General features: G+C 43.5%; 1 protein-coding gene across 1 annotated transcript; it reads right to left on the bottom strand.

Moving 5' to 3' along the window:
* Positions 1-111,553: 111,553 nt before the first annotated feature.
* Positions 111,554-265,489, bottom strand: FGF10 (fibroblast growth factor 10). The gene is made up of 3 exons (XM_068249587.1): positions 264,384-265,489; positions 119,562-119,665; positions 111,554-118,095 (listed from the first exon to the last, which is right to left on the bottom strand). The coding sequence occupies exons 1-3, from the start codon at positions 264,838-264,840 to the stop codon at positions 117,904-117,906; spliced, it is 753 nt and encodes a 250-aa protein (XP_068105688.1). The 5' UTR covers positions 264,841-265,489; the 3' UTR covers positions 111,554-117,903.
* Between the last annotated feature and the right edge of the window lie 492 nt (positions 265,490-265,981).

Raw genomic sequence — 265,981 nt, 5'->3', positions numbered from 1 at the left:
CTCGACACGGAACCACCTCTTCTGCCACTCGGGCCCAACGCTTCCGCCTCCATTCAGACGCGGCTCCGGTCCCGGCCACCGCTGCCTGCTCAGATCGTTGCCAGCTCCGCTCTCAGGCCTCAGGCCCCTCTGCCGCCTCGATCCGGCCCACTGCCTCTGCCACCATTCGGACCTCCGCCGCAGATGCGGCTCCGGCCACTGCTGCCCACACAGAATGCTGGCCCCCAGGTCCACTCAACCCAGGACCGTGCCCAGGATCCATGACCGTGCCAGTCCGCGCAGGGCCTTAGCCCCCGCTGCCACTCGGATTGAGCTGCCTAGGCTGCTCTTGCTGGCTCTGTGCTCCCCATCCGCCTGCCACTGCTGATGCTCCTCCATCGGCCTCCCGCCACAGCTCCCTTCGGAGGACCCCCCACGGCTACCCTCGGGTCTCCGGAAGCATCTCGGCACGCGTCCTGGCCGGGCCAGGTCCAAGGTACGTCTCCCCGCCGCACGCCCTCTCTCTGGCCCCACGTGGCTAGGCCTGGCCTGCACCTATGGCCTGCTCCTCTCCGGCCTGGCCTCTCAGATCTGCTGATCCCTGCCTACACATACTGGGTCACAGATCCCCGACTAACAGACACTGGGCATATATACCCCTGCCTACATATTCTGGGCACCTGATCCCTCTCTGTGCTGCATACTGACCAATATTCACAAGGCCAGCACCAGTGCAATCACCTGCACCAGCTCCCACAGTGCCAGTAACACCACTGCACCAGTACCAGCACCAGCTCCCTCAGTGCCAGTAACTCCACGGAACCAGCACCAGTACCAGTGCCACCTCCCACTAAACCGACATGCTGGGGCAGCCAGCTCATGGCCTCTTGCACTAGGCCTCCCCCACCAGGCCCAGGCGGAGGGCAGGTATTCCTCCCCGGGCCCCCACAGCCTAGAGTCTTGTCAAGGGAGGCCCTACTATACTGGGAAACGAGAGCCCTCTGCGATACGGTCAGTGGCAGATCCCTGCGTGACACAGTCAGCTCCCACTTTGACCACCTGACTAAAGGTGGGGAAGCGGCGTCACAGGTGGTGCAGGGCAGGTGCCCTGGTACGACTCAAAAAGAAAGGGTACCGCTCCCCCATCCCCGCCATCCTACTAGCGAATGTCTGCTCTCTCCCCAACAAGGTGGACGAGCTTCTCCTACTCCTCGACAGCAAACCTGCAATCGGCAGAAACACCCCAGTTCTCTGCTTCACTGAGACCTGGTTGAACGATGGCATCCCCGACAACCTCCTGCTGGTGCCAGGCTACGACCTCCTCCGTGCCGACCGTGATTCCTCCCTCTCGGGGAAAAAGCGGGGTGGCGGGATATGTTTCTACATAAACTCTGCATGGTGCACTGAGTGACAACTCCATTCTCAGCATTAGCTGCTCCCCTGATGTCGAGATCCTAGCCATCATCTGCAGGCCGCAATACTCGCCCAGAGAGATCACATCCTTTGTTCTTGTTGGTGTTTACATTCCTCCCGATGCTAATGCAAAGCAGGCCCTGAGCACACTGAGCGACTGCATCTCCCGGTAGGAAACCTTGCACCCAGGGGCACTCCTAATCATACTTGGAGACTTCAACCACGCAAACCTGAATCAAGAACTGCCAAGGTACAAGCAACATGTCACTTGCCCCTCCAGGAATGATCGCACCCTTGACCACTGTTACACCGTCCACAAGAACGAGTACAAGGCTGCCCCAGGCGCTGCTCTGGGGAACTCCGATCATAGCCTAATCCATCTGATCCCCACCTACAGAAGGCACCTTAACACCATCAAGCCCACCATCAGGACAAACAAAAAGTGGACAGAGGAGCCAAAGCTGGAGCTTCAGGCATGCTTTGACTGCACGGACTGGGCAGCTCTGGCAGCTCCCTCCCTGGAGGAATGGGCAGAGAATGTCACCTCCTACATCAGTTTCTGTGAGGACTCCTGCATACCAACCAAGACTTTCAAGGTGTAACCCAACAACAAGCCTTGGTTCAACAGCAAGCTGCGACGGCTCAGAAAACTGAAGGAGGTGGCGCACAAGTCCGGTTCCCTGGAGGAGTTTAGAGCTGCCAGAAATGACTTAAATCGGGAACTAAAAAACGCAAAGTGGGCTTTCTCGGACAAGCTGAGCCTGAGCCTCCAGTCTAACAACTCACGGGAGGTATGGAAAGGGCCTGAGGGCAGCTACGAACCTCAAGCCCCCGCACCAACAAGCAGCCCCCAGCACCAAACTGGCCGACGAACTCAACGAGTTTTATTGCAGGTTCGAAAAGCTACCCAAGAAGCCCGACACGACAACGGCCACGGACAATGGGGCGCACTCCCCCCTACCTGTCCCGGGAGATGGTGGTGACGCACTGATTGCAGTCTGTGAGGAGGAAGTACTACGACACCTACGCAAGCTCGACCCTAGGAAAGCTCCAGGCCCGGATGGCGTGATGTCGATCTGCCTAAGGACATGTGCAGACCAGCTGGCCCCTGTACTCACATCCATATACAACAGATCTCTTATGGAGGGCAGGGTCCTCTTCTGCTTCAAGAGGTCCACGATCATCCCAGTCCCCAAAAAGACGGGTAAATCTGACCTCAACAACTACAGACCAGTGGCCCTAACCTCCACCATCATGAAGATCTTTGAACAGCTGGTCCTTGCCTCCTTGAAGCACTCTACTAACGCCCTCCTTGACCCACATCAATTCGCCTACAGGGCAAACCGGTCGGTGGAGGATGCCACCAACATCAGCCTGGCATACATCACTGAGCACCTCGATAGGCCCAACTCCTACGCCAGACTTCTGTTCTTGGACTTCAGTTCCGCCTTCAACACCATCCGCCCTGACATCCTGCTGGCCAACCTTGCACAGCTGGGAGTACCCCCCCCCCCCCCCCTCTGCAGGTGGATCGGGGACTTCCTTCTCAACAGAACGCAGAGGGTCAAGCTAGGCAACTGCTACTCCAAGGTGAGAACTACTAACATAGGCGCTCCGCAAGGATGCGTCCTGTCCCCGCTCCTGTTCTCCTTGTACACCAACAGCTGCACCTCAACTGATGACTCTGTCAAGGTCATCAAGTTTGCGGATGACACCACAATCATTGGACTCATCAGTGGCAACAATGAAGATGCCTACCGCAGCGAGATAGACAGGATCTGCAACTGGTGCACAGATAACAACCTAGTCCTCAACGCAGCTAAGACAGTGGAACTGGTTGTGGACTTCAGGAGATGCCCACCCCCTCTCCACCCTGTCCTCATAAGGGATACCGAAGTCTCCAGGGTCCCCTGAGTTCGGTTCCTCGGCACAACCATCACCAAGGACCTAAAATGGGGGGAGAACACCTCCATTACCCAGAAAAAGGCTCAGCAGAGGTTATTCTTCTTGCGCCAACTGAAAAAATTTGGCATCCCACGCAAGCTGCTCAGGAGCTTCTACACTGCCACCGTGGAGTCCATCCTTTGCTCATCCCTCATCGTCTGGTACGCAGGGGCATCTGCTAGCGACAAGTACAAACTCCACCGGGTAATCAGCACTGCAGAAAAGATCATCGGGCTGCCACTGCCACCCCTCGATCTCCTCCACACGGCCAGAATGAGGACGAGGGCCATCAAGATCTCGTCCGACCCCTCCCACCCAGGCAGTCGGTTCTTCAAGCTCCTTCCACTGGGCCGCCGCTACAGGGCTGTCCCCACCAGAACCTCCAGACGCCGGAGCACCTTCTTCCCCCAGGCGGTACTCCAACTGAACTCGAACCTCACATGACAACTTGTGTTTCTGTTCCTTCTGCATATAACCCCCGCTTGACTGTATGCCCCTCACAATGTTCACGTTTATGTAGCCCTCACTACGACATATGTATGCAAGTCTATGTATGTATGTACAAATGCCGTGCCATGTGCTCCAAAAACAATTCCGGGTATGCCTCTGGCATACTTGGCGAATAAAGCTGATTCTGATTCTTCTGATTCTGATTCTGACGATGTGTAAATGCGAATTCTGATGCATAATTACACAGAGTAATTTCTGCTCATCACTAATTAAGACTCCCATAATTCCATGCAATACTATTGACCCAAGAGCCTCTTCACTTTCAACCAGTCAGACAGACAACAGAGTATAAACATTTTCCATGTGGTTGTGTGCGAATGTATTTTCACAATTATGTTGCTTGCGCAAAAATACATTTGTGGAATCTGCAAACTTATTTTCTCAGAACTTACAAAATGATTTGAAATAATTTTTCGCTCAAAAATAATTTTTTTTATTATTTCCACAAATGTTTATGCGAAAAGAATACTGTCATTCATCACTATAGCAGAAACTTTTTCCATATATTCTGCATAAATATGCATTAACACAACTGCTAATTCACAAAGCAGATACTATGGAATTAATCCAATCCAGATTTGCTGGATCACTTACGTTACTCCCACTGGAGATGTTTGGAGATCTCTGGAGATGCATTAGTAAATCAGGTCCATTGGCTCCTAAACCCCTATACTTAAGTCTCTTATTGACGTCAAGGCAAACCTGAACTAAACCATTTTCCTCTTGATGCACTCTCCGCCAAGTTCTCTATACATTAATTACTTAGTTCAACCCAAGGCTGGATTTACACTTTTTCCGCTCCTAGGCCAAGTATGTTGAGGCTCCTCCTCCATGTGCAGCAATTCCCCTGCCATTTCATGTGTAGCCCCCTCTTCCATGTGTTTCATCCATGTACTGCAGCTCCTCTTTTTCATGTAAAGCTTCCTTGGACGTCAGCTTCCCTTTTTATGTGTGGCTCCCCATAAGCAGCCTGCTCTTTCATATGTAGCAACTCCTATTTTCAGGTCCCCCCTTGAGGTGCAGCCTCCCAAGGTCAGGGCCTTTGGGGCCTTTCCAGGCCCTCATAGCCTCTTCTGACTTTGCTGGAGAGAGCCACAGAATGTGCTCCCTCTGTATCACAGGGGCTGCCACATCGCTTTTCTGAAACTCTGGACCTTACCTTAAAGTCAATGGGAATCAAGCTAAAAAAAAGCCAGATACTTACCTAAGGAGAGGGAAGGCTCTGGGTCCTATAGACCCTTCCCTCTCCTCTCCCGGTCCCTGTTCCAGCGATGGCTCCCTCGTAGCAGCATTTGACCAATTTGGTCAAATGCTGCTGTTTCCGCTGCCAAAGGGAGGCTTCGAAAGTCTTTGAGAGTCCGAGTGCTCCCAAAGACAAGTGGGTCCACACTGCACGCGTGAGCGCCCTCTCTCGCACTCTGCGCAGTATGGAGCCGCCTGTCTTCGGGAGGACTTGGCAGGGGATTCAAACAGGGGAGCCAGCGCTGCACCGAGGGCACCAGGAGAGGAGAAAGAAGGCTCATTAGGACCCAGAGCCTTCCTCTCTAGAGGAAAATATCTGGCTTTTTTTTTTAAATCTAGTGTTCTTTAAGTATACTTTAAGTGTGTGTACTTTAAGCTGTACACACACCTTATGCCTGGTACACACACGTGATGCAATTTTCACTTAAATTGATATGATCAATATTCAGATTTGACATCGATCAGATTTAGGAGAAAGCTGGTTACACACATATGTATTTTTTTTAAAAATTCTGATTAGATTTCTGATCATTTTTCGATTGGATATCAATTGAAAATGAAAAGGAACATACACAAAGAACATACACACAGAGGGAAACCAAACGGGAAAAATACTCAGCAAGTGTTTTTGGTTTCACAGTGATAGAAAGTGACAGCCATGGTTAACTCCAAAAAATAGCTTTTTATAAGCAAACAAAACATGTATGGAATCTTGCTTGTGAGAGGAACTTACCTACGACTTTGTTTTCCACAAAAAGTGTAGGTACACTTTAACAAACAAACCCGTCCCCTGTATGTATCAGAAGCCCCCATGATGAATACATACACAGGCTGAGAACCTCTATTGCAGGAGCGTCAAACACAAAGTGGGCTGAAACTGAACACTGGGACCAAGTCGCGGGCCAACCTCAATGTCTAGTGGCCACTGGCCAGCTTCCTCCTTTATAAAGTACCCTGGTGTCTGGCGGCCCTCCCTCCTCTATACAGTTCCCTGGTGTCTAATGGCTCCCCTTCCTCCCCCATACACTCCCCTGGTGTGTAACAGCTTCCCCTTCCACCCCTATACAGTTCTCTGCTGTCTAGTGGCTCCCCTTCCTCCCTCCCCTATACAGTTCCCAGGCACACATGGCTTCCCAGGTGATCTAGGGCTTCACCTCCAATATAGCTTCCCTGGTGGTCTAGAGAGTGGTCCAAACATAATTTAAAGTGGAGAGACCACTTGGGGGCCAAATTTTCCCCGTGGGCCGAAGTTTGACATGCTCTATTGCGATAATAATTGTTGCTTTTAACCTTACTCTGCCCTCACGCTCATATGGGAACGCTGATTGGAAAAATGACCATGCAGCGCAGCCAGTCATATTCCAGCATGGTCTGGTCAGCATCAGAACAATGTGATAAAGTTATGCAAAAATCATAAAAACATGTGCATTGCTGGATACGCTGTTCAGGATATACTCAAAGAGCCACGTATGATTGTACCGTATGGCGCTGTCTTAAGACAACTCAATTTGCATGCTCTTCCATGTCAATTATTTTCATTTTTATTATAAACACATGCAGTATAACACACACACTCGCATCCCAAAATATTTCTCCAGTAATGTTTTTATTTTCTTTTTAACAAACTGAGTTTATATTACACATGAACAAAGTATGTCCTTTGATTGTTCTATTTTATGCCATATTTACAATGTCCTTTATGAAATGGATACTTTCAGGGGTCCCAGAATGACACTGAAGATAGGCCCAGGCAAGCAATGATGACATCATCAGTCGGTGGGGCTATTGTGATTTCAGCTCCCGAGGGCAATGTCCTGGACTGGTTGCACTGATTTTAAGCTCTGAGGTCAGACTAAAACTCTTTATGCCCTCATCTTCAATTTAAATAATTGGAAATTGTAAAAAAAAACTTCATAAAAAGCCAACATACTAATTATTTAATCTCCATTTTCAGTGATGTAAAATAGGTATGAAACAGGCATTCATAGTATATTTTGACCTTCTGACTCCTTCTAGGTGGTTCTTTACGCCCGTTCAAGAATTTATGCTTGGTACAAAGTATTAAAACATTACCTATGTTCTGAAGTGTAATGCTGATCCCAAACTCTTAGCATACTATTGACTTGGGTTTAGCATGTCTCCTGATCTGGTCTGCTGGTGTCTTCTGTCAGCATTAACTCTTTTTATGCCAGGCTGCAAATATAGCATTTTGTGTCAGAAGTACTGTGAGAGATTAGAATAGGGAGGAGAAATTCCTTTCTCCTCGCAAGCTAAGTAGCATAAAATACTGACCAATGTGAACCTACCTTGACTCATATGAGCTAATCAATATGTGCGCTTCTAGCGACGGACTGCATGTTCTGCATTGTAACAACTGAATTTGTTGGTGAGGCGAAAACTGTTCATAGATTTTGAATGGTACCACATTGCAGTGCGTAAAACAGTGTCCATTGCAACGCAACAAGTTAGTGCGAAAGTACCCTTACATAACGGCTGAGCAGAACAGGAAGTTCTTGCAGCATCTACATTCCCCCAGACAGGATGTCGCTTGCCCAGACTGCAAAGGTTGTATTATGCAGATGACTTACATCATTGGATGATCGATTTTCAAGCATTAATGGGTGAGACAGATTGTACATTTTAGATTTACGCCTGCTGACGGATGCCACCGTGACGTATTGGATCCAAAACTCCATTTCCAAGAGCTTTCCCACTGCAGGTGAAGAATGGTGTCAGACCACTTTATTTCAGGTCAAACAAACAGACAGTCCACTGCGCTCAGTCCGTGAGGGTAAAATATGTAGTTTTTGCCTCCAGTACATGCAGCTCCATTAACTTGTGAGAAATACTAGTGTGTATATAAAAAGCAAACAAAATATAGGAGCGCTCTCTGGTGCATTAACCTCTTTAATCACTTCATAAAAGATTGTAAATCCACTTACAAGGTAAAATCACTTTAAAGCATGTCACATAAATCCACAGGCGTTCCAGCTCCAACCTCCAATAGTCAGTATCACCCCACCCTGCAACCTCACTGTGGCCAATAGCGAGGACTATTTCTCCGTGTGCCGGCGGTGTCTGTCAAGGGGTGGCCAGTGCCTCGGTCGTTGCGCCAATTATGTCATTACGCGTTTCGGCGCCATGCGACTTCATCAGATGACATAATGGTGCCAGCGGCGCTTGTTTAATACTGCCGCCGCTGCTAAGCAACGGTAAATCGGATTTTGGAGTCCACATAGAAATAAAATATGCCGTAAACTCGGGGCTAAGATACTTTATACCATTAGATTTATGGTCTACTTTATGTCTATGCGGACTCCGGAATCAGATTTACCGATGCTTAGCAATGGCGGCAGTATATTAGAATTGGACTCATTACATGCAAAGCAAGATATTTCAATCCTTTAATTGTTATAATTTTGATGATTTTGGCTTACAGCTTATTTGGATTACGGCTTGAAAACCCCCAAATCAAAATCTCAGACCATTAGAATACTGTGACCATGTTTATTATTCAAAGCTCACTCAGAGAGCCAGAATATAATTGGCTAATTAATCCAAAACACCTGCAAAGAGTTCCTATTTCATATATTTGTTTCACCTTTTAAGATGAATTATTGAAATAAATGGACTTTTATTCAGGATATTCTAATTTTTCGAGTTTCACCTGTAGACACTGTCATTCACTGTTTATGGCACTAATTACCAGATAAAACCATGAGTTGAATTGTTGAATGTCCTTGGCAAACCACTTAAAGATAAACACATTCCGTAACACTGAAGATGTGGAAAAACACCCTCAGCCAGAACTCCATCTCTTGCTGCTGGTCTGATTTCTGTTTGTATCTGGGGAATTCCTAGAAAATGATGGATCTAGAGGGTTTGTACTTGTTTTTTGGCTGCATCAATGCATGGTAATTGAAAGCAACCTCAATCACAGATACTTCCTTCGATATGAAGCATACAAACAATGGCTTCAGAACTTTGCTCAGAAGTTGAAATGTTTCCGATAAAAACTGGACAGGACAAAGTAAATTGGGCCGAACTGCTGGCTGTGTTGCACTCCAGATGCGAATATCACGGGAATTTTAGTGGCTTACCCAACAGCATTCCCTTTTTTGTACATTCCAACGCATTAAAAAAACTTACTCCAGCCATTAAAGGTATACTCTAACCAAATCTGATCATCATGCCTTTCCATAGACTCAGAATGTACAGCTGAACCTGATTAGTAATTACAGCCAACAACTCAACATGAGGAAAAAGAACATCAGGGGTTCATACGATCTGGTATTACGTCATTCCTTAATGATTTTTAAACCGTATCTTGGTGTTCAGTATAGAAATGACATTTGTACAAAACTGATGCTTCGAGTTTCAGGACAAAATCTTGGTGGCAACAGAATGAAATAGCACACATTTTGAAATATTGCAGTCTAAAAGAAGGATTAAAATGCTTAAAGTGAACTCAAGGTGAAAATAAGCTGATGAGATAAACAATTGTATGTATCCTCCTACTCCTAAACATGACTTTCTTAGATTTCCCATTATTTTATTTTATACTTAAACATTTACAAAGTAGGTTGATTATTTTGTTGTCTCTGCTCAGTGGCAGCATATTAAGTGTCCCTAAATGAAAATACATGAACTATTGACCTTTTTCTATATCCCTCTGCTCTCAGAAATTGTATTCTTCCAGGAAAACATTTGGCTGTAATTTGCTTATAGGTGATGGTTACTATACAGTATATGGATTGGGAGAGAAGCAGAAGGAGGGGACCCAGGTAAGGGAGGGGGGTTTGTCCCCCCTCCCAGCCTCTGTCCCCACTGCCCCTCCTTCTTACACTGCTTCCCCCTCCTATAGCAACTATACTAGCTACACTGGCAGCAACTATACTACCTTCACTGGGGGCAACTATACTACCATCACTGGGGGCAACTATACTACCTACACTGGGGGCAACTATACTACCTTCACTGGGGACAACTATACTATCTCTACTGGGGCAACTATACTAGCTACACTGGTGGCAACTATACTACCTATACTGGGGGCAACTATACTATCTCTACTGGGGCAACTATACTATCTCTACTGGGGCAACTATACTAGCTACACTGGTGGCAACTATACTACCTATACTGGGGGCAACTATACTATCTCTACTGGGGCAACTATACTATCTCTACTGGGGCAACTATACTAGCTACACTGGTGGCAACTATACTACCTATACTGGGGGCAACTATACTAGCTATACTGGAGCAACTATACTACCCATACTGGGGGCAACTATACTAGCTACCTATGATGTGGACAACTTTATTACATATACTGGGGCAACTATGCTACCTATACTGGAGCAGCTATATTGCCTATACTGGTGGCACCTATACCTGGCATTACCTGACATGGCACGCTTAGTATGCCGCACTCACTCCTTTCCTTTTTTTTAGGGGGGGGGGGGGGGGTTGCCCCTGTGAGCCCTGCCTGCAAAACCATTGTGCCCCTTTTGAGCCCTACCAAAAATCTAAAGCTGGAGCCGCCACCAGTGAGTGGATGTGAGTTTGGGTGCTTGTAGGAGTTGGGTTCTTTATGCACTGCCGCTGTATATAATGCTTCAAATTGTCAAGACATTGATTAGAGTGAAAAACAGTGCTCTAGTTATGAGCAAACCCATACTGTAAGAGAGGATGTCCTGTAGAAGAAGGAAGACACCTGCTGCAAATATAATGTATATATTCCATCTGTTATCAGCTACCAAAATAGATATGACTGTTGTCAAACCACTAAAAATAAATTGACAACGTGAACCATAAAAAATATTAATATAGCTAGTGTGATATACATAGTGAGCTGCTTATATATAGTGGGACACCTTACTACCAACAATTTAAGGATTCAGCTGCGCTTAAAGGGAACCTGACATGGCCTTTTAACGACAAACTATACATACCTGGGGCTTTCCTCCAGCTCCCTCCAGCCTGATCGCTCCCACGGCATACTTTTCTTCCTGTATGTTCGCCCGCAATTGGCCACGTATAGTCCTCCAACTGCGCATGAGCGGCCTAGCCGTGCCTAGCCGTGTGCTCCCAATGTGTTCATGGCACAGAATGCACCCAGCGATGGGAGCGAGAGGGGAGCGTGCCTGGCTAAAAATCAGGTAGGCAAATGACTTGTTTCTCTCTGGGTCGGGACCAGGTTGGACTAAAGCGAAACCCTCAGTGATAAGGAATTGCAGCCATAAAACACTTTCCTGGCAATAAATGGCATTTGAGAGCAGGAAAGAGATAAAAAGGGTCAATAGTTCATAGATTTTAGTTAAAAAAAAGTCACTTTTAGAAGAAGGAGGATAGATACAATTGTTTCTCATTAGTTTATTTTTACTTTGGATAAAACACAAGCTCATAATTTGTTATAGCTAGTATACAAGGCTCACTGCCTCATCCACTAAACCCTTTGTCTCCTCCCCTAGTGTCTCCACCCCACTACCCTCTATTTGTTAGCTCGCAAAGGCAGGGACCTCCCCCTAGTGCTTCCTGTTTCTGTTGTATTTTATCAAATGTACCAGTTTTGGTGATATTTCAAATTACACATCAATTATACAGTGATGTGAAAAACTATTTGCCCCTTTCCTGATTTCTTATTCTTTTGCATGTTTGTCACAATTAAATGTTTCTGCTCATCAAAAAACGTTAACTATTAGTCAAAGATAACATAATTGAACACAAAATGCAGTTTTAAATGATGATTTTTATTATTTAGTGAGAAAAAAACCTCAAAACCTACATGGCCCTGTGTGAAAAAGAAATTGCCCCCTGAACCTAATAACTGGTTGGGCCACCCTTAGCAGCAATAACTGCAATCAAGCGTTTGCGATAACTTGCAACGAGTCTTTTACAGCGCTCTGGAGGAATTTTGGCCCACTCATCTTTGCAGAATTGTTGTAATTCAGCTTTATTTGAGGGTTTTCTAGCATGAACTGCCTTTTTAAGGTCATGCCACAACACCTCAATAGGATTCAGGTCAGGACTTTGACTAGGCCACTCCAAAGTCTTCATTTTGTTTTTCTTCAGCCATTCAGAGGTGCATTTGCTGGTGTGTTTTGGGTCATTGTCCTGCTGCAGCACCCAAGATCGCTTTAGCTTGAGTTGACGAACAGATGGCCGGACATTCTCCTTCAGGATTTTTTGGTGGACAGTAGAATTCATGGTTCCATCTATCACAGCAAGCCTTCCAGGTCCTGAAGCAGCAAAAAATCCCCAGACCATCCCACTACCACCACCATATTTTTCTGTTGGTATGATGTTCTTTTGCTGAAATTCTGTGTTACTTCTACGCCAGATGTAACGGGACACGCACCTTCCAAAAAGTTCAACTTTTGTCTCGTCGGTCCACAAGGTATTTTCCCAAAAGTCTTGGCAATCATTGAGATGTTTTTTAGCAAAATTAAGACAAGCCTTAATGTTCTTTTTGCTTAAAAGTGGTTTGTGCCTTTAATATCTGCCATGCAGGCCGTTTTTGCCCAGTCTCTTTCTTATGGTGAAGTCGTGAACACTGACCTTAATTGAGGCAAGTGAGGCCTGCAGTTCTTTAGATGTTGTCCTGGGGTCTTTTGTGGCCTCTCGGATGAGTTTTCTCTGCGCTCTTGGAATAATTTTGGTCGGCCGGCCACTTCTGGGAAGGTTCATCACTGTTCCATGTTTTCTGCCATTTGTGGATAATGGCTCTCACTGTGGTTCGCTGGAGTCCCAAAGCTTTAGAAATGGCTTTATAACCTTTACCAGACTGATAGATCTCAGTTCCTTTTGTTCTCATTTTTTCCTGAATTTCTTTGGATCTTGGCATGATGTCTAGCTTTTGCGGTGCTTTTGGTCTACTTCTCTGTGTCAGATAGCTCCTATTTAAGTGATTTCTTGATTGAAACAGGTGTGGCAATAATCAGGCCTGGGGGTGACTACAGAAATTGAACTCAGGTGTGTTAAACCACAGTTAAGTTATTTTTTAACAAGGGGGGCAATCACTTTTTCACACAGGGCCATGTAGATTTGAAAGTTTTTTTTCTCACTAAATAATAAAAACCATCATTTAAAACTGCATTTTGTGTTCAATTATGTTATCTTTGACTAATAGTTGACGGTTTTTGATGAGCAGAAACATTTAAGTGCGACAAACATGCAAAAGAATAAGAAATCAGGAAGGGGGCAAATAGTTTTTCACATCACTGTATATAGTATATACAGTATCACTGTATACCAGCGCTGCGTAATATGTTGGCGCTTTATAAATACAATAAATACAATAAATAAATAAATAAATATTAATACTTTTGTTGCTGTATGTCCCGATTGTACTCATGTCATGTATCTATGTACAGCGATACAGAAGATGTTGGCGTTTTATAAATAGAAAATAATCATAACAAACATAACAAATAATAATAATTTCATATTTATTTATTTTTTAAACATTAATTTTTATTGCCAATAAGTATAGCAATGATACAGTTGCGACAAAGCAGAGTTGTGATATACAAACAGAATAAACATCTTACAGTTGGCTAATTATTATTTTGAAGTTATCAGCACTATACATAACCAGTAGTATAGAGCAAATCCGCATATGAAAGGTAGAACGTTTGTGACATAGGTTTACTTCGTAGGAGAATAAAAGGATACATTTAGATGGGTATACTTATAATGCTAAACGGGTGGTCTGATCATGGTGAGGAGTGATGGAGGAGAGTAGTAATCTGTGGGAAAAAAGTTTTTTTTTTGGTTTTTTTTCCACTCATATCATTAAGCTGAGATTAAGTAATTAGAGGACGTATGGTCTTTTCCATATTGATATCAGTTATTGCTAGAGCACGAATTTGGTCCAGAGAAGGTGGGGTGGGATTATTCCAGTTGGCCACAATTTTGTGTCGCGTAGCACATAAAATTTGGGAGATTTTTAAACGGTATATAGTGGGTGTTGTGTCTAGACCTATATGTAGTATAGCTAGCTGTGGAGTTAGGGTAAATGAGGGCCAGATATGAGAAGTAATGTGTAGAGAGATTTCTCTCCAAAGATTTCTTATATGCTTGCAATACCATAAAATGTGGGGGAGTGATCCCAAGTCTCCACAGTTCCTCCAGCATTCAGGCGATTGGTCCACCTTGTATCTTGCTAGTCGTAGAGGAGTGACATACCAGTGCAGTAAAAGTTTTTGGAAAGTTTCCCAGTGGGCGGTACATCTGGAGTATTTAGATATGTGGGAGGAGGCACGCTGTAGTTGTTCAATAGAGATGTCAGTTGAGAATTCGTGAGACCAATAACGCAGATATTTCCTAAGTTGGAGGTCAGAAGACCTAAGAATTTCCGAGTAGCATAGGGAGATGCCTTTTTTAAGAAGAGTGGGTGATCTACCAAATTGCAGTATAGTTTTAGGGATGTTGGGGAGAGAGTTCTGTATAGAAGACCATAGATGTTTTAGTTGGTTATATGTTAGGAATTCAGATGCTGGTATGTGGAATTCAGATTGTAGTTGGGTAAAGGGTTTAAATCTATCTTCAATGAGAAGGTCGTCAAGATAAGAGATACCCCTTTTTAAAATTCGAGTTTGGTCGAATTCGAATAGTAAATTATTCGAGGTCAGTCGAATATTCGAGTCGAATAAATTTTACTATTCGATTCGACCTCGGACTTCGAGCTCACTATTCGAGTCGGTATTCGAGCTCATTATTCGAGCTGACTATTCGAATTGGCCTTAAAAAGCTTCCCAACACTTGTTTTGAGGGTGAATGATGCAAGAAACATATTTTTTTCCAAGTAACAACAGCAAGTGATTATGTGGGGATGTTCCTTTAAAAAAAAAAAAGGTGAAAAGAGAAGTTGTGTCCAGAATTTTGTTCAGTACTGTATATACTTCTTCTTCTTCTTCTTCTTCTTTATCTTCTATATCTTCTTCTTCTTCTTCTATATCTTCTTCTTCTTCTTCATCTTCTTCTTCTTCATCTTCTTCTTCTTCTTCTTCATCTTATTCATCTTCATCTTCTTCATCTTCATCTTCTTCATCTTCATCTTCTTCATCTTCTTCTTCATCTTCTTCATCTTCTTCTTCATCTTCTTCATCTTCTTCATCTTCATCTTCTTCATCTTCTTCTTCATCTTCTTCATCTTCTTCATCTTCTTCATCTTCATCTTCTTCATCTTCTTCTTCATCTTCTTCATCTTCTTCATCTTCTTCTTCATCTTCTTCATCTTCTTCATCTTCTTCTTCATCTTCTTCATCTTCTTCATCTTCATCTTCTTCATCTTCTTCTTCATCTTCTTCATCTTCTTCATCTTCATCTTCTTCATCTTCTTCATCTTCTTCATCTTCATCTTCTTCATCTTCTTCTTCATCTTCTTCATCTTCTTCATCTTCATCTTCTTCATCTTCTTCATCTTCATCTTCTTCATCTTCTTCTTCATCTTCTTCTTCTTCTTCTTCTTCATCTTCTTCATCTTCTTCTTCTTCTTCATCTTCTTCTTCTTCATCTTCTTCTATATCGTCTTCTTCTTCACTTATTTCTCTTTTCATTTTTTTTTTTTTTAAAGAAATGCAGCTATTTTTGAGCGTAACAACAAATAGCTGGTGGCGCACGCATGTTGTATGTGCTCCCTGGCAGTGGAAACACACAGACAGCAGGAGGTAAATTCAGCAGCAGGAGGAGGAGGATGAGTGTGTGGCAGCATGCAGTCAATGAGGCAGGCAGCGTGACATAATAGCCCTGGTACCTAGCGGTGATACCAGGGCTGTAAATAAACACAACAGGAGGTCCCAGACAGCGGTCGTGCAGCCCACATTGTGTCCAATACACAACTGGGACAACACAGTTTTCAACCCGGGCACCTCAGAAAAATTAAACCTTTTTTTGTAATGGTTTTGTAGTTTTGGTTTTACAACCAATTACACAGATATATAGCTATTGTTTGACGTAATAGCTGGTGGCAGAGTGGCAGCAGAAGGTAAATCTGTGTACCCTGGCGGTGGGAAACACAGACAGACAGCAGCAGCAGCAGGAGGAGGAATGGAGGAGTAATTATGTGAGCAGCTATTGTTTGACGTAATAGCTGGTGGCAGTGTGGCAGCAGAAGGTAATTCTGTGTACCCTGGCAGTGGGAAACACAGACAGACAGCAGCAGCAGGAGGAATGGAGGAGTAGTGTGAGTGTGGCAGCAGGTAGGCAGCGTGACATAATAGCCCTGGTACCTAGCGGTGATACCAGGGCTGTAAATAAACACAACAGGAGGTCCCAGACAGCGGTCGTGCAGCCCACATTGTGTCCAATACACAACTGGGACAACACAGTTTTCAACCCGGGCACCTCAGAAAAATTAAACCTTTTTTTGTAATGGTTTTGTAGTTTTGGTTTTACAACCAATTACACAGATATATAGCTATTGTTTGACGTAATAGCTGGTGGCAGAGTGGCAGCAGAAGGTAAATCTGTGTACCCTGGCGGTGGGAAACACAGACAGACAGCAGCAGCAGCAGGAGGAGGAATGGAGGAGTAATTATGTGAGCAGCTATTGTTTGACGTAATAGCTGGTGGCAGTGTGGCAGCAGAAGGTAATTCTGTGTACCCTGGCAGTGGGAAACACAGACAGACAGCAGCAGCAGGAGGAATGGAGGAGTAGTGTGAGTGTGGCAGCAGGTAGGCAGCGTGACATAATAGCCCTGGTACCTAGCGGTGATACCAGGGCTGTAAATAAACACAACAGGAGGTCCCAGACAGCGGTCGTGCAGCCCACATTGTGTCCAATACACAACTGGGACAACACAGTTTTCAACCCGGGCACCTCAGAAAAATTAAACCTTTTTTTTTTATGGTTTTTTGGTTTTTGGTTTTACAACCAATTTAGCTATTTTTTGACGTAATAGCTGGTGGCAGAGTGGCAGCAGAAGAAGGTAATTCTGTGTACCCTGGCAGTGGGAAACACAGACAGACAGCAGCAGCAGGAGGAGGAATGGAGGAGTAGGCGAACAGCTATTGTTTGACGTAATAGCTGGTGGCAGAGTGGCAGCAGAAGGTAAATCATCTGTGTACCCTGGCAGTGGGAAACACAGACAGACAGCAGCAGCAGCAGCAGGAGGAGGTATGGAGGAGCAGTGTGAGTGTGGCAGCAGGTAGGCAGCGTGACATAATAGCCCTGGTACCTAGCGGTAATACCAGGGCTGTAAATAAACACAACAGGAGGTCCCAGACAGCGGTCGTGCAGCCCACATTGTGTCCAATACACAACTGGAACAACACAGTTTTCAACCCGGGCACCTCAGAAAAATTAAACCTTTTTTTTTTTAATGGTTTGTTTGGTTTTGGTTTTGCAACCAATATAGCTATTGTTTGACGTAATAGCTGGTGGCAGAGTGGCAGCAGAAGAAGGTAATTCTGTGTACCCTGGCAGTGGGAAACACAGACAGACAGCAGAAGGGCAGTACACAGCAGCCCACTGTAGGTGTAAAATGTGTGGCTGCAGGCGACGTAATAGTCAAAGTGAACCAGGCTGGCTTAGTGAGCAGGAGCCAGGAGGTGGTAAAGGGTGGTAAGGCACATTAACGATGGTTCCGGCAGCCAGTTCATGTCCCCCTCTCGCCGACAACAGGGGCCAGGAACTCGCCTTCCACCCACGCCTGGTTCATCTTCAGAAACGTCAGTCTGTCCACAGACTTGTGAGACAGACGTGAGCGTTTCTCGGTGACCACGCCACCAGCTGCACTGAAGCAGCGCTCGGACAGCACGCTGGAAGGGGGGCAGGACAGCACTTCCAGGGCGTACTGCGCTAGCTCGCTCCAGATCTCCATGCGCTTGACCCAATACTCCATGGGATCAACAGGGGCATCGCTGTCAAGCCCGCTGTACGACCCCATGTAGTCAGCCACCATGCGGGTCAGGCGCTGGCTGTGACCGGAGGAGGATGCTGCTGCATGCATCTCCTCTCTAGTCACTGCTGCCAGAGCCTCTACAGTCCTGTAGAGCTCGTGGCTGAGAGACAGCAGGTCTGTGGGGCGCTTGCTGCTGCTGGATGCAGGCACCTGCTGCTGCCTCTGTGCTGGCTGCTGGACAGTGGGGGTGGAAGGCTGGGGGAAGGCTTCCTCCAAGCGCTCAACAAGGGCCTGCTGCAAGCTCCTTATTTGTTGCGCTGGGTCTCCTCCTGCAGGCGGCAGGAACTGGCTCAACTTCCCCTTGAGGCGTGGGTCCAACATCATGCTGATCCAGATGTCCTCCCTCTGCTTCATCTGGATCACCCTGGGGTCCCTGCGCAGGCACGTCAGCATGTGCGCTGCCATTGGGAAGAGGCGGGCCACGTCTGCTGGCACATCGACATCAGTGCTGTCCTCATCCTCCTCCTCTGCCGCCTCATCCTCTCTCCACCCCCGCACCAACTCAGCTGCGCTGTGCTGATCCCCCTCATCAGCAGCCAGGTCAGGGACCTCCACCAAGTCCTCCTCCTCCTCCCCCTCAGAGGTGGACTGCGCAGCTGGTTGCCGCTCCTGCTGGTCCAAGGCTGCCGCTCCCTGTTCCAGCAAAGCATCGAGGGCCCTGTTCAGCAGAGAAACCAGGGGCACCCACTCGCAGACCATAGCATGGTCCCTGCTCACCATGTTTGTGGCCTGCAGGAAGGGAGCCAGCACAAAGCACACCTGCTGCATGTGCCTCCAGTCATCATCGGGGACGATGGACGGGATGTTGCTGGTCTTGTCCCTTCTCTGAGCTGCGGAAACAGTGGCCAGGGCAAGGTACTGTTTGACAGCGTGCCTCTGTTCAACCAGACGCTCCAACATCGCCAGGGTGGAGTTCCAGCGAGTCGGAACGTCAAGGATCAGCCGATGGCGTGGCAGATCCAGCTCCTTTTGCACGTCTTCCAGGCTCGCACAGGCTGCAGCCGAGCGCCGGAAGTGACGCACAACATTCCTTGCCGTTTCCAGCAGTTCGCCCATCCCCTGGTAGGTGCACAGGAACTTCTGCACCACCAGGTTCAGCACGTGGGCAAGACAGGGGATGTGGGTCAGGCTTCCCCTGTCTATGGCAGCAACCAGATTGGCCCCATTGTCGGACACCACCTCTCCGACTCTGAGGCCTCTGGGGGTCAGCCAAATCCTCTCCTGCTCCTGGAGTTTGGCCAACACGTGGGCTGCCGTCAGCTTGGTCTTGCCAAGGCTGACCAAGTGCAGCAGCGCTTGGCAGTGGCGGGCCTTCACGCTGCTGCTGAGGCGGGGGGTTTGGCCAGGTGTGGCGGAGGATGGCAGAGGATCGGAGGAACCCGCTGCAGTTCCCCTGACCCTGCGGGGTGGCACCACCCACTGTGTTGCTGCTGCTGCTGCTGTGCCCGCTGCTGCTCTCCCATCCTCACCCCCTTCCACCAAGCTGACCCAGTGGACAGTGAAGGACAGGTAGCGGCCTGTCCCGAAGCGGCTGCTCCAGGAGTCCATGGTGACGTGGACCCTTTCACCAACCGCGTGCTCCAGCCCTCGCTCCACATTGGCCATCACAAAGCGGTGCAGTGCAGGAATGGCCTTGCGGGCGAAGAAGTGTCTGCTGGGGAGCTGCCAGTCTGGGGCTGCGCAAGCAAGCAGCGCCCGCATGTCGCTCCCCTCCTGCACGAGCGTGTACGGCAGGAGTTGGGAGCACATGGCCCGTGCCAGCAAGCCGTTCAGCTGCCGCACGCGACGGCTGCTGGGAGGCAGAGCCCTAACCACCCCCTGGAAGGACTCGCTCAAAAGGCTCTGGCGTGGCCTTTTGCTGACACGGGAATCAGCAGACACAGCGGAGGAGGCCACTGAGGACTGGCTGCCAGAACAGGCCTCAGTGTCGGCGGCAGGAGTTGCAGAGGGGGGAGGAGCAGTGCGTTTCCGCACTCCTGCTGGTGCTGCTGGAGGAGCAGGAGGGCGGGTGGCTGCTGTTGCTGCTGCTGCTGCTGAAGGCTGTGCAGTGATGGGTGTGGTGCCACTGCCAGCACCAGATGCCTTCAGCCTCTGGAACTCCTCATGCTGGTGGAAATGTTTAGCCGCAAGGTGGTTGATGAGCGAGCTGGTGCTGAACTTTAAGGGGTCTGCACCTCTGCTCAACTTCCGCTGACAGTGGTTGCAAGTGGCGTACTTGCTGTACACAGTGGGCATGGTGAAAAAGCGCCAGATTGGTGACAGAAACATCCCCCTACGGCATGGAAGCGCTGCTGCCTGTCTCCCTGTGGTGGTTGGGGGGGGGGGGGGCTTGGGTGCGGCTGGTGGTGGTACTGGCTGATGCTGCTGCTGCTGCTGCTGAGCCTGAGACACCAGCAGGCTGTGGGACGCTGCCAATGCTTGCAATGATGCGCCTCCTTGCAAGGCCCACAAGCGCATCCTCCTCCTCCTCCGAGCTGCTGAGGACGACATCCCCTGGAGGTGGTGGCACCCAGTCTCTGTCTGTCACCGGGTCATCACCATCATCCTCCCCCTCCTGAAACATGTCCTGCTGGGATGATGACCCCCCAAACTCCTCTCCTGATGCATGGATGGGCTGCTTGACTGTCGCCACAGTCTTGCTGTCCAATCCCTCATCCCCCAAAGTGCCCATCAGCATCTCCTCCTCAAAATCGCCAACAACAGCAGACAATTGACTCATCATGCCTGGGGTCAAAAGAGTGCTGAATGACAGGTCGGCGACTGACGGTGAACTGGCCTCCTCCCCAGACCCTGCTGGGCGGCTGCTGCGAACAGGGGTGGTGGTGGTGGTGGTGGTGGTGGTGAGGGTGGAGGCCTTGGATGCAGAGCTGATGGCGGGCTGCTCATCCTCCGTCATGAGTTGCACCACAGTGTCTGCATCCTTTTCCTCAATGGGACGTTTCCGACCCGGCTGGAGGAAAATCGGAGCAGGTGCTACACGCTGCTGCTGCTGTGTCTCTGCAGCGTGAGTTGCAGATGCTCCTGCTGGGCGGCGCCCAAGGCGTCCACGGCCAGTGGCTATGGGAGGAATGTTAGCCACTGACGCTGCTGCGGAACTGTGCATGGTGGCGCGCCCGCGGCCGCGGCTTGCCACAATGCTGCTCCCTCTCCTCCTGATTCCCTTGCTGCCCTTCCCCTTGCCCAAACCGCGCTGGCTGCCACTTCCAGACATCTTCAATGTTTTGGGCGTATAGACAAAACTTTTTTAAAAGGGCGGATGAAAAGTGGGGTACTTTAATGGAGTGGGTTGGTTGGTGAGGTGACTGAGTGAGTGTCCCCTAGTACAGTAAGTAAGTAGTAACAGTCAGGAAGTACAACTAGCAGTTACAATAATCAGTAGTAATCACAAGTAAATTTAGTGTGTGTACACTCAGACAGTGAGTGCACGCAGGCAGGAGCTAGTAGCCTATGAACACAGTGACTGAGTGTCCTAGACTCCTAGTACAGTAAGAGTAAGTAGTAACACCAGTAAGTAGAACTAACTAATTACAATAATCAATCAGCGATCAGAAGGAAATGGAGTGTGGGTGTGTGTACACTCAGACAGTGAGTGCACGCACGCAGGAGCTAGTAGCCTATGAACACAGTGACTGAGTGTCCTAGACTCCTAGTACAGTAAGAGTAAGTAGTAACACCAGTAAGTAGAACTAACTAATTACAATAATCAATCAGCGATCAGAAGGAAATGGAGTGTGGGTGTGTGTACACTCAGACAGTGAGTGCACGCAGGCAGGAGCTAGTAGCCTATGAACACAGTGACTGAGTGTCCTAGACTCCTAGTACAGTAAGAGTAAGTAGTAACAGTAAGTAGAACTAACTAATTACAATAATCAATCAGCGATCAGAAGGAAATGGAGTGTGGGTGTGTGTACACTCAGACAGTGAGTGCACGCAGGCAGGAGCTAGTAGCCTATGAACACAGTGACTGAGTGTCCTAGACTCCTAGTACAGTAAGAGTAAGTAGTAACAGTAAGTAGAACTAACTAATTACAATAATCAATCAGCGATCAGAAGGAAATGGAGTGTGGGTGTGTGTACACTCAGACAGTGAGTGCACGCAGGCAGGAGCTAGTAGCCTATGAACACAGTGACTGAGTGTCCTAGACTCCTAGTACAGTAAGAGTAAGTAGTAACACCAGTAAGTAGAACTAACTAATTACAATAATCAATCAGCGATCAGAAGGAAATGGAGTGTGGGTGTGTGTACACTCAGACAGTGAGTGCACGCACGCAGGAGCTAGTAGCCTATGAACACAGTGACTGAGTGTCCTAGACTCCTAGTACAGTAAGAGTAAGTAATAACAGTAAGTAGAACTAACTAATTACAATAATCAATCAGCGATCAGAAGGAAATGGAGTGTGGGTGTGTGTACACTCAGACAGTGAGTGCACGCAGGCAGGAGCTAGTAGCCTATGAACACAGTGACTGAGTGTCCTAGACTCCTAGTACAGTAAGAGTAAGTAGTAACACCAGTAAGTAGAACTAACTAATTACAATAATCAATCAGCGATCAGAAGGAAATGGAGTGTGGGTGTGTGTACACTCAGACAGTGAGTGCACGCAGGCAGGAGCTAGTAGCCTATGAACACAGTGACTGAGTGTCCTAGACTCCTAGTACAGTAAGAGTAAGTAGTAACAGTAAGTAGAACTAACTAATTACAATAATCAATCAGCGATCAGAAGGAAATGGAGTGTGGGTGTGTGTACACTCAGACAGTGAGTGCACGCAGGCAGGAGCTAGTAGCCTATGAACACAGTGACTGAGTGTCCTAGACTCCTAGTACAGTAAGAGTAAGTAATAACAGTAAGTAGAACTAACTAATTACAATAATCAATCAGCGATCAGAAGGAAATGGAGTGTGGGTGTGTGTACACTCAGACAGTGAGTGCACGCACGCAGGAGCTAGTAGCCTATGAACACAGTGACTGAGTGTCCTAGACTCCTAGTACAGTAAGAGTAAGTAGTAACACCAGTAAGTAGAACTAACTAATTACAATAATCAATCAGCGATCAGAAGGAAATGGAGTGTGGGTGTGTGTACACTCAGACAGTGAGTGCACGCACGCAGGAGCTAGTAGCCTATGAACACAGTGACTGAGTGTCCTAGACTCCTAGTACAGTAAGAGTAAGTAATAACAGTAAGTAGAACTAACTAATTACAATAATCAATCAGCGATCAGAAGGAAATGGAGTGTGGGTGTGTGTACACTCAGACAGTGAGTGCACACACGCAGGAGCTAGTAGCCTATGAACACAGTGACTGAGTGTCCTAGACTCCTAGTACAGTAAGAGTAAGTAGTAACACCAGTAAGTAGAACTAACTAATTACAATAATCAATCAGCGATCAGAAGGAAATGGAGTGTGGGTGTGTGTACACTCAGACAGTGAGTGCACGCAGGCAGGAGCTAGTAGCCTATGAACACAGTGACTGAGTGTCCTAGACTCCTAGTACAGTAAGAGTAAGTAGTAACAGTAAGTAGAACTAACTAATTACAATAATCAATCAGCGATCAGAAGGAAATGGAGTGTGGGTGTGTGTACACTCAGACAGTGAGTGCACGCAGGCAGGAGCTAGTAGCCTATGAACACAGTGACTGAGTGTCCTAGACTCCTAGTACAGTAAGAGTAAGTAATAACAGTAAGTAGAACTAACTAATTACAATAATCAATCAGCGATCAGAAGGAAATGGAGTGTGGGTGTGTGTACACTCAGACAGTGAGTGCACGCACGCAGGAGCTAGTAGCCTATGAACACAGTGACTGAGTGTCCTAGACTCCTAGTACAGTAAGAGTAAGTAGTAACACCAGTAAGTAGAACTAACTAATTACAATAATCAATCAGCGATCAGAAGGAAATGGAGTGTGGGTGTGTGTACACTCAGACAGTGAGTGCACGCAGGCAGGAGCTAGTAGCCTATGAACACAGTGACTGAGTGTCCTAGACTCCTAGTACAGTAAGAGTAAGTAATAACAGTAAGTAGAACTAACTAATTACAATAATCAATCAGCGATCAGAAGGAAATGGAGTGTGGGTGTGTGTACACTCAGACAGTGAGTGCACGCAGGCAGGAGCTAGTAGCCTATGAACACAGTGACTGAGTGTCCTAGACTCCTAGTACAGTAAGAGTAAGTAGTAACAGTAAGTAGAACTAACTAATTACAATAATCAATCAGCGATCAGAAGGAAATGGAGTGTGGGTGTGTGTACACTCAGACAGTGAGTGCACGCAGGCAGGAGCTAGTAGCCTATGAACACAGTGACTGAGTGTCCTAGACTCCTAGTACAGTAAGAGTAAGTAATAACAGTAAGTAGAACTAACTAATTACAATAATCAATCAGCGATCAGAAGGAAATGGAGTGTGGGTGTGTGTACACTCAGACAGTGAGTGCACGCACGCAGGAGCTAGTAGCCTATGAACACAGTGACTGAGTGTCCTAGACTCCTAGTACAGTAAGAGTAAGTAGTAACACCAGTAAGTAGAACTAACTAATTACAATAATCAATCAGCGATCAGAAGGAAATGGAGTGTGGGTGTGTGTACACTCAGACAGTGAGTGCACGCAGGCAGGAGCTAGTAGCCTATGAACACAGTGACTGAGTGTCCTAGACTCCTAGTACAGTAAGAGTAAGTAGTAACAGTAAGTAGAACTAACTAATTACAATAATCAATCAGCGATCAGAAGGAAATGGAGTGTGGGTGTGTGTACACTCAGACAGTGAGTGCACGCAGGCAGGAGCTAGTAGCCTATGAACACAGTGACTGAGTGTCCTAGACTCCTAGTACAGTAAGAGTAAGTAATAACAGTAAGTAGAACTAACTAATTACAATAATCAATCAGCGATCAGAAGGAAATGGAGTGTGGGTGTGTGTACACTCAGACAGTGAGTGCACGCACGCAGGAGCTAGTAGCCTATGAACACAGTGACTGAGTGTCCTAGACTCCTAGTACAGTAAGAGTAAGTAGTAACACCAGTAAGTAGAACTAACTAATTACAATAATCAATCAGCGATCAGAAGGAAATGGAGTGTGGGTGTGTGTACACTCAGACAGTGAGTGCACGCACGCAGGAGCTAGTAGCCTATGAACACAGTGACTGAGTGTCCTAGACTCCTAGTACAGTAAGAGTAAGTAATAACAGTAAGTAGAACTAACTAATTACAATAATCAATCAGCGATCAGAAGGAAATGGAGTGTGGGTGTGTGTACACTCAGACAGTGAGTGCACGCACGCAGGAGCTAGTAGCCTATGAACACAGTGACTGAGTGTCCTAGACTCCTAGTACAGTAAGAGTAAGTAATAACAGTAAGTAGAACTAACTAATTACAATAATCAATCAGCGATCAGAAGGAAATAGAGTGTGTGTTGTGTGTGTACACTCAGACAGTGAGTGCGCACACGCAGGAGCTAGTAGCCTATATGAACAGTGACAGTGAGTGTCCCTACGGGTACAGTAAGAGTAAGTAGTAAGTAAGTACAACTAACAATAATCAATCAGTAATCAGAAGGAAATAGAGTGTGTGTACACACAGACAGTGAGTGAGTGCACACACGCAGGAGCTAGCTAGTAGCCTATAAACAGTGACAGTCAGTGAGTGTCCTACTCCTAGTACAGTATAACTACAATACTATTAGTAAAGGACAGCAGAAATACTGGTATAGATGAGAGAAATAAACAGAGGACAGCTGCCCACAGAGGCAAGGCCCCCCTGAGGCCTAAACCTGTAAGCTTGCAGCAGCTGCCTGCAGTTCTCTAATGTAACACACAAGCTACTAACTAAAATACAATGTCTATCTAACTAACAACAATATAGGTGTATATGGCAGGTGTAGGTGAGCAAAAACGCTAGGTAAATGACCACAATAGAGCACTTGCTAAGCCAAAGCACAAAGGAGCAACTTCTTTCTCTGTACAAGTATCAGGCAAGGACGGAGAAACGTAACATGGCGGCCGCTATTTATAGGGTAGGGGCTGGCCAGGGTCCCCCTCTGTGATTGGCTGCCGTCAGAGGGCCTGGGAGCCCTCTGATTGGCTCTAAGGACATCAATCTGGGCTATGACGCTATTCGAGCTCGGTACCGAGCTCGAATAGCGCCGGGTTGCTCGAATAGCTCGAATAGTGAATGGGCTATTCGAGTGTACTCGGATAGCCCATTCGAATAGCTCCAGCTATTCGGAGCTCGAATACCGAGCTCGAATAGCTGAAAAAGAGCTCGAATATTCGAGCTACTCGAATATTCGAGCTCTGCTGAGCACCACTAGTGACGGGTGTTTCCAATGATTTAGGCTTAAGGATTCTTTTAGGAAGGGAGTTACTGATAGTGGGATTTTTGGAGTGAGCGTTTCTTCTGGGACTTTTGGTTTCAAGATATAATGCCAAGAGTTAACTGTGGCATTTAGGGTCGGGAAGGAAGATTTCTTGTCAGGGCCTTGTATTAGATTCGCCAGTAGTAAATCGCTTAGGTCTCCTTTAACAATAGAACGTTCTATTGATACCCATAGTGGGACTTCTCTAGGATTGTGCCACCAGTATTTCGTTATTTCAAGATTACATGCATGGTATAAAGACAGGATACAGGGTACTCCAATTCCACCATTTCTTTTAGGTATGATTAGAGTTTTGAAATCTGTTCTATGTCTTTTACCTTGCCATATAAATTGGGTAATTATTTTATTCATTTCTGTGAAGAAGGAACGATGTACTGGAATATTAACTGTCCTAAAAATATACGTTATTTTGGGCAGTGTCTGCATTTTGAAATGCAGCTATCCTTCCGGCCCAGGATAGATGATGAGAGGATAGGTCTTGTAGTTCTGACTTGATTTTTTGCAATAGGGGAATATAATTTGCTTTATACAGGTCTGCTGATTTCCTAGTTAGTTTAATTCCTAAGTATGCGATTGAGTCTGAGACCCAGGGGAAAGGGTAACTATCTTTGATGAATTGGGCGATGTGTTTATGGATATGGGAACCTAGTAAAAATGATTTGGTTTGATTGATTTTATAATAGGAGGCATTGGAAAAGTTCTTTAAGGTGTCTAGTAAAGGAGGTAAGGATGTAAGAGGGTCTGTAATTGCTAGAATGGTGTCGTCTGCGAAAAAGCCGATTTTATGCAGATGTTTATTTATAGGGATTCCTTTAATTCGGGGGTTGGATCGAATGGCTGCTGCTAACGTTTCCATGATTAGAGTGAAAATTAGGGGGGAGAGGGGGCACCCCTGTCGGGTTCCATTTGTTATTGAGAATTCCATAGAGATATAACCTGATGCCGCGACTTTTGCTGTAGGATGGGAATATAGAGACATTATGCCATGGTTTATAGGACCTGAGATACCAAATTTTTGCAAGGTCGCCGCGAGAAAACCCCAATGGACCCTGTCAAATGCCTTCTCTGCGTCTAAAGAAAGAAACAGAGAAGGCATTTTTTGTAGTTCAACGTATTGGAATATGTTAATGAATCTCCTTGTCCCGTCGCTGGCCTGTCTACCCTTTGTGAATCCTACTTGGTCTACTAACCCCACGATTGTGGGAAGGATGGGAAGGAGTCTGGAGACAAGAACCTTCGCATATAACTTTGTGTCACCATTCAGAAGTGATATAGGGCGATAGTTGGATGGATTACTTTAATCTTCGCCTGATTTTGGTATAATGGAAATCCTTGCCTCCAGAAATTCCTTGGGAGGAGAGTCTTTTAACATAATGTTATTGAAAAAGGAAGTCATGTGGGGGGAGAGGAGGGATGAGAAGGATTTATAATAAAAGTTGCTAAACCCATCATGGCCTGGGGCTTTGTTTATTCTTAGGCTTTTTATTGCTGATGTAATTTCATATTTTTTTAACTAAGTCATACGGGCCTGATGCAAATCAAAGAGCACAAGTACTGATGAAAGAGGGCAAATGGCAACACACACCCCATACTGAATTCCTTCTTCTGGAAATGCTGACCAATAATAAAGCCCTCTCCTAAAAAATAATAAACTGATTAAAGCAACCTTGCGCACACTCTGCACCAATCCCTTATCAGTATACCAATAATGAAATCCCCCTCCTTACTGACTACTAATGTGGGTAGCATAGTGTATAGCACTCTTGCCTTGCATCGCTGGGTTCCTGGTTTGAATCCCAGCAAGGGCACTGTCTGCATGGAGTTTGTGTGTTCTTCCCATGTCTGTGTGGGTTTCCTCTAGGCACTTCGGTTTCCTCCCACATCTCATTCCTACCTACTTAATTTGTTTGGCTAACATGGTACATAAATGTTTTTGCTACTCTCACATCCCAAAACATAGATAAGTTAATTAGCTTTCCCCTAAATTGGCCCTAGACTATGATGGACATATGACTGTGTCAAGGATTAGATTGTGAGCTCCTCTAAGGGACAGCTAGTGACAAGACAGTATACTCTGTACAGCGCTGCAGAAGATGTCAGCGCTATATAAATAATAAGAATTCCACATTAAATTCTGCTTTCCCTCAGAATTATGCATATTTCCACAGAAATTCTCCTAGACCAGTATCTGGCGATTCCACTCTTATCTACTGATGACAGCATTAAGTCCATACCATGACTCAGACAAACTCAGACTATCAATGGAAGCGGAAAATTATGTGTAATATAGTCATGGTTTTGCACATAGTATCATGTATAACAAAGCTGGCTTTCATTAAGTCTATACAAGATTAGCGAGTCCAAAAACAGCTGACAGAGAAGGTCAAGCACAGCTTTCTCCCCAACTGTCAACACATGGGACTACTATGGTAATGAAGGTGAAGAGAAGCGAGGGAGAGAATGTTCACTGGAGACAAAACTTGGATTCTTCACCTTGAACTGGAGAATAGAGATGGCCTGAACAGTTCGATGGTGAGCAGAACATCGGCTGTTCGCATTCATGGCGAACAGAAAACAATTGGCGTGTTCGATTCGCCCCCTATACATTATCATTGAGCTAAACTTTGACCCCTTACCTCACAGTCAGACACATGGCAGCCAATCAGCTAGCACCCCTTCCTGGTCCCCCAAGCCCCCTATCAAAAAGCAGTTGCGGTGGCCATATTGGATCAATTCTCTGCTGGCTGCTGGCTGCTGACTGTTAGTGAGAGCAGGGACACACTTGCTGCAGATAGGTAGGGAAAGCATTAGCTAGGCCTGTGTTCTTCCTCACTTGCTGTGAAAGCACTTCAAACAGCACATCGTTCTCCTGAGTTTTTTTTTTTTTTTTGGTGTGTAACACTCCACAGCCCACCGACATCCAGAGCTGTGCTCACTACTGCTATTGCCTCATTAAGCTACACGCACAGAACCACTCTAGCGCATTATTATTTTACTGTATTCTGATAGTACTATTGCATTTCTCTGTTTGTGTGTGACAATCCACAGCCCACTGACACCCAGAGCTGTGCATAATGTGATTTCTGCCCTTTAGAGGTTTCAACCTGACTTTGCGTCAACTACGTAATTTTTGGTGGGACTTTTGGCATGGATCCCCCTCTGGCATGCCCCTGTCCAGGTGTTAGACCTCATGAAACAACTTTTTCATCTCTTTTGTGGCCAGAAAGTCTTTGTAGGTTTTAAAATTAAAATAAATAACACAGAAGCCTGATTACAGGATATAAACACAGATCTTATCCTATACAAAGGACTAAAAATGTACTGTTATTGGTATATATTAAAATGGAGTTCGCTACTATATGGGTACCAAAAACTGAATAAACAATGGGAGGCTACATTCAGGTAAGTATATATGAGGATATCACCTCAGACGTCCTCTAACATTGTACAAAAACTACATAAACAATGTGAGGCTACATTCAGGTAGGTATATATGAGGATATCACCTCAGAAGCCCTCTAACATTGTAGATAATCTAGTTACACACTACCCCCACCAAAAACCCAACATGTTTCCCTTCCATAAGGGAAGCTTTTTCAAGGGAAAATATTAAGAAGTGCAAGAGCGCCAGTCATAGTGCAAAGGTGCGTAAATACATCTTAAAACAATAAAATCAGTGCATGCTATAGTGAAATGGCTATATGGTAGCAGCCATGAAAGCATGTCCTCCCTCCAGCCTTTTTATACTACAAAAGAGGGCCTTTGGGGGGAGGCAGGGCTCAAACCAACCCCTCCCATCTAAATGTGGTTGAGGATTGGCTGACAGACCTATCTATCAGGCCTCTGTCCAATCATCAAATGTAGCCCTGCTACAAATAGTGCAGCTTCTTTAATTTAAAAAAAAAAAAAAAAACATGTATTTTTATTTCTGGCCAGCATCAGCTATGAGAATTAGTGCTGGCACAGGCTGTATTTACACAGAGCAAGCAGCCAGCACTCAAGATGGCTGTTCTGCTCTCAGTCAGGGGGCGGGTGTCAGTTACACAGGTTGGGAACGCCCCTCCAGCTGAAGAGGCAAGCCCTCTCTGATTTTTACCTCAGAAGGTGACACAGGCAGGGTGAGGAGAGATGACAGAGACCAGAGGGGGAGAAACTGAGCTGACAGAGAGAGAAATGGCATTCAGTAGCAGAGGAATTTAGCTCACTGATGACACACAGAAAGGGGACCATGAGAGACAGCTCCCTGAGTCAAAACAGGGAGACACCTCATCCACAGAGGAGTGAGAGATAGCTCAGCAAGGCCAAGGAGACCACTTCAGGAAAAATTGACAGATAAGTGAAATTTCACCACACAGAAACACAGAAAGAAAATGACAGGAGTTTTCCTCATAGTAATGACACAAAAATCAGACTGTCAAATCAAATCAGCTAAATATTCTTCGTCTGATTCTCTACAGTTAGATAATATATATACAGTGTGTGTGAGGAGAAGAAATGTTGTCATAGCAACACCAGAGTACTGTATAATGTGAATCAATGACTGTGCTTCCCTACCTGTCACCACAGAGCTGATCAGTGAGAGAATCTGTGTGTGCACTCACTGGTACTGATTATTAATCTGTCTCTCCACAGTAAAGCCAGTCAGCCTGTGTTTGAATGCATTTGCTCTGTACATTGACTGTGCATAAGCCTCAAGAATAATCCCCAGTGTGGCTCTGCCTGATATGAGTAGAAAAGACACTTACCTGACAATATTTTTGGAGTGTTAATCTCTCTGTGTGGAGAAAAGAGAATAACACATTAGTAAAGAAATTTATCAATTCATGGGAGAAAAATAGGAACTTACCCGTGAACAGATCTGTTGCTGTGTTCTGTGTGTTCTGCAAGTGAAGTGATTGCATTTAGAGCTTAAACCAACCTGCAGTGAGAAGTAATAAAAGGAGAGAATTGATACTTACATATGTGACATACAGGAAAAAGAAAAACTTTGATAACAATAAAGGGAAGAAACTTACTTCAGAATTATTGAACTGGCATCTTGGAGTGTGCTGCATGTAAAGTAAAGTAAGGTTATTATAAGCTATCATCTGCTTCAGGAAAAGATCTTTCATCAGCAACTTATCATCAGTTCTTTTAAAGGGGTACCCCTACTCCATGATCATATACAGGTTTAAGTGTGAATATGAATTCATAGCCACTGTATGGTTAGATAAGACTTTTGCAAGGAACTGAAGACTGTTATGGTCATTACCATACAGTAAGGACTACTTCGAGTCAGTCACTACTTATCTACCCAACCAGAAGCATTAGTCCATTTCCTATTTGGTTTCTCTCAGGTGTATTTGTTCACATACATGTATGCATACATATTTTTAGATAGGAAAGAGAAAACTGTATCGCTATAGACGTATTGAGAGTGAGATGAAGAAAAAGGTCTGATGAAGATTTGTGAAATGTGTATTTCCTGTGTTTTGTTCTTTGTTTTTCCTACAGGTGCAGGAACTTCAAGCAAGGTCCAAGTGCAGTAGCCTCTACTGATATTTCAGGAAGTAACCTTTTTCTTTTCAGGTGCTAGATCTTCAAGCAAGAAGTGTTAACTCTGAATTTGTTGCTTATTTTACCTCATTAATTTAGTGTATTTCAAGGGTGGTCTTGATATTGAGGATTTCAATTGGGGGTTTGTATTCTTGTTCTGCATGTTAGTGGACATTATTTCTTTGTTTGCCAAATAAAATCAATTGTTATTTTTCACCAATTTATCCTCCTGGTCAGTCGCTGTCCTTCCGCTTTAAGAGTAATAAGGGAACTCTCTCCTTGTGATAGTAATCGATTGGTCGGTTACATTTTGGCGTAGTCGGCAGGATGGACTCTGACATCAATAGACCAGGAGAGAACCTGGGGTCAGACGTACCAGCTATGGGTGAGGGATCCGCTGAGAGAGCTCTATCAAGGGAGAATGTGGATTTTACCATGTCTATGACTATGACTCCTATTGGTATTTTAGCTACCTACTTACCTAAATTTACTGGCAATAATATGCCTCTGAGAGATTGGGCAGAGCGTATTCAAAGTGCTATCAAAGCATATAAAGTTCCAGTTGATATGCATCGGGAAGTAGCCATGTTAGCTTCTGAGGGTGATGCACGGAAAACAATAATTAATGCCAGTCGGGATCTTCCTGTGAGTTTAGAAGACATTTTGGAGATACTTGAAGAAATATATGGGGACCCCTCTGACCTACACGTAGTGCGAAAGAGGTTCGTGGATCGAACCCAGCGGGAGCAGGAGAGCATACCTCAGTTTGCTAATGCCCTACAAGAACTGATGAGAGCTATACAAAAAAAGGAAGATGCGGAGGATCCTTACCAGAACAACGGGATGTCTTCCTGGCTGAAAGACCAGTTTGTGCTGGGATTACGGAGCCATGTAGTAAGAAGGGCAGTAAAGAATAAGTTAGAACTAGACCCTGCAATTTCCTTTCAATCAATCCAACGACTAGCTATTAAATATCAACAAGAGGAGGAAATTACTCAATTGGCTATGCGACAACTAAATGCTGATGCAAAGGAAAAGGAAAGTGAGAATAGACATACCGCCCATACCTCTGCCAGTAAAAAGGGGGAAGAGGCCATCGAGTTAGGTCACATTTTGAAGCAGATGCAAGAAGATATTGCTAAGTTAAGATTACGCCAAGAAGTCAGACGAGAAGAATACCATGGGCCCAGGGAATCTACTCAGAATAGAAATGACCAACCATTCACCTGCTGGAACTGCCGAAGAGAGGGACATTTTGCACGTAATTGTCCTAGACCTCAACGATATGCTCGCAATGGAAGCAATCAGAATTTAAACTAGAGCCTCCTAGGGTTGAAGGTCGGACGTTGGGAATGGCTACTCAGACCTATGTGCAGCAGGAGACAGGGCCAGTAGTAGGAAATTGTCCTTTGATTAAAATTAAGTTAGAAGGGAAAGAGGTTAATGGCTTGTTAGACACAGGATCCCAAGTGACTACCATTTCAGAGGCGTATTTTGCAAGGAATTTTCCTGGAAAAATTCAGGATTTGGAGATGTCTTGGATTGAGCTGGCAGCAGCCAATAATTTGCCCATCCCAGTCAAAGGAATTATTTGGATGGATGTGGAAATTGGTGAGGAACAGTTGGGAAAAAGGGGTATAATGGTGGTAAAGGGACAGCCATCCTCAGAAACCCCAATAATTGTTGGAATGAATATTCTGCAGGATCTGGTTGGACGATTATTTTCGCAATATGGACATCGGTATTGGCAAAAGGTTTCCCGGCAACAAGAAGAGAGACGAGTGTTTCAAAATTTGATAAAAACATGTAGTGCTATTCGAAATGCCAAGCGTTGTAAGGGGAGGATTGGAGTGATAAGAGCACCCTGTGAGAAGGGTTTGTCTGTTCCCCCTAGGTCTGAGGTAGTCATGCAGGTGGCTGTGGGTTCCAACTGTCAAATTGCAGGTCTGACGGTGATGGTAGAACCAGTGAATCCGAGATTAGATATTACTGTAGCAAAGACAGTAGCCACGGTGAAAAATGGGCAAGTTCCTATCCGAATGTCAAATTGGGGAAAAGACACTGTACATATACCTTCGGGTGCTTGGTTGGCCGATGTGTTTCCGGTGGAAAGTGTAGGTGGTAAGGAAGTGCAAGTGGAAGAGAAATGAAAAAATCTTTGCTCATGTCGGATAATGTCAACGGACTCTGATACTAAAGCGCAAGAATGGAATGGAGAGAAAATTTCCCAAACAGTAGTATTGGATGTTGAACAACTGAATGATAATGAGAAGTCTGCATTGAATCAGTTGTTTGAGAGAAATAAAGAAGTTTTTTCTATTGATGAAAGTGATCTTGGATGCTCTGATAAGATTCGTCATGAGATTAGAACAGATACAGCTGGCCCCATCAGAGAAAGATATAGATATATCCCTCCTAATTTGTTCCAAAAAGTTAAGCAGATGTTAGAACAGATGTTGGCGGCTAATGTAATAGAACCTAGCAGTAGTCCCTGGGCAGCTCCCATTGTGTTAATGAAGAAAAAGGATGGTAGTCTGAGGTTTTGTGTAGATTACAGAAAGTTAAATTCAGTGACTATTAAGGATGCCTATCCCCTTCCGAGGATAGAGGACTCATTACTGGCTTTGGGGAAAGCTAAAGTGTTCTCTACTCTAGATCTTTGTAGTGGTTACTGGCAAATTTTAGTTGACAAAAAAGATCAGGAAAAGACCGCTTTTACTACACCCATGGGACTATATCAATTCAAGAGAATGCCGTTTGGATTGACGAACGCCCCAGCTACATTCCAAAGACTGATGGAGAGCTGTTTGGGCGAGTTTAATTTTGAACATGTGCTGATCTATTTGGATGACATCATCGTATATTCCACTGATTTTCATCAACATATTCAGCACCTGGATGTGGTATTCCAGAAGCTCAGGTCATATGGACTGAAGTTGAAGCCTAGTAAGTGTCATCTATTCAAGCCGGAGGTTAATTTCTTGGGGCATGTTATTTCCAAAGAAGGCGCCAAGCCAAACCCAGAAAAAGTGAAATAGATTAAGGAATGGCCAGTTCCTACTACTATCCGAGAGGTACGAGCATTTTTAGGGATAGCAAGTTACTATCAAAGATTTATACCGCATTTTGCACAGAAGGCTCGTCCTTTGCATTTTATTCTAAAAGGGGCTCAACTGAGAAAAAAAAATGATACTGTCTGCTGGAACACTGAACAGCAAAAAGCTTTTGATGAATTAAAAGCCGAAATCGAATCTTCTCTGATACTGGCCTTCGCGGATTTCCACCTTCCTTTTCGTTTGTATACTGATGCTAGTAATCAGGGCTTAGGTGCAGTACTGACTCAGGAAAAAGGAGGAAAAGAATGAGTAATAGCTTTTGCGAGTCGTAGTCTCAGAGAGATTGAGAAAAATCCAGCAAATTACAGTTCTTTCCGGCTAGAATTGTTGGCAGTGGTATGGGCCGTCACGGAGAAATTCAGTGAGTACTTGAATGGAGTAAAATTTACCATTTACACCGACAATAACCCCGTAGCATACCTTCAAACAGCTAAATTAGGAGCGATGGAACAACGGTGGGTAGCAAGATTAGCCAAGTTCCAATTTACTATTAAGTACAGACCAGGAAGAATTAACGGCTGTGCAGATGCATTATCGAGATTCCCATATGAACCTGCTGGAAGGGAGAGAGATGAAGATCTGGAAGAAGTTGAAGTACCCCTGTTTGGGATTAAGGAAAAAGCTAGTCACATGTCGAAAGAAAATGAGGATGAGTTGATGGTAAACATGATGGAAGTTATTGAGTCCTCCTCAGCAGAGTGGCAAAAATTGCAGGAAGAAGATCATATTCTCAAACCATTGAAAGAAAAGGTCAGAGCACAAGTATGGTCAAAGAGAATACAAAGAGTCAATTGGACGGTGGAGGGCCAAAAACTGCTTAGGCAGTGGGATCGCTTAAGAGTGGAGAACAATTTGCTGGTCAGAAAGGTGCGGTTGAAAAATTGGCAGAATGTGCGAAGTCAGATAGTGTTGACTCGGGATGTAGCAAGCAAAGTTATCACTACTCTGCATGAAAAATTAGGGCACCCAGGGCCTGAGAAAATAGCCTGGTGTTTCCGAAAGAGATTTTACTGTCTACAGATGGAAGGGGTAATTAAGAAAGTATGCAGAGAATGTCTGACATGCAACACCAATCAAGGCACTGAGCCAAAACTCCCTTTGGTAAAATGGAGGACCAGCGCACCGTTGGAAGTGGTGGCAGTTGATTTTTTGTCTCTGGATACTGCTCAAGACGGACGAAGTAGCGTGTTGGTCATGATTGACCATTTCACAAAATTTGCTGTAGCCGTACCAACTAGAGACCAAACAGCAGTAACAGCTGCCAAGCACCTCTGGAATGACTTTATACAAACTTATGGCTGTCCTCAGCGGATCCATTCGGACCAGGGTCCGTGTTTTGAAAGTCGTTTGATGCAGGAGTTATGTCAGCTCTATAACATAAAAAAATCGCATACTACACCGTATCATCCTCAAGGGAATGGAGTCTGTGAACGTTTCAACCGCACCCTGATACAGAAGATACGGTCCCTGGAACAAGAAAAGAAACAACTTTGGCCGGTATACATTAAAGAGTTAGTCTGGGCCTATAATCACACTGTGCATGACGCTACTGGTTATGCTCCTTTCCATTTGTTCTTTGGAAGGGAAGATGGAGGACCTCTGGATGTTTTGTGTGGAAGGTTAGAGGGGGATCAAACTTCAAGGACTATGCAAGAATGGGTTGAGAACCACAAAAATAGAGTACAAGAGATGTATGACTTGGTACGGCGTAGTAATGAAAAAGAATCTGAAACTTTTGAAAGGAGGTGGAATTTTCAGGTCGGAGACATTGTCTTACTCCGAAACAAAGGAACACATGAGAAAGGAAAGTTGACATCAAGATGGGGTGCTGATTTGTGGAAAATAGTAAATCAGCCTTCAACAGACATTCCAGTGTATGATGTTCAGAAGATGGATGGCACGGGCCCCATTAAAAGAGTGAATGGGGCTCTGTTAAAATTGATGTCAGAACCTAAGCCTTTTGGAAAATCTAAGAATTGTGAAATGGAACTGGAAGAAATGCTCCCTTGTTGGGTCCCAGTGGAGCTCTCCAGTGGTCTTACACCCCAGGCTCAGAGAAATAGAGACCAAAATTTGGCTCATCCTGTTGATGAGTGGCAAGATGTTTCGGGTCTCAGGGAGGAGAGTTCTGGAAGCTGAGTAGAGAGTGAGAGGGGGAGTGATGCTGACCAGCAGGTTGAGGGTTCTCCTGAGTTAGAACCTGAGGGTTCCTTAAGGAGATCGTCCAGAGAGAATATTGGACTTCCTCCTAAACGCTATCTGCAAGAAGAATTTATATGGCAACAGAGGAGATAAAGTCTTCCTTACTGTATTTGAGCGATGTATTGGGGTATGCGAAGTGATTTCTTAGAGAATTGTAAGGGACTACAATTTAAAAAAAAGGGGAAAAATGTAGCTCTGCTACAAATAGTGCAGCTTCTTTAATTTAAAAAAAAACAAAAAAACATGTATTTTTATTTCTGGCCAGCATCAGCTATGAGAATTAGTGCTGGCACAGGCTGTATTTACACAGAGCAAGCAGCCAGCACTCAAGATGGCTGTTCTGCTCTCAGTCAGGGGGCGGGTGTCAGTTACACAGGTTGGGAACGCCCCTCCAGCTGAAGAGGCAAGCCCTCTCTGATTTTTACCTCAGAAGGTGACACAGGCAGGGTGAGGAGAGATGACAGAGACCAGAGGGGGAGAAACTGAGCTGACAGAGAGAGAAATGGCATTCAGTAGCAGAGGAATTTAGCTCACTGATGACACACAGAAAGGGGACCATGAGAGACAGCTCCCTGAGTCAAAACAGGGAGACACCTCATCCACAGAGGAGTGAGAGATAGCTCAGCAAGGCCAAGGAGACCGCTTCAGGAAAAATTGACAGATAAGTGAAATTTCACCACACAGAAACACAGAAAGAAAGTGACAGGAGTTTATCTAAAAAGACATTTTCCTAATAGTAATAACACAAAAATCAGACTGTCAAATCAAATCAGCTAAATATTCTTCGTCTGATTCTCTACAGTTAGATAATATATATACAGTGTGTGTGAGTAGAAGAAATGTTGTCATAGCAACACCAGAGTACTGTATGATGTGAATCAATGACTGTGCTTCCCTACCTGTCACCACAGAGCTGATCAGTGAGAGAATCTGTGTGTGCACTCACTGGTACTGATTATTAATCTGTCTCTCCACAGTAAAGCCAGTCAGCCTGTGTTTGAATGCATTTGCTCTGTACATTGACTGTGCATATGCCTCAAGAATAATCCCCAGTGTGGCTCTGCCTGATATGAGTGGAAAAGACACTTACCTGACGATATTTTTGGAGTGTTAATCTCTCTGTGTGGAGAAAAGAGAATAACACATTAGTAAAGAAATTTATCAATTCATGGGAGAAAAATAGGAACTTACCCGTGAACAGATCTGTTGCTGTGTTCTGTGTGTTCTGCAAGTGAAGTGATTGCATTTAGAGCTTAAACCAACCTGCAGTGAGAAGTAATAAAAGGAGAGAATTGATACTTACATATGTGACATACAGGAAAAAGAAAAACTTTGATAACAATAAAGGGAAGAAACTTACTTCAGAATTATTGAACTGGCATCTTGGAGTGTGCTGCATGTAAAGTAAAGTAAGGTTATTATAAGCTATCATCTGCTTCAGGAAAAGGATCTTTCATCAGCAACTTATCATCAGTTCTTTTAAAGGGGTACCCCTACTCCATGATCATATACAGGTTTAAGTGTGAATATGAATTCATAGCCACTGTATGGTTAGATAAGACTTTTGCAAGGAACTGAAGACTGTTATGGTCATTACCATACAGTAAGGACTACTTCGAGTCAGTCACTACTTATCTACCCAACCAGAAGCATTAGTCCATTTCCTATTTGGTTTCTCTCAGGTGTATTTGTTCACATACATGTATGCATACATATTTTTAGATAGGAAAGAGAAAACTGTATCGCTATAGACGTATTGAGAGTGAGATGAAGAAAAAGGTCTGATGAAGATTTGTGAAATGTGTATTTGCTGTGTTTTGTTCTTTGTTTTTCCTACAGGTGCAGGAACTTCAAGCAAGGTCCAAGTGCAGTAGCCTCTAATGATATTTCAGGAAGTAACCTTTTTCTTTTCAGGTGCTAGATCTTCAAGCAAGAAGTGTTAACTCTGAATTTGTTGCTTATTTTACCTCATTAATTTAGTGTATTTCAAGGGTGGTCTTGATATTGAGGATTTCAATTGGGGGTTTGTATTCTTGTTCTGCATGTTAGTGGACATTATTTCTTTGTTTGCCAAATAAAATCAATTGTTATTTTTCACCAATTTATCCTCCTGGTCAGTCGCTGTCCTTCCGCTTTAAGAGTAATAAGGGAACTCTCTCCTTGTGATAGTAATCGATTGGTCGGTTACACAAGTAGTATCATAGTAGTCAATGCAGTCAAATATCATATTGATAAAATATGTCATCTTTCTGATATTGGTGTGTATGTATTGCAGACTTGACAATAAATCTGGTAATGTTAAAATAAAAGCGCTACTAATAAAGGAAAATACCCTACAGCGCTGGATCGTGAATCCTCGTCCCCTATTGGTCCACACTCTATCATGTGACAGCTGACCGCCTCGACCAATGGGCTGCGTCTTAACCATTTTTCTACTACCTCTATGGCCAATCCGGTGTGCCGTTATGGTCGCATACACTCTCCGGCAACGTCATCGTCGGAGGTGGGGCGCTCCGTTCCCGATGCGCTGTGATGGTCACATCCATAGATATTGAATGCATGCGTGTCACTGTGGGCGGGACAGTCGCCCAATCTCATTGGATGAATAAATAGTAAGCATACTAGTCAGCTCCGCCTCTCTACTGCTTCACATTACGGACCTCTATGTTGCCTTGCAACCTTGGAAAACAAAAATAAAAGCGATATTCGTCTGTTTCTGTCATAAACTTTAGGAGTGACAGAGGATTAATCAAAAGTTAAGAGAAATATTGATCAAAGCCGCAATGATGATCACCAACATTTTATGTGACATATATACAAACAATTCAACCTACATTAATATTAATGGAATAGGATCAGGTGGAATATATACAAATTACTTGGGCGTATCAAAACCCTATAGTTTCTCACATCAACAAAAATGTGCGAGCACATTAGAACATAATTAGAAAAATGTGTAAAGCAGGAGATGGACGAACTTACAATGGGCATGTAAGTCAACAAACATACATCACAAAAAAGGTGTATAGGTGAAACCCTCATTGAGGCCACCAGGATTCAAAGAGCCTAACCTATAGATCCACTGAGACTCGAGTCTCAGTTTAAGGTCCAGATTGCCCCCTCGGGGGCCCAGTTGCCATTGCTGTATTACCCAGAACCTGAGAGTTGATGAATCACCTTCATGTTTCTCTAAAAAATGCCTAGCCACAGAAGTGTTACGTTTATATTTTATATCCCGCGAGTGTTCCAGGATCATTGCTTTTACGGCTCTTGTTGTTTCTCCTATATAGAGATAAAGGCAGGAGCATTTCATCGCGTATACCACACCTTCAGATTCACAGTTTTAAAAATTAAACAACACAACACATTTTTTTGTAGTTTTTCTAATTCCCCATAGAAGATCACAGTAGGATTACTCTGAAGTTTTCTATATTGTTTTTGTCATCAAGGAGCTTCCTACACATAGTAATGTAGGATTCACGTGACATGAGAACTATATTGCCGCCCTTGTCTGACTTTTTAATGACCAAGTTATCATTTTCACTCAGACATTTAAGGGCACATTGTTCTCCTTTAGTCAGATTGGTCTCACTCTGTAGGGAATATTTTCTGGTGGATTTAGCAAGATCCTCCAGATCTTTTACTACGACATCTACAAAAAATTGGATAGATGGGTAAGTACTGATGGAGGGACAAAATTTGCTTTTGACACTTAGATTACTCTTTGGGGCACCTGTATGTATTTGCCTTGTAGTATTCTCCTCCAATTGGGCATTTAAAATTTCCAAAGCATTATCATCCCTTTTCTCCTCCCTTCTCATCAACATATTCGGAGTGCTTATGTGTTTGTAGATAGCAAGCTTTCTAGCAAATAACTTTATGTCCTTAATTGTTTCAAACAAATTAAGGTCAGGGGTGGGGACAAATGATAAACCTTTTGACAGTAAAGATATTTCATCCTCATTTAAGATGTAATTCGTGAGGTTAATAATCTTCATTTTATCTGTTTTATCATCAGTCTTTACCATTCCTCCTCTCTCTGCCTATATTGGTAAGGCTTGTACCCCATTTGTCCCTGTTCCTCAATATTTCCCCTCTGTGGTTTTAAAATTCGCCTGCCCATTGAAGTCTATGATGGTTCGCCAGATTCGCCTGTTCGCGAATAGAGATGGCCCAGCCTTGGAGAACTCATGGAGAAGCACATGATCAGTTTGATCAACTGATAGATTTGTAAGGCTCTGATTTGCTGGTCATGAACATATGTTAAACCAGGAAGTCATCACAGCAAATCAGAGGCTTACAAATCTATCAGCTGATCAAACTGATCATGTGCATCTCCATGAGTTCTCCAAGGCTAAACCATCTCTATTCGCGAACAGTTTTTGGAAGATCACGTTCGCCATTCGCAAACAGAAAATTCTATGTTCGCGACATCTCTACTGTAAAGTAAATGGCAGATTTGGAAGAGGAACACCTGGAATTACCAGTATAAAATATGAAGTACTCAGCTCATCACAGAGAAGGTGAGGTTCACAGTTTTGGGGATTCTCAGTAACCAATGCTGAAACATTATATGGAGAAGAGATCAGCTATGAATAGTGCAGGTTACAATGTAATGCTGCGCTATGAGCTGAAGCAGGGGCGTAACTAGGGGGGGGGGAGAAGCCTCTGCATCTGCAGGGGGGCCCAGAGGTGTGGGAGGGCCACAAATACTAACCTCTTTTTCTGATACTTCAGATCAAGTGTTTTTGTGGCTACAAATGTTATGGGTGTGAAGATCCTGATGGCCACACTTGTTTTATGACCCTTGTAAGATGGGCCCCCAGGCTGTCAGGGTCCCCAACGGGAAGCAAGGGAAGGGGTATGAACATTAAGGGGGCTCAATCAAAGTTTTGCTGGGGGCCCCATAATCTTTAGTTACGCCTCTGAGCTATAGCCTACAATTCAAAGCATAGAATATTCGTCTAAGTAGACGAATACTTCTCTCTCCCGCACGCCTTATCGGGAGCTTGCTGCGCAGGCGCAGTACAAAGTTGTCTTGCACTGCGCCTGTGCGGTAAGCCCCCAATGAAGCGTGCGGGAGCGAGCACGGCCACAGGCGCGCAGCCGCAGTCTAGTTAGACAGGTAATTAGACCAGGACCAGCGGCGGGGAACGGAGGATCGTAGGGGGATGGCGTGGGACATGACAGCTGCAGGGGGCCGATAGAAGCACCAGGTAAGTGTCGGTTTTTGTTTTTTTAACACCACCAGAGAACCCCTTTAAAACTGATTTATTGCAAATACCTGCTGTTTTAAGAAGACAAACCACTCTAAGCATTGCTTTTAAGTAGGAGGGCTTTTCGGTCTCTTTTAGTCCTCTATACTTTACTTGTGGTTTTGCGTCACCTTAAGCTGCTTGGTTACTGTGTTGTGTTGGTCCAAGCTCAATCTCATAGAGCCATATCAATCCCTGCCATGCACTGATAAGGACCAGCAGTCCGAAACAGGCTGTCTGCATGTTGAGCTGATGTGGCGCTTTAAAATGTATAAGCTATAGGCTTGCTTGCTATACACCAGCAGTTCTGGATGTAATTTCCACAAACACAAAAAGAGGACTCTTGCGCTCCTATTCCTCGGTGACCACTTTAGAGATGTGTTCCTCTTAAGATATCATGCGTTGCGACGCTCCGTGGCAGGGTAACTTGGGCAAAACAATCAAAAAAAGAAGGAGGAGCGCGCCATAGCGCATTAATCTTAAAAGATGGTTTATTAAAATAGAAAGTTTATACTCACAAACATATGAGTGTACGCGCTTGTCAGCGGGCAGCCAACCGCTTCAACAGGGGAGGATGTCGCGCCGTGGCCAGCAGCGCGAGTCCCGATCGTCTGGGCTCCGTCCGACTGTGAGGTGGGTGTGGCTGAATCAGCGGGCGTGTGACGTCATGACGCGTTTCGGCGCTCTGCGCCTTCGTCAGATGGCGTCACACGCATACAGGCATTCACTTATAGTGTTGCACTGTGTTGTTGCCATAGTGATAGACTTTCACAAAACTTTATTGAACTCACCAATGTGCGCCACCCAAACGAACGCGGAAGTTGCATGCGTCCCAGGCGGCATATTAGTAAACAAAGTTACGGAAGCGTGGAAGGGAAGCTGTGTTATACAACCTCCCAACCTCCGTATCAAACTTAAAAAATATATGAATTAAAATCATTTTTATTCGGTTGGCGAATGAATTACGAACCATTCGACTTATAAAAATTAAAAGTAATATAAATTTGGATGGTGGAAAATGCAACAGGGGGGGGGGGGAAGAGGGGGGCGCATAGGGCAATTCGCGTCGTGGAGCTAGAAAAACCATGATACGCAATTTTTATGCTAGACCGCTCAACGCTTCATCCTCCACCTTTGAAACTACAAACATAAGTAATGCAAACTTATACATATGTCTCAATAATGGTTGCTAATAAATAAATAAAAACCATAAGTGACATTTATCACTCTACACACTCTATACTTCAGGTTATACACACTCCTAAAAGCTTCCTTCCTTACATACATATATCTCTTTTCAGGAAGGGGCATTTCCTATTGTTAAAAGACAGCAGACATGGGGAACACATATACATTGTGAATTATAAATCACTGGGCGTTTTGGTTGTAAGAAGCAACTGACATGGGGGATGAATGATGGTTAATTAGATCAATATTGCTGGCATCAGACTAATAATTGCCCATATGGAAAACTGTGGGGTGTGGATCACTGGGGAAAAATGGGGAAAAGGGGAAGGGAAAGGGGAAGGGGAAGGGGGGGAAAAAAAGGGGAAAGGAAGGGGGGGGGAAGGGAAAGGGGGGAAAAAGGGAGCTCAGGGTTTGGGCTTCTGCGTGGGGGGCAGGGCAACGACCTACTATGGACAAGGACCTATTATGGAGCATACTCACCACCCTCATCTAGTGTTAAGAACTGCTACTAGGGGGATGCTGGAGGGAAAAAAAGAAAAGGAGAATCAAATCAATAGCTCGAACCTCATATTTGGCATAACTTAAACCTCTACACAACAATCAATAGGTCACAAATATGTGGATATCTCTAGTCCTTCATTGAGGCCCTTCGGACTCAGGGCATCCAATTTAAATATCCAAAAGGTCTCCCTTTCACATAGTCTCCTGATTCTCTGTCCCTGCAGTAGATTTTTTGGGATCATTTCAAGGCCCACAATTTGAAGAGAGTCCACACTGCTATTATGAAATTCTTTAAAGTGGCGAGGAACGCTGTGTTTTTCCACCCCATCTAATATGTTTCTCTTGTGTTCTCCTAGTCTTTGTCTCAATGGCCTAGTGGTTCTGCCCACATAGAATTTTGGACACTCGCAGGTCAACAGATATACAACATAATCACTACCACAGTTTATAAAGTCCTTTAGTTCATGGGTTTGATGATTCATATCGGTTACCTCCCTGGCTCTATGTTTAATAAAAGGACAGCAACCACATCTTTTTATGTTACACCTATAGGTGCCTTTCAGTGAAGGAAACATAGTGCCTGATCCTACTTTTTTCTTTTTAACATTACTCGGGGCTATGGTGTTCTTGATAGACCTGGCCTTCTTAAAGATGATGGATGGGCGCTCTGGGATGATGTCCTTTAGAAGCGGGTCCTGTTTCAAAATGGGCCAGTTCTGGATTATTATATTTCTAATAGAATTAGAGGCTTCAGTATAGGTGGTTATGAAAGGAAGGTCAGTATGGGATCTTTCATTGGTTTCAGCTTTTTCTTTAGGCTTAGGCCCTATTTTATATTCATTTAGTGTCTTTTTTATATAATCGGGCTTATAACCTTTCTCCATAAATTTATTGGACAATATTTCCCCCTGTTCCAAGTAGTCATTGTCCGAGGTGCAGTTCCGTCTCAACCGACAGAATTGACTTCTAGGGATATTTTGTATCCACCTTCGGTTGTGACAACTGGAAGCATGTAAGTAGGAGTTTCCTGCCGTTGGTTTAAAATGGGTTCTAGAACATATCTGACCCCCATTGTCAGCAAACAGTTCCAGATCCAGAAACACTAGGCTCTCATTTGAAATCACATGGGTAAAGGACAGACCTAAGGGGTTATTGTTACAATAGATCAAAAATTCACCAAAAGTTCTGGCATCCCCATCCCATATTAACAAGATATCATCAATGTACCTAGTGTAGAACACCAGGTGCTTGCTGAAGGGGTTACACGACCAAATATGTTGATTTTCCCAATATGCCATGTACAAATTGGCAAAGCTGGGAGCAAATCCCGCCCCCATCGAAGTGCCACAGATTTGTAGATAAAGTTTATCCATAAAGGTAAAGTAATTGTGTGATAAAGCAAATTTAAGGAGATCCATAATGAACTGACTCTGTAGCATGGGGAGGGAACCATCTAAAGTAAGAAAATATTGCACTGCCTCTAGGCCTTTTTCATGAGGGATACTAGTGTAAAGGGATGAAACGTCCAGAGAGGCCCAAAGATACCCTTCATCCCACCTATATTTCTGTAACATTTCCATTACGTGTAGGGAATCTCTTGTATAAGCTTGGGAATCAAGAACCAAGGGCTGTAGAAAATAATCCACGTAAGAAGAAATGTTTGCCACCAATCCCTCCATCCCTGCTACTATGGGTCTACCCGGAGGGTGTGTGGGATTTTTGTGAATTTTAGGGATGTGGTAAAAATAAGGGATGGTTGGGTGACTAGGAACTAAAAATCTCTTCTCATGATCATTGACAATCTTATGAAAGTGCGCATCATTCACTAAGCTTTGCAATTCTTCTTTAAAAGCGACGGTGGGATCTATACTTAACAATTGATAAGTGCATGTGTCAGACAATAATCTCAGACCTTCATTCGCGTAATCATCAAAATTCATCACCACAATACCTCCTCCTTTGTCTGCCTGTCTAATTACGATCTCTTTGTTTTCTGCAAGCTCTTTTAATGCTTTCTTTTCTACTGGATTCAGATTGTGATGTCGATCAGATGCTTTTTCTTTGCAAACCTTTTTAAACTGGTCTAACACTACCTGATAGTAGGTATTGACAAACTGACCTTTGGACTGAGTGGGATAAAACACCGATTTTGGTCTGAACTGGGTATGCTGGATATTCGTGTCTGGCACATATTGTAGCCAGTCTTCCTCAATCCCAATAGAAATTTCACCATTGGTGTCATACAAAGATAATTCATCGATAGTACATTCCTCCAAAGGTTCAATGGGATTAAGTGGTCTCTCTACTCTATCCCCAAGTGGATTGGTAACAGACGGTGTCTTGTCTTTTCTAGATGCAAAGAATCTTTTTAAAGTCAATGACCTGACGAATCTATGTAAGTCTTTAAATAACTGGAACTCATCCGGCTTTGCTGTGGGGGCGAAATTAAGACCCTTTCTTAAGAGGGATTCTTCATTGGGGACGAGAGTGTGGGAGGATAGATTAAATATTTTTATAGTGGACTGTTCCCTGTTATGTGTTCTGCATTTTTCCTTTCTTTTTTGGATGGCTCTTCCAGCTCTATTCCCCCTTCTACTTCTTTTAGTCCCCTTTTTCTCAGACTCCCTGGGGTCTGAGGGGGTCTCCCCGCCAAAAAATGATCTTGACCTGGGTCTCTTGTTCCTCCTTCCGGGCTGATGCCTCTCAGGAAGGATCCCGTGGTTGTGAAAGATGGAGCTTCCTGTGTGTGGCCACTTGATACACTGATTTCTCTGGGTTCTTGTACAGACCCAAGGGTTCCCGAGGCTACAGGCATACAGGGGTCCCTTCGCTTAGAAATGGCCCCTTCTCTTTCTCCTCTCATTCTCTCCTTGAATCTTTCAAGGTAACCTGACACGGAATGGTCAGCATTCTTAGAATAGCCAGTCCTGATGGCAGGTTTATGGGGGTTCATTGTTCTGACTGGTTCTTTGTTGAAATTTCTCTCTCTGAGTGGACCCTCTCTAAAGGAATCTTCATTAGCTCTATGGTTTCTGTCATTTCCCCTTCCTTTTCTATATGATTCATTCCTCCTGAAATGAGGGTGTTCAAATTTATAGGGTCGTTTTCGCCTATTTTCGGGGCTATAAACTGTTCTCTTATGTGGGGTGGATACGTGCGGCCCCTTATGGTGAGTGGGCCGTTTGGGTTTTTCAGATATGACTCGAGGGGGATCACCTTCTCTAGGTTTCTTGTTGGAATGTCCTTGATGTAAATTTACTCGGGGCGATTGGGCAGAGGGTACCGCGGGACGAATGAACTGTTTTATTGTGGGCGGTTTCAAGGGTATGTTTTTAGAGTTTCCCCAGTTAAAAATGTTTCCCCTTGCATAGTCTGTTCTGTCTCTCTCGAATTTTTTCAACTTTTTATTTATAAGGTCTGTCTCTAATGTTGTGGTAGCTTCTTCTATTCTCTGCTTCCACTCCCTGAATTCTTTCATGTCATTGAATTTATTCAAATCCTGTTCAATGTCTGGAATAACCTTACGGACTCTGACTAAATTTCGTTCTCGCTGAACTACCACAATTTTCATCCATTTTTCGGTGCATTCTATAGCAGCTTCTTTCCATATCATATGCAAGTCGGAATCAAGAAAGTCACAGCTTTTCTTGTTTCTCATTCCCCTGGGAGCAATCTGCTCTATGATATACTCCGAGAGGAATGAAGAGTCTATCCATTGCGTGCTCTCATATCTTCGAGCATTCTCAAGTTCTCTAAATAATGAAATCATCTGGGTCAGATGTGTCTGATACCCAGAGTTGTCTGGTGCAATCAAAGTAGGTATGGCATTAGGTTGCGGGATGTTAGCAATCCTATCAGCTATTTGCTTCATATTATCATGAATGTCTGTTTTCAACTTATCCCATTTAGAAATGTTCATATTACCCTTCCGGGTGATGTCCATCTCCATTGCGATTCGACCTTGGCAGGCGCTGCAAGATGCTGACCCAAACCAGCAAACGATAGATTTTCACAAACACAAAAAGAGGACTCTTGCGCTCCTATTCCTCGGTGACCACTTTAGAGATGTGTTCCTCTTAAGATATCATGCGTTGCGACGCTCCGTGGCAGGGTAACTTGGGCAAAACAATCAAAAAAAGAAGGAGGAGCGCGCCATAGCGCATTAATCTTAAAAGATGGTTTATTAAAATAGAAAGTTTATACTCACAAACATATGAGTGTACGCGCTTGTCAGCGGGCAGCCAACCGCTTCAACAGGGGAGGATGTCGCGCCGTGGCCAGCAGCGCGAGTCCCGATCGTCTGGGCTCCGTTCGACTGTGAGGTGGGTGTGGCTGAATCAGCGGGCGTGTGACGTCATGACGCGTTTCGGCGCTCTGCGCCTTCGTCAGATGGCGTCACACGCATACAGGCATTCACTTATAGTGTTGCACTGTGTTGTTGCCATAGTGATAGACTTTCACAAAACTTTATTGAACTCACCAATGTGCGCCACCCAAACGAACGCGGAAGTTGCATGCGTCCCAGGCGGCATATTAGTAAACAAAGTTACGGAAGCGTGGAAGGGAAGCTGTGTTATACAACCTCCCAACCTCCGTATCAAACTTAAAAAATATATGAATTAAAATCATTTTTATTCGGTTGGCGAATGAATTACGAACCATTCGACTTATAAAAATTAAAAGTAATATAAATTTGGATGGTGGAAAATGCAACAGGGGGGGGGGGGGGGGGGGAAGAGGGGGGCGCATAGGGCAATTCGCGTCGTGGAGCTAGAAAAACCATGATACGCAATTTTTATGCTAGACCGCTCAACGCTTCATCCTCCACCTTTGAAACTACAAACATAAGTAATGCAAACTTATACATATGTCTCAATAATGGTTGCTAATAAATAAATAAAAACCATAAGTGACATTTATCACTCTACACACTCTATACTTCAGGTTATACACACTCCTAAAAGCTTCCTTCCTTACATACATATATCTCTTTTCAGGAAGGGGCATTTCCTATTGTTAAAAGACAGCAGACATGGGGAACACATATACATTGTGAATTATAAATCACTGGGCGTTTTGGTTGTAAGAAGCAACTGACATGGGGGATGAATGATGGTTAATTAGATCAATATTGCTGGCATCAGACTAATAATTGCCCATATGGAAAACTGTGGGGTGTGGATCACTGGGGAAAAATGGGGAAAAGGGGAAGGGAAAGGGGAAGGGGAAGGGGGGGGGAAAAAAGGGGAAAGGAAGGGGGGGGGGGAAGGGAAAGGGGGGAAAAAGGGAGCTCAGGGTTTGGGCTTCTGCGTGGGGGGCAGGGCAACGACCTACTATGGACAAGGACCTATTATGGAGCATACTCACCACCCTCATCTAGTGTTAAGAACTGCTACTAGGGGGATGCTGGAGGGAAAAAAAGAAAAGGAGAATCAAATCAATAGCTCGAACCTCATATTTGGCAAAAACCATAGAGCTAATGAAGATTCCTTTAGAGAGGGTCCACTCAGAGAGAGAAATTTCAACAAAGAACCAGTCAGAACAATGAACCCCCATAAACCTGCCATAAACCTGCCATCAGGACTGGCTATTCTAAGAATGCTGACCATTCCGTGTCAGGTTACCTTGAAAGATTCAAGGAGAGAATGAGAGGAGAAAGAGAAGGGGCCATTTCTAAGCGAAGGGACCCCTGTATGCCTGTAGCCTCGGGAACCCTTGGGTCTGTACAAGAACCCAGAGAAATCAGTGTATCAAGTGGCCACACACAGGAAGCTCCATCTTTCACAACCACGGGATCCTTCCTGAGAGGCATCAGCCCGGAAGGAGGAACAAGAGACCCAGGTCAAGATCATTTTTTGGCGGGGAGACCCCCTCAGACCCCAGGGAGTCTGAGAAAAAGGGGACTAGAAGAAGTAGAAGGGGGAATAGAGCTGGAAGAGCCATCCAAAAAAGAAAGGAAAAATGCAGAACACATAACAGGGAACAGTCCACTATAAAAATATTTAATCTATCCTCCCACACTCTCGTCCCCAATGAAGAATCCCTCTTAAGAAAGGGTCTTAATTTCGCCCCCACAGCAAAGCCGGATGAGTTCCAGTTATTTAAAGACTTACATAGATTCGTCAGGTCATTGACTTTAAAAAGATTCTTTGCATCTAGAAAAGACAAGACACCGTCTGTTACCAATCCACTTGGGGATAGAGTAGAGAGACCACTTAATCCCATTGAACCTTTGGAGGAATGTACTATCGATGAATTATCTTTGTATGACACCAATGGTGAAATTTCTATTGGGATTGAGGAAGACTGGCTACAATATGTGCCAGACACGAATATCCAGCATACCCAGTTCAGACCAAAATCGGTGTTTTATCCCACTCAGTCCAAAGGTCAGTTTGTCAATACCTACTATCAGGTAGTGTTAGACCAGTTTAAAAAGGTTTGCAAAGAAAAAGCATCTGATCGACATCACAATCTGAATCCAGTAGAAAAGAAAGCATTAAAAGAGCTTGCAGAAAACAAAGAGATCGTAATTAGACAGGCAGACAAAGGAGGAGGTATTGTGGTGATGAATTTTGATGATTACGCGAATGAAGGTCTGAGATTATTGTCTGACACATGCACTTATCAATTGTTAAGTATAGATCCCACCGTCGCTTTTAAAGAAGAATTGCAAAGCTTAGTGAATGATGCGCACTTTCATAAGATTGTCAATGATCATGAGAAGAGATTTTTAGTTCCTAGTCACCCAACCATCCCTTATTTTTACCACATCCCTAAAATTCACAAAAATCCCACACACCCTCCGGGTAGACCCATAGTAGCAGGGATGGAGGGATTGGTGGCAAACATTTCTTCTTACGTGGATTATTTTCTACAGCCCTTGGTTCTTGATTCCCAAGCTTATACAAGAGATTCCCTACACGTAATGGAAATGTTACAGAAATATAGGTGGGATGAAGGGTATCTTTGGGCCTCTCTGGACGTTTCATCCCTTTACACTAGTATCCCTCATGAAAAAGGCCTAGAGGCAGTGCAATATTTTCTTACTTTAGATGGTTCCCTCCCCATGCTACAGAGTCAGTTCATTATGGATCTCCTTAAATTTGCTTTATCACACAATTACTTTACCTTTATGGATAAACTTTATCTACAAATCTGTGGCACTTCGATGGGGGCGGGATTTGCTCCCAGCTTTGCCAATTTGTACATGGCATATTGGGAAAATCAACATATTTGGTCGTGTAACCCCTTCAGCAAGCACCTGGTGTTCTACACTAGGTACATTGATGATATCTTGTTAATATGGGATGGGGATGCCAGAACTTTTGGTGAATTTTTGATCTATTGTAACAATAACCCCTTAGGTCTGTCCTTTACCCATGTGATTTCAAATGAGAGCCTAGTGTTTCTGGATCTGGAACTGTTTGCTGACAATGGGGGTCAGATATGTTCTAGAACCCATTTTAAACCAACGGCAGGAAACTCCTACTTACATGCTTCCAGTTGTCACAACCGAAGGTGGATACAAAATATCCCTAGAAGTCAATTCTGTCGGTTGAGACGGAACTGCACCTCGGACAATGACTACTTGGAACAGGGGGAAATATTGTCCAATAAATTTATGGAGAAAGGTTATAAGCCCGATTATATAAAAAAGACACTAAATGAATATAAAATAGGGCCTAAGCCTAAAGAAAAAGCTGAAACCAATGAAAGATCCCATACTGACCTTCCTTTCATAACCACCTATACTGAAGCCTCTAATTCTATTAGAAATATAATAATCCAGAACTGGCCCATTTTGAAACAGGACCCGCTTCTAAAGGACATCATCCCAGAGCGCCCATCCATCATCTTTAAGAAGGCCAGGTCTATCAAGAACACCATAGCCCCGAGTAATGTTAAAAAGAAAAAAGTAGGATCAGGCACTATGTTTCCTTCACTGAAAGGCACCTATAGGTGTAACATAAAAAGATGTGGTTGCTGTCCTTTTATTAAACATAGAGCCAGGGAGGTAACCGATATGAATCATCAAACCCATGAACTAAAGGACTTTATAAACTGTGGTAGTGATTATGTTGTATATCTGTTGACCTGCGAGTGTCCAAAATTCTATGTGGGCAGAACCACTAGGCCATTGAGACAAAGACTAGGAGAACACAAGAGAAACATATTAGATGGGGTGGAAAAACACAGCGTTCCTCGCCACTTTAAAGAATTTCATAATAGCAATGTGGACTCTCTTCAAATTGTGGGCCTTGAAATGATCCCAAAAAATCTACTGCAGGGACAGAGAATCAGGAGACTATGTGAAAGGGAGACCTTTTGGATATTTAAATTGGATGCCCTGAGTCCGAAGGGCCTCAATGAAGGACTAGAGATATCCACATATTTGTGACCTATTGATTGTTGTGTAGAGGTTTAAGTTATGCCAAATATGAGGTTCGAGCTATTGATTTGATTCTCCTTTTCTTTTTTTCCCTCCAGCATCCCCCTAGTAGCAGTTCTTAACACTAGATGAGGGTGGTGAGTATGCTCCATAATAGGTCCTTGTCCATAGTAGGTCGTTGCCCTGCCCCCCACGCAGAAGCCCAAACCCTGAGCTCCCTTTTTCCCCCCTTTCCCTTCCCCCCCCCTTCCTTTCCCCTTTTTTTCCCCCCCTTCCCCTTCCCCTTTCCCTTCCCCTTTTCCCCATTTTTCCCCAGTGATCCACACCCCACAGTTTTCCATATGGGCAATTATTAGTCTGATGCCAGCAATATTGATCTAATTAACCATCATTCATCCCCCATGTCAGTTGCTTCTTACAACCAAAACGCCCAGTGATTTATAATTCACAATGTATATGTGTTCCCCATGTCTGCTGTCTTTTAACAATAGGAAATGCCCCTTCCTGAAAAGAGATATATGTATGTAAGGAAGGAAGCTTTTAGGAGTGTGTATAACCTGAAGTATAGAGTGTGTAGAGTGATAAATGTCACTTATGGTTTTTATTTATTTATTAGCAACCATTATTGAGACATATGTATAAGTTTGCATTACTTATGTTTGTAGTTTCAAAGGTGGAGGATGAAGCGTTGAGCGGTCTAGCATAAAAATTGCGTATCATGGTTTTTCTAGCTCCACGACGCGAATTGCCCTATGCGCCCCCCTCTTCCCCCCCCCCCCCCCTGTTGCATTTTCCACCATCCAAATTTATATTACTTTTAATTTTTATAAGTCGAATGGTTCGTAATTCATTCGCCAACCGAATAAAAATGATTTTAATTCATATATTTTTTAAGTTTGATACGGAGGTTGGGAGGTTGTATAACACAGCTTCCCTTCCACGCTTCCGTAACTTTGTTTACTAATATGCCGCCTGGGACGCATGCAACTTCCGCGTTCGTTTGGGTGGCGCACATTGGTGAGTTCAATAAAGTTTTGTGAAAGTCTATCACTATGGCAACAACACAGTGCAACACTATAAGTGAATGCCTGTATGCGTGTGACGCCATCTGACGAAGGCGCAGAGCGCCGAAACGCGTCATGACGTCACACGCCCGCTGATTCAGCCACACCCACCTCACAGTCGGACGGAGCCCAGACGATCGGGACTCGCGCTGCTGGCCACGGCGCGACATCCTCCCCTGTTGAAGCGGTTGGCTGCCCGCTGACAAGCGCATACACTCATATGTTTGTGAGTATAAACTTTCTATTTTAATAAACCATCTTTTAAGATTAATGCGCTATGGCGCGCTCCTCCTTCTTTTTTTGATTGTTTTGCCCAAGTTCTGGATGTAAGCCTGAGGGGCATAATGAGATAATTTACATATTCAGTAGTGATGCATTGTGGAAAGCCACCGTTGCTCAACCACTTGCCGACTGCCTAACGCAGATTGGTGGTGGCAGAGTGGCTCTGTTGTTCCTCCAGGACGCCATATGGCGTCATCTCGTGAGGAGCGAGATTTGACGGGAGCTTGCACTCGCACGAGTGCAAGCACCCATCACTGTAAACTGCCAGCCCTAGCGATCAGCCTGCCAGCGGCTGATCAGCACTGGCAGGCTGCTTTTTTCAGTAAATTGAATCGGAATGTTCATATAGCACTGCCATCTTACACAGCGCTGTACAGAGTAAAGGCTTGTCACTTAACTGTCCCATGAAGGGACTCACAATCTAATCCCTGCCAAAGCCATACATCTATGTATGTATAGTGTAGTGTATATAACGTAATGGGGGGTGGGGGTTGTACATGGGAGACTACTGTGGCTTAGAGGAGGATTCCCTTTATATGTTGGAGGAAGTTCTGCTGAGGGAATTGCAAGAGAGGGGAGAGTATTTTACATTACGGATCATTTATATTGATGATTTTGCTAGGACATGGAAGGGACACATTTTTTAAAAAGCATAAAGCGGACCTGAACTCAAGACGTCCCTTAAAAGATAAGCAACAGCATAATAACCTTTAAAGAAAAACATTTTTTGTTGCAGCTGATACAACTGCTGCAATAAATCTGCATTGTGTCTACTTCCTGCTTTCATAGAAGCAGACATAGGTTTAACATCCTGTGTTTGCAAATTAGCTACCCTGCCAACGACTGCTGAGACTCCTGAGCTGAGACATCTGAGAGATCAAATTACACTTGTGATTAGTCACAGATGAGGGGGAATTAGACAGGCTAAACTCTCTAAATACATACAGGGTGCATTTTTCTATGTTTTCCTTCTGTCCCGTTCAAGAGCTCAGGTCCACTTTAAATATGTTATGGTACTGCCTTAGGTCCTCACCCACAAGCAATCTGGGGTAAAAAAAAAGACCCTGTTAATGTTCTTAAAATAAAGCTGTCCTTATATGGTAGAGCCTTTGTTTTAACAATTGCCTTGCACAAGCTTTCTCTTTTACAGAATACAATGCTTCCCTTCTTGCTTAATGCCATGAAACACTTCTCTCAATTCACTCATTGCTCTTGTGGTTTGCTTTATTTGTGTTTTCTTTGTGAAAATGGCATTTTACAAAGTCATCAGCTGAAAGACAGCAGGGCAGTCAGCAGAGTAGGCGGCCTGTAATGTAACTGTGTGCAGTCTCTCTCTCTTACATCATATTGTACATAATGCTGGCCTAGCCTAATACTAACCTGTGATGTAAGAGGCGTAATCTGGGTCCTGCTGCAACATATGTGGATGCTCAAAGACAGAGCTGGGACAAGGTCCTCCAGCACCCAAGGCTGAGACACCAAAGTGCGCCCCTCCATCCCTGCCACCCCAGCCATCACACATTGATTGCTGTTTGACTAAGAAGCGCCACAGGGCCCACATCCTCCCCAACACCTTAATATCTAGTTATCTGGCTTGCAGTCACTGCCATGTATCCCCTTTTCTTATTTCTTTCTGCTTCAAACACAATTAGGAATGACAGCTAAATGAGTTGTGCGCCCCCTCCTACACTGCACCCTGAGGCTGGAGCCTCTCCAGCCTATGCCTCGGCCCGGCCCTGCTCAAAGACATCTAATAGGTCTCCATTGGAACAGTGCCAAAGGCGGTGGGAGGCCAAGGTTCTGAAAGTGCTCATGTGTAAACTCAGCATTTTTAACAAAATACACATGGGGGCTGATGCACAAAATGCTGGTAATATTGCAGTGGTTAGGCAGCACACAGCAATATTACCAGTACTAACGGCAGCAGAGTGCAGTGCATTGCACAATTAGTTCAGGTGTAACACGTGGGTAGAAAGGGTTAAACTCCTGTGTTTGTATATAGCCTGTCTGAATGGTACACCCACGGCACAGATCAGACCAGACAGAGATGACAGCTCAAATTACAGTGCCTCATTACTTCTTGATAAGGGAGAATTGGACAGGCTGTTATCTATAAATACACACAGGGTGGGTTTCTCTGTGTTTTCCTTCTCTCCTGTGGAAGAATTTAGGTCCTCTTTAAATAAATCATCAGGCCTGTTTCTGACCAGTTTGGCATCCACCAGGAGCAACAATCCAACAATCTGTCTCTGTAAGCACCCAAGATGTAGGGTGGGGCAGAATGCCACCGCGGCTCTGGTTCTCAGTGTCTCCACCACACACTATTAAAGTGGACCTGAACTCTTGCACGGAACAGAAGGAAAACTGAGAGAAATGCAGCCTGTATGTATTTAGAGCATTTAGCCTGTCCAATTCCCCTTCATTTGTGTATAATCACAAGTTGTAATTTGATCTCTCCCCTATTGCACCTGAATGTCACTTGACTGCCACAGCAGATAAGCTCATTTGAAGGCAAAGGATGTTAACCTAGCGGTAGGCCTGGGTTTGATTCCTGGCCAATGTATGTAAGCTGGCTTTTGACATCCTACAAGTCCCTAAGCAAGCTCATTTTTCTCTTGGATATATCACAATGGTACATGCTAGGCTGGCTTCAGCATGTAGTGTTGGTGGTGGTATAGTGGTTAGGATAGCAGCCTACCAAGCACTAGACCTGGGTTTGATTCCTGGCCAATGTATGTAAGCTGGCTTTTGAAATCCTACAATTCCCTAAGCAAGGTCATTTTTCTCTTGGATATATCACAATGGCACATGCTAGGTTGGCCTCAGCATGTAGCATTGTAGTGTGTTGTGTTGGTGGTATAATGGTTAGGATAGCAGCCTAGTGAGTTGGCTTTTGACATCCTACAAATCCCTAAGCAAGTTAATTTTTCTCTTGGATATATCATAATGGTACATGATAGGCTGGCTTCAGCATGTAGTGTTGGTGGTGGTATAGTGGTGAAGAGAGCTGCCTATCAAGCACTAGACCTGGGTTTGATTCCTGGCCAAGGTATGTAAGCTGGCTTTTGAAATCCTACAATTCCCTGGAAGACAAGACCCTGGAAGGAGAAAAAGGACTACAGGAACAGTCAATAGGTTGTTTGGGCTACCATTTAGCATAAATAAGGTTCCATTCGCGATTATTTAAATTTTTCCGCTGGAATCCGGAATTCCGCGGAACTTTGCAAAAATCCGGCGGAATTTTCATAGCGACGGAATTCAGCACTGGCGGAATCCGCAAATTCCGGCGGAACAGAATTTGCTCTTTCCGATCATCCCTACTGGTAAGTATCTCAGAGGCACTTTTAGAAACATAATTTTTTTGTAGAAAGGTCTAAGACCTAAAGAAGGACTTTACAGAAAGATAAGAGTAGGGGGAAAAATAAATCAATACATTGCAGAGTTCCTATCCCTCTCATTTGCTAATTAGATCAAATTTGACTGAAAACACAACTCAAGGTGTCCATACATTAGTTGATGTATGGGCAGATTGACCATGAGACAGATCCCTCTATGATGGAATCTGATCAGAGAGGGATCTGCTGCCTGCCCAAACACAGCAGACCGATTTCTGATAAATTTTAGCATGACATTTATCAGAAGTTGGCCTAGAGTCACTGCCTTCTCCGCCGCCTGCCCAAGTGTTAATGTGTCCCCCACCGCGAATGCCAGTGTCACGTCGCACCAGGCACGTGTAGTGACATCACACATGCACCTCGCAGTGATGGTGGACACTGGAGGAGACCAGGAGTCGTGGTTGTGGACAAGTGAAACTTTTACTCTGCACACGGGCATAGAGGGGGGAGGGGAGAATACTTTCCCACTTGGAGGGACAATGGCCGAGGGTCTGTTATGTATTCTCATCACGAATTTGAATGCCGTTAGGGCTGCTCGTTTGAATTCCGCAGAAATGCAATTTCCGCATTTCCGGCATTTTCTGCATCGGAATGCAGAAATCGGTAATACAGATGCGGAAGGCAGAGTTTCGTGGAAATCGCGGAAATTTTTTGCAGAAATTTCTGCCGACTTTGACATTGATTTTCTCTAAAACGATAAGGTCTTTTTGAAAAAAATATTTCCCTCTTGTTCCCACTCTTCTGTTTAACATAACCTGCAAATTTGGTGAGTCTAGCACCTATGAGGGCGTTGCTATTAACTGCTAAAGTCGGCGGCTTTTGACTGTAATGTTAAATGCAGAAAATCCGCATTATCCGATATGCGGTAATTTTATGACAATCAGAACTCAAAATGAATAAACCAATCAAAGAATGTGGATTTAGGTGGACATTTCTGCAGTCTCTGATTGGCCTATTCATTTGAGTCTTCTGATTGGCTTAAAATTACCGCATATCGGATAATGCGGATTTTCTGCATTTAACATTACCGTCAAAAGCCGCCGACTTTATCAGTTAATAGCAAAGACACAGCAAATTTGCAGGGCATGTTAAACAGTGGGAACATGAGGGAAACATTTTTCAAAAAGACCTTGTAGTTTTTGAAAAAATCAATGTCAAAGTCAGAGGAGATTTACGCAAACATTTCCGCAAAAATCTGCATCGGAATGTGGAAATCGGTAGCGGAAAGCAGTAGAGTTAATCGGCAATGGCGGAAAGCGGATTTTCCGCGAAAGTGGAAATTAGCATTTCTGACCATCTAGCTATTCCCATCATTAAAGGGAAGGTTCAGGGACTGTAAAAAAAAAAATCCAAATCCACTTACCTGGGGCTTCCTCCAGCCCATGGCAGGCAGGAGGTGCCCTCGGCGCCGCTCCGCAGGCTCCTGGTGGTCTCCGGTGGCGCGCCCGACCTGGCCAGGCCGGCTGCCAGGTCGGGCTTCTTCTGCACTCCAATCTGCGTCTCACTGGTGCGTGCTGACGTCATCGGACGTCCTCCGGGCTGTACTGCGCAGGCTCAGAACTACTATTTCTATTCAATCATCTTGTTATAGGAGTACATGTGTTTGGCCAGCATTTGTCCTCTCCAACACGTAATAAACATACAACATAAGATTACTGTGTGATTGTACTTGAGTCATTTATATTGTTCAGCATACTCATTCAGATAAGAATTGGTTGGGTCTCCCTGTCTCAAATACTATTTTAGTTTTTATTTATGTGGCCACTAAATTAGGAAAACTTGAGTGGCTTCTGGTTTCAATTTGTTGCTGCCTTTTCTAGGGAAGGTTTTGCTCTCGAGTTGTCAGAAATGTTTACAGTAGTCCAGTAATAAGTACAATAAATAAATACATTTTTCAAATTCACAGTTTGGTTTTTACGGTTTATGTCATGCCAGGAGCGCAATCTTGAATTCCATCGGGCTGAAATGTATAAACGGATTAAATTGGTACGCTTGATCAGAAACTTAGCACATGGCTAATTTGAATTGGAAATCTAACAATCGCTCATTAGAGCTCACGGTCTGTTTTCATAAGGAAGTCATTATTTCATGAGGACGCAGATTACTGTTCCTATTTATAAACATAAGGGGCTTGATTCACAAAACCGTGGTATGGCATAGCACGACCGTCAAGCCCCAGAAGAGGTATGTACTTCTTACCCTGCCATGCTATACAGAATGGGCTTGATTCACTAAACCATGATAGGACAAATATCACACCTTATCAAAGATATCACACGTTATCAAAGTTATCACACGTTATCCAAAGTTATCACACATTGGGCTTGATTCACAAAGCGGTGCTATCTGTTAGCACGCCTGTGAAAACCCCCTTAGCACGTCTAAACGAGCTTTTCGCGCGCAAAACTTTATGCGCATAAAACTTTACGCGCGCACTGCACATAGGACTTTGCGCGCGTAAAACTTTATGCACAAAACTTTTGTGCGCGATCTGATTGAGAAATCTGGTGCTAACCTACTTAGCACCCTGGTTAGCATGTCTAAAGTCTTTAGACGTGCTAAGTAGGTTAGCACCGCTTTGTGAATCAATCCCATTATCAATGTTAACACGCCTTACCAGAGTAGCATAGCGAGCGCTACAACCCACCAGGGGCTCACGGCAGGACGAGTGCTATTGTCAATTAGCAGGCATAAGTTTGTAGCGCTCACTATGCTACTCTGATAAGCAGTTGCGGTGGCCATATTGGATCAATTCTCTGCTGGCTGCTGACTGTTAGTGAGAGCAGGGACACACTTGCTGCAGATAGATAGGGAAAGCATTAGCTAGGCCTGTGTTCTTCCTCACTTGCTGTGAAAGCACTTCAAACAGCACATCGGTCTCCTGTGTTTTTTTTTTGTTGTGTAACACTCCACAGCCCACCGACACCCAGAGTTGTGTGCACACTACTGCTATTGCCTCATTAAGCTACACGCACAGAACCACTCCAGCGCATTATTATTTTACTGTATTCTGATAGTACTATTGCATTTCTCTGTTTGTGTGTGACAATCCACAGTCCACTGACACCCAGAGCTGTGCATAATGTGATTTCTGCCCTTTAGAGGTTCAACCTGACTTTGCGTCAACTCCGTAATTTTTGGTGGGACTTTTGGCATGGATCCCCTCTGGCATGCCCCTGTCCAGGTGTTAGACCTCATGAAACAACTTTTTCATCTCTTTTGTGGCCAGAAAGTCTTTGTAGGTTTTAAAATTCAAATAAATAACACAGAAGCCTGATTACAGGATATAAACACAGATCTTATCCTATACAAAGGACTAAAAATGTACTGTTATTGGTATATATTAAAATGGAGTTCGCTACTATATGGGTACCAAAAACTGAATAAACAATGGGAGGCTACATTCAGGTAAGTATATATGAGGATATCACCTCAAAAGCCCTCTAACATTGTACAAAAACTACATAAACAATGTGAGGCTACATTCAGGTAGGTATATATATATATGAGGATATTACCTCAGAAGCCCTCTAACATCTATATATATAATAGAGTAAGTGCCTGAACCTTTGAGCAAGAAGAAGAAGTAGCGCCCTGCCCCCAGGGCCGGTCCAAGCAAGAAGAAGGGGCTGGTCCAAGCAAGAAGAAGAAGTAGTGTCATATCAAACCAAGGGCAAAGAGGGATAATTTGCATATTCAGTAGCAGTGCATTGTGGGTAACCACAAATGTTCACTTATAGCTGAATTATTGCAGATTTGCTTCTGTTTTAAGGAGGAAAATTACACCAAGCTTTGCTTTTTTTTAGTAGGAGGGCTTTTTGGTCTCTTTTTTTTATCCTCCTATATATTCTTAGTAGTTTGGGTCACCCTGAGCTGCTTGGTTAGTCTGTTGTACTGGTCCAAGCACTATCTCATACAGCCTTATCAATCCCTGCTATGTACTGATGAGGACCAAATGTCTGAAATAGGCTGGCACATGTGGGTTTGATATGACTGTGTAAATGTTAAAGCTATAGGCATGCTTGACTTACCACGGGTTAAAAGGAATAATTTGCATATTTAGTAGCGGTGCATTGTGGTAACCACAAATGTTCACTTATAGCTGAATTATTGCAGATTTTCTTCTGTTTTAAGAAGGCAAATTACACCAAGCTTTGATCATTTTAGTAGAAGGTCTTTTTGGTCCCTTTTATCCCCCTATACATTCGAGTGGTTTGGGTCACCCTGAGCTGCTTGGTTACTCTGTTGTACTGGTCCAAGCCCTATCTCATACAGCCATATCAATCCTTGCCATGTACAGATGAGAACCAAAAGTCTGAAACAGGCTGTCACATGTGAGTTTGATATGGCTGTGTAAAATTTAAAGCTATAGGCTTGCTATACACCAGTGGTTCTGGATGCTGGCTTGACTTACTAAGGGTGAAAAGGAATTATTTGCATATTTAGTAGCAGTGCATTGTGGGTAACCACAAATGTTCACTTATAGCTGAATTATTGCATATTTCCTTCTGTTTTAGGAAGGCAAATTACACCAAGCTTTGCTTTTTTTAGTAGAAGGTCTTTTTGGTCCCTTTTATCCCCCTATACATTCCGAATGGTTTGGGTCACCCTGAGCTGCTTGGTTACTCTGTTGTACTGGTCCAAGCCCTATCTCATACAGCCATATCAATCCTTGCTAATGTACAGATGAGGACCAAAAGTCTGAAACAGGCTGTCTACATGTGGGTTTGATATGGCTGTGCAAAATGTAAAGCTATAGACTTGCTACACACCAGTGGTTCTGGATACTTGCTTGGCTTACTAAGGGTTAAAAGGAAATATTTGCATATTTAGTAGCAGTGCATTGTGGGTAACCACAAATGTTCACTTATAGCTGAATAATTGCAGATTTCCTTCTGTTTTAGGAAGGCAAATTACACCAAGCTTTGCTTTTTTTAGTAGGAGGTCTTTTTGGTCCCTTTTATCCCCCATATACATTCGAGTGGTTTGGGTCACCCTGAGCTGCTTGGTTACTCTGTTGTACTGGTCCAAGCCCTATCTCATACAGCCATATCAATCTCTGCCATGTACTGATGAGGACCAAAAGTCTGAAACAGGCTGTCTACATGTGGGTTTGATATGACTGTGTAACATTTAAAGCTATATGCTTGCTATACACCAGCGGCTCTGGATGCTTGCTTGACTTAACAAGGGGGAAAAGGGGTAATTTGCATATTTAGTAGCAGTGCATTGTGGGAACCACAAATGTTCACTTATAGCTGAATTATTGCAGATTTCCTTCTGTTATAAAAAGGCAAATTACACCAATACAGTGTGCGGCATTGCAGGAAGTGACGACAGTGGAGTCATCCCCGCCCGCTGCCCCTTACTAATAGTGGCGGCTGCTACCGTGCTTAAGCAGGAGGGGGAGCGCACATGAGGGACCCAGGTGAGGGGGGGGGGGGGGGGTTCCTGCTGAGCTTAAGCTGGAGGGGGAGTGCACATGGGGGGACCCAGGTGAGGGGGGGGGGATTCCTGCTGAGCTTAAGCTGGAGGTAGAGCACACATGGGGGACACAGTTGAGGGGGGTCCAAACCCCCTCCCTGCCGCTGTTCCCAATACCCCCTTCCTGCCCTCTTCCCTCTTATGCGGCGTATGCTACGCCGCGGGTCGGCTAGTTGTAGATAATCTAGTTACACACTACCCCCACCCAGTGCAGTTTCTAGGCTAAAATGCACCCAGAGCGAGGGTGTAAAAATAGATAGGTAGCTGCCCCCCAGTATAGGTTAGGTAGGTGCCCCCAGTATAGGTTAGATAGGTAAGTGCCCCCAGTATAGGTTAGATCGGTAGATGCCCCCCAGTATAGGTTAGATAGGTAGGTGCCCCCCAGTACAGAGGCGTAGCTAGGGTTTTCAGCGCCCGGGGACAAAGACTATTAATGCGCCCCCCAAAGTCAAGGTTGCGGTGCGCGTAGCGCGCCGCGCCAAAAAGGGGCGTGGTCACATAATAAATGTGGGCGTGGTTATGGGTGGAGCCAAATGTATATGGAGGTTAGCAGGCTCACGCTCACCCACCCTCCCTCAGTATGTACCTTCCAGCATGTTCCAAGACAAATTCAGCAATCATGAGCCCCCCCCATCAAGACAAATTCAGCAATCATGAGACCCCCAACATAACCAACTCAGCAATCATGAGGCCCCCAACAAGACAAATTTAGCAATCATGAGGCCCCCAACAAGACAAATTCAGCAATCATGAGGCCCCCAACAAGACAAATTCAGCGATCTTGAGGCCCCCAACAAATCATGAGGCCCCCAACAAGACAAATTCAGTAACCATGAGGCCCCCAACAAGACAAATTCAGCAGTCATGAGTCACATAAATAGACAGCATTTCACATAAATAGGTAGAATGCCCCCTTAATATGGTAGACACCTCTCACCTGGCAGCAGTTCTCCAAAATACACTCAATCTGACGTGGTTCCCCAAAAATAGGTAGCCCCAGGTCTATAGTTGTCCCCAGAATAGGTGGCCAGCAGTATAGATGTCCCCAGAATAGGTGGCCAGCGGTATAGATATCCCCAGAATAGGTGGCCAGCGGTATAGATGTCCCCAGAACAGGTAGCCAGGGGTAGAGATGTCCACAGAACAGGTAGCCAGGGGTATATGTGCCCAGTATATGTAGGCAGGGATATGTGTGCCCAATATATGTAGCCAGAGGTATATGTGCCCAGTATATGTAGCCAGGGGTATATATGCCCAGTATATGTAGCCAGGAGAATAATATGTGTCCAGTATATATAGTCAGGCGTATATGTGCCCAGTATATGTAGCCAGGGGTATATATGCCCAGTCCATGTAGCCAGGGGGTATATATGCCCAGTATATGTAGCCAGGGGGTATATATGCCCAGTATATGTAGCCAGGGGGTATATATGCCCAGTATATGTAGCCAGGGGGTATATATGCCCAGTATATGTAGCCAGGGGTATATATGCCCAGAGTAGGTAGCCAGGGGTATATATGCCCAGTATATGTAGCCAGGGGGTATATATGCCCAGTCCATGTAGCCAGGGGGTATATATGCCCAGTATATGTAGCCAGGGGTATATATGCCCAGTATATGTAGCCAGGGGGTATATATGCCCAGTATATGTAGCCAGGGGGTATATATGCCCAGTATATGTAGCCAGGGGTATATATGCCCAGTATATGTAGCCAGGGGGTATATATGCCCAGTAGATGTAGCCAGGGGTATATATGCCCAGTAGATGTAGCCAGGGGTATATATGCCCAGTAGATGTAGCCAGGGGTATATATGCCCAGTAGATGTAGCCAGGGGTATATATGCCCAGTAGATGTAGCCAGGGGTATATATGCCCAGTAGATGTAGCCAGGGGTATATATGCCCAGTAGATGTAGCCAGGGGTATATATGCCCAGTAGATGTAGCCAGGGGTATATATGCCCAGTAGATGTAGCCAGGGGTATATATGCCCAGTAGATGTAGCCAGGGGTATATGTGCCCAGTAGATGTAGCCAGGGATATATGTGCCCAGTAGATGTAGCCAGGGGTATATATGCCCAGTAGATGTAGCCAGGGGGTATATATGCCCAGTAGATGTAGCCAGGGGTATATATGCCCAGAGTAGGTAGCCAGGTGTCCCCCTCCCTGCCTCCCCAGCAGGAGGGGAGCAGCGCAGAGAAGAGCTGCTCTCTCTCCCTCGCTGTCCCCTCCATTAATGTCCGGGTGCTGGCAGCGGCGGGCGGAACTTACCTCCGTCTCGTCGCAGCGCGGATGGATCTGCCGCTACTCTGGTCTAGTCCAGACCAGAGCAGCGGCTGCGGGATCCGAACTTCCGGCCGGCGCTGGAGCGAGACGGAGGTGAGTCCCGCCCGCTGCGCCAGCACCCGGACAATAACGGAGGGGACAGCGATGGAGGGAGGGAGAGCCCTAAGGTGAGAGAAGGGGGGGAGATGGCCCATTTCTCCACCGTCCGCATAGCTCTCCCTCTTCTCTTCTCTGCGCTGCTCCCCTCCGCAGAAAAAAAAAAAAAAATCAGCTCAGCTGGGCGCCCTTAGGGACCCGGCGCCCGGGGGCACTTGACCTACCCCGACCCCCCCTAGCTCCGCGCCTGCCCCAGTATAGGTTAGATTAGGTAGCTGCCACCTCAGTATAGGTTACATTAGGTAGCTGCCCCCCAGGTTAGATAGGTAGCTGCCCCCCAGTATAGGTTAGATAGGTAGGTGCTCCCCAGTATAGGTTAGATAGGTAGCTGCCCCAGTATAGGTTAGATTAGGTAGCTGCCCCCTCAGTAAAGGTTAGATTAGGTAGCTGCCCCCTCAGTATAGGTTACATTAGGTAGGTGCCCCCTCAGTATAGGTTACATTAGGTAGCTGCCCCCCAGTATAGGTTAGATTAGGTAGGTGCCCCCCAGTATAGGTTAGATTAGGTAGGTGCCCCCCAGTATAGGTTAGATTAGGTAGGTGCCCACCAGGATAGGTTAGATAGGTAGCTGCCCCCCAGTATAGGTTAGATAGGTAGGTGCCCCCCAGGATAGGTTAGATAGGTAGGTGCCCCCCAAGATAGGTTAGATAGGTAGCTGCCCCAGTATAGGTTAGGTAGGTGCCCCCCATGATGGAGGGGGGAGCCGCAGCCTGCAGGGAGGGCACTATACAAAACTACTCACCTCCCTGGTTCCAATCGCTGCTCACTCGCCGCCAGTCTCCTCTCTCTGCATAGATGCTGATACACACGCTGCTTCCTGTTTAGCCGGAAGCAGCGTGTGTGTGTGTATCAGCGTCTATGGAGAGAGGAGACTGGCGGCTAGTGAGCAGCGATTGGAACCAGGAAGGTGAGTAGTTTTGTATAGTGCTTCCCTGCTGCATTACTCTGCAGTCCGAGGGGGATCGCACGGAGGGCGGCCCGGAGAGAGGAAGGGAGGGAGAGGACGGGCTGCCCTCCCCGCGGCTGCGGCTCCCCCTCCATCACAGCGCACCCCTCCCAGCAGCGCTCAGGGCACCCGCACGGGCCGCACGGCCGTAGAAACGGCCATGCCCCCACTAAAAACCCAACATGTTTAAATTCCATAAGCTTTTTCAAGGGAAAATATTAAGAAGTACAAGAGTGCCAATCCTAGTGCTAAGGTGCGTAAATACATCAGTTCGTAGGCGTGTTAACGTTAATAACGTGTGATAACTTTAATAAAGTGTGATATCTTTGATAAGGTGTGATATTTGTCTTATCACGGTTTAGTGAATCAAGCCCAATATGTGCTATATCAAGAAGAGCAGTAGTTAGTTCAATTGCGTATTTTAACCAATAACCACTTCACCACACAGGCTATTTTACCCTTATAGCCAAGAGCCATTTTTCCACTGTCAGCACTCCTCCCATTCATTTTGCCATAACTTTATTACTGCTTATCACACCTAAATGATCTATATCTTGTTTTTTTTTCTGACACAAATTAGGCTTTTTTGTGGGCAAAGCTTGTTTTCAGTCATTACTTTATTTTCTATGCATTTTGTAGGGAAAAACAGGGAAAACACTAAAAAATACACTATTTCTCCAATTCAACCCACACATTTTATTTGCCCGTTTGTCCCGGTTATTACAACGTTTAAATGATGTCCCCAGTACAATGTATTGCCACAATATATAATTTGGAATTAAACATGAATTTTTTTTTGTATTGTGTTTCTTTGTACCCCATCAATAATCACAAGCCTGTATTGCTAAAATAACAGTAATATACCCTCACTATATACATATTAAAAGAGCTCATACCCTAAAATAACTATATATGTTTTTTTGTGCATTTAACACTCCCCTGGAAGTTATAAGGAAGTGTTCAATCATGGTTGTAATTACACTTTTTACTTTCACTTTGATGAATGAACATGCCTCATGATTCAAGGCATGTTTATTCACTTTTTGCACTTCTATTGGCTCAGGTGAGCACGTGTTCCCTTTCATTAATTGGTGATATGTAAATCCCACTGTGAATTATTGAGTGCACACATGCGCCTGCACCCGCCGCAACTATGTTGGGCAGATCTCTCCGTCCAGATTGATTTACAGTGGCTCAATTTGGACAGATATATCCGTCCAGATAGAAGGAAGTGGATTATGTGGACCTAAACTCAGAATATCCTCTCTGCTATAAAAGATAAGCCACAGCATAATATAACATTGTTGCGTTACAACTTATAGAAATCCTAAATAAAACTCTGAAGTGTTGACTTACTGCACATTCCTGGGAGCACATAAAGGGTTAACATTTGGGGGTTGATTCACTGAACCATGCTATGACAAATAGCACGTCTTATCAGAGATAGCACGCCTTATCAAAGTTAACACACCTTATCAGAGTAGCATAGCGAGTGCTACAAACTTGTGCCTGCTAATTGGCAATGGCCCCCGTCCTGCCCTGAGCCCCTGCGGGTTCGTAGCGCTCTATATACTACTCTGATAAGGCTTGTTAACTATGATAAGGCGTGCTGTTTGTCATAGCACGGTTTAGTGAATCAACCCCTTAGTGTTTACATATTATCACAGAACCCTAAGCACACCATGGCACAGCTCACAGCCCTAATTCACACTTGCTGATAACTTGCTGGCAACAGTTAATTAGACAAGCTGATCTCCCTAAACACACACAAAGTGAATTTCTTAGCAACTACATGTGTTTTCATTGTATGCTGTGCAAGAGTTTGGGTCTGCTTTAATGATCAATCTTACCATCTTGCTATTATTCAATGCATGACCCACTAACCAATGCTTATCTCTCATTCATCACCCCTCACCCCTCTCCATAAAATGGAACAGGCTACAACTAAGCAGCCTGTCTATATACTGGATAGAAAGTGCATTGAGGGAGAAGGAGGGGTACCTAGGGGGCTACAGTAGGTCAGGCATAGGTTAGGGGCCTAACTAGGACCCAGCGGGCCAAACAAAACTGTGGTCAGGCACCCCCAGAGTGGGCGAAAAGTGACTGCAGAAGTGGCATACATCCTCTTTATTACTTTTTTCAGCTGTACAATGTAATTCTTTGTAGCTCTTGCCTCTGCATGTCATGTGACATGCACCAGGTGCTGCAAGAAGTTACACCAAGGGTAGGGAACCTATGGCTCGGGAGCCAGATGTGGCTCTTTTGATGGCTACATCTGGCTCACAGACATATCAGTAGTGCTTGATTCACTAAGCTACACTGCTCAAGCAGCTCAGCTTAGTGTGGCAGCGCAAGTAACATTTTCAAAGTAGGCACGCCACTGCTGTAGCATGCACTACTAACTTACTCACGCTCCCCCCAAAACTAACGGTTACTAACATTGTCCCACCCTGGATTCTGTCAAGTCCAGTGACTTTGTAGGACGAGATCTCTGCACCTTGATTGCCACAACAGGCTGCCTGTCACTTGACAGGCAGCCTATCGGGGGCAATCAAAGTGCAGGGATCCCGTCCTACAAAGTGAATCAACCTCCATTCAGCTAGCTAGTTGTACAAACTTTTAGTCGGTATGTTAGTCGGTATTTCTCCTGTCTGGCTCTCAGGGTAATTGCTGATGTTGATGAAACCCAAGAGAATCTGAAGACGTGTCTGACGCTTCCGCTGCCTGGCGGATTCAACTGTACACACATCACCATGGCAACAGGGACGCGAACCCTCTGCTATGCATGCACACTGTGCCAGTTTGAAACATATTGTATGGCTCTCACAGAGTTACATTTTAAAATATGTAGCGTTTATGTCTCTCTCAGCCAAAAAGGGTTCCTGACCCCTGAGTTACACTGTACGGTGCGGCTGAAGAGAGAAGTGAATGCTAGCTCCACTGACAGGTAATGTATGCTGCTTCCACTCCCACACTCTGCATCTGGTCCCTCCAATCCCCGGGGCCACCCTGTGATGAGGTCACAGGGGCTATCTATACACCCCTGGAATGGGGTATTCTAAATGGTGGGGCCTGAGGTGACCAGCTTTCTTAATTTAACCCACACGGCAAAGTTAAGCAGTTTTTTGTATTTGGTCATAAGGCTCTAGGGCAGGCATGGGCAAACTTGGCCCTCCAGTTGTTAAGGAACTACAAGTCCCACAATGCATTGCAGGAGTCTTACAGCCGCAGTCATGACTCATAAAGGCAAATGCATTTTGGGACTTGTAGTTTCTTAACAGCTGGAGGGCCGTGTTTGCCCATGCCTGGTCTAGGGTGAAAGGGGGGAACACATGCCATTTTTTTCTCCTTAATGAACACTGTCAGTTTAAACAAACAAACACAGAACATTTATATTGCGCTTTTCTCCTGGCGTACTCAAAGCGCCAGAGCTGCAGCCACTAGGGTGCGCTCTATAGGCAGTAGCAGTGTTAGGGAGACTTGCCCAAGGTCTCCGAGTGAATAGGTGCTGGCTTACTTAACAGGCAGAGCCGAGATTCAAACCCAGGTCTCCTGTGTCAGAGGCAGAGCCCTTAATCATTACACTATCTAGCCAGAATAGTAGAATAGAGAAATGTAGAGTATTATTTTTTTTTTTAAATAGTTTTTCCATTGATAAATCGCTCAGATCTGCCACATACTGGTTGATGACAACATGATGTAGGCTAGGGTTTCCCTTTACGTGACAGAGTGAAGTACGACAAGGTGTTTTGGTCACAGATGTTTTCAAACACGGGTTCCCGTGAGACCAAAGTCACACCGTTTTTCTTTTTTCCTCTGATGAGAACTGTAAACATGTCTTTTGAACTAAATTGTTATGTATTGTGTAAGGATAATATACCACTATTGTCCCAGACATGTTGCGACTCATCAACATTAAAGGTCTGTCACTGAGAGGATGCTTTTTGTACGTGCTGTAAAAAAAAAGGTCTCAGCTTAGAATGGAGAAAACGGCTACGGCATCCATTCCATGGAATCTTTTTTATTTTTAACAACTTACTTATAAGGCAGATTGACCGAAAATGAGTAACAATTTGTTGCTAACTTTGAAATAAAAACAAGTTATTAACAAAGGCACTCAGATATTACATGAAGATTTATTCATTTTTCATATTTTCATTTTATTTAGGAAGTCAGAACGTATTATTATTATGAATAAACTTTCTTGATAAAGCAACACATAACACAGCTGTGAATTTGTTGAAATTTTTAGTAAGGCTAATCACAGTGGGACGTGGCGGTGTGGTACGACATGAACGGCGCAACACAAAATTGCAACACAATGCAAAGTCGCACATAACATTGTGTTGACATGTTAAATCACAATGCATTATGGCGCATAGGCCCCGTTTACACTTAATCAGTGGCTCTCTGAAAAAAATGATTTTCAAAGTAATGCCCATGTTTTCCTATGGCACGTAAAAAACGCGTACTAACGCACACCAACTGCTTGTTGGGCCCTTAGGGCCTATTTACACTTAATCAGTTGGTGTGCGTTAGTGTGCGTTAATACGCGTTGGTACGCGTTTTTATCCATAGCAGTTCATTGTGAAAAAGATTTCAGTTAAAACGCATTAAGTGTGAAAGGTGCCGTAGGAACACATGGGCATTACTTTCAAAATCAGTTTTCTTTCAGTTATAACTGAGAGCAACTGATTAAGTGTAATAACAACGGAGCAATAGCATATGTGGTCAGTAGAAGAGCCAGGCACTCTGCCTGGCTCTTCTACTGACCACATATGCTATTGCTCCGTTGTTATTGCCTGATGAAGCGGGATCAAACCTGCGAAACGTGTTTCATATTTGGAGTTCATAAATAAAATATATAGGGCTTGATTCACTAAACCGTGATAACTCAAATAAACACCTTATCAAACATCACACCTTATGAAAAGATATCATACCTTATGAAAAGATTTCACACCTTATGAAAAGATATCACACCTTATCAAAGTTAACATGCCTTATCAGAGTAGCATAGCGAGCTCTACGAACTTATGCCTGCTAATTGGCAATGGCATTTGTACTGCCCTGAGCCCCTGCGCGTTCGTATCGCTCGCGATGCTACTCTGATAAGGCGTGTTAACTTTGATAAGGTGTGATAACTTTGATAAGGTGTGAGATCTTTTCATAAGGTGTGATAACTTTGATAAGGTGTGATATCTTTTCATAAGGTGTAATATTTAAGTTATCACGGTTTAGTGAATCAAGCCCATTGACTGTCTTTACTACAGTCGTTGTGTGTCTACTTGGAGGAGGTAAGTCCACCACTACCTCCTCTATCTACCAAGAATTTGGTTTTTAAGCTCATTTAGCTTCCTTTTATCCTTTGGTGCCTCTGTTCTCCTGCATAATATTGAGTCCACCCTGGGTGGAGGGTTGAACCCCCTTTTTCTCATCTACAGAGAGCGAATTCTTATTCCTGAGTGGGGTCAGGAAAATCTCCCCACCTGCCTTTACATTGGTTGCCTAATGGTAACCCTGGTTTGTGAGTATTAATATTTACTCTATCTAGTAACCATTTACCAGTACGTATTACACTATTGGGGCTCTTGGTGTTCCTTGTTTTTAACGCTTCTTTTTGCAGACATATTGGCATCTGCTTGTGGTTTTTGTCTTAGTTATGCTGCCTTTATGCACCAATTCCTACTCCGTTATATCTTTTGCTCAGTTTTGTTATGTTTAACCCAGAACACATCTGTCTCATTAGGTCACACCTCAGGCTGTGCGTGATGTTCCATCTCCTGTATTGGCCATTGCAACGAGCTGTGGTAGGAGAGTGTAATGTGACATGCAGGCTTGTTCAGGGTCTCTGGCTAAGGCTACTTGCACACCAAGACGTTGCGTTAGGTGCTACGTTAAGGTCGCATAACGTGCACCTAATGCAACGTATGGTGCTGCAAGAGAGGACGGTAGAGTGAGCCGCGTTAGGCGGCTCTATCCGTATAAGGTCCCCCAGTGTGGCGCTGATTGGCCGGCGGGACCACGTGATGCGGAGCGAGACACTCCGCATCACGTGGTCCCGCCGGGTAAAATCAGCGGCCGCCAGTGCAGTGAATATTAAGTAGCCATGTGCGCGGCTACTGTAGCTGCATCTCCCCGCCTTCTCTCCGCCCCCCACTGAGCATGTGCAAACAGTCTAACGCGGCTATAGCCGCTCTAACGCCGTAGCATGCTGCACTTTCGGCAGAACGTGCAGCGTTACATGTAACGCAACGTGGGCTGTGTGAACAGCCCACTTGTGTTACATTGCTGTGCGCCTGTAACGTCTTAGTGTGTAAGCAGCCTTAAAGTATTAGAGACACAGGATCAGCAGGACAGCCAGGCAACTGGTATTTTTAAAAAGTAAATAAATATGGCAGCCTCCCTATTACTCTCTTCAGGTTTATGATAATGATAAAGTACAATAATTCAGTACATACAACAGGCAGCGTTAGCATCCGAGAGATAAACTGATGATACAAGATGGTTAGTATGATGGAAGTAATTCTGGATTGCATGCAAATGCCATACAAATTGTATGCAGTTTGGAATTGAGCCAATCAAATTTGACTGGAAGTGCATCTAATTGGCCCAATTCCAAATAGCACAAGCACACAATCTAGTGGTCTATTTAAATGAGTTCAGTTATTTTAATAATTTAATTGACTTTTCTTTTTTAGTTTATAACCTGGTGGCATTATTATTATTATTATTATTATTATTACTATTTTGTCACTATACATTGTGATGGTAACTGCAATATAAATTGTATTAATAATATACAGTAATGTATATGAACACTACAGTAAATAATTATTAGATTAGGACGTATTACACTGGACTGTAGCAGCTTATTTCTGCTTTGAACCTGTGAACGACATGCTACAGTTGCAGGATGATGGATCTTCCAATAAAGTGAAGGCTGGATTATAGTTAGCTATGATCTTCTTTGGAGGTCACATCACCCATCCTTGAACAACTAAACCCCATTAATCCATCACCGCGGCAACAGTCTCTGCCCCCCTCAGCTCATGACTCTCTGACAGGCCAACAGCAGCACAACTGGCATAATTACCCTTCCTGTCAGAAGAGTCACACCTCCCAGAATGTAAACAATATTTTGTTTAGCTGCTCATACAGTGTGTTCTGCTCTTTTGGGGCAGTAAAAACAATTTTCCAGTAACCATTAAATGGGATTTATGTAAAGTATTGGCTTGTATAGAACAAAGAATAAGTATTTTTCCAAGCAATTATGTTGTAATTGTTATTGTATATTTATATAGCACAGATTTCTTCTACAGCGCTTTACAGAGTTTATAAATATGTCACTAACTGTCCATCGGTACGGCTCACAATCTAAACTCTACCATTGCCATTTTTATGTCCCTAACATAGTCTAAGGACAGTTTGGGGAGGAGAACCAATTTACTGACCCGTTTATTTTTTGGATGTGGAAAAAAGCCAGAATGCCCAGAGAAAGCTTATGCAAACACAGGGGAACATACAAACTTCATACAGAAAGACCCCAGCGCTGCAAGATAAAGCGCTCCCAAATTCGTTACCATGTCCTCTAAGTGATACCTTTTGTCATCCCTCCCCATAGCAACAGATGCGCCACCCTGTTCAACTTCCAACCTGTGGCCTCAGGGATGGAATCCCAATCCATTTGGGTGACAAGTATTGTGCATGTGTATGCATCTTTAGTGTAGGCGGGGAAAGGGGAAGGAAAAGAGGGGGTTTCCTTGGAGATGGTTGCAGGAGACTCCTTGGAGATGGTTGATCAGCTTAATGCCCGTACCCACTACGCAATTTTTCCAACGACCAGTGATTGTTTGAGCGATGAGTGATCGTTTCTACTATCCCATGACTTGGGTACAGAAGTGCAATTATGTGAATGATATTTGGCAATGCACAGCAATAGGACCAGCAGGGCAGATCAGATCTTTAAAGGGGTTCTTTCGCGAAAAAAGTAGGCAGTTAAAAAATGTGACAGATGACAGGTCTTGGGCCAGTCCATCTTTTTAAGGGGGATTCTCAGGGCTTTCTTTGTTTTCAACAGCATTTCCGGAACAGCAGTTTAACTGCCAAAATAGCAAGATACCAGCCGGCCTCCCTAATCACTTGCACACTATTATGTCAGTTAGATTTTGCAACTGTTGTTCAGGAAATGCTGTTGAAAACAAAGAAAGCCCTGAGAATCCCCCTTAAAAAGATGGACTGGCCCAAAACCTGTCATCTGTCACATTTTTGAACTGCCTACTTTTTTCGCGAATGAACCCCTTTAAGATCCCCTACGAATGCACAAAGTACCGCGATCACTTGACTTCCTGCTTGCGCCTGTTGTGCGCCGTCACATGTACCCACCCGCAGGACGATGGATTGGGGAACGCTCGTCATCACAGGACGTCGCTGGGATCCATCTTCCTAGGCCGTCAGGTTAGTATTCAGCTTTAGGAGGAATTCACTGCAGTGTGTATTGTGAACAAAAGGCTCACATTGTAGACAACTTTAGCAGTGTTTTTGTTTTTCGTTGCAAAATAAAGTCAAGTAGCATGTGATTTTTCAGAGTGCAAAAAGTTATGAAGTGTGTTGTTTGTTTGGACCACACCTCCTAGCACCTCCCTTACTTGATTCTATTAAATGCCTTTGGGTGGTATGTGCAGATCTGTTTGTCAGTTGTATTTTGTGCACTGTTTTATTAGTCAAGTTCTGAAATTGCGCTCTAAACAGCCAGATGATGCCACAACATGCCACTCCCACCAACTGATTTGATCAACAGACTTCCTCAGGGGCAAATATTTTTTTGATATTGATAAATTTTTTATTTTTTTTTAAAAACCCACTATGCATGACATTTAACAGGATGCATTTTGGCATTCGAACATCATTAAAATTTACCAATGCTGAGGACAGTATAACGAAAGTATGATCTCTTGAAACAAACTTATTTTTTTTAATTCTTCACAAAAAGTTTATACCATAAACAATCTGAATTTCATTATCATACTATTAGCTTCGTCTTTGTAAATTGTAATGAATATTTCCTGAGTTCTCCGGATCAGAGCATAACATTTTCTATCGTTTCACAGAATATCTAAGGAGGGGACCTAACTTATTCTTGTTAAAATATTTTGGCAGTTTTATGGGCAAATGGGAATTTTGAGGGGGTGAAGCTCTGTATTATAAAAGAAAAAAGAAAGAAAAGTAAAATAAAAAAAAATAAATAAAAAAAGCTGTGACGGTTTTTAGTGATCCCAAAACTGTTGTTAATGTCAAGAGAACTTTGAAAACTTCCAGTAAGGCTTTGTTGTTGTTTGTATAGTAAAGCAATCTTGTTAACTTTACAAGACGCTAACATAATAATGTGGATTTTCCATGTAATATGGCCACACAGGCACAGATGTAGCATGCTTACCAGCTGACAACTATGCAGCGCACTGGAGAGATGGACAGGCCTGTAAGTCCGCTGATTAGTGGCCAGATCCTGACCTATGGAGAGAAGAAGACAGCAGAGTGTGAGGAGTCTGAACATGTACATGATCTGGACATTAAAAAGATCCTGACGTGATACACTGACCATTTCTCCACACCTAGAGATGTGGCGAACGGTTCCCGAACCGTTCTCCGGCGAACATCTCTAAATCCATGGGCCGCTTACTACTTCCGGGTCGCAATGACCCGGAGTAGTACGCCTGCGCTGCCTGGCGGAGCGCGTCCTAGATCGCGCTCCTGTTGCCGGACACTCTCTGCGCATGTGCATGACGTCATGAGTAACGTCACGCTCATGCGCAGAGAATGCCCGGCAACAGGAGCGCGATCTAGGACGCGCTCCGCCGGGCAGCGCAGGCGTACTACTCTGGGTCATTGCGACCCGGAAGTAGTAAGAGGCCCAGAGAGGTTCGCCAGGCGAACGGTTCGGCCCATCACTACTCCACACATCCTTACTTTTGCCTAGGCCTTTCTGTCACAGTTGATTGATTTGGACATTCTTTTTTATTGAGGAAAATAAATGCTCAGTGTAGTTTGCTTTCTTAAAACAGAAGGTATTTCCGATTAATTCAGCTTTAAAGAGACACTGAAGCGAAAAAAATATATGATATAATGATTTGTATGTGTAGTACAGCTAAGAAATCAAACATTGGGAGCCGAGACATAAGTCTAATATTGTTTCCAGTACAGGAAGAGTTAAGGAACTCCAGTTGTTATTTATGCAAAAGAGCCATTGAGCTCCACGACTTTCAAAGTTGCAGAGAGTTCTGTCTTCTGGAGCTTGTTATCTCAACTGTCAGTCACTGTATCTTCTTTTTCCTGCAGAGGACAGGTCAATAGTTCACTGTCCTGCTCTTTAAAATTATTTAGAATGCTGAATAGTGTGTAAACTGCAAATTTTAGAGAATGATGCAATGCTATAAAAAAACACTATATAACTGAAAATAAAAATATGAGAATATTTTCTTTGCCACTAATGTTCTAGTGATTATCCGTACTACACAACCAATTCATTATATCATAATTTTTTTTTCCGCTTTAGTGTCTCTTTAAGTGAGCATTTCCCATAATGCATCACTACTGAATATGCAAATTATCTCTTTACGCCCCTGAAGCCAGGCTAACATCCAGAGCCGCTGATGTATGGCCTATAGCTTATAAAATTTACAGAGCCACATCAACCCACCATGCAGACAGACTGTTTCGACCTGTCCACCTCATGGGATTGATATGGCACTATGGGATAGGGCTTAGACCAGTACAATAGAATACTTAGTAGCTTAGGGTGACCCAAAACCACTAGGAAAGTTAAGCTAAAAGAGATAGAAAAGCCCTCCTGTTAAAAAGCAATGCTCAGTGTAATTTGCCTTCTTTAAACAAAAGGTATTTGCAAAATTTCAGCTTTACATGGACATTGTGGACATAGCGGTGCATTGTGGGAGACCACTTAAAGAAACTCTGAAGCCAGTATACATTCTTCTTTTTAACTTGTATTGCTGTTAAGGACCCTTAGCCCTGCTAAACCGCTGCTATCCCACGGCAAAACGAGGGGTCTATACCCCCCAAATCCCCTCTGCTTTGTCCGGGGAGCGCTTCCTGAATGAGGCAGAGCTAATTGCTGTAGCTCTGCCTCTCAGCGCGTCAATCCTGGCTGATCGCCGCCTCTCCCCGCCCCTCTCAATCTGCCTTCACAGAGAGGGGCTGGGGAGAGGCGGAGATCCGCCGGCAGATTGACGCGCATGGAGGCAGAGCTGCACCTCATAGCTCTGCCTCCATGAGCAACAAAATCCACGACCAAGAAAGTCGTGGATTTTGCAGGGGGATTTTAGGGGTTTAGACCCCTCGTTTTGCCGCGGGATAGCGGCGGTTTAGCAGGGCTGAGGGTCCTTGACAGCAATACAATTTAAAAAGAAGAATTTATTCTGGCTTCAGAGTCTCTTTAAAGAGAGCACGAGGTGGGCTCATATAATTAAAAAAAAAAAAGTAGGCTACCTGATCCGGGGGGCTGAGTGGATCAGGTAGCCGACAAAACTGCCGCTCCCCATCGCTCCTGTGGGCCACACTGGCCCACTTACACTTTCTTGACCTCTGGGTCACAACGCTGGAAAGAGAGATTGATTCTATCTCCCAGTGTGCAGGGAGGCAGGGTAGCAGCAGGGGGCGTGGCCAGGGAGAGAGACCTGCCCAATGGCAGCTCTGGGAACCCTGCAGGAATGCCCCAGGTGGGCGTTTTGAACAGTCAGGGAATCTCTCTCCCACAAGTTTACCTCTGAGATAGCAACAAATATTGTCACTAATCTTAGGGGAGGGGGGAAATAGCGCAGCGGTCGGGGGGGGGGGGGGGGGCAGAGAGCGGCGGTATGGAGACAGAGAGGCATGTCATGAGGCAGAGAACATGCCTCTGCGTCCCATCTTCCCCCCACAAACTGCCCCGGGTTCTCTTTAAAGCTGAATTATCAGCAAATACCTTCTGCTTTAAGAAGGCAAATGACACTGAGTGTTGCTTTTTAGTAGGAGAGCTTTTTGTAGGAAATAATGGCAGTTTCCAACTGCCAAGCAACCAGTATCTCCCTCTGTGCATATGTATCATATTTTTTGGACTATAAGACGCTCCTGACCATAAAATGCAGGTTTAGAGGACAAAAACCAGGGGAATAAAAATATATACTAAACCTGGTGCATCCATGGTGAAGGGACATCTTGTGGATTATGCCCCCTTTGTACTTCATGCCCCCTTGTACCTCTTGTGACTCCCTGTGTCCTTCTTTGTCCCTCTTGTATCCTTCTGTGTCCCCCATGTGTCCGCCTCTGTCCTCCTTGTGTTCTCCTCTATGCCCCTTTGTGTCCCTGTGTCCTCCATTTGTCCCCGTGTCCTCCTCTGCATGGGCACAGTAAGGGAGTCCCTGACATTGCGGCGGGTTTGAGCTTCATATAGGCAGGCATTCACAAGTCAGGAATGATATGCATTTGGGCTATCAGATGCAGTGACTTTTTTTCCCCACTTTTGGGGAGGAAAAGTTAGTCTTATAGTCCAAAAAATACAGTATATCTATAAAAAACCAACCTTTTAGCCTATCGCATTGTTGGGAGTGTGGTTATAGATGATAGCAGTGTGTGGTGGCAAATATCAATCATTTCTTGATCTCTCTTTTATTTTTTAACTTCTTACTTTGCAATGTTTTGACTATTTTTCCCCCTTTTCACTTAAGTTCCTCTTTCAGACAAATTGGCACATGCTTTAAAAGACTCTTAGCAATCGCTTCCCCCTGGGTCAGCTGGGGCTTAGTGTGGGGGTCATATCAGTTGTTTTAACAACAATGACACATGTCATTTTTTAAGCCTAACTAGCCATGTAACAATGTAATAAATCATAACTTCAGCTACTGAGCAGTCGTATGATGTGAAGTTATATAGAGATCCGGTAGCAGCCATAAATCACAGAGCGCGGTGACATCACTGAGCGCACATAACTGTCAGTCTGCTTAAATAAACGTCTTGAAACCCACTGGGCTTAATAAAAGCTCGACATGCAACACTTGCTGTAAAACTCAGCACGATCTGTACAACAACACTGCAAAAAAAGAAAAAAGCAACAGTAAGGTTTTAATATTGCTGTTACCAAAGCCAGGCGGCAGCTGCACGCTACATTAAGATGAAGATGTAGGAATACCGGAGGATTTATAGCCGGCCTATACCAATGGCGTGAATAATCGTACCCGAAAAACAGGATACTTGTCTATTCAGAAACGTGGACCTCTCTGTGTAAAATGCTTCCCCATGTTCTGCTATAAAGTGGCTGGTTCTGAGGCTCTCTCCAGGGCTGACTAGAAAATACTTTTACCTATCCATTTAATGGCATCCCCTAGGAGCAAGTAACTGGAAAGGCCATTTTGTGAACTTCCTGTTCAGCTGCAGCTTTGGGGATTCTCAGCTGAAAAACTGCTTGTGGTTTTCATTTACTAGTCTGCTTCTCCTTTTCTCTCTCTTTTAAACCTGCCATCCCTCTGCACGCTACCTCCTTTCACGCTCTCTCTGTAAATCTTTCTGTGTACCACTGTCTCTCTGTTTAGCTCCTGCCATCCATCCAGTCAGTACATTACTTTCTCTCTCTCTCTCATATCTCTCCCATCCCTTTTAGCCTTGCTTACCCTCTTTTCTTCCCTTTCCATGCCTTTCATTTGCACATTATATTCTCTTTCTTTAACCTCTTAATGACAAGCTGACTTATAAAAATGTCCTGCTAGAGCCTCTTAACGGCTCCAGGACATTTTTATAAGACAAACAGTGCTGCTGCCGCTGTGCGCACATCTGCGCGTGCATGTGCGCGCTCCCACACGTGCACGTGCATTCCCGTGAATGGTAAACAGCACCATAGAAAAAATACACCTTTATTTCCAAATAATATATTGTCACCATACTTTGTACTAGGGACATAATTAAAATCTTGTGATAACCAGGACAAATAGGCAGATAAAATGTGTGGGTTTTATGTACAGTATCAGTGTTTATATTAAAACTATAGGGGATGAAATTGGAGAAATAGTGTATTTTTTCAGTTTTTCCTTGTTTTTCCCTTTAAAATGCATGGAAAATAAAGTAATAACTGAAAACAAATATCAACCCCAAAAAGCCCAATTGATGGTGAAAAAACAAGGTATAGATCATTTCATTGTGATTAGTAGTGATTAAGCTATTAGCAAATGAAAGGGATGAGCACTGGAAGGTGAAAATCGCTCTTGTCGGTTAGGGTAAAAGCGCCTTTGTGGTGAAGTGGTTAAAGCGGGATTGTCAGCCATAAAATCAAATTCCATTTACCCACTGCTCTGTGTTTAAAATGCAGTTTACAACCTGAACCTGCATTGCAAGCATTCCAATATAATCATAAATGTTTCTGCTGTATTAAATCTTATTTTAGTCAGCCTGGCTGGTCTTCCGGCCTACTGCAGCACTCCATGGATCACCCCCTCCCCACCCCCTCACTGCCACACCGTAAAAAAATGAAGTGCTGGGGGGACATGGGTGAGCCAGAAATTGCATCGAAAAGCTTAAACTGGGTATGATGTTTCTTATCTACTTATTACAACATTTTCACTGATTATACGTTGAAGTGATATTTTGTAATAAGATGAGAAAATGTCCCCTGACCAAAAAAAAAATGTTACCACATTCCTTCTTTCTCTCCCTTTTTGCCTTGGTACATGAATTTTCCACCTTAGCATTATCACAGGACTTGTTTCTTAGCAAGCGAAAAAGTACTAAGAAGTAAGCAAGAAAAGTAATATCAACCATACACTCATTTAGGTTACCATATTTTTCGTAATTTAAGACGCACCTTTTCTTCCCCGAACCTAGGGTGGGGAGGAGTGGGTGTGCCTTATATTCCAAATATACGGTAAAAGAAGTACAAAGGCCTCGATTCATCATTCTCTTTGAGATAACTTTTTCCAGTTTGTTAAATTACCGAATTCGAAGTTTAGCGATTTCTAGTTGTATTCATCAAGGTTTTTCCTCATTCGGTGTGAATTCGATAACAATTCGGTAACCATTCGGTAACGTGTCGATATTTCCATTTTACAGTGGTACTTTAACACAAGGCCATAAGATTCCCATGGAATTGTGGGTAAAAGGCAGTCCTTTGAGCACTACGTAGCAACATTCTGAATAGGGCTTTACACCTGGACCAGGATTCTGAAAGTGGTTGGGACAATCCCACAATTTGATAGGAGCCTTTTCTAAGAAATTATAGTGCAGCTAGCAAATTAGTTAACCCTGACACTGCCTGTGTTCTCTTACAAGATGATTCAAGAGAAATGCAGATGTCGTGTTATAGCAAATAAATCTATTCTCTTACAAATTTATATGGTTGCAGACCTTATTCTTGCCCTTCTGCGCCTTTGAATCACTCTCAGCTGATACATAACCTCTTCAAATGGCTCCATCTTCTCTGTCAGCAATGATCTGACAGGAATAACGACAGAGCAGTGAAGGAGATAACTAATCCTAAATGTAACGCTAAACCACGCCCACTTTCTTTTTCAGGAATTGCACTTTACTCCGTTTTAGCAAATCGTTACCGAATGTTCGCTAACAGCTGTAGATAACTTTGATGAATCCTGAAATGAAGTTAACAAATTCTGTATTTTACCAAACTGTTGTTAACAAATTTCCTAAGTGTTGATGAATCCAGGCCAAAGTGCACAGAGAGCACTTACCCATCCTGCTGCTGTGCTCGTCATCTCCCTCGCTTCAGTCCTGTGGATGCCTATGTACTCCTCTGCTGGTCTTCTCATCCTGGAGCTGGCGATGTATGAGGACACTGCAACCGCCTGCAGTTATACCGCTCCAGGTCCTCTGTACTTGTGCTGTACTTCCCCACTGTAAGCCCAGCGGCACATGTGCTCCGGGGTCACGCAGCCACTGGAACGACGGGAGGAACGCAGCGGCAGGATCAGATGCAGTATGGAAGTGTTAGTTTAGTTTTAGCGTAGTGTTAGTTTAGTGTTAGTTTAGTGTTAGCGTAGTGTTAGCTTAGTGTTAGTTTAGTGTTAGTGTAGTGTTAGTTTAGTGTTAGTGTAGTGTTAGTTTAGTATTAGCGGAGTGTTAGTAGTTTAGTGTTAGTGTAGTGTTAGTTTAGTGTTAGCGTAGTGTTAGCTTAGTGTTAGTTTAGTGTTAGTGTAGTGTAGTGTTAGTTTAGTGTTAGTTTAGTGTTAGTGTAGTGTAGTGTTAGTTTAGTGTTAGCGTAGTGTTAGTTTAGTGTTAGTTTAGTGTTAGTGTAGTGTTAGTTTAGTGTTAGCGTAGTGTTAGTTTAGTGTTAGTGTAGTGTTAGTTTAGTGTTAGCGTAGTGTTAGTTTAGTGTTAGTGTAGTGTAGTGTTAGTTTAGTGTTAGTTTAGTGTTAGTGTAGTGTTAGTTTAGTGTTAGTTTAGTGTTAGTTTAGTGTTAGTGTTGTGTAGTGTTAGTTTAGTGTTAGCGTAGTGTTAGTTTAGTGTTAGTTTAGTGTTAGTGTAGTGTAGTGTTAGTTTAGTGTTAGTGTACTTTTAGCACAGTGTAGTGTTAGCACAGTGCAGAGATGGATTAAGATGTAATGGGGCCCTAGGCAAGGTAGTAGATTTGGTGCCCCCTTGTGGTCATTTTGGTAAGGTGAAGTTAAGAGAGGTCAAAGAAAGTAGCAGGTGGGCGCCTTGACACCCAATAGACCCCAAGCACTTGCTTAGGTTGCCTGGTAGATGATCCTGCTCTGACACAGTGTAGTGTTAGCTTAGTTAGCACAGTGTAGTGCTAGTGTTGCTTAGGTTGCCTGGTAGATGATCCTGCTCTGACACAGTGTAGTGTTAGTTTAGTGTTAGTGTTGTGATAGCCCAGTGTATTGCTAGTGCAGTACAGTGTTGTGTTAGTGTAGTTTAGTATGTAATGTAGTGTAGCTTAGCTGGTGGGGTAGCAGGGATTAGTGTAGTTTAGCTGGTCAGTGTAGCTTAGCTAGAGTAGCTTAGAGACAGTTTGCTGGGCAAAATGTCATAAGACTCCCTTAAACTATAGACACGCCTAGTATTTTTCTTTTTTCCCCCTAATACTTGCCCTCTAAAGCTAAGTGTGTCTTATAGTCCAAAGTGTCTTATATTCCCCAAAATATGGCAACTTGTTTTGAATATTTTTCTTTTTGTTTGGGGGGCCTAAAAAGGCATATTATTTGCTAAGGCATGAAAACAACTCCTATGAGAAAATGTAAGGAAAATGTTTGTTGAACCAGCCTCTCTCTCTTCCTGCCCGCTCCTTCGCTTTCTCTATTCCTCTCTCTTTTCTTGTTTTGTTTTTTTCTCCCTCACAGGATAGATGTCAGTTATGTGTCTACAGCAGAGAGAGCTGGTAGGGGGTAATGCATTTGCTCGGTGTCAGCCTGTGGCTGTGCTTATAGGTGCTCAAGGGAGCTCCCGGCCCCAGCACAGGATGCCCGCTCCTGATCACTATCCTAAATGGGTCTTCCTATTTACTGCTCTGCAATTAATGAAGCAGCCGTTTAATACAATAACTCCTCCAGGGTTTTCAATGTACTCATTATGTACAGGATACATTTGGTGTTCCTGTATGAGTGAATGCCATGCAAGAATTCATCTCGGAGGCCATGTCCTTCTGTTCCTATAATGGCTATTGAATTAAGCAGCAACGTTGACAGGAATAGCAATTATGGTAATAGAGCCTTATTTAATATAACCTTTGTCCCCCGTGGGACTTTTCCCCTGCAAAGAAGACAGAAAGGTCACCATTTTAGACATATTAGCGAAACAAATAGCTAAATATGTTTGTCTTGAGCTTGGGTTGTAGTATGGAAATCCCCAGCCGTGTAACATGCGGTGCAGGGATGTGCAGTATGAGTCCACGTTTTCCAAGATTGCTAGCAAATTAGAAGGTGACACATGAAAATGGGCGCTCCGCTGCGGATGCTCATTCGGATTCCGTGAAATTAAAAATTCTCGAAATTTAGATTTCTGTGGAAATACCGCATTACTGCAACTTGGTAATTTTAAGATACTGTGTCTGACCTACAAATTTGTCCACAAAACCTGTCCAACCTACATTTCCGATCTTACTCAGAGGTACACACCTAGCCGCTTACTCCGCCCTTCCAATGAACTTCGCCTAACCGCCCCCCGCATCACCCAGTCCCATGCACGCCTCCAGGACTTTTCAAGAGCTGCTCCAACACTATGGAACTCCCTACCTCCACCCATTAGGGCAGCCCCCTCCTTCAACATCAAGAAGGCCCTCAAAACTCACCTTTCCACTCTGGCCTATCACCCTTCACAAGTGCTCTAAACCCACAGCTAAACTCTGGTCCCTACCTCTCCCTCTAGATTGTAAGCTTTTGGGCAGGGTCCTCCTCCTTTTGTGTCCTACCTGATCATGCACCTCCATTGCCGTGCACCCATGCTATGCATCTGAGTGAACCTAACTTGCCTAATCTCCATGCTCCATCCAGTGACTGACTAAGCATTACCTTGTACTCATTCTGTGCTGTGTGATCGGGTTTTCTTGTATTCCTCTATTGTCATATTGCTGTATGTCACCCCTAAATATTGTCTGTAACCTAAACTAATGTCCAGCGCTGCGTTATATGTTGGCGCTTTATAAATACAATAACTAAATAAATAAATAAATATAATAAACTTGGTTTAGCCCAATCACAGAACTGGGAAACATTGGACCAATCAAAGAATGCAGAGTCAACGCAGAAGTATTTGGCTAATCAGAGAATGCAAAAAAATGACCAAAAAAAGTCTCCTTGGAAATTGGATTTGCATGGAAACACTGCATGACTGCAACTCGGTAATTTTAGTCACAGAACTCAGAAGCATTGGTCCAATCAGAGAATGTAGAGTTCACTCGGAAGTATTTGGCCAATTAGAAAATGTGAAAAATTACCAAAAAAGAGACTCTGTCTTCCAGAGTGATTTTAGGAAAGGCAGTTTACTTCAGGGCTGAGCTATTGAGCTGTTTTTACGTTACCTTGCATCTCCCACGAGCAAAAACCAGCACCCATCATGCACCACTTCAAGACAGTAGATGTTATGGCCACAGTTTCTGCATGTTGGTTGGGCTGAAACATAAGTTTTGATAACTGTTGATAGCTGTATGCACTAAATAATATATTAAGACCCTTGAAGTCATTGTCATTGCATTTTCAGAGAACAAAATTGCCTTCTCCAACAAGCAGTGATACAATTGAAAACAGCGAGGTTTCCTCCTCTTTGTTGTAGGGTCATAATAACCAAGCTTAGCAATTTTTGGGGACAGCATGATGTTAAACGTCACCCTACTTCTGGTCATCTGAGGCAGTAGTCCAACACTGTATTAAGCTTCGTCAAAACCTATACTACGCATCACACTTATAAATATAAATGTGAAATACCAGCTAAAGTTACTTAGTTTTACATGGTGCTAATCAGGGGGGTATCTAGAAATCACTGCAAAACCCCTGCAAAACTTAATAGGGTAGGGCCCCCTCCCCCCTTGCTTTCTGCACAAGTAAACTGAGAACCAATGTTGTAACTCATAGCACAGCCATGCTAGCGTTTTGTGCGCACCATCGCGAATTTTCGTGCACAATCGCAAAAACGCTAGCGAGGCCATGCTATGAGTTAGCACGGCTTAGTGAATCAAGCCCTATGTGTTTCTATATGTGTGAAAACATGCACATTTATCACAGAAGCTAATGTAATTGATAGAGAAATGTGTGCAGTGCTTCACTGCTGTCTGTTTTTATTTGCATGGGGAAAACACATTCAAGTGTGCAGTAGCCAGCCAATCAAATAACATTGGTTTTCAGTTTACTTGTGCAGAAAGCGAGAGGGGAGGGGGCCCTATCCTATTATGGTGTGCAGAAAACACATACATCAAAACCAAAAGACGAGTGTGCTCTCAGCCTCAGCTTATTACACTCACTCTGTCCATCTCTGATGGAGCAGAACTGGCTCTGCAGACTTCTCCAGCACCACTACAGTACAAAGCACTTGGGGAGGGGTAGAGAAGTTGGGGGCTGGGAGCTGTACCCAAGAGCCTGCTGCACACTGAATAGGGACTGTCTGCAAAGTTTTGTCTGCAAAACTTTGTATGATTCCTTATCAGTGGCTGAGCAGATGCAGTCATTAGAACAAATGTGCAGAGAGCAGAAAGCTTTTTCTCTCCATGCCCTTAGTTGTCAGGACAGGGAAAAGAAGCTTCTTGCCCCACGGAGCCCCCTGCGGCTTCTGGACCCCCCTGCGCTACATCCCTTGCAGGGTCCATTGTTTTGCCCCTGGTGCTAATTCCTAGTTTCTCTTTTTAATACTTACTTTGCATTTATTGCGACTTGAGATTAATTGTTACTTAGGCTGGCAGGTATGGAAACAGTTAACATAAATAGTTCACAGTTAACGCTGTTCGCTAAGATTACAAACATTTGTTCACTGTTAGAGGCTATATAGCAGCAAACACGCATGCAAGATGCCGTGCAAGATATATGTTGACATTATTACAGCATGTAACCCACTATAAAAGACAGTGCTTGCCAAGTAACCTATATTGTGGGTAAAACAAGCTCAACTATCCCTTGAGACACAAATATGTGTTAGGAGTGGGAGTACACACAAAATGGGAGCCTGAAGAAGGTTTTCCACCAAAAGCTTGTTATTTAAAGCCTTCTTGTTGTGTTTAGCAATTACGGATGCAGAATAACTGGAACTAGGTTTATTTACAAGTTATTGCAGTACTGTACATCAAGCCATGCTTTGCTTTGTATATCCATCACACACAGATAGGTAGGACGTTAATCAACAAGTTTAGGACAGCATAGATCCGCGGTGGCGAAACTATGGCACGCATGCCAGAGGTGGCACTCTGAGCCCTCGTTGTTGGCACACACTGCTAGCTGCTATCGCCACCACTATGTTGCAGGGTTGGGGTATTTGTCATTATTGTTTTTCATTATTTAAAGAGACTCCGTAACAAAAATTACATCCTGTTTTTTATCATCCTACAAGTTCCAAAAGCTATTCTAATGTGTTCTGGCTTACTGCAGCACTTTATACTATCACCATCTCTGTAATAAATCAACTTATCTCTCTCTTGTCAGACTTGTCAGCCTGTGTCTGGAAGGCTGCCAAGTTCTTCAGTGTTGTGGTTCTGCTATGCACTCCCCCCTCCAGGCCCCTCTCTGCACACTGCCTGTGTATTATTTAGATTAGGGCAGCTTCTCTCTTCTCTCTTATCTTTTACAAGCTGGATTATTTCCTCCTCTGAGCTGGCTGGGCTTTCACATACTGAGGAATTACATACAGGCAGAGCTGTCTGCACTCTGCAGGAAGAAACAGCCTGACACTTCAGTGGAAGATAGCTGCAGGGGGAAAGAAACACACAAATTATCTCTTGAGATTCAAAAGGAAGGGTGTATACAGCCTGCTTGTGTATGAATGTATTTTCTATGTGTGGACATACTGTACATCAACCTACTTCCTGTTTTGGTGGCCATTTTGTTTGTTTATAAACAAACTTTTTAAAACTGTTTTTAACCACTTTTAATGCGGCGAGGAGCGGCGAAATTGTGACAGAGGGTAATAGGAGATGTCCCCTAACGCACTGGTATGTTTACTTTTGTGCGATTTTAACAATACAGATTCTCTTTAAATAATTCCCCCCTTACTACCTTCCCTCCGAAAACCTCTAGTCTAGTACAGCGCAGAGAAGCAGGCAGGGGGAAAGGGCTACATTTTCACCTGCTGCCTCACTGCGCATTGATACCTCAGTGTTCACCTCCTGACAGTTAACTTATAATTCTGGCTTGGAAAAGCAGCAGAGACAGAGGCGCGCTTAAGTAATTGGTAATTTCTGTATTTCATATGTGGGGTAATTTCTGTATTTTATATATGGGGGTAATTGTTGCATTTTAATTGTAGAGAGGTCTCTAATGTATGCATTGTTTTTTCTTAACTAAAGCCCCAGTTTTCAGTATACATTTCCGTGTTGGATTCCCACTAATATCACAATGTCATCTACAGGCCAGACGCATGAACACCACCCTTGTGCCGCAGGAATACCTCATAACTGTGTGCATTTGAGACATTCTTTCATGCTTGTAAATGCTGTTGCTTGAATGGTGTCCAGTGGATTTTGAGAAATGAGAGTATTTCATTCAAACTTGCCAAAATATTCTAACACCAGCAGAACCTTATCTGAACCCCACTGAAATCACTGAAGATTATATATATTATACAGATTGCCGCAGATTGCCGTAGGCTTCTCTATCCAGCTCGCACCACTAGGCACACGGGTAGAGATGGCCCGAACCTCCGCTTTTCGGTTCGCAAACCGGGTTCACGAACTTCCGCAAAAGTTTGGTTCGCGCGAACTTTCGCGAACCGCAATAGACTTTAATGAGGCGAACTTTAAAAAACTGGAAACACTTATGCTGGCCAGAAAAATGATGGAAAAGATGTTTCAATGGGTCTAACACCTGGAAGGGGGCATGGCGGAGTGGGATACATGCCAAAAGTCCTGGGGAAAAATCTGGATTTGACGCAAAGCAGCGTTTTAAGGACAGAAATCACATTGAATGCTAAATTGCAGGCCCAAAGTGCTTTAAAACATCTTGCATGTGTATACATCAATCAGGGAGTGTAATTAGAGTACTGCTTCACACTGACACACCAAACTCACTGTGTAACGCACTGCAAACAGCTGTTTGTGTAGTGACAGCCGTGCTGGACTGGTGCGCACCATGACGAGAGTGCAGGTGATGGTGGCTTTCAAGCCCAGTGCTTTAAAACATCTTGCATGTGTATACATCAATCAGGGAGTGTAATTAGAGTACTGCTTCACACTGACACACCAAACTCACTGTGTAACGCACCGCAAACAGCTGTTTGTGTAGTGACGGCCGTGCTGGACTGGTGCGCACCATGGCCAGAGTGCAGGCCATGGCGGTTTTCAAGCCCATATGGTTTCCGGGCTGTTGTAGCTCAATGATAGAACAACAGTGACTGTCAGGTAGGTATATGCAGTGATGGGTATTACAATGTGCACCTGTCACACACAGTCAGGTACCGGATAGGCACAGTGGCACTGCGTGCGCTTACATAGGTGGGTGGGTGCACAATGAACAACAGGTAGGTATATGCAGTGGGTATTACAATGTGCACCTGTCACACACACAGGTAGTAGTCACTGAATGTGCTGGGCCTGGCAGTGGCACACACAGTAGGAATTACCAAGGCTGTCTATGCAACACAAGTGTCAGTGGGATACACACAAAAAAAAAATAGATCACAAGAACAAGATTAGCTCTCAAAAGAGCTGTTGAGGGGTGCTTTTATTAGCAATAACAATCAGCCAGGAGCAAGCTAACAAGCCTACAAGAGCCTAACTAAGCTTTCCCTATGAGAGTCTGCAGCAGCTATCCCTTCACTAATTACTGCAGGCACACGAGTGAGTGAAAAGCCTGACGCTGCCTGCCTTGTATAAGGGGGGAGGGGCTCCAGGAGGGAGTGTAGCCTAATTGGCTACAATGTGCCTGCTAACTGTGATGTAGAGGGTCAAAGTTGACCCTAATGATGCACTATGGGGGCGAACCGAACTTCCGTAAAAGTTTGCTTTCGCTGGCGAACCATTCGGGCCATCTCTACACACAAGTTCATGGTCTTTCAGGAGGCAGGACCTCACAATCTAACAAAAAACAAACTGATAGCAATGAGCAAAACTATAAAGTTAATTTTCACAAAATGTTCTCAAAAATACAATATTCTTGCCAATTTTCACAATTGTTTAGGTATGCTTGTGAGAACACAAACAACTTTTCTTACGGGCTTCCAAAATATGTGTGCGTTAAATTAAACTGGAGTAAACGTAGTTTGTAAATTTTGCACAGATTGCATGCTCTCCCCGTGTTTGTGTTTGTTTTCCGGTACTCGATTTTCTCCCCCACCCCAAATAAAACATAAAGATAGGTTTATGGCCTTTCCCCAAAAATTGGCCTCTGACTACAATAGGAACATAAAAACCAATGGCTAGGGATAGTAGTGGTAGTAGAGTATTGTGCCGTGTTAGCCATCAGTGAAAGCAAGACGTTTTGAATCAGGATGATAATATTTATTGGCTAACTTAAAGACAATCTGTACTCTAAAATTCTTACAATAAAAATCATACCATTATGTTCTCCTGGGCCCCTCTGTGCTGTTTCTGCCACTCCTTGCTGCAATCCTGGCTTCTAATTGCCAGTTTTAGGCAGTGTTTACAAACAAAATACATGGCTACTACCAGAATGTGATAGGCTCAGAGGAGCTCAGTCTGTGACTCACACAGAGCCTGCAGGGGGTGTGGAGAGCGTGTGTATAGCTTCTGTCCTATCACAAGCAAAGCTGCACATTCCAGCCTGAGTGCCTGAGCCCTACAAAGCTGTTTTAATTAATCACTGACAGGAAGAACCGCTATTCTTCAGCCCCTCCCACTAATTGCTGCCCTTTACCTCTCCTTAGAACAGGCTGCAGCCAAACATACAGTCTGTACAGCAATAACTGCTAAAATTAGCACCCGAAATGGGCAATCCTACGTAATAAACTTAAAGGACCACTCCGGCGAAAAAGTGAAATTCTGTCAGAACCATCAGCTTTTGAGGTCCATCTCCTCATGGGTGATTCTCAGGGTTTTCTTTGTTTACAGAAGCACTTCCTGAACGGCAATTTAACTGCCAAAGCAGTAAGATACCAGCCAGCCTCCCTGCTCACTCGCACACTATTTTGTCAGTTAGACTGCCATTCAGGAAAAGCTATTGAAATCAAAGTAAACCCTGAGAATCTCCCATGCAGAGATGGACTAGTCCAAAACCTGTTGGTTCTCTCAGATTTTAACTGATTACTTTTGTCGCTGGAGTGGTCTTTTAAATTCCCATATGTCACTAAAGTGACTACTATGTTTGTAAGCTGTAGCAGCTAAGAGCAGAAATAGCGGAAATGGCTCAATGCTGCAGCTTCAATAGGTTGTGTTTAGATTATTTCAAGACCTTTCAAAGGAAAAAAAAAGCAAGGCTTTCTTGTAGTGTTGTTGTTTCTTGATATGGAGCAGTGTGCGTCTGTCTGCACCTCTAAAAGAGTCCAGCTTAAGCGAAGGATCAGAGAGTACAACTTCCTGAACATTCCATGCCCTTGCTTGTGTATGCGAGAGTGAGAAAGCAGCAGGTTTAGCTGTGTGTGGTGTGTGGGGAAATCCCAACATTTGCAGGTGAAGACTATTCCACAAGCCACATCTCATCCTCACAAGTAGCGTGCAATAACTTAGGCATGCAATACTGCCATAAGGTGCAGCGCGGTGTCCTAAAATAATAATTCAATTGATTTCTTTTTTTTTCCCTTGCATAGAATTATAACCATCTGTGTTATTGTGTTTCTCTCTGGTATTTTCACTGTAGTCTCTTGTTGACAAAACATGATTTAATTATATGTGTTTTTATGTGAGTAGAAAGGAAAACAGGCCTTAGATATACAAATATTTTTCTTAGCAGCAAACTATGTGTGCTTGTACCAGTCCTCTAGCAGTGTAACTTAAGGCGTGCATGAAATATGTCGGCAAAGATATCATTCCATCCCAATCTCATATTTAAAGTGTTATTTATATGTTGTAAAGTGTGTGTGTGTGTGTTAATGTGTGCAAATGTGTGTGTGTGCGTGTGTGTGAATGTGTGCGAATGTGTGTGTGTGTGTGTGTGTGTGTGTGTGTGTGTGTGTGTGTGTGTGTGTGTGTGTGTGTGTGTGTGTGTGACTGTGTGCGAATGTGTGTGTGCGAATGTGTGTGTGTGTGTGTGTGTGTGTGCGTGTGTGTGAATGTGTGCGAATGTATGTGTGTGAATGTGTGTGAATGTGTGCGAATGTGTATGTGTGTGCGTGTGAATGTGTGCGAATGTGTGTGTGTGTGTGTGTGCGTGTGTGTGAATGAATGTGTGTGTGTATGTGAATGTGTGTGTGTGAGTGTGTGCATGTGAGTGTGTGTGTGTGTGTGTGTGTGTGTGCGTGTGAATGTGTGTGTGTATGTGTGTGTGTGAATGTGTGTGTGTATGTGTGTGTGTGAATGTGTGTGTGTGAATGTGTGTGTGTATGTGTGTGTGTGAATGTGTGTGTGTATGTGTGTGTGTGCATTTGTGTGTATGTGTGTGGGTGTGTATGTGAGTGTATGAGTGAGTGTGTGTGTGAATGAATGTGTGTGTATATGAATGTGTGGGTGTGTTTGTGTGTGTGCGTGTGAATGTGTGTGTGTGTATGTGAATGTGTGTGTGACTGAATGCGTTTGTGTGTATGTGAATGTGTTTGTGTGTGTGTATTTGGTATTGTTCAAAAATGACTTCACTCGCAGTATGTAAAGTATAAAATATTACTCCCTGCTTATAATGATAGTAAAGCTGGCCATACATCATTTGATTTGGCCAACAGGTAGATCTCTCTTAGATCAAAATCTGATAACAGACCTGATTTATCCCATCACATCCCTCCACACACTGTACACAGATTTTCAATATATTTCAGCATGAAATCTACTGAAAATCTATAGAACCATACACAGCAAGGCTCCCCCAGGTCACACCTGTCCACTGGAGCCCCCCTTGTGCAGAGCTTGGCAGCAGAGATTACCCGCAGAGCTTACCCTCATCTCTCCGCCAGCGCGTCTTCTCTCCACAGCCACAAGTCGCTTCTCCACTTGTCTCCTCTTTTGAGGTGCCTGTGTCATGTGACAAAAGCTAGAGGCTAAACACTGGAGTCACCGTGGCACGTACCTTATGTGGCCACTACAGGCTAAACACAAAAACACCACTACCTCCATGCTCCTGACTGAGCGATATCTTCCATCAGGCAGACTTGACCAATTCAGCCAATTTCAGCTGAAAAATGATCAATTGGGCAACATTGGCGGCATTAATTTTACATGATAGGACGTCATAACAACAGGAAAAACAACAGTTTACCAATCTCATGAAGGTGTCATAGCCCAAAGCTTACTGCTTTTCTTCTAAGATAGCAAATAAATGGTTATTATCCTGATTCAAAACGTCTTGCCTTTACTGATGGCTAATACACACCTAGGTAGGACTTTTTTGTGAAATGGTAAAAAGGCCCTAAGCCTGCCCATCTGAGGTAGTTTATTTTTGTATCAGATGCTTCATTTAGTCAGTGTAATAGATAGCGGAAAAGCTGCCGCGTGTACTGGCAGCAAGGCGGCTGATTCCGCGTCCAGCGCGGCGGTTTGCACGCAGCAGCGTGCGTCTGGTGTGGCTGGGTCTGTTAGTTCACACAGGTTGAGGAATACGCGCGCGCGCGCTGAGAGGCAGAACCTTTATGACTATCGAGGAGGGATCAGCTGACCAGGTTGGTCAGCTGACCTCAGAGCAAGTGGCTATTGGTTGATCGGTGATGGGTGGCATCAGAGAGCGCCGCTCTATATATAGTTACTGCTGCTCAGTCTCAGGTTGTCTGCCGTTGCGAACACTTACGTGAAAGCACTCAGACCATAGTCAGATCCCACAGTGTGTTAGAACCAGGAGGACCTGGGAATTCACACTGAGCCAGATTACTTCTGTGTTATACTTCAGACTAGTTCCAGGGTGTTGAGACCATGGACCTCACACCCAAGACTAGAGATTCTGTGTTATCATTGTGTTATACTTCAGACTAGTTCCAGGGTGTTGAGACCACAGACCTCACACCCAAGACTAGGGATTCTGTGTTATCATTGTGTTATACTTCAGACTAGTTCCAGGGTGTTGAGACCACGGACCTCACACCCAAGACTAGGGATTCTGTGTTATCATTGTGTTATACTTCAGACTAGTTCCAGGGTGTCGAGACCACGGACCTCACACCCAAGACTAGGGATACTGTGTACCATCATATTATACTTCAGACTAGTTCCAGGGTGTTGAGACCACGGACCTCACACCCAAGACTAGGGATTGTTTGATATCTGTTATGACCGATTGCATTTCTGACTATCCCTCTGCTTTCTGATTCAGTACCTACGCATATCTGATTACCTGCTGCCAACCCTGCCTGCCCTTGGTTACCGAATCAGCCTTCTGTCTCTGTACCTTGTCTGCAAGTGTGTTGCCGACCTGGCTTGCCCGACCTTGAGAGCTATCTCTCTCCATTGAGAGATAGTCTCCAGACCTGCTTGTGACACCCACCTTCCAGGTGTCACTCAGCCACACGTCCTTCCTGCTATCCAGCCTGGGGCTCCACCCCTTTGGATGTCTCAGGCTGCTAGAAGGTTTTTGCACTTCCCAGAGGGAGGTATTTCCCATACTGCCAAGGACCACCTGCTCCTCGGGTGGTCCCACTCAAAGTCATTACTGTTGCACCAAACACTCACACTATATAGGTGTCCAGAGGTTAGTTATACTTGGATTATTGGTGATTCTGCAGATCATCAATAATCAGGTATATATCTGTATTCTTGGTGATACTGCAGATCACCAATAATCAGATTCTCTCTGTGTGCTGACACCAATCGTTACAGTCAGTCCATGAAATATGTATGTCTGTGTGGATGCTGGTCATTTTGTGTGCCTATCAAAAGATTAAAGTTGCTAAGAATGGGAATCTTCTGTAAATTAATCAGTGGCTGCACACATACCAATTACAGAAGAGAATAGAGGAAAGGTGGTGGTGTTTTTAGATATAATCTGAAACTATAAAGGGGAGACTTTGAATAGGAGAGGATGTAACTAAGGGGGAGGTTCAGAGACACAGGCGGGGTCTGCCGAGTGATGAGGAATGTTTAGGAAAGGAGTGGATGCAGAGAAGGAAGAGGCGAAACAGAACAAATGCCAAATGATGGAAGTCTGGAGAATCTACTTACATGAGCTCTTCTCATCTATACACTATGAACGTAATACATGTATAAATGCAATGCTAGAATCCTTGTTTCCACTTTTAAACGAAAAAAGTAAATACGGGACAGTTCTATCTTGTATACAGAAACATTATTATAGTGTGTTCTGTGGTGTTTTGTTGTGCAGAAAGCATGTGCCCTGTGCAGCACTATGTGAGTTTATCGCCACTCTATACTTCAAAGTACAGTTGACTTCCATCATTGCAATCATTATTATGATGTATTTATACAGTGCTGGCAGCTTCCACAGTGCTTTATAGAGTCCATCGTCATGTCACTAACTGTTTCTTTTAACTTCAGTGGAGTTCAGATCCTGGTCCTGATACCCAGGGCAGGACCGAGGGAGAGGCTGGAGAAACTCCTATACTGGCCGCAATAATTGCAGAGTTGCGAGTGGAGAACTCACCTCTCCGGATTCCCTCGCAGGCAGGGGCGAAGCAATAGACCCTGCAGAGGCTGCAGCTGCAGGGGGCCCCGTGGGGGTAGAAGTTTTGTTTTCCATGTCCTGAGAGACTGAAAACTAAGAGCACGGAGAGAAAAAAGTTTCTGCAAAATTGATCTAATGACTGCATCTGCTCAGCCACTGATATGGAATCATACAAAGATTTGCAGACAAAAATGTGTAGTCTGTTTTTATCTGCGAGGTGTGGGGGGGCATCCAAAGTTTCACAGGGGGGCCCAGTGATTTCTAGTTATACCCCTCAGCTTTTTCTCCCTAGCACCACTAGCAGACAGTATCCATGGCATGGGTGGCGCTACACTGAGGCACGCTGGTGCACTGCCCCCCCTGTAAATCACTGTGCCCCCCCAAGAGAAGTTTGCTTGCAAATAAGGATTAAAGCATGCCAGCAAATTGGCCAAGTACATCTATATGTAACTTTTCTTCAATAACAGCACCATCATTTGGACAATCTGCTCTGCTCAAAAGCCCCTGAATTGTGTTTGTGATGTTTACATTTGGTTCCTATCATTGCTGAAGTGGTAAGCCTTAATTTTATCACCTTAGTTAGCCAAAAAAATATCTAAAGCTTGCCATACATACATCAATTTTGATCACCGAAATGGGCCCCACTAGCCAGCGATCATGCCCCCTTTATGCCCCCCCCCCCCAAAAAAAACTGAAGCTGGAGCTGCCACTGCTCCATGGCTTTAGTTTTGTTGAACCAACAATAGTGTCCCCAGTTAGTAGTGCTTAGAGTCCAAGACCACCCATGACTACTGAAAGATGAGTTGCATTATGACTGCTGGGTGAAAAATCAACCGGATACTGAAACTGGCATACAGGTATGATGAAATGACTCCCGCCAACATTGTTAAAGTAATCCTGTAGCAGGTACCATCCTCTCTGAAAGTAATACTGCACAGTAAAAAAGAAACGATAAGGTGTACAACCTCATGAGCAGTGGCTGTTCTCACTAACAAGGATCTCTGAAAGTGATCTCTTAAAGTGGATCCGAGATAAACTTTTACTGATTGCATAATTGTGTTACTATCATATAGTTTATAGGGCATTCCTCAAGCCAAATACATTTTTTGTTTTAATACGCTAATTCCCTATAAACTAAACAAGCCTCGCCCACAGCTTTTCACAGTGCCTTGGCAGTGTAGCAAGGGCTTATGGGAGCTCAGCCTGGGCAGGAAGAGGAGGAGGTTACTAGCCATTGATTTCAGAGGCAGAGGGGAGGAGGAGAGGGGACTGAATTTACACACAGGCAAGCTGATAGCATCTCCAGCCCTCAGCCTGTGACAATATGACAAACAGAACATGGCTGCACTCATTGTATCACAGGAATAAATAATCATAAACTTTTGAAGCTGTTTGCAGCTAGATATGCTGTGTAAACTATCTAAACTACGGAGGCTGCCATCTTCATCCTCTAATAAACAATGCCAGTTACCTGCCTGACTTATGTACTGATGCATTACCTCTAATACATTAAGTCACCGGCCCAGAATAAGCATGCAGATCAAATGCTTTGACTCTGGTCTGACTGAGCTTGCTGCATGCTTGTTGTAGGTGTGTGGCCCAAAAAGAACTAATGCCTAAAACTCATCATGACAGCCAGGCAACTGGCATTGTTTATAAGTGAATGAATATCCTCTACTAAATTAGTAGTAGACACAATGTGCTTTGTTTGATGAAAGAGTACATTTCAGGCAAACACATTTGCAGCTGATTCACTACTTGTCAGCCTTCAGTAAGTTTGTGTCTGGTCGGAACAGATGCCCCAATTGTCCTAGACTATGTATGTTGTATTGTAAAGATATACTTTTTGTTTTGTAAAGGCCTGTTGAAGGGTTATCAATCCGAAACTGACTAGTGTTGTTGCCTGAAATGTACTGTTTCATCAAACAAAGCACATTGTGTCTACTATCTGTCAAAATAGAATGATCTTCTACATTTATGCTGTGAAGAACTTTTATTGACAAATATAAAAGTTTTTACTTTTTGAAAAAAAATGTTGATACAATAAAGTGTGATATTGAATTTTGGACTCAAAAAACTGCTTTGTGGTTTCATCACTCAAACAGATCCTTTTATACATAAACCTGGTGGTTTGCTCAAGTGTGGATCTCTCTATATTTGTTTTGCATTGAGAGTCTCCTTTTTTGACTCACTCCCAATAATACTGAACTCTATCTCCCCATCCCCCTGCTGATAAAAGCCTTTGTTTGCTCATTGTTACTGCTAATTACAGCAGTCCTTATCTGCCTGCTACTTCCACGGAGGGCAGGTTTTGGAAGTAGAGCAATAAAAGCCTCTAACAAACATTTAAACGTAAAAAAAAGAGGTAGTATAGATTTTTTTTTAGTAATGATCCATATCTTTGGCATGCATTTTTAATGTGCTATTGAGATGGCCTTGGGGTTAAAATGCTGTTTGGTTCACTTTAACTTCCTCAGTATGTTAGAGTTTATTATTGTGACTACAGACAGAGGCAGTAAGAAAATAAAGTTTTCACAGATGAGTAAATTAAATATTTTTCAAATATGTCTAAAGGAATGTGGTAAAAACAATGAGTAAGTAGTGAGTAAGTAATAAAACACCACACACATAATGTTTGGATCTACCCATCAGTGTACATTAACAGCTTTATTGAGGAAGACGGCACATACTAATCATTTACAGGAAAGCTCGCTCCTTTACAACAGCTATTATTTCAAGCAGTCCTGAAGTCATCTGAAAAATAAAACGATAGATACTGTAAAAAACCTCAGCAGTAGTCAGCCTTTACATTCAAATCAAATTCCATTTACCCACTGCTCTGTGTTTATTATGCAGTTTACAACATGACCCTGTATTGTAAGCAGTGCTGATCGTAATGGAAAAAGCTACGCTTACGGATCATTACGCGTAATTTTACGCTATTACGCATTACGAAATTACGCTTACGGCATAGACATTCAATTTCGGTACATGTCTGTAATTACGCATTGCCCTTACGCAATTACGCGTAAGAATACCGTAATTCAAGTTGTTACGTTATAGGCTTACGCGTAAATTCCTACTAGCAATTAATGCGTAAGGTCATGCTGCCAAGCGGAAAAGTTGACGCATGGATCAATGTTAGGTAGCCGCCGACTTTAAGGGTTAATAGCAAAGCCCCCTTAAGTGCTAAGAGCCTCAAATTTGGAGAATATATTAAGGAGATCAGAAGGAATAAGAGGGAAAAATTTTTTTTCAAAAAGACCTTATAGTTTTTGAGAAAATCGATGTTAAAGTTTCAAAGGAAAAATAGATACATTTAAAAACCCGCCGACTTTAACGGTTAATAGCAAAGCCTGCTTAAAATTTAGAAACACCAAATTTACAGGGTATATTAAGGGGATCAGTGGGAATAAGAGGAAAATTTTTTTTTTCAAAAAGACCTTATAGTTTTTGAGAAAATCGATTTTTAAGTTTCAAGGGCAAAAATGTCTTTTAAATGCGGAAAATGTCAGTTTTTTTTGCACAGGTAACAATAGTGTTTTATTTTCATAGATTCCCCCAAGTGGGAAGAGTTTTACTTACTTCGTTCTGAGTGTGGGAAATATTAAAAAAAAAACGACGTGGGGTCCCCCCTCCCAGACCTCTTTAACCCCTTGTCCCCCATGCAGACTGGGATAGCCAGAATGCGGAGCACCGGCCGCGTGGGGCTCCGCACCCTGACTATACCAGCCCGCATGGTCCATGGATTGGGGGGTCTCGGAAGGGGAGGGGCAGCCAAGCTTTCCCCTCCCCCTCCGAGCCCTTGTCCAATCCAAGGACAAGGGGCTCTTCTCCACCTCCGATGGGCGGTGGAGGTGGAGGCCGCGATTTCCTGGGGGGGAGGTTCATGGTGGCATCTGGGAGTCCTCTTTAAAAAGGGGTCCCCCAGATGCCCACCCCCCCTCCCAGGAGAAATGAGTATAGAGGTACTTGTACCCCTTACCCATTTCCTTTAAGAGTTAAAAGTAAATAAACACACAGACACTTTGAAAAAGTATTTTAATTGAACAAAAAACATAACCACGAAAAAAGTCCTTTAATATTCTTAATTAACCATTAATACTTACCTGTCCCTTTAAAAGCCAGTTCCCACGCAATATCCTCGGAAATATACTAATCAGTTACAATGTAACAAAGCTATTACAATGTAACAACTTTGTTACTTTGTAACACCACCGCACCCGACGTCACTCGCCGCCACCGCCGCGTCTGCGCTGACCCGACAGAGCTCTGAGCTATATAGCTCAGAGCTCCCTAAGCATCTTTGTATTTGGGCTCCAAGGAGCCCCATTGGTCCTTAGCAGACCAATGGGGTTCCTTTAAATCAGAAGGAACCCCATTGGTCTGCTAAGGACCAATGGGGCTCCTTGGAGCCCAAATACAAAGATGCTAAGAGAGCTCTGAGCTATATAGCTCAGAGCTCTGTCAGGTCCGTGCGGGACGCTAAGTCCCCGCCGCCTCCCGCTGTCCTCCCCGCCTCTTCCACATGTCACCCACATGTCACCCACATGTGGGTGACATGTGGGTGACAGATGTGGGCGGGGCTGACAGCGGGAGGCGGCGGGGACTTAGCGTCCCGCACTGACCCGACAGAGCTCTGAGCTATCTCAGAGCTCTCTTAGCATCTTTGTATTTGGGCTCCAAGGAGCCCCATTGGTCCTTAGCAGACCAATGGGGTTCCTTCTGATTTAAAGGAACCCCATTGGTCTGCTAAGGACCAATGGGGCTCCTTGGAGCCCAAATACAAAGATGCTTAGGGAGCTCTGAGCTATATAGCTCAGAGCTCTGTCGGGTCAGCGCAGACGCGGCGGTGGCGGCGAGTGACGTCGGGTGCGGTGGTGTTACAAAGTAACAAAGTTGTTACATTGTAATAACTTTGTTACATTGTAACTGATTAGTATATTTCCGAGGATATTGCGTGGGAACTGGCTTTTAAAGGGACAGGTAAGTATTAATGGTTAATTAAGAATATTAAAGGACTTTTTTCGTGGTTATGTTTTTTGTTCAATTAAAATACTTTTTCAAAGTGTCTGTGTGTTTATTTACTTTTAACTCTTAAAGGAAATGGGTAAGGGGTACAAGTACCTCTATACTCATTTCTCCTGGGAGGGGGGGTGGGCATCTGGGGGACCCCTTTTTAAAGGGGACTCCCAGATGCCACCATGAACCTCCCCCCCAGGAAATCGCGGCCTCCACCTCCACCGCCCATCGGAGGTGGAGAAGAGCCCCTTGTCCTTGGATTGGACAAGGGCTCGGAGGGGGAGGGGAAAGCTTGGCTGCCCCTCCCCTTCCGAGACCCCCCAATCCATGGACCATGCGGGCTGGTATAGTCAGGGTGCGGAGCCCCACGCGGCCGGTGCTCCGCATTCTGGCTATCCCAGTCTGCATGGGGGACAAGGGGTTAAAGAGGTCTGGGAGGGGGGACCCCACGTCGTTTTTTTTTTAATATTTCCCACACTCAGAACGAAGTAAGTAAAACTCTTCCCACTTGGGGGAATCTATGAAAATAAAACACTATTGTTACCTGTGCAAAAAAAACTGACATTTTCCGCATTTAAAAGACATTTTTGCCCTTGAAACTTAAAAATCGATTTTCTCAAAAACTATAAGGTCTTTTTGAAAAAAATTTTTTCCTCTTATTCCCACTGATCCCCTTAATATACCCTGTAAATTTGGTGTTTCTAAATTTTAAGCAGGCTTTGCTATTAACCGTTAAAGTTGGCGGGTTTTTAAATGTATCTATTTTTCCTTTGAAACTTTAACATCGATTTTCTCAAAAACTATAAAGTCTTTTTGAAAAAATTTTTTTCCTCTTATTCCTTCTGATCTCCTTAATATATTCTCCAAATTTGAGGCTCTTAGCACTTAAGGGGGCTTTGCTATTAACCCTTAAAGTCGGCGGCTTTTTTATATTATACGGGAGCGTAATATTACGCGATTACGGCAGACTGTGTAATTTCAATGGGAGTTTACTGTCTTACGCGTAATTTGTTACGCGTAAAACGTAACCCACGGTCTACGCGTAATTAATTACGCGTAATACCGTAACCTTACACGTAACGCTTACGGTGCATTTGTAGTGAATTACGATGCGTAATTACGCTAATGCGTAATTTCGGCCCAGCACTGATTGTAAGCATTCCAATATAATCATCAATGTTTCTGCTGTAATAAATCCTATCTCAGTCATCCTGGATCTATTTGGTACATTGCAGATGAGAGGGAAGCTTGTTATCTCCCCTCCCACATTCCTGCTCCTCACTGATTGGATAAAGGCAGTTCAGTGTGACACGAAGCTGACCTCACTCCTCTGCAGAAGCTGCTGAAATACGATCTATGCTACGCTCACATGTGTTTGTAAGCAAGCTAGATATGACAGTGCAGTTAGGAGGGGAAAAAAGTAAAGGAGGAAATTACATCAGCATTGGCTTCAGTCAGAGGTAGTTAAGATGGAAAATGCCTGGAACAGTTTTCTCTTTATTTACTATACAGCATTCACTGAAATCAAAATGTGGTTAATACAATACATATGTTATGTAAGTAGAACAAGTATTTATCCACTTATATATATATGTGGGTTTTTTTTTCCTGGCATAGGATGGCTGTCCCTGCTGCTTTAAAACATTATTGCCACACGTGTAATGTATTTCATTTGTATCACATTTTATCTCAGATTGCGTGCGATTCTGTGTTTGCAATTTTTCTGCATTTTAAATGTGGGTGGCATCTCTGCTTTATTTTTCGTGTGTGATGTGTGGAAAATGCAAGTCAATGGGAAAGCAGAAAAATGATTATTATTATTTTTAATTTTATAGCGTAAATATCTTCTGTAGTGCTGTTTATGTATGTGTAGTAAAAAACATATGATAATGGGGAGCAGTGAAACTTGAGCAGATCAACACACTGTACAATCAGGGCATCCAGGGACACAAGTACAAATACATTCGATGTGTGGTTCAAAAACATTGCCAATACTGGTACTTTGTTAATTTGATAAAATACACAGAAACATGAAACACTAGGGGAGGTCTCTGTCCTTGTAAGCTTACAATCCTGATGGTAGTAGGGTGGAGACACTAGAGGAGTAGACAAGGGGGTTAGCAGATGGCAGTGAGATTCAAATTCTAGCTATAACAAATTATAAGCTTGTCTGAATGGGTGTGTCCAGAGGGTTCGTTTGAAAATTTCCAGGCTTGGAGTATGACAGACAGGCTGTAAAAGAGAGTTCCAAAAGAGAGGTGACACACATGAGAAGTCCTGGATGTCAAGGTGAGAGGAGGTGACCAAGCTGGGAGGAGTGAAGGTTCTGGGAGGGATGCTATATGTAGATTAATGAAGAAATGTATGGAGGTGATATTTTATGAAGGGCTTTGTACGATAGTGTTGAGAGTTTGAACAAGGATGTCGTATGATGTCGCCGCCGAATGACGGCTCAGTCTGCTGCTGCTGAAATCCCCTGCAGCGTTAAATACTATTCCCCTTCCACGTTGTAGCAACTCAGAGGAAGACGTAATTCGGGGTCCGGTGATTTCCAGATACCCATATTACTTGTGGGCGGGGCATGCGGAATAGCACTTGTGCTATGATGACGCCCATCTTTGGCGCTGAAATGACCTGCTTCGTGAACAAGATCCTTTCATCTCTTAAGACCCCCTAGTGACCAGGCTATTTTTTACAATTAAGGCCACTGCAGCTTTAAGGGCTCACTGCAGGGCCGCACAACTCAGCACACAAGTGATTCCTCCCCCTCCCCCTTTTCTGCCCACCAACAGAGCTTTCTGTTGGTGGGCTATGATCGCTCTCAAGATGTTTCTTTTTTTTATATTTTTTTATTTTTATAATAAACTAGCCGACCCGCGGCGTAGCATACGCCGCATAAGAGGGTAGAGGGCAGGAAGGGGGTATTGGGCACAGCGGCGGGGAGGGGGGTTGGACCCCCCTCAACTGTGTCCCCCATGTGCACTCCCCCTCCAGCTTAAGCTCAGCAGGATCCCCCCCTCACCCAGGTCCCTCACGTGCGCTCCCCCTCCTGCTTAAGCACATTAGCAGCCGCCACTATTAGTAAGGGGCAGCGGGCGGGGATGACTCACCTCTTCCGTGTTCCATCGTGCGTTCCACTGTCGTCACTTCCTGCAATGCCGCACACTGTATTGGTGTAATTTGCCTTTTTAAAACAGAAGGAAATCTGCAATAATTCAGCTATAAGTGAATATTTGTGGTTACCCACAATGCACTGCTACTAAATATGCAAATTACCCCTTTTCCCCCTTGGTAAGTCAAGCAAGCATCCAGAGCCGCTGGTGTATAGCAAGTATATAGCTTTAAATGTTACACAGTCATATCAAACCCACATGTAAACAGCCTGTTTCAGACTTTTGGTCCTCATCAGTACATGGCAGGGATTGATATGGCTGTATGAGATAGGGCTTGGACCAGTACAACAGAGTAACCAAGCAGCTCAGGGTGACCCAAACCATTTGGAATGTATAGGGGGATAAAAGGGACCAAAAAGACCTCCTACTAAAAAAAGCAAAGCTTGGTGTAATTTGTCTTCCTAAAACAGAAGGAAATATGCAATAATTCAGCTATAAGTGAACATTTGTGGTTACCCACAATGCACTGCTACTAAATATGCAAATAATTCCTTTTCACCCTTAGTAAGTCAAGCAAGCATCCAGAACCACTGGTGTATAGCAAGCCTATAGCTTTAAATTTTACACAGCCATATCAAACCCACATGTGACAGCCTGTTTCAGACTTTTGGTCCTCATCTGTACATTGGCAAGGATTGATATGGCTGTATGAGATAGGCCTCGTCCAGTACAACAGAGTAACCAAGCAGATCAGGGTGACCCAAACCACTCGAATGTTTAGGGGGATAAAAGGGTCCAAAAAGACCTTCTACTAAAATAATCAAAGCTTGGTGTAATTTGCCTTCTTAAAACAGAAGAAAATCTGCAATAATTCAGCTATAAGTGAACATTTGTGGTTACCACAATGCACCGCTACTAAATATGCAAATTATTCCTTTTCACCCGTGGTAAGTCAAGCATGCCTTTAGCTTTAACATTTACACAGTCATATCAAACCCACATGTGCCAGCCTATGTCAGACATTTGGTCCTCTATTAAACACCAGAAAAGTAGTCCATGATCAAAATACAACAGCTACACATCAGTGTAAAATATAAAGTTTTATTTAAGGACTTGTCCCAATCATTAAAAACAAATATACTGCCTGGTCGATCAAAAGAGGGCATACGAGTATACAACTCCACAAAAATATGAGAGTATGTAACTCCACAAATATAAAAGTACAACGTGTCAAGCGTCAGTAAGTGAACATAAACAATGATGAATCACTAATGTACTGATCCTATATATTATATATATGGGTTGCAGGAAAGCGATCGGCTTTCCTGCAACCTAGGGGGGCAGCCGTGTCACACGCCTGTCCCCAGTACAGCGCTGCCGTAGATCGCAGCACTGTACAGAGTAAATAGACAGCGATGAGAGACTGATGGCGGAGCGGAGCTCTATCATTCATGCAGAGATGTGCGATCTCCTGTAAAACCCCACCCCAGGACTTCACACCAATTGGCATGGAGTGGTCCTGGGGCTGCAGCCGCATTCACGCCAATCGGTGTGGAGCGGTCAGCAACAGGTTAAGTGATTGGCTGAGAGGGGCAGCATCAGAGGATCAGTGGATGAGATGAGTAGCAAAGCTCAGTAGGGACTGAAGAGGTGCCAGTCTGTTGTTGGTAGGCTGCAGAGTAGGGTGTTACTGTAGTCAAGACATGAAATGATTACAGCAAATGAAATGATTACAGCAAGTGATTACAGCATTTTAGTAGCTTCTTGTGTAAGGAAGGGACGAATTCTGGAAATATTTTTGAGATGGAAGTAGCAGGAGGTTGTTAATGTGTTAAAATGTGGTTTAAATAAGGGCTCAGAGTCCAGTGTTACCCATCAAGAGCTCTTAGGAGTTGAGGTTATTTGGGGCATTTTCTACAGTAATGGTAACTATAGGTGGGAGAGCAGAGAGAGATGGTGGAAATACCACAATCAGCATTTTAATCATGCTGTACTGGACCTCAAACTCAGAACTTCCTCTCTGCTCTAAAAGATAAGCCACAGCATAAAACCTTTTAGAGGAAAACATTTCTTCATTACAGCTTATAGAAATCCTTAAAAATACCAGCCCTGATTTACACTTGCTGATCACTTCCTGATATAGGCTGTGCAAGGGTTTAAAGGGTAACTGAACACTCCTGTAAAAACAAACAGTTTCACTTACCTGGGGCTTCCCCAAGCCCCCAGCAGCCGCCCTGTCCCTCGCTGGTCCTCCACGACCCTCTGTTCTCTGCCGCCAGCTAGTTTCTTTACCATTGACTTGTAAGTCGACGGCAACTGTGCCTACACGCCTTGGGATACTCGAAGATAATAGCACAGGACACTATAGTGGGCTGGAACGCGAACAAAGCTACACGTAGCCTGGACACGCAGGCGCAATTGCCGAGGAGAACGGAGGATCGTGGAGGACCGGCGTGGGACAGGATGGCTTCTGGGGGCTTGGTGAAGCCCCAGGTAAGTGAAACTGTTCGTTTTTACAGAAGTATTCAGTTCCGCTTTAAGTCCCTATTAAATTTGAGGACATGGGATGACATGAATTCAGAAACAGCAGGAAATGAGCGATAGATTTGTCACCTGCCTAAAAGTGATACTGGAAAAAAGGAAAAAGAGTGAATTAAATGTCCCAGGCCATGAGTATAGCTGGAGTAGAAAAGCAGTCCAAAGAAGGGAGCCTTGTGCAACACCAACAGATAGCAGGTGCAGAGAGAAGTTAGTGTTGGAGTAGGAGACGGTGACATTATGTCCAGAATTGTAGAAAATCCAAGAATGTGCTAGGACCTTGACACCCAGTGACGAGAGTGTCTTGAGAAGCAGAGAATGATTGCCAGTGTCAGAGGAATATTAGTACAGAAAATTGGTCTTTGAATAGCGTTTTGCATGGAAAATCTCTTGGATGGATTCATGCTGCAGAGGCAGTTCATAAAATCTGGGCAGAAAACTTGTCACAGGTACAACCATGCTAGTCAAAGGGAGGATGAAGGGTTGTTAAGCTGCTTCCAGGTCAGTAATTGCGGATAGAAGGCGCCACCCATCGGGAAGCAGGAAATTTGGACGCATACAGTAAGTGGACACTTTGGGCGCCACTAATGTTAAATATCGGCTTTTGGGCAGAAAAGCAAGCTGCTGCATACACCAGATGATGCCCATCCAGCTCTATCCCCTGCATGCACATTGGTTGTCCTTGAGAAAGAGACACATGGCGCTTGATTCACAAAACTTTTTCACCTGTTTTCTTCTTATCTATGTTACATTTCCAAAGAGCAAAAATATACTATAATTAAAGGGACTCCTCACACATGAGTTATTTATCACCTAATTGATAAAAAATAAGCGCATTTGTAAGCAAAATAATTAAAGTAAGTTGTTCCTGATTAACTTCATTTCAATTTTACTTTTCTTACCTTAAAGGGACTCCGAGCAGTGCAGAAACTATGGAAAGATGCACATCATTTTAAAGCTCTCTTTCTCCTCTTTCCAATGATATATAAACCGCCACCCTACGCCTTTTAGTTTTCGCTATTGAAATTGCCGCGGCCGCGATTTCGATCGCAAAAATAGAGAAAACTAAAAGGCGTAGGGCAACGATTTAGGTGTCGCCAGAAAGAGGAGAAAGAGAGCTTTAAAATGATATCCATCAAGCCATAGTTACATTGTATTACACAGGGCGACTTTTTGTCAAAGTCAGCAGCTGCATTCAGCAAAATGGAGCTGCTGACACTGGGGAAAGTGTCGTCCTGTGTAATACAATATAACTATGGAAAGATGGATATCATTTTAAAGCTCTCTTTCTCCTCTTTCTGGCGACACCTAAATCGTTGCCCTACGCCTTTTAGTTTTCTCTATTTTCGCGATCGAAATTGCGGCCGCGGCAATTTCAATCGCGAAAATAGCGAAAACTAAAAGACGTAGGGTGGTGGTTTATATATCATTGGAAAGAGGAGAAAGAGCGCTTTAAAATGATATGCATCTTTCCATAGTTTCTGCACTGCTCGGAGTCCCTTTAAGGTAAGAAAAGTAAAATTGAAATGAAGTTAATCAGGAACAACTTACTTTAATTATTTTGCTTACAAATGCGCTTATTTTTTATCAATTAGGTGATAAATAACTCATGTGTGAGAAGTTTTGTGAATAGAGCCCATTGTTGTCAGCGAAAACAAAACTAGCTGGCAGAGGGGGACCAGAGGCTTTGTGAGTGACTACAAGGGCACGGGACAGCTGCAGGGGGGTGGTAGAAGCCCCCTTTTTTTTATTCCTGGCTTAAGTGTCCCTTTAAGCTGTTGTCACTTGCGCACATTGTTATTTTACGTTTTCACAATCAACATATTGAAATGTATTGTTTTATTCGTCCTGCCATGCCGCACGATGAGGGTATAGGAGGTTAGGTGCCACTTACTTCCTAGCATGAGGTTCTGCTAGAAATGCAGAGAGAGCATAAGAGTGGCATATATAGCAAAACCTGTTACTTGTGGAAAACCAAACTGAAGGGCTCTATGGTGCGTTATCATTTATTTCTTCAGATTAAAAAGTAAAAATTACACTTAAAAGATTCAAGTGTTTAAACAGCATGTCAACCAACCAGTGAGTTAGCAGGGGACTTTTTCACAATTTTCAAACACACCGTACAGGGCTCCTTTTTGTTTTTCATAGAATCGACTTTTTCCACGACTTCTGGAGCTGCTGATTGGTGGCGTTAAAGGGTTTTAGGAACCCGGGATTCTTATTTCAGTGAAGCACAGTCACACACTTACACCTGCTACTTCTGGGAACGGGCAAGATCTGCTAAAAGTGTTGTATGTGATACTTCACTAAAGCATTATTGTTGCTTTGTTATTGTCGCCTAATTTTAGAAGGCAAGTGGCTTAAGCCTATACTGACATTTCCTGATCTGGGTGCCTTCTATACCCTTTCCTATAGCCTTATATTTCACCTTGGGATAAAAGTTTTTTTGGGCTTCTGGTCAAGGCTTGAAAAGCACTTATTGGAGAATAGCCTATGAAGGAGTTTTAGATTTCATTAGACCTGAATGGAGACTCACACAAAAATGATGAATTGTGATGACCACGTCCAGTGAGTATATACTATTGTACTTTAGAAAAAGTGCTCCAGAGCACCTGACAAAGGGCGACAGGCCCGAAACATTGTGCTGGTTGTGTACAAGAGAATTTGGAGCATGACCCTTATTCAATTAAGTTTGCTCTAGAGGTTTTATTTTTCTTTAGTGCTTAAGTATTCTAGGTGGTAAAATGCTCAATCCAAAATGTTACTTTGAGACCTGATATTTTGGCCCCTATGCAATTAACTTTTATGCTAAATTTTCTCACAGATGTTTTCACATCTTTAAAGAGGAACTGTAACGACAAAACGTCCCCTGGGGGGTACTCACTTCGGGTGGGGGAAGCCTCCGGATCCTAATGAGGCTTCCCACGCCGTCCTCCATCCGTCAGGGGTCTCGCTGCAGCCCTCCGTGCAGCGGTGACGTAATATTTACCTTCCTGGCTCCTGCGCAGGCGCTCTGACGGCTGTCGGCTCCGAAGTAGGCGGAAATACCCGATCGCCGTCGGGTTTGCTCTACTGCGCAGGCACAAGTTTCCGGCGCCTGCGCAGTAGAGCGGACCCGACGGAGATCGGGTATTTTCGTCTATTTCCGTGCCGAAAGCCACCACAGCGCCCCCGCTGGAGCCAGCAAAGGTAAATATTGAAGCTACAGTCGGCTCTGTCGCCGGCTGTTCGGAGGGCTGCGGCGAGACCCCCGTGGGACAGAGGACGGCGTGGGAAGCCTCATTAGGATCCGGAGGCTTCCCCCACCCGAGGTGAGTACCCCCCAGGGGAGGTTTTTGTTGTTACAGAGTCTCTTTAAGGCTCCTAGTATGCAAGGAAATACAATACAATAACATTTGTGATTTTCTACCATAGGAGTCAAAGCGCATAGTTGTGTCTCAGATCAATACAGGATTGCAGGCTGGACTGTGTTACAGAGGAGATAGTCAGGTGTTCATAAATGCCAGACTGAAGAGGTGGGTTTTCAGTTTAGACTTAAATGCTTCCAGGTTGGAGCTATCCTGATTGGGTGTGGCAGGGAGTTCCAAAGTGCCCCTAGCAGCATGACAGAAGGCTCTGTATCCAAAGGTTTTGAGGGGGACTCTGGGGGTGACCAAGGTGTTACTCTTTTTTAAATTCTTAGGTGCAGATGAAGAGATTACAGACTGCCATGTCCATAAAGTATGGTAGCTTATGCACTGTTGGTTGGCCTTTGCATGGCCTTTTTCTCCATTGGCTGCACTTCTTTCTACAGCATCTCCTCTATAATAGCATGGCTGAGCTACACTATGGCCCATATGCAATTGACTTTTTCTCCTGAGTTTTCTCCAGGGAGATACATTTTCATCTTCTCTTTAAAATAACTTTTCAGCACTTTCATTTGAAAAAGTTCCAAAAAGTAGGTGAAAAAGTAACTAATTTGACTATTTTCTTTCTTGCTGGTAAGTTAAAGGGCACTTTAAGTTGTGAAATATCACCTAGGAGGAGAAAAAGTGAATTGCATATGGGCCTATTTGTTTTACATCCACACCAGCCCCACTATATATATATATATATATATATATATATATATATATATATATATATATATATATATCTTTTAACATAATGTTAACACCTTGCAATCTTTGAGGCATGTTTACATAGTTGACCTACACATGCTATTTAACAGGACAATACTATATGGTAGTGTTCAATAAAATTAAAAAATGCAATTATACAATCGAATTACTATATAAAAAATAGTGTTATTCAGCTATGTGTACTGCAACTACTATATATCCTCTTACTCTGTTCAGAAAATAAATTTGAGGATCGGAGATATAATCTCTTTGTTGTAAAAGAAAAATCAATTCTTTACTCTGGATTTCACAACTTTGTGGCTGAAAGATCCTTGCAAAACAGATTCCCTATTTGTGCTCTTTACATCCTCACAAGATCCCTCAAAAATGTGCAGAAAACGGCAACATCCAAATAGCCACTAAAGGGGGCCACTAACGATCCAATTTCTAGTGAAAAATTGTTCGAGCGATCAGAAATTCTGATTGGAAGTGAAATATTGTAATACATTGTTCACTTTGCTTCCTATCTATCACAACCAACAGGAAAATCCAAACTTTTGTTCGACGAAAACTCATTCGGATGACATTTTTTTCACTCATTCATAATCGATTGTGTCCACCAACGGAGATTATTTACAACCAATCCGATCAGAATTTCTGATCGCTCTAACGATTTTTTGCTAGAAATTGGACTATTGGTGGCCACCTTAAGGAAGATGTTTAAGTTTTTCTGACTAAACTAGGCCTGTCCAACTCCAGTTCTCTAGGTTCATATCCATGCCAGTGTTTGGGACAGACTGAGAAATGAAAAAAAAAAAACTGTTCTAATTGATGAACCGCACCTTTCCTGATTCAGTCGTATCCATTAATTTGAGTGGTGCCAAAATGTGTAAAGACCTCTGCCTAGAGGAGTGTAGTAGGACATCCCTGGACTAAACTAGTGAAACTTGGCTGTGATTGGTTGTTGTGTTTACCCACACACCTCAACATTTTTGTTAAATTTGACTCAATCAAACTATAAAGGGCCCAGTAAACCATACCAACCAATCAGAACTCAACTTTCCAAAATGTGACAGAAGAAGGTTGAAATCCAAGGGAATCTAATAAGGTCCTGCACTTTTAAGGTTAGCCTTAATTTTGCACATTTTTTTGAATAGAATTGAAGTAGGACATTAATTACCGGTACTAAATTTTGAATGAAGGCAATTAAGACCAGAAAACATAAAATACAATTTGGTTTATGTAAAAGAACTGGAAAATAATATTCACAAGCACATATGTAAGATTTCCAATATCTGTACAGAAATATTATGTATTTAACAATATATTTAATTTTGCATCCTATTGCTCTTTCATATCTAGATCAAAGAAAAAATTCAGATGGAAGTGTTCTTTAATATTACACACCAGGAAGTAAACAGTGCACGGTCAAACATCATCCCCAACAAGACCTTAAAAGGTCCTGAAGGTTTTACATATTTAAAAAATGTATTTCTCTTACTTACTTATTAGGTTTAGTACTACTTTTCTGAAATGTATTTTGAATGAATTATTATTGATTTACATAGCAATAACATCGTCCATGGTATGGTGCCAGTTAATCAAATATGATACAAATCACACGGACAAAAAGGACTATAGATAAATATTAGCCATATGAAATATCAGGAATAAACATTTCATTTTTTTAAGCTTCATTAAGAGCATTAAATGGCATTCTTTGTAAGCAGAAAAGTGTCTAGCTATACCGCTGTGATAAAAATGTCTATAACATTACAAACGTCCAGTATGTTGACAATGAAGTTGTGGGACAGATTATTATTATCGAGATATGATATCTTATATATACACAGTGGTACAATGAGATCGTTTTCCACATACAAACCATACCAACAAGTGGAGCTGAATAAAATGGAATTTATATTTTCCAGATTCAAATAAAACTGTGAAAAAAAATCTATCTTCAGTACTAAACCTAATAAGTGTGCCCCAAAAAGACTAAAACAAAAGCACAAGAAAACCTTATAAATTCCCCTTAAAGCAAACCTGAAGTGAAAAAAATGTATGATATAATGAACTGTATGTGTAGTACAGATAATGAATAGTACATTAGTAGCAAAGAAAAGTCTAAATATTTTTATTTTCAGTCATATAGCTTTATTTTTTATAATAACATTGCATCATTCTGTCATGTTTGCAGTTTACAAACCACACTCTGGCCCATATGCAATTATATTTTTCTCCTGAGTTTTCTCCTAGGAGATACATTTTCATCTTCTATTTAAAGTAACTTTTCAGCACTTTTCAATTGAAAAAGTATCAAAAAGTAGGTGAAAAAGTACTATCAAAATAATGTTGAGTATTTTCTTGCTTGCTGATGGTTTAAAAGTCATTTTATTGACAGGTTTAAAATCATAACCTAGGAGAAAACTCAGGTGAAAAAATTAATTGCATATGGCCCTCTGTATTTTAAACTATAAAACAGAGCAGAGCTAATGACCCTTTGAACTTTCCTGCAGTAATGCCTTATCTCAACCTGTCTCTCACTGTTTCTTGGTTGTTTAAGTGTGTCAGAAAACAGGACCATCTTCGACCCAAGTTGGGTCGAAGAGCTCAGAGAAGCTCTTTTGCATAGATAACAACTATAGTTTCTTAACTTCTTCCTATACTGGAAAACAGTACATGCAATTCATTATCTCATAAGTTTATGTGTGCTCCAGGTTTGCTTTAATAGAGACAAAGTAGAATTATATATAAATATATATATAGTAAATATATATATATATATATATATATATATATTTATTTATTTTAGTGGTATTGCCCAATCTCCAAATAACATTGATTCATCTGTTAAGTGGCATTCAGTGGTCTTCTCCATTTATTTACAACTCTACGTCATACAAATTATAATGATTACCAGTATCTGATCAGTGCCTTTACTCCATTTTAAGTCATGAAAGATGAAACATTAGTATGCTCCAAAAAATTCATTTTAATTCTTATTTATATTTTTATTTCCACATTTAAATCATAGTCTGAGCATTAACCCACTTTTTAAATGTGCCATTCATAAACACAAGGAACAGTAAGCAGCAATTTTCTTAGTGGATGCCATAATCTGGAAATTTCCTATAAAAATTCTTAACTGTAGGGAAAAAGTACTCTGTAGCAAGGTAAATATAAATGATGGAAAACAATAAATTATATTTGTGATCTATTGTATTATATAATGAGTACTTTTCACTTAATTTATATTTAATTTCCGAATACAAATGTCACCGATCTTATCTTGATACAGAGGATTCCTTGGATGTTCTTCAGTGAAATTTACAGTTAAATCTTTAATATAAAATCAAAGGCCCTAATTCAATTCACTTTTTCTCCTGTTTTTTTTTCTCCTAGGAGATAATGTTTAACCTTCTGTTTAGAATAACTTTTCAGCACTCTGCAGTTGAAAAAAAGTGCCAAAAAGTGAGAAAGAATGTCAAAAATATTTTCTTGCTTGCTGGTAGCCTAAAAGGTAATTTATTGATAATCTGTGGAAGTTTCACCTTGGAGAAAACTAAGGAGAAATAGTGGATTGAATAAGGGCCAAAATGTCTCCAACTTCAAAGCCAAACACCAGGATTGGAGATTAAAAAATGGTTCTAGCTATACGTTAATCCCCGTTTAGACATTTTACGATTATAATAAAATGATTCAAAAGCCTAACAAACAACGTAACCTTGAATCTTGCTGCTACCCCCTTGGTGTGAAGTGCCTGTATAAGAGTTCCTTTCTATAGAGGGAAGTTTGATGTGGTGACACATTACACCCTACTCTGCTCCACAGGCCTCCACAAGAGGTGTGTCTAGGATCAGGCCCTAGAAACTTTATTGGCCTGTCATTAAGTTTAATCCCTCACAAGGCATAAATAGTGTTGCCAACAATACCATGTACTCACGAAGGCAAAATTACAGCAATCTAGTTAGAGGGCCCTTTTACATGTACCGTGTTGAATCGCGCTACCCTTTTCTATCGCAGCTCATGCATAATCGTACAACTTCTGAGGTAATCAGAAATGCATTGGAAGTTCCATGTGGTTTTTTTCTTTCTTGTGACACACCGTGGCTATAACGCACGTGCGACTTTTTTGGCTCCGTTGTGGTACGATTGTTCCAAATCGGTGCGATTTGGAACAATCCTACCACAACGGATCCAAAAAAAGTGTGGTATGCACCTAGTGTAAAAGGACCCTGATGAAAATGTATAGGCTAATAATGTCAGTGATATGTCAAAAAATACACAACTTTTCTTCCTGGATTCAGCTATAAAGTAGACTTTATGAAAAGCATCTCTACACTTGAAACATCTGGTTTAAATAATCTAAAAGAGGTGCATACTGTACTATAATAAAAAGCGGTAGATATGATTTTCTTATTATTCATGCCACAAGAGTATAGGACCGACCATCTATGACAGAGACAGTGGCCACACTGGTGTCAGGTTCTTTGTGCACAGACATCAAGCTGAGGAGTGTTACAAGCCATACCGTTGTACCGACTTTCAGCAAAAACATCGACTGATCAGAAATTTGGATGTCACGTACCACTTGTGGTAACTCTGGCTAATAGAAACTACACAACCTTACAGGATACAGGATATTTTAACTGATCCTTCTTTAGTTTGGTGCCATTAGCCTATATTCTGCTTAATCGATATTGCCCAGCGAGTTCCATCTTTTAGAGGCATGCAAGCCATATCTCATGACTGAGGGTCAACAACTAATGAAAAATCGAAGGGCCTTGTAGTGACACATAATAGAATGCTGCAAATTCTTCAAAATTCTTCAGGATACCCACTTTTACATTCATTTCCCTGGTTTCAGCAGCAGAAACACTTCCTGTATCTATATATTGCTGTATATAGGCATGTAGCCCCGCCCTTCTAGTGATAGAAGCTGTTTAGATATGTGGAATTCTCCTCCCAGAGCATTCCTCAGAGCTGCCCCTGACAGGACTAAAGATGTTGCCACCTATGATACATTTTCAGAATGTAATTCAGGATGAGGATAGATTTTACAATGGGCAAAAACTGACTAAATAATTGATAAAAGAATATTTTTTTTAAAAATTAAGCATTATTTTCACAACAGTTCCTTTTTAAAGAACATCAATATGCAGTAAGGACTTTTTCCCACTAGAAATCACAGGTATGGATGCAGGAAATCTGAAACGTTAATATGTGGGGTATGTGTTTTCTAGTGTGTTGTATCGTAATCTTCAAATAGCTTAACAGTTGCGTATTTCTAAAAAAATAAAAAAATAAAAAAAAAATAACACGCAACAGTGTGTTGGAAAAACATACTAAATACTACCCCCAAAAAGTGTAAGTTAATAAGCGTTTGCATGTGAAAACACATGCATTTGTGACGCTCAAAACGCACGTGTTCACTAACACGCGCACAATCATTTCGAGTGGGAGTGAGCCTTTAAAGCGGATCCGAGATGAAAAACTAACTATAACAAGTAACTTGTCTATATATCTTATCTAAAGTTTAGATCAGCCGTATCAGTCCGCCGACAGTGCGTACACACGCCGGACTGTCGTTGGAACGCCCACCCAGCGGGAGGTGACGACGGACCCATCGTTGCCTCCAGTCCGGCGTGTGTACGGACCTATAGGCTTGTTTGTTTTTTATCAGGACAGTTTATTTCATGGAAGCTACAAGGCAGATAATCTCTTATCTCCAGACTCATTGAAATAGGGGGAAGTTAGTTAATCTACCAGTACTTTTTTTTTTTTTTTTAGATGAAACCAGAGTGCCAAGAGTAAAGCTAAGTAAATACGAAATAATACAAAGAGTGCTCTGGAGTTGAACATGTCACTGTGGGGCAAGGATGCTAGTACTCCACTGTGCTGCTCAGGAGACCAACCAAAAGGCACTTAGCTAGCTATATGCATAGGGTTATACCTCAACTTGCAGAGGTTATCTATCACTGAAGGAAACACAACCTCAGAACGTACAGGCAGCATGTGATCTGATCCTGTAGGAAGTCACTAATGACCTAAGTGCACTTTACTTTTTTCTATCCTTTTTTTTAAAAAAACATTTCTGTAGTTCTGTCCACCTGTCCCTTTCTTCCCCTCCCACCTTGTGATTTAAATGGTATCATCCTGATTCAAAACTTCTTACCTTGTGATTTATTAATGGAAAAATTATTACATGGTCTGCCATACAACTCTCAGTGTATGTACTCAGTGTATGTAATAAAATGGGACGTTAATGAGTTAAACCTAAATCTCTGGCCATAGCATTATAACTTAGTAATCATTTATCATTTTACTTTGCTTAGCTGTTCCGGCCTGAATCACACCTGAAAGCTCTGCTACTTTGTCCAGTTCCTATACTAGCAATGAAAATGATTTTGTTTTTTATGTCTTTTTGTAATATTGAAAAATGATTAAACATAATTGTTTTCTTTTACTTTCGGAAATACATAATTTAAACAAAACTTAGAGAACCTCCAGGCAAATGCAAAACTTAAATTTATTCCATAACCTAATGTCCTCTATTCAGCTTTCATTACCCTCCTTACACAAGAGCTGACAAATCAAATCAAACTTGCATAGGTAGCATTTTACTCTGTTGTTGCATTAAACAAAATGAGCCAATGAAATTACCATAAACCACTTTCTTACATCCCTCATCAGTGTGCTGCTGCTCTCTGTTATCCAATCGCAAGACTGGGGGACGGCCTGAGCCTTAGCTGTGGTGTTCATCTGCAGGGCAGTGAAGTGAGCTCACACACCTTGGGGTTATGGGGCATTTATAAATGAAACCACTGGTAACCCTAATAATACCTTCCAACTGTGTCTACTTACATCACAGTACCAGTAATTAAAAAAAAAACATTTGCAGATTTTCATATAAATGTCTTCTCAGAAACACTGTCACTTCTCAGGATGTCAGAGCAGTAAGAACACATCTCTCTAGGATACAGAAAAGTAAAAACTGATGCACAAATGTAGACACTCAGCTTAAACACTGAAGACACATATTAAACATTCTATTAAATAAATAACTTACATAAGAACAGAAAAGGAGTGGGGGTGGGGGTTGGGGCGCAGTACACAGAATACATGGGAATACCACAATATTCATTTTTGTTAGAACAGTCTCAATGTGTTTACACATCTTAATCCCATACATTCCTGTGGATGTCTCTTCAGAAAAATCCACCATTGTTGTCGATTTGACCCAAGTACTTTCAGCAAATGTTTTGCGTGTCTGTCTGCTCGTCGGATCGCTGGGCCTGAATGGGCAGCTGAGATCTTTGATTTTAAGTTTGTAATCTATAAATAACTTTCCCAGAAGATCATCTGTCTGATTGTCTCACGTCCTTTGTCTCACGTATTAAACGGCATTGTACAGGTAACAAATAACATTCTTCAAACAGGGCGGCTGGGTTTTGTGTCAATCGATCTGGTCAGCTCACACAGAACAAACAAAATGGCCTCCGTCAGGCCCATTGCACTCCTGAACTCCAGAATGCGTGCTCTCCTGATTGTTGAGTGTTAAAGCCCTTTTAGAATGTTCTTCACCGAGTCTTCAGTCCATTAATAGCAAATCCTTCATGTGAAGTTATAAAGGAATAGGAAGAAAGTGAGCGTTAGTGTTTTTCCTTCTTGTTTTTGGTCCTTTTTTGGGGGTCCCTTTCCCATTAAGTGCCACAAACATTTGTCTCTCGTTGTTCTTCCAATTGAGGGATGCATAGGTGTTGTAACCATTCTCTTCTATCCTTTCCTTTAGTTTACAGTCAATATTGAATTCTTTCTGTGAACAAAAGACAAATACAACATAGTGAACAAAGGTCTGTACTAAATACAATTATCAACATAATTACAGAGATGAAACATTCATTTTTTTTTTTTATAGTGAACTTGCACACATTTTAACCAAAGCCCATCTGTAGCTTAAAGTTGGATACAACTCTGACATAACTTTCAATAAAAATATCGCAAAAAAAGTGGGATCAGCGCATCACCAGGCCGCCTCTGAATGGCCTCCAAGTGGTAGACAGGTCATGTGTATGCTCATTGTGTATTTGAATCCCATGAGTGGGGTGTGCACTTTTTTGCAGGTAAGCACTCATCTGTTTTTAAGTAGCGCTGTTCATTTCTTTGCTATGTTCAATAAAAATATGTTTCCCTACTTTTCATTACCCATAGTTTTCATATTTGCTTTTGTGCAAAAGTAATATTGTCTGTCTACAAATTCCTAAAGTACAATTTATGTGCTCTGAAAGCTGCCATTGCATTTTATTGCATAGCTGTTGTATTTATATATTAAAATCTATCTACTGCGCACATTTTAGAAGCAGAGAGAGCTAAGTTTTAGCACTAAATGCTGTAAATTATCTTTTAGAGCAAAGAAGAAATGCTGAGTTTCATACCACCTTAAGGTCATATTTACTAAAGTGTTACATTCAGTATTCTGGTATATTCATGCTCACACTCCGCTTGAAAGACCACTATCACAAAAAAATGCAACCTCCAGGCAAATGCAAAACTTAACTTTATTCCATAACCTAATGTCCTATATTCAGCTTCCATTACTCTCCCTACACAATAGCTGACAAATCAAATCAAACTTGCATAGGTATCATTTGACTCTGCTGCTGTATTAAAAAAAAAGGAGCCATGCAACAAGTAATGCATAATGCAAGGTACACACCATACGTTTTTTTCTGCAGATAGATGGTTTGATAGATTCCGTCATGACCAATATTATTTCCAATAGTTTTTTTCTGGTTGATTTCTCATAGAAGTGAATGGAAATTGATGAGAAAAAATAAAAGAATTGAGCAGAAAATCGAGCAGAGAATCGATTGGACAGAAAATCAACCGAAAAAACGCATTGTGTGTACTTAACACAGTAAACTGTAATCAGATTCTTTTGCTGATTTTTACTGATGCCCCCATGTCCTGTTTTCTAGACTAGTAGGGTGTGTATTACAACCATGGAGGACACCGAGACAGGAAGTGAGAGATTTCCACCACCAGATACAGTAACACCTTTATAAAGAGTCTAAACCCCTTTCAAACTATTCAAAAGTAAAAAAATAAAAATAAAAATTTAATTTTGACAAATGCACGATACGTTTGGGTCCAGTTTCTCACTGTGATATAGAAAGATTTCAGAGCCAAAACCATAACTAATGAGGTAATCATTGCGTCACATATCACTATATAATCTAATAATATATATTAACATGCAAACACATTTAAAGAAATACTTACAGAACCATAGACTTTGCCTCTTTTGTTCATGGCTAAATAGTAATTGCTGTGAATGGATTTTACTGCTACAACCCCCACATCCACTGATGTTATCTCCAATATGCCTGAAAAGAGAAACATATTTTAAGTTGCTTATATTTTGCTTTGTCAATGTAAAATTCAAAATATGGTATTGGAAACAGAAGATATAATCATATGATTATATTATTCAAGCTTATTTCAGCAATATTTTAGTTCAGTTTGGTTTATACATGAACATGGTGTGGACCATACCATCTGCATGGCTATGGGTTACATGATTTCCAAAGGGAATCCATGATGTATCTCATGCCAGATGGAAGATATAATCCCATGCAGGCAGAGAAAAGGATGAGAAATGCCGGCACTGCTGTAAACTGCTTCTTTATTCATAACACATGGTGCAACATCGTGGATTCAATTGTATGCAATTTGAGACGTAACATACCGGTTTGCTGGTAAAGCTGTGCGGTGGGTGCTGGGGGATGAGAGCCTTACGGCCGTTTCGCGCAGATGCGCTTCTACGGAGGCAGCCTCCGTAGAAGCGCATCTGCGCGAAACGGCCGTAAGGCTCTCATCCCCCAGCACCCACCGCACAGCTTTACCAGCAAACCGGTATGTTACGTCTCAAATTGCATACAATTGAATCCACGATGTTGCACCATGTGTTATGAATAAAGAAGCAGTTTACAGCAGTGCCGGCATTTCTCATCCTTTTCTCTGCCTGCATATGATGTCTATCTGAGCCTGAGCACGCTGGTCTATCTGCATCGCACCGGATACCTGGTCTGCACCCCTGCCACCCTCCCTGAACCCCTAGCTGCAGTGCCAGCACCTTTCTATCCTACCTTCCCTTAAGATATAATCCCACCAGACTATTCACCTAAGGTATAGTTCCTGAGGTATCTAAGTAGAAACCAAATCAACAACTCAACTGATCGAACACAGTGAATCCAGCGCAGGAGACATGGGCGCACAGGGAGTAACTTCGGCGTCGTCAGAAGACAAAGCTTCCAGCAACTGGAAGCCGAAATATTTAATTCTCCACCATCCATGGCAGCCTGGAGGGGGAATAGTATTTAACACGGCCAGGACTTGTGCAGCAGCAGGATCAGCCATATACTGGCTGTATTCTGCGCCCAAGTCTCCCGCGCCGATTACTCTCGTCGGCCAACCGATACCTCTTTAATTGAAGGAATTGAGGTTACATTCTGTGTCCAATCTGAGAAGCTCCCATTTCTCACAATCCTTGTCTCTTTAAAGAGACACTGAAGCGAAAAAAAAATTAAGATCTAATGATTTGTATGGGCAGTACAGCTAAGAAAAAAAACATTAGCAGCAGAGACACAAGTCTAATATTGTTTCCAGTAAAGGAAGAGCTAAGAAACTCCAGTTGTTATCTATGCAAATTAGCCATTGAGCTCCACGACTTTCAAAGTCGAAGAGAACTCTGCCAGACACTTGAGATAATAAGCTTTAAGGGCCCTTTTCCACTAGCGCGTTTGCGCTGGCTGAATCGTAAAGTCGCAAACCGCTAGCGATTTTACAATCGCTACGGTTTGCTTTTTAACATAGGAATCGCGGTAGGTCATTTCCACTACCGCGATTTGTTTTTTACAGGAACGCGAACGCGCGGCGGAGCGATATTTGCCGCGATTTTGCTATGCAGTGCATAGCATAGCAAAATCGTGGCCGCAAACGTCGGGAAATCGCCGGTATTGCGATTCAGCAATCGCTAGCGTTCAGTGTGAACGCTAGCGACTGCTAGTGGAAAAGGGCCCTTAAAGACAATGTATCTTTTTTTCCCTCTCCAGGGAAGATTTTCCAGAGCAGGCAAGTGAACTTTTGAACCCATTTAGAATGCTGAGTAGTGTCTAAACTGCAAATATTAGAGAATGATGCAATATTATAAAAAAGCACTATATAACTGAAAATAAAAATATTAGAATATTTTCTTTGCTACTAAAATTTTAGTAATTATCCGTATTGCACAACCAATTCATTATATCATATTTTTTTTTTTTTCGTTTCAGTGCCTCTTTAATACATACAGTATGTCATTAAAGGACATCCGAGGTGCAAATAAACTGATGTGATAAACAATTGTTTCTCCATCCTTCTTCTAATAAAAATGACTTTTTTTTAGATATCCCACAGTTTTATTTTATATTTAAATCTAGTTTTTTTACGTTTTTACTGTTTCTTTGTCTCTGCTTAATTACACATTCAGGAAGTATGCCAGAGCTCAAATGTATGAACAATTGCCCCTTTTTTATCTTTTTTCTGCTCTCAGAAGCCATTTACAGACAGGAAAGTGTTTTATGACTGTAATTCCTTATCAGTGAGGGCTATGCTATAGTCTGACCCAATCCCGACCGGACAGATACTGTCACTTGCATACCTGATGTTCAACTCTTTCAGGCAGAGAGAGAGAAAAAAAAAGGAACACAGCAAAGTCATTTGTGTGTTTGGCACTGAACATAAACATGTCTATCTCATCATGTCACCTTGGTTGTCTTTTAAGTCGTACCATAGATAGAGCCATATCAGTCATACCTTGCATTGGTGAAGACAAAAACTGCCTGAAACAGCTGTCTGCAAATTGAGTTACAAGGCTCTTTACAATAATAGGCTATGGAAGTACTATAAACCAGCAGCTATGGATGTATGCATGGCTTTTCAGGGAGATTAAGGAGTGATCTGCATATTCATTTACTGACTAGAAGTGATGGCTCACAGAGGATACTTCTTGCTCATGTGAATATGAATGCTGGCAAATACCATAACTTATGTTTTAGGAACCCAAAATTGTACTCATCCTGTCAAGGAAAGTGAGCCAAGGATCCTATAAACGTCTTTTCTTCTGCCTACATCTGCGAGGTTCTTTTGGCTATTACGCCCACCCCATGACCGTCCAAGAGCTTGCATGCAAACTAACTGGCAGACAACAAGCCTTGTCTAGTGCTCTGTGTTAATCACGTATGTTAACAGAAGACAGCATGCTCCAAAGCTAGGGGGACAGGGTCCTACTTTTTTCAGGAGCGTACCATGACTGAGTTTTATAGGTTCTGAACTTCATGTTTCTTCAAGTCACAAATGTTATCTCTAGTTTCGTATAGAATGAAGTAAGATTGTCGAGCAGTAATTCCTATCTAAACCCTTGCTGAGGAGCTTTCAATAAAAATTAAATTAATATTATTTATATAGTGCCGAGATCTCCACAGTGCTGTTTTATAATGCAAGTTTCTTTTAACAGGCCAAACCTAATTGTTTAAATTAGGTACCAGTTCTGCTTCCAAATTTACTAAGCACTTGCCCCAGACTCTTATTGAATTAATTTATACATTTTTAAGTGTCTAACTTTTTAAATAACCTCTTGGCACAATATTCCCTAGTGGATCAGCGCCTGAGTTTGTTATTCTCTGTGTCATGTGACAGTGGTGTGCTGAACAGGAACAGGAAGTGCTGCAAGTGCAAACAGGGCCATACTACACAATCAGTGAAACATATGAGTGCAATAGCTGCAGGCGTACTAAACATGTTCTGCTGGTGTCAATAACCGAGATATTACGGGGGGGAGAGAAAAAAGGAGTTAACTAGCTACTTCTGCCAACAAAACGTGCTGAATGCTTAACATAGTTCAGCAGCACACTCTCTCACACTGTGGTGTTCTGCCAAATACGCCAAACAAGAAACATGATAAACAGCTGAAGCGGCAGCATATGTAAAACAGCTGGACTGTCCCAGCACTTATTTTATGGCAAGCAAAGACTGTAAAGGTAATATCCAGCGATTGCAGCCTTCGTTTATGGCACTGGCAGAGATAAAGGCACAGATTACTGCACCGTGTTGTAGCGCAGGTGTTGGACTAATTTTTAACTGCTAGGAAATATTTTAATTTCTATATAAGCTATCTTTATAAAGTGTCATAAAATGATGCAATGGCTGATGGGAAAAGCAGAGTTAAACAGTCTCAGATGGTATTAAGATATCAATAAAGCTAAATGTGAACGGAAAAGTGTGGGATTTATTTTCACGCTTGTTTTTTCTATGACACGTGGCCATATGCAGTGTCTATGCATGTTAAGGCTTCATTTAGGTGAAACAGCTGAACATGTAGGTCAAATACACTTGTGATACATGCAGGGCAGCAAGTCAACCCAGTCAGCTCCCTGAGCTCATCTTTCCCTACAAAGGATAATTCAACAACTATGAAGGAGTAGGCGCACGCTGATGAGAAGGGGCGGATTTCTGGAAAGACCCCAAAGGCTCGGGCCTTGGGCGGCTGCTGTCCAAGGGCGTCTGGAAATGGAAACAATGTTGCTGAATATAGAAGAGAAGGTTGTAAATGGAAAAGGGAGGTGGAAAATAGAGAATTGTTGTTTAGGGGAGGAAATATGCCGCCTTACTAAGTATTTGTGGGGAATACTACCCAACGGTTATTTGGTCACTGCCTAATTATGCTGTTTTAGGGGTATTCTGTCTAATTATGTTGTTTGGAGAGAAATGCTGCCGAATTATGCTGTTTATGGACACTGACTAAATATGTTGTTTTTGGAAGGGGGGTGGGGGGTGCTTCTGAAAATATGTTGTTGGAGAGTCAAGTAGCCAAGCTATGTTGTTTGGGGGAGACCCTGCCCTATTGTTTGTAGTGGACTATGTCTTATTCAGTTGTTCGGGGGACTATGCTGCTGTGTAGTTTGGCAGGTATAAATTATGATCTAATAGTCTACAAGGTATCTCCTTAGTAGAGATGGTAATAAGTAAAGTTAAATAGTTTTTGTCCATTTTCTTGTCCGTATTTCATTTCTGTGCACAATAAATTTATTTTTAATAATCCCAGGACTTTTACACTTATTTTTTAAGTAATTGCAGTGGTATCTATGCATGTGACTGTGAGTGCATGCCTTCATGCGCTATAAAAATGTTATTGTTATTGGTATGTGGAGGTTGCAAACTTTAACCACCTAATCACAAACAAATCTGCAAATTTTGCTTTGTTGGATCACGTAAATTTTCTAATATTATCCACTACATTCCAGCTTAAAAGAACCTCTCTAAATCAACCTCATTGCGTTTTATATTTTTACTTGTATCTGGCACTTAAAGCCTCACACCCAGATCTTCATCGCTAACGTTGCCAAAGACCAACAGCAGGAATAGATAGAAAAATTACTAAATTCAGGAACCAGTGAATACAGCCTGTCAGAAGATATCTTCTTGATGTGAAGGAAATTGCTTTCCATTGATAAGACAAGAACAGATTCATGCATGATGGCCGCCAGCGGCGGATTTTTAGTAGCACACAGACTGGGCTGCTCCGTGGGGTTCTGTCCAAGCCTACTAATACATAAAGACATGCTGTTCCTGCATTCTACAAACACTTACTGAAGATCCTGGGGCATTCTGTTTCCACACTAGCTGCCTGGAAGTTCACGTTCCATCTGACTTGATGTTGTTACAGTATACTATCGTTATAATAAACTCTGGTATAGTAAACATTATGTATCCAGGTCCCCGTCAAGCCCCATTATAAGTATATGGGAGTAGCACCCGGTATAGTAAAACTGGATATAATAGAATTTCCGTTATAATAAACCTGTTCTCTGGCCCTTCGGGATTCTGTATCCGGCTATAATGGAAAGTGGGCGGGCACATGCATCATAAGTCAGTCGGTGACGGTGAACCACGAGTCATGGTCTGTAGGCGGGTTGGCAGCCACTTGTAGCCTGCAAAGCTATCTGCACACTACTCCGGGCCTGCCTGGATTACCTCAAAAGTACTGGGACCTATGCATCCTGTGTAAGCTGCTGACTGATTACTGAGGGAATTGCCTGTCATCTGGGACTTGCTTGCACATGGCTGTTATCTGGGACTTGCTTGTGCATGACTGCAACGCGACAGTATCATCCAGTCTGCCCAGAAATGTGGACACAAGAATAAGTACTGTACCTGTAAGCTGTGATTTATCCCTGTATATTAAGCACTGCTCATTGTGATCCTGCTTAGACACTGTCTGTGCTCGCTTGCTGAAGCATTGAAAAGAAAAAATTCCCAAATTCCCAATTAAAGAGACTCTGTAACAACATTTTCATCCTTATTTCTTCTATCCTATAAGTTCCTATACCTGTTCTAATGTGCTCTGTCTAACTGCAGCCTTTCCTAGTTGCACAGTGGCTGTGTTATCTTTGTTATATGATCTAATCTTCTCTCCTCTGTCGGCTCTGTCGGGCTGAGGCAGTCAGGCTGGAATGTGCTGTGCTGCTTGTGATTGGATAGAAGCTATACACACCCTCTCCAGGCCCCCTGCACACTCTGTTTGACTTACACACTGACCTACTCTCAGCCTATCACTTGCTATGTCTTTTGTTTGTAAACACTGGAATTTACTGGCAGGTTTGCAGCAGGGAGTGGCAGAAACAGCACAGATGGGCCCAGGAGAACATAATGAATAGAATGGTATGCTTTTTATTGTAAGAATATTAGAGTACAGATTATCTTTAAGGTCCCGTACCATAGTATACTTTATGTTCTTGAGTATGACCAATTTTGATATAGTACATTTCTGATATAGTAAACTACTTTCTTGCTTAGTTTACTTTGAAGTTTACTATAAAGGTATTCAATCAACTGTATTTGAATTTGCTGGAGAGATTTGTGAACTGCCACAAGTTGTTTTGCTGTGCACATGTGCTGCTCCCCCCTTTCTGTTATTGTTGGTGTCAATTTCCAGAGCTAACAATCTGCATCACGTTTATTGAGATTTCTTTTTTTTTTGGTTTCTCTCAATCTGACATAAGGATAAAATTGCGCAGTCCTGCAAGACATTTTAGTTTGATTTTTCATCCAGAAAGGGGATGTTTATAGAAGGCTTCCAGCCACAATGAGAGAAGGGCCGGAAAACATAAAAATAGCTCCGTATTTATCGGTAAAAAAAAAGAAAATAAACCTACTTTTTTTCTTTTATACTTCATAAGGTTGGCGTATTTGTTTTAGGTTTGATGTGCCATTACTTGCAGCTGGAAAGGCGGACGGATCCAAACATTCACCATGACTGAATAATAACAACTTAAACAGGTCTATAAAAGGTCCCTGATTTCCATCTCTAAGAGCCTCTAGGTCCAGCACATTTGGAGCACTTAGCTCCTCCCACTTTCTGTCTTCCGAAGTCCATATACAGTGATTTATACGCTACGGTGACTCTTTGTGACTTTTCTGCAACTTGGGAGAGGAACTACTGGACGGGATTACACTTTCACAATAATCTGATCCATCTGCCAGCACCAGGCTGCCACATTCTAACATTATCTGCATACTTGTGACCATATCCAATATGGATATTTTTGGCAAAATTAGGTAACAATTTTAAAGGGACACAGTAGTGAGAGGCTGACTATGCCAATATCCTGGCTGCCTTGCTGATCCTGTGTCTCTAAAGGCCCATACTTACCGGAAGATGGATCAGGGAACCCACAGCGACGTGACTTGTCCAACCAGCGTTCCCCGATCCATCTTCCACCACAGGAACACGCAAAGTCACGTGACAGCACACGAAGGGCGCAAACGAGAGTTCAAACAATCGTAGCACTTTGCACAGGAGTCGCCGGAGATCTTGAGAATCCAATGAAACGTTCGCAATCACTGCGAGTTGCAAAAACTTCATATGCTTAATCGCACATACATACCCATGTTACGAAATCATGGCTAGTCATGCAAAAAAAACAAACAATACGTCGGTCATGAAAAAAAAAGAATTCCACAAATTGCAACTTGGTTACGTAGCTTAAAGGGAACCTGAAGTGAGAGGGATAAGGAAGCTACCATATTTATTTCTGCATAAACAATGCCAGTTGCCTGGCAGCCCTGTTGATCTTCTGGCATTTTGGCGTCTTAGTCAAAACCCTGGAACAAGCATACGGTTAATCAAGTAAAACCTGAGTCAGCTGAGTCAGAGTAAATGAACTGCATATGCTTGTTTAGGGTCTATGGCTAAAAATATTAGGCACAGGATCAGGAGGACTACCAGGCAACTGGTCTTGTTTAAAAGAAAATAAAAATGGCAGCTTCCGTATCCCTCTCAACTTTTTAGGTAAACACACACAATACAATGTTTTATTTTTTTTTCCATTCGAGAAGTACAATCAATTTTTATAATTGAAGCATTTGAAAAATCTGATCAATGTATCACAACCCTGTGTTAAATTTTTCTCCATTATGAAAAAAAGGTACTGAAAACTCTGAAAAAAATTGCTTGGTTCAAAAAATTAAGAGACTGACAATCTGGCCTACAAAATTCAATCTTTTAAAACAGTGTACATACATTTCCACCGATAGTTTTATATTTTAAAAAAAATGGAAATTTAAATACATTTCTTACTTGAGTAAAAGCAGCTTTCAATTTATCTGTACAACCAATTGTTTTTATCAAATTGCTGTAAAATCTGATATTTTTATCATATTACGTAAGGCCACCTTTGTGCTTTTGCCACTGACCCCAAATAAGGTGCTGTGATTAAAGGGAACCTAAACTGAGAAGGACATGGATTTTTTCTTTTAAAATAATACCAGTTGCCTGACTTTCCTGCTGATCCCGTGTCTCTAATACTTTCAGCCACAGCCCCTGAACAAGCATGCAGATTAGGTGCTCTGACTGAAGTCAGACTGGATTAGTTGCATGCTTGTTTCAGGTGTGTGATTCAAACACTACTGCAGCTAAAGAGATCAGCAGGACTGCCAGGCAACTGGTATTGTTTAAAAGGAAACATCCCTATCCCTCTCAGTTAAGGTTCCCTTTAAAGCCAGGCCATATTAGCCGCATGCTTGCTTTCAGGTGTGTGATTCATACAGTATAAGAGACCAGCAGGGCTGCCGGGCAAGTGCAATAAAGTTTAGATTTTTTTAACTTACCGTAACTATACGGGAGAACTACTCATTTAAGGAAGGATTCATTTTGTTTATACAGTTACACAGAAACATATTTTTTATTAAGGCACCGCCTCCCATCCTCTAATTGCCAATTAGCTTGTAAATAAATATGGCAGTCTCCATATATCTTTCACTACAGTGTCTCTTTAACCATTTGGGGACCGGCCGCCTAACACCTCTTAAGGACCAGGCAAATTTGTATGCGGGGGGGCGTTTGGGGGGTCAGGCAGCCGGATCCCCTCTGTTGCATGCTGGACAGTGTGTCCCCATGGTGACCATGTGTTCCCCCTGTATGCAGAAGCCTTCATTTACCTTCCAGGCTCCAGCGATGAGCCGCAGTCCTCTGCTCCAGCCGACATCTCTGCTTCTAATGCCGATCAGTTCCGGGTCGCAGCTTGATGCCGTTATCAAGCCGGGACCCGGCACTGACGTCAGAGAAAGCGGAGATGCCGGCCAGAGCGGTGGAGAGCAGCAATCGTTGCGGGAACGGCAGGGAGGTGAGTGGATCCTCTTCTTTCCCCCTACCGCAGAAGCTGTCACAGTGATCACTACGATCCGCCGGTGATCGTAGTGATCACGTGATCAGCAGCCATACGTGATGGCTCCTCATCACTGACGGGAGACGTCAGCTGTCACATGACAGCTTAATCTCCCCTCTCGGGTGCGCACGATTGAGTCAGGTGCGGTAACAGCGGGTGGCGTACATCCTACGCCGCATCAGGCTAGAACAGCCACAAGTGCGGCGTAGGATCTAATAGAGGCGGTCCGGAAAAGGTCAAGTATGAAGGTGCAGATACAAATAGAAATTAGTAGTGGAATTTAGCATTCCTAATGTTTGTTTACAGACTATGAACCATGTAGAAAGTAATTACTGCACACTAGGTTTAGCAGTAGAGTATTGTACCGTGTTAGCCATCAGTTAAAGAAGGAAGATCTGAATCAGGATGATACTATTTATTAGCCAACTTCAAAAGATTCAAAGAATATGTTTTTGGCCAACAAGCCTTCTTCAGACTTTACATCCTTTAGACTTCTTAGAAAGCACAACTAATGTACATTTGGAAATCAATGGAAATCAGAAGTCAGCACCTAGTTTCTTCTTAATACAGATAAATGCCAGTGAGATGTGTTGAAAATTAATAAATGCCAATGAGATGTATTGACTAAAATTGTAGATCAAAAGGGTAAATGCGTAAAAAACAGTTCATGTCTGCTGATTGCTAAAATGTTGAAAAGCATTTTTTTTACGACATAAAGATAAGGCCTACTGTGAATCCTTCACATGCTTAGGGATGTCTGACCTGACCCACAAGGATCATAAATCCAGGAGTCACTCAGATAAATTAGAGTTACAGATTGCCCAGCAGGCTTATGGTGAACCACAACTCCTAGGAGTGTGTAAGGGGCAGAAAGAGATCAAAAAGCCTCCTTACTAAAATGCTATGCTTAACAGAAGTTTGTCTTCTTAACACAGAAGGTATTTGCGATTATTCAGGTTGGAGTGAACTCTGAGGTGTCCCACAATACATCACTGCTGAATATGCAAATCGTCTCTTTGTTGTCCCTGACAGCTAAACACACATTCAGAACCGCTGGAATGCAATGATGTGTCATCTTGTTAATATTACAGATAAATTAGTTAATAGAGAAGATACAATCTTATTTCACAAGAGAAGTACTGTATGTCAATTACATTTAGTCAAAGGCACAAAAAAGGGATCTCTATATCAATTTAACTTTCATTGCTTGTATAAATTTGGTTTCCCACATCACTCTATCCCTCTATGGTTCAAGGTTACCCATACTGTAAGTACAGGAACCTGAAGGTCACTCAAGATGTGTCCTTGGCGAGAGAAATATGCTGGCACTGGAAGATCAGTTCTAGAGCTGTTAGTAGTGGATCTGTGCATGTTCATTCACAGGTGCAAAGTTTGCCCCATTTCCCCAGATGAAGTAATTTGGGGGATTTAGCACACATGATCAGGTAGATGTGTTTGCAGACCTGTAATTTTCCACTACGGGTGTACTTCAACTTTCATTCACTTGAGTAGGATGTACTGTACATTCTAAGGCACATAAACTGAGCATTTAATGCCCCATATATCTGCAAACAAGTGCAACTGAGATATCTGTTTGAGATTTTGTTATGCTACCTGGGTACACACAATAGAATTTTCTGACAGATTTACTGTTCAATTATTTTCAATAGCTCCAATCTGATCTCTGATCTAAGTGAATAGAAAATCAACAGTAAATCTGTTAGAAAATTGTATTGTGTGTGCCTAGCATTACTGGCTACTTGCGAACAATCTGGTAGTAATCTTGTGAGCACTGTGGACATTCTGCAACATTTTTCACTATCTGCAGCATGGAGGGAACAATATAAGTGACTGTACAAAAGTTGCACATATTCTCTGATGGGACAGTTGTCCTTCTGTGACAGCATCTGGAGTGTCCTTCACTTGATACCCAAATGGTATCTACAGGCAGGCATTAATTTGAATAAACAATTGATACTTATAGGATTACGAGTAGAGTATTGTAGCATGTTCACCATCAGTAAAAGCAAGAAGTTTAGAATCAGGATGATACCATTAATACATATATAAGCTGTGTGTTCGAATATCTCACGAGCATACAGGAATGGAGTCTGAAGACGGCTGATAAGCCCAAAGCTTGCTCTTTTACTTTTAAGTTAGCCAATAAATGGTATCATCCTGATTCAAAACATCCTGTTTATGGAATAAGGAGGCATAGAAAAGAAATGATCTTGATTATCTGGCTTATGGAGCTACTGGTAATTGTAGTTTTACAGAGGGCTTAGGAGTGTCCACATGTTTGTGCAACTTCATGATTCTTTTTCGAACCAGATTCCTGTTCTTCATTGTCTGAGGTAGTAAAGTGCCCAGTCAAGAAGCAGGACCTGTCCTGATGCCACAGAAGCCATGTCTGTCCGTATTAGACATGGTGAACAACAAAGTATAGATGTGCGGAGGAATGTTCAACTTAGTGCGTCCTCTGGCCTAAAAGATGCTAGGCGAGTAAGATGGACATGAGGCATAGGGACCCAAACTCAGTGTTGTAGGTCCACAAGTCCCAGACATCTGTCTCTTCTCTCTTCCTTCTGTCGCCTGCACCTGCCCTTTGGTGATTCCCTGTAAGACATGTCTCAGGTGTCTCATTTGCGAAGTACAGATAAGACACGTAAAGCATTTGTTAGAAAATAAAGAGCCTCTCACGGAGGTCAGACTCTGCCTTTGAACATGAAAGTCTCTCATGTTGTGAGATCACAGACAGCCACCTGCAGGTACATATTACATTATGAGGTGTGAACATGATTATGAGGTGTGCAGCTTCCCAGCATGTGAAGAAGACTCGCGTGATGAGGGTACGACAATAAAGGGCTACAACTGAATGTATTATTATCCCTCAAACCTTTCTTCTTTTTCTCTAGGAATTCCTAAACCTAAAACAAAAAGTCACTTTAAAGAGATCCTGAAGAGGATCGCATACCACAGAACTGGTGGTAAGACTTAACACTAAGTGGCCTTATCACCACACCTGAAGAGATAGAATTCCATGAGACTCTCCTGAGATCTAGATGGTCCCTAAACGTACATCAAAATCTGACCTCAGACCTGGCCCTGCCACAGGTCAGTACAATATGTGCAGGAACAAAAGAAGGGTGGACAATTGGACTTCCACAGCATAAAAAATGAACTTCTTTATAATGGTACTAGTAAAAAGGCCCGCCCATTAAAAAACGAGCGCTAGGTCACAGCCGCTACCCCTCGCCAATGCACGCGCATACGCGTCCCGCTTGTTCATTCCCCACCACTGTCTGGAGTATATGCACACAGGGAGCTGCTTGCTTGGCAGTTGGAAAAAGCTGTTATTTTCCACAATGCAATGAGAACCTCTGTGAACCACAGACAGCAAATTGTCAGATCCAGCCCTGTGTCCTAACTGCCCTGGCTGTGTACATGCTCAGTACAAAAAGACAGGGACACACAACCATTCAGTTAATGACGCAGGGACACTTGCATTTTATTGCATAGGATAGTCTGCAGGTTGCTTGAAAAGTGTTGTTATTTATGCAGATTACTATATTACTAGTAGTGTTAATCTAAAATGATCACAGGTTTTATAAGTGTTTTTCAGTTTTCTGTGACTGCAACTATTGCTTATCGTTATCTCACTAATATTATAAATGCAAAAGTTTGGATGTTTGTTACTCAATAACGCAACAATGGCTGAACGGATTTGAATGAAATTTGGCACACACATAGTACATTACCTGGAATAACATATAGGATACTTTTTATCCCCATAACCAAAAAGTGGGTGGAGACAAATACAAATTTCACTGGAAAAATGTAAACTGCTGCCATTCTTGCACTGTTAATGGCACAAGCCTCAAACCTGGTACAGTTGGTCATTGGGTAACTGGGGTTGAAATTCAGAAAAGGGGGTGGGGCTACAAACAGCCAATCAGATTTGTTTCATTTCAATGCAAATTATTGATCCCAAAGACTGCAAAGCTCATAAACTAGGTCATTGAGTAATTGTGTGTTAGGGTTAGAAAAAGTGGGCGGAGCCAACACCCGGCAAATACATACCCGGGCAACGCCGGACCATCAGCTAGTCAGCAGTAAGTCATGAGTGACATACTTATATAGTTGCAAGACTGCAACCTTATAGATTGCAAAACAGCGTTTGCTAGAGATAAGCTTAAGATTTTATGTAAAGTGAAATTGCAGCAGAGCGTGCAAGGGGTGCGCCAGAACACTTCGGCTGTGAAGGTGGAAGTGGGGAAAAGTTGGAGAGCGGTGCAGAGTGCATCGGAGAAAGGTTAGGTGACTCAACTCCCTCTGCGTCGCCCCTGCCCCCCTCAGGCTCTGGGACAATTTTATCACGAAACTGATCTCGCTCATGCTTAGCATTCACCACTTTCACTATGACTAATTTCTTAGATTCCGGATAGGAATGAAGTAGAAAAGTTCTCCTTAAAGTGGACCGGAACTTTTGCACAGGATAAAAGGAAAACAACAGAAATGCACCCTGTATGTATTTAAAGAGTTTAGCCTGTGTAATTCTCCCTCATTTGTGTCTAATCACTAGTTTTAATTTTATCCCCCCCCCCTGCCTATGGAAGATAAGCAGATAAGCCCATTTTAAAGTACAGGCTGTAAACAATATGTCTGCTTCCATGAATCAGGAAGTAGAAACAGTGCAGATTTATTTTAGGATTTGTACCAGCTGTAACAAAGAAATGTTTTTTGTTTAAAGGTAATTATGCTGTTGTGTACCTTTTAGAGCAGAGAGGAAGTTCCAAGTTCAGGTCCAATTTAAAAGGAAAAAAATGTCATCTTCCATACGACTCTTGTTTCAGTTATCATTTAAGGTTTCTACCCAGACATTTAACAAAACATACCTTCAGCCATGCAACTTCAGCAGCCCTCTGCACACAGGAGCCATGACCTTATTTCCAAATGATTTTTATGGATGGTGAAATGCACCTAATGTCAAAATGTACCCAAGTCTCAAATATTGGGCATCAACATCCCCTCCCTTTTACAAAAAGGGCTTCAAAAGAATGTTCCCTATACACGGGCGACTAATTCCATATCAAACTAACTTCTTCTAGTTCTTTACTCTCTTCGGAGAACTGCATACCCTTCCCGAAACAAATCCAAAACCTCTGTAAAGAATACAGTCAACATCTTACTGAATTTCATGGATTGGAAGGATAGCTTTGGTGAGAATGATGTTGTTGTCTATAGCATCTTATATATTTTGTACAGTTAGGGTTCTTTTACACTTGAAGTGGATCCGAGATAAACGTTTACTCATTGCATAATTGTGCCCCTTACATATAGTTTATAGGGCATTCCTCAAACCAAATACTTTTTTATTTTGTTTTAATGCTCTAATTCCTTATAAACTAAACAAGCCTCGCCCACAGCTCCTCCAGGGCCTTGGCATACTGAGTCCCATGTAGCAAGTGCTCATGGGAGCTCATTCTGGTGAGGAGGAGGCTTTTCCTGAAGGAGGAGGCATTATCAGCCAGAGATTTCAGATTCAAGGGGGAGGAGAGGGGAGGAGAGAGGAGTGGAGTTTTCACAGCCAGAAGATGCAGAGCAGCATGCCTGTGTGATGACAAGCAGAATATGGCTGCTCTCATTGTATCACAGGAAGAAATAATTATATACTGTTGATTGAAGCTGTTTGCAGCTAGATTTGCTGTGTAAAGTATCTAAACTTTAGATAAGATATATAGACTAGTTACTTGCTATAGTTAGTTTTTCAACTCAGATCGACTTTAATGCGTGTACAGCACTAAAAGCACTGATTGCCAGTAATAGTGCAATAGTGTGAGTTAGTACACGTTGGTACGTTTTTTCCATAGCAGTGCATTGTGAAAAAGCTTTCAGTTAAAACGCGTATAGTGGGAACTAAGCCATAGGAAAACATAGACATTACTTTGAAAATCAGTCTCCTTTCAGTAATAATTGAGAGCAACTGATTCAGTGTAAAACAGCTCTTATGGTAATAGCTCCTAAATCATACTGCAAACTCTACTTAAATAAAAGTAAACCTGAACTCTTGCACAGGACAAAAGAAAAACATATAGAAATGCACCTGTATGTATTTAGAGAGTTTAGCTGGTCTAATCCCTCATCAACTGTGACTAATCACAAGTGTAATTTGATCTAATAGCTGTGTCAGCTGGTTGCCTCGGCAGAGCAGCTAATTTGCAAACACAGGATGCAAACCTTAGGTCTGCTTCCTTGAAAGCAGAAACACACTGAAGATTTATTGCAGGATTTGTATCAGCTGTAACAAAGAAATTATTTTAAAGATTATTATGCTGTTGCTTATTTTTTAGAGCATAGAGGAAGTTCTGAGTTCAGGTCCGCTTTAATAATCAAAACAATTGTGTGGCCCTATTAGAAGTCCAAAATAAATGTAAAATCGCTTGCTGAAATAACTTTGGGAGGAAAGGGATAACCTGAGTTCAATAAATATTATATACCCTTTTGTCTTAGAACAATCAAAAAGTTATTTTAATTGGTCTACCAACAAACTTTGGTCAAAAATGGAGCGGCAAACTAATAAGGTACCCATAAGCATTCTCTTACTTTAAATCACATGCTGAGCAAAACTGATTCATCACTTGAATACTTAATCCCAAACCGCAAGATCTTTGCTTGGCAGAAATCCGGCATTTAAACACTTACATCATTTGATGATAGGAAATAATCCTAAACAGTTTGATGAGCTAGAACATAACCCTGGCCTACCCAGTAGTGAAAACCTCAACTACTTAAAGAGACTCTGTAACAAAATGTTGAGCCTTATTTCTTCTATCTTATAAGTTCCTGTACCTGTTCTAATGTGGTCTGGCTTACTGCAGCCTTTTCTAGTTGCACTGTCTCTGTAATAAATCTTATCTTCTTTCCTCTGTCGGCTCTGTCCGGCTCAGGCTGGAATGTGTGGAATGTGCAGCACTGCTTGTCATTGGCAGAAGCTATACACACCCTCTCCAAGCTCTGCATGAGTCACACAGTGAGTCACTCTGGTTAGAAGCCATGTTTTTTGTTTGTAAACACTGCATAAAAATGGCAATTACAAGCCAGGATTGCAGCAGGGAGTGGCAGAAACAGCACAGAGGGGCCCAGGAGAACATAATGAATAGAATGGTATGTTTTTTATTGTAAGAATTTTAGAGTACAGATTCTCTTTAAGAATATATCTGACAAAGTTCATACCATATCTTTAGCAAAAAAATAATAATAATAATAATAATAATCATAAGGAATTGAAATCAATTGGAGATTTGAACTCCTTTTTTTCAATAAAAAAACAATCAAAGTTGTTTTATGACTTCCTCTACTGGTGGCATTGAACAATGCTGATCTATTTTTAGAATGAAGTGAATTGCATATGGTATAATACAATCAATCAAAAAAATTGATCACAGAGCCCTGCAAATGTCCGCAAAATCATGATGACAAATGCGCTCCATGCCTGGGTCTCTAGGAGGGGGTAAACTGGGGTGGTGTTTTGCAAGAGACATGGCCACCTGTATTGCATACAAAGGCAACCATATAGCTTAGGCATACATCCAAAAACGACACCAGAGAATTTGAAGGGAAAAACCGCCCACCATGCTCCTACAAGAGTCCCGGCGGCATTAATTATTAATCCCTCTCCAGGCTGCCATGGACTCGGGGGAAAGATGTAATTCAACTACCAGCAATCACATTATATTTACATGCTTCCAGGGCCACGGATCTCCATGCATCACAGCAGCAGCATTCTCTGCTGCCCTTCCGCCCGCTCCAGATCATGTGGCTTGCGGTAGTCATGTGACAGGGAGCTGGTGAGTGGCAGCAGAGAGAGTATACTGTGAAGCACGAAGGTGACCTGCAGCGCTGGAACAGGTAGTGAGTGTAATATTACCTGCTGCTGCTGTGATGCACGGAGATCCGGGGTGCTGGAAGCAGGTAAATATATAACGCTCCCTGTGCTATTCTGCATGGTTGGAGGGGGTGTCGGGGTCCCTGGGGGGTTTGCTATGGACCTAGGGCGCCCCCTGCAATCTTTTTTTTTTCAGGGGGGCCATTCCTGGTAGTTATGCCCCTGATACACAGCATCCAGTTAAGTTGTGGACATTTTACAACCGCAAATATCTGGCATAGTCGACTTAAAGAAACACGGAAGCAAAAAAAAATAATATATATGATATAATGAAATTGGTTGTGTAGTACGGATAATTACTAGAATATTAGTAGCAAAGAAAATATTCTCATATTTTTACTTTCAGTTATATAGTGTTTTTTTTATAACATTGCATTATTCTCTAATATTTGCAGTTTACACACCACTCAGGATTCTAAATGATCTTACAGAGCAGGCCAGTGGACTATTGACCTGTCCTCTGGAGAGAAAAATAAAATACAGTGACTGACAGTTGAGATAACAAGCTTCAGAAGACAGAGCTATCTGCGACTTTGAAAATCGTGGAGCTCAATGGCTCTTTTGCATAGAGAACAACCAGAGTTTCTTAACTCTTCCTGTACTGGAAACAATATTAGACTTACAGGCGCGGAGCTAGGGGGGGTCGGGGTAGGACAAGTGCCCCTGGGCGCTAGGTCCCCAAGGGCGCCCCCAGCTCAGCTGCAGTTTTTTTTTTTTTAAACATTTATTTTATTGATACGCGCTAGCAGCGCTCACCGCCAGCGGGCCGGAATCCGGATCTCCCTCCCCACATCCCCAGTCAGCGAGTGACGTCGCATCAGCTGAGTAGCCAACATTAGCAATGTGTGCAGCGGCTGCAGCCTGCATGTGTAACCTTTCTGTCGCTCATTACAGTACCCGGCATTCTGCAGCTTCCTGCAGTTTACGTGGTGCCCGTCTCCTTCCTGTCCCAGTCAGTTACATTGCGGCAGATCTCACAGATTACAGCCTGCGCGCAGAGCCGCAATGAGGGGGAGATTGTGGCCAATAGCAGCACCACCAGCTTCACTCTACCCAATACTCGTGCTGCTGTGGCCATGTAATCATAGAGGAGGGAGGGGCAATGTTTAAAAGAACTGCCGCTCAGTGGATATGGAGCTGCCAGCTACTGCTAAGTGAAGTGCGCCCCTGTGACACTGCTACTGACCCTGTGCTTCCTGGCCAACCTCCATGCTGCTAACCGCCCTGATGTCAGAAGGAGACCCTCAGCTTTGCTGCCGATGAGGAGACCACCAGCCATGCTGCTGATCTGTGATGTGCTGTCCCACCTCCGTGTTTCTGCAGGGCTGCTGCCTGTGACAGACGAGTGCCTGGCAATCAGGGTGGACAGAGGTGAGATCAGGCCCAGGGAGGAGGGAGAATGAATGGGAAGGGATGGCCTGTGTTAAATGATTAGCAGAGTGATTGCCCCCCTCCCCTCCCTCCTCTAAAGTAAAATACAGGCATGGCTAGTGTACAGGGAAGGTGAAAGGTCATGTGCTGGCTCCCTGCTGGCAGAAGTCAAATGACTTACACCTCTTCTAATTTTTCTAACAGTCAGCAAAAACAAGCTTGGAGGTATATATATTAAGAGAGAGTGTGTCGGTGCACCTTCAGTGTGCCTGTCCATGTACAGAGTGTTTGTGTGTGTGCATCTACTGCATGTGAGAGAGAGAGAGAGACTGTGTCTGTGTATCTACAGTGTGTGTGTGTGTGTCTGCATCTACAGAGTGTCTGTGTGTGTGCATCTACTGCATGTCTGTGCATCTACAGAGTATCTGTGTGTGTGTATCTACAGCATGTGTGTGTGTGTCTGTGCATCTACAGAGTGTCTGTGTGTGTCTGTGCATCTACAGAGTGTCTGTGCATCTACAGAGTGTCTGTGTGTGTCTGTGCATCTACAGAGTGTCTGTGCATCTACAGAGTGTCTGTGCGTGTCTGTGCATCTACAGAGTGTCTGTGCGTGTCTGTGCATCTACAGAGTGTCTGTGCGTGTCTGTGCATCTACAGAGTGTCTGTGCGTGTCTGTGCATCTACAGAGTGTCTGTGCGTGTCTGTGTATCTACAGAGTGTCTGTGTGTGTCTGTGCATCTACAGAGTGTCTGTGTGTGTCTGTGCATCTACAGAGTGTCTGTGTGTGTCTGTGCATCTACAGAGTGTCTGTGTGTGTCTGTGCATCTTCAGCTTGCCTGTGTGTGTCTGTGCATCTTCAGCTTGCCTGTGTGTGTCTGTGCATCTTCAGCTTGCCTGTGTGTGTCTGCAGCTTCAGCTTGCCTGTGTGTGTCTGTGCAGCTTCAGCTTGCCTGTGTGTGTCTGTGCATCTTCAGCTTGCCTGTGTGTGTCTGTGCATCTTCAGCTTGCCTGTGTGTGTCTGTGCATCTTCAGCTTGCCTGTGTGTGTCTGTGCATCTACAGAGTGTCTGTGTGTGTCTGTGCATCTACAGAGTGTCTGTGTGTGTCTGTGCATCTACAGAGTGTCTGTGTGTGTCTGTGCATCTTCAGCTTGCCTGTGTGTGTCTGTGCATCTTCAGCTTGCCTGTGTGTGTCTGTGCATCTTCAGCTTGCCTGTGTGTGTCTGCAGCTTCAGCTTGCCTGTGTGTGTCTGTGCAGCTTCAGCTTGCCTGTGTGTGTCTGTGCAGCTTCAGCTTGCCTGTGTGTGTCTGTGCATCTTCAGCTTGCCTGTGTGTGTCTGTGCATCTTCAGCTTGCCTGTGTGTGTCTTTGCATCTACAGAGTGTCTGTGTGTGTCTGTGCATCTTCAGCTTGCCTGTGTGTGTATGTGCATCTTCAGCTTGCCTGTGTGTGTCTGTGCATCTTCAGCTTGCCTGTGTGTGTCTGCAGCTTCAGCTTGCCTGTGTGTGTCTGTGCAGCTTCAGCTTGCCTGTGTGTGTCTGTGCATCTTCAGCTTGCCTGTGTGTGTCTGTGCATCTTCAGCTTGCCTGTGTGTGTCTGCAGCTTCAGCTTGCCTGTGTGTGTCTGTGCAGCTTCAGCTTGCCTGTGTGTGTCTGTGCATCTTCAGCTTGCCTGTGTGTGTCTGCAGCTTCAGCTTGCCTGTGTGTGTCTGTGCAGCTTCAGCTTGCCTGTGTGTGTCTGTGCATCTTCAGCTTGCCTGTGTGTGTCTGCAGCTTCAGCTTGCCTGTGTGTGTCTGCAGCTTCAGCTTGCCTGTGTGTGTCTGTGCAGCTTCAGCTTGCCTGTGTGTGTCTGTGCAGCTTCAGCTTGCCTGTGTGTGTCTGTGCATCTTCAGCTTGCCTGTGTGTGTCTGTGCATCTACAGAGTGTCTGTGTGTGTCTGTGCATCTTCAGCTTGCCTGTGTGTGTCTGCAGCTTCAGCTTGCCTGTGTGTGTCTGCAGCTTCAGCTTGCCTGTGTGTGTCTGTGCAGCTTCAGCTTGCCTGTGTGTGTCTGTGCAGCTTCAGCTTGCCTGTGTGTGTCTGTGCAGCTTCAGCTTGCCTGTGTGTGTCTGTGAATCTACAGCGTGTCTGTGTATGTGTGTGTATATAAAGTGTCTCATGTGAGTATCCATTGTAGGTGCCGCCGTTTACTTGACGTATATGCATCTGACGGGCAAATCTTTGCTAACGTAACCCTGTGCAGAGAATGAACAGCAATTTTACTGTTGCACTGACAAGGTAGTGCATGTTGCAATATTAGCAGGTTGCCTAGGTAATGCAACTTCTGTTAGGATAATGCGCATTACAATGCTTTCCACCTTGTCAGTATAATGGTAAAATTGCCATACGCTCTCAGTGCATGGTAACTTTACTAAAGTTTTATGCACATACTTCATTGGGGCTGTTGTACGGGGTGGCGCACAAAAAGCAGCCTGTCTGCATGCCAGGAGCATGCGTACACAGACAGATGGCCCATCACACTACATTTCCTGGTAATGGTTGGCTTCACTGGAGGATTTCATGTACATTTGGCAGGGCCCACTGTATCTCATGGCCACTTTTTACTGCAGTGCACTCCAAGTGCTGCATGTAAATTTAAAGGACCTCTATCGCGAAAAAAGTAGGCAGTTAAAATAGGTGACAGATGACAGGTTTTGGGCCAGTCCATCTTTTTAAGGGGTATTCTCGGGGTTTTCTTTGTTTTCAACAGCATTTCCTGAACAGCAGTTTAACTGCCAAAATAGCAAGATACCAGCCGGCCTCCCTAATCACTTGCACACTATTATGTCAGTTAGATTTTGCAACAGTTGTTCAGGAAATGCTGTTGAAAACAAAGAAAGCCCTGAGAATCCCCCTTAAAAAGATGGACTGGCCCAAAACCTGTCATCTGTCACATTTTTTAACTGCCTACTTTTTTCGCGATAGTGGTCCTTTAAGGCATGGTTGGGGGGTGTGCTTTGATGTCCCGTTTCCTTATCCTAAGAGCACAATCTAATTTCTGCCAGTCTCATAGTGTAATGTCCCACCATATTATGTATTTATATAGCAGTGACATCTTCTGCAGCACTGTACAGAGTACATAGTCATGTCACTGACTGTCCTCAGAGGAGCTCACAATCTAATCCTACCATAGTCATAGCCTAATGTCCTACCATATTATTATTATGTATTTATACAGCACTGACATCTTCTGCAGCACATTACAGAGTACATAGTCATGTCACTGACTGTCCTCAGAGGAGCTCACACTCTAATCCTACCATAGTCATAGCCTAATGTCCTACCATATTATTATTATGTATTTATACAGCACTGACATCTTCTGCAGCACATTACAGAGTACATAGTCATGTCACTGACTGTCCTCAGAGGAGCTCACAATCTAATCCTACCATAGTCATAGCCTAATGTCCTACCATATTATTATTATTATTATTATGTATTTATGTAACATTGACCTCTTTTGCAGCACTTTATCTATTTCATGGCCACATTCATTTTTCGGTGCAGGGCGGGGGGGGGGGGGGAGGGGGGCCTCAAAAACTGTCTCTGTCCCCGGGCGCTGAAAACTCTAGCTACGCCTCTGTAGACTTATGTCTCTGCTCCTAATGTTTTTTTTTTCTTAGCTGTACTACACATACAAATCATTATATCATCATTTTTTTCCGCTTCAGTGTCTCTTTAAAGTAACTTAAAAGGTCTGTGTGTCACAGGTACAAACAGTAACATAATTCACTGGTATGCATGAGTAAATGGTACTACACAAAGTAGCGCAAAAAAGGCTCCACAACCCTGGGTTAGCATAAAATTAAGTGAAATGCAAAAAGTTACAATATTATCTTATGTATATGAGGGGCCTCTGTGAGCAACTTGCAACAAGCCTTTGTGCGCATTACAGTGCGCGCCCTACGCCAAGGCCGTCAGCCTGCGAGCATCACTGCAAGTGATTTCTTCACCAATAATTAAAAACAGCTGCAAAACCCGGTCCACCAAAGAGAAAAAATTAATTATCTGGTGAATCTGGAGTGAATTAGATTTAAATAATTGTATTCTGTCCCCAAACAAACAGATTTCGCTCTTGCCGGAGCTCTGCTACACACGCTGATTTCATAAACAGTCATTCAACACATCATCCCACAATGATAAAGGCTGGAAAATGCACAAAACATACTTAAAAGGCGATCGGAGCGCGCAGCTGTCAACTCACACCTCGCCAAATACATTACTATCACAGGCATTCTTTTTTAGGAGGCAGTGGTTAGATCACAACGCTGAAATGTCAAACAGAGGTCTAGACTCCCACTTCTGATCTTACATCGCGTGTGAATAAGGTGGGATCTTAACTGTAAGCGGTGACAACTCCGTAAACTATGCACAACTTTAAAGGTTAAAGGAATATATTTAGTTTCAAAGTCTACAAAACTCTACACTTCCACGTTGGGTTGCACTGTATATGTTTAAACATGCTTCATGCTCCTTTCCGCTTGTTTTGTTATATTTTTGTTATGATGTGCGATGGTTGATACACTTATTAGATAACGTTCTAGGTTGGTTCACACACTACAAATAAGGTCAAGATAATGTAAACCTGTCACTCAAATTAACACTTTCATCTGTATCATTCCTAAAATAAACGGGAGGAAGAAAATCCTCCTTCTGAAAGTAGCAGATGTTTCCAAAAAAAGGGAACTGCTTTTGTCATCCTTCTGTGATAAGAGCAAGGATATTTATCTGATAAAGCACTACTTAGCAATTATCACTGCTGCAGGTCTCTCCTGAGCTTCTTGTTAATTATCAAGTCTAGTTATGCAAACAGTTTAGGTCAGGACCAGCCAGATCATTTTCATTAACAGGAAGTGTCTACTCTATCTGGCAAACAAATGCTATTTTCATAATGGATTTGCCCTATGATGCTAAAAATAACTTCAAGACAAAGTGGAAGGGAAAAAAAGCAAGACAGGTGATTTCAGTGCATGCCCGCAGCCGCGTAATATTATTTAGTATCTATATAGCACCTACATCTTCTGCAGCGCTGTAAAAAGCTTATTGTCACTTAAAGCAGATCCGAGATGAAAAACTAACTATAATAAGTAACTTGTCTATATATTGTATCTAAAGTTTAGATAGTTTACACAGCAAATCTAGCATACAGCTTTAATAGAATCTGATCATTTCTTCCTGTGATACAGTGACAGCGGCCATGTTGTTTGTAAACATTACACAGAGGCAGGCTTATCTGGATCTTGAACAAGCCTTGGCTCTCTGAAAACCTGTGGGCGTGGCTTGTTTAGTTTATAGGGAATTAGAGTATTAAAACAAAAACAAAAAAGTATTTGGCTTGTGGAATGCCCTATAAACAATAGGAAATGAACACAATTATTCAATGAGTAAAAGTTAATCTCAGATCCACTTTAACTGTTCCTTAGAGGGGCTCACAATCTAATCTGCATAAGGGCCCGTTTCCACTAGATGCATTGCTATGCTGAAACTGCACCGCATAGCAACACAAAGAAACTGCAACCAATTCACGTCAATGGAGTAGTTTCCATTGAAGCGAATTGACCTACGCGATCCGGCGCAATGCGACGCAGGGGAAATTATGGATAGCATGCTGCAGTTTTCCGCAGCATGCATCCAATTCCCCATAGCCGCCGACGGGAAGCTGCATGATGCCGCATCTGGCTGTATGGACAACAACCGGAAGTACCTGCGAGGGGATGCGAGGAGATGCTAAGATCGCCTCGCATCCACAACCCTAGTGGAAACGGGCCCTAAATCGTAAATGCCTTGCATGCAGCATTTGGGGGCGATTGCTATGTGATTCTTGTTCTATTGAACAGAAATTACAATTGCAAAACGTGGCAAAATTATGAAATTTTGAGCCACAAAATGGCGGTTGCGTTCGCGATTTGCACTCCTTGGGCTTGATTCACAACCTTCGGCTGCGTGCTCAAGTAAATCTTTACGTGTGCAAACCTTCACGCGTGTCACATTGCGTGCAAAATGCATAGCAAAGTCGTGCTATGCATTAGCACTGCTTTGTGAATCAAGTACTGAGTACTGAAAATGCCAGGCAGAGAGGCTGTTCCACAAGGAAATGCAGGCAGATATATGAGAAATGTGCACGGGGGCAGCCTAAAAGGTAAGGAACTTTGAGGACAGGGCACAGGGGGATACAGTAAGGCTGAACCATACCAACTTTCCTTTATGACATTTCTTGCTTATAACCAGGGACATAGCTACAAATTAAGGGGGCCCCAGCAACATTTTCGTGGTGCCTCCAAACGTTCATATTTCCTAGCTTTTTCCCCTGAGGTGAACCCAATGACCAGGAGGTCCATCTGCTTGGAATCATTCAACAAGTGCTGCCACTCTGACTTCCTTCACAAACAAGTGTGGCCAAAACAACACCAGCTCTGTATCAGAAAGACTCAGAGAAACCAAGCAGCTCGAGGTGACTCAAAAACCACAAGGAAAGAATATGGGACTAAAAGAGATCAAGAGCCCTCCTACTAAAAAGCAATGCTTAGTGTGGATTGCACCTGTGCAGTATGCCATGAACAACGTGGGCTTGATTGACAGCGGCGCTTCACATAGGTGCAGTAAGGACAACCTCGAAGTCGGCCTTGGCACCTTGCGGGGACCCCAGGCCAGCGGCTGAGAACAGAGCTGCGGCGTGGGACATGTCAGCTGCAAGGGGCTCGAGAAAGCCCTAGGTAAGTAGATTGTGGGGACATAATATTGCCTGATGACTCCTTCAAGCCTAACAAAAAAAAAAATCAGTTTTACTCACCTGGGGCTTCTACCAGCCACCTGCAGCTGTCTCGTGCCCTCGCAGTCACTTGTGGATCCACCTGTCCCCCGCCGCCAGCTAGTTTCATTTTCGGCCGACAGGCTCACTGCGACTGCGCAGGCCTGGCCACGAGTCTCCTCCTTCGCATTCCCATCTGCAATAGCATCCTTCACAGGTGCAGGACGCTATTGCAGACGGGTACGCGAAGAAGGCTACACGTGGCCGGGGGACAGGATGATCTGCAAGTGACTGCGAGGGTACGGAACAGCTGCAGGGGGCTGGTAGAAGCCCCAGGTGAGTAAAACTGATTTTTTTTGTTAGGCTTAAGGATCCCTTTAGAAAAGAAGGAATTAACAATGATTCAGAAAGATGTATGTATCAGGAATAGGGAGGGTAAAAAAATAGGGCCCCTGAAGAAGCTGCAGGTCTTCTCCCCTAGGCTTACACTTCTACCAGAAACAATTTCTTGAATTTCTTGTCACACGACAGTCCACCGGCCACGCCTGTACAGATTTTCTGAAAGAAGTCTGCTAGTTGCGCTCTTGACATATAAAACTTGCTGCAGTCTATCCCCCCCTCCAGAGATCACTCACCAGATGTTGTGGTCTAAAAGACCAGTCTGCACCTTCGGGGTGTATGGCCCCCCGTCGCCTCACGATCTCACTGCCTCCTGGTTAATCCAATAAAAGACAGGTCCTTAGATCCTCTCTGTTGTTTGGGTGGATAGGTTGCAAAAAAGAACACACAGGAAGACCCGCTTCCAATAGTGTGATTCTGCGTTTATTGTAAGAATTTTTAGAACAAAATGTATACGCTGAGCATAGGTGAGCTGATGATACATATGGGTGTAAGTGGAGTCACGTCCCGTATGGCCGCCAAAGCCCCACAGACCTCCCCGTGCAGTCACCGTCCGCTCTGCGGATCAAACTCCCCGCTATGCTGTCTGCCGTGTGCGGCCTGCGTCAGCGCGTCCAACGTGATCACGTCACTCCATTAGCTGTATGGCACAGGGTGAAGTTAGATTTTCTAACTTCACCCTATGCCATACAGCATATGCAGGTGATGGCAGCATTTACATAGCATTACTGTAACAGTGAACCGAGGCACAGTGGAGGGACAATTGTTCAGAGAGTAGATTGTCACCTGAAATGATAACACAGGTTTAATGTAACAAAAGTCTACAAAAAAAGTGTGCCCCCGACAGGTGAGGATACATTATATCAGTTTTAGAAAGGTTCACATTATTATAAATTCCCATTTCTGACAGGTTCTCTTAATAAGAAAAAAATGCAAATCTGTAGCGAATGACAGACAGTCCTCATCTGGATCCGGCACCACAGGAGTCTGCCGATGCCTCTCCACATCCACATGACGCACCTCCCGCATGCACCACAACTGTCTACCGCTCCTTCTATTCCACATCCAAGCTAGTTCCCACTTTCTTTATTACAACATCCCTGCTGCACGCTATTCATCATGTGAACTGCATTCTTCAAATAATTCACACATTTTTTTCTGATACAGCACGTTTTCTGCCGTTTAATTTTGCATACACAACCTCTGGTGAATAACTATCTGACAGATGTTTAGAGATGGTTCTGAGAACATACAGTCCATGCTGTTAATCTGCATGGCTTTCTTTAGAGAAGAACACTATTTCCTACCATAGAGAAACATTATGGATACTAGTATAGGAGCCCTATAAAGTACATTTGTAGGAGAGGTAGTCAAAGATGCAATGGAAATGAGCCCTTCAACACAAAAGAACCGAACGCTTGCCTGACCTTGACAAAAACTTTGAGAAATACAAGCTGAAATAGAGGCTGTCCTTTCGTAAAAACCCCACGTGTACATTTTCAACTATTCCCAAAACGTGAGCAGACATATGTAAAACTGAATTAAGTGAGGTGAATTACCAAACTACCCTATTGCTTAGTGAAAGCCTTCTTTAAATAAAAAGACCAATAAGAAGGCTTGAAAGGACAGATGGGAGTGGCTTCCTCTTGAGTTTTCTCCTGATGTGTATGCTCTATGACAAAAATTATTTTGTCATGCACTTTTCACCTCTGATTAAGTACTTTATCATTTATATTTTTACTGAAGGTAACCTTTATTATTTACTTTATCACATAAAGTAGTCTCCTTGCCAGAACCCCAGCCCTTCACTGGTAATCCCAGACATGCTTCCCTCAAGAGTCCTGCATTGGCCATTGGCTATGAGGAGAAGACACAGGGCATAGGAGGAGCTTACCAGCGGCCAGGTGAGGCGAAACTACATTGCAAAACTCAATGTAGTAGGAGGGTACACATCACATATATGGGATGGGGGGGGGGGGGGGGGGTTGGGAGACCGGCAGGGGGGTCTGTTTGTCATTGGGAATTTGAATGCCGCTACAGCAGAGCACCCGACTGACTGATTTTGAACGATACCTTTCCAGCATTCCGTATCATTGTGGGGGTCTGTTTGCCATCGGGGATTCAAACACCGCTCCCGCAGAGCACCTGACCAACTGCTTTTGAATGAGATCTTTTCAGCATGCCGTATCGTTGTGGCATCAATCGCTGCCAGATTTCATCATTATGATTGACTCTGCGGGATACTTGTGCCGCAAAACAAGTAATGTATGAGCATAAGTGATTAGGGTAGTGTTAAAATCACAGGACTAAAATTCCCTCTCACTTCCTGTATTGGTGACACCTGCCAGCTGGACAGGAAGTAAAGGGTGAGCTTGGCAATGGGAACACAGGCAACCATAGAACACTAACAGGTTCCTTAACAAAAAAAAATTGTATTGCTATCTTAGTCCTGATTGGAAAGTTTCCCCATTATTTCCCATGAAAGACAGTATCCAAAATAAATGACTTGCATGTTTTCAACATAACGGAGGATAATTTTGTGGACAGCATTTTTTTGTCGATTGCACTGGGGTTCCTCTGGTATAATGTCTATAAACATAAAAACATGCATTTCAGTGTGCATTAGGGCCTCTCCAGTAATGAAGAGAATTAACTGCAGGAAAATTGAAACCACATTGATGAGTTGTTTTTGCCGTGTGTACGTTGCATCCCCATGCTTGTTTTATGCTTCTTCTCTTCAGGAAAAGTAAGAACGCAGAGACATATGAATCTGTTTTATAGGAATAAGGACACAACTAATTTAACCATTAGTGTGCTATGAAATCTGAGCAAGCTATATAATGCTGCTAGTAATTTATGACCGGGGACTACTACAGCGGTGGTGATCAGCTAGGTGTGTGGAGCGGGCCTCAGCTGTCACTGAAGATGTCACCAAACTGCTACTCATTGTATTTCAAACAATGCCCAACCATTTCCCCTTCCTATGTCATGGGTGCCCTCTCTCTCTCCACATGTTCCGTTCCACCCTTCCACCCCCCAAACTGTAATATTCCTATGTTCCCTACCACCTGAAACTAGTGCCCCTCTGATCCTTCTTTTTAGGTTTTCTTTTTTGTGTTTTCTTTTTTTTTTGCGCCCCACGTACTTTAAGCAATTGTTCATGCTTTTGATTTTCGACATCTTTGACATCTGAAAGATGAGTCATTCATCGTTTGTTTCACACATTTTTTCTCCCCGTGTGTACAAGGCTTTAGAACACAGGTGCCCACACTATTTTCAGCGTGTGAGCTACTTCAAAAATCTACCAGGTAGAATCTACGTACAGGTGCAAGCCACACCTGCAGCCCATGGACTGCGGCAGCCCATCAGTGATTACCACAAGCCACAACTGCAGCACCTGCACAGCGGCAGTCCATCAGTGATTACCACAAGCCACACCTGCAGCCCATGCACTGCGGCAGCCCATCAGTGATTACCACAAGCCACAACTGCAGCACATGCACAGCAGCAGTCCATCAGTGATTACCACAAGCCACACCTGCAGCACATGCACAGCGGCAGTCCATCAGTGATTACCACAAGCCACACCTGCAGCCCATGCACTGCGGCAGCCCATCAGTGATTACCACAAGCCACAACTGCAGCACATGCACTGCGGCAGTCCATCAGTGCTTACCACAAGCCACAACTGCAGCACATGCACAGCAGCAGCCCATCAGTGATTACCACAAGCCGCAGCTGCAGCACATGCACTGCGGTAGCCCATCAGTGATTACCACAAGCCACAACTGCAGCACATGCACAGCAGCAGTCCATCAGTGAATACCACAAGCCACACCTGCAGCACATGCACAGCGGCAGTCCATCAGTGATTACTACAAGCCACACCTGCAGCCCATGCACTGCGGCAGTCCATCAGTGATTACCACAAGCTACAACTGCAGCACATGCACAGTGGCAGTCCAACAGTGATTACCGCAAGCCACAACTGCAGCACATGCACTGCGGCAGTCCATCAGTGATTACCACAAGCCACAACTGCAGCACATGCACTGCGGCAGTCCATCAGTGATTACCACGCGCAACACTTGCAGCACATGCACTGCGGCAGTCCATCAGTGATTACCACAAGCCACCACTGCAGCACATGCACTGCGGCAGTCCATCAGTGATTACCACGCGCAACACTTGCAGCACATGCACTGCGGCAGTCCATCAGTGATTACCACAAGCCACACCTGCAGCACATGCACAGCGGCAGTCCATCAGTGATTACTACAAGCCACACCTGCAGCCCATGCACTGCGGCAGTCCATCAGTGATTACCACAAGCTACAACTGCAGCACATGCACAGTGGCAGTCCAACAGTGATTACCGCAAGCCACAACTGCAGCACATGCACTGCGGCAGTCCATCAGTGATTACCACAAGCCACAACTGCAGCACATGCACTGCGGCAGTCCATCAGTGATTACCACGAGCCACACCTACAGCCCATGCACTGTGGCAGCCCATCAGTAATTACCACAAGCAACATTTGCAGCACATGCACTGTGGCAGCCCATCAGTAATTACCACAAGCAACACTTGCAGCACATGCACTGCGGCAGTCCATCAGTGATTACCACAAGCCACAGCTGCAGCACATGCACTGCGGCAGTCCATCAGTGATTACCACACGCCACAACTGCAGCACATGCACAGCAGCAATCCATCAGTGATTACCACAAGCCACAACTGCAGCCCATGCACAGCAGCAGTCCATCAGTGATTACCACAAGCCACAACTGCAGCACATGCACAGCCGCAGTCCATCAGTGTTTACCACAAGCTGCCAGTCAATAAGATGCATATCATAGAGTCCTCCTCAGTAAGCCAAATAGTACAGTGATTGCCCAAAAAGACATAATAGCATATTAACAATAGCATGCTCGGTGGCAAAATTGTAATCAGCAGCTTAGTGCTTCTAAATGTCACATGATAGTCCTCTACGCAGCAATAGCACTAAGGCCATCCTAGAGACAGAAAACAATGCGTACATCACTCAGGCGGGTGGTGTGGCATCTACCCGAAGTCTTTTGTGATCTACCAGTAGATCACAATCTACACAACAAGAACCCCGCTTTAGAATATGGCCAAGAGTTATATTTTAAAACTAAAATATGGATATAGCTAAGCACAGTTTTTCCATATAAAAAGTTACTTTTACTGCAGCAGCGTGTAGGGAAGTGAACAAAACTTAACTTCCACACTAGGGGGCATCCTAACATTTAGCAAAGGGCAACCATATAACCTGTAGCTGGCCCTGTTTCCCTTCTGACATACCGACCCACTCACTAGAGATCTGCTGAGGTGACCTTTCCAATGATAAATGTCCAGGATAAAAAAAGACTGTATGTTGAATAATGATGACCAGAAGCACACTATTTAAAAAAAGAGTTAGCGGTTTCCTTTTAATTGCTTCTAAACTGTGGTGAGAAAGAAGTGACAATATGAGTCTCATAAAGCAAGTGTGGAAGACAACTGGAACATTATTCTTGCTTTCCTTCAAGCATGGATTATGTTACTTTAATAAGAGCATCAGACTTTCATCTTAAGGGCGGGTAAAGGTCACTGGGGTCAGTCATTAAGAAGCTGTGGAGTGGAGTGTGCAACTACACACTTGGAAGCTGCCACTCAGTCAGCTTCCAGCAGCTGACATAACACAGAGGGACAACGGAAGAGTCTGAAGAAGACTTCCAGGTATCTCTGAGCCATGGACGCTGGATCTTTCACCAAGCATGTCACATTCCAAGGAAGCAGTGTTTGTTCAGGTCAGCGTACCAACAGGATCTACTGAGGTTAGCAACATTCAGCTGCTGCATGTGTGTATGTAGTGCTGGAACCGTTCCATGCTCCCAGAATGACCACAGACTACTTCCCAGCATGCTCGAAAAGCCTTATGTGTAATAATGTACTCTCTGAGATCTGTGTACGTCCTCCTATATTCAGGTCATGGAATATTGAGAAGAAAATGAATCATCTTAGCTGGGCATTTCCTTTTTTGGATCCCAGTAGACATTTCAGCACTAAGCCCAGTAGACCCCTTAATTTAAAATAGATGAAAGAAATACCCAGGGATGTAAATTACTCCAGGTATCAAATTGTTCAGCCTGAGGTGGGGCAGATGGGATGTACATAACATGACTTAAGGAGGCCAAACACCGCATAGATTTGCTGACACTTTGATCATTAGTCCATATGTAGAAGACCACTACACGCTCTACTTTATCATCGATCAGCGAATGAAACCAGGAGCCTCCTGACCCCTAGAGGTAAAGATCCAAACTATAAGCAAAGGACCTGGGACTTCACCAGTATTTTGACTGTAATGCTGCTGTATTGCATAATAGTACCACAACTCAAATGGCACAATGTTTTGGTCAAACAATACCTTCCTCCAAGTCATTTGAGAACGGTATTGTTTGACTGATACATTGTGCTATTTGAGTTGTGTTGTTATGGTGCAATAAAGTAGCATTGCTTTAAAAATCCAGGTCAAGTCCCAGGACATATGATTATTGTTTTGACACTTTGATCAAAGCAGGCAGGTACCCACTAAGACCCCCCTCCCCCCCCCACCATCCATTGCTCACTCAAGAGATTTTATTAGAAATCAATAGGCAGGGTCCACACAAGAGACTAATCCTAGCGTTTCCACGTCCCCAGTGAAGCATTGTGCGCATGCGTGGTACAATTGCTTTGAGAACTGTGCATGCGAGGAAGACCACAGACGGGCCTGCGTATGGGCAGTAGCCCACAATTGGAGTTTTAGTTGCCGATCTTTTGCAAGGGGTAGCAGCACAATGAAGGGGACCTGGAGGACCCTGAGAGACCTGAAAGACTGCTGGAAGAAGCCCCAGGTAAGTAAAAATGTACTTTTTTGGCCTGATACAGGGGTGCATTCAAGGGCGTGTTCACACTATCCAAATCGATATACATTATAACATAAGCTGGGCATTGCCGGACAATGCACACATTATGCAAATGAGCGGCAACAAGACGCCAATTTAGAAATCCATTGCAATGTGCCGAATGCGGCAGTGTGAACTTAGCCTAAATCACCAGCGACCATTTAAAGTGTAACTGTCGGGCATAAAATCAAAAGTCAATTCTTTATTTTTATCTGGTGAACAAGTAATAAGGATGCTGATTAGGCAATCCAAAAGGTTAAATCCCTATTACTTTTCTTGTTGATAAATGATCATTCCCCAGTTTACCTGACTCTTATTTGGTACGCACAAAATTTGGTACACAGAAAGGAAGTTGCTGGGCATGCTGGGTTGTCCTTTTTTGCTTCTCGAATTCCCCTCAAACTTAACTAATGCAGCCTGACTGACCAACATTTCTCATGCTGAGACAATGCACTTTCTATAGTGAAAGGTGGGCAATGCCTACACAATCAGGCAGAGTAGAGTAAGGGAGGAAATTACATCAGGATTGGCTTCAAAATAGCCACACTTAAAATAGGAAATGCTAAGAATGATTTTCTCTTTTTTTTACTGTAGAAAAATCACTATAATCAAAACATGGATAGTGCAATTCATATGTTATGTTAGTAGAGCAAGTATTTATGTACTTATATAAGTGTTGTTGTTTTTTCCTGAGATAGTATGGCTGACAGCTCCTCTTTAAGGGACTCCATACTTTCCCTTGAGCTTTTCCCTTATGATTTTCAGGCACAGTCAGGACTCTAGTGAACGTCAGTCCTCTCAGTAAGGGATATGCCTCTCTCTCTCTCTCTTTCTCTCGCTAGGCACCAAAAAAGCTCATCCAGTGTTCAGATCACCTGGGTCAGACCTTCACTCCTATTCTCCTGACATAATAGTATGAATAAGAAAAATAAACAATTTGCTCTGTCATTTGCATAATTGAAAGAAACTTGAAAAACTTGTGCAATATGTTCTCAATCTATTAGGAATTCAGTCTGAACAATACAAGAGGCCCCCGATAGTCAGAAGGGTACTATTAAATGTTTTCCCTTGCCATCTTCAGTAAGCTTGAATCAAATAAAGAATTAAGAAAATACTGTCAGTAGAAATAAGTCAATAAATGCATTAATGTCCCAATCCAAGGTACTAAGCTCAACATCTGATAGCTTAGGCACTACAGAGTCCAGATGTGAAAGTAAGATCCACTTTGGGAATATAGTGCTGAATGGTTAGAACCACTTTCTGACTGAGTTCCAGTTGGGGATATCTGTCCTCATCTTCAGTGCTTTACTGCTGTCTTCGTCCCCACTGAGAAGATTCACTTTCCTACCTCCCTTAGCTGCGGGGTCATCAAGAGCAGGAAGTTAAGGGAACTCAGTAAAAACATTACAGCTGTTTAAACCTTTCCTCACTCTAGCCTAGGCATGGGCAAACTTGGCCCTCCAGCTGTTAAGGAACTACATCTCCCACAATGCATTGCAGGAGTCTTACAGCCACAGTCATGACTCATAAAGGCAAATGCATTGTGGGACTTGTAGTTCCTTAACAGCTGGAGGGCCAATTTTGCCCATGCCTGCTCTAGCCTATAGTAATGTTTAGGGGGTCAAACAAGTCCTATACAATTAAAAATAACGGGTTTGTAGGTGGGACTGAAAATGTTGCTTGGTGCAGCATCATTTTGCTTAAAGGAGGATGACATTGGACTTCAAAAAACTCTTGTACCTATTGCTAGGTACAAGAGTAATAGTTTTACATAGCCCCCCCCCCCCCCCCCCCCCTCCTCGTATTGGCTGCATTATCCCGGCCACTACAGGTACTGGCCAGCCAGATCCTAAAGTGGCCAACTTTGGGATCTAGCTATAACAAAGATGCCAGCAGTGGTACAGGGAACCCCTGTGGTCCACCTCATATGGTCTGTTCGCAGGACCTCTGTTACTGTTTTCTACTATATTGCTTTTTGTAAGCAAACATTATTTTATTAAAATAAATGCTGAAACATTAATAGTAATAGAACACATGGAAAAAACAAATGTAAAAAATGATAATGAAATGATAAAAGATTACAAGTCCGACATTATTCAAAGATGTCAGATTTAGATTCCGTTCAAACTCCAATGGGCAACTAGAGTGGACAGTGCAGTTTCTGCTTCACTGGTCGGTTGGAGTCCGGAGGCAGATGCTTCCACCATAAACTTCTATGGGAAACACATCCACTTGTCCAAAAAAATCATAGCATAAAACAGGATCAATTGAGTGTGTTTTTGCGTTGATTCCAATCTGGCAAAACATTAAAACAATGTCCATTTTGCATTATGATGTAAAGCAAACCATAGGGCTTTCTGCCTCTGAATTTGTGATCACCTGTGTCTTCCAGAGTTGTTACTTCATCAGGTTATATCTATTATTAGTATATAGCTATTACCTGATGAAGCGAGGACAAACCCTCGCGAAACGCATTGTAATTTCTTTATATGATTAAAAATACAACTTTAGTATTAGCCTACAGGCTCGCAACTTTAGTATTAGCCTACAGGCTCGCGCATCCTTACATGCTGCAGCAGAAATTACTTGAATGCATGCACACCACCTACAAGTGCACTTCACAACGAGCAAATCCTGTTTGCTGACTATACCATTTGATCCACGGATCATGGAGTGCCAAGTCCCTGGCCACAGGAGGCACGCACGCACTAAACGTCTGTTTCCTAACTAAACAGCCCACACAACCAGATGAGACCTGTCCACATGGCCAGTAGGCCACTTCTAGTACACACAGTGAGCGCTGTTTCTTTTTGTCTTTCTATCTTCAGGGAGAACCCACCATCACCAAGGATTGTCTGACCCATGACAGGGTCTCTTTAAATGCAAAAGGGTGGATTACAGTGTGCTGACCTTGGCTTCACAGATTCTAATTGATATATTTAGCACCAGATCTAATCTATGCAATTACAGTGATGGAGTCACTTTAAAGAAGCTTGCCGAGGCAGGGACACAATTAAATGCGATTATTTATTCATCACCTGGCAGTTTATTTATTTATCCTGACACTTAGTCCCAGATAAGAGAGACTCGTGTGATGTGAGCCTGATCTCTTCCAGAGGCAGCACAATTTCCTACAGGATCAGGTTCCGTTTCCACAGGACAGGTAAGATAATCGCACTCCCGCCCCAGCTTCAGGTTTAGACTGAGAACACACCAGCACACAAGGGAAGTCAGGGCGGCATACATGAAATAAAGGCGTCTGGATAAAAGGGCACAGGGGATTGCTGCTAGTAAGTTGCTGTAAGTTAGCAATATTGTACTACTGCACTTTTATAGTAAAATGTCGGCAATATTTACTATGGCTAAACCTAACCCTACTCTCACACAGAACCCTCCCCTAACCCCCCCCCCCCCCCCCCGGTGGTGCCCCCTTCCTGGTGATGCCTAACCCTAAAACCCCCTGGTGGTTCCTAACCCTAACATCACCCTGGTGGTGCCTAACCCTTAACTCCCTGATGGTGCCTAACCCTAAGACCCCCTTGTGGTGCCTAACCCTAAAACCTCCCTGGTGGTTCCTAACCCTAAAACGCCCCTGGTGGTGCCTAACCCTAAACCCCCCCCATGGTGGAGCGAAACCCTAACCCCCCCCTCCTGGTGGTGCTTAACCCTAAGACCTCCTTGGTGGTGCCTACCCCTAAGCCCCCCCCCGGTGGCGCCTAACCCTAAATACCCCTCCTAAAGCTACCCCCCATCCCCAAAGCTGTGATATGCTGCGATAAAGGTAAAATTGGGCACCCGCTATATAACGCTGCAATCTTCTTATCCGCAAGCCGATTGTGATAACCACAAGCCTTTCCACATTCATAGTCCCCTGTTACCGCTCATCGGGTGTCTCCGGGTGCCCAACTTTACCTTTATAGCAGCTGCAATTTGCGGCAAAGGAGGTAAAATTCAGCACCCTATGGCGCCTGCCACCATGAGCCCATTTTTCCTCCTCTTGTCGCAAAATACGGCTTTTATTGTTTTTTTCCGTAAGGGCTCCAGCGCCCTTTTTTTCCTGCTTTGGTCAGGGCGACCAAAGATAATAACACAGATGCATTCTAAATCCTCAGCGATCAAAGACAGTAACAGCCCTGCGCAGAGGAATTTCATGAGAATGTTAGCGGAGTCGTGCTGGCGGGTTCTGCTCCACCCCCATCTGTTTATGACCGTTTCTGTACGTCTTCGGTATTACTAATATTATTGATGTTTATGGCGCCCAACATATTCCATGGCACGGCATAGATAAATATTTTACAAACAAGTTTCACAGACAAACAAAGGCATTATGGATCAAAGCACAGTCGTACAGCACATTGTGCCAAATAAACATAAAAGGGGCAGAAAATCCAGCAATCCAAAATAGTAGTAGGAAAAAGAACCCAGCTTGTATGATTTTATAGTTTTTAAAGGTAGCCAAACACGATACAATAAAATGATCTAGTTCTATGGCAATTCTATCAAAACGATCAGTTGCGCAGAAAAATCTAAAGGTTTTTTTTGTAATTGATTCATTCGAATAATCTCATCAACTTTTCCTTTTTTTCATTAAAGTACATCATTTTTTTTAAATAAATGGTGTAGAATATCAGTTTCCTGAATTATACTCAAGTATGTTTTTAATAATTTTTTTTTCATAATTGGGGAAAATCTGAGCACAGGTGTGTGATGTATCAATCACATTTTTAAATGCTATAATCAATCAGAAAAATTGATTTTAATTCTCAAATTGAAAAAAAAAATATATAAAAAAACTGTATGATGTGTGTCCACCTTAACCCGGTTCGGAACTGTGTGTAGTTAAAACTATGCCGCACTTGTGGCTGCTTAAGCCTGATGTGGCGCAGTTGTAACGCCACACGATCTCGAGATACATCCCTGTCGCTTAAAACTCAGCTGTTACATAACTCAGTCAGGAACCATTTTCATTGGCTCCTGACCTCCTGATCACTGTAAGCCAATCACAGTGATCAGAAAGTGGCCTAAACAGGTTAACAGAGCAAGGGTTGGACACAGAGGGTATTGGGGAAAAGGGGAGTGTTGGGGCGGTCAGTATGCTGTAAATCACATTGAGTTATGTGATTTTACTGTATATGCGTTGGTAATTGGAAACACTGATCACTCAGTAATCAAGACCAAGGACAAATGATCAGTTTGCTTGAAAAAAAAAATCTGTTTTCAAGTTACATTTGAACATAATCAAAGATGAAGAGTGTACAACTGTTTTAGAGGGAGTTCCAAATGAAGGGAGAGGCATGAGAGAAATCCCATGCCCCATAAAGATACTGACTCTGTCGGATGTCCACCGGGAATTCCACCCTGTGAAGCTGTGCGTGGAACCGATGTTGTCAGTATCATTATGGGATGCCATTTCTCAGTTAAAAAAAACAACATTTTGTTCTCTCACTGCCTTTTATTAAACTTACTGTATGATTTATTAATATGGGGTCTGAGAAAACGAATATCGTTGATAGTTGTCATTTTAGTTTAAAGGCCATGCTGGGCATTATGGGACAAGAGTTCACTACTGGGAAATGCACAAAGCCCAACAGGAAACCGCATTTGCAAATGTGCTTGCTTTAGGAATCGATCTCCATCTTTATCTTCTAAAGAGAATCTGTATTGTTAAAATCGCACAAAAGTAAACATACCAGTGCGTTAGGGGACATCTCCTATTACCCTCTGTCACAATTTCGCCGCTCCTCGCCGCATTAAAAGTGGTGAAAAACAGTTTAAAAAAGTTTGTTTATAAACAAACAAAATGGCCACCAAAACAGGAAGTAGGTTGATGTACAGTATGTCCACACATAGAAAATACATCCATACACAAGCAGGCTGTATACAGCCTTCCTTTTGAATCTCAAGATATCATTTGTGTGTTTCTTTCCCCCTGCAGCTATCTTCCACTGAAGTGTCAGGCTGTTTCTTCCTGCAGAGTGCAGACAGCTCTGCCTGTATGTAATTCCTCAGTATGTGAAAGCCCAGCCAGCTCAGAGGAGGATTTATCCAGCTTGTAAAAGATAAGAGAGAAGAGAGAAGCTGCCCTAATCTAAATAATACACAGGCAGTGTGCAGAGAGGGGCCTGGAGGGGGGAGATGCATCACAGATCCACAACACTGAAGAACTTCGCAGCCTTCCAGACACAGGCTGACAAGTCTGACAAGAGAGAGATAAGTTGATTTATTACAGAGATGGTGATAGTAGAGCGTGCTGCAGTAAGCCAGAACACATTAGAATAGCTTTTGGAACTTGTAGGATGATAAAAAACAGGGTGCAATTTTTGTTACGGAGTCTCTTTAAAGAGAATCTGTATTGTTAAAATCGCTCAAAAGTAAACATGCCAGTGCGTTAGGGGACATCTCCAATTACCCTCTGTCACAATTTCGCCGCTCCTCGCCGCATTAAAAGTGGTTAAAAACAGTTTTAAAAAGTTTGTTTGTAAACAAACAAAATGGCCACCAATACAGGAAGTAGGTTGATGTACAGTATGTCCACACATAGAAAATACATCCATACATAAGCAGGCTGTATACAGCATTCCTTTTAAATCTCAAGAGATCATTTGTGTGTTTCTTTCCCCCATGCACTGAAGTTTCAGGCTGCTCTTTTCTTCTTGCAAACAGCTTTGCCCTTGTTTGTAATTCCTCAGTATGTGAAAGCCCAGCCAGCTCAGAGGACGATTTATCCAGCTGATTAGAGCAGCTTCTCTCTTCTCTCTTATCTAAATAACACACAGGCAGTGTGCATAGAGGGGCCAGAAAGGATGAGTTCATAGCAGAACCACAACACTGAAGAACTTGGCAGCCTTCCAGACACAGGCCGACAAGTCTGACAGGGGAAAGATACATTGATTTATTACAGAGACTGTCATAGTAGAAAGTGCTGCAGTTAGCCAGAACACATTAGAATAGCTTTTGGAACATGTAGGATGATAAAAAACAGGATGCAATTTTTGTTACGGAGTCTCTTTAAGCAAACCTGAAGCAAAAGAAAAAAAAAGTATGATATCATGAATTGTATGTGCAGTGCAGATAGTGAATAGAACATTCATAGCAAAGAAAAGAATCTCATATTTTTATTTTCAGTTCTATAGCTTTTTTATAAAATTGCATCATTCTGTCATATTTGCAGTTTACAAGCAACCACACTCTGTATTTTAAGCTATAAAGCAGAGCAGAGCGAATGACCCTTTGAACCTTCCTGCAGTAAAACCTTATCTCAAGCTGTCTCTTGGCTGCTAAAAGCCGAACTGAACTCAGCACTTCCTCTCTGCTCTAAAAGATACACAACAGCATAATAACCACTGTTTCTACTTCTGGCTTTCATGGAAGCAGACATATTGTTAACATCCTGTCCTTTCAAATGAGCTTATCTGCCGGGGCAATCAACTGACACAGGGGAGAGATCAAATTACAACTTGTGATTAGACACATATGTGGGGGAATTAAACAGGCGTAACTCTGTAAATACATACAGGGTGCATTTCTCTCTGTTTTCCTTCTGTCCTGTGCAAGAGTTCAGGTCCACTTTAAGTGCTTCACAAAACAGGACTGTATTTCATAATTCCACCCCAGTTGAGTCGAATAGATGAGAGAAGTCCTTTCGCATAGAAACTGAAGTTTAACGCTTCCTGAACTGGGAAACAATGTGAGACTCATTTCTTTGCTACTAATTTTCTATTTGGTAGCTGTACTACACATACAAACTGTACTACACATACATACAAACGGCACCCATTCCTAGACAAGCCAACTGCATGAACCTGGAGGACTCTGGCTCTTCCCTACGGCTACACTATTGTCAGGATCACGTTTGGAATGTGTCTCGTCAGGGTTAGCACCTGTTACGCAGACACCCACCGAGTCAGTCAGGTTTAGGAACAGTCAAGTTCAGGTTTTGTCAGTATGAGGAACATGACACTGTAATAGGAAGCAGCACTGAGCGGCCACATAATCTCTTCATGAACATCGGCACTGATTGTTAGACTAAATAAAGATCATTCATAAAGAGGATAAAGGTCATTCTACACAACTGAATGGGGGTATAATGAATCCAAATTACACAAGGACTGAAATACGCTACTCTCTGCATTATCGGCCTTATTCAAAAAAAGGATTTACGCAGCTTTGAAGTGGTTTCAGAGAGGAGCATTCACTAAATTACCACTTCACAGGAATCAACAAGGAACATGTCTACATTATTTGCACTGTCTAATTACAGCCAATAATAAAATGCCTTGCCCTGAATAAAAGCATTTCTTACAAGTTTCCACTTCCTGTTTTTATGGAATCACACGATGGGGCTAGAAGGATGCCAGAAGTTGCTGATATGATGCCACTAAAGTCACACATCGGACCTCAACCTTAAAGAGGAACTCTACTGAAAATAACATAATGAATAAAATTGCTTATTTTTCACACAATTCATTTATAGATTAATTTAGTCAGTGTTTGCCCATTGTAAAATCTTTCCCCTCCCTGATTTACATTCTGAAATGTATCACTGGTGGCGACATCTTTGGTCCTGGAAGCTGATCTGCATGGAATGCTTGTTGCTGAGAGTTCTATGCACAGAGGGAAATATTGCTTGCTTGGCAGTTGGAAAAAGCCATTATTTCCCACAATGCAACAAGGTTCACAGGCAGGAAACTGTCAGGACCATGGTTATGACATCGCACTGTGGGAGGGGTTTCAACACAATATCAGTCATACAGCGCCCCCTGATGGTCTGTTTGTGAAAAGGAATAGATTTCTAATGGGAAAGGGGGTATCAGCTACTGATTGGGACAAAGTTCAATCCCTGGTTAAAGTTCCTCTTTAAACTACCATTTTATTGGTACATACTTTACATAGCAATAGGTAGGCACAACATTTTGGGCAATAAGGCCTTCCTTTGTAGCCTAGTCTTGTAAAGTCACCATAACTATTTGAATCCATCCCTCTATGAGACACGCACATAGGGTCGGCACATACATAAAGAAAGACAAAGTATCACTTATGTAACTATACAAATAAATAAACAGAAGTGCAGTCAAATAAAGCTTCACACATGAAATGCCTCACTGAAGTCAGTGTCCCCAGTCTATCAATATTAATTGCTTCTCTACTCAATCAGATATTGGTACAGTTAGTCCCGTGGGGATCTGAATCTCTTCAAGTACTCCCCAGTATAGACATACTCTGCGCATCCATGGTGACTCCTCTGTGTCTGACTGTTACTTTTGTGCCTGTTTAACCGAACATACACACATTTCTTTGTCTCATGCCCTTGCTGCTAAGCTTTGCTTGCCACCTGTCCTGACCCTTCACTGATTCCTGACTCCGCCTAGTTGCCACCTGTCTCAGCTTCTGCCTAAACCTGATCATCCATTTTGTTGTCTGTAGTGACCTTGGCCTGAATCTGATATTCTCAACAAGCCTCCTGCCCTGACCTTTCCTGGTGTTTCCTATGGAGATTCTTCTGCTGCAGTGAATCTCCACCCAACTTTATCTGGGAGCAACTGCAACCTCTCATATACCTGTGACCCATTGGTGTTGCAAGCCTGGGTGTCAGGGCCTGGAAGTCCTCAGCAGCAAAGTATCTGGTGCCTGCTAGGGGCAGTAGTCCATCAACTCTGGCAGTGCTGTACTGTTTACCACAAGAGCAGGGACATATTACTACAAGAGCAGGGACATAACTACAGAGGACCTCCAGAGTAGAAACAAAAATCCAGCAGCCTGCAAGTAAAAGAAAGTTATCAAGCAGAGAAAAACGCCAAGCTATTAACTACAGTAAACAGCTTGGCGTTTTTCTCCTGGGAGAGAGAGAAGGCGGGGCAAGGCGCCGGAAGTCGGGTGATGCAGGGACTTCGGGACGGCATCGTGGGACAAGACTTCTCGGGTAAATATAACTTTCTTTTACTTGCAGGCTGCTGGATTTTTGTTTCTACTCTGGAGGTCGTCTTTAACGGACAACTGAAGTGAGAAATATATGGAAGCTGCCATATTTATTTACTTTTATACAATACTAGTTGCTTGACAGTCCTGCTGGTCTATTAGGATGCAGTAGTGTCTGAATAATGCCAGAAACAAGCATGAAGCTAATCTTTTATAACTGACAATAATCTCAGAAACAGCTGATCTGCTGCATGCTTGTTCAGGGTTTACAGCTCAAATTATTATACGTAGCGGATTAGCAGGATTGCCAGGCTACTAGTATTACTTGAAATGAAATAAATATGGCAGCCTCCATATCCCTCTTGCTTCAGTTGCCCTTTAAGCAAACCCCTCCCCCTTCAGAGATCAATCAGGCTCCTGTATGTAATGCATGCTATCCACTCAGTAAACAAGCCTATCCCCCTCTCTATGACCCTGATGCAGTCTCCTGAATTATCTGACTGTCTATTATTCCTCTTGTCTATGTAATAGCTTGTCAGCACAAATTAAATCCGAGGCGAACTTTTACTCATTGCATAATTGTGTTCCTTTCCTATTGTTTATAGGGCATTCCTCAAGCCAAATACTTTTTTTGTTTTTGTTTAAATACTCTAATGCCCTATAAACTAAATAAACCACGCCCACAGGTTGTCAGAGAGCCTTGACAGTAGCAAGGGCTCATGGGAGCTCAGTCTGGGCAGGGGGAGGAGGAAGTGTTACTAACTATTGATTTCAGAGGCAGAGGGGAGGAGGGAGGAGGGGGGATTAGTTTTTTTTCACAGGCTATCTGCTGATGGTGCAGATAAGCCTGCCTCTGTGTAAGGTTTACAAACAACATGGCTGCTGTCATTGTATCACAGGAAGAAATAATCATTTTCTATTAAAGCTGTTTGCAGCTGGATTTGCTGTGTAAAACTTTAGATAAGATATATAGACAAGTTACTTGTTATAGTTCGTTTTTCATCTCGGATCCACTTTAAGCAAAAAGTAACAAAAATAAGGTGAGAAAAGTGATGATAAAGCAATATTATACTTATACTCAGGGCTGTAACTACAGGTGAGCGGCCCCTGGGCCCAGAGCTGTAAGGGGCCCCAAGTACTACGTCACTCCCTCTGGTAAAATGGTCCATTCTTCAGATCAGATATGTGTGGCTACACTTGTTATGGCTGTGAAGATTATGATGGCCACACTTGTTTCTGACCCTTGTGAGATGGGCCCCGAGGCCCCTTGAGGGTCACTGAGGGGAGGCAAGAGAAGGTGTGTGATCATTGGGTGGCCCCATCATAGTTTTGCTCGGTTGGCTCCGTGACTTATAGTGACGCGCCTGCTTACACTAATACAACATAGAAGAAGCTTATTGCTGCCATTCTTTACATTTCAGTACAAGACTCTGGCAGGCACAGTAAAAAGGTGAACAATGCACTCATTCATCACTGTGATATAAAGATCCGGGATGCTGGAGCTTTGTGTGACATCAGATGGCAACTGTACACACGCTAGACTCTTGGCCAAGAAGACCACAAAAGGCCGCCTCGGCCGAGTTTCCACTAGCGTGTGTACGAAGCTTAAAGCTCTACGCTGGTTGGCAATAAAACAGAACCCCGTGTACATTCTCCACTGCACAAATAAATCTATCCTGATGATTCCTAGCATCCACTTTAAAACATGTGGTGCACAGGCCTTCTCGAAGCCAGCACCAAGTCTATGGAGCTCACACGTTGTTCGAGAGGCTCTGAGCATCGTCAAAAAAGTCTAAAACCCGTTAACTGTCCTAAGCCTAAAACAGCTCACAGGTCTGCTGAGGAAAATCAGGACGCTTCAAGAACCGATCTGAGGGAGTCTTAAGCTGGCCATACAATAGGCCGATTACCCGCCGATCAACAGCAGATTCGATCACTGGGATCGAATCTGCTGTCAAATTTTCACGCAACATGCTAATTTTCAATCTATTTCGGCCCAAAATCGATTGGTCCTGTCGATCGCGCCGTGCGGAAAATTACCGTCGATCGCCGTGGGTAAGGAGCGCATCGCTAGCGGCGTACGACCGACACAGGTATACATTACCTGAAAGCTGGCTCCCGGCATCTCCTCCACATCACCTCCCGACTCTCGGCGGGCATCTTCTCCGCATCAGCTTCTGCATCCCGGCATCCGGCATAACTTCCTGTGTCACTGCAGTGACAGCGGAAGTACAAATAGAGAGCGCACTATTTCAACTTCCGCTGTCACTGGAGTGACAGAAAGTTATGCCGGATGCGGAAGCTGATGCGGAGAAGATGCCCGCCAGGAGCCGATGCGGAGAAGATGCCCGGGACCAGGCTTCAGGTAATGTATACGAGGGCCCGGGGGGGCGACAGCGGCAGCTCAGCAGATGGTGAATCGGTTTCAGGCTGAAAATCGATTCACAATCTGTTTGCAGTAAAGGCAGCCATACGATCCCTCTCTGATCAGATTCGATCAGAGAGGGATCTATCTGTTGGTCGAATCTGATGGCAAATAACCAGTGTATGGCTACCTTAACCCCCTTGGCGGTATGAAAAATACCGCCAGGGGGCAGCGCAGCAGTTTTTTTTTAAATTTTTTTTTTTAAAATCATGTAGCGAGCCGAGGGCTCGCTACATGATAGCCGCTGCTCAGCGGCATCCCCCCAGCCCCGCCGATCGCCTCCGGCGATAGGCGATCAGGAAATCCCGTTCAAAGAACGGGATTTCCTGGAGGGCTTCCCCCGTCACCATGGCGACGGGGCGGAATGACGTCACCGACGTCGGGACGTCATTGGGAGACCCGATCCACCCCTTGGCGCTGCCTGGCACTGATTGGCCAGGCAGCGCAGGGGTCTGGGGGGGGGGCGCGCGCCGCACCGGATAGCGGCGATCGGGCGCGCGGCGGCGATCGGGGTGCTGGCGCAGCTAGCAAAGTGCTAGCTGCGTCCAGCAAAAAAAAATTATGTAAATCGGCCCAGCAGGGCCTGAGCGGCACCCTCCGGCGGCTTACCCCGTGTCACACACGGGGTTACCGCCAAGGAGGTTAAGAAACAACACAAAGAGGTATGTGGAATTGTGGATCCAGCATGCACATCCCTCTTTGCTTACCTTAGGCAACTATGATTCAAGTCAGGTATTCTTTAGCTATTTCCGTACCAGCAGTCTCAGCCCCCTTAGGGACCAGAGACTGCTAGTACGGTAAAACGCCGCCTCCCGACGAATCGCCGCAATAATCCGCCCCTCCAGCCGGTCACGCCGTCCATTCAATGTAAGCGAATGGGATTGGTTTACAGTGATGACAGGGCCAGGAGCCAAAGAAAACGGCTCACAGAGCTCTGCCGTCATAGAGACAGCAGGGCGAGGGTATTGCGGCAGGGAGAAATTGGCGCGATCGGCGGGAGCTGCGCGACTGCGCAAGGGGGTGATTGAAATCTACTTCCTGCCAAATCCACACTGCCACATGCAGGACGTAGATTTCAACTGCATCGATCTGCAAATGGTTAAAGGGTTGCTTAAATCTCTCAATCTAGCAGCGATGAAGTCCTCAAAGCTGGCCGGTCGCGGCCATTCAAAGGCTACTGCACATGCGTATTTTTGTGTACTGCGCTTGCGCAGAACGCTCCCGGCCTCAGAAGCCCAGTGAGGAGGCGCATGGCCAGCCAGCAGAGGTCGCGGCTGCTGGCCGGAGGGACTAGGATGAACATCGTGGGCACTGGATGACTCCAGGGGGCTGCAAGAATCCCAACGTACTTTACATTTTTATTTTTTTTTTCACTTTAGATTTTCTTTAAATCGAGCGGATGCTGAGGAAGAAGACGCTCATTCAACCTTGGAAACTTTTAAATATTAAAAAAAAGCTATCTAATCTTTTTTGGAAAGCCTCTATATCTGTGCCTGTGTGCCTCTGACTTGCTGAACTGCACAGGTGGTAGAATTTAGCACAGCATAGTAACAGGACACCACACTTTGCACAGCGAGACATTCCCCTCCTGTCATGTATAATATACCTGGATCTTTGCCATTTACCTCTCAAGCATGAGCCCCACAATGTCACACTTGCAAGATACAATATAGACTTTCATTCCGCGACCGGGCTGTGATACGCACATTCACAGATCTGAAAGCAAAATGAAATTATTCCAACACCGCCTGACATGACAGAGCACATATTGTTTTATTTACCAGACAAACTCACGAGGCAAAGAATGTTTTTGTTTGGGCACATGGGAACCGGCAGGGATGAAATAATAACACAATAGGCACAAGGGCAGAACCCCCATTGTCACAATGAAAAAACAAGTTGAAGGACTTTCTTGAAACATGATGTTGACCTAATTATAGGACATAGATGATAATGGCTGTGCCTCCGAGCATTGCTTGTGCCTACTTACACCACCAACGCTAAAAAATAAATCTATGATATAATGAATTGTATGTATAGTACAGATAATGCATAGTAGAAAAGAAAAGAGTCTCATATCTTTATTCTATTTATTTTATTTTCAGTTATTTTTTTTTTATAACACTGAATCATAGTGTCACAGTTGCTGTTTTAAAACCACACTCAGTCTTTTAAGCTATAAAACAAAACAGGAATGATGGTCTTTTGAACTTCCCTGCAGTAAAACCTTATCTCAAGCTGCCTCTCTCACTGTTTCTTGGCTGTTTAAAGAGACACTGAAGCGAAAAAAAATATATGATATAATGAATTGGTTGTGTACTATGAATAATTACTAGAAGATTAGCAGCAAAGAAAATATTCTCATATTTTTATTTTCAGGTATATACTGTTTTTTCTAACATTGCATCATTCTATAATATGTGCAGATTACACAACACTCTGCATTCTAAATGATTCTTTCAGAGCAGTCTGTGAACTAATGACCTCTCCTCTGGCAGAGAAAAAGAAAATTGTTCACTAACACTTGAGATAATAAAAGTCAGAAGACAGCCCTCTCCACGACTTTGAAAGTCGTAGAGCTTAATGGCTTTTTTTTTTGCATAGAGATAACAACTGGAATTTCTTAACTCTTCTTGTACTGGAAACAATTAGACTGAGGTATCTGATCTTAATGTTTTATTTCTTATCTGTACTATACATACAAATCATAATATCATAATTATTTTTTCGCTTCAGTGTCTCTTTAAGTACTTCAGAAGACAGAACTGTATCCAAAATGAATAGCTGAGAGAAGCTCTTTCGCATAGATAAAAAATGAAGTTTTTTTAACTCTTTCTGTACTGGAAAACAATGTGAGACTTTTCTTTGCTACTAATGTTCTATTTCTTAGCTGTACTACACATACAATTCCTTATCTCATAAGTTTATTTGCGTTTAAGGTTTGCTTTAACATGATGTAACCAAGAACCTTGTGAATTAGAAATTTATGATCATATTGGTGACATAGCCAATACAACATGATCTGATCAGAGCACAATTGCATTCCACTGTGCATACTACAGGGCTTGTTCACATTTGTAACTTAAGTGGCCCGAAATAATCATTCAAGATTGTTAGAGGCTTTTATTGATCTACTTCTGCTGCCTGCTGTCCACAGAAAAAGCAGGCAGATAAGGACTGCCGTAATTAGCAGTAGCAATGAGCAAATACAAGCTTTGATGAGCAGGGGGTGGGGAGATAGGACACTGTACTTTAAACTGTTTAGAGAAGTCACACTTGACTACATTCGCACCTTCCCCTGGATAAATAAAGGCAGAGGGAAGGGGAAGGGGGAAATGGCAGCCCATACAGCTATTAGAAAGCAGGACAAACTGCAGAAAAAAAGCTACTGGGAGCCCTTTATGATCAATTTAACTAGATCATGACCTGACCACCACTAACATGGATCATAATAGATGTAACAGTATTATACTGTACTAGAACATTTTACTCTTCATGCCTAATTAATAAAGGCCATAGTAGCAGAGCTTTTGCATACATACGGTATACACCCATAGGCAACAGTACATACCCCCAAAGTACCTGGAACAATAATTTGTGATCATTTGGAGGGACAATCTACTATGTGTACAGAAGGGTGGGGTGGAGGCGTCCACAATATATGGGTGTTAAAACTTTAAAACATAACGTGTAAACGAGAAGTAATTGCTTACCTTTCCAGAAGATACACACATCAGTTCAACTGGATAAATATTTATAAAAAAAAATTGACAACGCGTTTCACAGGTCATGGCCCACTTCCTCAGGTCAATACAAAAAAATGCCTTGGCTGTATAAGGAGTAGCATGTGTACTACCATGTGTACAATTATTCCTCTTCAGCATTATGCAGAGATGGGAAATCCTCAGCTCACTGTGTTATATTTCTCTACTGCCTTCTGTTTGTTCTCCCCAAGCTGCTCAAAACAGATGGTAATTCAGATGCTTTATAAATCCAGCTTGTATGCAAATTGTATGCAGCATGGATCTGGGCCAATTAAAAGCAGCAAGAAGTGCATTTGATTGGCCCAGTTCCAAGCTGCATACATTTTGCTTTAAATGTGCATGCAAGCTAGAATTATAAGCATCTCACCCATGACCGGATTTCAGGCATGGCCACAGAGGCCATGGCCTAGGGCGCCAGGAAGCAAGGGGCAGGCAGAGGGCTGACACACTGATGCAGTTAAGCTGCCAAACATGTGAACTACAACTCCTATGACAACAGAAATCATTGATTTGGCCCATAAATGGAATCAAAATTATAGCCATTCCGATAATTTCATCATTTCAGATGTAATCGATCCACAAAACAGATTGAAATAACGATTGACAAATTGGTTATTTGTAGTCGACCAACACCATCAACACTGTCCAATCCAATCGATCGGAAGGTTGATCGTTCAGTAAAATTGCATCGATAAATAAGCATCTAATACATTGATTAGTGGGGACCAATAAAAGTGTGTGTATGTGGTAGGGGGTTTGCTGTTTGTCAAGGGGCAGCAGGTGGTAGTGGCCTTGGGCGGTAAAAAGTACAAATCCGGCCCTGATCTCACCATTGCTGCTCAGAAGTAAGCCACGCAGCACATTGGTAAAGTGACACACACACACTCTCATCTGAAACAATCGTGAAGGATTATTTATGGAGACATGTATGCATAGTTTGAATGAAGACTGGCATAATGGTAATATAACATCATTATACCTTACAAAGACATAGAGCAGTACAATCTCATCATGGCTTAAGGGGAATCCGAGGTGATAGGGACATCCGACATAGGGGTTGCCATTTTTATTTCCTTTTAAATAATACCAGTTACCTGGCAATCCATTCTGATCTCTTGAAATCAGTAGTGTCTTGAGTCAAGACCCTGAAACAAGCATGCAGGTAATCCCAGTCAGACTCGAGTCAAAGTACGTGATCTGCATGCTTGTTCAGGGTCTATGGCTAAAAGTATTAGAGACACAAGATTAGGGGGACAGCCAAGCAATTTGCATTGTTTAAAAGGAAATAAACATGTAAGCCTACATCCCTTTCACCTCAGTTTCCCTTTAAACTAGTACTCCCTGAACTCCTATTCAAACCTCCTGAAGCAGTAATTATATATTTATAACACTGAAATGGAAATAAACCAACTTTCAACATAAAAGTTCAGCTTTGGCATGACATATTACCATTTACAATCATTTGTCTCAAATTCCATCAATCCCAAATGACCTCACCTGCATCTTCCCTATGATGCGTTCTTGCTACAATTCTGCTCCCAAATAAGCCCACCAAGCTCACATGCGTACCCCTTAAGGCAGTTTTTTCCCCACCTGTCCCCAATACTCCCCAACAGTGCACGTTTTGCAGGCAACCTCCCCTATGCAGAGGTGGGATAATTAGTAGCCAAGCTAGGCGAATTCCATGTAGCTGAGACACAAGTAACCAACCTGTGTATAGCTGAGGTTGCCTGCAAAACATGCACTGTGGTGTAGTCATGGGGACAGGTTGGAGAAACACTTCCTTAATGTATCAAATATACTCATGCAACAACTCTGCAACCAAATGCTCCTTACTAGGTTTTCTTTTGCCAAGGCCGCCCCTTGGACAACTTTCTTGGTGCTCTCCTTACATGTGCAGTGGCTCCCCCCCTCTATTCCACGTGTAGCCCCCTTTTCCACACGTGTCCTCCTGTGCCACGGCCTCTCATATCCAGCTTCCTTGGGCAGTGTTTCCCATCTTTCAATTGTTGCTCCCCAGTTGCAGCTCTCTTTTCAATTTGCAGCTTCCTCATTAGTATGCAGTAATACCTATTCCATGAACAGCCACCCCTATGAGTAGCAGCTGCCCAAGGCCTGGGCCTTTGTGTGCTTTTGTGAAATCTGAGCCTCTGTTGCAATCCTCACTGCACTGGATACATGCAACAACTCTGAACCTAAATCACCCCATAGGACTCACCTGCACACAATCAATGCATCAAACTCTGGATACAATTATGCATCCAAATGACCTCACCAGCCTCTCCTGTGGACTCCTCAATGTATCAGATTGATTCTACAACAATACACCTCAAAGCTCTTCTGTGGATGTCTCAATACACCTCATAGATTATATGCATATTTACAACACAGTAGCTTTGCTCCCACATTCCACCACAGGGATCTCCTAGGTCCACCACATATTCCATCAGCGACTACATAACACTATGGCCTCACAAAGTATAATATACAGCCAGAATATCTCAAGTCAGTGGGCCTTACAGAAGCACTAAGGAAAGCAATGCCGCTACTTGTAACAGCACCCATGAATGCCACAAAACCCACCAAAGGAATATAGCCGATGCTCAAATGAAATAATGTAACTCAGCAACTTATTTCCTCATGGTGGCCACTCTATGCACTCTATGCTTAGGCATTATACACACACACACACACACACACACACACACACACACACACACACACACACACACACACAACCACATACACACACACACACACACAGACATACACACACATATACATACACACACACACACACACACACACACAACCACACACACACACACACACACACACAACCACACACACACACACACACACACACAACCACATACACACACACACACAGACATACACACACATATACATACACACACACACACACACACACACACACACACACACACACACACACACACACACACAACCACATACACACACACACACACACACAGACATACACACACATATACATACACACACACACACACACACACACACACACACACACACACACACACACACACACAGACACACCCACACAGACACATCTCAACTCCTACCAAATAAATCTGATCTCTGCATAAATTCGCTCTACACCTGCGGTACAGCTTCTGAATTTGTTGTCATTATTTCTGCTTTGTTTTATAGCTTTAAAGACAGAGTGTGGGTTCTAAACTGTAAATATGACAGAATGATGCAATGGTATAAAAAAAGCTACATAACCAAAAATGTTCCAAAGTTCCATTTGTTATCCGTACTACACATACAATTCATTATATCATAAGTCTTTTATTTTTGTCGCTTCAGGTTTGCTCTAAATACCATATGAAGTTGTAGGACTCATCCATACTTGCACTTTCCACTTATGTAGTCATTAAAGTATACATTCCACCCCCCCCACACACACACACACACACTCACCATTTTAGGTGCACGTTGTATCCACTTTTTTTTTGCATGCCTGAATTTCCAGCCCCTATTGATTAAATTAAAATGCTGCGCATTGACAACTAAAATTTTTACCTTAATTAAATTAAATACTCCATGCAATGCATTTGTAAAAACAAACGCGCTCGCAAAACTGTGCGCAAATGCTTGTAGTGTGAAAGGGCCTTTCGCGTCCGCGGTTGGCATTTTTTGATGCGGTTTATATTTGCTATCACCTGCGCGCTGCTTTTTTTAGGTGAACCGTTTTTCTAAGCGGTTTTGCAGTGCGATTGCCTTTTTTCACTTCCTGGCGTCATTTAGGAAGTGAACTTTATGATCCGGAAAAGAATAATTGCAATGTATTTATTCTTAAAAACGCGACGAACACAATCGCTGCACAAAGCAATTTTGTGAGCGCTTGCTTTTTCCTATACCTTCCATCGAGGCAAAATCGCCTCAAAAATGGCCCATGCAGCGCTTCTTTGAGTGGATCGGAAACAAACCACTCAGATGTGAACTCTCTCATAGAGAATAATGGTGTAAGCGCTTTCAGGGCGATTTTGAAAAATCGCCAGCGCTTAAAAAATGCGAAAAACGCCTCTAGTGTGAACGAGCTCTCAGTCCGGATTTTACAGATTCCCTGGTTTGAGAAAGTACACAGCTTGTGGGATATTTAGAACATTTCCCTAATGTGCGCTTCACTACTGCGCATAACTTATGGCCGCGTTGGCTCGGGTCATCTGACGAGAATAATTTGGGTTGAGTTACGGCAGCCAATAGGGTTAAATCGGCTGCACCACACTGTGATCTAGATTCCCATTTGACATTCTCTTTAATGAGAGTAAAGCGTCCTTCATGGTCACCTAGATGTTGCCGCTGTCCCCGTTACCTTGTACTTTCATTTGTGGCTCACATTACACGCTTAGTAAAGTGTGTAATTACAGATGTGGGATGTGAGGGAGGCTATTGTGCGCGGCACAGCCGGCTACTAGCACACTTTTTCTGGCTTTGACAAGTCTTTTGCATGCTTCTTTTGCTGCGGACTATATGTATTAAGTATCAGTGGCTATTTCTGTCTTGAGAAAGAGTTATTTATTTGTGGAGAAAGGACTATGGAGTACATCCTTCGTCACAATGCTCCGCAGAATTCTACAATAAGATGTGAACATTTCTCTGACTGAGAACATAAATATCTTGTTCACCACATTCAATAGAAAAATATATATCCGTATATTCCGGCGTATAAGACGCCCCCCCCCCCAACTTTTCCAGATAAATTATACATTTTTTGGGATATACTCGCCCTATAAGACTACTCCTCTTCTCTTGGACATTTGTATACTGTACTGTATGTACCGGTGCTATACTGTATAAACAGGTACAGATACTGGTCCTGTACTGTATGTGGTACCCAGTATACAACAACCAACCAGTCACGGCAAGTGAGGTACTTTACCGGTGATCGGCTGGTTGTTGTATACAAAGCCTTCCCAGTGACGTGACCTGTCACCTCGTCATCGGAAGGCTTTGTATACAACAATCCTGGTGAGTGGATTTTCTTCTACCATACTTGTACAGTACCGCCCTTGCTGCTTTCATATGGTCACCACATACGGTGGGGATGCGGCCGCAGACGATTTTGAGCTGCCCGCAGTATGTGGCAACCACAGATTCTCCAGTCCGGCTCGGAAGTTTCAGCACCCGCCCTATAAGACGACACCCGGCGTATAAGATGACCCCTGACTTTTGAGAAGATTTTCCTGGGTTAAAAAGTAGTCTTATACGCCAGAATATAGAGTATTTTTTTTTACTACCTAAAGACCGCCCCACGCCAATGGGCATGGCCGCGGCGGCAGCCCCAGGACCGCCTAACGCCAATTGGCGTCAGGTCCTGGAGCCGGCTATTGAAGGAGATCGCGCGCAGGCTGCGCTTGCATCACCTGCTCGGGGGCGGAGCTCCCCCCCGCCTTCAGTCTCCGAGCGGCAATCGCTGCTCGGGAGACTGTTAGACGGCGTGATCACCGTCTATTTACATGTACAGCGTTGCGATCGGCAGCAGTGCTGTACTGGGGACAGCCTTGTGACACGGCTGTCCCCTCCATAGGCTGGACAGTGATCGGCTGTCATAGGCTGAAGCCTATCAGAGCTGATCCCCCTGATTGGCTGGCGGTGGGAGGGAGGGAGGGAGCAGGGGAAAAGAATAAAAAAAAGGCCATTTTTATTTTTTTTAAAAAGTAAATAAATATTTATATAAAAAAAATTAATAAACAAATGTGGAGTGATCAGACCCCACCAACAGAGAGCTCTGTTGGTGGGGGGAATCACTTGTGTGCTGTTTTGTGCGGTCCTGCAGCTTGGCCTTAAAGCTGCAGTGGCCAATTAGGGAAAAAACAGGCTGCTCTTTAGGGGGGTTTAACACTATGGTCCTCAAGTGGTTAAAAAAAAGGTTTTCAAAATAGAATACTAATTTTTCAAGGAAAAAAATTTCGAATTGCCTGTTGCAGCAGATCATAAGAAACCAGTTGCTTAAAGGGAACCCAAGGTGAGATGGATATGGAGGCTGCCATATTTATTTCCTTTTAAACAATACCCGTTGCCTGGCAGTTGTCCTCATCCTGTGTCTCTAATACTTTTAGCCATAGACCCTGAACAAAGCATACAGCAGGTCAGGTACTCTGACTCAGCTGACTCAAGTTTTATTAGATTAGCCATATGCTTGTTCCAGGGTTTTGATTCAGACACTCTTTATACCAGAAGATCAACAGGGCTCCCAGGCAACAGGCACTGTTTACATGGAAATAAATATGGCAGCTTCCATATTCTTCTCACCTCAGGTTCTCTTTAATGCCAATTGCTGGATGCCTCTTCACTCCTCTATGGATAGCAATCACTATGTAAGCGTGGCTGTAGTGTTTATCCCACACAGAAGCACACCCTTGTGACATGGACCACTTTTATTTTATTACAAGACTGGAAGGGCTGAGCTCACCCTGCCAGGGAGAGGAGGGGCAGGAGCGGTTTAAAAGGATACACGAGCTGACATGTGACATAATGAGATAGACATGTGTATGTACAGTGCCAAGCACACAAATAACTAGGCTGTGTTCCTTTTTTCTTTCTCTGCCTAAAAGAGTTAAAAATCAGGTATGCAAGTGACAGTTTCTGCCTGGGTTGTGACAGGGTCAGACTATAGCATAGCCCTCACTGATAAGGAATTACAGCCATAAAACACTTTCCTGACAAAACAAGGCTTCTGAGAACAGGAAAGAGTTAAAAAGGGTCAATAGTTCATAGATTTGAGCTCTGGCATACTTCAATGCATGTGTCATTGAGCAGAGACAATTAAACAGTAAAAACTTAAAAAGTAGATTTAAAAGTAAAATAAAACTGTGGGATATCCAAAAAAGGTTATTTTTAGGAGAAGACGGATAGATACAATTGTATATTGCATCAGTTTATTTTCACTTTGTGATTCCTTTATTAAGCTGTGGAACCTGATTTGGTCCAGCAGCAAAAATGAAACCCTTAATTAATATTAAAAGCATCTTTTAAAAATAAATATGTCCTGGAGCCCTGTACCCTGGCTAGATGAAACTTGGCCAATGCAGCTGACAAAGGGCCCATATTTGAACAGCTATATTCAGGTTGGACTTAAAGTTGACCCGAATTTGGACACCAACCAAATCACATTTTTAAGGCCACACTCCATCCCACTAGCTTGTGTAGCACAAGTCTGAATAACTTAAATTGTAACATTGCCCAGCTGCATAAATCCCATCACCGATACTACTCACTGTTTTAGCATGAAGGCTGAGCTCTGCCTGTATCTGCAGATAATAGCAAGCTAACACATTATTATTATTTATAAATTATACTGTAGAGAAGAGATGGAGCACCAGTCCTTTTCATTAGGGGTTATAAGTGACTTCACAGATGTTACAGGCATACCAGATACAGTACAGATGGAGACACAGGCCTTACAGCCGTTTCGCGGTGTTACCGCTTCCTCAGAGACCAAGATATTCTACCTTGGTCTCTGAAGAAGCACAACGGCTGTAAGGCCTGTATCTCCATCTGTACTGTATCTGGTATGCCTGTAATGTCTACGTAGTCACTAATAACCCCTAATGAGCAGGACTGGTGCTCTGTCTTCTCTCTACAGTATATGTTGAATTCTTATACGTGAGCATAATCCATGGACACCGATACACAGCTTTATTCTGAAGCCAGCTCTATTCTGAAGCCAGCATTTAGTGACGACCACTCTGCTCTATATTGGTGTTATTATATATAAAGAGCCAACATATTCCTTGGCGCTGCACAAAGTAAGAAACAAACAGGGGGTACAAAACAAGACAGATGGTGGTGTAGCAGACAAATATGCAACATACAGAACTGGTACCCAATACAGAATTAGTCATTACAGTGACAAAAGTAATATAATGAATAAAATGAATAACAAAATTCCAAGACACAAACACATTTGAAATTATACTTGTGACTACGTGACTTTTTTTTATTATCAAAAGTGAAAGATAACATTGTTACAACGTATTGCCACGTCCCTATGTCTTTTCTGCCAAAATAGACGCCACACACCTAAAGAGAGAAGGTGCAATCCTTGTCCATTCCTGGAAACGAGGATATTCTGAGTGTCTTCTGATAATTAGGGCCAGTTTGCACTGGGCTCCAGCCGGTACACTCAGCCCCATACAAGACAGCCGCAGACCTGGGACTAAAATTCATGACAGCTCCCAATGGTGCTTGGCAATTCTTTTTACAGCACATCTGCTATAAAGTTAACTGAACATTTCCCTTCTGGCGGGGCCCTGCATACATGTTTGCTCCAGCGACACCTTTGATCTGGACAGTAACCCATCTACAGCTCAAAAGCTTTTGTAGCAGAGGGAGAAAAAAAAGAGAGTTTTGAAGGGTGCTAAAAATTACTGTCATTACAGGAGAACTGCCCTTCCTGTGCGTTTCAACAATGCCGCACATCAACAACAGGCAACAGTCCCGCTTTTTATAATACGCTTCAAATTTCCACATTCACCACCCACAATAAAGGGAATATTTTGATTGAAACGGAAAAAAAAGATATATATATGTAAACACTTTTCCTCCTTTACTAAAAAACACAGAATAATTGCAATGCATTACCTATGCGATGTTCCCTCTGTGGCTGGAGCATTGCAGTGTATAGGAGTGTGGCATGGTAACACACTGCACTGCAAAATAGGCCATTAACGGTTACAGGGAAGCATACTTTATGCTTCACTGTATGCAATGCTGTGCGTGTGACATGCAGCGCCGCTTTTCTGATCCATTGTGTTTCGTTCTTGCCGTCGCAGGGAATGCAACGCCACGGCCATTGTGAAAGTGGCCTAAAGCTACAACAAACTGATGAGATAAATGATGTATTGGGCCATACACAATTCACTTTTTCTCCTGAGTTTTCTCCTAGGTGATATTTTCACCTATTGTCAATAAAATGCCTTTTAAACCACCAGCCAGCAAGAAAATGCTTAAAATAGTTTTGATAGTACTTTTTCACCTACGTTTCAGTACTTTTTCAGATGAGAAGTGCTGGAGAGTTATTTTAAATAGAAGATGGAAAAATATCTCCTAGGAGAAAAGTGTAATTGCATTTGGGACAGGATCTACAAAAAACACAAAAAACGCATCTATACTATGTTTCCAGCAGTTTTTTCTCCAATCAAAAGTGGGATTTCCCTTCAAAAATCTACCACTTCCCATCCCATACACACACAAACATATAATGTCTACACTATAGCAAAGATACACAAGACAGAGTAAAAAAAAAAAAGGGGGGGGGAGGGGATGGGGGTGTATGAAGATAATAACCTAATGATGTTTTAAAATGAAAAGGGGGATATAAAGAGAAACAGAGCCAAGAGAGAAAAATCAATAAGCAAAAAACAAAAAGCAGTGCTTACTGAACAAGATGGAACGAGGAGGAAGAGAGAGAGGGAGATTGCAACTGAATTGCACATTTCAGAATGAAATAATGGCATACTTCCTGTGACACGGTAATGACATACATCCTGTAATGCAGTGATGACATACCGGTACTTCCTGCAACGGAGTAAATAACATACTTCCTGTGATGCAGTAATGACATACTTCCTGTGACATAGTAATTCCATACTTCCTATGATGCAGCAATGGCATACTTCCTGTGATGCAGTAATGGTATACTTCCTGCAACGGAGTAATAACATACTTCCTGTGACACAGTAATTACTAAATATTAAGACTGAGAGACATCTGTGCCTGAGCGCCTTTGTGATTCTAAGTGTGTGTCTATCCGAGTATAAGTGTGTGTGTTTGTGTATACATATGTGCTTGAGCTTGCGCAAAACTGTCTGTACATTTACACATCCGTGCATGTGTCAAGACAAGTAACACGTCACATAACATTTATATTGCACTTGTCCCCTGGCGGACTCAAAGCACTTTTAGAGCTGCAGCCACTTAGGGTGTGCTCCACTGGCGATGAGGAGCATTGGGAAGGCGTGTGCCCAAATACTCCTTACTGTTTTACATACTGGCTTTGAACCCTGGTCAAAGGCTCAAACCAAACATCAAAGGCAACACCCTTAATCAGCAGCTGTGTGTGTGTATGTATCTGTGAGAATGTGTATGTACATGTGTACCTAAGTGTGTGAGCCTGTGCACATGTATACATCTGATTATGTGCTTAAACCTGAGTACATCTGTGTGTTTATGTGAACATTTGTGCATACATCTGTGCATGCCTCCAAGTGTGTACATCTGTGCCTGTGCGCATGTGTAAATCTGAGTGTGCGTGTACATATGTGTATGTGCTGGAGTGTGTGTGTGTGCCTGTGTGAAAGTGTGTGCCTGTGTGAAAGTGTGTGTGTGTATGTGTGTACCCGAGTGAATGTGTGTGTGTGTTTGTGTGTGTGTGTGTACCTAAGTGAACTTGTGTGTGTACCTGAGTGAATGTGTGTGTGTGTGTGTGTGTGTGTGTGCCTGAGTGAATGTGTGTGTGTGTGTGTGTGTGTGTGTGTGTGCATCTGAGTGAATGTGTGTGTGTGTGTGTGTGTATCTGAGTGTGTGTGTGTGTATCTGAGTGAATGTGTGTGTGTGTGTGTGTGTGTGTGTGTGTGTGTGTGTGTGTGCGCGCCCGAGTTAATGTGTGTGTGTGTGTGTGCCTGAGTGAACGTGTGTGTGTGTGTGTATCTGAGTGAATGTGTGTGTGTGTGTGTGTGTGTGTGTGTGCCCCTGAGGAGGGCATATTGTTAAGTCAACTCATTACTGCCTCACAAAGGAGCAGAAATAAAATGATAAAATGTTTTAATGAAGTGCACAAGGCCTCCGCAACATGCAGGCCTGTGAAGGAGTAAATGTGTCCAGGGATGGCTAATTATCCGCTATAAATCACCAAAGATGCTGAGTGAAAATTCACAGTCAAGGCTTTCCATGAAAGTTTTGGTTATTAAAGAATAATAAAGCAGCTGGAGGTTTAATTCTGAATCTGTGATGGATAAACTCCAGGACTGCAAACTTAGCTACTGCCTGTCCTGAGTCACACCAATCATTCCTGGCTGCACATGCAACATATTAACACGCCAGTAATTAACTTACATTCCCAACTGCTGCTAAAAGCTTCCCTCCCGAACACACTGCCTCTCCTCCTCCTCCTACTTGTTTTTATTACCTCTGATGAGTCACTAAACATTAGCCCAGGGCCTCTTGCTGAACACTGGCTTGCCTGAACTTTTAGAAGACTATCCCAGACTGAACAAGTTGCCTCCCCCCAGGAGGTCATTAATAAATATAAACATATAGATATCCTGGAAAGTATGTACTTCATTAACGCATGAAGATCAAACCATACGGAACTTTGCAGGGAACACAGACAACCCAGTCCATCATTTCTTTCCCCAAAGAGATTAAAACGAAATTCCACCTTTTTTGAGAAGTAACCAGTACCTTAAAGGATACCCGAACTGACGTGTGACATGATGAGATAGACATGTGTATGTACAGTGCCTAGTACACAAATAACTATGCTGTGTTCCTTTTTTCTTTCTCTGCCTGAAAGTGTTAAATATCAGGCATGTAAGTGGCTGACTCAGTCCTGACTCAGACAGGAAGTGGCTACAGTGTGACCCTTACTGATAAGAAATTCCAACTATAAAACACTTTCCTAGCAGAAAATGGCTTCTGAGAGCAAGAAAGAGGTAAAAAGGGGAATTTCTTATCAATAAGGGCCATAATGTAGTCACTTCCTGTCTGAGTCAGGACTGACTCAGCCACTTACATACCTGATATTTAACTCTTTCAGGCAGAGAAAGAAAAAAAGGAACACATCATAGTTATTTGTGTGCTAGGCACTGTACATACTCATGTCTATCTCATCATGTCACATGTCAGTTCGGGTATCCTTTAAGTTACCATATATACTCGGATATAGACTTAGTATAAACTGAGGTGCTTAGTTTTCTTAGTTTTTCATTCAATCACCAAAAAATGTTTTGACTCGAGTATTAAACAAGAGGAGAAACCCAGGTTGCCACTTTTAACATCCCCATATTGCTTCTCAAGTGGCCTAGTGTGTGTGTGGGGGGGGGGGGGGAGCTTATAGAGTTCCCTCATGTATAGTGGTCCACCTCTCCCATACAGTGTTACCTGATGTCTAGTGGCCCTCCTCCCTTTCCCATAGTGTTCTCAGTGGTGGTTTGTTGGTGCCCACCCTCTCTCCCTGCGTCCCCTTGCAGAGTACAGGCAGTGGAGGTGGTGGAACAAACAACATGATCCGTAGCCGAACACACTGCACCAGGTCTGTGAGTGTTCCTTCACGCCAGATTCGCCCTTTAGTGTATGTTGATTCTGCTCTACTTCCTGTGCAAGCTACAAACACTAGAGGTCGAATCCAATGCAAAGGAAGACCCGGCGACTCGGCGCAACGTGGCCAGCTTCGGATAAAATGCTGTTTTACTGCTTTTGGATAGGGATGCCGGCACAATGGAGGAGACCAAAAGGAAATCAAGTAACCTGATAAGACTGCAGGGGGCTGGAAGTAAAACTGCACTTTTTTCCACTGCTTTGAGTATCCCTTAAGCAACAGGATGCAAATGTATCTAATGGCCCATGCTCACGGGCTACAATTGTCGGTGCGCGGGTGTTGCGGCGACATGTCGCCCGTGAGTATGAGGCGCAACACGGGCGCGCACCCCGAACTGTCGCTCGACGCTGCTGTCGCCAGGCAATTGGCGCGGTCAATCCGCCGCAACTGCCGCTAGACTGCATGGGTATGCGGACTAGCGACAGCAACAAGCAGGGAATACCTTGAGCTTCCGGCAGGTGGAGGAACAACAGCGACAGCTTCCGCCGATTCAGTTGCCAGGTCCCTCCGCCGTGTGTATGCAGAGGGACCTGGTGACGAGCTGTCGCCGGCCTGTCGCGCACACGCTCCCGTGTGCTAGCGACAGGCCACAAATGTAGCCCGTGAGTATGGGCCATAAGAGAAATGTGCCAGTGATTTAATATATGCTGAGTGGCCAAAATTTAGAGGCACATCTTATTTAAAAGTAAACCAGTCCAATGGTGACGTAAAGTAACGTAACAACGCAGAGTTGCTTAGAGAGGTGAAAGGCGCATAGCCCGCATCAACAGAAGGGCAACAACACTACAAATCACAGCTGAATTCAATACAGGTGCATCACAAAGCATATCTCAATGCAAAACAAGACATATTTTGCAAAGGACTGGCTTTAGCAGCAGGAGACCATCAAGAGTGCCTTTGGTATCACATAAAAATATGAAACGATGCTTGCTGTGGGCCCTTGCCACCGTGCGTGATCGGTCTCAAATTGGTGTGAAGAACATCAATCAGAGTTAACCTGCTTCCATGGCCAGCTCAGTCTCCTGACATCAATCACATTGAGCATTTATGGGATGAAGTCTAAAGATCACTTCAAAGCTTGGAAACGCCACCATCCAATCTGACTCAACTTAGAGCTGCTATTATGTCAGCATGGGCCATCATTCCTCAGCAACATTATCAGCATCTAGTTGAGTCCATGCCAAGGAGAATATCAGCTGTGATCAGAGCTAAAGGTGGATCAACTTGTTATTAGAGGGCATTTCTAATTTTTTTGGGCACTCAGTGTACTTCTCCGTATTTTTCTGTTTACCTCATTTTCTAGGAAGTTTCTTGAATAATAAAACGTACAGAAGCAATTATCAATAAATGTTTCCCTGTTAAGGACTGCAGTAGCATATTGTTAACGATTCCTGTGGTACCTTCTACAGGAGGCAGGTTCATTTAAAATCAACAGATACCATAAGTGATCTTATGGACCTGACCTGAATTTATTCACCAAAACTTTAGATGCTAAGGTGCACACAAACAACTTCCACCAAACTGCTGCAAAAACACTCCAGTATTCTTTAATATGAGTTAGGCAAGGGCTCAAAACTCTTTGGACCTATATGCATACTATGCATACAAAATCCAATCCAAGTTTGCTCGGTTATGTTCTTCAAAGAGGTTCAGGCAGGAAGACCTTAGAAAATCAGAGCCACTTTGTAACAATGGTACTATGTAAGAGAGTAACATGAAAAAGTTAATGACTGAACTAGATTGGCCTGTAATACTCCCACTGTCACCAGTCTTCTTCTTTGGAGCCTGCTACTTCCTCTGAGAAGCCAAAGCACCATTACAACTAACAAAGCATACTAGAACAAGTCATTATTCTTCCTTTCAGCCTGAATGCGGTTGTTCTAGATGGTGTCCATATGCCAGTCTCAGAACACCTCAGCAAGTGGCAGCTATTAACCTCTCTTCCAATCTTGTTTTGGGAAAGGTCATTCCACTTCACTGAAGTAACAAATGACATCCTCTCAACCATGGTCCAAGGTCAATACTGCTTTTATTGACTTGCCAAGGGCTCTCAGGTCTGATAAGCCCTAAACTGTTTTAGAGTAACTATTAGACAAAGTACCAGGATGATCAATCAGAGGAGGGTGGGGGGGATCACAAAATTGCTTCTGAAACCCAGACGTAATTAGAGCGGTAGCATTTTAACAGCAATTAAATAAAGTTGTCTGCTCCATCAAACTCAAGAACTGAGCAGAAACCCCACACATATCCATGCCCTCTTTTTCCTCCAAACAGTGGTCAAGGGTGGTTGACGACTCAGCTTCATCTGGAGTAGAGATAATATTTAGAAGTCTTCTTTCATGAGACATTCTTAATGCAAATCAGAAGTTGATTTGTTTAGAAAGTTCTCAGTGTGCCATCAGATTTAAACACAGGCTTCAGAACGGGGGACATCAGAAGGAATCCTCTGACCAATGAGTGATAGAATGGAATTTGCCTGCAGAATAAATATACTGGCAGAGCTATGCTGGCATTTACCGTCAACATGGCAGGTTCCTGCTGAAAGGCAGCTACTTAGCCATTGTGCATGTAGAAAGAAACACACAAGACATTGCTCATTTTTTTCATCAAGTAAAATTTCTCTCAAACCTGGGCAACATAGATTAGAATGGATGGGGAAAAAATTAAACACCCGAGAGAGAGGGTATCTTCTGCAAAACTGCATTTCAAAACACTAAGTACAAGACACTTATATCGCGCTTTTCTCCTGGCAGACTCAAAGTACCAGAGCTGCAGCTACAAGAACGTGTTCTATAGGAAGTAGCAGTGTTAGGGATGGCCCATGGTCTCTTTACTGAATAGGTGCAGGCTTACTGAACAGGAAGAGCCAAGATTCAAACCCAGGTCTCCTGTGTTAGAGGCGGAACCTTTAACCAGTAGACTATCCAGCCACTACTAAAGCCTCGTACAAACATATGAGGACTGTCGACCGGCAGGAATCGGGACCCAATCCCTCGGACAACATTTTGGGGCAAACTATGTACAGATTTATCACTAGACTGCACTCTAGCGTTGCATTCTGTTGCTATGAAGAGGGGGGCTGATGCTGCAGCCCACAATGGGGGTGAGTGGAGAACAATAAACTTGGCCAAGACAATCTACCAGGTAGTTTGCTCACGGACACATCAACGTGGACAAGGGGGCGCTCAGTTGAGAACCATCCAGTGTGTGTGCAAGGCTTAGGGCTCCTTTCAAATGGAGGGGTGCACTTCAGCTGATCTTCTCTGCAGTGATTGCTATCCAGTTGCAATGTGATGTAATGGAATGGCAGTGTTTGACACAGAGCATTTACAACACTGCAGAAAGCCGCCTCATGTAACCTTCAGTGGGCAGCTGTGTACAACAGACAGACACCACCACACAGCCTGTGCTGAATATACATGCAGTTACCTGCAACAAGGTTGCCACCTCATCCCTCTAAGTCTAAATCTAAGTTATACAGGTTCTGAGGCTACTCACACATAATCAGTGCCTAAACTGCATCTAATTAGCCACAAGGCATGTATAATTCATATGTGCCGGTATCTAAAGGGATAACGTGGCAACCCTGACCTGCAAGCAACCAGTAGATCCACAGGAGCAGCGGACAGGTAGCGGGCCCACCCAGATCTCTGATTTGGTGCACGTGTGTAAAGCTACAAGCCAAGTAACTTCTCTGTTATAAAGAACATATCAGCCTTCCTATTCCTCCAACGCCAGGTTTCCTTTATAAACAAACCATTTTTTTTTTTTTTAGAAAATCTAACCGCAAACATACATCCCTCTATTTACTTTTCCTCGCAGTGTAGAAGACCTTTTTTACCCAGTGTGGGAACAGTAGCAGAAATCATGGAGGAGGTCAGAGCAGGTCATGACAGCCAGGACTACAAAGAGGGAATGGAGGATGGTGCAGAAGCAAACATGTAGGAAAGGCACTGATATACCGGGCGTATATTCATTGTGGAAGACTTCTCCTCCTATCTACTCTTATGCCTGGAACACACAATGCAATTTTCTGTCAGATTGACAGTCAAATCAATGATTTCCGACAGGTCCGATCTGATTTCCGATTGTTTTTCTGATTTTGTATAGAAGTGATCAAAAAATCGGTCAGAAAAACAATCAGAAATCAGATCAGACTTGTTGTAAATAATTGATTTGACCATCAATCTGACAGGAAATTGCATTGTGTGTACTAGGCATTACAGTACCTCCAAGACCCCAGCTTATTCCCGACTCATAACCTACAGCTAGTCTCCTCTCTCCTCTGTGCTTAAAGGGGTTCTGTGGGTCCTAAAAAAACACAAAAACTAACACTTACCTTGGGCTTCTATCGGCCCCCTGCAGCTGTCATGTTCCGCACCGTCCTCCTATGATCCTCATTTCCCCATCGCCGGCACCGGTCTATTATTCGTCTAACAAGACAAATAATGCTTGCTCCCGCTCGCGTCTCCAGGAGCTTATTGCACAGGCGCAGTACGAGGTTTTCTTGTACTGCGCCTGCGCAGTAAGCTCCCGATGATGCAGCGGGAGCGAGCATGCGGCCACAGTCGCGCAGCCACATTTGATCATCTGGATCAATTGTACTAGGACAGGCGGGAAAGGAGGATCGTAGGCGGACGGCGCGGGACATGACAGCTGTAGGGGGCTGATAGAAGCCTCAGGTAAGAGTCAGTTTTTGTGTCTTTAACACGATTCTCCATCTCTCCCAATTCTAACTTTGAGGCCCCTTTTAACCTTTTCGGGACCGGCCGCCTACCCCCATTTAAGGACCAGGCATTTTGCGCGGGAGGGGGGTGCGCACGTTTGGGGGGGTCAGGCGGCCGGATCCCGTGTGTGGCTGGCTAGATTGGTGTCCCCCATGGTGGCCTGTGCCTCCCCCTTCTGCCAGCAGCCTTCACTCACCTTCCAGGCTCCAGCGATGAGCCGCACGGGACCCTCTTCTCCGGCCGGCATCTCCTTTCTGTCTGACGATCAGTTCCGCGTCGCGGCTTGATGACGTCATCAAGCCGGGACCCGGCGCTGACGTCAGACGGAGCGGAGATGCCGGCCGGAGCGGAGGGGGGTGCCGATCGTCGCGGGAATGGCAGGGAGTTAAGTGGGTCCTCTTCTTTCCTCCCCTGCCGCCGCAGCTGTCAAACTGATCACTACGATCGGATGGCTATCGTAGTGATCACGTGATCAGCAGCCATACGCGATGGCTGCTGATCATTCGGGGGAGATGTCGGCTGTCATATGACAGCTTAATCTCCCCCTCCGGGTGCGCACGATCGCGTCGGGAACGGAAATTGCGGGCCGGCGTAGATTCTACGCCGCATCAGGCTAGAACAGCCACAAGTGCGGCGTAGAATCTAATGCACGCGGCCCCGAAAAGGTTAAACTTGCTTTGCAAACCTGTGTTGCATTACCCTGTTTTACTGCAGGGTGACGCAACGGCAATGCAAGGCAATGGGGCCTCACACACTCATAGCTCCTAACTGTTCCTCTTTTGGAGAGACAGCCCCTCTTTGAGAACCAAATTTCCCTGTCCCTCTTTCTTCCTCATTTCTCCCTCTTTCAGGACTGATGCACAGATCTATATGAATATATGTATTTTTCTACTGAAAAATGTGTTTTATTTAACTTTATTCCTATCTTTGAAATTGATATATTTCTTATTTTCAAATGTTAATATGATGGAAAATTAACCAGGATATAAAGGACCTCTGTGGTTTGAATTTTAAAACAACATATTTTTCTTATAAAATCTTTATAGCATGTGTGACTTGGGGTGTGTTGGGGACATGGTTAGAGGTGTGGCAGAGGGTGTGGCTTAAGTGTCCCTCTTTCTGATCTCAGTTGGGAGGTATGCACACTTACGGCGTTGTGCTGCACCGGAAGTTCCTGATCCACGACCGAGCTGCTGAGAAGTCAACAGCGCGTTACTGTCGGACTTCCTCAGAAGTAATGTAAGTCAATGGGCAACGCAGAGATTTTAAACATGTTGGAGGCAGTGCACATGTGCGGAACAACGGGAATACGACGGGGAAACCATGGAATCCCAGTGACGTACTTCCTGTTCAGCAGGAAATACATCTCTGGGCAAGGAGTGGCGAGGGTTGTTCAATTGGGGGTGGGGAGGGAGATTGGGGGCACTATGCATATGACCCTGTGGACACACCCTGCCAAAGGGTCATATGATTGACATACAAATGCACAGGCTAGGTGTATTACCCTCCTGACTGTTTCTTAACGTTAGTTAGAGTTGGTCTACGAGATGCTAATAATTTTGAGGTGATGCAGATTTTATGTACATTTTATGCAGCTTGCCATTGGTCCAACGAAAAATCACCAGCTACTGCATTTGATTGGTCCAGTTCCAGGCTGCATAAGTTTCAAGCAGTCATAAAATTTGCTTCAGTTTAAAAAACATCCCACTGACCAGAAGGACTAATGATTACAGATGGTGAATGAGTTACACGCTTGCATGAAAAAAGGGCACCAGGAAAAAAGAGCTCGGGTGGATAACGAAATCTCAATAACAATAAACATCATTAACGGAATTGGTTAACGATAAATACCGTTTTCAAACAGACGGATTTCATAAGGAAAATGTATTAACATTAAAAATCATTACGTAATGCAACAATACAGCTTAAACCAACCCTACTCTCACACAGGACCCTCCCCTGGTGGTGCTTAACCCTAACCACCTCCCTGGTAGTGCCTAACCCTAACCAACCAACCCCCCTCCTCCCCCCGGTGTTGCCTATCCCTAACTGCCCCAGGTTGTGCCTAACCCTAACCACCCCTCTGATGGTGCCTAACCCTAACCACTCCTCCTGCAGAAACACCCTTTTACACATAGAAACAATAATATCTTTGGTAATGTATAATCTGTACGTGCAAACGAAATAAATGACAAAAACTATAACGTTGCAAGCTTCTAAAACGATAACATACTTCAAAAACTTTAATGTTCTAATGTTGTTAATGATATTTATCGGGCATTCTTTTTTCTGCTTTTTTTTCGCCGTATTAACTATAACTGCATTAGAGTCTACGGCGGCATCCTTTTCGTTCACTATCCGCCGGCGCCCTTTTTTCCTGCTGCCAGTTACACAATTGCCAAAAATATAGTAAATAGTGCTGTGCAGATCTTTTTGCAATCTAATGCTATTACAAATTATCTTCCTACTTTAATTTGCAGCCAACAATTGACAACAAGTTCAATGTGCTTCTTCCCAATCTTAGCAAAAATGTTCCGTTACTCATTTTCTACAACTGTACTAATCTACTGGCTTGTACGCATGCATAATTACTGTCGCCTGCTGGGATCGGGACTCATGTGCTGCACAAGAACAACACACTCTACACTGCGGATCTCTCAGAAACACATCAGGACCACTGCACACACACTACATTCTCACAGAGATGGCCCTGACTAGCCACATAGGCCAAGAGCCCTCCAACATTGCATACAAGGCGTAAGGTGCTGGAGTTGTATTTGCCAATAATCCTTGCAATGTAAAGAGCCAAACTGAAGGCAATGAGGTTTTGGGGTTTTTTTGCGACAAAGGTGGGATGAAAAAAAATCATCCAATAAGAAATGTATTTAGCTTACCCATCCTGTTGTTTTTAGTGTTCACTGTAGGAAGTAGGAGAAACGTGATATGAAGAAAATAACATTTCTGCTGGTTTCCTTCTTTACTGTTTCTCTGTGATGCCAAAAGTGACATCACTTCTGCCCTTTTCTTTTTTTATTTTCAACCTAGCTCTCATTTTCCCTCCCTACTGCCACAGCTTAATGCTGGGAATACACCATGAGTTTTTTGGCAGATAGATGGCTTGATAGATAATTTCCAACAGGTCCGATCTGATTTTGATCATTTTTCTGATCGATTTTCTTATAAAAGTGAATGGAAATCGATCGGAAAATCGATCAGCCAGTAAATCTGCTGAAAAACTCATAGAGTTGTATTCCAGACTGGTATACATTCCAGAAGAACATTGACTGAGCTGATAACGACTGCCTGACAGGAGAATACATTGTTCTCCCCCACTTATCCGGCTCAAAGTCACTCCCACGCTGCTTGTTACTGTAGCTAAATATATATAACACTTTTTTTTAAATAACTTCCCATAATCCTGCTGGCACTGCAGAGTTCCTACAGTTAGGCAAAAGCACACAGACCAAGTAAAAAGAAGAAAACAAGGGGGGGTTACACATAGGCACCTATTTTAAGTTTATATAAATTTTGGGGGCACTAAAAAAAATTTTAGATGATTTTTTTTTTTAATGTTACCATCCCCTTCATCACATATCCTCATGGCTACCCTTATCCTCCATGCTTAAATGATCCGTTGGTCCTAATCCTAAAAATATCAAATAATTATTTATCAGCATTGGGCAGAAAGTAAGTCACTGGCATTTCCGACGGTCCACGCATGCGCACCGCGCTCCTGTCTTGCATACTGCCCATTGACTTGCATTACTGCATAATCCATGCGGTGGCCACGGATCATGCGCTAATGCACTTCAGCCTTTGTGTTGGCATTGCGGTGATTGATACATCCCGTACACAGCGTCGCTTTGCGCGAAGTGTGCAAGTTTCCACAGACTTGCGTGGCCCTTGTGTCGGGAAAGTGTTGGGGAAGTGTACGGCGGCGTGACGCAATGTGCAGGCATGTAGGTAGAAAAAAACAAAGTCTTGTAAAAGTAATACCTTTTAATGGCTAACTGATAAAGTTAAATAATGCAAGCTTTCTGGGATCTAGTCCCCTTCTTCAGGCATATTTCCAGATGTAAGTTGAAGTAAAACACTGATGCAGGTAAATAGTAAACACAAAGATGGCAGTTGTGCTGGTTACTGTTTAGCAGTTAGATGTCAGGTTATCAGCAGGCTGGAGCGTGGAGCCAGTGAGCTCATGCAAGCAAACATGAAATCTAGCAGGTTTCTGAAGATCATGAAGCCAAGTAAATCATGTTGCATAAGGAGTCATGAATCCCATTCCACAATTTAAACCCTCTGTTAATGTCTTAAACATCTTCATACATTTGTACTCAGAAATCTTTCTTGCTTGTTCATGCAGGCATGCAAGGGGTTTGAAGTGAAAACTGTAATGGGTGCAGAGTGGAGAATGTATTTATTTGTGCCAGCTTTATTTATTTATATGCTTACTCAGAAAATATAACAGATTTTTTTTTTAAAGTAGCAAACACTTTTCATCTTGAAGAACAAATGTCTTGCCTTTGGGCGTTTTTTAAATAAAGTTGCACGGCGGATCCTTTGTACACAGAGCAGAGCTTGGGCTGAGAGCCACGAGCAGAGCAGGATGCGCACACACGCTCACGCCATGTGGAAGATGGCCGTCACATCTTGTCATCAGCGGGGAACACTGAAACATAAACACAGCCAGACCATGCCAGGAATCGCAGTTGTGTTCTGTGCTTGTTACGGCCACATCTTCACGCTGCGATGCAATCCTCACAGTTCATGACAGCGTCCAAATGTCCCACCTCATAGCTCAGCCTAATGGCGGTTACTAATAAAGTTTTCTCATCCACTTTATAATTTTGAATAGTTTGGAAATGGGGTTAGAAACCTTTGGGAGTCTCCATCCCTGTGGGAACATTTTCACTCGCTTCTTGTTTACGGGGCTTCCATGCAGTTTTTTTGGCTTTAAGGAAGAATTCAAACATTAAATAAATCCTCTTTGAAAAAAACAGTTTATGCTTTATATGCTTTTTATGGCCTCGAAAAGTGAGTGCTGAAATGGCCTCAACTGCTGTGCTAACAAAAATAAAGTGGACCTAAACTCAAAACCTCCTCTCTGCTCTCAAAGATAAGCAACAGCATAATAATCTTTAAAGAAAAACATTTCTTAGTTATAGCTGATACAAATCTGGAAAAATCTGCAGTGTGTCTACTTCCTGCTTTCATGGAGGCAGACATAGGGTTAACATCCTGTGTTTACAAATTAGCTGCTCTGCCAAGGACTGCAAGGATTCCTGTGCTGACACCGCTCCAAATTAAACTTGTGATTAGTCACAGATGAGGGGGAATTAGAACTCTAAAAATGCATACAGGGTGCATTTCTCTATGTTTTCCTTCTATGCTGTGCAAGAGTTCAGGTCCACTTTAAGCAAGTTTTCCCAGGCAGAATCTTATGTTCTTTGAGGTGACTCTGTTATCTTTAGATCTGTCAGGCGAATAAGGCTGAGTACACACGTACGATAACGATCGTTCGAAAACGAACGATAACGACAATCGGACCGATAATCATGCGTTCCAAAATTTCCAACGATCGTTTTTTTGGACGATAACAACCGTTATCGTTCAATCCGACCGATCCAACCCGGCGGATTTTTTCGAAAGATAATCGTTCAATCGTTGCAGTGTGTACAAAGATCGTCCGATAATGATTATCTGTGGAGTAGTACGCATGTTCTTATTGCCTGTCATAACGTCACTCCCGTTTGCGCACGCATTTTTTATCGTTCGTCGTTCAGTACTTTATACTTATATCGTTCACGTGTGTACACAATCGTTCATTACGAACGATCTTTTCGGTCTAATTTGAACATCGTGTAAACGTCACGAATCGTTCGTAACGAACGATCTTTATCGGACGTGTATACGAACCTTAAGACAGCTATGTATGCCATTAAGGAGCTGATTTAATTAGCTCATGACCCTGTGATCACTGTGAGGTAATCACAGTTAGAATTCTGGCACAAAAGGGCTCTGATCCTTAACGGATACCTGAGGCGAACATAAATAGTGTTCTTTTTCTTACCTGGAGATTTTTCCAGCCCCGTAGGCGTGCAGGTCCCTCGTTGTCCTCACGGTCCTCTTCCTTGATTCGCTGTTTGGCCTGGTACGGTGTTTAACTTAGCTAAGTCACGCACTACCGTGCAGACGCTGGCACAGCGACACACCTCCTTGATCGTACTCGTGTGGCCTGCAGAATTCTGTGCATACGTGACTATAGCTCTTCACGTAGTGCGCATGCACAGAGCACTCCCGGCCGCTGGAGGACCATCATGGAGCTAAGTTGCAGACTGTAACAGGCCGAACGGGCAATCGAGGAAGAGGACCTGAACAACTATTTATGTTCACCTTAGGCATCGATGATTAGAGACAGTGATATTTTTGCAGGCCTTCTGGGGGCGAGCCAGAATTTTTTCCAGTGTGATTTCTGATCTTATGAATAAAAATGATTTTTATACTGTTAAGGAAAAGAGACAAATGCCCCGCTCTTCCATTGTTAAGGGCTTCTGCATATTTTAGAATGCATACAGGAAAATGTTTTCACATTTTCATTACAACGCACATTTGCAGCTACAACATAAAACAATACATCAAAACCGTGTGCGCATAACTACGATCCCCAACATGGGATAGCTCAAACACGGCAGCACTCAACACAGGTGTTAACATTCATATGAAAGTCTGTGGACATTCATATTACAAACACACCGAATTATACTTGTATAAAGAGATGGTTAAAACGTAACTGTTAATATAGAGATTAGCCCACAACTCTAGAACCAGTTTCCTCTATACAGACAATTCTGAAAACGTGGGGGTACCATAGACAAACAACCTATTTCAGCTTGGCGTACAGAGGCGCCAGTGAGAATAAAACCGTTTTAAAAAACGTTTAAAAGGGGGAAGTATGGTGGAATTACCTCCCTCGTAGAAAAAACAGACAGTAAAACGTTACTATAATTCACAGTAACTTTTATTAGATACTCCAAAGGTGCAACGCATTTCGCAGGTAGTGATCCTGCTTCATCAGGCAATAAATTTGGAGAATGTAAAAAGGGGTCTGTAGCATGGCCAAGCGCCTTCTACGAGGGAGGTAAGTTTACCATACTTCCCCCTTTTAAACGTTTTTTTTAAAAACAGTTTTATTCTTACTAGCGCCTCTGTACGCCTACCTACAATCAGTTTAGTCCACCATCAGTGCAGGGGTGTATCCCCTTACTTTTCCTATCTACAGAGAGCGACTTCTTAAACCTGAGTGGAGTCAGGTTCTAATGCTCCCCACCTGCCTTTCCAGTGGTTGCCTTTGCGGCGACCTCTGTTTGTGAGTATAACCATTGTGTTTTTGATATTCACCTACCACTGATCCAAATTACTACACTATATTGGGCTCTCAGTTGTTTTTTGTCTTTGTCCAAACCTATTTTAGCAATCATATATCGCTCCTATAGTTAGGTCTCCTCCACTATTACACAAGATCAACGTAAACTTAACACATCACTCCACCACAACCCAACATGTTTCACCCTATAAAAATAGAGGCTTTGTCAGGGGTACAATTCTAAGGTGAAAAAACAGCGTCATATCTTTGCAGGTTTAGCCTGGTGGTCGCAGGTTCATTGATGATGACTAAGAAACGCTGCAGACCTGGATTTTGGAGCAGCCCACGGACTGAAAAATCTAGTGGAGCAATTCAAGAAATGAGCAGACCTACAGGAGGATTGTATAGATAAGAGACAAAACAGTTAAGTCCGCATGGTCTCAGTTACCGGTATTAAAAAATATGTTGCCTCTACCTTTTGATTTTCCCCTTGTGCTATATTTAGCTTGTGACATCATCTTTACCCATAATCCCATTAATTATCAATTACAATTCCCATGCTGTAATGTTTTGTAGCAAACTATCCCTCTGCACGCGCTTTCCTTAATGTCACCCAAGTCTTCATCTGTCCGCAAGCCTGCTTCAAACACAATCTGTATTTAATGTTGCAAATGATAGATTATACATGCAAATGTCAAAGTTCCCTGTTTATTTAACAAGAATATAATTTTTTTCTCTTTCTCTCTCTCTTTCTTTGCACTCCTCTAGGTCATGCTTCACACACTTTGTTAAATAAATCCAGGGCTTTGAGTCTCTTAGAGCTTTCTCCCAAATGTTAACACAGGAAAGTTTGTGGAAACCAAATATTTTGTATGATGTCCTCATTCTCACATGCTAAGTCATTAATAGATCAAATAAACACGGCCATCCCCTGTGAGGGGTCCAGCAGAGAGCTCTGTGGCTACACATGCTGAGGAGTCAGTGCTGCTATACAGGAAGGGAGCAATGGCTAGACATTTCCTAGTCCACACACCCCTCCCCCCGGATCACTGACCCCATCTCACAACACACTTCCACAACCATGTTTATATGTAATTAACGCTTCTCTCAAATTGAACAAATGCTCAAAAAGGTAAAAAAAAAAAATCAGTGTTTGGCAACTTATCTGCTGACAAAAACTTAACACAAACTCATTAATAGTATTATTTAGAGTTTATATAGGGCTGACATCTTCCGCAGCGCTGTACAGAGTACCGGTATACTGTCTTGTCACTTATCTGTCCCTCAGAGGGGCTCACAATCTAATCCCAACCCTAGACATACATCTATATTGTGTAGAGTACAGTGGGATGCGAACGTTTGGGCAACCTTGTTAATCGTCAAGATTTTCCTGTATAAAGAGGAAATGGTCCAAAATACCTTCAACCAGAATCCAGATTCTCATTGGAATCTACAGGAAGCATTTAGAGGCTGTAATTTCTGCAAAAGGAGGATCTAAATATTGATTTCATTTCTTTTTTTGTGGTGCCCAAATGTATGCACCTGCCTAATTTTATTTAAACAATTATTGTGCACTTTCTGTAAATCCAATAAACTTAATTTCATTTCTCAAATATCACTGTGTGTGTCTCCTATATGATATATTTAACTGACATTTTTTATCGTAACAACCAACAATTTATACAGGAAAATCATGACGATTAACATTGTTGCCCAAACTTTCGCATCCCACTGTTTGTATCGTAGTCTAGGAGGGCCAATATAGGAGGAAGCCAATTAATTTATCTGTATATTTTTGAGATGTTGAAGGAAACCCATGCAAAACATGGGGAGAACATACAAACTCTGTGCAGATAGTGCCCTGGCTGGGATACTGGCCCCATCCTTCTCCTGTACCAATGGCTGTCCGTGCAGCACATGCGCAGTAGCGCAAGCACATGGACACAGGGACAGGGGACACAGAGACACAGGGGATTTTTTTTATTTATATAGCACCAAGATCTTCCACAATGCTGTACATAGGAGTTCATTCATTATCAGCGTGGGCCATTTCAGAGCAGGGTGAAGCCGAAAAAAGGGCTCACCCCGCTCCTGCACAAACTCCGGCACCATGCTGATTACTATTCCCCCTCCAAGTTGTAGCAACTTGGGGGTGGGGGTACCATAATGCATGCACCGACTATTGCGGTTTGCCCAATTACCCTTTTTATCTTTACCAATTTGCACGGCTCCTGGCTACAACTCCGGGTGCCAAAATCAAGCATGTAGTGCTGGCGCCGCAACGATTGGCCGAAATCAGCTGCCTTGGTACATAGCACAAAACTAATATTAGTACAATCATCATACCTCCCAACTTTTGGAGATGAGAAAGAGGGACACTTTAAGACATGCCCCTGCCTCACCTGTAACCACGCCCCCACCACACCCCTAGTCGCTGACACCTTTAAAAATTCATAAGCAAAAGATGTAATTTTAGAATTCAATTCAAACCACACTGGTCCTTTCTATCATCACTCATTTTTCTTCATATTTTCATTTGAAGGATGGTAATAAAGTTTGGAGCCAATTTAACACATTTTTCAGTGGAAACAATACATATATTTACGTAAATCTGAATATCAGTCCTAAAAAAGGGACAAATGAGTGAGAAAGAAGAACAGAGGGATTAAGTTCCCAAAGAGGAACTGTCCCTCTGAAAGAGGAGCAGGTGGGTGCTATGCAATCAGGACATCCAGCAACACAAATATACATTTACTCAAAAAACGTCAACTTTGTGTGTAAAACAACCATTGTGTGATTGACTGTCCAAGCACATCCTCCTCACCCTCTGCAACAGATCAGGGCAAGAGTATAAAGGGCAAACAGAGCTCCTGGCTGGACATGTGGTTCTGTGGCATCAGTACTAAGCTGACATGAGAAAGAGTGTACAAGAAAAATCTATTTGCAAAAGCAGTTACGGTATGTTTCTTTATTTTACATATATTTGGATTTTGAATCCTTAAGTCCAGACTAAAAATCTACTCAGCAGCACTGAAAAGGCTTGGTGTTTCTTTATCAGTTTCACAACATCAGATGTTTTTCTTACCCAAGCCTCATTTTTAGCTGCACAGAAGAAAACTGCCCGGGCATTTTTCCCCGATGCTGTGCAAAGCATGATGGAATTTCTGATGTTGTTGTTCTCGTTCTGCTGTTTTGGTGCAATTTTTTTTTAATTTTGAATTTGAGATTTGAAGCCTAGCGTGTGCAGCTGGGAGGAGTTATCAGGACACAGAACAGTTGCAACTGTGGCTCATGCTCCCTGTCACCTCCTTTCAACCAAAAAGGATGGCTGCCCTATGAAAGCACAAACATTTGCCTGTTCTTTTAAAACAGGGTGGGTAAGAGATTATATTACCTTTTTATTTTAATTAACATAACTAATATTACTTAATGACAGTATGCTTGTTTAGGCTGAAGTTCCCATTTAAAGCCTAAAAATAACCATTGCTGACATGTTCAACCTCTTATAGGAAAACCATGTCTCCCAGCAGTGGATTGGACTCATTTTAGGAGTTAAAATAAAATTGTATCAAATAACTGGGCGGGTCAAGACTTCAGTCTCTTGGCATAGGGGGTCTTGGGTGACAACACAGTCTCACTGCAAGGCATCATGGTCCTCAATAGCTGTTCATGCGGGAAAAGCATATTATCATTATGAAAGCCCTGACACTAACATTAAACGATGATTGTAACAAGGAAACAGCCGTTACACACTGCTCTTATTACAGCTGAGCCCGGAGTTCAACTTTACGTTAAAAAGACAGTTTACAGCCGTAAGTGTTTCCTTCTGTGGTTCCATAAAGACTTAATGTCCGGATGTGGCTTCCAAGTGGGTTTAATAGGCCCCAGCACTGGTTAGGAGGAAGTGGGGAAGCTACGTACCCTACACAGAGGGCTGAGATGGGTCCAGCAACAAGTGCAACCAGGAAGGGACAGCAAAGATGGAGGCAATTTAACCGATAGCTGTTTATGTTTTCATACTGTTAATTGACAGGAGTGAGAGCCTCCACCTACGCCATAAAACAGGAGGAGACGGTTTGATCTTCTCGGACTGCCCTGCAATAAAAGCGCTGGGCAGAGCAGGCTGCAGGCATTTATTGGACAGTTCCTGGAAGAAATTACGCGTACTATCATACACACAAAGTATCGTATGTCATACGCGCCTTTCCAGGTATTATCTAATGTTTACATTTATTGCAATGAATCTGCACATTCCGAACATGTACGTTGTAACAATATTTCATCAGTCCTACAATGCAGCTCTTGTAGATAAGCTGAAGCGGATAGCGGTACTTTTAAATCTATCTTCACAGAGAGCTTAAAGGGGAAAATTTCCACTTTCCTTAAATGATGGCCGTAAGCATAAGTCAGCCCTGCGCCAGTCTTTCGTAATTTAAAATGATTAAAAACGATCCCTTTATTCCAATCTGCAGCCAGGCATGGAATTCTAAAACATGCCAGTAAGCTGAAAAACTGCCCTTAATTGCAATCACAGTAAACACTCAGTGTGGAGTATAGACTGACCTCAAACTCTCATCCTGCTGCGGGACAAAAGTTTGCCTTCTAAAAAACAGAAGGTATTTGCGATAATTCAGTTTAGAGTGAGCATATGATGTACACCTCCAGAACTGCTGGAATGCAATGATGTTGAAGATAATGGTCCGCACCACTCAAAACTTAATCTTAATCTGGAAGTGGTGCGGACCTTTATGTTCAGCAAGTGCTACATTCACCCTGTTGGTACAAGGGGTTGGTTCTCGCACACCCACTGAGGATTGCAGAGGTGCTGTTCCAATTTCTGGTATGCAATGATGTGTCAGCTTGTTAATTGAACAGAGCCACAATAATCCAACATGTATACAGACTGTTCCAGATTGGTTGATCCTCATCAGTGCATGGCATGGATTAATGTGGCTCTATGGAGTAGGACTTGAAACAACTAGAGATTTACAACGGATGAGCACAAACCCAACTGCCCCTCTATGCTGGAAACACTTCGGAATGGTAAGTGTTGGTTATGTACATAAAACGAATGATCTAAGATGAAATGGCATTTACCATTAATACTTTAAAGGTTTATAGCTGTAGAGCAGTGGCTGGATAGTGTGCTGGTTAAAGGCACTTCCTTTGACATGGGAGGCCAGGGTTTGAATCCAGGCTAGGGTCAATACCTACTCAGTAAAGAGTTCAAGGCAAAACTCTCTAACACTGCAGGGTGGCCTCTTGAGCTCATCCCAGTGGCTGCAGCTCTTGAGTGCGTTGATTCCGACAGGAGAAAAGCGCTATACAAATGTTTGGACTATTATTATTATTATTACTCGAGTCTCATCCCTCTGCTTCATCAATTCCTCTCCTTTCTGAGTATCCAGGGTTTTGCTCTGCGTAGGTATTAGTTGGCCGCTGGTGAGCTTGGCGCAAGGTGAGGCGAATGACAGCTCACCCTGCTGTTGAAATTCCCGGCAGTGTAAAGTACTATTCCCTCTCTGAGTCATAGCAACTCGGGGGGCCGTAGTCCGGGGTCTGGCTATCTCTAGCACCCAATAGCAGGTACATGGGCGGTGACTATAGCATTGCAGCCCCGCCCCGGCACCAAAGTGCCCTGCTTTACTTGTTCTCTCCTGGCTTCCTCTTATTTCTCAGAAAGGAACTTCAGACTTGCATATCTAGGCCCCACCTCCTCCCACCTCCTCCTGGTCGACATTTCCCAAGGCTCAGTCCTGAAACTCCTTCCTTTTCCATCTACACCTAGAATCTTGGTCAATTTATAAGCTCCCTCGGCTTTCATTATCACTTATACACTGACAACACCCAGACCTATTTTTTAGCCTCTGATCTAGCTATGTTGACAGCTCGTGTTCCTGACTGCCTCAACACCATCTCCTTCTTCATGTCTTCCCATTTTGTGACATACCATGGACAAAACCGAAATTGTTATTTTTTCAACACATGATTCAATCCCCCCCACCTGGCATAACTATCAATGTTGAAAACATTCCAATAACACCTGTGACCCAAGCCTGCTGTCTTGATGTACTAATTGACTCAACTTGCTAGTTAAAACCACACATCGACTTACTATCTACCTCCTGTCATACTTGAGAAGCGCCCGCCCCATCTGAACTAGAAAATAGCAAAATGATGCAATGTGATTTTACAGCAATTAGCTTGGAAAATCACTGGACAGTCTCGCGATTCAGAGCGATCGTGATCAGCGCTTGTTTAAGCTCTGTACCGCGATCGCTCGAGAATCGCGGGAAACTGCTGCAGGCAGAGATGGATTAAGATGCAATGGGGCCCTAGCCAAGGTAGTAGATTTAGGGCCTTTTTGTGGTCTTTTTGGTACGCTAAAGTGAAGAGAGGTCAAACAAGGTGGCAGGTGGGCCCCTTGACATGCACAAGGCCCCAGGCACCTGCCTAGGTTGCCTGGTGGATGATCCTGCTCTGGCTGCAGGTGACACGGCAGCAATCGCGGCAGTGAGATCACTTCCCTATAGCTATAGTTGGCGGGAATCACTCGTTAATCGTCCTAGTGATAAAGGAGCCGAATGCTCCTGGCTGTTGTGCACAGCCTGCTGGAAGCCTGAAAGAGGATGCGCTGCTTTAAACAACCTCTTCTTCCGCTGTGACTAGTCACATGACACGTCATGTAGTCACATGATGCGGAAAAAGACGGTAGCCTCTACTGCCGGCTTCAAAAGAGAATTAGGTATGTATTTTACCCTCCCTCACCCACCCGCCCGGCTGCTGCACCCTCTGTCGTCCTCCCGCCTCTTAGGTTTGCGTCCCCACATCCCCCCGTGGAACGGTCCATTTCTTCACTAGTGTGAAGAAACATTCTGTTTTCCATTGCCTCAATGCTGCAGCAATTTTTGTCTGGTTCCGTTCCGCTGAGCAGAATGGTCCGGAAAATTAGGGCAGCATTTTTTAGGTCTGGGGAACTGAATGTATGGAACGTATCCGTACCAACGGACACATGAGAATGGATCCATAGGTTAACATTGGATCCTTTGACATCCGTTCCGGTTCCGATCCGCAAAAAAACGCTAACGTGAACCGGGCCTTATTGTTGTGGCTGTTCAGGAGCCCCTTAAGTGTGACAATAAAAAAGTATTGTACAAAATGTCAAAAGTGGGAGAAATAAAGGCTTCCATGCACTCCTTACGGACAAGCTCAGACATACCAAGCAGACATTTTAGTCTAATGGCCCATACTCACGGGCTACAATTGTCGCCACAACACGCGGCGCGCGCGTGTTGCGGCGACAGGTCGCCCGTGAGTATGCGGCGTTGCACGGGCGCGCACCCCGAACCGTCGCTCGTCGCTGATGTTGCCAGGCGACAGTTGCCGCCGCAACTCCACCGCAACTGTCGCTAGTCCGCGTGAGTATGCGGACTAGCGACAGCAACCTTCATAAAGAATACGGCGCTTCCGGCGGGGGGAGGAGGAACGTCGGCGACAGCTTCCATCGCACCGCTGGTCCCTCTTCCGCGTGTGTATACGGAGGGACCTGGCGACAAGCTGTCGCCGGCCTGTCGCGCACACGCTCACGTGTGCTGGCGACAGGCCAAAAATGTTGCCCGTGAGTATGGGCCATTAGGGAGGAACCCTGCACAAAGGCTGTCTCTCCCCATGTCACTAACAGCCACTATTCTCCCTACCATTGCTGTCAGTCTCTCATCCTCTCTGTATCCCCCATGTGGATGTCTCTCACTTCATGTGTCTCATATATAGACACTATTTGGCTCCGCCCATGATCTGTTATGTCTATGGCCACTTGCATGGGTCCCTCTTCCTTTATTCTACTCAGGGGCCCACTGTTCTCCGCCACTAGTGCAGGTGTTCGCAGTTCCAGATTTCTGCTTATACTTGTACTAATGCTTCAGAAAAAAAGCATTACCAACTTCTTGTTAAGCATCTATTCCAAGCCGCTGTTATATTATCAACTTTACTACAACTTTTTCTCTATAAAACCTTTTTCGCTATTTTTTTTTCCATTTTTGAACGTCATTTTTAGAAACACGAGCGACGTTAATTAGCCGCTAATCATATCGGCATGATTTTTTTGGGTAACTAATGCGTCTCTTGTCATCTAACAAGTGAAGCGAAAAATATCCCCAAAAGAAAACATGTAACAGTAATTTGTTTTTACAATGGGAGAAGTATGTAATTGAAATCTAAACAGGCGATTTTCTATTAGTGATTATGTCACAGATTTCCTCCAAGTATAAGTCGTTATTAGATGTCAATTAACATCAAAGATCCCCTCCTCTCCTGGATCTTAGTAAATAGGAGCCTGGCGAAATGACTTTGAGAAAGTAAGTGGGGGCTGACAAGCCAGAAGGAATTTCCACAGCTATTTAGTATTGGAGGCATGGTTTTCATTAGGTTTAAGTGAATTAGGCTGTTTCCTTTAAACAGGAGAGATTAACAAGCTACTATGAACCTCCTTGGGGATTCTGACACTTTTAGTGGTTTGTGACATATGACTTGCCAGTGACAACCTTCCTTTTACTGCTAAAATGTGTTTCGGTGGCATGGGATAACCTATCGCTTTCCCACACAGCGCATTACTGGCAGCAAATTTAAAAAGTGACTCTAGCAGACGGTTAAAGGCACAGATGAGATGTGTGACTACCTAATTCTGTCCAGCCAAGCCGGTGAATCAGAAGGACCAGCAACATAGAACAGTCAGTATAATCAGGGCCGGATTTGTAATCTTTACCACCCAAGGCCACTGTCAGCAGCCAATGCCACTTCAGTATACATAGCCAGATGACCACCCCCAGTAAAAGTAGCCAGATGACCCTCCCCCCTCTAGTTTAGATAGCCTGGTGACACCCCCCATCTCTCCAGCATAGGTATCCTGATGACTCCTCCCCCTTCCCTCTAGTATAAGAAACCAGATGACCTCCTCTACTTTAGATAGCCTGATGACCCCCCCCCCCTCCAGTATAGGTAGCCAGATGATTCCTCCCCCTTCCCTCTAGTTTGAGAAGCCAGGTGACCTCCCCCCTTTCTGTATAGATAGCTTGATGACCCCCCCCCCCTCCCTCCAGTATAGATAGCCAGGTGACCGTTATCCCTCAACCCCAAGTATAGCCTGCTGCCCACCCGCCCTTGAACCTGTGGTGTCCTAGGCCATGCCCTATGTAGCCTTAAATCCGGCCCTGAGCATAATCACCTTTGTGTTGATACCCTCCTTTTTCTCCAGCTGAACTTACGATCACCTGAGATATGAACAACCCGCCCATACGAACTTCCCACTGGTCATGTCACGCTTTGAGAGGAGGGAGAAGCAGTAGAAGCTGTGCTCTGCTGAGCACTATACAATACAATACAATAACATTTCTATAGCGCTTTTCTCCCATAGGACTCAAAGCGCTTAGGCTCTCTCAGATTCAGTAATTAGTAGGATGAAGTATTCACACAACAAAAGTTTATATTTCTGCAAATGCCAGACTGAACAGGTGGGTTTTCAGTCTGGATTTAAACACGTCCAGGGATGGGGCTGTCCTGATCTGTTGAGGTAAGGAGTTCCAAAATGTAGGGGCAGCATGACAGAAGGCTCTGGGACCAAAAGTTTCCAAGTGGACTCTGGGTATGACTAGATTATTAGAACCTGTGGATCTGAGAATGCGGGGATTGCTACGCAGCTGTAACATATCTTTCATGTATCCAGGGCCTAGATTATTCAGGGATTTAAATGTCAGTAGGCCGATCTTGAATAGGACCCTCCATTCTATAGGTAGCCAGTGAAGGGAATTCAGGACTGGCGTTATGTGGCAGTGACGGGGTTGGTTGGTTAGCAGTCTGGCAGCAGTATTCTGTATCAGCTGTAGGCGGTACAAGGCCTTTTTTGGAAGGCCAGTGTAGAGAGCATTGCAGTAGTCCAGTCGGGATGTGATGAAGGCGTGGACTAAGGTTGGCAGATCTTCTGGGGGTATGAGGTGCTTGATTTTTGCAATGTTCTTTAGGTGAAAATAGGATGATTTCACCACAGCAGAGATTTGAGTTCTGAAGTTTAAATCCCCATCAATTAGAACTCCCAGGCTACGCACATGATCAGAGCTGCGTAGATCCGTGCCTCCTATTCCCAGTGGTGAAGACTGCAAGTTAAGTTGTTTTGTTATCATGCTCTGCCCTCCAATCAGAAGGACTTCAGTTTTGTCTGCATTTAGTTTCAGCCAGTTGTCATTCATCCATTGCTGTAGTTCACGTAAGCAGGCGTTTATAGTTAGAGTTGGGTCTGTCACACCAGGCTTGAAGGAAAGATATAGTTGGGTGTCGTCTGCATAGCAGTGGTATGTCAGGCCATGTTTTTGGATTAGTTTTCCCAACGGTAGCATGTAAATCGTGAAAAGCAGGGGGGAGAGGATTGAGCCCTGGGGCACCCCATACTTAAGTGTTACAGGGGTGGACAGGAAGGGCCCCATAGACACTTTGTGGGTTCTGCCACTCAAGAAGGTTTGGAACCACTGAAGTACTATGCCATCAATGCCGCAGTATTCCTGTAGCCTGTTTATCAAGATGTCATGGTCAACTGTGTCAAAGGCTGCAGAAAGGTCTAGCAGTATGAGGATCGAGCACTCTCCTCTGTCTCTTGCCATGAGCAGGTGGTTGCATATTTGGATGAGGGCAGTTTCAGTGCTGTGGTGTTTCCTGAAGCCAGACTGGAATGGGTCATAACTGTTATTTTGTAGGATTCTGGCTTCTAGCTGGAGGTATACAGCTTTTTCAATTAGCTTTCCCAGAAAGGGGAGGTTAGAGACAGGTCTGTAGCTGGTCATTGCATCTGGGTCCAGGGAGGGTTTTTTGAGGGAAAGATGAGTGGGGAGGATGACAGAGTGGGGGTGGGGGCATTGAAGGCACAGAGTGGGCACAGAGGATGTACAGGGAAAGTACAGGGCACAGAGATGGCAGAATCAGGTTAAAAATTAGGCTACAGTCGCTATTTAGTTCGTTAACTGGGGACTACCTGTATCAGTATGTCTCAGTATATCCCATCCCCCAACTAACTGACAGTAACTGTTGATCTCCTTATTCTTCTCTCCCCTCCTGTAATCTAGCTATTACTGTTTAGGTAAGTACATTTGCACAAATATCTGTTGCCCATTGGGAACAGGATCCTATCCCTAGGGTGACAGTTCCAGATACAAGCTTACACAGACATGATGCTTGGCTATAGGTTACAGCCAAGAAATGTTTCTATAGAGATGGGAGGAGGCTAATGGAACGGTTTTGTTCATCAGTGTGGTTTGTAGATTTGACATGCCAGATCTCTCAGCAATCTTATGGGACACCGATACACACCCACTAGACCCTCAGTGAAGATGGGCTTGAATGGCCAGCATTTCAGGGCCCCTTTCTAAAGGAATATCACAATAAAAATAATTGCCCAAGTAGGGCTGGTTCATTCACATGTTCATAGACTCTTGTGTGCCGCAGCTACTACATTGATTAGAAAACCTATTAAACCAATAAATTGTGCAAAAGACATAAACTTGAAGTATGATATGCAAGTAGCCATAAAGGGCAATATGTTAAACAGCGTGTTAAGTAAATCTACAATATACTCATTTTGACTCGTTTTGTATTAATTGTAAGACTTTCTCCCGACCTTTAGTCATTGGACGTAATCCAAAGACACAGAGGCAGCATTTTGGGTGAGTATTTGGCAGAATATGCCCCCCTCTTATATCAAATGTATTAACTTGACTCAAGACAAACTGTAGAAAATAGGTCACAGGCGAGGCAACGACTCCTTGCAATTTAGGGATCTAATGATTCAGCATATATGCCTACAGATGTATGGGGGTACAGAGACACAGGTCGGTGTCTCGGTACCACCATACGTCTATATGCCTATATGCTAAATCAATAAATCCCTAAATTGCATGGAGTTGATGCCTCGCCTGTGACCTATTTTCTACATTGACAAAGCCCTTGCGGGAACACATCCATAGAGGAATAATCAGCTGCTATCTCTGTTGGCTGATGTGTCTGGTGCCGGCCTTGTTATTCTACATATCCATCAAGACAAGCTGTGTGAGGCCTCTTGCACACTACATGCGATTTTGATTCCCATTTGCGATTTTGACGCAAGTTTACATGCGATTCCGATTTGCAATGTTTAATCATTACTGCATGCTGCTTTTTTTGCCGTTTTACTTTTGATAACCTCTAGGGAAAATCGGAATCGCAAATCGGATTTGCAGTGTGCAGGGGACCTTCAATTGATATGTATGGGGTGCATTTGGGGCTTTAAAGTGAATGGGAGCCGCATTTAAAAAAATGAGACAGATACTTACCAAGGAGAGGGAAGGCTCTGGGTCCTATAGAGCCTTCCGGCTCCTCTCCTGGTCCCCTCGATCCAGTGCTGGCTCGCCCGGTAGCAGTATTTGACTAAATTAGTCAAATACTGCTTTACCCGGCCGAAGGAGGCTTCAGAAGTCTTCAGGGAGCCTGAGTGCTCCTGAAGAAGGGCGGCCCTGTACTGCGCCTGTGCAAGCACGCTCTCTTGCACGCTCACGCCTGCGCAGTATGGAGCCGCACGTCTTCAGGAGGACACGGCTCCCGAAGACTACCAAATACCCTTTCGGCAGGGGATTGAAACGGGGGTGCCAGCACAGGATAGAGAGCACCGAGAGAGGAGACGGAAGGCTCTATACAACCCAGAGCCTTCCCTCTCCTTAGGTAAGTATTTGCTTCATTTTTTTTAAATGCGGTTCCCATTCACTTTAACAATGAAAAACAATTTGCAACCTGATATTGGAGCAGAACTACAATCAGAAACACACAGGAATTATTACTGACTGGTCAAATAATGCTGAGTGCATAAAGAGGAGGAATCAATACATTGCAAAGTGAGAAGTTAAACAATAGAAAGGAGATCAAGAAATGGATTAATATCGCCATGTAATTTGTTCATGTTGTTTGACCCACAATGAGCCTGCATGTCATCATCTTTACTACTGGCAGACATGAAAAAAAAACAGAGAGCACCAAATGCCATCATCTGTAGCTACACCCACTGAATTTGATAGGCTAAAAGGTTGTTTTTTATAGATATACATCTGCACAGAGGGAGATATTGGCTGCTTGGCATTTAGAAACAGCTGTTATTTCTTGCCATGCAACAAGGCTCAAAGACAGGGAACTGTCAGGGCCATAGTCATGACATCACACTTTGGGAGGGGTTTCACCACAATATCAGCCACACAGAGTCCATGATGATCTATTCAAGAAAAGGTAAATATTTCTAGCTGGAAAGGGGGAATCAGCTATTGATTGGGATGAAGTTCAATCCTTGGTTATAGTTCCTCTTTAACCAGATTCTTAAAGATAAATACAGTCTTAAAACACATAGGGCTCAATTCAGAAAGCGGTGCTAACCCAGTTAGCATGCCTAAAAGACTTTAGGCGTGATAACCATTGCACCATGCTGGTGAAAAGCCAGTTTAGGCGTGATAAGTTTAGGCGTGATAAGTTTAGATAAGTTTAGATCGCGCGCAAAGTCCCTCACGCAAAGCAGCGCCATTAAACTCTATGGGCTTGATTCACAAAGCGGTGCTAACCTACTTAGCACGTCTAAAGTCTTTAGACGTGCTAACCACGGTGCTAAGTAGGTTAGCACCGGTTTTCTCAATCAGATCTCACATTTCAACTGAGTTTAGACATGCTAAGGGCCAGTGCTAAAGTTAGCACCGTTTTGTAAATCGAGCCCTATGCGAAGTGCACCAGACTTTGCTAGCGCAAAACTTTTGATCAGCTGTGCACTGCGGTGCTAACCCAGTTGGTGCTATAGCTATCACGCCTAAACTTATCACGCCTAAACTTATCACGCCTAAACTTATCACACCTAAACTTATCACGCCGAAACTGAGTTTAGGCGTGATAAAGTGCTTTTCACCAGCGTGCTAACTGTTAGCACCGCTTTGTGAATCAAGCCCATACTGTATACAAATGACATTTTGAAGTTCAACTACTGCAAATACATACAGTATATACCAGAAAAATATTTGCTGTTATTTGACACCACTTCCTAAAATTAGCTTGCTAAAATGTCAGATAGGGCTGCTATTCTGACTGGGTTGTTATGAAAAGCCAAAATGGCATTGAATATCTGAAATATAATATAATAATTCAAGAAAAAAATCCAGAACTTCATTAACACATGTGAGCTGAGACTATCCCCTCCTGCATATGGTTTAGTTCCATTCGCTGTCAACGTACCAAAAAAAGTGACAGAATGATTTTGGGACTTCTAAACAAAAACATTATTTGTGAGCCATGCTGAGTAATGACCATTGGCATGATTTGTTAGAAGTAAACAGCACTAAATAAATGCATAATAATAATAATATTTATCTATTGTCAACGCCAACAGCAATAACTTATTAAAGCAAATCTAAAGCAGAAATAAAAACCTTATGATATAATGAATTTTATGTGAAGTACATAACAAGAAAAGAGTCTCATATTTTTCAGTTATATAGCTTTTTTATTTATATAACATTGCATCATTATGTAATATTTGCCATTTAGAATGCACACTCTTTTAAGCTATAAAACAAATCAGAAATAATGACCCTTTGAACTTCTCTGCAGTAAAACCTTATCTCTGTCTCTCATTGTCTCTCTGCTGTCTAAGTGCTTCAGAAAACAGGAATGCAAATGACACAAGTTGGGTCGAAGAGCTCAGAGAAGCTCTTTAACATAGATTATGGCCTGTTTCCACTAGACGAGTTGCAATGCGGAAACCGCTCCGCATCGCAATGCAAGGAAATTGCAACCAATTCACGTCCATTGACGCGAATTTACCTGCGTGATCCGGCAGGGGGGGGGGGGGGGAATTTATGGTACCATGGTGCAGGTTTCCTGCAGCATGCAACCTAGTCCCCATATCCGCTGAAGGGAAGCCGCATGACGCTGCATCCGGCTGTACGGAAGACAACCGGAAGTACTTGCAGAGGGATGCAGGCGATGCGGCGATCATCTGGCATCCAAAACACCAGTGGAAACGGGCCCTAACTGAAGTTTTTTCATAAAGTGGACCCAAATTAAAAATACAAGATTTCAGAAATAAAATCTATTTTCTAAATTATAATAACAAATAGCAGCCTTTTTTTTCAGCTGCATGATGACAAATATAAAATATTTTACATTTATTGGAGGAACCCCTCCCTTCCTTTTCATATTGCCGGGACAGAATCCGGCACACTGGTGGAGTAGGTGGTGTCCGGCAAAGGAGGAATTGCTAATGTCTGCCACCTGTATAACCCTAGTAATGAAAAGAGAAGGGTGAAACGTATGCACTGAAATGCTCATAGGCTTGAAGGAGTGTTTCTTTATATTTGTATGTGTCAGAGTGGTGCAACCAAATATTTTGAATTAAAAAAATGTTTGGTTTGGGTCTGCTTTAACTCTTCCTGTAGTGGAAAACAACATGAGACTTTTTCTTTGCTACTAATGTTCTGTTTATTATTTATATTACACATGTAATTCATTATCTCATATGTTTATTTTCGCTTCAGGTTTGCTTTAAGCAATAATCTTTTTTTCTGTTTTATTTAAATTATACATTGTAAAAGGCCCAAATTTGCAGACATTTAAAACGTTTCCTGTACGGCCTTCCTTATTCACTGCCGAAAGTACGTTAAGCTAAATGAAATGCGTTTGCAGGCAGCTGCGCTCAGTAATAACATTAGACAATTTATTTTCTTAAAGTATCAGTGTCACAGTGAATTAAGTGATGGTCTGAGCCGAGGTTTCCTGTGTCACAGTGACAAGCTAAACCGTCTGCTAGCTCCAGGGTAAGGCCACAGGCCAGCTAAGCAGAGGTGCTTCCACACTGTTTTACAAGACGTTCTGTCTCTGCTTCCCGATTCCTGCATCGCTAGAACGAATGGCTGAAGGCGTAAACTCGGCATGCAATCTGGAATTTTAAGGCTCAGAGTGGAGGAGAGCCACGTTTATTGGGAAGTTGTTACAAAATACGGCAGATTTGGCATTTGTAGTCCATCAGGTCTCTGTTAAAATATTTTTTTTAAAGTTTACTTGTAAAAAATACAAGATCCTACTCTTGTGTTAATTAAAGTATCTACTTTCAAGTATAGTTTTCAAGTATAATAGGACAGTTGCAGTTGCTGAAGCAGTTCTGCATGAGGCCGTCATACGGGAGTGTTCTTTCCTATGTGGACATACGTGTTGGTGAAAATAGGTAATACCATATTAATGAAATATTTAATGATCGTAACAAAACTCAATAAAGTGAGAAAAACATTCGTGAAAGGGTTGATGCTAAAATATCTTTCTTCTATAACTGTCAGTAAATCCAAACTACAGTTCCAGCCTAATATTATCAAACTCCACCCAATTCATAAATAAGCACCTTACGTAATGAGACTATAAGACAGTGACTCCAATACTGCCCGAGGAAGCGGGGTTTTACCTGCAAAATGCATTGCTTGAATTTGACAAATCATGTCATTGCTTGAGAGGTACCGTAAATCCACCACTACTTCCCATTTTAAACTGATTTTAGTGTATTTCATTCTCCCTGGTACCTCTGTTTCAGTGTGAACCACTCAGGCTCCCTGCACACTGCAAATCCGTTTTCCGATTCCGTTTCCGATTAGCAATTTCCGATTTTCCCTGAATGCAATCAACATAAAAACGGAGTAAAAAACGCAGCATGCAGTAACGATTAAAAGTCGGAATTGGATGTAAAAACCGACTAAAAATCGGAATCGCATGCAGTGTGCAGGGAGCCTTAAACAGATTATGATTCTATCACACAAAACTAATTGGAAACTCTTACATTAAGGGTCCAGTCATAGCATCCTGATAACTGAAAGTGCACCTGTGCTGCCTTTCCAACATCCAGTTTCAACAAACTATTCATCAGGAGCTTCTGTTTTTTACTCTATCATTTCACCAGCCGTTTCATTTTGTCCATCGCTTCTTCAGGGCTTCATCAGAAGTGATGGACTGGACAAAACCAGTCGGTGAAGAGAAGGTGGCAACACTATATGACATATTTATGCATACAGGCACAATTTCAGTTTTTAGGATTCAATGACTGGACCCATGATGCGTTTGACATTATCCCCAAAAAGCACACCTCATATATCTGTTCTACCATCAGAAAAACAGGGCCACCATGCCAATCCAGAATTTGAGAAATGTAAGTTCTCAAAAGAACTCTTGACAAATCCTGATGGACATTGGGCTCTTCAGCACCCCCAGTGCCCAAGAGAATGTGCTTGTATGGAGTTTTCCCATGCATGATACCCATCATCTGCCCTAATACTTGAAGGCTCAGTGAGCAGGTTTAACGCATGTTCTTTGAATAGCCTCCTAAAAAGAAAGTGGAAGTCTTCAGCTTGAGGTTATTGTTTTCTCTCTACAGCTGATGTGACCTCCTACAGTGTCTGCAGCCTGGCCATAGTCACTGCAATATAAGACTACTTTCATTACAGTGCATAGAGTGGCAGCCTGACCCTGACGGCAGTAATACTTCTATAAATGCCTGATGATGGTCTGCTTACACTTCAGCTGCTGCAACCAGGCTGTGGACACTAAGGATGAGCTTTCAAATTCCGATGGAAATCAGGTTACCGCATGGGAAATCGAAATTCCCAGAATACCACATTACCAAGACTCAAACTTTTACGGCTAATCACAAAATTCGGAAACATTAGGCCAATCTGAGAATTTATGTCTGGTACACACCATGCAATTTCTCGCTAGATAGGTGGTCTAATAGATCATTTCCAACAGATCCGATCTGATTTCCAATCATTTTTCTGATCGATTTTCTGATCACTTCTATACAAAATCGATCAGAAAAACAATCGGATATCAGATTGGACCTGTTGGAAATTATCTATTGGACCATCTATCTGGTAAGAATTTGCATGGTGTGTCCCAGTCATTAGAAGAGTATCGTGGTTGCCAGTCGTAAATGTGGATTACGCATAATAGTGTACATCTGAAAAAAAACACAGCAAAATCCATGAAACTTTTTTTAATTAACTAACTTTATTGTAAAAAATAACAAAAAAAAATTCTGCAGAAATTGGAAAGTGTCTTGGAATGCGGAATTCCATTGGAATCGGAGATCAGCATTCCAACGATCCCTAGTAGACACTGTCAGGAGGATGCACCAATGGTGAACAGAAGGTGATTGCTTCATATTACGCTCCTTGACTTTGCAGGCTGGGTAAGAGATACATGAATGTTTTACTGCAGGTCATTTATCCAATAAAGCCCATCTTCATGCACAGGTCGGAAAATACCATCTAACGGCTTAGTAATCAGAATGATCACATGCTACCCAGTGTTCTCCCCAGGCTCTTTTAGCCGGGTGCTCCACCCGGCTAGATTTGGTGACCACCCGGCTGTCATTGGCTCACCTCCTCACCACCTCCTATGCTGTAAGCAGAGTTGCCCTGCATTTTCATCTCTACCCACCCGGCTGCTTTTTCATGCCACCCGGCTACTATTTCATGCCACCCGGCTGGAAAATAATTCTGGGGAGAACACTGCTACCTGTTATGTGGTAACTAAGACTTTGGCAGCTGACAACCTGGATTCCAATTTTCATCACATAGATTTCTTTATATTATACGGCTACATCCATAGCAAGGTTTACCTAGTGTTCAGTTCCTTAGTGACCTAGTCCTAGAAAATGACCTGTAGTGGCACTTCAGCAGCTGCCTCAATCAGACCTGGTCTTTGAACCATATCGCATATATATGAGACTCATTCCACTCCTCTGGTGACTCCAGCCACTTGCCACCACAAACTGATCATTCTGAATTTTAAGTTGCGTGAGGTCCGGTGTTATATTTCTTCTTCAGGCCATGATACAGATCCATACTGTTCTTCTGATCCAATTCTCTATAATGCCTGAAGAAGGAACTTAAAGTTTCAAAACCATGCAAAGAAATCTTGTAAGGTTAATCAAAAAAGCTATCATGAAAGGTATCACCTGCACAACTTTTGTTGTTATGTCTTTGTATCCTGAATTTTGAGCGTCACAGTCAGTCCTACCTCACGGCTCTTCCTATTCAGTAAGCCTGCACCGATTCAGTAAGAGACCTTGGGCAAAACTCCCTAACACTGCTACTGCCTGTAGAGAGTGCGCCCTAGTAGCTGCAGCTTTGGCGCTTTGAGTCTGCCAGGATAAAAGCGCAATATAAATGTTCTGTATCTGTCTGTATTGGAAATAGTATATTTCTACTTCACGTTCTCTGGTTAAGATATATATGCATGTAATGGTTAACAGTTGTAAATTTTGACAGTCAATCTCAGGCTCTACGGGGGCGTGTGTGTGCGTGGGGGTTTGGGGGGGAGGGGTTGTGCTCTCACCTGAACTGCCTCAGCCCCACTGTTCAGAATGCAGAGGGAAACAACGCACTCTCCTCTCCAGCCGGCGAACTCCTTCATCTGTGCTGATGCCTGTGCCATGTGACTCAACGGTGTCACTATGGGAAAAGGGAGATGATAGAAGCACAGAGGAGGGAGTGAGCTGGCTGGAGAGGTGAGTGTGAGAGCGCTTTACTGTGCTAATACTCTAATGGGGCTCAGCGGACCAGTATTAGCAGATAGGACACCTGGGGGGCCTGTCATTGGCTCTGGCCCTCCACCCTCACATAGATACCAATGCACCCCCTTCCATCCACTGAAAAAAGTCCTGTCCAATCAATAATGTTGGTTGATTTCTGACAGAAAGCAAACAAAATTACATATTAGAGCAACAATCTTTGGCAGATTGGATCACAGTGATTGAATTTGCTGCCAGGGAATGTCTCACACTGTATGGGCACTTTTATAACCACAGTGTTTATCCAACACCCTAGTGGAAAGGGGTTATTGGTTTTTAGATAAATAACGCATTGGACAGGAGGCTGAGCCATACATGTGTTCCAAGATACCAAGATACCACAGGAGACGGGGGAGTGAATGAAGATAAGCTGTGGCAAACAGGAAGGAGGTTATAGATTCCTGATAGTGAAGGTGATAAAAGGTGACAAAAGCACAGATTTGTGGATTTCACGTAAAGGAGGAAAACAACATTCTGGATGACAATAACAAAGAACAGATACAGTAACAGTCATCAAAGATCATTATCAGAGATGAATCTATCCAAAAGAGGTTCTCTAATCTGTGTGCCTGCCTGCTCCCCCCTCCCCTCCCCCGCGGCCCTCAGCTGTCCGCCGAGTGCTCCCGGTCTCTGCTTCTCCCCGCCGGATGCTCCTCTACACTGCCGAGTCCCAAGGCACCTGTGTAGTGTAATGCAGGGGACAGACACTAGGGGCACTGTGACCACTAGAGGCCCCTAGTGTCCATCCCCTGCATTACGTCACACAGGCCCCCAGGGAAAGGAAGCGAAGAAGACAACGGGAAGAAGAAGAGACTGGGCCATGCAGCGGACAGGTCAGAGTACCTTCTCGTCGGTTGCCAGATTGAAACACCACTAGCAATGCGCTACCAATACTGCCACCGATCCACTAAAATTATCCCGCCTGGACCAATTAACCAAATCGTGCAATTTTGGATGAAAATCGCTTGATCAGTCGATTGTGCAGGCCAAATGCTACACCGATTTCTCACCAATTCGATCATAGCAATCGAATTGCCCATATATTGACAGGAGAAATCAACGAGTTGTATGGCCTGCTTAAAGCGGACCTGGACTCAGAACTTCCTATCTGCTCAAAAAGATAAGCAACATCATAGTAACCTTTAAAGGGAAAAAAAACAGTTCTTTGTTACAGCTGATACAAATCCTGCAATAAATCTGCAGTGCTTCTACTTCTTGCTTTCATGGAAGCAGACATATTGTTAACATCCTGTGTTTACAAATTAGTTCTTTGCTGTGGCAATCAGGTGACACGGCTAAGGGATCAAATTACAACTTGTGATTAGTCACAGATAAGGTGAAATTAGACTGGCTAAACTCTCTAAATACATACAGGGTGCATTTCTCTATGTTTTCCTTCTGTCCTATGCAAGAGTTCAGGTCCACTGTAATACAATATGCTACAGGGTTCTGTATCACTAGGCTGCAATACAAACGGAGGGACATTTAACTCAAGTGCTCTATTTTTAACAGAAAAGAGAGAAGACTCCATTCTCATGCTAATTTATACAGATTTACAGCCTCAGCCATGTCTATTTATCCTATCATGTCATCAGCTATGGTCCCCCAAAGTGATCTATGGTCTCCTCTTAAAAGAGGACACACAGCAGTAAATCTACACAATATCAGCTGAGGCTAAAAGTGGTGAAAGATATTCATGTCCATCCTAGAGGATTATGGGTGAGGAAACATCTCCCATACTTGATAACTGTGGTGTCCTTCTACTCACATTGCAACACGACATGACAAAGCAGCACACGTGAAATACATTACTCTTCTCAGTGAGAACATGGGAGTACCATCTCATCAGGCAGAGGCATTACAAGCTGGAAGCTCTCTGGAGGTGATTTATTAAAAGATATTTGAAGTGAGAGGGATATGGAGGCTGCCATATTTAATTACTTTTAAAGAGGAGCTGTTAGGTATAAGGTCTCAGAGAAAATAAACACATATATCAGTAGCTAAATATAGGCTGTACTTACATTACATATGCATTTCACTGTCCACGTTTGTACTTCACAGAATTTTTATATAGTATATGCAGAGATCGATGCTCCTGACAGCTCATGGCAGGTTCCATGATTGTCTGTCTCCTATGAAGCCAATTGTGTCATCATGTCCTGCCTGCTTCCTGATCACAGAAAAGCTCGTACTGAATAACACAGTGTGCAGTGAATATTAATGAGCCATGTGGCTAGGAACAATAGCTGACTCCTGCAGTGTACTCTGCCCAGAGATTTATCAGTGCTACGCGCTGGACTGATTACAAGCTGCTGTAACGTCTCATTAGCAGCCGAGGGGAGGGCCCCAGAATGCTTTGCAGTATAGTATGCGGCTTGCGTCCTGCTTGGGTCTAACAGCTTTGCTGATAAGCACACATCAAAGGTAAGAGAGATTTTTATCTTCACTAATGCCTTTTTGGCTTCCTTCTAAACTGTTTAACACAGGAGAATAGAGGTTTAAATTAGCTTCTGCAGCCTGACAGTTACTCTTTAAGCAATACCTATTGCCTGGCTGTCCTGCTGATCCTCTGCCTCTAATAATTTCAGCCATAGACCCGAAACAAACATGCAGCAGATCAGATGTTTCTCACATTTTTGTCAAATCTGAAAAGATTAGCTGCATGCTTGTTTCTGGCGTTATTCAGACACTACTGCAGACGAATAGATCAGCAGGGACTGCCAGGCAACTGGTATTGTTTAAAAGCAAACAAATATGGCAGCCTCCATATTCTTTTCGCTTCAGGTTCCCTTTAAGTTTGGTGACAACATTAGGAAATTCAAGTGATCCCACGAGCATGGTGTGGATTTTTTCTTTAAATTTTGGTAATGTATGCAACCATCACCTGGGTTATAACCATCACCGCAAGCTTTATGAGGGTCCTGGACAGCGATGGTGGGCTGGAGGAGGTTGTGGGAAGTTTCTGGAGAATCCAAAGTCTTCCCTCTACCAATGTATCTGAGTTTTTCCTCCTCTAAAGCCACAGGTTTGCTTTAAAGTGTAACTGTCAGGCATAAAATAAAAAAAAAAACAATTCTTTATTTTTATCTGGTAAACAAGTAATAAGGATGCTAACCAGGCAATCCAAAAGTTAAAATCACTATTACTTTTCTTGTTAAAAAAATGATCATTCCCCAGTTTACCTGACTCTTATTTGGTACACACAAAATTTGGTACACAGCAAAGGAAGTTGCAGGGCATGCTGGGTTGTCCTTTTTTGGTTCTCTATTTCCCCTCAGACTTAAAGAGACTCTGTAACAAATTTTTCAGCCTTAGTTCTTCTATCCTATAAGTTCCTATGCCTGTTCTAATCTGCTCTGGCTTACTGCAGTCTTTCCTAACTGCACTGTCTCTGTAATAAATCAATGTATCTTTCCTCTGTCCTGTTTGTCGGGCTAAAGCTTGATTGTGTGGAATGTGCAGGGCTGCTTGTGATTGGTATATTAGAAGCTGGTTAGTTTGTTTGTAAACACTGCCTAAAACTGTTAATTACAAGCCAGGATTGCAGCAGAGAGTGGCAGAAACAGCACAGAGGGGCACAGGAGAAAATAATGAATAGAATGGTATGCTTTTTATTGTAAGAATATTAGAGTACAGATTCTCTTTAACTAATGCAGCCTGATTGGCTGAAGCCTCTTTCCCTCCTGTTTTCCCCTCCCACTCCTCTGTTCCTCTCTGATAGGCCAATATTTCTCATGCTGAGACAATGCGGTTTCTATAGTGGAGGGCGGGCAATGCATACACAATCAAGCAGAGGAGAGTTAAGGGAGGAAATAACATCAGGATTGGCTTTAAAATAGCCACAATTAAAATGGGAAATGCTAAGAAGGATTTTCTCTTTTTTTTACTGTAGAAAAAACACTAAAATCAAAATGTGGACAATGCAATACATATGTTATGTAAGTAGAGCTTTAAGTATTAATCTACTTATATATGTTTTTTTTTCTGAGATAGTATGGCTGACAGCTCCTCTTTAAGTACAGTATAAGATATTCGAAGGATCCATTTCTTTGTTTCATGTTAAGTGTATATGAGAAATATAGTTCAAAAGCCTGGAATATCTCACATAAGTCAAAACCTCAGGATAATACCTAAATTAGGGAAAGAACATTACTTTCTGCCCAAGTCACGAGACTGAAACAAGATCTTCATGTGCAGAACATAGGATATAATTGGCTTAAGTCCACAACCTAAAAAATAGCTTTACTAATGCAGAACTCTGTCATCATTTATGCTCAAGACTTGAGTCATCAAGGGAAGTAAACATAAAACATGACCAAGTGCAATGCTGCTTAAGATGAACTACCCTACAGCAGATAACATGTAATCACTGTGAGGATTCCAGGTTGAAAACGAGGACATGTTCTGAAGACCAGACCTCTGAAGGAAGCAAATAGCCAGACTACCTTGAGATCAGGAAGCATTCACAGCAAGCACATATTCTGCTGTAAAGCCTATTTAGATCAGCTGTGCCCAACCTACGGCCCGCGGGCCATTAGTGGCCCGCGAGGCCAGTTTCTGTGGCCCGCGCGGCGGTGTCCTGCGGAGGGGGAGGCTGGGGGAGACTGAGGAGGCTGCCCGCAGAGGGGTAGAGGATCGGGTGGTATTGCGTAGTTAAGTATCGGCGTAGTCCCGCGCATACACGCTGGTATTCAGCCCCGGGTAGCTCTGGGATAGTTAGAAAGCCTCGCTCATTGGTTAGTGCAGGAACCTTCCTCCAATAGGAATTAGGCTGATTCCTATTGGAGGAAGGTTCCTGCACTAACCAATGAGCGAGGCTTTATAACTATCCCAGCGCTACCCGGGGCTGAATACCAGCACATTCTCACAAGTATGCGCGGGACTACGCCGATACTTTACTACGCAATACCACCCGATCCTCTCCTCCTCGGGCAGTCTCCTCAGCCCCACACAGAGCGGGCAGCCCACTCAGCCCCACACAGACAGGGCAGCCCACTCAGCCCCACACAGACAGGGCAGCCTCCTCAGCCCCACACAGACAGGGCAGCCTCCTCAGCCCCACACAGACAGGGCAGCCCCCTCAGCCCCACACAGACAGGGCAGCCCCCTCAGCCCCACACAGACAGGGCAGCCCCCTCAGCCCCACACAGACAGGGCAGCCCCCTCAGCCCCACACAGACAGGGCAGCCCCCTCAGCCCCACACAGACAGGGCAGCCCCCTCAGCCCCACACAGACAGGGCAGCCCCCTCAGCCCCACACAGACAGGGCAGCCCCCTCAGCCCCACACAGACAGGGCAGCCCCCTCAGCCCCACACAGACAGGGCAGCCCCCTCAGCCCCACACAGACAGGGCAGCCCCCTCAGCCCCACACAGACAGGGCAGCCCACTCAGCCCCACACAGACAGGGCAGCCCACTCAGCCCCACACAGACAGGGCAGCCCACTCAGCCCCACACAGACAGGGCAGCCCACTCAGCCCCACACAGACAGGGCAGCCCACTCAGCCCCACACAGACAGGGCAGCCTCCTCAGCCCCACACAGACAGGGCAGCCTCATCAGCCCCACACAGACAGGGCAGCCTCCTCAGCCCCACACAGACAGGGCAGCCCACTCAGCCCCACACAGACAGGGCAGCCTCCTCAGCACCACACAGACAGGGCAGCCTCCTCAGCACCACACAGACAGGGCAGCCCACTCAGCCCCACACAGACAGGGCAGCCCACTCAGCCCCACACAGACAGGGCAGCCCCCTCAGCCCCACACAGACAGGGCAGCCTCCTCAGCCCCACACAGACAGGGCAGCCTCCTCAGCCCCACACAGACAGGGCAGCCCCACACAGACAGGGCAGCCCCCTCAGCCCCACACAGAGCTGACAGCCCCCTCAGCCCCACACAGAGCAGACAGCCCCCTCAGCCCCACAAAGAGCGGGAAGCCCCACACAGAAACTGGCTCACGTTCTCGCATCACAGATGATCATCTTCATTCTGTATTAAGAATAAATGTTACACATTTGGAGCCAAATATCCAGAAATTGGTTTCTGAAAAACAGCCGCAAACTTCTCATTAAGAAAATGTGCATCAAATGGTGAGTACAACAATTCTTATATTGTCGTTTTCTTTCCATTTCCAACACCATGTTAACTGTTACTAGAAAAACGTTTAAAGTTTTACATCGAAAATGTGTATGCATGTGTTCCGGCCCTCGAGATTTTTCTTGATTTAAAGTTCGGCCCTCGGGCCAAAAAAGGTTGGGCACCACTGATTTAGATAAACCAATCCTTGGACAACAAGATACAATCTACACTGCAGAATGAATAGGGCAGATGTGGATGGCAAGTGCTAAAGAAGAACAGACCTAAGGCTTAACGTTAAATTCCATGACCTGCAAACACAACAGGAATAATAATTTTGATAATTTATAACTTTACTTTTTTCCTTCTCCCTATCGTGACAGGAAGTTCTGGAAATTAATCCCATCATGCAGCAAACCGCACAAGTGATAATTTATAAAATGTACAGATTGCCATTTTTTTCTTGATGATTTTTTTTTTTTTTCGATTTTTCCTAAACTAGGGTAAGATACGGTAGCTTTTTATTACCATATATAATAATGTGTAGATTGCTTAAAGAGACACTGAAGCGAGAATAATTCTCGCTTCAGAGCTCAGTTAGCTAAAACGCTGCTATCCCGCGGCTAAACGGGGGTCCCTTCACCCCCAACCCCCCCCCCGCAAAATCAACGACTAAATTGGTCTTAGATTTTGCTGCTCCTAGAGGCAGGGCTAACGGCTGCAGCCCTGCCTCCAGTCGCGTCTATCAGCGGCGCATCGCCGCCTCTCCCCCGCCCCTCTCAGTGAAGGAAGACTGAGAGGGGCGGGGGAGAGGCGGAGATACGCGCTGACAGACGCACGTGGGGCAGGGCTGCGGCGGTTAGCCCTGCCTCAATCAGGAAGAGATCCCTGGCTGCACGGAGGGGATTTCGGGGGGTAAGGGACCCCCGTTTAGCCGCGGGATAGCTGCGTTTTAGCAGGGGAACACATGCCCCTGCTAACTATGAGCTCTGAAGCGAGATTTATTCTCGCTTCAGAGTCTCTTTAAAATGTTAGTGTACTTATACTTTATGGTGCCAAGCTCCTGACTGATAATGCCAAAAGCTTCCTGAGGAATGAGCAGCACTTAACCGACATGCGTCTCGTCTGGCGAAAAATGACCTATAATCGCTCGTGTGAACCGGCCCTTAATCATCTAAAGACCGCCTCATGCCAAGTGGCGCGAACGCTGCAGCCCCAGGACCCCCTAATACCGTTTGACGGCAAGTCCTAGAGCGGGGATTTGCAGGTGATCGCGCGCGCCGATGAGTGCATGCTCCGCTCCGTCATCAGTCTCCCAGCAGCGATCGCCGCTACAAAACTGTTAGACAGCACCGTCTATTTACACTGTACAGCACTGCGATCTACAGCAGCGCAGTACTGAGGAGAGCTGTGCCACACGGATGTCCCACTGGGAGGCAGAGAAGCAATCCGCTGTCATAGGCTGAAGCCTATGACAGCCGATCGCTGTCAGTGGCTGGGTAGTAAGGGAGGGAGGGTGGGTAAAAAAAATAATTAAACAAATAGTGAATTTTTCTTAAAATAAACAAATAAATAATAATAATAAAACAAAGAAACACTGCACCACCAATCAGATCCCACCAACAGAAGGCTCTGTTGGTGGGCAGAAAAGGAGGAAGAATCACTTGTATGCTGAGTTGTGAGGCCCTGCAGTGAGGCCTTGAAGTTGCAGTGGCCTAAATTGTAAAAAAATAGTCTAGTCACTAGGAGGGTGTAAGCCTACGGTCCTCAAGAGGTTAATTCCCTTGTTGGTTTTGGTATGCATCCTATATGGCCCTGCAAAGCACACTGTACTAAGTCTATTTGACATATACATTTACTGACTGGTACAGAACTATGCCACTTTATTGAGCTATTTGAATTTCCAACCTCCCCATAGGTTTATTTTTCTAGATCAATAAAAAATGATTGGTTGCAAGTTTAAGGAAGCCTCAGTGGGAAATTCAAATGTTGATCAGCATTGCAATATGCTAGCATTCTTATTTTGTGATACTGGTATGTACTGTAGACACTGTTACTCTGTAATTCTACTAGTGTGGACAAATTAATTCGAAATCCAATTTATTCCATCACATTTTTAGAAGCCAACTATACTGAAATAATCAGAACAACTCAAAGATTATAACAATAATAAACAATAACAATAACATTTATATAGTGCTTTTCTCCCATAGAACTCAAAGCGCTTAGGCTCTCTAATATTCAATAATTGGTAGTATAATGAAGTATTCACACAACAAAATTATATTTCTGCAAATGTCAAGCTGAACAGGCGGGTTTTCAGTCTGTATTTAAACAGGTCCAGAGATGGAGCTGTCCTGGTCTGCTGAAGTAAGGAGTTCCATAATGTAAGAGTGGCTCGACAGAAGGCTCTGGGACCAAAGGTTTTCAGGTGGACTCTGGGTATGACTAGATTATTAGAACCTGTGGATCTGAGATTGCAGGGATTGCTACGCAGCTGTAACATTTCTTGTTCAAGTATCCAGGGCCCAGATTATGTAGTGATTTAAATGTCAGTAAACCGATCTTCAATAGGACCCTCCATTTTATAGGTAGCCAGGGAAGGAGGTGCAGGACTGGTGTTATGTGGCAGTGACAGAGTTGGTTGGTTAACAGTCTGGCAGCAGTATTCTGTATCAGCTGAACAGTCCTGGCCAAAAGTTTTGAGATAGTCAAAAACATTAGTTTTCACAAAGTTTGCTGCTAAACTGCTTATATGTCTTTGTTTCAGTTGTTTATGTGATGTACTGAAATATAATTATAAGCACTTCATATGTTTCAAAGGCTTTTATTGAGAATTGCATGAGATTTATGCAAAGAGTCAGTATTTGCAGTGTTGGCCCTTCTTTTTCAGGACCTCTGCAATTTGACTGGGCATGCTCTCAATCAACTTCTGGGCCAAATCCTGACTGTTAGCAACCCATTCTTTCATAATCACTTCTTTCAGTTTCTCAGAATGAGTTGGTTTTTGTTTGTCCACACGCCTCTTGAGGAATGACCACAAGTTCTCAATGGGATTAAGATCTGGGGAGTTTCCAGGCGTACGTTAAAAAGGGGCGCTGGGAAAAAAGGGCGCCGGGTTTTTAACGATAAGCATGGATAACGTTTAAAAATGTATTGTACGGTATTTCGTTTAAAATTAATGGTTTTTAAAGTTATAAATCATTAAATAATGTGCATTAAATCGGCAATTGTAAAAACGTTAATCTTTCGTTAAAATACTGAAACGTATAATAACGTTAAAAAAAAAAATTACTAAGTAACCCTCCCTGTACCTACCCCTAACCCCTAGACCCCCCTGTTGGTGCCTAAACCTAAGACCCCCCTGTTGGTGCCTAAACCTAAGACCCCCCTGTTGGTGCCTAAACCTAAGACCCCCCTTTTGGTGCCTAAACCTAAGACCCCCTGTTGGTGCCTAAACCTAAGACCCCCCTTTTGGTGCCTAAACCTAAGACCCCCTAAACCTAAGATCCCCTGTTGGTGCCTAAACCTAAGACCCCCCTGTTGTTTTTTTCGTTTAAAAATAATGTTAAAAAAAAAAAGTACTGTTTTTCGTTTAAAAATAATGTTTGAAAAAAATATTGTACTGTTTTTCGTTTAAAAATAATATTTAAAAATGTATAAATAATTAAATAATGTGTAATCATGAGAAGCAGTAATAAAACATTAAGTCTCCGGGCGCCGCTTTTAAAACGTTATTTTTCACCGGCGCCCTTTTTTCCTATCGGGCGCCCATTAAACGATATTTATTATAGGAGTGAATGGCGGCGCACGATTTGTCCACTAGCCTCAGGCGCCCGAATTTACTGTTTCCGTTTCCAGGCCATGGACCCAAAAATTCAACGTTTCAAGTTCTTGATGATCCTATAAATTGTTGATTTAGGTGCAATCTTAGTAGCTACAATATCCTTGCCTGTGAAGCCATTTTTATGCAACGCAATGATGGCTGCACACGTTTCTTTGCTGGTCACCATGGTTAACAATGGAAGATCAATGATTTCAAGCATCACCCTCCTTTTAACATGTCAAGTCTGCCATTCTAACCCAATCAGCCTGACATAATGATCTCCAGCCTTGTGCTCGTCAACATTCTCACTTGAGTTTACAAGACGATTACTGAAATCATCTCAGCAGGTCCTTTAATGACAGCAATGAAATGCAGTGGATAGGTTTTTTGGGGATTCAGTTAATTTTCATGGCAAAGAAGGACTATACAATTCATCTGAACACTATTCATAACATTCTGAAGTATATGCAAATTGCTATTATAAAAACTTAAGCACCAACTTTTCAAATTTCCAATATTTTTGAAAGTCTCAACACTTTTGGTCAGGATAGTCTAGTCGGGATGCAATGACGGCATGAACTAATGTTGGCAGATCTTCTGGGGGAATGTGGTGCTTGATTTTGCGATGTTCTTCACGTGCTATTATGAGGCAGTTACCATATATATTTTGCACATTTAAACTAGAAGAAAATGTTTCTTCTAGTTTAAATTTGATGATAAAGGATTTATATGGCTAAATATAATGTTTATTGTAGTACGTAAGTGTGACATACTATAGCTATATTTTTTTACAATGCACTGGCTACGCAATTTCTGGTAATACTGCTTTTAAAATATGCGTCTATAGCGTTCTCTGCTTCTACAGTTAGTTTGCTTAGTCTTGCTCGTACCAACCTTGTGCACATTGTATGAGCACACACTGAGAACGGAATATGGAATTATGATCAGGCACTTCTTACTGTTCACAATGTAAGTCACGTGCCAATATTTTAATACAGAGGATAAAGAAAAAACAATAATATTGCATTATTGATCACAGCCTCATATTAAGACATGTTAAAGAGGACCCTTAGGCCCGGTTCACATTAGCGTTCCCTGTCCGGATCCGCCTGATCGGATCCGGACCGTATACTGTACAAACGGAACGTACGTTCCGCATAGCAATGCAAAGTCTATGCGGACGTTCACACGCGTTCGTTCCATACAGAACGGAGCTCCGGACACTTTTCCAACATGCGCTATTTTTCGGGTCCGGATCATCCGGCCCACGCACTTGGACCTGAGCCTGACTGCACCATCCGGAAATAGAAACCTATGGGGAACGGAAAGCACAGAACACACAGGATACAAACACCTGACGTTCTACCCCACTTCCAATGCGTATTCTAGCGGCCATTTCGGATGGGGACACATGGGCAGCAGTGGAGCAGCAGTGACCTTACGTGCTGGAGCTGTTGGCAGTATGTCGGTGGTGGAGGTGAGGCCTAAACAGCGGAGGACATGATTCTACAGGTGCACCAGGTGCACCATCTGCTGACCCCAACAATTTTTTATTATATTTCGCTGTTTTTACCACACGGATCCGGATGGCAGCCTGATGCATGCCTGATGCAAACGGACTGGATCCGGATCGGATCCGGATAGGAACCGTACGGTTCCGATCCGGATCAGGTCCTGATCCGATCCGGACCGTTTGCATGCCAAAACGCAAGTGTGAACGGGGCCTAAAAAGCTTATAGCAGAAGGTGAATGGTTTTTTTTTCAGGATACCCATTTTAACGTTACAAACCCTGCCCTGCCAGTTACGTCTAGCCTGTTCTATGGTGTCATGCAATCTTCTTCCCCAAAGCACTCTGGGACTTCAACTGATGTTCTTGCTCACAGAGGAATCCCACCATGATACACGTTGCTAGCAGTTAAGATGACAGCATTACTGATTAATTTTAAGAATTTAAATCAAGGTGAGATAAAATTTTACAAGGAGAAAACGTTGTGTGATTAAATTATTAACGTATACCGAAAAGAATAAGCAATTTTATTCATTAAGTTATATTCAGTTCAGTTCCTCTTTAAATACACTTACAGTAAGTAACTAACACTTTGAGATAATAGAGGTGAAGAGTAAAGAAAGGTCTACACATCAAGACAGAAACCTAGCAGCAGATGGTGTTTCCTTCTAGCTCCAAAACTCAAGGGAAAAACTTTGTTTACCCTTGAAGATACTTTTCTTTTAAGTCCACTTCCCAGAAACTCAAAGGGACTTGGAAAAAAACATATCTGTAGTAGCAGCAAGAAAGTTTAAAATGGAAAGTATGTTCTCAGGGCTAAACTGTGTTTGTTAATTTTAGCAGTCATGTCTTATTTAACTGTCAGTTTAATCTATTTTAAGCTAAGGAGCAGAAAAAGTGTAACTTGTTGAAAACTCCCCAAAGGTGAACACGAAACGTGAAACGTTGTGAAGCCTCTGTGAATTGCTGCCAGCAATGCCACACAGACTAAACAAAGCAGAGGGTATTCCTACTGATATATAAGCAGGTGACGGGTACCAGCTGGCACTGATCTCCAGTGAACTGGCACTGCCGAGCACTGACTTCCAGCAGGCAGAACAAACCCCCCTCCTCCCATCTGATCTAATTTAGGTAAAGGGTTGTACCTAAAACTCTATATGAAAACAAGAGGTGGTTCATTGTGAAAAGATCGGTGTGGAGGATGTATATCAACGTAGAACCACTCACTTGACAGAGTCTCAACTGGAAGAAACGAAACCAATATGGATAACAGCTATAGTTGCCTCGGTAGTTAAAAGGGCTTTCAGCATCTGTGAGCCTGTCCTAGGTTCTCAATGTGTGGTACTTTAGTTGGGCTTAGGGGGTACTTCTGATGAGTCCAAGGTATACTCATGCTTAATATAATTAAGAATAATACATGTAGAGCTTTAAAAAATGATAAATCCCATAAAAACACCACCAAATTAGTATTTTAGCTTATTAAAAGCAATAGTTAATACTTGGAAATGGTTTAGAAACAATTACCATGTACTACTCTTAAATCTAATCTGTGTAAAGGGGTACTTGAAATAATCTTTATCATAACAAGGGGTACTTGGCCCACACAGGCTTTCAAAAGAGGTATATACCAATAATTAAGAAGCACTGCTCTGTCAGATGTTGTTGGTCACAAAAGGTGAACAACGGGGGAAAGAAGTGCCCAGATCAGGATAAAACGGAGCCAAAACTAATAAAATGGAATGGAAGAGGTGGCTTACCTCGAAAGATGACACTAATAACTGTATGAGAACACAATTATTTATTAGTGGCAATTTCATCAGGAAAAGTATTTTTTCTGAAACAATAACATAGCCGAGCTTTGAAGGCCTCTCTATCATAAGAGTCATTTCCCATCTATTTGTGGATATCCTCCATACAGATTATTTATTTGTTCTTTACATAGGAGTGACCTTTAGTTTTTGCTTTTGTAGATCTTTCAGCTACATCACATTAGAAGACCTGGGCCATACAATGTGGTCTTGGGCTTCTTGAGTAAAGCCTTGCAAAAAATACATATTACATTGTATAAGGTATAAACTTCATGGAACTTCAATATGCATTAAGAAATTACCAACATTTGTGGATAAGAATGGAACCTAAAAAGAATGTCAATATCGCTGATTTACAGTGGTGGACAAGAACAGTACAATACTATGACACATACCATAATGATAAGAATCAGTGATTCCATTTCATTCTTGAAACTTGTGAGAACACCTACGCAGCCTATACATGCACATGCAGTGGAGGGCAGTTTCCGCAACCTGCATGCTGCGGGTAGAGTCCATGGAACTACTCTCAACCATGCCACCCATTAACTGGAAAAATTCTGTGGCTTTCTGCTCTCAGCACCCACTGTGCAAATGAGGCCAAAGTGCCCAGTGCATTGTACTAACCTGTAGAAAAGGAGGCTGCGTATGATTGGACAGGTAATGGAGAGGAAATTGGACCAGAAGAAGGAGCTTAGTACAGTAATAAACAGTACAGAAACCGGCATTCTTCCACTCAAAACTTAAAATATGCATCAAGTCTCCGGCAAAATTGGAAAAACGTGTTGAAGTGGGATAAGGCATGAGATACATTAGGCTATACATCACCGGCGCAGTACAGTACCTTGACTTTTATGTCTAGCAAAAATGTAGATGAGTGACCCCAGCAACTCGGCTTTTCACAGTAAATCACCGAATATATAGGACAATAACTATTATTCATCCATAAACATCAGGCAGCCCACGTGCAAACTCTGCAAGGGCTTACGGCTGGGATTTCTCCGCACAAATGTCATTTTGCTTCAGTTCATGCAGAGACAGCAGAATACCAACATTTGTGCATCACTCACTAACTTCTGTTGTAACAGCAAAATCGTTATTTCACTTTGTTTCAAGGAAACTTGAAGTGAAAGGGATATAGTAGCTGCCATCTTTGTTCTCTTTTGGGAAAAGTCAGTAGCTTCCTCTCTGGTCTAATAGATAAGCAACAGCATAATAACCTTTACAGAAAAACATCTCTTTGTTGCAGCCCACAGAACTCTTGCAACAAATCTGCAGTGTGTCTACTTCCTGCTTTCATGGAAGTAGACATATTGTTAACATTCTGTGCTTACCAATTAATTGCTCTGCCATGGCAGTCAGCTGACACAGCTGCGAGATCAACTTACAACTTGTGATTAGTCACAGCCTAAACTCTCTAAATACATACAGGGTGCATTCCTCTATGTTTTCCTTTTTTCCTGTGCAAGAGTTCAGGTCCACTCTAATTGTTTCTCAGTCACACACCTGGGGCTCGGATGCAGCGGTGGAGACAGGACAGCTGATATGCATATTCATGCATTGGAGGGCAGTAACAAGTGGTAGAGAAGGGCACTGCTGGGTGCAGTAGATGGCACTAAAGGGCAGAGGGCTTTGGAAGGCACTGCAGGAGTCATTGTAGGGCACAATAGGGGACACTGCTGGGCGCTATTCTAAGAGGTCGCCTCTTAGAGTAGTGCCCTCTAGTGTTCCCTGTAGTGCCTACACTGATTTCTACAGGGACTTCAGATTGGAGGGTAGTGCAGGGGTCATTGGAACATTATTTTTTGGAAGTCAAACTTTCAAGTCCACAGTTTTTCCACAGTTACAACACACTCAACATTGGGAAACAATACAACACAACACTGTTGTCATAACATTAACAAGGACTCAAACATTAACATTGTTGACTGTTTTAGTGGCATCTTTCTAACCCCCCAACCCCCCCTCCCTAGGGCTGGTTCACATTGGGGCAATTCATCAGTGCTTTGCTGATCGCGGGCGAATATAAAAAGTCTGTGCAAGAAAAGTGCACCCTCTACAATATAATTTGTGAACATAGTAAAATACACCACAGCAACATAGGGATGAACAAAGCATGACTAGTTTGTCAGAAATAAAAATTAATTCATAATCACACTGAACCAACAACGACAAAGGAAAACCTTAAAGGGAACCTGAACCGAGTAAAAGTATTTAAAATAAACACATGACGTAGCTGCAAATGAATATTACATACTTACCTTTATGCTGGCCTCCCCAAAAAGGACCTGCGTCGCCTGCAATTAGTGCAGAATGCTGCTGCCAGATTGCTAACAAACCAGCCTCGCTACTGTCACATTACACCGATCCTTCGCTCACTGCACTGGCTACCAGTAGAATGGAGAATACTCTTCAAGATTGGACTGCTGACATTCAAATCCCTGCACAATCTGGGCCCTGGATACATGAAGGACTTGCTGAAGCTGCACCACACCTCTCACAACCTCAGATCAGCAAGTTCTATAAACTTGGTCACTCCCAGAGTGCACCTCAAAAAATCTGGAGACAGAGCCTTCTGTCATGCTGCCCCTACTCTTTGGAACTCCCTACCACACCCAGTAAAGACAGCACCATCCCTGGAGCTATTCAAATCCAGACTGAAAAGCCATCTGTTTAGCCTGGCATTTCCAGATTTATAAAATTCTTCCTCTGTACCACGATGGTCGGAGCCATGCTTATGCGCTTTGAGTCCCACGGGAGAAAAGCGCTTTACAAATGTTATTTGTTGTTGTTGTTGTAGTACCTCACTGTCAGTTCCTCTCAGAAGCTCACCATTTTCTTCTAACAATTTCCAGTTCTGACAAGATTTTGTCAGAACTGAAATATATCAATTGCTGTCAGTTATAACTGAAAGGACAACTGATGAGCAAGGTAATGTCCATGTTTCCCTATGGCTCACATGGGCGATATTACAGTATAACAGTGTGCAGACCAGGAGGCTGTTATGGGGTAATGGCTATTTTCAAAATGGAGGACAGAGAATTCCATTGATCACAGAAGACAAACTGGATGTAGGAGAGGAGAAAGAGATTGATGAGTAGACTACAAAGGAGGTAAGTATGACGGGTATGTTTATTTTGACTTTTCATTTTCAGTTCAGGTTTTCTTTAAAGTGGACCTGAACTCTTGCACAGGACAGAAGGAAATCAGAGAGAAATGCACCCTGTATGTATTTAGAGAGTTTAGCCTGTCTAATCCCTAACCACAAGTTGTAATTTGATCTCTCCCCTGTGTCAGCTGACTGCCACAGCAGATAAGCTCATTTGAAAGCACAGGATGTTAACAATATGTCTGCTTTTATGAATCAGGAAGTAGAAACAGTGCAGATTCATTGCAGGATTTCTATCAGCTGTAACAAGCTGTTACTCTAGCAACCGACAAGCACATGTATCCAGCATCAGGCGATCCCCACTGGTGCCGGATACTAGAAAGTCTGCTGTATTAGTTTCACTATTTTAAGTTGAATTACTGAAAGAAATGGACTTTTGCACAATATTCTAAAGATTTTAGTTTTCCCTGTAAAAAGCATGGAATAACAGGCAAGTGTGCAGATAACAGTTGCGGCGTGTCTGTCTGCTTGTGCATTGTCTGCTCACCTGTCCATTATTTTATGCATGTAGTTAGTGGACTTCAAGTTTTGAGTGGTACGGTTGTACGGGTGCAACATAAAATAACCTACGTAGATATAAAGATAACCTATGTAAATCCATGCATTACAGCATAACTCTGATCTCGGAATCAACCCCATTATGGGATGCCTATATCAATATTGATGTTTAGTGGCGGAACTAAGGTGCTTGGGGCCCCAGTGCGAGTTTTAGATGGGGCCCCAAGCGCTCTATTGATATGGAGCCCCAAAACCTACCAGGGACAGCTGTAGTGTCAGAGAGGAGTAATCAGACTAAGGAAACAGGTGATTAAGCATAGCACCGATGCAAAGCTAGTAATATGGATGAAGGAGGGCCCCTAATGGGCCCCTCTGGTCCAGGGACCCTGGTGTGGTGGCAACCTCTGCTTCCGCTATTGCTACGCCTCTATTGATGTTATGGTAGGTCAGTAACCACATCAGTTCAGGATTTCCATCTGAGGTCACTCAGGGTTTTCCTTTTACTGCATTGGGCAAGTGTCCAGGCAGTTCTACAGACAAGATCCCCAAAACTGGCATTTTTCAATGTCAAATTGTAAACCTTGTTACTTGTGGTTTTACTGTCTGGCTGCTTTCTTTGCCTTACTTTACATTCATTCTTCTTTAATCCTCAACAGGGTTTTTTTGTAAAAAAAATTGTGCTGTTCCTGGAGTCATTCTTACTAGAATAGTGGGTTTGGATGCACAGAATACGTCTTACTCAGCAGACTGAGATTTATAAGCAGGCTAATCTTAGGTCGAGTCCCACAATGAATGTTACATGTGCGAGTGCATTAACCATATTGCTACTCCTGTACATCTTTCCCAATGTGACAGCGGCGGGTGGAGTTTGACATGGTCGGGCAGAGTTCCAAGAACAGCAAATCCTGTTATGCTATAGCTGTCCAGCATTAAGCACATACATAATCAGTACTTAATCCTTCCACCCCAAACATTTATGGCAAACTGGCACCTCAGAATTTACAGTATATAAAGATAATCCTGGTGACAGGCCATGATGGCTCGGCGTGTAAACCAATCAATGGAATGTGCTAATGCAACCGGCCGGTGCCAATTAAATAAAGTGTGCTTCACAGCAGCCACGAGAATACGCTAATGGGACATGAGACGCGGGCCTGCTATAGGAGATTGAGGAAAAGATACACAAGGTAAGAAAAGACCAAAATAGTCCACATGCTTACCGCCAATTTTAAAGGATTAGCATAAGAAAAAGTGCTACTTGATGCCACTTTCCATACATGGGCATGAAGCAACTGCAAGCTATTACAGATGGCTTCGGTGCCAATTGTTTGGGCTAAGTTTTGGCTACTCAGATTGATTCCACTGCAGCGTGACAGTGCTTTCATTGGTGGCTTTGATTTTTGCCCTAACCTTTGCCTTAATCATGCCACCTAACCTTAAAGGGAATCGTAGCTGTCGCACAGAAAAATAATTTCACTTACCTGCGGCTTCTACCACCCCCCCCCCCCCTCCCCTGCAGCCATCCTGTCCCGTGCCAGTCTTCAACGATCCTCCATTCCACCGCTGTGGCTTAGTTTCGGTTCTGTGTCCTCATACACGTTCATGTCAGGGAACGTGTCCTGCGCAGGCGCAGTAAGCGACAACTTCTTATTGCGCATGCGCAAGACGCATTCGCTGACGTGATCATTTACGAGGATGCGCATGGCAAGGCCCACGCAGGCACTGTGGACCACCGTTCGACTGATTAGTCAGCAGAACCAAAACTAAGCCGCAGGACAGGACGGCTGCTGGGGGTGGCGGGGGGAGTAAGCCCCAGGTACGTGAAACTCTTTTTCTATGCAACAGTTAAGGTTCCCTTTAAAGTGGACCTGACCTCAGTCAGAACTTCTTCTCTGCTCTAAAAGATAAGCAACAGAATAATAGCCTTTAAAGAAAAGCATTTCTTTGTTTCAGCTGGTACAAATCCTGCAATAAATCTGCAGTGTGTCTACTTCCTGCTTTCATGGAAGCAGACAGGGATAACATCCTGTGTTTACCAATTAGCTACTCTGCCATGGCAGAGGAGATTCCTGAGCTGACACAGCTGAGATATCAAAATACGTATGTGATTAGTCACAGATGAGAGGAATTAGACAGGCTAAACTCTCTAAATACATACAGGGTGCATTTCTCTGTTTTTCTTCTGTCCTTTGCAAAAGTTCAGGCCCACTTAAAAAAAAAACAGAAAAGAGAGGAATATGGTGGCTGCCATATTTATTCTCTAATAAACATTGTTAGTTGCCAGACTTCAATGCTGATGCTCTGAGGGCCCGTTCACACTTAAAATCGCAGAACGCCGGCGTTTTGCGGGAGTGATGGAGAAATTACTGGACACTGCGGCGGTTTTGGAGCGATCGCGATGCACGCTAATCACGATCGCAAATCGCTCGTCGCCGGCAAACCGCTGCATGCAGCGCGGTTGCGGTTATCGCTAACCGCAACCGCGGCAGTGACAACACTGCCACTCGCTACATTGTGTAGCGGTTCTTGCAGAACCGCTAGCGGTTTGCCGTGAGCGGGAATCGTGCGATTCCCGCTCAGGTGTGAACGGTCCCTTAGGTTTTTTCCTAGGAGATCATTTTGTAACTTCTGTTTAAAATAACTTTTCGCCACTCTGCAAATTATTCTTGTTTGCTGGTGGCTAAAAGGGAATCCGAGGTGAGAGGGATATGGAGGCTGACATGTTTATGTCCTTTCTGATAATGCACATTGCCTGGCTGTCCTGCTGATCCGCTGCCTCTAACACATTTAGCCAGAGACCCTGAACAAGCATGCAGATGAGACGTCTGTAACAAAATTGACATGATTAGCTACATGCTTGTTTCAGGTGTGTGATTTTGACCTGAGACACACTGCAGATCCATCAGTGCTGCATTTGCGTTTTTAAAAATGCGCAGGCCTCCGTTAAGATGACTGCAGATCCAAACTTGCAGTCCGTCCAGCGGATCCGTTCAAATGGACCAATGTAAACGGATCCATATGTTGACACTGGATGCATTAGCATCTGCACAATAAAAGTGTGTTGCATCTAACTACGGCTGGTGTGCTGATGAACTGTGTTTGCTTCCTGTATGAAGTTGAGCGCGGTAGTGATCTTCAGCAGCAAAGGTGGTCCACAGGACAGCCTGGGGAGACTTTGTAAGATCCAGAGGGTACCTTCTACTTAGGTATGTACAGTATCTGTTTTTTGACCTGAGGTTCGCCTCAGGTACACTTTAAGTGAACTCTGGTATGTTCGCTCTGGTACTTGTTGGTACTGTATAAAAATATGAATTGTTGGTATGTAACTGTACAATACAACAGACAATAGCTGTATATAAATCAATAATACTAAATATATGTATAAATAGAGAGAGAACATTTTTCTACAGGAACCCACAGATTTATTGTGGAAAGCCTTCAGGCATTTTTAGCTAGAGATTAGAAAGGATTTACCACAGTATTTATCAGTGTTTTCCATCCCAAAACGTAGAGAAGCTAACCGATTGAAGCAGACATAGAACTGAACACATGCTTGTGCAAGGAGACACGATTTACTAAGGTTGTAGGACACTACATCATAAGTGATCCGGCAAACCTGGACCACATTTTAAAAAAAGGTGGTGTACGTTTGCAAACGTTACCTAGGTCATAAATTAATATAGTGGGAATTAATCAAATGTTCTTTTATTGTCAGTGCGCTGGCTGTCGTGGTCTTAGCTCCTGGAGATTGGATTCAGAACCAGGGATGGAGACAATGCAGTTACGGTTAGTCTCATGTTAGGAGGGATAATCATGGGGTTGGAGGAGGCTAGTAGGGCTGCACGATTTTAGGCAAAAATTGAAATTGCGCTTTTTATCTCAGTAATTGCGGTTTCGATTTTTTTCACGATTTTTTTTCGCTACACTGCATTACATTACATAAAACCCCCTCCCCCTCCCAGCTACAGTAACTAACCACTACAGTTATATTACATGATATCTCACCAGCCTGGGTTGCAGTAGCTGGGTGCTGTCTGGGCGTCTAGGCTGGTCCAAATGTTCCCAATGAGGTGCGCAGTGGGGCGGCAGCAGCAGCGTGATCCATGGTGGCTCCAAGCGGCAATAGCCGCGGTAATGATCCACAATGTGACCCTTTGATCATACCCGGTTACCGGCATTAGCCCAGCAGCAGCGTGATCCCCAGCCGGTGGTTCCAAGTGGGATAGGAGTAGCCGATGAAATTATCCTCCCCGCTGGCCCTTTCATCTCCTTCTTTGATCATGGGAGGCATCAGCACGATCCCGCCGGACACATGCATAAGATTGCTGCTGATTGGGCAGAAGCTGCGTACAGCTCCGCCTACCGCCAGTTAGCACATGCTGCGGGTCATGGGGTGACACAAGTGAACTAGGAAGTACGGAAGCCCCTGAGGACTCTGCCGCTATAGCGGCTATCTCAGCCGCTGTAGCGGCAGAGTCCTCAGGGGCTTCCGTACTTCCTATAGCGGCAGAGTCCTCCCTCCGTACTTCCTAGTTCACTTGTGTCACCCCATGACCCGCAGCATGCGCTAACAGGCGGTAGGCGGAGCTGTACGCAGCTTCTGCCCAATCAGCAGCAATCTTATGCATGACAGCTGTGGATCCGCCCCCAGCCTCCCTCCGCATTCAGAATTTAATGCATTCGGGCGGGCAGAGCCGTACGGGCAGGCGAAACCGCGATTCTCAAAAAACTGACGATCAGAAGATCGTCTTCTAATGAATCGCGGTTTCAATATAAAACCGAAAAACCGTACAGCCCTAAAGGCTAGTTTCACTGTCTAGTGTTAGGGGGTTAGGGATTCATCAGATGGGAGCTTAAGGTTAAAGCGGAATGAAACCCAGCATTTCTTCTTTGCTCTAATAGATTATTTACAGCATATTATATACAACCAGCATTTTTTTTTACTAGAACAGCATTCAAAGGGTTACACACAGGAGTTGAAAGTTCAGTGCAGAGAAATATGGACGCATCCGAAGTTGTAGATAATGTTATCTTGTGTTTAATTGTATCAAGTGAGGAATAAACACTTCTCCTACACTGCCGGGTCCCCTGAACAAAGTCAGTCAATGTAGAAAGCATTTCTGGTTGTTGGAACATGAATAAAGCAGTTATAAATAAAATGCAAAGTCAGCTTTCAGAGAAAAAAAAAAGTGTACTTTGGGAACGTATAATTTCTAAATGAATACTAATACTTATGCACAAAAGCAAATATGATAACCGTATGGCATATAAAAAGTTGGAAAACATGTTTTTATCGAATATTATGTCAGGGTTTTATACCGCTTTAAGAAGAGTAGTTAGGGTTAGACCTCAGGAAGGGGTTAGAAGGTTAGGATTAGGTGCAGGGCTGTGGAATCAGAGTCAGAGTTGAGAAGTCGGAGCAATTTTGGGTACCTGGAGTCAGAGTCTGTGGTTTCATAAACGGAGGAGTCGGATTCTGATGATTTTTGTACCCAATCCATAACCCTGATCAGGTGTCAGGAAGGGGTTAACTTGGGAGAGGGGGGGGGGGTAAGATTAAGTATCAGGTGGCGGAAAATGTTAAGAAGAAATTTAAGATTAGGCACTGGGAGGGAAGATAGGGCAGAGTTCCCCAACCCTGTCCTCAAGGCCCATCAACAGTAGATGTTTTGCAGAAAACCACAAAGCTGCACAGGTGAGGTAAGCAGAGCTGATTATCTACCTCTGTGGATTTCCACAAAATATGCACTGTTGGTGGGCCTTGAGGACAGGGTTGGGGAACACTGAGTAGGGATTAGTAATTCATACAAATATGATGGGGATCATCATCATCACATATGTTGTCCCGTGGCCAAACGTGACACCAGTGCCCAATGAAATGTACTCACGGTTTCCTGATCTATAATGCAAACTTATTTGGATTTGGAGGAATACCATACCTTGTCTATGTAAAATCATACTTATTAAAGGGATGTTATGCAACTCTATGATTGCTAACAATTTAAACAGTCTTCTTCTCCAATACAACTGCAATCACAAAGATAATCTTGGCTTCAGAAGTTCAAAACTAGGGCAATATCATAAGCTACTACTGGCTTTTCCCCAGTTAGGAAACAGGTTTACAGCAGGGTCTGAAATAACCAAAGCGTGATTTCTGTATGCTGCACACACCCTTATATACCAGTCTCAGTCAAGAAATGTTTTAGGAACTTCTGATCATTTTGATATGAGGTTAATCTCTTAGATTTACGTAAAACATTAGGGTTAATTTTAGGCACTGAACTTGGAAAGGGTTAAGGTTTGCCACAAGAATAAGGCTTGGACGGTTGAGAGGAGTAATGTCAGTTAGAGGTTAACATGCTATGTTAGGGAAGGAAAGTGTGTGGTTAGGGTTAGACACTGGGCATAAACCGAGGTTAGGTTTAGGTAAACTAGGTAGAGCTGAGGACAAGTTAGCAGTCTCCGTGTAATCCTGAAAAATAGATATCAGATGAACTCTTTTCTCCCTATATTCTCCGCTTTTTGACCATTATTATTCAAAAAGGATACCTTTACAACCAGAAGTCGAAATTGTGTGATCCAAGGCCTATGAGTAGGCACTACAGGATGTGAGCTAGATGTCACATGACAACTCAGCACACCAATAGATAGGAAAAGACTGTACTGCTCAAGCATACAGGTCTTACTGCATGGAACGCACCACTTAGAGCATTGGTCTTCACAGCCAGTTATGCAGTAAGACCTTGGTCTTACTGCCAGTTATGCAGGAAGATTAAATGGTACTGAGGTATTCTACTGTCTATAAGTTCTAGTTGCTCTCCTAGTGAGATCTAACCATGGTTTGAAAGTCTAAGGTCTTGGCTTCTATTTGCACTGGGTCCTGGGTCGTTCTGATGCACCATTCTCAAGTTGTTGAAGAAGTGGTGTCCACTGCACCTGGCAGCTCTGTCCAGGTAGAGTAGAGAGGTAGGTACAGATAAGAAGAAGTCTAGGTTCCTGAAGCATACGTCGGAACGACTGGAGACCCAGTGCAAATAAAGGCCAAGACCTTCGACTTTCAAGGGTCTCATGAGGAGAGCAACCAGAAAACAGGACGCTGTGGACAGAATGATATGTAAGTACCGTTTAAACCAACCAAATTAGTATGATAGGAAAGCAGTACCTACACCCAGCTGTTACATTCAATTTTAGCTCTAACTACATTGCAGGAATAATTAGTGCAGGACAGTTTCCTGCTGTGGGGACACCCAGGCTGCAAAAAGGCTTTTTCCTAATGCTGCAAATAGGTGATGAACGGTAACGTTCTCGAGGGTTCGACACGGACTCTAACGAACGCAGAAACAGGCTTTTAAGTACCTCATACTCTTTCGCTGACAGACATCTTCCAAGCAATCCTATACTCAACTTCTAAGGGCAGCGCACATCATCCATCAGCCGGCGTGTAGAACGTCTAGCAGGTATGTGTTTATTTTTTCGAAACAGTGAACTGCAAGAAGATAACCGCTAATCTAAACATTTATTTAGAACTGGCAAAAGGGCATGCCATTAAAATGCTGCTGCTATTTATATTAGGGAAAAGTTTGTGCTATTCCCCCACCCTTATTTATAGAGCAATCATGTGATCAGCTGCTTGAGCTATCAGTGGCAGGCTGCCACCCTAGCACTTTGATGCAGTGGGGCTGGCCAGACAGAGGCCGGCACTGATTGGAGCATTGCCGGTGTGAGCTGTGCACCTATAGGGCTGTGTTTGGCTCCCTCAGGTGCCATCAGCAGATGCTTAACTAGTTAAAGTGGACCTGACCTCTTGCAGAGCACAGAAGAAAAACAGAGAAATGCACCCTGTATGTATTTAGAGAGTTTAGCCTGTCTAATTCCCCCTCATTTGTAACTAATCACAACTGCAATTTGATCTCTCAGTTTTGTCACTCAGGAATCTCCTCTGCCACGGCAGAGCAGCTAATTGATAAACATAGGATGTTAACAATATGTCTGCTTCCATGAACGCAGGAAGTAGACACACTGCAGATTTATTGCAGGATTTGTATCAGTTGTAAGAAAGAATGCTTTTATTTAAATGTTATTATGCTGATGCTTATCTTTTAGCGTAGAGAGGAAGTTCTGAGTTCAGGTCCGATTTAAAGGAGCACTATCACGAAAAATGTACACTACATACACATAAATGTACATTTCTCCCAGAGTAAAAAGCTTTAAAAATTACTTTTTTTCCCACCTACAGAAGGTAGTGAAAATCAGATAGATCTGTCAGATTCTGGACAAGTCAATCTCCTGATGGGAGATTCTCGGTTATTTCTTTATTTACAATTGCACTTTCTGAACAGCAGTTACTAAGTCTATCTGCTAAAATAGTGAGCAAATGAGTAGGTAAACGGGCTGACATATTTGTATACATCCTTTCTAGGCAAGGGCGTAACTTCAAATTATGGGGCCCCCCAGTAAGATTTTGATGGGGCCCCTTAAAGAGGAACTGTAACAACAAAACGGCCCCTGGGGGGTACTCACCTCGGGTGGGGGAAGCCTCCGGATCCTAATGAGGCTTCCCACGCCGTCCTCCATCCGTCAGGGGTCTCGCTGTAGCCCTCCGTGCAGCGGTGACGTAATATTTACCTTCCTGGCTCCTGCGCAGGCGCTCTGACGGCTGTCGGCGCCGAAGTAGGCGGAAATACCCGATCGCCGTCGGGTCTGCTCTACTGCGCAGGTGCAAGTCTCCGACGCCTGCGCAGTAGAGCGGACCCGACGGAGATCGGGTATTTCCGTCTATTTCCGTGCCGAAAGCCGCCACAGCGCCCCCGCTGGAGCCAGCAAAGGTAAATATTGAACTGACAGTCGGCACAGTCGCCGGCTGTTCGGAGGGCTGCGGAGAGACCCCCGTGGGACAGAGGACGGCGTGGGAAGCCTCATTAGGATCCGGAGGCTTCCCCCACCCGAGGTGAGTACCCCCCAGGGGATCTTTTTGATGTTACAGAGTCTCTTTAATGTTCATATCCCTTCCTTTGCCTCTTCTTGGTGACCCTCACAGGATCCCCCCCCCCCCCATAACATGTGTGGCCACAAAAACACCTGGTCTGGAGCATCAGAAAAAAGATGATTAGTAGTTGGTCCTCTACTACATCCAGAGCAGGGACAAGGTCCTCCAGCACCCAAGGCTAAGACACCAGAGTGCGCCCCTCCATCCCTCCCACCCCAGCCGTCACACACTGATTGCTATGAGACGCCCCAGGGCCCCCAACACCTTAATCTCTAGTTATCTGGCTTGCAGTCACTGCCATGTATCCCCTTTCTCTCTGCTTCAAACACAATAAGGGAATGATAGCTGAGTGTATTGTGCGCCTCCTCCTACACTGCACCCTGAGGCTGGAGCCTCTCTTGCCTCTGCCTCGGCCCGGCCCTGACTACACCTGCCTGCTTCCCCCAGTTACATCCCCGTTTCCAGGAAGAGATTTTTGGAAAGAATAAAGGTAGTATTGAGAATCCCCGTGGGGAGATGAACTAGTCCAACATCTGTCAGATTTCCACTACTTACTGTAAATGACGGTAACATGGGAAAAAAAGTCATTTATAGAGCATTTTACTCTGGGAGAAATGTACATTTTATATGTTATCCATATTCAATTTGTTCTGGGCATTAGACTGACTATGGCAGATTGTGAGCTCCTCGCTCATGAAATGACTATGTAGAGCGCTGTGGAAAATGTCAGTGCGGTATAGATGCATAATGATAATTATGGGGCTGATTAGCGCTTTCATCATTGAATGGAGCAGTGATTCACCAGCCATGACTATTACTTCTTGCTAGTTTTTAAAGTGGTGATCTGTGCAGGACTTGCAACCGTAGTATGTAAAGGCTCATACACACAGGCTACGGCTGTCGCCGCAACCACGTGGCACATGGTGTTGCGGTGACAGGTCGCCCGTGTGTATGACGCGCGCCCCGAACCGTCGGAGCTGTCGCCAGGCGATTGGCACGGCTAATCACCTGCAACAGCTGTCACTGCAACTTCGTCGCAACTGTCGCTAGTCCGCCGTGTGTATGCGGACTAGCGACAGTAACCCACTTACCCTGGACGGAGCTTCCGGCGGGGGGAGGAACCTTCGGCGACAGCTTCCGACGCATCTGTACGGCTGTTGCACAGAGGGATCCGGCGACGAGCTGTCGCTGCTTTTTTTTTATTTTATGTTCTTCACTTGTCAAATCAAGAATGTTGTTCTGTCAATTAGAAAATGTCATAAATCTGAAAAGAGCTGCTATTTCTGCAGAGATTACAGAAGTACACTGTGACCATGGACAGGACCGAAACAAGGATCTGGCGGGTGTACGTGTATGTATGCCGCTGGTGAGCTGGGCGCAGGGTGATTCAAATGACGGCTCACCCTGCTGCTCAATCCTCGGTGCCGTAAAATACTATTCCCCCTCCGAGTCGCCGCAAGAGGGAGATGTAATATTGGGTCCGGCAATTTGCAGGAGCCCTGAATTAGCTTTACCAGCCCCACGCGGCATAACATTACTGCTACAGTGGCGCCTAGTTTTGGTGCTGTGCGCTGTGCCCCAACACCCCCACTTCGCCTGGCACCCCCCCCCCCCTCAGCAAAACTAAGCTGGTTGGGCCCCTTGCACAACCCTACCCCCAAGCCATAAAAATTGTGCCCTCCCCCTTCCCCCTGACCAAGCAGAATTTGGCTTCACACATCCTCTTCAATGCTCTCTTCAGTCGTGCCATACAGTGTAGCTCCTTGTGGTTCCCGCCTCTGCATGTCATGTGATGTGCATCAGAAAGAGCTACACTGTATGGTGCAGCTAAAGAGAGGAGTAAGGAGGATGTGGGGCTAGCTCCACTGACCGGCAATGCATGCTTCTTCCACTGCCTCGCTCTGTATCAAATCAGACAACTTATTAGTGAGCTGACATGCTGGAACATCATGGCCGATCACTGTTGCCGAGCACTGCCACAGGTCATGGCAACACGCTACTGCATGTGATCTCCTTTCCTCTCCATATAGCTGAACATGGAGCCAAACAGCATGTTCATACAACAATCATTCAAAAATGCAATATAAAATGATCTGTAAAGATTGATTCAGACAATAACATCTCAAATTGCTTACAGGTCTTAAAAAATAGATGTTGTTTTCAATAGGGTTACTTTGTTTACTTTGACTGCTTGTTAACAAAAATAATTTTTTACTGGCATTCTCCTCTATTTACTATTTTGGAGTGGGAAGCTTAAAGGACATCCGAGGTGAAAATAAACTGATGAGAAAAACAATTGTATCTATCCTCCTTCTCCTAAAATGACTTTTTTTTAGATATCCCACAGTTTTATTTTATATTTAAATCTAGTTTTTACTGTTTCATTGTCTCTGTTCAATAACACCTTGTTTAAGTATGCTAAAGCGCAAATCTATAAATGATTGACCCTTTTTATCTCTTTCCTGCTCTCAGAAGCCCTTTACTGACAGGAAAGTATTTTATGGCTGTAATTACTTATTAGTGAGGGTTATGCTATAGCCTGACCCAGTCCGACCCGGATAGAAACTGTCACTTGCATACCTGATGTTTAACTCTTTCAGCCAGAGAAAGTAAAAAAGGAACACAGCATACTTATTTGTGTGCTAGGCACTGTACATACACATGTCTATCTCATTATGTCACATGTCATCTCGGTTGTCCTTTAAAGCAAACCTGAACTGAAAATTAAAAGTAAAAATAAACATACACATGTCATACTTTCATCCTGTGTAGTCTGTTCTTTTTTCAATCTTTTTCTCCTCTACCATGTCCTGTTTGTCCACTGTGATCAATGTAATTCTCTATCCTCCATTTTACAAATGTCGAAGACCCCATAACAGTTTCCAGGCCAGCACGCTGTTAAACTGTACCATCGCCCACTTGAGACATAGGGAAACATGGACATTACCTTGCTTATCAGTTGTCCTTTCAGTCATAACTGACAACAACTGATATACAACTGTCAGCAACTGATATATTTCAGTTCTGAAAAAATCTTGTCAGAACTGGAAGGAACCTTTGTTAGAAGAAAATGGTGAGCTTCTGAGAAATGTAGGCCAGGTAAGTACGTAATATTCATTTGCAGGTACATCTTGTGTTCATTTTAAATAATATTACTCAGTTCAGGTTTACTTTAAGATAACAGCAAAAAATCAGGTGTTAGTACAGAATCAAATACATCCCTCAGTTGCTACAGTTCCTACAGTTAATTGGCTGCAATTTACCATTTGGTGGGCCGACGTAGTAGCCTGTGGGCACGGCAAGATCCCGTTCCCACGCAATTAGGAAGCATTTAGACAATATCTTAATGACACCATGAACTTGCGTGGAGTGAGCCCAGCTGCAAGTAATGGCCGAGGTTCTGATTGCACATCCAAATGCGAAATTAAGTCCTCCGAAACCTATACTTTTCCAGCCGCTGCCCGTTCTCCCGGCACAGATGTTCGTTAAAGACAAATTAGACCAAAATGGTGTGCTTCAGTTAATCCTTTTTTCTTCCCTTTAAATCTGGAGTAAAAGTAACTTTGCTGACATTCTGAAGAAAAACGTAAATCGTTAGCGCGCTCTTTGATCTCCGGGCTTTTTCGAGGTTGCCGATGTGATTCCCTGTCACTAATTACCCCAAGGTTGTTTAGACAATTATGGTAATGAATATCATTCAAGTCTGACTTCCTCCATAGGTATGCGGCTGAATGTCAGACCTGCGCGGCCGCGTCATTCATTTGGTGCCGTTAGAATTTACCGCGCAGCGTTCTAAAGCCCCGAAAGGAAGGCTGGGATTAAATGGACCTGTAAATATATATTAGATTCATGGAGAACACACACGCAGGCACGCGTGTACAACTCGCAAGATGTTTGGGGGGAAAAATAAACCATTAACTGACTGTTAACCGTAAATGAGTAATTCCAGGGATGTACAAAATGTTTTCATCAAATTGTAGAGAGAGAGCGGATCACGTGGAAAGGAGGTACGTTCAGGAATTCTTAAAGAGGCACTGTAGTGACATAAAGTAGAATGCAGTAAATTATTCAACCCAACATTTTTTTAAAAGTTAAACGGCAACTGAAGTGAGAAGAATATCGAGGCTGCCATATTTATTTCCTTTTAAAGAGAATCTGTAAGTAAAATAACACCTGGGGATACTCATCTTGGGAGGTGGACGCCTCTGGATCCTAATGAGGCTACCCCCATGCTTTTATACCTCAGGGAACCAGATCTGGCTCCCCAGAGACCACAGCCAACAAGGATGACGGCTGTGGTGCAGGCGCACTGCAATATTTACCATCCCCGCCCCCAGTGCAGGCGCAGTTGCGGCTTTCTGATCAGGTTCAGGTGGAAATAGCCGATCCCAATTGGGTCCGCTCTACTATGCCGACACGAGTCACCTGCGCAGCAGAGCAGACCTGATTGTACTCGGCTGTTTCCGCCTGAGCCCGATTGGTAAGCTGCAACTGCACCTGCGCTGGATCGCGGTGGGTAAATATATACCGCTCCAGAAACAAGCACGCAGCAAATCTGGTCAGATCTGCCAATAATGTCAGAAACCCCTGATTTGCTGCATGCTTGTTCAGGGGCTACGCATGCTTGTTCAGGGGCTATGGCATTAGAGGCAGAGGATCAGCAGGACAGCCAGGCAACTGGTATAGTTTAAAAGGGAATGAATATGGCAGACTCCATATCCCTCTCGCTTCAGTTGCTCAGTTGTCCTCTAACTACTACTACTTGCTTTCTCTTTACTGAGTGCTGTGAGTTCTCCTATTATCCGCCCCCCCCCCCCCCCCCCCCACACACACACAAAAAACAAAAACCTACAGTTTAAAGTGAACCTCCGAACTAAAAATCTACTCAGCAGAACTGAAAAGTCTTGGTGTTTCTTTAACAGTTTCACAGCAACGGAACTTTGTTTTTCTTACCAAAGCATCATTTTTAGCTGCATTTTTAGCTAAGCTCCACCCATCAAAGAAAAAAAGCCCAGGGTTTTTTTCCCTGATGCTGTGCAGAGCATGATGGGATTTCCTATGTTGTTATTCACGTTGCCTAGCAACTGGGAGGGGTGATCAGGACACAGGACAGTTGGAACTGTGTCTCATGCTCCATGTCACCTCCTTTCAACCAAAAAGATGGCTGCCCTCATGAAATCACAAACATTTGCCTGTTCTTTTAAAACAGTGTGGGTAAGAGATTATATTACCTATCTATTTTAATTAACATAACTATTGTAACTTAATGACAGTATGTTTGTTTAGGCTGGAGTTCCTCTTTAAATGGATGTGCAGTAATGCTGTGCAGCATTCAGGATTTGATTTTTGTTACTTAATAATAGGAAGGCCCTGATAATATTAATAATAATAATAATAATAATAACATTAGCAATATAACAGTAAATATTGATATAGCAATAAAGCATAGGTGTCTTGACAATGTCAAAATAAGACAGGAGATTAAAGTGCGGCTGATCCTGGGACTCGGGGGAGGGATCCGCCCACTGACTGCAGCTAACTTAAAAGTGAGAGAGACGTGTAGAGAGATGTTACCCTATCAAAGGCTGGGCCTGGGATGCTGAGACACAGCAAACAAGAGGTGTAACTGCTACACTCAATGTCTGCTGGGATTAACAAATGGGGAACGGTAGCAGGACAGTGACAACATCAAAGCAGCCTGGGTTTATTGACTTGATTAAAGAGTAAGGAAACACTGCATGTGCAGGACCACAACACAATTACCACAATGATGTATCATAATAACTTGCTTTCAGGTCACAGAAGCTACAAACAAAACCAGCCCAGGACTCCATGCACGCTACACTGTAACTTTAGCAGCGGCAATTCAACTTCCAGGCTGTTTAAAAAACAACTTTTTTTTCTCTCCGGCCTTCCTGCTGCAGAGAAACATAACAACAAAATGAATCACTAATGTGAAACAATAAACAAAGTCACTGCTTGTTTTCTCTTAGAAAGTATCAAAAGTTTATAAAAGTATAAAAGAAAAAAATGAAAAAAAAAAAAAAAGAGCAAGCTGTGTGAGGTCCTATTCCACTGATGTAACAAACAACACACAGTAAATACAAACACTCACACTATAGCCCAAAGAGTCAATAAAACCTTGCTGTTCTTAAAGAGACACTGAAGCGAAAAAAAAAATATGATATAGTGAATTGGTTGTGTACTATGAATAATTACTAGAAGATTAGCAGCAAAGAAAATATTCTCATACTTTTATTTTTAGGTATATAGTGTATTTTCTAACATTGCATCATTCTATAATATGTGCAGATTACACAACACTCAGCATTCAAAATGAGTCTTTCAGAGCAGTCTGTGAGCTAATGACCTCTCCTCTGGCAGAGAAAAAGTAAATAGTCCAGGAACAGTTGAGATAATAAAAGTCAGATAACAGCTCTCTCCATGACTAACTTAGTCGGAGAGCTTAATGGCTTGTTTGCATAGAGATAACAACTGGAGTTTCTCAACTCTTCCTGTACTGGAAACAATTATGCTGGGAATACACGTTAAGTTTTTACTTTAGATAGATGGGTTCGATAGATAAATTCCAACCTGTCGGATCTGGTCGATTCTACTTTCGTTTCGATTCTCCTCATTCAAGTGAATGTAATTGATAAGAAAAGATAAGGAATCGAGAGGGGAATCGAGCAGTGAATCGAGAGTAGAATCTATCGAAAGCGAAAACGACGGCAAAAACGAACGCAAAAACGCATCGTGTATTCCCAGCATTACACTGATGTATCTGATCTTAATGTTTTATTTCTTAGCTGTGCTACACATACAAATCATAATATCATCATTTTTTTTTTCGCTTCAGTGTCTCTTTAAAGGGAAACTCCACACTTAAAGGACAACTGTAGTGAGAAGAATATGGAGGGTGCCATATTTATTTCCTTTTATACAATACCAGTTGCCTGTCAGCCCTGCTGGTCTATTTGGCTACAGTAGTGTCTGAATAACACCAGAAACAAGCATGAAGCTAATTTTTGTTAGATCTGACAGTAATGTCAGAAACCTCTGATATGCTGCATGCTTGTTCAGGGTTTATGGATAAAAGTATTACAGGCAGAGGAGCAGCTGGACAGCCAGGTAACTGGTATTGTTTAAAAGTAAATGAATATGTCAGCCTCCATATCTCTCATTAATCATAAAGGTCACCTAAACTGAGAGGGATATGGAGGCTGCTGCCATATTTATTTCTTTTTAAACAATAACAGTTGCCTGGCTGTCCTGCTGCTCCTCTGCCTCTAATACTTCAGCCATATACCCTGAACAAGCATATGCAGATCAGATGTTTCTGAATGAAGTCTGACTTAATCTAGTCGGACTTCAGTTGCAAGCTGAATGCTTGCTTCGGGTGTGTGAACCAGATACTACTGCAGCCAAAGAGATCAGCAGGACTGCCGGGCAATTTATAAGGGAAGAAATATGACAGCCTCCATATCCCTCTCAGTTCAGATATTCCTTAAAGAGAACCTGAACTAAAAATTAAAAGTCAAAATAAACATAAACACCTCATACTTACCTCCAGTGTAGTCTACTCATCAACCCCTTTCTCCTCTCCTGCGTCTTGTTTGTCCACTGTGATCAATAGAATTCTCTGTCCTCCATTTAAAAAAAATGTTTTTTACCCCATAACAGCTTCCTGGTCTGCACACCGTTAAACTGTAATATCGCCCACTTGAGCCATAGGGAAACATGGACATTACCTTGCACATTCAGTTGTAACTGACAGAAGCTAATATATAACTGACAGCAACTGGTATAGTTCAGTTCTGACAAAACATTGTCAGAACTGGAAGGGATCACTGTAAGAATAAAATGGTGAGCTTCTGAGAGGAACTGAAAGGGAGGTAAGTATGTAATATTCATTTGCAGCTACATCATGTGCTTATTTTAAATAATTTTACTCAGTTCAGGTTCACTTTAAGGATCACTATAATTGGAATTAGGTTAACATTCTGCTACTCCTATAGTCACTGAAGTCATATCAGAATATTAAAACCTTTAATATACTTTGTGTCACAAAATGCTGAGACAGGCCACGTTTTACTATCTGTGAGCCTCTTAGAAGCTCTAATGGATTTGTATTTCTGTCTGGTGTCCACATTTTACATCACTTTCTGTCCAGACAGGAAGCAGGGACTTTATTGTTTATGTTTAAAGTGGAACCGAACTGAGAACTTCCTCTATCTGCTCTAAAACAGTATAACCCTTATTAATCACTTTTGCAGAAGATACTGGAAGAATTAAGCCCACCAGATTTGTACTCCTTACCGCCCAAGGCCACTTCAGTATAGATAGCCAGATGACCCATCCCCCTCCCTCCAGTATAGGTAGCCAGATGACCCACCCCCCTCCCTCCAGTATAGGTAGCCAGATGACCCATCCCCCTCCCTCCAGTATAGGTAGCCAGATGACCCACCCCCCTCCCTCCAGTATAGGTAGCCAGATGACCCATCCCCCTCCCTCCAGTATAGGTAGCCAGATGACCCACCCCCCTCCCTCCAGTATAGGTAGCCAGATGACCCATCCCCCTCCCTCCAGTATAGGTAGCCAGATGACCCATCCCCCTCCCTCCAGTATAGGTAGCCAGATGACACCCCCCCCCTCCCTCCAGTATAGGTAGCCCACTGACTCTTCCCTCTAGTACAGGCAGCCAGGTCTCCCTCTTCCCTCCCATCTCTATGTAGTAGAAGGGTAAACTGAGTGAATATACTGAATGGATAATATAGCCAGATCTCCCCGACAGGATGTTTTTCCAAGTTTTAGGGTCTGAAAGGGTGCAAAAAATTTGCACCGCTTTTAGACCCTAAAATCCAGAAAGAATCATAACGCCAAGGTAGGAAACCAAAGCTGAGCAAATATAAAAGTTTTATACATACCTGGGGCTTCCTCCAACCCCATACGCACGGATTGTTCCCACGCCACTGTCCTTAGTCTTCTACCTCTTCGGTATCGGGTCCCACCTGCTGGAGGGAATGCGTGGTGGGCGCACTTCTTTTACACAGACTGGCCGCGACTGGCTGAAGTTACGGGACCCGGTACCGAAGAGGGAGAAGACTGAGGACGGCGGCGTGGGAGCGATCCGTGCGCATGGGGCTGGTTAACCAGCAATCGCTCCTGCCCCTACTCTTCCTCACTCTGAAGCCAAGCCCCATGATAGGCTGTCAGTTACAAAGGAGGACATGGCTTCAGCTGCCAGACCAATGACTCTCTCCCTACATGCCAGCGCATCTCAGGCTGACTGGGTGTGAGCAAGCAGCTGTCAGTCGCTGAGGCTTTTTTATCTGGGAAAAAAATTATGTATTTTCCAAAACCTTTGATGCACAGTTAATATTAAATGCACATAACAAGTGTGCAGAGGTTGGATCTTTAAAAATGATCACTGAGAACATATAGGAACATGATTCAACACCAAAACTTGCACATTTCAAACATCTAATAGAAACTACAGCGGATCACAGACATGGGAACCACATTCTGATATAAATATTTTATCCTGGTTACCGGTCTCCTAGATGTTATGCTGGAAATACACGGTTCGTTTTTTTAGCTGATTAGATGGTTGGATAGATAATTTTCAACTTGAATCTGCAAAACCATGGGGGCTTCACTAAATTCTGGACTTGTGGCCCGGGCTGTGGAATCAGTACAAAAATCATCCGACTCCAACTCAGACTCCTCAGTTTATGAAACCACTGACTCCGACTCCAGGCACCCAAAAATTGTTCCGACTCCTGACTCCACAGCCCTTGCAGGGCTATGGAGTGGGTACAAAAATCATCTGACTCCACAGCCCTGCTTGTAGCACTGGGATTCAATCTCCAAACACCATCTATAAGGAACATTTGCATTTTTTCATGTGTAGCATGGTATTCCTTCTGGGTTATTTCTCTGACATCCTTTGCCTCTGATGCACAAAACCTTTTGTTATGAGTCGGGTCTCTTTCACATGGGAGGCCGAACTGCACACTTACAAGGCAGTTCAGCCTCAAGTAATATGTAATATCACAGTTAATCAGGAGACAATCTCTTTGCAATGCTTGAAATATGCTAACGAGTGATTAATTTCGCGCCAATGCCCTAACTCTCTTTGCCAAGCACCTCCGGTGAAACCCTTACCTAATGTGTCGCTAGCCCTGCCTTTTAGATAGATGGAGGGATGACGAGCAGGGCTGTGGAGTCAGTACAAAAATCATCCGACTCCGACTCCTCAGTTTATGACACTACCGACTCTACGACTCTGACTCCTTAGTCTAATTTTTACAAAGGCTATGGATTTGGTTCAAAAATCATCTGACTCCTACTCCTCAGTTTATTGAAACCACAGACTCCGACTCCAGGTACCCAAAATTGCTCCGACTCCACAGCCCTGACGACGAGTGTGTGACGACACGCAGTGGGCGCAGGAGCGGCACGAGCAATAGGATTGGTGGGGGATCGGTGTCGGTGAGTAGATCCACCGGACTGATCGCTCATGGGTTGAGGGTTGGGAGCAGCCGTACACATGCATGATTATCAGCTGAGGAGGCCATTATTAGCCGCTTGAGCCGACTAAAGTCAGCCATGTATATAGGCCTTAAAGAGAATCTGTATTGTTAAAATCTCACAAAAGTAAACATACCAGTGCGTTAGGGGACATCTCCTATTACCTTCTGTCACAATTTCGCCGCTCCTCGCCGCATTAAAAGTGGTTAAAAACAGTTTTTAAAAGTTTGTTTATAAACAAACAAAATGGCCACCAAAACAGGAAGTAGGTTGATGTACAGTATGTTCCCACATAGAAAATACATTCATACACAAGCAGGTTGTATACAGCCTTACTTCTGAATCTCAAGAGATCATTTGTGTGTTTCTTTCCCCCTGCAGCTATCTTCCACTGAAGTGTCAGGCTGTTTCTTCCTGCAGAGTGCAGACAGCTCTGCCTGTATGTAATTCCTCAGTATGTGAAAGCCCAGCCAGCTCAGAGGAGGATTTATCCAGCTTGTAAAAGATAAGAGAGAAGAGAGAAGCTGCCCTAATCTAAATAACACACAGGCAGTGTGCAGAGAGGGGCCTGAAAGGGGGAGTTCATAGCAGAACCACAACACTGAAGAACTTGGCAGCCTTCCAGACACAGGCTGACAAGTCTGACAAGAGAGAGATACATTGATTTATTACAGAGATGGTGATAGTAAAACTTGCTGCAGTAAGCCAGAACACATTAGAATAGCTTTTGGAACTTGTAGGATGATAAAAAACAGGATGCAATTTTTGTTACGGAGTCTCTTTAAGCCTTTGGCAGTGTCCCCCTCTTCCTAGTAGATACTACTTGATCCTGCACCCTCATCATCGTTCACCCTTCCCACAGATTGACATGAACTTGATTCACTCGGTCTCTGTAAACTCTACTCCAACGCATGATCCGGCATCTTGTATCCTGTTACTTGTTGCCTTGGAAAACCCATGCTGTATGTCAACCATATTTATCATCATCGGTAACCCTATCCATTGTACAGGGCTGCATAAATATGTTGACGCTCTACCAGTGGCCTAGCTAAGGAGCCCCAGAGTGAGTTTTACATTGGGACTCCCAAAGCACTCTATACATATGATGCACTAAAACCTGCCACGGACAACCACAGTGTCAGATGCGCAAGAAGGGGATGGGAAACAGTTTGTTAATGATTATTATCATTCAAAGTATCTATAGAAGTGATCATTACAAGCACATGACCAATAAAGAACTAATACTTCAGATAGTTACATATAGTTATTTTGGCTGAAAAAAGACATACGTCCATCGAGTTCAACCAGTACAAAGTACAACTCCAGCCCGTCCCCCACATACCCCTGTTGATCCAGAGGAAGGCGAAAAAAACCCTACCAGGCATGGTCCAATTAGCCCCAAATGGGAAAAATTCCTTCCTGACTCCAGATGGCAATCAGATAAAATCCCTGGATCAACATCATTAGGCATAACCTAGTAATTGTAGCCATGGATGTCTTTCAACGCAAGGAAAGCATCTAAGCCCCCTTTAAATGCAGGTATAGAGTTTGCCATAACGACTTCCTGTGGCAATGCATTCCACATCTTAACCACTCTTACTGTAAAGAACCCTTTCCTAAATAAATGGCTAAAACGTTTTTCCTCCATGCGCAGCTCATGTCCTCTAGTCCTTTGAGAAGGCCTAGGGACAAAAAGCTCATCCGCCAAGCTATTATATTGCCCTCTAATGTATTTATACATGTTAATTAGATCTCCTCTAAGGCGTCTTTTCTCTAGACTAAATAAACCCAGTTTATCTAACCTTTCTTGGTAAGCGAGACCTTCCATCCCACGTATCAATTTTGTAGCTCGTCTCTGCACCTGCTCTAAAACTGCAATATCTTTTTTGTAATGTGGTGCCCAGAACTGAATTCCATATTCCAAATGTGGCCTTACTAGAGAGTTAAACAGGGGCAATATTATGCTAGCATCTCGAGTTTTTATTTCCCTTTTAATGCATCCCAAAATTTTGTTCGCTTTAGCTGCAGCGGCTTGGCATTGAGTACGATTATTTAACTTGTTGTCGATGAGTACTCCTAAGTCCTTCTCCAAGTTTGATGTTCCCAACTGTATCCCATTTATTTTATATGGTGCTAGACCATGGGAGGTCTTGATGTGGTCGAGACCTCCGCAACACCTATTGCTGCCCCACTGCGCTCTACAAATCGAATAACTAATACTAATACATTTTAAGATAAGATGAAAATGATATGACCCTGACATTCTTTCAAGAAATAGTTCACTTTAAAGGGTCCAATCCAGTGGCGTAGCTAAGTAGCTGTGGGCCCTGATGCAAGTTTTACAATGGGCCCCCCAAGCACTCTATACATAACAATTGATACGGGGCACCAAAACCTGCCAATGGCAACTACAGTGTCAGAGGTGCAAGAAGGGGATGGGGAACAGTTTGTTAATGATTACTACCATTCAAAGTCTATAGAAGTGATTATTATGAGCACAGGACCAACAGAGAGCTAATACTACAGTTTAGGGAGGGCTCCTCGGGGCCCCTCTAGCCCAAGGGCCCCGATGCGGTCGCTACCTCTGCACCCCCTATTGCTACGCCCCTGTGACAATCAGTTAATAAAACTAAACGCAACCCTATTAAGTGCACTGACTGCGCTTATAGTCAGTACCATCTATTTAATTTTTAAGTTTATCATTTATTACCCTGAAGCACAATTCTCAATGCTGCACAATGTGCTGGGACAGTAGAAATAATAACAATAATAATTATTCAGACATTAGGCTGTAAGCTTATTCAAAGGCAAAAATGTGGATAATTTTATGAACTGCGTTAACATGTCTGTTAAAGGCAGAATTAGGAATAAAAATAATGAACCCATTTATGCTAGAAGTACAACATGAACTTTCCAAAAGAGCATGCAGGGAAGTTTACTACACAGGGTTTTCTTTGTTCTCAAAAGCAGGGCGGCTGGCTGGTATCTTACTATTTTGGTTGTTAGACTTAGCAACTGCTGTTCAGGAAATGCTTTTGAAATGAAAGAAAACCCCCTGAGGATCCCCCATGAGGAGATGGACTAGTCCTAAAATCTGTCGGATTTGACCTGCTTACTTTTTCTGCTATAGTGGTCCTTTAAGTATGATGTCTCTGAAATGACCAGAAAGGAAACATACTAATTGACAACAGGCTTCACCACAACTTGACTTCAGCTCAGTGCTCTCTACAGATGAACTAGTGGAAGATGCTGGGAAAGAAGCTGTCAGCAAGTGAGGAGGAATCAGGAGGATATTCTACTGTTTACAGTGGTAATATTTGTTAGTAAAATATTTGTAAATATTTCTAATATTTTACTACAGCTAAATCTAACCCTACTCACACACAGAACCCACTCCCATCCAATGCCTTACTCTAACCGCCCCCCCCCCCATGCCTAAACTTAAACCACCGTGTGTGTGTGTGTGTGTGTATCAGTGTGTGTGTGTGTGTGTGTGTGTGTGTGTGTGTGTGTGTGTGTGTGTGTGTGTGTGTGTGTGCGTGTGCGTGTGTGTATGTGTGTGTGTGCGTGCATGCGTGTGTATGTGTGTGCGTATGTGTGTGTGTATGTGTGCGTGCGTGTGTGTGCATGTGTGTGTGTGCATGCATGCGTGTGTGTGCGTGCGTGTCTGCGTGCGTCTTTTGGGAAGCCCACTGGTTAGAAATCTCCACCAAAATTCTAATGTTGCGTAACTGGTAAGTGGTCGGGACAATGCCAAATGGGGCTGAGTTTTCCTGATAGATATTCCATATTGTAAAATAAACAAAACTTGGGAATGCTTTTAGGGTGATAATGATCTCCATGAAGCATCCGCTTCCTGACTGTTAAGAGGACAGGAAGTAATGAACCACGCATGCACCACTTCCTGTCCCTAACCAGGTCTAGAACCTGCTGAATCACTTGAAGATAAGCAGATGTTCCTCCTCCCATCACTGTTGGAAAGGAATAGGTGCATATACAGCCAATCGTAGATTAACATCAGATAAAAGTTGCCCAATCTGACTGACAGCAGGAGTGGAAAAAAAGCTTATGGCAGTGTGACATGTCAATGGGGCAAATTCACTAAAGTGTGGTAACTAGAGCATACTGCATTGCATGAAATGTCTTACATTAGACTCTACTGATTGTGAGGTAATACTTAATTCATACTTAAAAAACATGTTATTCTGATTATAGCAGTTTAATGCATATACCCCTATGGTTCCATCAGATTCTGGATAGGATGTCTTGTCTAGACATCTACACAGGGCTGTGAAGCCGTTACAAAATTCATCCGACTCCAACTCCTCAGTTTATGAAACCACCGACTCCGACTCCAGGTACCCAAAAATTGCTCCAACTCCTCAACTTCAACTGCACAACCCTGCATCTATCAATCCAATTTATCAATATTCATATAATTCTGGACAATTACTCGGAGAAAAGCACAATCAAGCACCGTGGTAAATTTCACCAAGTGAATAGAAGTAATGAGGACATGGTGTAAATAGCTGAAAAGTTTATTTTACTACATCAAGCACCGAATGCTTAGGGTTACAGCTCAGCTGATTTCCCATCAGATTTCAGCAGCAGTGAAGTTCAAAGTCAACTACTACCTCCTGATCCAATCATGGAATAACTGATTGCTGAATTCGGTCTTGGATCTCCAGGTAAGAACTTAAATCCTTCAGACACACACACGGTGTTTAAGTATGTAATGTAATCCAGCAGCAAAAAAGTTACAGTCAGCTCACCTCCTTGATTTCCTGCTTATGTGATATGCAAAAGTAAACAGAGTGACCAGGCTATCAGCTCCCATAGCAGTTACTGATCACAGTGGGAAAGGGGTGGGGCAACAGTAATGCAAATGAGGGAGGAGTGCGGATGGCATGTGATGACTGCATGATACATGATGCTACATTTGACAACCACCAGTGCAGGAAGTACTGACACTCTCGTGAACAAAATATCATATTTGAAATTTTTTTGACATACTGCCATACAGTGACTGTCAGTGTAGCAGCACCTGGAACATTTTTAGTGTGATGTCAGGAATTCTGATTATTGATGCCCAAATAGAGCCACACCTTCGCACCTTCAGAGCCTCCTGCAGCTGAGCTGTTTCAAAACCTGTCACCATTTTTTTTTTTTTTTTAAGAACATTTTTTTTCCCTGCAGAAAAAACTCAACATTTGGATACTCTGCTTATGCTTATTTGAAATTATGTCTGAATTTGAGGTTTAAACTAAAAGCTCTCCTAGATTTGTCGCTCTTACGTCCCGCCTCGCTGTCTTTCCCTTTGTTTACTTTGCGAATTTTCCAAATTATAAAACATTCGAGAACCAACTGGAACGACGCGGCTAAAAAAGACCTGAAAAGTAATACTAATAACATTCATCCAAAGCCTAACAAGATAGAACCAGACCCTCAAATACAATTCTCCCAGATGAGAATGGCGGTAGGCCCAGCAAGTGAGGTTAAGCCCATTAGGTCACTCACACCATGCCAGACAACCATAGGGGTTTTGTGTAGCGGCGGATTTACGATTCCCTTATGAGTGTCGATCTGTGCGCATAGAAGGTATAACGTAATGAAAAAACACACTGCGGCCATTATAAGCAGAGACTATAATGTGGATGACAGTTGCCATTCCCCCCATGCACCCAGACATGCTGCGTGGACAGGGCTAGCAATCAGGGGGCGCAGCATGTGGCCACTCTCCGATAATCAGCCTATGGACGTTAGCTGGGATTGCGCTTCTCAACAGAGCTAAAATGTACCCAAACAAGGCAAAGAAGCAGAGATGCAGTCATTATTGTTGTTGTCTAGCTGTTACGTTCCTGCATAGTACACTATATGATCCCATAGCCTAGCACTGAGGCTTAATGAAAACCAGAGATTCGCTTTTAAGCACAAATCAACGTTTTGGGCTTTTTTTCTTGGGGGGGGGGGGGGGGTTGTTTTGTTTTTTCTTCTCTTTTTCATTTGGGATTATATACACTCCTTAAATAATAAAGGATAATTATTCTCAGACTCAGAAGATTTGCTCCTTTAGATCTGTATAATCTTTTTTTTTTTTTTACCCCCACCCCCTTCCCGTCTTCTCCTGTGTATTTAGAAACAAATGGAACAGTGACAAATAAACCCTCCAGAATGAAATGGAGACATTGTTGTGGAGTATAAAGGGACAGGGATGACAGGCGAATTTTGGCTGCAGCTAGGGACAGCTGACTGAGCTGGTAAACTGAGGGGACCTTACTACAATGCAATAATGCAGCAGAAGGAAACAGAGTGCATAAGAAGCTCTACCTCTATCTATAGGGTACCATTTGACATGAGTGGTGGATTAGAGCTCTTCGTCTGTCGCTGCACTACAAATAGGTGAATGCCCAGCAGCAAAAGTATTCATTACTCACAGCAGTCTGTGTCCCTGAGAAGCTTACAGTTTAATGCAGCACGGTGGCATAGTGGTTAGCATGCACACCTTGCATTGCTGGGATCCCAGCCAGGGCACTATGTGCACAGAGTTTGTATGTTCTGTGTGGGTTTCCTCCAGGCAATCAGGTTTCCTCCTACATCTCCAAAAACATACAGATATGTAAATTGGCCCTAGACTACAATACATACAGTACACGATACATACATAGACCTATGACTATGGTAGGGATTAGATTGTAAGCCCTTCTGAGGCATGGGCGTAACAATAGACCCTGCAAGGGATGAAGCCGCAGGGGGGCCCAGAAGCCACAGGGGGCCCTGTCCTGAAAGACTAACAACTAAGGACAAGGATAGAAAAAACTTGCTCTATGCACAGTTTTTCTAATGACTCCATCTGCTCAGCCACTGATAAGAAATCATACAAAGTTTTGTAGACAAAGATTTGTAGGCAGTCCCTATTCAGTGTTCAGCAGGGTCTTGTGTACAGTGCTGCTGTCCTTCCTTCACCGCTACCCCTCCTCAAGAGCTGTGTACTGTAGTGATGCTTGAGGAGTCTGGGCACAGAGAGAAAAAGCTTCTTGCTCTCTGCACAATTGTTCTAATGACTGCATCTGCTCAGCCACTGATAAGAAAACGTACAAAGTTTTGTAGACAAAGATTTGTAGGCAGTCCCTATTCAGTGTTCAGCAGGGTCTTGTGTACAGTGCTGCTGTCCTTCCTTCACCGCTACTCCTCCCCAAGTGCTGTGTACTGTAGTGATGCTTGAGGAGTCTGGGCACAGAGAGAAAAAGCTTTCTATTCTCTGCACAATTGTTCTAATGACTGCGTCGGGGGAGGTTGGCGGAGGGGGCCCCATCCAAATTTTCGCAGGGGGGCCCCGTGATTTCTAGTTACGCCCCTGCTCTGAGGGACAGTTAAGTCAATACAATCTGTACAGCACTATATAATTGGCGCTATATAATTAATAATAAAGCTCATCTTTCTTCTAAACAGTGTCAGAAATTTGCGGTATTTTTCAGCACAGTAGCAGCAGTGGAGTATAATACCTTGTTAGCTAAGGGTAAAAACACTTTCTTTTACTGATGGATAACATGGTACAATGCTCCACTGCTGCTTTTAAACAGTGATCACTCTACAAGCATGCACATTTCATTAGAGATAAGGTAGCCATACAGATTTCACCATCAGATAAATCCCTCTCAAATCCAATCTGATCAGAGAGTGATCGAATCCATCCACACACTAGGCATAAAAATCTATTTAAGTCCAGCGCTGCACTGTTCGATGCAGTGCAACGCTATGGGCTGTCGATCTGCTGCCACACCCAATCCACTGCCAATCAATAAATATTTTCCATCGGGTGGGATTTCAACCGAAAACCAGTTGATTGTGCAACATTTGGGGCATCTATTTCTAGTAGATTAGATCCGAGCGATTAAAATGGCTGGATATCGACAGAAAAAATCGATAAGGGTATGGCCACCACAAACCTGCATGCTTTTTTTAGGAAGGCTAAAGGAGTGAAGGCCCATACCCAATAAGCAATGTGGTCAGATGTGGTCAAATGTGGTCAGTTGCCAAGGGACCTGTCCATGAAAGAAAGAGGATGCTGTACATTTGTGTTACACGTGAAAGAGGAAGCTGTGCATTGAAAGGATGGTACAAGAAAGTTGGCCTAGGGGTGGAAAAAGTGGAAATATTCCCTTGAGCTGGCTGGCTTGTTCCTGTAGCTCCTTCACGCAAGGAGTGTACGCTGCTTCACTAGCATAGAGATTATAAACTGTCCCTGACGGTCTCCTCCCTGTGCCGAGAGGGATTAACTATTTGAGGTCAGCACTGCAGCTCTGTTGTCTCACATACTGCCTTCAAGTACAGTGTGTAATATCGCATTTAACCCTTCACATGCATCCCCTAGCGTGCTTTTAGAAGCCATGCATAAACTCTCCTTACTCTGCATTCCCCCTTCAGTAAGAAACTATTTTTCACCGCTCCGTCACTTAAACCTTTCAAAAAGCCATAGGCAGTGAGTAGGGTTAAATATTTAATTACGCACTGAGCAGGGGCAGGATGATAAGACTTTCCTGAGTTTTAGCTGCAAGGCTGGACACAAAGAGTTAATCACAGCGAAAATGGGTAGGTAATGATGAGATGGGGAAGTTTGTGGATAGCTGTCTGTCCAACAAAACTGCACTGACATTTTAACGGAAAATAGAACTAGAAGAGCCTGCCAGCCATATTTCAATAGATTCATTGTAAACAGTAAAGATATGTGCAATGTGCAAAATTTTGTTCATCGTAAACGAACGCAAATTTACGGTCATATGCAAAATAAATGAGAGGGAGACCCAGGGCTTTAAGGCCAGTTAGGTCACACCAGTATGATTTTTGAAGGATCTCCGTGCAAGTATGAACTGAAAACATGAAAACACCATGCAAACAGTGCCCTTGTTAGACATTGGATGAGCAGTCTTAGCAATGCAAAACATCTAACTTCTTCAGATACTCATACATACAAGATGACAACTCCAGACAGCTTTCAGCCAATCAGCTCATGGCTTAGGAGTCCATCAGACACTGCAGGGCAATTACTACCAGGGAGTAGAAAAGGACAAAAAGGCCTCAATCTACTGGCCATGCAATCACTTTGTTGTGGACCAGGTCAATCTTTAGGCCTGTACCCACTACGTGATATTTCCTGGGACCCACAACTTTTTGAGCAGCAAGCAAATTACAGGCGCAAATATATGAATGGCGTTTGGGGATGCACGACAACAATGACCGTCACGGCGGATTGGATTCTTAAGATCTCAGATGACTCCCGCGCAAAGTACCATGATCGCTTGATGTCGTGTGTACCTGCGGACAGGTAGATGGATCGGGGAACGCTCCTTGCCGGAGGATATCACTGTGATCCATCGTTAGTCAGCTTTATACTTATGGTTGGTCTTCAAACGACCTCTGTCAGTAAGATCCAGGGAAAATCTTAGAAAGTTGAAAACCTTTTTCTGATTGTTGCAGTCTACCATTCTCTCCACAGATAAGCCAGCCTGGAAATGTGTGGTCTCCGCCACACTAAGTGCTTCTGTTTATGCAAAACTTAAGGGGCTTCCTGGTGCCGACTGTCAACTGCCACCCTTTTTGTGGTCAGAGTGTGTATGGTGTCTACTCTTTGATGTCTATGGTCCATCTATACTGCCATGATGCTCAGGGCTTTAGCATAGGAAAGAGTAGGAAGTGGCACTTGGTAATGCCACAACCACACTAATCCTAATAGTCAAATGTAAAAAGTACACATCCATTCTGAAGCAGCACAGGCATTGCCATTTCTTCCCAATTGCAGACTTTAGAGTTTCTTAACCACATGAGTAACTTCCATACTTCCCCAGGTTCTCACAGACTTCCCAAACCAAAATGGAATACTTTAGATCCGGGCATTACGATGTGGAACACAGTTTAGGCTGACGATTACTCCTTTAATACATCAGCCCCACAGATTGAAACGAGATGAGCAACCGGATGATGACAAAGCGTGACTTGACTAAGATCGCCCTCATTAGGAAGCTGGAGAACATTTCATTCCAACTGTATTTCTGGGAAAATAGGAATAGGCTACATACACAAACTGGATGAAACATACCAAAACTCTAATTCTAAGTTCAATCAGACTTTAATTTACTGCTGGCAGAGTACTGGAAGGTTTTATCTTATGTGCTCCCTTTAAAGGTCTTGAATAAGAATCCACATAAGCACAGGAGTAAACGTTTAGAACACACTTCTACAAACACACTAAGATAGCCAGTAAATGGTACCATCCTGATTCAAAATGTCTTACTTCTACAAACAGGTACCTAGTAAAAAAAAAAAAAAAAGGACACACAGGACAATTATATTGTGCTTTTCTCCTGGCGGACTCAATGCACCAAAGCTGCAGCCACTAGGACTAAGGGCATGCTCTATAGGCAGTAGCACCGTTAAGGAAGCATTGCCCAAGGTTTCCTGCTGAAAAGGTACAAGCTTCCTGAACAGGAAGAGCTGAGATTCAAACCCAGAGCCCTTAACCAGTACACTACATTGCAACACTATACAAAAAATATGATCATTAAGAAGGAATTAGGCATATTTCTGACACATACACTGCTCTCTCTCTCCTTTCCTATAGACATGCATTGGTGGGCTTGATCCTCTGCTGAGTACAACAGCTAGTGTACACGAGATATTCTTAACCTCGGTTTGCTTTCAGTTTATGTTATGTTTTACTCGGTTGAACCAAAGTCACACTGAAGACGAACTGATCAGCTAAGTTGAACTAAAGCCAAACTGCCTGGGATCTGACATTAGGATGAGCTGAAAGAGATGACAAAATGATGTCAAACTGAAGTCGCTAGTCCTTTGCAGGTGACACGTGCAGTTCCACAATCAATTCAAAAGTATGAATAAATGCATTTAGAATAGTCCATGTTTTCCAAGGACAGCTTCAGCAACATTCTACTGAGTTAAACTGACATTATGGTGACCCTTTTCTCTACAATCAAGACAAACAACATTTATATTGTCCTTTTCTCCTGGTGGACTCAACGCGATTGAGCTGTAGCCACTAGGGCGCACTCAGTAGGTAGTAGCAGCGTTAGCAAGTCTAGCCCAAGGCCTCCTTACTGAATAGGTGCTGACTTACTGAACAGGAAAAGTCGAGATTTAAATCCAGGACTCATATGCAAGAAAAAGGAAGAGAAAGGAAAGAAAAATAAAGAGAAAGGTTGGTTCCATAAATACTGTCAAATATACTTGCAATCATTGCTGAAGCTAGCAACCACTTTTATATCACTCTCTATCATTACACGTCCCGTCAAGCCTATTCTGTGCCATGCTTACTGCATGGTCATCTCAGCTTTAGGGAAAAAGATGTGCAATTTTTGACACTTTCCGGGTCATTCACAACCAGTCCTGCCTAAATTCACTGGTAAAGGCTGTGACAAACAAAAGTCACCACCACTATGCAAGGGACAGATGGCTGACAAGTGGGGACAGTCACCCAGGGCTCCAGACTGTTGTTACACAACAAGCTACTGGCAATAGTGTCACAGCACTCAACTTGCTAAGAGGTGACATTATTAATAAACGCACACGCCCCAAACACTTCAAACCAGTCCAATATATACCAAGAACATGACTAAGCCTGTGTTTTTCCACATGCTTTGAAGGTTATTTCAAATGCCGGTTCCAGGATCACTTTAATCAGAAATAATAGCTCACTGCTCACTTTAAAAAGAGTTATTCCCTTCTTCAAATAGTTTGTGTGGTAAGTTTCGGTGCTGTGTATAACAGCTCCTATGAAACCTCTGCAGCTCCTCTGAATTTCACTATGCCAACACCTCTCTCAAGACTCTCATGACTAAATATCTGTGTAGAACAGCAAAAAAACATATGAAAGCTCTGCAGTTCCTCTGAATTTCACTATTTCATCACCTCTGTCATGACTAAAACAGCATGCAAAGAAAACCTGGTCTTATTTCACAAGATAATGAGCTAAACTGTATAGTAACCCATGGCAACCAAATAAGGATTTTATCGAGTCATTATCATGTGAATGCTTGTTGGTTGCTGTGGGTATAAAAAACCTATTTTCATTGAACTGTTTAGTTTCAGGTTGCCAAAACCCATAACATGCAGGTAGAAACCCTAGATTCTCTTGCAAGTATTGTTTTATTAACGTTTGATTGAAATAAGTAGAGCCATTGAGTTTTAGAAGATCCATACATAGCCAACTAAAGTCCAGATGCCGGGGAACTGCAAGAACATATGAAGGTTTGTAGAGAGAACTTTTGGCAAAGTATTTTTGCAGAGCAGGGGTTGTGAGGTCAGTTCCTACCAGGGACACCAACATGTAGCATGTTGTATGTTTCTTTGTATTTGATTTGGGCCATTTCCACAATCCAAAGAAAAAAAGTTACAAGTGATCAAATTCTATCGTATTTGGGCTAATTCACAGTGCTCAGTTAGGTTGCAGATTAATTCTGCATGTCATCTCACTGCCCATACAATTCTATGGGCCTGTTCACAGTACTGTGTTGTAACTGATCATGTTATTCTAACTCGCTGCATGCAGGCTTTGCATTCAAGTGTACCAGAGACAAGAAGCGTCTCAGGTTCCATACTTACCTGGGGCTTCCTAACGCTAGGTTCACAGTGCTCAGTTACGTTGCAGAAAAATTCTGCATGTCAACTTATTGCCCATACATTTCTATGGGCCTGTTCACAGTAACGGATTGAATTTTTCTAACTCGCTGCATGCAGGCTTTGTATTAAAGTCAATGGCAGGTCTCCATTGCAGTTCTCAGTCATTATAACACGTGCGTTATGCAACTGACCACTGTGAATACAGCCTTAAGCCCTGTTAAGGCTGCTAGTCAGTCACTCGCAATTGTCCCTGAAAGCCTGGCAGAGTTGCGCTCCGTCCTGCATGCGTGGCCCAGCCAGACGCGCTCCCTCACTGCGCTACCGTCCCTGGGAGTGATCTGAACCTGCGCATAAGTACTGGAGAAGCGCAAAAAGCTCCCAGGGATGGGAGCACAGCGGAGGAGTGCATCTGGCCTGAGCTGCACACGCACAATGTAGCATGTCTTGGCCAGGCTTTCAGGGACAATTGGGCGAGGGACAAGCAGCCATAACGGGGATTAAGGAAGCCTCCGGCAAGTATGGAACGCCAGACGCTTCTCATCTCAGGTTCACTTTAAAGTCTATGTCCAGTCTCCATTGCAGTTCACACTCATTATAACACATTTTACTGTGAACCTAGCCTTAAAGTCAGTATGGATGTGATGCAATAATGACCTGTAATATTGCCATGTGGAAACAGTACACGCAATATTACCGGCACTACCGCCAGCTTTACCATGTGTTGAGCTATTAGCAGGACCCGTGGTAATCGAGCTTGCATTATGCAAATATCATAGACACGTTCGCGTTATTCGAGTTCTACGGGTCGTGCTAATAGTGTGACTGGCGGTACACTGCTGGCGGTGGTACCAGTAATATTGTCTCCACACGGCAATATTATCACTAGTTACTGCATCAGGCCCTATGACTGAAGCAGCTATGTTGACCCTCTTCTGCTATACACATGAAAGCTGGCCAATGGGTTGCTCATGGCCTAATACGCGTAAGCGATCGACCCCTTATTTGACTGGAATTGGATTGTGATTGGTTGCTATCCTACATGGCAAACCCAATTTCAATAGATTTCAGCAGAAATCTATTGAGCATCGATGATATGGAAGCATTTCACTTCTTGAATCAGTGCAATGCTATGAGCCATCGATCCCCCACCGTTCCTGCCCCTCCCCCATTGCAGGGAGATTTTCCAACATGTCAGATCAGACTTTTGTACAATAAACTGCACAAAAGAGTTCTAAAGTGAATTACCAGATACAATGGTGCAACAGATTGCTGCCAAATTTGATTGAATTGAATCAGTTAAGACCGATCAGAAAAATCGGTGCGTGTATGGCCAGCTTAAACCCCCCCATACAGAATTCAACCATGGTGCGAATCGCCTACCATTCAATATTATGACCAAGATCAAGGGTCTATCGTGAAAAAAATTCCTATGTTGATCATGGGATGTCGCCTGTGGGACAATCCCGGGACAACCACGGTGCCATGGTCAACCATCATTATTGCCCAATCAGAAGTTCTTGTTGAATATAACATCTAATTGAATACTGTATAAATATTGTATAGTGTATGGCTACCTTAAGTCCTTGATTCAAGAGCAGCACAGTCTGCACAGTGTTTAGCTGCTGACTCCCCATGGGTTGAAGGGGTTTCACCCAAAAATTAAACTGAATGGTAAATGTCCTTGCTGCAGTGGGGTAAGGAAATTAGACTGTAAGCTCTTTTTCAAGAACAGAGCAAGTGATGTGAATGGTTCTGTGCAGTTTATAAAGTGCCAAGTAATATGTCAGTGTTGCATGGAAGTAAAATAAACAGGAAAACATGCGTGAACTTGTAGCACATGGTAGCCCCACAGCAGCTGGACCTCCACAAGTCACCCTAGCCTGAACTGGTGACTACAATGTCCTGTAAAGTTCACAGGTCTGCATGCCCTGGTTTATGACTCTGGTGGTGCCTCTCTGTCCCAGGAGCCTGTAGACACTGTGTTATGACATCCCATTAACCACCCATAGGGTTAATAACCCTTTCAGTGCCTTCAGATGCCCTCAGATATACCATGAAAGATGTGTGAATTTTCCACACATTGAGAAAAACATTTCTGCAGAGCATTTTATACTTTCCTTATGACTATTACTCAACGGTGTCTACTTAGCTGAACCTTTTTGACCCTATTTTGTAAAGAGAAACTGAGAGAAAACAGCACTGGGCAATATTTAATGAAACCTGTAGCAAAAGTAAATATATTTTCCATAACAACAAAATAAAATGAGGTTGGTTTACAGAAAAACAGAAAAACTTCAAAAAACAGCTAATGGGAACAACTCCATTTTCGCACTAGCCAGTAAATATATTTTCCATAACAACAAAATAAAATGAGGTTGATTTACAGAAAAACTTTAAAAAAAACAGCTAATGGGAACAACTCCATTTTCGCTCTAGTTTAGATACTATTAGTTTCACTTATTGAGGCTACTGCCTCCAGAAGCCACCTGTAGTAGGTTCCGTGGAGGACAGCCTGTTCAGGATGACTACCTCTCTAGAAATCTACTATCGCCTTTACAAACTCCCAAATATCTTCCTTGAAAGTGGGCTTCAGAATCAGTCTGACGCCCACCTTCTCTGCTCACACCGCAGCCATGGGTACTCACTGTAAGGGCAGTCTTCCTTCTTGGTACCACTGACCCGACCATTGTCATCGATCTTGAGGAAGTATTTGTGGAAGGAAAAGAGTTTTCTGCAGCGCACATCTCCTTGGAGGTGGTTATAGCTTCGCACGTGTCTCCCAGAAGAAGAATTGGAGGAGAACTCAGGAGAGCGTAGCGAGTCCCTGCTGCCACCACCACCACCACCAGCGACCTCATGGCAGGTGACAGACAACACATAGACCAAGAACAAGAGCAGCCATGAGCGGGGCAGGTGAGACAAGCCTGGGGCACCATGTGTCAGTATCCATTTCCACATTGTACTGAGGCTGAGGGCTTCAGAAGATGCCTCATGGAAAGAAACATACTGAAAGGATAAAATCCGGTGTGGGGACAGCTGGCTTTTGGGGGCCACGGGTTTCCAGGGGTATGTTCTCTGCTGCAGAAAGTAGTGCACCAACATCCATCACTCAGAGGACCATCCGCAACGAGGAACCTCTCATAACTTCAGAAGAACATCCACGCAACTCCAAGGTTAGGAGAACTTCCCTCAACTCCAGGACCGCTGATGCCTCCGGTGGTTTTGGCTCTCCTCGCACAATAGATGCCTCCTAGAGGAATTCCACTGCTCCCTGTCCGATTCTACTGCGCTCAGCCACTTTCCCAGCAGTGCACTTACAAACTGTCTTCCAGCATGGTAAAGTCTGCAGTGCCTGAAAAAAATGACATGTTCTACTCCCCCCCTCCAAAAAAAAAAAAAAAAAGTCCTAATCCTTGTCTACCCCCTCCTTCTGCTCTCTCCCCGGCTGTAAAGAAATCCTAATTGTCAGCCTGGAGATGAGCAGTCGGCTTTGAAGACGGGCTGCTAATGCCTTGTTGTAAACAGGTTGGGAGCTGGAGTTGAAATGTCAGTGATTACAATCCAAAGGTGGGATGTCTCTGGTGGGCAGACGACTTGCAGGGGTCAGGCAGCGGTGGACATCTGAAACCCTGCAGTACAGGGGGGGTCCCAGGAGGGGAAAGGGTGGGGGGGATTCCTTCTGCAAAAAGCTCTTGCTCAGAGGATCACTGGTCCCTTCCACTGATCTGAATCTTACTAATTGCTGCTAAACGCCTCGCTCCTCTGAGCTTGCCCACCAAGCATGCTTTTGGATATTCACAAAAATTCTGTCTAACACAGCCTCAGCCAATCCCCACCAGGGAGCCCCTGCCTGTTTTTTTGGCAGTGAAGTGCTCCACCTGGAGATTGTTGCTGACTTTTTTCCTCCCCTTCTACTATACAAATGTTGCAGACAGCCAGCTAGAGCCTGATTACAGTATAGGCTGGCTAAAAAAAACACAAAACAGACACACAAGGGGACAATATGGGCTTCCTATTCTTTTAACCCCTACAGCAGACCTCCTTCTGGGATCTCCTCTTGTTCTCCCTCTGCGTCCCTCTGCTGGAATTAGTTCACACTGTGTCTATCATCAGGAAGGGGAGAGATTATAGATAGTGCTGTAGTCTAATCAGAGGAGGGGACCCCATCACTAAAAAAAAGTCTTCTGCATTGTGTGACTCACTGAGTGATTCACACTTGTAATTGGGAGATGACAGTTCTGTG

The sequence above is a fragment of the Hyperolius riggenbachi genome, chromosome 1 (genome assembly GCF_040937935.1).
Source record: "Hyperolius riggenbachi isolate aHypRig1 chromosome 1, aHypRig1.pri, whole genome shotgun sequence".
NCBI classification, from domain to species: Eukaryota; Metazoa; Chordata; class Amphibia; order Anura; family Hyperoliidae; genus Hyperolius; species Hyperolius riggenbachi.
This window is presented reverse-complemented; position numbering and strand designations above follow the sequence as displayed.

Bases quoted from the DNA above. Each gene is read 5' to 3' on its own strand.
- FGF10 (XM_068249587.1), bottom strand. From the start codon at position 264,840: ATGTTGGTGCACTACTTTCTGCAGCAGAGAACATACCCCTGGAAACCC. The intron at 119,666-264,383 runs GTGAGTACCCAT...TTCTCTTTTCAG, and splicing joins GAAGGAAGACTGCCCTTACA to GCATATTGGAGATAACATCA. The intron at 118,096-119,561 runs GTAAGTATTTCT...TTTTGTTCACAG, and splicing joins GAGGCAAAGTCTATGGTTCT to AAAGAATTCAATATTGACTG.